Genomic DNA, 288,358 nt, shown 5'->3' with positions numbered 1-288,358 from the left:
CTGGAATGTTCAGGGTTTTCTTGGCAAGTCTGATGTGACCTTTCTCGGCCTTATCATGTGATGGTTGCAAGGACTTAAAATCCATACCTCAGAGTCGTTTGATGCACATCCTCTCATTAATTTCATTGAATCACCCGCTCATTTTGTTGGTAAATAATCACTCTGTGAATGCTCAGCTATGCTATTCAATAAATGCAAATGAGACGTTTGAAAACATGCCAAATCAGAAAGGGTCTTTCAAAACAACTGAATTTCTTATATTGCAGTATAGTAGTACCAAGAGTCTTGGCCTCAGTCCACAGAGAGACGGAAGGAGCCTACAGAGGGATTCTTGGGTTTTGATGGTGAAAGCTGATCCTTTAGGGTCCCACCATGTGTTGGAGGTCACAAAGACACTTGCCAGGCAGAGTACAGACTCTGTCGTCTAATGAACAAGATGGGGTGGATGGAAGACAGCACCAAACTGTAAGAGCAAGCCCAAAGAAAAGATGCCTGAGGAGTCTTAGTGGGATTCTCTAGCTGGTTTGGGTGCATATTTATTGGCCCCTCACCCTTGCCTCTCTCCCAGTTTAAGCTGGCCTGTCTAGGAAGGATGTTTCCCTTTTTACTTCTGCTTCCCCTCCATCTTTGAGAGGAAATTGGAAGGCAGAGGCAACAAATCCCCATGCCCTTCTTCTGGCCTCTGTGTCCATCCAAGCTCATTTGATCAGAACTTTCCAAACTTTTCATGTAGGTGGCACACTTTTTAGACATGCATCATTTTGCAACACAGTAATTCAGTTCTACTAGAAAACCAGAGGTTAAACTAACCTCTTATAATAGCTCTCATGCGACACACCTACGCACTGCAGCCGACACACTAGCGTGTTGGAACACGGAGTTTGGAAAGCTCTGCCTTAGATAGTTCCATTCTAGCAGTGTTTTCAAGATGTAGGATGAATAAATTCAAACTTGCTTCACTGACTGACTAGAAATGTGCCTTGGGCTAAGTAGACTAACTGACTTACCTTGGTACATAAAGCTACCTCTATAAATGATCTACGACTTTGATCTCCCATTTCTGTGCTGTGGTTAAAGCACCTGGTGATTATAAACCTTTTCAATGAATCACGTCGATGTATGTTAGGATCTCAGTTATTTTAGACGAGCTGTGCTTGTTTTCTTTACTCCTGCATATTTCACCTGAATGTTTGTCTCTGGAATGGCAGATCAACAAGCAGTGGTGTTTCTCTCTCCATCCACCCCCTCCGATTTCTTTACTGAGAATGCTGAAGTGTGCAGAATGTGGTAACAAGATAACAGGCTGGTTGGCTGCTGAAACACCCGATCATTTGAAGAGTTTTGATACCCAACAGGAAAGTGAATGAGTTTGGTCGAATTAGCTGCTTGGGATTCTCTACTTTGGGCAAGGGGTGCATTTATAAATAAACCCTGTATAAATGAATTGCACAAACTCACTTCAGGACAGCTGTCTATGGATTTCATCTATTTGAGGATGAACTAATTACAGGCGATAAGAAGGGTCATAAAGTAGAATCTGCTTGTTCTAAAAGGAAGCAGAAATGGGGGCGGGGAATGTGGCTGATTTTCTGCCTGGTCCAATCCTCTCCTCCTGTTCCTCTCCCCCCCCTTTCATCTCTCATTTTCACCTGCCATTTTTCTTCATATAATCAAAGCAGATGCTGAGTTAGAATAAGTGGCATATTGCCATCAAAGACAAAGAACATTGGATGTTGAAATCAATGCAACTGACAATTTAATGCAGCTGAGGGCCTGGCATTATATTTTCTCTTAATGTCCTTTCTCCCTGTTCCACTCAATTGCTCCTAATCTCTCCTTTTTAGTTATGTCAGTTTCTGCTCTCTCAATCTGTCACCTCGTCTAGCCTCTTGGAAAAAACCAGCATAACCAATGAAGCCAATGTGGAATTCAAATCCAAGTCATGTTCTCAGCCATAGAGATCTATCAGCTGGGTGGTGCGAGCACCTATTTCCAACCAGCTGCTACATTTTATTCCTGCAGATCTCCCGTAGCTATTTCCATGCAGATTCTAATGCAGGCATCGGCAAGGTTATCTGGCCATGAGCCAGATCACGCCCACGGACGTTATCCGTGGGCAGAAGGGCACAGCGCAACGGCGGAAATGGCGTCTGTGCATGTCCACAGCGCCAGAAATCACTTTTGTGGCTGCGCAGACGCTGGAAATCACGCCAGTTTACCACAGCGCACCGGGGACTTGCCAAGCGGGCAGCTCGGTTTGCAGATGGACCATGGGCCAGATAAATGGCCTTTGTGGGCCGCATCCGGCCAGAAGTTGCCAACCTCTGTTCTAGTGGAATAGACAATGGTTATGCAAGGAAGCAGAGGCAACAGTCTAGTGGTGGAGCACCTGCTTTAGCTTAAATGAGGAATAGGGAACATATTTCCCTTCAGATATTGTTGGACTCCAAATCTTATCAGCCCCCACCGTCATGGCCAATGGTCAGACATGATGGGCATTGTAGTACAACTAGTTTTGGAGGGTCACTAGTTTCCCTATCTCTGACCTTGATTTTATACATTTGTATGTTTTAGGTAGCAGGAGCTCCAGAAGAACTGTGGTCAAAATCTCTCTCAGTGTGGCAGACATGGGGAATCTGTGGCCCTCCAGAAGTTGTTGGATTCCAATTCCCACCACCCTAACCAGCATGGCCAACAGTCAGGGGTGATGGCAGACACAGCCCAGCAACACCTGGAGGGCCAAACATTCACCATCCCTGCAATACAAATGGATATACTGAGCTGAACATGTGGAACTATAACTCCAAATAAAGTCAGTCAGCGCTGCACAAAGGGGCAGTGGACATTTTCAAGTATGTGGCTTCTGAGCCACCTCTCATGATGTGCGTCACCAAGTGCTTGTTGATGCAAGAGGAGGTTGATGCCAAATGGGCCTGGGAAGCTTAGCATGTGAATTGGCCCTTGGTGATTTGAAATCAAGCTCCTCACAAGCTTGCTGGCGAGCCTGTTCATCACATCTGCTGCATCACATAGTCACAGAAACACAGCAAGATTGTGTGCATTGTCTCTCATCTGAGAAAGTGAAAGAAGCTGCTAAGGAAGCACGAAAGAGCAGTTCATGAAGCTTAAGCCCATCTGATAATTCCCAGACCTATTAGCAACGCCTCCTCTTCAGAGGCTTCTCCTTTTTCTGCGGCACTGGATATGGCCCTAAGTCATACGGCACAAATATTCTTAGAATGTTTCAACGACTGTACAACATATGGGGAACCTGGAGTCCAACTTCCATCAGCCCAGCCAGCATGGCCATTGGTCAGTGATGATGGGAGTTGCATTTCAAAAATAGCCGGAGGGATGCAGATCTCCCCTATTTTGATTCTACATTATGTTCTCTAGATATATTTTCCAGTATGAGCATTCATACTAATTAATATAAGCATCATTTTTTGAAAAAAATAGAACGGCTATGTAGATATCTGGATTATGGTGGTCACCAGGCATACTCGAGCCTGTGGGCCTAGGCATTGAAGTCTACTCTGTCTGAGCCTTAGAATAATAGAATTGTAGAGTTGGAAGGGATCCCAATACAGGAATCTCCCCTACTGATTGCCCCATTTGGCATTGCATTATAGGAAGTGTAACACAGAGGATTTTATGTCACTTCTTAATTTAGTTTGGTCAAGCCTCTCCAGATATGTAAATTTGACATGTATTTTCATATACAATTTAGTCTTATAATGTATGTTTTTAACTGCTGGTTTTATTTATATTTTGAAAATGTTTACAGTTGACTTTTAGCAATAGCTTTAACATGTGTTTTTGTCTCTGTGTTAGCTACTTAGTCTGCTTCGTGGTTTGGTAGAACCCAAACTCTGTTAGATAAAAATAAATACATAATATGATGTAATAACTAAAGCACAATGACATCAAGATGGGTCAGTCATTGGATTGTTGTCTTTTGCCTACATTGAAGCTACATTGAAGCTGATTTGCCACCCTGTAATTTATTTATTTATTATTACCATGTCTAGACTGATTAGATGAGAGGGGCAGATAACTGAAAATATATAACACAAGTCAATGAAAGTTAGCTGCTTGATATATTGGTTTTATAAAGTGTTTATCCTTCATAATATGTGTGGCTTTCAGCAGAAAACATGGTCTTGGCTACCATTTCCAGATCCAGACTAATGGAATTCCAACCAGTATGGAACTGATGTTTTTGCCAAATCTTTTCATAGAATATACTTTCTTAAAAAGATGTCTGTTATTAGCTTAAAAGCGTGAGACCTTGCATTTTAGAACTTGGAGGAGTGTGCCGTACAGTCATGCTACCAAGCTGTTAAATTTTGTGTTTCTCTAGCCCAGGGGATCTTCTGTTTCCCGCCCCCCCAAGCAAGTACATTTCCTTTACAAAAGTTTAATTTTCCACAGATACTTTCCTGGATGTTGGCACAGCTGTCCGTCTTTGACTGTGCAGGTTTGAGACTTCCAGTGATTAAGCCTTGCTCAGCATGACAGCTTGTGAACTCAGCATGGAACTACTTTAAATTCCAGCCTCGGAAATGCTGATCTCAGACATTCTCCAGAGTGCAGTGACTCAGCACAAAAGAAGCCCAATTGAGTTTGGCTCATGAGCGTTCATTCCACGGCACTGCCTACGTGAATCACGCACGTTGACCCCGGGGTCACAGCTAATATGGCATGTCTTTTTCAAAGGGCATAGGTGAAAGTATAATGCACTGTGGGCAACACAGCCACAAAGAACACTCATAAATCACATTCTCATGCTAGACATTTTGGCTTTGTCCTTATGCTGCCTTGTCCTACAGACATCATTTCTCAGGAATTCTCATGATGACTTGTCTATGGCTGGATCTACACTCCTGGTTGAATGTTTTGCTTAGAGCAGGCATGGCCAAACTTGGCCCTCCAGCTGTTTTGGGACTACAATTCCCAAAATCCCTGACCACTGGTCCTGTTAGCTAGGGATAATGGGAGTTGTAGTCCCAAAATAGCTGGAGGGCCAAGTTTGGCCATGCCTGGCTTAGAGGATCTAGATACTGAACCAACAACAAAGGCTGCAGGAATTTTGTTCTCCAGCATTGTCATCGTTTGATCCTGACTTGCTTTTAGGAGGTAATTTAATTATTGTTTGATTTTATACCAATATTATATATTTGATGTTAGCCGCCCTGAGCCTGGTTTCAGCCAGGGAGGGCGGGATACAAATAAAAGTATTATTATTATTATTATTATTATTATTATTATTGACTTCTCTAAGACATATTGAACTTCTCCAAGTGCCATAGCACTCTCCTCCTACCCAACTGAATGCAGACTACTTTCTTTGCAATTTTAGTATTTGTACAAAGAAATGGAGATGACTGAGACAGCAACCTTAAACATTGCCTATGCTGTTCCCTTAGCAGTACAACACCCCAAAGGAACAGTAATTCAGTTTTTGAAATGTTACCATTATCAGTTTCTTGCTTCATGCACCCAGTATGGCCCCAATTGACTAAATTAGCAGATTGTGCTCATCTAATTGATATGGCTGTGTTGGTTTAAAGTGGTGCCCATGGAGTGAGTTATAAGTGAGTAGCATTTATTCATCATCTGTACAAGTGAGTTAACCTAAGGGATTGGTTTTTTTAAAATATATATACAGTATATATAATTTCACATTTAAATGCCAATCTGCCTATTTTGCACTTTCCAAAACAATACATGACCTGAAACATAGCTTTCCTTCAAAAATTGCACTTCTCTGAATCTTGCAGTGCAGTTCTCCAACCAAATATGCATATATGAAAATCCATTATATTAGGGGAACATGCTTTGCAAAAAAAGTGTGCCTTAAAGAAATTTCACACTAAAATGCTGATGATTTTTCACAAGAAACTGCAGACTGATGAGACCTTACTTAAGAACTGAAAAATTAGAGACTGAGAGAAACAAAAATTGACATGTTCACCATCTCCATTCTCTAGGATAATAGCTCGAGTCTACACCAATGCACACTTTAGAGTATTTGTTTGTTACATTTATAATTTAAAAACAAATGGTGTGTCATCTCTGGAAGGAGCCCAGAATGTATTTTTCTTGTTTGTGTGAGGACAGGGACATTGTGTATAGTATTAGACAGTGGCTTCTTTCTCCCATGTAGTCCAAGTTGCATAGCCAAGCTCAGGGCAGTGTTCATAAGGGAAAAGAGGGATTCTCTTTGGCATGGCTAAATAGTCTGTCCTGGAATCAGAGGCAAATAAAGGCATGCTTTCCCCTCATATGCAGCACAGCTGTGGCTGGCTCAGAGCAGGGATGAGTCTGAGCCACTTCAGAACCGGGAAAGGGGTGGGAGTGGGGAGCACTGCATCTTCAGGGCAAGTTACACCTTGTCTACCTTCTCATGTTCAACCTAATGACATTGTCAATCTTCTACCACTGCTTGATTGATGGTGGTGAGGAAAAATAAGCCCATCACATCAAATTGATGGATTCCATGTTGGTTGATTATATTCAGAAACTGATTCTCAGGTGAACTGCGGAGCACAAGCAGAAATAGATGTCACATTTCAAATATCAAACAAGAAAGCTTATGAGTCCTCTTGACTGTATATCATAGACAGCTGAAGTAAACAGAGCTAATTTAGTTCATATCTAATAGCAGCAGTTTTTAAATCTAAAGGATGTATATTGTATGTCTTTGGTTGCTTCTGCATTGCTTGTCCTTCCTTGTTTTTTGGGTGGCTGCTTTTGGTTTCAAGCTTTCAAGGACATCCACTTTAAAAAAAAAACCCAACTATGCATGATATAGGTTCTATCCCCATCTTACATAGAGGGGAAGTTGAAAATGAAGCTGTACTAGTTGGGGATGGGGGCAACATATTGGAATGGAAAGAGAAGGGAGCTGCCTCTGCCACTTCTCCTTCCTGCTGTGATCTGGCTGCCCAGGGCCTGAAGTTTATGAGTACTGTAGTGTCAGAGCTGGGAGCGCCACAGATGACAAATGCTTTATTAATAATGCATTTATATACATATTCTGTTTCAATAATCTGCCTTAAATAGCTTTGGTTTGTGTCCAAATTTAAATTGTAACACTGCAACTTGCTACCTTTACTATGTGAAGTTGATTTTGGCCATTTGTCAGATAATACCCACAATGGAGAATACACTCTCCACATAGCTTTGACTACGAGGCACTGATCCTGCATAACAAATAAATTTGTAATCAGATGGTTTACTATTAGGGTTGCCAGACTCAATAGAGGACAGGACTTCTGTGCCTTTAATTGCCCTGCTCTCTTTTGAGTCTGGAAACCTTAAAGAGAAACCAGCAGACCCTTTGTTTAATTTCCAAGCAAAGGGTCTGCTGGTTTCTCTTTAAGGTTTCCAGATTCAAAAGAGAGCAGGGCAATTAAAGGCACAGAAGTCCTGTCCTCTATTGAGTCTGGCAACCCTATTTACTATAGATTTCAGTGTTACCGTTTTGGTTGCTTTGTTTAGCTGTTTTGTGAGCTAAACAAAAGTTGGGCAGCTCTGGCCATTTTATCTGATAATCACCCACACAAATGTGCTTGTCATGCTTGCTACAATTGCATCTGGCTTTGTAGCTGAGCCCTCTGACTCTGCAGAATCCGAATGGGCAGTTTAATTTGCCTAGAATTAGTAGGCTTGGCTCTAATTCAGATTTCCTGGTCCTCTCTCATTTCTATATTGCTGGAAAAAGAGAATAACAATCCACTTCTGCTCGTGGAATTACGGAAGTCATTAACACGCACACCCACCACTGAGAGGGAAGACTCAAGCCCTGTGTGCCTTGCAGTTAAAAGCACTGCTCTCTCTGCAGTCACTCATGGGACATCGTTTGTAATTTTGGCACATTCAACACAGGTGCCAGGGCAAGCCTCAGCATGAATAGGTTAGCCAGGGAGCAATGCTAATACAAGGGGTGAGATACAGCATCAATGAGGCAGCTATTAGTTGTGACACCTTCAGCCCCGAGGTTGACTGTCCTGCACCCTCTAATGATAATGACTCTTGCTATGTGTATAACCTTTGTCCTGGCAACGAGAAAACCCTCTCTCTCTTTCTCCTTTATAATATGAGGGTCATAAGTCTCCGTATACATATTCCCCGCTTGCGAGCTCTGACACACACTTGAAAGTTGCTCTGAGAGTGCTTCACCGAAAATAGGGTCGTGGTTGGCAATATTACATGCTGTCAGCTCTCCTCCGGCATCATTAGGGAGTAAGGATTTAATAACAGCTACATTTGTTATTACATCTGTTTTGCTTTGCCCTGCCAAAAAATTTTCATTACTCTCTGTGACAGGCGGTGGCAATGGGAAGCACATGAAATCAAAGCACACACCCCTCTTCAAAAAGGGAGCACCATGGGCTCTCATTTCTTTTTCTTTCCTAGGAGCAGCTCTTTGGGGAATGTGCTATTTTAATATGCCTTTGATTAGCCTCTTGAATATTGCACCCTACTTAGGGGATCTTGATACATTTCAGTGGGCATTAATTTGATAAATAAAATAATTTGCATTTATACATATATATATATATATATATATATATAAATGGGCATATGCATTTTATCCCCAAAAATCTGTGCACTCTTTAGTGAATGGGGTGTTTGGGCCCCAGAAAATCTTGCTCCCATCCCTGTTGCTATAGCACTCCTCCCCCGTCCAGTCTTGTGTCTCACCTTTGGATTATTTTCCAAACGTTTTGCCCTTTATTCCATATCGCACCTCAAGGCAGCTCACAACATGAATTAAAATACAGCTAAAACAAACACAAACACTATATATACACCCAGAGAGTTAAGTAACCCAATTAAAATCAGCACTGAAAACACTTTAACTCATTTCAAATCACACACACAAAAGAGTACAGAACCCACTCACAACAGCCAGTGAGTGGTCAAAGGCCTGTCTGGGCCAAACGTCTTTGTTGGTTGGTGAAGGAAAGCAGTGAGGTGGCTCATTTAGGAGTTCCACCATCAGCCCCCCCCCAAGACCCACTGTTTTGCAAATCCACAGTGTTCCACTGAGTCCACAGATACTGGGGATGTGGATTGGTGGAAATTTTGATTCAATTTTCATTTAAAGGAAAAGCTACCTAAGTGACAGATTCTGAAACAAAATATGTATCAAAACAGTCAGCCTTTCTATGATTACTAGGATAATGCACTAGCAATCTGCATATCAATGCACATATTCATGAAACATATAAAATGACATATAAAATGCATTGTATTAGGGGAAATTGTTTTTAAATTGTTTTTTAAAAAACTGTGTATCTTAGGCAGAATTGCATGCAAAAATAGGAGGACTTCTTTTTTTTAAAAAAAACCAATCTGATGTGGATATGTAGGAAGTGAAGAGTGGAAATATGAGAAACAGAGAACTCAAAATGAACCCATTTCCTCATCCCTAGATAATATCCCCCCTCATATGTGAAAGGCACTGTTTTGGCTACACGGGCATCATCACTCACCCCATGAGATCGCCCAATAGAGGCAGTAGCATCACCCTCATCTTTCTCTCTGTGCGCATGCATATTTTATTCACCCAACTGGTTCTGAAGAGGTCCTGATGAGCAGAGCATTTTAATTGCATAATAAGATGCCTAATAAGCCTCAGTTGACTGACCTAATTGCTCAGTCTTCCCTTGTACACTTTCCATTCAAAGTGCAGGTTAGCGATGGTGCGGGCAGCAATATGCTGCCGTACCCCAAAGGCAGGGTACTCCTGTGTGTGGGCTTAACTTGCAAATGAGTCATTGAGATATCTCTAATCGATCCTTGACAACAGGGTATTGTTTGTTGTTGTTTTTACTTTCCTGAAAAGGGTAAATCTGAATTGAATGAGGCAGGGAAGGCAGACTGGCGTTTTGATGGCAGCCATGTGGGGTAGAAGCTGGAAGAAAAATTGCATATGTGAGGAACACTGATACCACAATAAGCACCCATCTTGTATCACCCATGGTGCCCTCATACATTATCCCATTGGAATGAAAACCAAGAACTAGAACAAATGAATGAATGGTGATTAATGTAGACTGAAATCCTAAGCATGCACAATGGCGCTTACTTCTGAATAAACATGCATAGGTTAGCACTGACAATAAATGAAGACAGATATCTAGTCTACATTGTCCTAAACTAGTCACTACTTCTCCGCCTAACCCACCACACAGGATTGCTGTGAGGATTGCAAAAAAATCTTTGATAGTCCTTCCTTCTTTCCCGAAACTAACATAATTTCTCATGTTCTAGGTTCTGAATCTTTCCATTGCACATTTTGTTGCCTTATCTAACTGAACCACATGGGGGCAAGCTTATAAACACTACAACTTCTGCCTGGAGTGCTATTGTTAGGGAAATGTAAAACATGAGCAGTACTCTATGGAAAACTAGATTTGGTGCAAGAAATAATGTACAGAACCAGGGATGCTTAATTATAACATTCTTCCTACCTAATTTTCTCCCTGGGTACGTATTGGGGTTCCAAACTCATCAATGGCACCAATATACTAGCAATCTGTTATCTTTCCGTTTTGATGTCCAGGCTTGGTTTCAGCTTTTTGTGTTTGTCCACATCCTCCTTTTTTGCTGCTGTTTTGATCTTTGATCCAGGTTACAGATACACACAAGGACTTGTGCATATTGATGCAATAGAGTGCAAAAAGGTTTACTGGCGTGAGCATACAAAGATTCCTTTTTGTGCTATGTTTCATTAGAGTGCAGAGGTTCATGTGTGCATGTCTAGAGATCAGACCAAAAAAGAAAATATGTTTTTGGAAACTTCCATATTAAATCAGAAGACAGAGCTGAATGGAGGTCATATTCTTAAATTTATGCAGAACCCCAATCATATCATTCGGTATGTCTTTTTTATCAGTGATAATCTAGAGCTACTGAAACGCAAAGCCTTTTATTAAAAAGCACTTAAGCATGCGGCCACAGTGTACAAAACATGCAAGAGGACTAATACACTGACAGCCTCTGCATGGGGGTGCCATTATGTTTAAAACAGCTTCAACTTCAAGCAAATTATGCCACATGAAGTTGTAGCTGCAAATTATGACTTCAGTGAGTTGCTCAGCTGTGGAGACTTTAAAATACAGAGCTAATTTGAGAGCTGGAATATGATGTTCCCAGAAAGCCATTCATAAAATCCATGGCTGGCTCTCATTTCCACTTGCCAATCTCCTTCTTGCAGTCTTTGGAAAAGTAGCCAATTTCATGTCCTTAAGAAGCTCATGAACCTGTATAATGAGAAGGAATCTATAATGCAGTGAAACAAGCCACAGCAGCGTAGCATTCAAGACAAAAACATTTTAACATATCATACTTGATTGAGAGCAAGAGGCTGCTGTATCCTAGCTTTCCCCGCTGCTTTCCTCCAGGGAAACCCATGGTTTACCACTAAAGAGTAGGTTTTCTGGGGAAAAGCAGTTGGGAAGAGGAAAAACAACTCAGACCCATGCTTAGAAAGTGTGTGAGAAGCAGAAAACTACTCAGATCAGTGCTTTCTAAACACAGGACAAGCAGACAAGCAGACAAGCCCTCAGTCACCACAGCAGATGCAGGTATCCAACAGGTGTTGCTTTAGCTTTCCACAGAGCAATCCCATGTGTATGGGTGCTGGGTCCAAACAGTGAAAGCAAATGGATCAGGCCAGTAATTTAATATTTGGGGACAAAAAAATATCACATTGCATAGCCTAATGGTTTGGTGTAGGCTTTATCTCTAGCTAAAGGATCATAAATTCCAAGAGGTCACAAAGAGCTTCTGCCCAGCAGGGAAAGTAGTACAGAGCGGGATAGACTATTGGTTTGTCTTCTGAAGACCTTCCTGTATAGCCACTTCTGTTTACAAACCAAGGAGTTAAGCTTTTTTCTGAAATAAATGTCTGCGATTCCATGGGGAAACATCTGCTCCTTATCTGAAATGAGATTTTGAAAGGACTCAAATATGGCAAGACATCTGCCTTATTAGTTATTGTGCTGCACAAGCACCTTTATTCCTAGCTTACATTTCTGTTCAGTGCTGCAAACAGCAGACACTGTGGCCTAGAATGCTCAAAGAACACAGCAAGATTGTGTGTGCTGTGAAGGAGTGGGTGCAAATCAATAACCGGTTAGGAGTCTCATGGCAACTCCTTCTGAGAGGAACTAATTATCAAGATTTGCAGAAGAGCATTCTAATTATTGTTTGTCTGGGGTTACTAGTGTGGCTTCCATGGATGCAATGGTCCCCCTGAGGACTTCCTCTGGAGTTCATCATCATGAAGCCTCTTCATCATGAAGTTGCAAGGGAGGTACATAGAGTTAAAACATGAGTTACTGTATACCCTTTCCCATGCCATCTCTTATCTCTACCGTATGTGCTCATATCAGAGCAGCTGTACAGAAAAAGGGCCAGAGGGGAAAGGGAAAGGGAGTGACCAGGGGGGCTATCAGATCCTCTTGAAATTACATATTTTTCATTCTCCACCATCACTACCAAACCACATGTTACATCTGCCTCTGTTCACTAGACCAGCACAATTTACCCCTCAACTTGCCTGCCTCTGATGCCCTCCTTTTAGTTTCACTCTCTTGAGGAGAACAGAGGCAGTGGCCTTCTACTAGCAGTTGCAGCATTGTGCTAGTCAGGACAGGGATTGGAGCTGGGTGAGTCACCAAGGGCAGGGGAGCTCTGGGGCAGCACCACAAATCTGGGGTTCCCCAACTTTGCTGCCACTGGGAGGGCACCTCTGCCCCTACCCCCTCATGAGCCACCACAGCATTTAGTGTCATGGAATCTTCCCTTTCCTGCCACAAAGGCTGCTCAGTCCTTTTCCAACCCCACAGTGGCCAAGAGTCCCTGGAGGAAACCATGACAATTCATCACAGAGTAACCCTACCCTAGTACTAGGTATTTCCCCTCTTTGAAAACAAGTTGTCATTAGAACTCTTTTTGCCGCTGCCAGAGGCAGGTAAACAATTTATAACATCATGTTCATGAAGTTGAAAATTGAGAAGCTATTTTCGCATTTTGGAAGCTTCCTTAGCTCAAACAGGAGAACAAACTAATGACTGTGAAATTGCTTCTCTGCTGTCATCAGCTCTTCCTTGTTTCCACAGACCAGTAACTTTAAGCTGAAGTTCTGTCCTCAAATAAAGTAAAGTTGTCATTTATTAATTTGCTTGGCGCTTGAGTCATTTCACATCAGAACAGTGCATTTTCCTCAGCATATAATGTGGTGACACTACGCCATACCAAATATCAGGTAAGAGCTAGCAGGACTTTTAAAATACAAAGGAACAATATTAAGAATATAAAGGAATGATATTGGTCCCCAGAGATCAGCAATTACAATTAAATATTCCACACACATGAAGTTAGTCTCATGGGAAGAAGAAAGGACAACTGAGAATATCAAAAACAACTTTTTAAAAATGCCAGCCCATTATGAAATGATTGCATTCCATTTTACCAACTCATTGGCTCAATTTGTTGTTGTTTAGTCATTTAGTCATGTCCGACTCTTCGTGACCCCATGGACCAGAGCACGCCAGACACTCCTGTCTTCCACTGCCTCCCGCAGTTTGGTCAGACTCATGTTGGTAGCTTCGAAAACACTGTCCAACCATCTCATCCTCTGTCGTATGCTTCTCCTTGTGCCCTCCATCTTTCTCAGCATCGGGGTCTTTTCCAGGGAGTCTTCTCTTCTCATCATGTGGCCAAAGTATTGGAGCCTCAGCTTCTGGATCTGTCCTTCCAGTGAGCACTCAGGGCTGATTTCCTTCAGAATGGATAGGTTTGATCTTCTTGCAGTCCATGGGACTCTCAAGAGTCTCCTCCAGCACCATAATTCAAAAGCATCAATTCTTTGGCGATCAGCCTTCTTTATGGTCCAGCTCTCACTTCCATACATCACTACTGGGAAAACCATAGCTTTAACTATACGGACCTTTGTAGGAAAGGTGATGTCTCTGCTTTTTAAGATGCTGTCTAGGTTGAGTGACTTACTAGCCCTCTGGTTCGCCAGAAGCGGCTTTGTCATGCTGGCCACATGACCTGGAAGCTGTACATTGGATTCTTGCTCTCTAGTCACATTAATATTTTTATTGAAGTGTTCTCCCCTACACAATTTAAGTCCAATACATCCCCCTGCCCCCAGCTAGGGCTACTTGTTCCTTAAATGAAGCTGAAAGTTGTGTTGCTCATTCTCAGCCTTTTATTATTACCCACTTGCCCAGGGGCACCTTTCTCATGTCACCAGTTTTCAAACTGATCCACAAAACAGTAAAGGAAGGGAATTAAGTGATTTCTATTTAAGGGACACGGGTGGCTCTGTGGGTTAAACCCACAGAGCCTAGGGCTTGCCGATCAGAAGGTCAGCGGTTTGAATCCCTGTGACCGGGTGAGCTCCCGTTGCTCTGTCCCTGCTCCTGCCAACCTAGCAGTTCGAAAGCACGTCAATGTGCAAGTAGATAAATAGGTACCACTCCATTGGGAAGGTAAACAGCATTTCCATGCACTGCTCTGGTTCGCCAGAAGCGGCATTGTCATGCTGGCCACATGACCTGGAAGCTGTATGCCGGCTCCCTCAGCCCATAGAGCGAGATTAGCGCCGCAACCCCAGAGTCGGTCACGACTGGACCTAATGGACAGGGGTCCCTTTACCTTTACCTTATTTAACCCCAAAAGGTAAAGTCTGCCTTCACAGAGGAACCACTATAATTCGGAAATTTGGCATGCTTCACCCCTCTCATAAGATGCGCCTGTATCTGCAAATTACATCCTATTATTGGGGGGGGGGAATAAAAATACTTTTAAAAATAAACTTTAAAGGTTCCCTTCATGGAAAACCCTAGATGGTTCTCCCTTCAATTTGGTAACCTTAATCCATTTTGTGAAAAAGAAAACAAATGTATAGCAGTTTTTAGATTCTTACTAGAATGAATAAAGGTTGTTGTAGAGGGGAGACTTGCTTTGGACCTTAACTGAAAATACACAAGTTGCATTTTAAAATATATTGAAAGAAAATGTAGAGAGCATAAAGCTTACTATGTCAATTAGCAATACCCCAAAGTAGCCCTCAAACTGATGGCATTAGCACACATGCCCTCCCATGATTTATACCACTACTCAAAAGGTCAGAATCCTTCTCAGAGTTCCTTTGTCAACAGCAACTAGTCCTTTGGCTCCATCATGAATGAAAGGGTGGGAGAGAAGGGGTGGTAGAGTTAGTTTTCAGCTCTGTGCATGTGACTGGGGGGGAGGGGCTGAATCTCAATAAAAGACAAATCAAGCCCAGAACTTCATTTTGAACAGTCTGGGATAATCCCATTTTGGGGGCAAAGTGTTTTGAACCTGGTATTCTGAATTTACACCTTTGAACTTCACCCCTAATCATGAGCGAAACTGCTCTTCCACCACACAACTTGGATAAACAGTGAAAAGGAACGGATCTAAAGGTAGTTGGTTTTCTAAGGGAACAATTTCCAATTAGCTTTGGTTTTTTCCCTCTTGCCATGCACTAGAAACCACCTCAGATATTAATGGCTTTATGTGTGAGCTAAGCAAACAATGCATTACACTTGGAGATAGCTTTCACTGAAATCTAGCAAATTATTTGGCTTCACACCTTGAATTTCTGTAAAATGCATGTTTTTCCTGAAAGATATGCAATAAGCATTATGTGATGATGTGTGCACTGAATATATTCCAAACTGAGCCATGAGGAGGTAAAAATAGATCAAATACTCATGCCAGCAGCTTGCGTTTACTTTGTAGCTCAGCAGATGGATGACAAATGACATATGTTATAATATGCTTTGCTGGCGGTCTGTGGCTTATACAGTGGTACCTCGGGTTACAAATGCTTCAGGTTACAGACTCCGCTAACCCAGAAATAGTACCTCGGATTAAGAACTCTTCAGGATAAGAACAGAAATCGTGCGGCGGTGGCGCGGTGGCAGCGGGAGGCCCCATTAGCTCAAGTGGTACCTCAGTTTAAGAACAGTTTCAGGTTAAGAACGGACCTCCAGAATGAATTAAGTTCTTAAGCAGAGGTACCACTGTATAGTATATAAATTGGCATGATTTCAAGTCACAGGTAAAAATCAGCCCTGTAATGCATCATGAGTAACACACACACACACACACACACACACACACACACACACACACAAGGAATGGAAGTGGTGGTGGTGGTGGTATTGTTAAGAATTCAGCTCCTCTCCAGCCCACACTTGTCTGTAGCACCTTCCCCAGTGTAGGTAATCTGGAAGCTGTACGCTGGCTCCCTCGGCCAGTAAAGCGAGATGAGCGCGGCGCCACAACCCCAGAGTCGTCCACGACTGGACCTAATGGTCAGGGGTCCCTTTACCTTTATGTGTCTGTAGGGGAGGGCTTCCATTTGCACTGCCAGTAGACAGTATGTCCATGGAAACTCCTGGCACCTCTTAAGCAAAAGACTTTGGCATATCTGCATCAGCTTAGGCATCCATTCAGTTTTGTTTTGTTCATTCGTTTTTTGTTTTAAAGTTCACTTTCCAATCTCCAATTAAAAGAGCCTACCACAGGGAGGCTGCTTTACCCCACTGTTAAAGCAGAGGCACAAATCAGAAATGAAGTGAAGATCTCCTTGCTAAGCCTTCTTATCAGCCAGAGGTTGCTAACAGGCTTGTCCTGGATTGCAGAAAGCTTATGGGCTATAGCTTTGTTCTTCAGAGTTTGAAACTGTAGCTCTAAAAGCATTAAGTTGCATTCATTTCTGTCATGTAAGTCACCCTCGGGGTAGATGCTGTGCCTCCCATTTAGCTGTAAAATTGAATTATTATCTCCATTGTCTTTTGATAGCAAAGCTGTGTTATTAATGTATCTGCAGATTATAACCACCTCCAATCTACTGTGGAACATGGCGAGGAAACCTTAATCAGAGATATCTGTAGCTTGGCGACTGGCTTTGTAGATTCTTTCAGACCCTAAGCCTTTCCTCATAATTGAGATTTTTTCGGGGAATGCATTTCAGGGTTTCCTTAAGAAAAACACAAAGGTTTATACTTTAATTACACTGAATGTAATTAAGAAACAAAACCTTAACTCCATTGTCTGTAATAGTTTTAATAGGATCTCTTTTCTCGTGGGTGTTGAAGGCTGTGTAAATATATTTCAGTACCTGATAAGGAAAAACTAGTAAAAGTTCTCAAGAACAGGATTTTAATGTTATGGGCTGTGTAAATAAATGTATCTGAAGAAGTGTGCATGCACACGAAAGCTCATACCAAAATATAAACTTAGTTGGTCTTTAAGGTGCTACTGAAGGAATTTTTTTAAGTAAATGTTGTTATTTAAGAAGAAAATGCTTGTAAAAAGCTAGTAAGAACTGGGTTTAATGTTAGTGAGCTGATTACAGCCAAATGTCTAAACAACCATACCTACACTTCATCTACACTTAGGATTAATATCAATAGTTTTCAGCTTCATCAGTTGGTATATTCTTATTCTTATTAAATGAGTTTATATACTGCCCTATACCCGCAGGTCTCAGAGCATTTTACGGAATGGTATATGACATAGGTTGTTGCTGACTGCTGAGACCTAAAAGTGGGTGGCACACACACACACACACACACACACACACACCATCTGGCAGTCTGCTTGTCTAGCCAATAAAGCGCTAAAATGTATATTTAATTTTCATTTTATTGCAGCCCTTGTTATCCATTAGCATTATTAAGTCATTTTAGAGTCACAGTCACAGTCATTTGAGTAGGCAGGCATGAATTTCCATAAGTGTGACATAAATACAACCAAACTACAACAAAAACACATATTTGCCATTAATTTCTGTCTAATTTAACTAGCAGTTTAGGAGGCAGTATTGAATTTTAATTAATAATAATTAAAGAAAACTGATTGCATGGGAATTAGGTGGCACTCCTGCACCAATGGCATTTCTGGAAAGGAATAAGTGTAAAATGAATTATTTTAGACTACCAGCAGAATTAGGATGGAATATGATTCTTTGATGGTGAGGGCTAATTCTGACCATTCAGCATGGGAAGGCAGCCACCTCAGTTGGCAGATGCTGATAATTGGTGATGTATCTGCCTGTAGTGTACATATTGTCTTATGAGATATTTTCATTTTGTTTTTATGTTTATAAAGCTCACATGAGAATTTTACCTTAACTTTTTTTTTTGAAGTTAAATTCTGTTAAGGAGAGTGGAAAGTTCTGCTTTTTGCTGTCACTACTTCTAAAGCTGATCAGTTACTCCGGATTTCCCTCTCCCATCTGTTCAGGATCCAAAATTAATTCTCTCTCTCCCCACCCCACCTCAAATAATTATTGCCCCACCTCTAATTTCTACAGTTTCCCAGTTTGCTTCTTCTCACTTTCAGATATCCACAAAAAGTCCACAAATGTCTCGGTCAGATATCCTTGGGGTTTTTTGAATGACTTCTGGCACATGTGGGGTTATTTTTTTTCCATTTAAAAAGCAGTTGGGCAAATTGATGTACCCCATAGCAGTGGACCAATTCATGTTTGTCAACATTTTATTTGCAGGAATACATGTACAATGTTTTTCTTGTGTTGCAATTTCCATTCCATCCCGTTGCCTTGATATGTGAGCACACACACAGTTTGAGAACTGAGCAGAGCCTCTGCTTGATGGTATGCCTACATATGCCCCCCATCCAATTTTAGTTTTGCACATAGTTGCACATGAGAGGCAGAGTGCTGTAGTGGTTAGAGTGTTTGGCTAGGACCTGTGAGACTAGGGTTAAAATCCTCACTTGGCCATCATGCTTGCCCAGCGGTTCTTGGGCCAGTCAGCAATCCGAAGGATTGTTGTGATGATAATATGGAATTAGACATTTATATGTAAGTTCTCAACCTCTGTTTCTCGCCTGTCTTCCAAGCTTGCATACCCAGCTGCCTATTTTTTTATTCATTTTTTTCTGATGCAAAGTTGATTAGATAGGAAAAGTCATCAAAAAGGTTCAGCTCAGGATGAGGTCAGATGTTTCAACTTTGTTGAACTATACCACAGAGCTAAACTATAGAAAGTTACCTCTGACTGAAGCAAGGTCTGGCCTCACTTTAAGACAGTCTCTTACATTTCTAGCAGAAATGGCACCTTTTCCCATGTCTCAGGCTAGCTGGAAGCAGATGATAACCAGCTGGCAGAGCTTGAAGCATTTCTGACTCAGTGGTATTCACAAAGAAGGAACTTTCTAGAAGAGCTGTCAAGGGATTTCCACCAATGGTTTTTATAGTTTCCTCAGATTCCTCACCCCCCACATCTGCATGTATTTTTACACCTTTCTGACCTACACCATTGCCTGGCTATTTCAAAAGAGCACCATTCTGTTTAAATAAACATCTCCATGTATTACTGGGCTAGGTTTGAAGGGATTGCTGCTATTTGTCCTTGATGGGCATGAATTTTATCACCCTTTCCCTCACCACTTTAAGCCGCTGAGTCAGCTCTGCTTCTGTGGGAAAACCTTAGCCATTAAACATTCACAAGGACAGGAGTCCTTAATCTGTCTTCATTTTTTGAGTTACAGGTTTTAAAATGTGCAGTTCTCTTCCCTCCCTCACAACAAACATCCTAGTAGGATTGTTAAAAGAGGTGAGGAGGTCCTTCTGTGCATAGCTGCCAAGTTATCCCTTTTTTACAGGGATTTTCCCTTATGCTGAATAGGCTTCCTCGCGAGAAAAGGGAAAACTTGGCAGCTATGCTTCTGTGGCTTGGGAAGTGGTTTAGGTAGCAGCAAGCAGAGAATAAGAGGAAATGGACAGTTCTTCCAATGGAGGGATGCAGAGAGTGGAGTCCCCAAAGATCGGAATTGGGATATTCCTCTTAACTTGTTCATAAATGAGGTAGAGTTAGGGGTGAGAAGTGAGGTTGCCATGTTTGCCAATGACACTAAATTATTCAGGGTAATTAAAACAAAGGATTATGAAGAGCTGCAAATGGCCTTCTCCAAACTGAGTGAACTGGCAATAAAATGCCAATTGCAGTTCAATGTAAACAAGTGTAATGTGATTCACATCAGGGCAAAAACAATCCCCCCAAATATATGCACTCAGGGGGGGGGGTCACTGGTGGTGAGTGACCAGGAATGAGACATTGGGGTTGTAGTGGATAACTTAATGAAGATGTCAACCCTGGTTGCAGCAGCTGTGAAAACTGCAAATTCCACGCTAGGGATCATTAGAAAAAAGAAGTGAAAATAAAACTGCTGATTTCATAATGCTGTTATACAAATTTGTGGTGCAACCACATTTGGAGTATTGTTCTGGTTGCCTCACCTCAAAAAGGATACTGTAGGTTTGGGAAAGGGTTCAGAAAAGAGCATGGGGATGGTGCAACTCTCCTATGAGGAAAAGTTCCAGCCTTTGGGACTTTTTAGTTTAGAGAAAAGGTTACTGAGAGGTGACACAAAACATATGGCATATTATATGTTTCTCAATCTCTTGACCCCGGTTAAGACATCAGGAGTACCTCACAGGCTTGCATATTCCCATCCTGTTCTACTGTCCACCTTTCTTTCTCCATGGTAAATGTCTTCTTTCCCTTCTTATTCCAGCTTTAACCATGTGTAACATTACATCTCAGTACGATCAACGTTAACCAGACTTTGAAAGCAGTTTACCCTGTTTAACTGACCAATAACCTTGCTTGTGCTATACAGTGGTACCTCGGTTTATTAACACAATTGGTTCCGGAAGTCTGTTCATAAACTGAAGCATTCATAAACTGAAGCGAACTTTCCCATTGAAAGTAATGGAAAGTGAATCCGTTCCAGATGGGTCCGTGGCATTCATAAACCGAAAATTCATAAACCGAGGTGTTCATAAACCGAGGTTCCACTGTACTATGTTTAGGGCTGAAAAGAGAAGTGAGAAAGTCTGCAAGATATTTCTGATCACTTTACCATGGTTAAGAAAAGTTATATTGGGAAAACCTATATCTTCACTAGAGCTTTACATGTAGCAGTCAACACATATTAAGTCAACAGCTGAACTGCATGCATTTTCTCAACTCTGCCTACTCATATAGAATTGGATGGCCGATGTTATAAATGGCAGAGGTTTTAGTTTGCTTCCATCTGCTTTATTGCAGTTGCAAACTTCTGTATGTTTTAAATCACAGTTGAATAAATGAAATAAAAATTAATAACAAGTAAGGATTATATCAGCACCATTTATCTGTTTTAGTGACTCACCGTTTACTTACCGGTATGTAGCAGAATGTGTACTGTATTTTCCTGTACACAAATTTCTACACTTTATGGTTTGACTACTCCCAGGATTCTATGCCTAGAGAAGCTATCTGACTGTATAATCTTAACTTATCTTTTTTTTAAAGAAAAAGAAAAAAGAATGTAATGTTTTGACACTTGTCATAAATCTAAGTCATGCATGCAACTGCTATTCAAATTCCCATTGTTTCCTTATGGGTCACTTTCAAAGTCTCAGATCTGAATTAAACTAATAGGAGATGGTTGGTGCAGTTTGGAGATGACAGGCATTTTATTCCATTAGGTAGTGATATGATTTCTTTTCCATGGCATGAAATAAATGCATCTGACAGCCATAGATGCATTTTCTACTTGACTGACTCTAGCTCAAAACATTGTATGATATTACAAAATCTATCACATGAAGCATAGCATTATATATTAGCACTTTTTAAACTTCTCAGATGTTTGAGGAGTATAATACTGTTAAAAAGACATCTAGAGGATATTTTCCTTGCTTGATTAAAGTTTATCTTTAGCTGTTTTGGATGCCTTTGAAGGAAGGAGTGCAGGATATTTATATGCTAAATAAATAAATACATTTATCTTAGGAAATGGGCTATAGAAACATGACTTGCCATTCTCTTTCACAAACTAGCTATCACCTAAAAATTGCAATTAATTGATTCCCCCCTTTCCCTTTTCATACTGATGCCTTAAAATATTCTATAAATTCTGTGCTGACTTGCTCATGGCAGTGAAATAACAATACTTTAAATCACCATCTTTTGGGGCTAAAAAAGTTAATATATATTTGGATTGTGCAAAGATAAGAGTCTCTGGGCCAACAGAGACTCTTGGAGCAAGGATGGCTGGCTGTCAATGACCCCACCCACCAAATAATTTTACCTGGCTCTCCGGTGCGCTTCTGAAATTTAATCAAGTCGAGGTAAAAGGTTTGTCCACACTGTTTTTTGCAACAAAGAGAGGAATATTTTTAAGTTGCAGGAGATATAGCTACACCACCCCTTTCTGGATATCACTTTCTAAACTGTGAGGTAGGGTAGAGTGTCCCAAGGCTTAGTGGTAGAGCACATGGATTCAACTGTGCAGCATAGCTGCCAAGTTTTCCCTTTTCTCGCGAGGAAGCCTATTCAGCATAATGGAATTTCCCTTAAAAAAAGGGATAACTTGGCAGCTATGCTGTGCAGTTGTGATAGCAGAAGCAAGTGTAGTGAGTCCTGCTAATGCAATGGGGTTTCCACCCCCACCCCCACCCCCAAACTCATGCCCCTGTACTCCAAATCAGATCTGGCGGTGATGGCAGGGGAAACCCCGAACTCTGTGTGAGAGAGAAGAAGCTGAAACACTGATGGAACAATGGTAATATCACAACTTTGAATTCATCCCATAATGCTTCCCCCCTTTTTTTGTAAACAGCATAGATATACCCTTGCACTCAAATGGCATACAGTTTTTGTTAAATTAATTAATAAAATTAAAATTGACTTGTGTGTCAAGGTGATTTACAAACATATAAAAACAGCTAAGAAAAGTTTTTGAAAATAAATACAAGTGTCTGGTCTGGGGGTCCATCTGTTCCTGAGAATGGAACCCCCCCTACCCCAAATCATTCTGTTATTGTTTATTTTGCGTAGATCTCTCTCTCTCTCTCTCTCTCTCGCACACTCCTAGTTTAACTTGGAAAAATTATATAATTAGTTCTGGGGTTGGTGCAGTTGCAATTTGCCACAGATCACATCTTTTGATTATATCACAGCACAGAAGGGAATCTTGATGCTGTCTGACAATGAAATCAAGATTCCTTTAAGCACATTCATAAGCTTAGATTTGACCAAAGGTGTATAGTTTACAATTTATTAAAATATGAGGCTGAAACTTAATCAACAGAACGTTTCCACTCAGTGAATATATAGTTCCTCTTTTTCAGTGGCTCAAGCAGGACTGTAAAGCATGTAGGAAGGAGGCTTTCCTGTCACTGTGAGACATTTAGATGTAGAGTGGAATCTATATATTTATTGCTTGGAAGTTAATAAAAAAAAATACAATGTACTTACATAAAACCTGTTACACCTGATTGCCAGCGCAAATGCTTCTACTTGAGTGAACCCCAATGAAATCAGTACAGAATTTAGCATCATTCCTTTGTGCAAGATTGAATTCTAAGTATTATGAAATGCAGAGTTTTCTACTTTCAGTGGTTCATTATTGTACTATTGGTGCACTACCACCTAGATTATAAATGAGCTCAGAGCACTGTCCTAGAATCTGTTGTGCCATTACATAGCTATCTAGAAAGGAGTTTACCATACCATCACTAAGGCCAGCATGACAAAAATCATAATATGCAACATTTAGATGGTAGTGTAGTTAATTAAGATGGCATCCTCAGTAGAAATGCTTATAATCAGAGTGAAAAATCTCCACAAACATATCTAGAAGCTTCTAATACTGTTTCTACTGAAAAAAGATGGTGTACAACATATCAACACAGTTTGGTTATATTTCACGTGTTTCCAGATAATCTAAGAGCACACATTGATACTTAGAAATAAGTCCCATTGAGTTCAATGGAATTTACTTCCAAATTAATAAGTATAGGATTGCAGCCTTAAAAAGTATTTATGAAATGAGTCAAAGCATACTCTTTTCAATAAACAGGTGGTTGTTGTTGTTGTTGTTGTTGTTGTTGTTGCTTTCAGTACCATTTCAGGGGGAAATGGAGAAGGTGAAAAAGTATGATGTTCACATGAAAGGTCAACTTCAGTGTAACCAGTTTCTTTAAGTCTGTAGTGATTTTTAACTCTAAGAGCATCTTTAGGTGTGTGGTTCTTAGCCCTGGGAAAACCACATGGAAATCCACATTGCATAAACAGCTTTCAGCATGTTTCAGTAACAAGCCATTGGTGGCAGAAATTGTGGTCTGGTGTCAGTAGTGGTTCATGTGGTAGGGTGAAGTCACCCTCATTGCAGTTTACCTGAGTAAGCCTGGGGATAAGGCAGCAGTGAGGATGGGATTCTGGGGAGGCGCCACCAGGAGCACCGGATTAATTCCAACATTGCGTCCACATAGCCCTGGCCACACTACATGCCTACCCAGATAAGATGCAGTGGTATCATTGTCAGGAAGAATTTGCTGAATTCTTGTAACAGTTGTGGCGCTGTGGGTTAAACCAGAGTCTAGGGCTTGCTTATCAGAAGGTCGGCAGTTTGAATCCCTGCAACGGGGTGAGCTCCCGTTGCTCGGTCCCAGCTCCTGCCCACCTAGCAGTTCGAAAGCACATCAAAGTGCAAGTAGATGAATAGGGACCGCTCCGGCGGGAAGGTAAACGGCGTTTCCGTGCGCTGCTCTGGTTCGCCAGAAGCAGCTTTGTCATGCTGGCCACATGACCCGGAAGCTGTCTGCTGACAAACGCTGGCTCCCTCGGCCTATAGAGCGAGATGAGCGCTGCAACCCCAGAGTCGGACACGACTGGACCTGATGGTCAGGGGCCCCTTTCCCTTTATCCCAAACTAAAACTTCTGTTAATAAGCTTTGTTGTGGGTTTTTCCTTTCGTATTGATTTATTTTAATTATTCATTCTTGCATTTATATCCCACCTTTTTCTCCCGCTGCTCACTATGGCATACCTGATTCTCCCCATTCCTCATTTAATCTCCACAACAACCCTGTGAGGTAGGTTAGGCTGAGAGGCAGTGACTGGGACAAGTTCACCCAGTGAGCTTCATTGCTGAGTGCGGAATTGAACCCTGGTCTCCCAAATTCTCGTCAAACACTCTATCCACTACACCCCACAGATGTTTTGCACACAGGAAATTTTCAATTACAGGTCTCTTTTTTCACTCCAGCAACAGTGGGGCAGATGGGTGGGCCACCCACGGGGGTGCCACGTCTTGCATTTCGGCTGCCTGAGGGGCTGCTTCACCCCACTTTATGAGTGGAGCAGAGATGGCTGGTGTGTTTCCCACTCTCCCTTATCATGTGAGGAGAGGATTACCTGACTGGGGCTCATATCATTTTGCAAGCTGCACATGTGATGCTCTCCCCTCCTCCAAGCCATCAGTGTGGCAGGCCTGTGAATCATGTTTGCAGCATCAGATTTTCATTCACGCTTTGCTCCGTGTTAACTGCCAGTCTTGGCACTGAAAGGCTTAAGAAATAAGCATCTGTTCCCATCCTCTTATTACTTTGGTAAGAAGCTTTACTTTGTACTTTAATGGCATATAATGAAAACTCCAAAGCCAACTTCTCATGTTAGGGATATTGCTATCTTGACAGTCCTCAAGCCGATCTACCTCAGAATTGGTACCCTGAGTCATAAAAAGGTTATTTGCCTTGTCAGCAGCCCCCAAAAAGAAAAAAGAGCAGCTAGTGTTCAGTTGACTGTACCATTCATCATCTATCATTGCACAACATACAAGAAACAAATGCCAAAAATGAAAAAGAAGATTTCCTCTGAGAATTTTGTCTCAAACATAGATTGAATTTATAAACTTACCATTTTCTTTGCACCTCCAAATTCATTCTTTTTGCTGCTGGAAATTATTTTTTAGTTTTCTTAAGCAGTGGAATCAACGGAGTCTATTCTTGACTGGCAAAAATAATTTTTGTTTGCTTTTGTTTTTCAATGAGTCTTACCTTAGCCTTGCAGCCTGTGAATCCTTTCTGTGTGGTTGGCTCCCACGCAAGAATGGAAATGTCAGAATCCTTCAGGGGCTCATTCTGCTATAGAATCCATGCAGGCTGAACAGGACTGACACATGAGCAACTATGCAGAGCTTTTTCTATATAGATTTCTTGGGGAAATCCGGTTATGGGGGATTATTTCTTATTAGTATTTCCTGAAACTGAAAACTAAAACTTTTTTTTTTAAAAAAAGCAAAACCTGATTTAGCGGCCAATGAAAACACAGGTCATAGAATTGTAGCGTTGGAAGGTGCCTTTCAGTGATTTTTTAACATCGGATTGAAGGTTTTAACTCTGCTCCTTGTGCTTTTAAGGTTTTTGTCTAATTTGCTTTGTTATAGTCTTTTATGTAAACAGTTTGGTGCCTTTTGTTAGGGGTCAAAAACTAGAATAAAAATGATTCTATATAAATTAATTGGATAAATAATGAAAATAAGCCAAATGAGGCTTGCTCCTAGCAGTGGTGCCCATTGGGAATGGTGGGTAGGAAGACAGGGAGACCAGCAGCAGATGAAGCCAGAGCTAAGGAGAGGCAGATTGCCCTCCTGATTGGTTGTAAGTAAGGTGACTGGCAGGTGGGTCCGTGTTGGGGGCACGCTGAGATTGGTGGGGCAGTGCTCCAGTTGCCCTAATGGACCAGCCTCCACTGATGCATAGGAAACTAATGTAAGTTCACAACCTCAAGCTTGATAGGTTACAGTAGGATATAGGAAGGCAAAAGCTTCATGGACAAGGTAGCTTTTTGCGGATGGACTTGGAAGAAGGTACCAGAGGTGCAAGGTCACAGGTGTTCTCAGATTCAGTTCAACACCTAGGAAATGGCAAGAGAGAAAGGTAGGAATTCTCTGAGGTAGCAGGAAAACATGAGATGTCTGAGGGTGGTAGAACTGGAGGAGCAAAGCTCTTGGGTTTGATAAATAAAGGAAGCCACGGCCACTGAGGGCCTCATAGATTAGTATGTAGCTTGTGCCGACTATGGGACTGTTCAGGAAGGCAGCGGAAGGATTTCAGGTGTAGTGTCATGTGGTCAGAGCAACACTATGTCAGCATTAGGTGGGTGAGAGAATCAAGAAGGGGCAGCCGGAGACTGGAGAGGCACAGGCTGCAATAGTCACCATGAGAGATGTGAACCAGAGTTTTTTGCCGAGGGTACACAGAGGAAGGGCCATGTTTTTGCAATGTGGAAAAGGGTGAAGTGACAGATTCAATGGCCTGAATGTGGGAACGAAAAAGAATAATCAAGTCAGCAATAGCTACATGGTATTCATGAGCCTGCGAGTCTCTCCCTGTCTCCTGTCTATACCTCTCTGTTCGTGCTTTCTCTCTCTACCTTCTAATTCTGTTGCATGTTCCTGATTCAGCCACCTGCTTGGAGTAATGATGCTACTGTGGCATGCAGTGCTCCTTGGACTTAATCCTACACAGTTATATATCGGTGCAGCAACTCATAGGTTTGTGCATCACTTCCTGGAGAGATAAAATTTTGATTGTGCCATTTTATCACTTTAGTCAATTTTTACGCAGAGTGATCTATCCCACTCTTTTGGTGTCTACACACAACCCAGGGCAGTTTACTATAACAGAATAATAAAATACCATAAAATACATTTAAAATGCAATAAACATACAACAATAAAATACATTATTAAAAATACAAGGGCAAAGAATCATAGATTGGGGGAAATAGCCACTACAGCAGTTAATTAGCAGGCAAAAATGCATTTGCCAACTAGCATTCAACAGTGAGAGGAGGGGGGCAAGCACACTTAATGGGGTAAAGTGTTCCATAATATTGGTGCAACTACCAAGACGGCCCCATCTCCTGTTCCCTTCAGTCTTTGCTCCATCCCAGGTGAGACACAGAGAAGGGCCTCTCCCTCTGATCTTATTTGGAGGGAAGGATAATACTTGATTTGGTGATTCTTCAGGCATCCTGAACTCAAGGGCTTTTAGATGGTCAGCAACCACCTAATTGTACATGGAAACAAACTGGCACTGAGTGCAGACATAGAAGCATAGGTGCAACATGTTTCCATAGATGCATGCCGACTAATCTCTTTGCTCCTCTTTTCCGGAGTCTGTCTACTTTGTCACTAAGATCACACCTGTCTAGCCTGATTAAGCTTTAATTTGTTAGCATTCATCTATTCAATTACCACATCCAGTCACAAACTTCCTACTGGTTTCTAAGGAGGAGATTGAAGCACATTTTAAATTCCCATTCAAATCAATGGGATTCAAAAGTCCTAACATCCATCTGAAATCATGCTGTGTTTTTCCTTTTTCTCGCGAGGAAGCCTATTCAGCATAAGGGAAAATCCCTTTAAAAAGGGATAACTTGGCAGCTATGTGAATACCACCTTATTCGTACGCAGCATCCCTTCAGCATCTTCCCCAAATGTCACTCTTGGTACTTAAAGCATTTATTTATTAGAATCTAGAAACTGGATTTGAAAGGATGGAGTCCCGGAATTGTATGTTGATTGACCGACAGACTGATATAATGAATGGTTTTTCAATTGCATGAGTGACTGTTTCACTGAAACCAGTACAAAGGTTATCTTTTCTGGTTTGCTCTATTGTCTGGATTGATGTTTCATCTGACAGTGTGGGGAGTATTATTATTTTTGAGGGGCAATTTTTATTTAAAAATATATAGCAGTCTCTCCACACAAAATGACTAAAATGACTAGCCTCAGTCCAGAAAACCACACTTTCCTAAGCCCTGAAGTGTTGTTCTGCTTGGGATGGCAGGTTCTGATGAAGGAGGAAGAAATTTGGGGGGGGGGGGCTGAATGGTGAGAACCTGGATTGGAGGAATGTACTGTACTGGAATTTAGGGGTGCTAAACTTCCTTTGGGTCATGTCAAATTGAAACATTCAAATTGATGGCTATTGGATGCAAATTGAACCATCCCTCTGTCCAATCATGTATCTGTATAATAAGGAAAGCAGCTTGATGAAAAATAAGTTAAGTTTATATATTTCCTACTGAAAGTGCAATAATATTGGTTAAAATGTATCTTAATGCTAGAGGGGTTTTAGCATTTATTAAAGGGTCCTCTATAATAATTTTAAAAAACCACCATGGATAGCTCTCTGAGGAATCCAGCCAATTTTGCTTTCTGTGGCAAGAATAAAGTAGAGCATTGCAAATGTCAAACAGCATGCAGTGTAACAGCATAAATATAGGCTAATGTACCAAGCAAATATTCCATTTATCTGCTTAAATTGCCTTTCCTGGTTTGCTAATCTGAGCTATGAAAATAGGCTTAAAACAGTGATCAAATGGATGTTTTGGAACTATGGATGGGGAAGAAATTTGATTCAGTTCACATTTAGAGGCAAAATCACCTAAATACACAAACTGAAATACAGGCATCCTTCAAAATTTGCACTTATGCAGTGCAGTTCTCTAAGGATGCTTAAACTAAGAGAGTGTGTGCATGTTAGTGAAAATAGCATTTAAAATGTATTATACGACAGAAGGTTGCTTTGCAAAAAATGTATAGATGGCCTGGGAATTTCTTAAAGGTGAAATATTGAAGGCCCAAATGCAGATGATTTCAACAAGAAAGAAAAGGAGCTTACAGATTTCCTGGGGGAAATAAAAATTGACCCATTCCATGATTATCCCATACATACTTTGAATTTTAGTTGCTTTCAGTAGGTTCTTATAAACACCAGTAAAAATGGTGTTTTATCCATTTTTGGTCTTAAAAATGGTCTAATAATGTTCTTATCATACCTATAATAAAAATGGTAATCGTTATTAGACATTGGGCAAATGTTTTCAGCCTTGCCAGGGGTTGGACTGCATGGCCCTCAGGGTCCCTTCCAATGCTGCAATTCTGTGATTCTGTGAAATCTTTTCCCACTGAGGGAACCTACGATAGCTGAGCCCCAATGATTATGATTTGCTTTGGCTCCAATAATGTGTCTGCCATTTTGCAGCTCTGCAGCAGTAGGTTGTGTGAGCAGCAACTCACAAAGTTTTAAGTCACATTTGTTAAAAGTGTTAGGAAACATAACTTCCCCCACAAAAAAACAAGAACAACCCTCCTCTTAAAATTAAAGAGCAAGGAGAACAGGTGCTTGGACAACAGATGTTGAAGTACAGCAGATGCCTGGAGGACAGCTCTGAGAAACATTCCAATTAGAAACTGTTTTGCTGATTTACATTTCCCTTCCATTTGGTTTTTGTTCTCCTTTTGTCCTTGAGTATCAAACATAATTTCACTAAACCCAGCAGGTTTTGTTTTTTGACTTTTGAGTCCATCTGCTAATTGCCCATCTACCTGGAGGCTTCAATTTTCTGTCCATTGTACTGCAATCAAGGGTAGTCAGTTAACTAGTGGTAATGTAGAGGACTAAGAATGCTCTCCTGAGCCACCTTGTGTGCTATTATTGCAAGTAGCAGAAAGGCTTTTTTAAAATAGCCACACGGTGACCAGCTCTTTGTGATTCTGTAACTTCTTTTCCCCCAAATGCTTTGTGAGTAGAATATGCCTCCCCAAAATGGTCCCAATTACTCGACTCCATTCAAAACAAAAACAGCGAAGTGTTTTGTCTGTTAGTGTATGGAGGTGTGAAAGCTGGCGACCATTTAGTTGTTCCACCAATTGCAGGATCCAAATGGACCCAGTACAGTGGAACCTCGGTTTATGAATGCGATCCGTTCCACAGAGGCGTTCGTAATCGGAGGCATTCGCTCCCCGAAGGCACGCTTCTGCGCATGCATGAATGCACAGATCGCGTCTGTACATCCGGTGCCGCGGAACCCGGATGTAAATGGAGGCGTTCATAAACGGGACTGTTTGTAAACCGAGGCACCACTGTATTTCATATCCATATTTAATGACCTGCACAGTGAATTGAATGGAAAAGGAACCAATGATAACAAACTGGACAGACTAGAGGAGTGGCCAAGGGTGAAAGAGGAGTAGATTAGAGGGATAGTTAATAGTTTTAAACTGTGAAGTCACCAGGGCCAGATGGTCTACCAATAGAATTATTTAAGACTTTCGTAAAATGGTGGGCAGAACCATTAGCTCAATTATTTACTCTTATTGATAAATATGGAATCATCTCCGAAATATGGCTCAGATCAATAATAATTTCAATCTTTAAAAAAGGTGATCTGGGTGGACCAAAGAACTGCAGACTGATAAGTGTACTGTAACTTATAGGGGAAATCTATGCTAAGCACCTTTTACTTAAACTGCTTACCTGGATGAAAAATCTAAACTTACCAGGGAAAGAACAAATAGGTTATTCCAAAGGCTGCTCCATTTTAGACCATTGTCTCATACTCACACATTTGGTTGAAAAATGCAGATTTCAAAATCAATCCAAGATTTATGCAGCATTCATAGATTTCCATGGTGCCTTTAATTCAGTTGATTGTGTGATATTGTGGAAGAAGCTTTTGGAGTTAGGAACTGATCAACGTTTGTTGATCTTAATACAGAATTTATATTCTTTTAATGTCTCCCAAATCAAACTCAATATCAAAGGTCACCTCTCCTCTGATATCCTTAACACGAAAGGTGTAAAACAAGAGTGTATTCTTGCTCCTTTTCTCTTCAATTTATTTTTATCAGATCTTCCAGAGCACATCCCAAAAATAAAATTGCATGCCCCAAAAATGAACCAAAACAAGGTCCCACTTTTACTGTATGCAGATGATGCGACCTTATTATCACTGACGAGGACAGGTTTGAATCATCTTTTACTCTCCTTGGTTTCTTACTGCGAAATTAGCAAACCCTCTATAAATTATGAGAAGACAAAAGTTCTGGTCTTCTCTAATTCCCAGAAACTAGAGAAATGGAAAATAAGAGGACAAGAAATCCAGCAAGTAAAGATTTTATTCCACAGTAACTCAGGTTGGTGAAACCATCGCACTGTCAGGAGGTCCTACACATGACCTACACATGGTATGTTATCTCCCTCCTGGTTGGTCATTCAGGAGATTCAAAAGCTTTCTCCACCCCAAACATCACAGCGACTGATACCAAGAGGCATCAGCACACTTCAGGATCAGCAGAGTATAGGCAGTCAGCGTTCAGGCTCAGTAGCGCAGCTTTTTGGCTAAACTATGTTTATTTACATATGCACACTTGGAGCATCGTAACTCAGCTCCTTCCTCTTCAGCGTCAGACAGCAAAGAGAAAGAACCAAAGGACAAATGTCCTACATCATGGAAACATAGTAATCCAAACACCCTGTCTCTGTCACTTCCCTCAATGTGGCATGAAAACATACACCGTCATGTGATATAAACAATCCCATGACTGCAACACGGGAAAAGAATGCTATAAAACAGGCAAAATGTACCTCCTCAGCAGTAGCTCGCTTTTCTTTTCAGAAAGGTAACCAATTTATACCAGCTGCCATTCAGATTTTTGAAGCTAACTTGTTGTCCCAGCTACTTTGGGGGATCCTCAGGCTCCCAAATTCAATCAAGTATGAAACGATGTGTGCAGAATTGGGTATACACATTATGGAATATTGGGTGTGGACTAGCACTATAAATACTGGTTGTGTTGCCATTTTCGTTTCCAACCTTTGAGTCTACTTTCCGATTTACTTAAGGGCTCCTATAAATCCAGATGGCTCCAACTCACACACAACTAAATTAGATCTATTTGTATCAACTTGGAATTATTGTATAATTCTAGTGAACAATATATTTATCACAATATCCAGTATAGATTGAAGGATATTGAAAAACAAAACATTGAGTCAGCTGGAAATAAAATCTGCTCCCCCCAGTACTATGGTTTACAGCCGATAACAGGATCACTTATATCTCAAAGTTAATAATTCCAACCCAACCCAGGGCATTTATGTTAGCCCGTCTAGGTTCCGGTTTCCGCCGGCAGGAATGGCGGACCTGTTTTCCATCCCTCTGACCTTCGTAAGGAATTTGGCGGTTGCTAGGGGAGTAAATGGCAACCCCCTACCCTCTCCGGGGGTTACGGAGAGGGGCCGCTGGCCCGCGATGCCCCCAGACCCACTCCGACTGTTTTTGGAGTGGGGGGAGCTTGGGCTGAAAAGCACTTACGAGGGCCAGGACTCCCGGACGCTAATCTGCATGGCGGGGATTTCCATGGTTAAAGAAGATAATTAGGCTTAAATCTATGGACATACTTCAGAAGGAGGGGAAGAAGCGCTGTTTACTGCTGAGAAATTTATGCTGCTGAGGGAGAGGAGTCAAAGGCTGTATTTCATCTGGAAGAAGGATTGATGGGGACGGAGCGATAAGGGAAGTGAGATTTTTTTTATTTTTCTTCATATGAGTTACTTCGTACCTTCCCAGACGCGATGTCCTGGCTTGTTTGGAGTGAAAGAGAAGCAAAAGACTGTGTGAGTTGAACTTTATAAACTGTTGTTACTGAGCATATTTTTTAAAGATGTGGAGTTGCCGATGAGAAAAGCCCCCCCGGAAGGAGTGCCTGGACGCGTTCGGAGGATTTATGAGCTGTGACGCACTTTGAATTGGAGCAGCGACCTGAAGCTAAGTTCAGCTATAGGGCAAGGAGATCCATTAATTTACCAAGAGTCTATGGTTTGATGTTTGGGTCTTCTGCCTGGAAAAGCTGTAAATTTTATAAAGATCGTTAATCTGCATGGTTATGAGAGAAAACGAAAGTGATTTGAGCTTTTTAAGATGGCGCTGCTTCGTGTTGACGCAACAGGGAGCTCCAGACTAAGAAGATTTATGGGGAGGCTGGACTGATTAACCCACACAGGAGAAAGAACATCTGTGAAACCTTGTTTGATATTTATCTCAGCAGCTGGGAAACAATCGGTTGAAAGTGGAAAACATCTATATGACTGTAAGGGAAAGTTCTGGAGTATTATGAACTTGGAGAGACGATTTGAACTTTAGAAAAAAGACGGCAGTGGACGGTTGCGAGGAATCCCCAATTTCTTGAAGCATGGGAACCCAAAAAATTTTCTAGATGATTTGGCATAACATTCGGTTTGATTGATATATATGTGTATAATTTGAAATAATGAATGTGATATAATTGGTTTTAATTGGAAAATTAATAAAAATATTTTTTTTTTAAAAAAAAAATATGTTAGCCCGTCTAAACGTTTTCCCCTCAGCTTTTGTCAAGGGCAAATATTTAAACATCCCTGGAAATGATAGACACTGCAGATGTTATTTGAATGTGCCAGACACTGTAGAACATATTCTTTTCTGCTGTCCACTATACAAACAGCTACATCAGACATCCCCAAACTTCGGCCCTCCAGATGTTTGGGACTACAATTCCCATCTTCCCCGACCACTGGTCCTGTTAGCTAGGGATCATGGGAGTTGTAGGCCAAAACATCTGGAGGGCCGCAGTTTGGGGATGCCTGAGCTACATAAACGTGTGCTATTCCCCCTTTTTGGGTAGTTTACCATCACGGCACAATTAAAACATCAGATTCTACCTGTCTGATATTAACCCGGAGGTAACTGCAAGGGTGGCTGAGTTTCTGTCAATATTATCTCTTAGAGTGGTGAATCACAGTTTCGCAGGGAGACACTCCAATGAAAATTTCTGTTACTATACAGTATGTCTTAGGATATTTCTTTGTACAGTATTTTTTTTAAAAAAAATGTATATGGATGTTTTAAGATGGTCTATATCTGTAATGCCTAATAAAGGTTTGGAGAGTAGAATTATTATCTGTACAGAAACAGGTCTTCCCAGAGCTTTCTGATATCCCTAAACAAGCACCCAATTGCCAGGACCAGAACTGAACATATATGTGTAGTTCCACGGGCAGAGCTAGGGGGTGTAGGGGGCGGGCCACCCTGGGTTCCACTATGGGGGTGACAGTCAGCACCCCACCCAGCAACTCCCAAGGCGAGCCCCTCCAGCCTCCCGGTAAAAAGTCCGCTCGGCGCGGCGCGGTGCAACACCAATGGGCTATCTACCTGGAGCCTGGGCACTCCGTTTAGGCTCTGTTTAGAAGTCACGGGGGGCAATCCCCCTCTACGTAGCATGCATGCGTCATTACGTAGCGACACATGCATTGTCACGTAGCAACGGCGCCCCTCCAGGTGCATGGCAATTTGCCGCCCCGGGTGTCGCGGCGGCTCGCTACGCCGCTGTGTAGTTCCTTCATAAACCATGAATAGTAGTCAGAGATGCTTCTGAAATTCTCCACACTCTCATTCCTCTCCAGATTTTGACATTCTGAATGGTGTCGTCCCCTTTAGAAGAGGTGGGAACTCAACCTGGAGGTGCAGCCTACCCCAACATCCCTGCATGTGCCTAGCACATACAGTCCGTTCTGAGCTAGAAGCTCTGAAGGCAGCATCTAGGCAGTATTTGAGACAAATAAAGTTCTCGCTTCAGTTATGTAAATGGATATAAATCCAAAGCCAGAGGGCAAATATATTCGACACCCCTAATTTCTGAGTATTCATCATCAAGAATGGAGCAACGAAAACCTTGGGGTTTGCTCTTTCTTCTCATTGATCAATTTAAACCATGGCTGAGAACCACTCACCTGGGAAGAAAGTGTCACTAGCACAGGCAGCTTAATAAATACAGACAAACAGTCTACATTTTGGTGTTGCCCTGTCTGTCAAATGTGAGCAGCATGTAGCAAACCAAGATAACCAAGGTTTGGGTTAATCCAATCTCAGTGAATTTGAAGCAATCTGTTTCTGAGTACGAAGTGGGCAGAGATGTTCCTGTGCAAACAACACGATAATGTTTTAAGCATAAATACAAGGTACAATCCACAAGAGCACAAGATGTCTGGGACAGAAGATTAAGCCAAAGATAGAGAACATCATGCTTAATAGAGATGTCAGTTTTACACAGTAGGGCTTCCTTAAACTAATTACATGTGATTTGCTGAAGCAAGGAGATAGAATTCCAGCTCTCCTTGTTTATGCAGAATGCCTCACTTGGAGTTTTCAGATGCCCAAATGAAGTGTTTTACTCTTGCCAAACAGATTTTGTATGGAGACAGTACAAAGAAGAGGAGCAAACTTGATTCAAGTATTCAGCTTTGAAGTGAAATGAAACTGTAGGCTCTGTTGATGCACAATATTTAAGTGTAGTTGCAATGCCATCATAATCCAGAATAGGCTATAATTTCTCTAGTAAGAAATGTGAAATGTGGCTGGCTGCCTCTTGATCCAAGTCATTGGGAGATCCATTGGGGATGGTGACAAAGGAGTGGGCAAAGCTCTCTCTGCGTATGTATTTGAATTGTTTGAAAGATGTTCTCCACATGTTTCTAAGATTATTTTTTATTGTTGTTATTTTATTGCTTGTTATTTGCCATGCTGGGCTTCTTTGGGAAGAAGGGCAGGATATAAATATAATATAATATCTATCTATTTATCTATCTATTTATAATAACTATAATTAATTAATTAATAACTGTTTTAAAAACAACAGAACGCTATTTCCATCACTGGTTTGGCCAGCTTTTGTTTCCTGAACTAGGCAATGCTGTAAAAAACACTAGATCAGCAGGTGTAGTATAGAAACGAAAGTAGTTACTGCATGCTGACAAGGAATGAAACCTCAAATGTCCGCTGCATTTTAAAAATGACAAGCTTCACACTGTTGCACATAACTTCTTTAATGCCACATCTGGTGTGGTAAAGAGTCACTCTGAGAATTAGTCTCACTTGAGGTTTTTACCTTTGGTGATGTGTCTTGCGGTGTGATGCTTCACCCACTGGAATAGCTGAGGCTAGAGAGTTCTCTCTTCCTGTGACAATCCCACAGCTAAGGACCAATTTCTCTCTGTGATAGTGTCGGGTACAGCATTCTCAGTTGCTTTACAGCTGAGCATGCGGATAGATAATCATGTGTAATTCAGCATGCAGGCTGGAGGTTGACAGCTCCTAGTGTAATTCCCAATCATGACAACCTAACTCACCAGTTTCAGGCAGCGATGAAGAATGAGAAAATTTGCTGAGTTACCAAACTGCAAATATTTAAAGGGAGATTGCTGTATTGTTCAAAGAGAGGAGGATGGGTGTTTAGGCAATGCCATTTTGAAGTGTGCTCTGCTCATATTCCACTGAAGCAGGTCATGCATATTTATGTCTTTTAAAAACCTGTGATGATAGGGAAATAAATTTCGAAATGGAAATCGTGTTGCAGTGTTGACTATTTTAGCTTTGAATCAATTTCTATGGGTTTTGGTTTTGTTTGTTTTTTAAAAGGCAGTTTTGTCATGCACTTCTGGGATGCAGGTTCACACTGACAGATTGCATCAGTTGTATGTGTGCTCATTGTGTGTTTTGATTTCTGAAATTCCTGGGGCACTTTGGGGAGCTGCTTTGTGAGCATGGGAATTGCGGCAGCGTGGATGCATTTCCTGCACATGCGCAAAAAAAAAATATTTTAAAAAAATCTCCATGCAATCCTGTCAACAGGGCAAGGATTGCGTGGAAAACAAATCGCACAACTTCTTTTGCAATCCAAAATTCTACCCAAAGACAGTTTTTAGTTGTTAATCGTCAAGTAGTTGAGGCTGCAGCTGATAATAAAACACATTATCTGCGTGCAAAATATCCCAGGTTTAGTCCCTGGCATCATCATGTAGGGCTGGGAATGACTCCTGTCTAACCCCCCAAGAAGCAGGCCAGTGCTAGGCAGGGTAGACAATACTGAGTTGATGGACCACTTGGGATAAGGCAGCATCCGACATTCTTTTAAGAGTGGCTCACCTGGCGGAACAGAGCTACATTGGTAGCCTCACAGCAGTGCAATCACTGGTGCTTTGAATGAGGTGGAGCCAATCCAACACTCACTGGTGTCCCCGCACAGCCCCAACCTCAGTGACGCCTCACTTCTCCTAGTAAGTGGCAGTGGCTCCACTGCTGAGAGGCTATTAATGTGGCTCTGCCCCACTGAGCAAACTGCTCCTGAGTACTATTTTAAAAATGCAACCAAAAATTGATGGGCATAAGTATTAGAAACTTATCCAGACAGAATTAATATTCTAGATGAATTAACTGGCCTTGTTCACACTGAAGTGGCAAGCCTGTGCCTGGCCTGTACCACTTTAGACTGCAGATAGGAGCTCATGCGACTTCCACCACACAGAAAACTAGAATATTCCAGACAAGGCTTGGTTTGAAGTGTGAACCCTTGTCCTTGAAATCCAGCTTTCTACTTCTGAGGGTATGTATTTCATTTAATTTTTGTGCATTCCATCATGTGAGCCCCACCTTGCAGTCTGAAATGCAGCCCAAAGGTTTAGTGAAAACTCGATGCCTTTCTTGTGCTAAACCAGGGGTCCCCAAACTATGGCCCCCGGGCTGGATGCGACCCAATTGGCCTCCCAATCCGGCCCGCAACAATCCCCACCGCCCGCTGCCGCCGCCCGCTCTTACGGCGCGCGGTGCGGCGTCAATCTTCAAAATCGGCAAAAAAATCGCCGAAAATCCTTTGTGTGCATGCGTATGGGCCTCTCCCGACCCAGAAGAGGTCATTTCCGATGCACTTCCAGGTCGGGGGAGGCCCATACGCATGCGCACAAGTGATTTTCGGCTATTTTTTTCCGACCGTGTGCGTGTGCGCATGCGCACGGGCGCGCACTCCCCCGCCCTCCGGCCCGCTGCACGCGCACTCCCCTACCCTCCGGCCCAAAGCCCGGTAAGTCTGGGGACCCCTGTGCTAAACAAATGATTTTCACTGTCAGTAAGTGATTAGGGTTGCCAGACTCAATAGAGGACAGGACTTTTGTGCCTTTAATTGCCCTGCTCTCTTTTGAGTCTGGAAACCTTAAAGAGAAACCAGCAGACCCTTTGCTTGGAAATTAAACAAAGGGTCTGCTGGTTTCTCTTTAAGGTTTCCAGACTCAAAAGAGAGCAGGGCAATTAAAGGCACAGAAGTCCTATCCAGTCCTCTATTGAGTCTGGCAACCCTATAAGTGATTCTCTTCATTTATAGAAATGAAAACTTATTGACACCATATTTTTGGCAGCTGACTATATTGAGTGACACAGTGAGCTTAAAAAATCGGAAATGTCAGAAATCCCTGGAACACATCTCAACAAGGAAATCTAGATTCATGCACCATTGATTTTTGGAGGAAGCTGCATTATGTAGATTACTATATAATACAGTTATGGAGAATACAGCACAAAAATTCCAAGTGCCAAACTAGATAATATGATAAATGTATGCTTCCCCCATTCCTATGTTCTTCTTCTAGTTAAAAAAAAAGTGTGGGGGGGAAATAGGGAGTATGGTGGGTATGATCAAGGTAATAAAGGAAAGAGACATTATAGCCCTAATGATACACACACACACACACACACACACACACACACACACACACCGAATCTATTCATTGCATGAGGGAAACCACCATTTATTGTTTCTAATATTGTTCAGTTTGGTCGTCATTCATCTTATTGTGATAGCTGGTCTCTTAGGCTTCAATCCTATACCCACATACCTAGGAGTAAGCTCTACTGAATGCAGTGCAACTTAATTCTGTGTAGACATGTGTAAGGTTGTGTGGCTAACATCATTAATGTATGGTGCTGCCGTATCCTTTATCTGAGAGGCTCCTGCCCCTTTAAGAGTAGTAATGAAAATGAAAATGCCACAAGCTGTGGCTTCTCTCATCTCTGCAGCACTGTGACAAGGAAAAAACTGCCTCCAATTAAATTCCCGTTTCTATGTGCAACACATAAAAGTAGCAGATGCCTTTTGTGAATGTAGAGCCCCATGCTGCTTGGTTAAAATTTGAAAATGCTGGTATTGTGTGGCATGATGAAACAATGAATTTGGAATAGCTAAAAAGTGTGCTTTCTAGGGAATGATGGAGGAAATACTCAGTGCTAGAAGGAATACACTAGTTCTTATTCCTTTAATGATATGCTGTAATAAAGGACAGTTGTATTTGAAAGGCCTGTTCCTTCCTGATTTATTTTTCCTGCTATCCCAACGGCAACGGCAAGGCAGCCACCAGAGTTCCTAGCCCCTGTTGTATGTCAAGCAGTCTTTCACAGTAGCATGTTCAAGAATAGCAAAGTTTTCACTGTTCAAAGCTGCTGCCCATGTTTGTCCAGTTCTTGTTAATTGCATCCGCTTGAAGAACATTCAGTTAACCCCCTTCCTGACACCCGATTGGCACTCTTGTTGTTTCACAAATTTGACTTCACAAAAGTCAGTGAACTGTGGGTTGGTGTTTAGCTCCCACAGGAAGAATCTGTTACATTTCACAGAACCCCCGGGTAGGATTTTCAAAAGTGGGCCAATTACTGAGGGAGCTGGATTAATGAGATGTCATCACTTACCACTTACCATTCTCTGGGAGGATGGGCTTGATAAATGTAGTTCATTGCCAAGTCCTGACATAAAAATAGGACCACGCTCTATGATTCTTGGCAGGCTGATCGATATTTTATCTGCCAAAGCATGCAGAAGTGCTAAACAGAATGATTTGTGTGGCTGCTGTGTAAGAGAAGACAAAAAATAATAATAAATGGAATAGGCCTCTGTGAAGAGAGCATGTAAACTTGATGGACATTAATATTTACGAAGCTTTTTTGCAATCAAGAGCCTGAAAGTCTGTGTTTTTCAGTTTTTGAAACTGCATGAATATTGGCAGATTGTAAAACATGTAAACAGATTCTTTTTCTTTTTTTAAAGTGTCTTCAGAGAGCACCTCTGGCAGTATATGAAGGTGCTGTTGCTTTGTGTTAAGAACCCTATTGAAGTTCTTAAGACACATGGAGACTGAACATGTGAAAGGGCTATTCAGAATGTTCCCCCGATGCCAACATGTGTACTGGCTATCGTCCCTGATTGATGTGCAAAGAGCATCAATCTGAGGACCCCTGTTCCTCTGGGAGGAGCCCTATGCATATATACCACAAATAAGGCTTGAATTCTTGGCTCCATTGGAAGCAAGGCTTCTGAAGTTTTCCTCTTCTGAATTTCCCCCTGGATTTTGGAAATCTAAATACCCCATCTTATTTCTGAAGTGGAACCAATCCAATAGGAATCCTGAATTGTTTCATGAAACACACACAAAACACAAATACACACGCATATGAAAGCTGGAATAAAGGAAAACAGGAAGCTTCCATTCCTCCTTAATTTTATACAGAGTGGATGGCATGCCTAGTTTTGAGACCAAGGAATGAAATAAGAAAAATGGGGGAAATCTGCCCATTGGAGTGGAAGTGTGAATTTTGACTGTAGCTTCAGTATGAAGTACATGCTAGTCAGATTATCTATGCTTGCAGAGGTATCTATTACCTCTGCTTTTTAACAAGAGAAATGTATTGAAATCATTGTGGTGGGTATATCTTATGTGTAATATCTGTATAGCATCAAAAGGATCTGAAGAAACAGAAGTGGCACTTCAGAGTGGGAGATGTGTTGACCCCCAGTAGCATCAATAATATTCTAGAAGGGGGAGGGGACAGGAATTTTGCTAATGAAGGCCCCAGAGTGCTGTTACAATGGATTGTTAATTGAGTGGCTACATGATATGTATTTTGTGAGTCCTGATCATTAGAGGTGAGACAGACAACTTTGAAAGTACAAGCACATGTAATTAGGTTGTGACATGTAATTAGGTTGTGTTAAAGGCTTAAAATAAATAAATAAATCCAATTATAAAGAGGCCAGGAAAATAAGGGATGGATTTTTCAACATAATTTCCATACAGACCCAATGAAACTTTAAGCAGCTCCTGAATTATAGGTCATGAAACGAGATTTGGAAAGACCATGAAAGTCAGGGCTTTTCTCCCCCAGGTTGTAATGAAAAGCAAAATGTTGGGCAGGGGAACATTAAAAACAGCAAGAGCCCAACAGACTCTGCAAATGAGTTGTGTGTCACACTGCAGTGTTACTGCAGTTGGTGTAGCCATACTCTGATTGTTGTTGTTGTTTAGTCGTTTAGTCGTGTCCGACTCTTTGTGACCCCATGGACCAGAGCACGCCAGGCACTCCTGTCTTCCACTGCCTCCCGCAGTTTGGTCAAACTCATGTTCGTAGCTTCGAGAACACTGTCCAACCATCTCGTCCTCTGTCGTCCCCTTCTCCTTGTGCCCTCTATCTTTCCCAGCATCAGAGTCTTTTCCAGGGAGTCTTCTCTTCTCATGAGGTGGCCAAAGTATTGGAGCCTCAGCTTCACGATCTGTCCTTCCAGTGAGCACTCAGGGCTGAGCACTCAGGGTTGATACTCTGATTAGATATTATTTATAGCCATAGCTGCCAAGTTCTCCCTTTTTTTAAGGGAAATTCCCTTATGCTGAATAGGCTTCCTCGTGAGAAAAGGGAAAACTTGGCAGCTATGTTTATAGCTATTATATCAGCGCCGAAATGCTTAGTCACCAGCCTTCCTGCCAAAGGTTGAACGCACATATTGGCCCTTCACTTGGCGTTGCCACACCCTGCTGACCCTAGCCTCTGATGACCCAGAGTTGCTGATCTCAAGCAACACCAGCATGAATACAGCTGTACATACACAGACACCCCTTTGCAAAACCTGCAAAACCTGTGGGTGTTAGGAGTGGGGCAGTCCTTCTCCCCTATCCGCCCATGCATCTAAGCTACCCATGAAGGAGCTCATGAAAGGGACAAACAAAAGTAAACAGGACTTCCCCCCTCCCCCATCCATGACCCCCCTAAAATCTGGTCTGGGGGGGTTGGAAGAGCCCCCAGAACAGGTTGCAGGGGGAGGAGAGATTGTTCCATCTTGCAAGCAGAAATACTTGTGCTGATGGAATAATTTCCTTAGTGCAAAGTTGAATTCCACCCCGAGCTTTTGAGAGCAGAAGTTATCAGTGATACTTTCAACCCAGAGGGCAAGAAAGTTGACTACTGATAAATGTATCCAGTCATTTTAACACCATCTGATTGCCTCACTACCTGTGCTCTGTGACCGCTCCCGTGAAATGTTTCTAAAGCTTTCATGTCTTCAAAGTGGATGTGTCTCTCAAAACCCGCCTTGGGATGGGGAAATGGATGAAAACTGACACCTGTGTTTCTGGTTTGGACACCAGGTGGTCAGACTCAAAGGTGTACCTCAAAAGACAAAAAACCAGCTAATGTAGCACATAGAATATAGGTTCAATTTATGAAAGAATCAGGAGTCCTTGGGAGTTGCTAACAAGGCAACCCAGCTGTGAGCTACCTATTAAAAAGACCCACCAATGAGGATATTCTGAAATGAGATAAATTGCTAATAATGAATTCATGTTGTGAAGGAAAGGAAACTGCTGCAGGCCACTTAACAAAGCAGAGGAATGAACACATTTGTGAAAGCACTTTAAACAAAAAACAAAAAACGGCGTTTCATTATTCTGTCTGTCTTAGCAGCAACAGTTATAGTGCAGGAAAGGGGACACATTTGTATGAGCCACTGGTGCTGCCAAATAAAACCTAAGAAGTGAGAGTATTTAGTAGATAAAGCTAGTGGATTCCAAGCACAGCGTAAGAAGATTACAAGTGTCATTGACAGCAGCAAGAGGGTAAAGGGAAATGATAAGGCGAGAGGAGCCACTGCCCTTGCTAAGCCCTATACAAACATCTCAAATAGGATTTTAAGAACCCTTTTGTGGAGAAGGTAAGGGAGTTACAAGATTTTTTTTAAAAAATAAAGCCACCCAGTTGAGCAGTGCAGGAAGAGAAGCCACTTTCAGGAGTTTGGGTAAAGCTTTTGAAGAAAGTGATGTCAGGCAGGCAGGCTAGTCTACTTCTTAGAATTTGCATCACCCACCCAGGAGGAACTCTTCCATCACAAATGCTGCTTTCCTCCCCTAGAAGGTTGCTTGCTGAAGACACAGAAAGACCCTTGCAGCATTGGAAGAGAACACAGAGGCATCAGGGGTGGCCGAATCTCTCAATTTTGCTTCCTCTCTATTTTTCATTTTTTCCCCAATCTGCAGTTCTCCGCATTCTATAACTATTTGTGGGTTGGTTGGTTGATTTAAAAATGTCACCTGCATATCAGCGCAAAATCCTCCTTTGCAAAACCATTTCCTCATATATAATGTTTTTGTTCGTTATTTTCACAAATGCATGCATTTTATGCACACAATTTTGTGTCTGGAGAACTGCGCTGCAAAATTCAGAGAAGTGCAGATTTTAAAGGATCTTCAGTTCATGCATTGTTTTGGAAAGTGTGTGAATTAGGTAGGTTTGCCTTTCAATGTGACCTCAAGCAAATCCCACCAACTCCCATCCCTATTTGAAGCGCAGCAGGTGGTGGCATGGCAGGCGAAAGTGGGCTTTGGTGAAAATCACCCTTCTTCCTCCTCCAGCAGGCACATCTACTGGATCGCAGCCCTCCCCTTCCCTCAAAGGGCACTCTGGATCCAACCCATTTTCTCTTTTGTTATGATTCTTATGCATATGTAATTTTTAATTTTAATTTAATACTGGTATGTGTTGTAAAAAGAACGAAAATATTGAAAAGAAATGGTCTCTGTGTTAACTGTTCCATTAAGTGTCCCTTGGGGAAAAGAAAGCTTTTAAACCTCTCTCTATCTCTGCTTGATATATTAAATGCAATGATACTTATTAAACGCAATATCTGATAGCAAACCTGAGGCAAAAGTAGGGGCAGGGGGAAATGCTAGATGGTTGGTATTCTTACTAAGCCCTTCTACCAGAAACCTGGGTGGCTTCTGGACCAACCTTAAGGGCAGCCCCACGAAGAGTCGGACATGACTAAACGACTAAACAACAACAAAGAAGTTGCAATGGCTGCCAATTTGGGGCTGGGTCAGATTTAAAGTTTTAGTTATAAGGCCCTAAAGAACCTGAGGTCAAGCTACCCTATTTGTTGTCGTTTAGTCATGTCCAACTCTTTGTGACCCCATGGACCAGAGCACGCCAGGCACTCCTGTCTTCCACTGCCTCCCGCAGTTGGCTCAGACTCATGTTGGTAGCTTCGAGAACACTGTCCAACCCTCTTGTCCTCTGACGTCCCCTTCTCCTTGTGCCCTCAATCTTTCCCAACATCAGGGTCTTTTCCAGGGAGTCTTCTCTTCTCATGAGGTGGCCAAAGTATTGGAGCCTCAGCTTCAGGATCTGTCCTTCCAGTGAGGACTCAGGGCTGATTTCCTTCAGAATGGATAGGTTTGATCTTCTTGCAGTCCATGGGACTCTCAAGAGTCTCCTCCAGCACCATAATTCAAAAGCATCAATTCTTTGGTGATCAGCCTTCTTTATGGTCCAGCTCTCATTTCCATACATCACTACTGGGAAACCCATAGCTTTAACTATACCTTCAAATTATGTTGTTGTTGTTGTTTAGTCGTTTAGTCGTGTCCGACTCTTCGTGACCCCATGGACCATAGCACGCCAGGCACTCCTGTCTTCCACTGCCTCCCGCAGTTTGGTCAAACTCATGTTGGTAGCTTCGAGAACACTGTCCAACCATCTTGTCCTCTGACGTCCCCTTCTCCTAGTGCCCTCAATCTTTCCCAACATCAGGGTCTTTTCCAAGGATTCTTCTCTTCTCATGAGGTGGCCAAAGTATTGGAGCCTCAGCTTCACGATCTGTCCTTCCAGGGAGCACTCAGGGCTGATTTCCTTAAGAATGGATAGGTTTGATCTTCTAGCAGTCCATGGGACTCTCAAGAGTCTCCTCCAGCACCATAATTCAAAAGCATCCATTCTTCGGCGATCAGCCTTCTTTATGGTCCAGCTCTCACTTCCATACATCACTACTGGGAAAACCATAGCTTTAACTATACGGACCTTTGTCGGCAAGGTGATGTCTCTGCTTTTTATGATGCTGTCTAGGTTTGTCATTGCTTTTCTCCCAAGAAGCAGGCGTCTTTTAATTTCGTGACTGCTGTCACCATCTGCAGTGATCAAGGAGCCCAAGAAGGTAAAATCTCTCACTGCCTCCATTTCTTCCCCTTCTATTTGCCAGGAGGTGATGGGACCAGTGGCCATGATCTTGGTTTTTTTGATGTTGAGCTTCAGACCATAATTTGCGCTCTCCTCTTTCACCCTCATTAAAAGGTTCTTTAATTCCTCCTCGCTTTCTGCCATCAAGGTTGTGTCATCTGCATATCTGAGGTTGTTGATATTTCTTCCGGCAATCTTAATTCCGGCTTGGGATTCATCTAGTCCAGCCTTTCGCATGATGAATTCTGCATATAAGTTAAATAAGCAGGGAGACAATATACAACCTTGTCGTACTCCTTTCCCAATTTTGAACCACTCAGTTGTTCCATATCCAGTTCTAACTGTAGCTTCTTGTCCCACATAGAGATTTCTCAGGAGACAGATGAGGTGATCAGGCACTCCCATTTCTTTAAGAACTTGCCATAGTTTGCTGTGGTCGACACAGTCAAAGGCTTTTGCATAGTCAATGAAGCAGAAGTAGACGTTTTTCTGGAACTCTCTAGCTTTCTCCATAATCCAGCGCATGTTTGCTATTTGGTCTCTGGTTCCTCTGCCCTTTTGAAATCCAGCTTGCACTTCTGGGAGTTCTCGGTCCACATACTGCCTAAGCCTGCCTTGTAGAATTTTAAGCATAACCTTACTAGCGTGTGAAATGAGCGCAATTGTGCGGTAGTTGGAGCATTCTTTGGCACTGCCCTTCTTTGGAATTGGGATGTAGACTGATCTTCTCCAATCCTCTGGCCATTGCTGAGTTTTCCAAACTTGCTGGCATATTGGGTGTAGCACCTTAACAGCATCATCTTTTAAAATTTTAAATAGTTCAGCTGGAATATCATCACTTCCACTGGCCTTGTTATTAGCAGTGCTTTCTAAGGCCCATTTGACTTCACTCTCCAAGATGTCTGGCTCAAGGTCAGCAACCACACTACCTGAGGTGTACGAAACCTCCATGTCTTTCTGGTATAATTCCTCTGTGTATTCTTGCCACCTCTTCTTGATGTCTTCTGCTTCTGTTAGGTCCTTACCACTTTTGTCCTTGATTATGGTAATCTTTGTACGAAATGTTCCTTTCATATCTCCAATTTTCTTGAACAGATCTCTGGTTTTCCCCATTCTATTGTTTTCCTCTATTTCTTTGCATTGCTCATTTAAGAAGACCCTCTTGTCTCTCCTTGCTGTTTTTTGGAAATCTGCATTCAGTTTCCTGTACCTTTCCCTATCTCCGTTGCATTTTGCTTGCCTCCTCTCCTCCGCTATTTGTAAGGCCTCGTTGGACAGCCATTTTGCTTTCTTGCATTTCCTTTTCCTTGGGATGGTTTTCGTTGCTGCCTCCTGTATAATGTTACGAGCCTCCATCCATAGTTCTTCAGGCACTCTGTCCACCAAATCTAAATCCTTAAACCTGTTCCTCACTTCCACTGTGTATTCATAAGGGATTTGATTCAGATTGTATCTTACTGGCCCAGTGGTTTTTCCTACTTTCTTCAGTTTAAGCTGGAATTTTGCTATAAGAAGCTGATGATCTGAGTTACAGTCAGCTCCAGGTCTTGTTTTTGCTGATTGTATAGAGCTTCTCCATCTTTGGCTGCAGAGAATATAATCAATCTGATTTCGATGCTGCCCATTTGGTGATATCCATGTGTAGAGTCGTCTCTTGTGTTGTTGGAAGAGAGTGTTTGTGATGACCAGCTTGTTCTCTTGACAGAACTCTATTAGCCTTTGCCCTGCTTCATTTTGAACTCCAAGGCCAAACTTGCCAGTTGTTCCTTTTATCTCTTGATTCCCTACTTTAGCATTCCAATCCCCTGTAATGAGAAGAACATCCTTCTTTGGTGTCATTTCTAGAAGGTGTTGTAGGTCTTCATAGAATTGGTCAATTTCACTTTCTTCAGCTCCGGTAGTTGGTGCATAAACTTGGATTACTGTGATGTTAAAAGGTCTGCCTTGGATTCGTATCGAGATCATTCTGTCATTTTTGAGATTGCATCCCATTACAGCTTTTGCCACTCTTTTGTTGACTATGAGGGCCACTCCATTTCTACTACAGGATTCTTGCCCACAGTAGTAGATACGATAGTCACCCGAACTGAATTCGCCCATTCCCTTCCATTTTAGTTCACTGATGCCCAGGATGTCTATATTTATTCTTGTCATCTCATTTTTGACCACATCCAGCTTACCTCCACTCATGGTTCTTACATTCCAGGTTCCTATGCAATATTTTTCTTTACAGCATCGGACTTTCCTTTCGCTTCCAGGCATATCCGCAACTGAGCGTCCTTTCGGCTTTGGCCCAGCCGCTTCATCAGCTCTGAATCTACTTGTACTTGTCCTCCGCTCTTCCTCAGTAGCATGTTGGACGCCTTCCGACCTGAGGGGCTCATCTTCCAGCGTCATAACTTTTATATGCCTGTTGTCTTTGTCCATGGAGTTTTCTTGGCAGGGATACTGGAGTGGCTTGCCAGTTCCTTCTCCAGGTGGATCACGTTTAGTCAAAACTCTCCACTATGACCTGTCCATCTTGGGTGGCCCTGCATGGCATAGCTCATAGCTTCTCTGAGTTATTCAAGCCCCTTCGCCACGACAAGGCATTGATCCATGAAGGGGCTTCAAATTATAGAGGACTGTAAACTAGGGGAAGACTATATGCTGAAGGGACAGAGATTGCCAGCCTACCCCCTCCCCTTTCCTTATGTGCTTTTAATTGTGGATGTGGGGGGGGGGTGCCTGAATAGGACTTAAGTGATGCCCTGATGTGCTAGAGGTGTCAAGCAGTGATTTTATCTATGCAGGCGGAGGGGTAGCCATGCGTCTCACAGGATGATATTAAAGGATAAATTGGCTGAGTAGAAATGCTCCCTTTGATTAGCCATTCATATAAAAAGGGACACCTATTCATAAAAGACAAACTGAAACATGAGTAGCTTATCAAGTGCTAGCTCTCTCTTGAACCGGTCATTTGAATCCTTTTTCAATGTCGTTTTAAATATGGGGACTTCACTCTCTCTAGGTGAGGAAGAGTTCACAGAATAAAATCAAGATATAAAACCACAAAATACATAATAAAAATAAAAACAATAACCCAATAGCCCCCCTCCCCCCACAAAAACACATTTTAAAAGAGCATAGGATGTAAATCAGATCAACCAAAGGCCTGGTTAAAAAGGAACGTTTTTGCCTGGTGCCTAAAGTTGTATAATGAAAGTGCCAGGTGAACTTCCCCGGAGAGAGCATTCCACAAAAGGGGAGCCACTGCAGAGAAGGCCTGTTCTCGTGTTGCCACCCTCCGGACCTTTCGAGAAGGAGGCACACGAAGAAGGGCCTCAGAAGATGATCTCAGGGTCTGGGTAGGTTCATATGGAAAGAGGCGGTTCTTGAGGTATTGCGGTCCTGAGCCGTTTAATGCTTTATAGGTCAAAACCAGCACTTTGAATTGGGCCCGGAAACTAATTGGTAGCCAGTGCAGTCGGACCAAGATCAGTAAGTAACAAGTAAGTAAAACCTTTATTGGCATCAAACAAACTCGCATACAAAATAATAACAGATTAAAACTGTCACTGTGGCAAACGCTGTGCCAAGAGAGGGAAGGGAATAATCCGCCATCCGCTTTCACGACAATGGGGCTTCCGGCGACTCAGACGACTGCAGAGTACAACGCCGAGAAAATAGTAAATTAAGATATTGAGCCACCATCTCGGTGAGGACCGGGTCCTTCCCCAGCAAGAGGAACCGCAAGATTTCCCGCTCTGGTCTCCCTCTGGGAATGCAGAGCCGGTCCAGGAACCGTTGACGAAGGTCGACGTAAAGGTTACAATGAAAAACCATATGTGGAAGGCTTTCCACCTGAGGGTCATGACACGGACAGATCCTCTCATCCTTCGCCCTGCCCGAGAATCTTCCCCATAGGAGGTTCGATGGATTTGCATTGAACCTGGCCAACGAAAATGCCCTTCTTTCCTGTGGGTTCAGTAGGAAGTCAAGATAGTTAGGTTTTGTTTCATGAGCCCACGGGAGGTGGAAAAGAAGGGGGGAACATGTTGTGCCTGCTGCCGCTATAAGATCCTGTCTCTCAATGTCCCACAACCTAGTAATGACTGTGGCTTTGGCAGATTGTAAGGACATTGAGCGAAGGAGTTCTATTGAAAGCCCCAGTTGCAGTACCTTCCTGTTGAAGTGTTGCAGCCCTGGGGGGAGGAAGGTGTCCGAAAGCATTACCTGGAGGAAGGGATCTCTGTCAGAGTTGAGGCAGATTTTTAGCCAGAATATAAGGAATCTTGCCCAGGCGACAGATTCCACCTTGTGTTGAGCTCCCTCTAGACATAAAACTGCATATGGGACGCATCTTGGAACAGAGAAAATCTTGTAGAGAAAGGTTGATTGTAGAGAAAGGTTGATTGACCAAGATCAGTATAATATGCTCAAACCATATTGCTCCGATGAGCAGCCTGCCCGCTGCATTCTGCACCCCTGTCCAGATAGGGGTGTAGCTGGGCCACCAGCCAAAGCTGATGGAAGGCACTCCTGGCCACTGAATACATAGAATAGACCCATTGAAATTAATGCATGTGACTAACTTAGGTACTTTAATTCTAGTGGGTTTACCTTGAGTAGGACTCAGTGGAATACAACCACATGGGTAAAATTCAATGTAGTGCTGAGTGTGGTACACATGGGGAATGGGAGCCTCTCTTTGTGACCACCTAATTTTGTTCAGAGGGTTCCTCCAACTCCCCAAAGGAGATTTAAGGGACACCGGAGATGCATAGGGCAATGTTGTGCAAGGTCATGTTGTGCAAATGGACCTTGTTCCATGCATGCAACAACTTAGTTGAATCCCACACTATATATTGACTAAATTGCCAGCTATGCTGCAGCATAAACTTTCAGTGCAAGCTTCAATACACCCAGAGTAAAACAGCACAAGAAAATACAGCAATAGAAACAATACAAAGCATGGGAATCAATGAAAGCCAGACTATGTATAAAACAACTGCTGAAACCAGATATACAAGATACTGGAAAAACGGGGCAAATAAAATTTCCAGTCACTTTGGCACTGGGAAGAGATAAAAAATGGACAGGGATTAGCTTCTCTCTGGAGGCATTATTGGGCAGATTCATATGATAGAAGGTAGACAGGTCTTACGCTATACTTGGGTGTGATCATGCTATGCTTACTGGGGGTGGGAGATGGAATTTGGTTCAGTTCACAGTTAAAAGTGAAGTTACTCAATTCAAGCTTCCCAAAACAGTATACAGGCAGTGCTGCCTAGTAAGGGTGCTTAGGACTGCAGCCTAAATAATGTTTTTTTGATTAATTAAATGGCATGTTACCAATTACTGTGTTCATTAGTCAATTAAATTTACATTGATTAAATTACATTTGCTGAATTGCCCATCACCACAATATATATTGAGACAGTGAAGGAAAGTGTATAATAATTTACAACCTCATAAACAAAATCCAGTGCTGATGGGCAAAGGGAAAGGTCACTTTTAGTATTCCCCCCCCATTCCTCTCAAATAGATAAACCAGAGCTAAAATGGTTACATAACAACTATGCTATTAACTCACAGCCCCACTGATGAAAATCTGCACTTACTGATTAAAAGTGGCATCCTTTGATTAATTGCCTAAAGCTTTAGTTGATTAATATACCAATTACAGTGTGCAGTTCTGCTTATTGTGGGACTGGGGTTTTAAAAGGAAGAGTTTCTGTTTTCTTGGTGTTCTCCTTCTCCCATGATTTGAGTTTCCATTAAAGCACGATTCAGGCATTCACCCAAAGACACAAGAGCTAAAGCGATTTGCCTCCCAGTGTCTCCACAGGCATGCAAATCATTTTTTATTTTATTTTTTGGACCTTCATGCATTTCATGTGAAAAGTATAGAGAGTTTCTGAGCATGTTCTGTTTAACAGCCTTAGACACCTTCCCACAACCAGAAACTCTGTTTTACCGGGGAGGTTTCTAAATGTGTCCAACAAAATGCACATAAAAACACTCTTTAGATTCTAGAACATAGTCATTCTTGAAAGGATACAATTGTATCCAGAGGTGTAGCAAGGTCAAGTGTCACCCCCCCCATCAACGGCTTGGGGTAGGCTTGGGAGTCGTGGGTGGGTGGCGCACCGAATGTCACCCCCCCCCCTCAGCAATGACACCTGGGGCGGTCCACACACCCCTTCCTACACCTCTGATTGTAACAAAATGTTGGCTCCTCCACTAATACATACTCTGCTTCAATGTTACTCCATTTCTGCCCACTGTCTCCCCAGTCAGACTTACTTACGGGATCTTTTTATTCTGAACATTAGTGGTCCCTTACACACTTCACTGGTCCCTGTCCCAACCTCCACTGACAGAAAGGGGGGGGCAAGCAACAAACCAGCAGAAGTCCCGTTTTGGTTACATATCCTATCATCCTAATCTTGAACTCATTATCAGGAAGTCAGTCCAATGTTAATCAGGATATCTTATATCGGAGGGAAACGTCTGGGAAGATTTGGAGTTCCTCTCCATCCTCTTTGCTTTACAGTGCTATGTACCTGGCCAGCTGAGTTCCAGTCTTTGATTTGGCTAGTTGTGCTCCCTTCTAGAGTAAGGAATTCTTTTTGCAGATGTTACCAAGTACATCCTCCTAAGATGCAGTCGAAGAAGAGTGCACAGAGCATCCGAGCTGGCAGAGCCTCCTCATCCTATTATGTGATGTGGTGTCAAATGTGTCAGAGCTTGAAAACAGCACAGGGGAGGGTTAAGACATGTGGGTCCTGGGAAATTGCTAAAGATGAATAAGAAATGAACCGCAGATAGAGGGAACTCGAGGAAGTCCCCTCTTACAATGTTAAAGGAAAAGGATTGGGGTACTTTGATTTTTGTGTTTTTATTGTTATTTTTTGTAATGTTATTTTTTCTTGTTATTTTTGTTTGTATTTGTTGTTATTTTTGTTTGTATTTGTATTTGTTGTGTTTAAAGTGTTGTGTTTTTCTATAAAACCAATAAAAATTATTATTATTTTTTTTAAAAAAAGACATGTGGGTCCTGGTACCACCAGCCCCTTTCAAGCAGTATTGTTTATTTTTATTTTTATTTTTTTAAAAAAAGTTTTGAAACTTTTGTAGCACAGCTGCAGAACTAATGGTTTTCGAGTTTGGTAATTTGAGTTTCAGCTTGTAAATGGCATATTTACACTGTGCAAACGATGCCACAGCACTTCCGTCTGAGAATCAGCAGTTCACGCCTTGAGACTCAGTTAGTTATGATCATCACTTCAAAGACACTCTAATCTTCTCCTTATATATTAGAAAAGCCGGACTGCACTGTGGAAACGCAGCGGTGCATAAACTGCGACTATGTGGGGGCAAATAAGGATACCTTTTAAGAAGCATCTAGAGGACATTTAATGCATTCAGCAAATACTACATTTTACACGGTTGTCTGCTGAGTGAAGCCGTATAATCTGTAAAGTGAGATACTGATGAAGTTCCTTGGAGGTAGGATTTAGGGAGGGAAAAAACCTTGTCTTTATGAAAGGGCATCTCATTAGGATCATCTTAAAGCATTGCTTTTGAAATCCTCAGTAGGTGGAGGGCATCTCCCTTTGGGCGGCACCTTTTCTGCCTCCGTAGAAGTGCAGTCTTCAAGCAGATCAAGCAGGGAGAGTCACATAATCATGTTTTATCTTTCAGGTGACATGTGTACAATGGCAGACTACCGTCAACTGAAAGGTATCCTGCTGGACCTTCAATCTCACCGGCAGAGGCAGCAAAATCACCCAGGAGATGAGAGAACCCAGAAGCGCTTCTTAGTTGAAGATATGTTTAACCACTTGGATATTAATGGTGATGGGCACCTCAGCAGTTCTGAATTGGCTCAGGTGGGTTTGTTGTTCAATGAAAATCAAATTATGAAGTGGACTGCATTTCTCATTCAAAGTGTAAATTGAGTGTAACCACAGTGGAATCCTCAAGAGACTAGCTGTTTGTAAAACTCTGCTGAAAATTAGACTATGAAATACCTTGCCGTAGCTGACTTTTCTCCCATCTGCCTCAGGAAGCGGTGGCCTTATTTTATATTGTTAAGGATATTTTGCAAAATAAGAATTTTCTATGCCACTTTTTTTCCCTCCTTAGCTCTCTGGCAAATATAGGTTTGTGCCTGAAATCATCTTTTTTAAAACATGCCCTGCTCGCTGACAGATACCAGATTTTATTTGCATTGAGAAATATTTAATTACGAAAATCAGCATAGATTCTCCCTCCCGCTTCTGAGATGCTCTAATACTAAAAATTTCATTAACAACACTTTCTCACCCACGTGTACAATATCATTTTGTAGCTGCAGAAGTGTTGATTGACAATAGATAAATTTAGATATATGGTGGTGTCACACACACACACACACACACACACACAGAGAGAGAGAGAGAGAGAGAGAGATTGTCTTTATCACCATGTTGTAGAAGGTTATTCCCATCATGCCCTGATTATGTATTTTTGAGAAAGATCCAGCAAACCAGGAAAAAGGATGGACCCTTGATCTGATCCAGCATGTTCATTTGTTCTTGTAAAATGACACAGTTTCTGAAAACCACAAGAGGGGAGAGTACTCTTGTTCTCGTGTTCTGATACTTGGTTTCCCACATGCATCTGGCTGGGCTAGATGAGCCATTGGCCTGATCCAACAAGCTCTTCTTATGTTCTTAGGAGATTTTCCGGGTAGTTTCTCTCCTTTTCCTCTGCGAATTTTCAGGAGTGAATTTTCAATGGAATGAGCTCTGCTTCCCATCTCTCCCACTGACGGTTGGGGGTGAGGAGGCATCAACTGATGATGGGCTATATTTTTTGTGAGTTTTCAGGAGGCAGCAAGATGCTGCTTCACCTTCTGCAAAAGACCAGAAAAGGGCAAATACTGCCCCATCCCTAAGTTCCCTGAACTAAGGGAGAGAGGGAAGGATGGGAACCACATAATGAATTTGGCTAATAAGCATCCTAACTGAAATGTTGATTAGCCCTTGCACAATATTTCTTTCTCCATCTGTTTTGTTTGTTTATGTGCTGGAATGTACTCCTAGTCAGTCCCACCTTGAAAGGATTAAATATCTGAACAACTTAATTGTCACAATAACGTGGCATGTTGAAGTGTTTTGAATGAGAAGTTTTGCAAAATCACCTCTTTGGCTGAGTTGTTATGATAGATCAAAGAAGGAAAGACCATATAACATCCAATGTCTGCTAAATTCATGAATGAGCACTAATTGGTTGAGCAGAAATGTGATAATATTTTTCAGGCTTCAAAAAACGGCAAAATGTCATTGTGTGTGTATGTGTGTGTGTGTGGTGCACTGACAAAGCAAAATGCAAATGTAATCAGGCATTGGGAGTAGCTACTATATATGGTGCATGTTACAATGGAATGAAAGAAGTGGTTTTCATTATCTTATGAGCAGAATTCCTATCATTTTAGCAGATTTATTTGTTTGGAGGGAGGGCTTGCATATTGCCAAGACTCCTGGGCACATAGACATGAGCTGTGTTCTCATATGCCTTGACTTTCAGCTGAGCTGAGTGGTGAGCACTTTACTTCTCTCCCTTAGGGGTAAACAGCAACCATTTGTTTGTATGAAGGAAAATAAGGACATTCACTCAGGAACACCCCTGAGGCATGGGGCATACCTGTTCCGTCATACTTGCATTGCCTTTCACTTAGAATAAAATATGTTCATATTTGCACAACTACGTAAATCTAGGGCTCTCTCTTTGGTCATTCTAAAGCAGGCATAGGCAAACTCCAGCCCTCCAGATGTTTGGGACTACAATTCCCATCATCCCTGACCACTGGGCCTGTTAGCTAGGGATGATGGGAGTTGTAGTCCCAAACATCTGGAGGGCCGGAGTTTGCCTATGCCTGTTCTAAAGTGTAACATGTTTTGGCTTAAGGAGGATGAGAAAGAGAGAGAGAACTATTGTTTTTACTAAGGGAAGTAGAGGGAGGACTCCTTTGTTTCAGGGACCTATTATTTTTCAGTCCCTGAAGCGTTGCACCCTTGTATGAGTTCCCTGGCAGTGGAATCCAGACAAGCCAGAGGAAGGTATGGCTGGCCACACATGCTGCAGTGATGTTGCAAAGTTTTGCAGGAGCAAATGGCAGCTAGTAAGTCACTCGACCTAGACAGCATCTTAAAAAGCAGAGACATCACCTTGCCGACAAAAATCCGTATAGTTAAAGCTATGGTTTTCCCATAGTGATGTATGGAAGTGAGAGCTGGACCATAAAGAAGGCTGATCACCAAAGAATTGATGCTTTTGAATTATGGTGCTGGAGGAGACTCTTGAGAGTCCCATGGACTGCAAGAAGATCAAATCTATCCATTCTTACGGAAATCAGCCCTGAGTGCTCACTGGAAGGACAGATCCTGAAGCTGAGGCTCCCTGGAAAAGACCCTGATGCTGGGAAAGATGGAGGGCACAAGGAGAAGGGGACGACAGAGGACGAGATGGTTGGACAGTGTTCTCGAAGCTACGAACATGAGTTTCACCAAACTGCGGGAGGCAGTAGAAGACAGGAGTGCCTGGTGTGCTCTGGTCCATGGGGTCACAAAGAGTCGGACACGTCACACGACTAAACGACTAAACAACAACAACAACAACAAGTCACTCAAGAGACAGAAAGAGATGGCTGGGGCACTGTCCTCATAGGCTATTTACCCCATGGGGAGCAAATGTGGCCTCCTTTCTGCTGTGTCCAGTTAGGGAAAGGGCATAGTTCAGTGGTAGAGCATCTGCCTTGCACTGTGGGAGGTCCTAATTCAATCCCTGGCATCCCCAGGTAGGACTGGGAGAAGTCCCTGCCTGAAATACTGGAGAGGTGTTTCCAGTCACTGTAGACAATGCCAAGCTAGATGGAGCAATGGTCTGACTCAGTGCAAGACAGATTCCTATATTCTTATGTTCCAAGTTTGCAGACAAGTTTGCAGAGGATTTGGCAGGAAGCCAAAATTTTCATAGCGCATCTTGATTTCCACATCATAGTTATTCTCATATGGCATGTAGTTATTTGTGATGTATTACTTCCTAGGCTCTCTTACATATGTCAAATTAGGGCTGTAACTGTTGCATGTAGCAGGGCTTTGTATAAGATGACAGTCTGGGCAGACTTCATATATACTGTCAGTATATACTGTCAGTGGTCTTGTATATTGTATACTGATAAATAAATGAGAAGCCATAACAGTTATATTAAGTGAGAAGCCATAATAATTATATAGGAAACGATTGATCAAAAATTAATGTAGGAACACGATAATTGCTTCTGTTGGTCGAGGTAACTCGGTTGAAAGGAAGGATAGGTTGTTTTTGTTTTTAATGTAGACCATATTTTTGTTGCAACACATCTGCCAAATCTTTCTCCCTAACCAGTATTGAATTGGTTAAAAAAAAGAGAGAGGGAAAGTTAAGGGAAAGTGGAATTTAGCCCTTGGAGAATTGCCAACTTATTTGCTTCAATTAATGTCAAATAATTCTTTTCAGAGAGAAAAGTGCCCCTAGCAATAAATAAGTAGAAGGTCATTTTTTGTTCTTTTAATTCATGATACAAATTCAGTCTTAGCCACTAAAAACATTTGATTGAAATCCACCACACACACATCAGCCTTATTCTTGTGAAATATCAGATAAACCTCTGAGTATACAAGCCCATTAACAGCTATGGTAATTGAAATATTATTTTCATTTAAAGCTGTGTCTGTAGGGTCAGATTCATAAATCTGCTGAATTCATAACTGCTAAAGTGATTTCGTTCCTGACATTAAATCAAAGGAGCTTGTCAGTATTGTGAAAAGTTAATCAATTTTCAATACAAAAGCAGACAAAGGGAAATATCTTTAAAAGGTATCCTGGAAGTTGTGGTTGATTTCACTTTTATTGACTATTTTACATGGTGGATGAAGGGTCATGTTTTTAGCATTATTACTTGACATTGTCACCAATGATATGAGCCATGTCTGATATCATGAAGATATGAAGCACTCTTTTATTATATCCTCGGTGACTTGGATCTTGGCCGTCTGCATTCTCATGTTTGCCCCCACCCCATCTTTGAAATGGTATCATGAGACTTCCTTGTATTGCATTGTCACACATTTATGTGGGTGTGAATGTCGGCTAATGCTGCATTCTGCCCTCCCACAGTTTTTGGAAGTAGGGGATTAGCCAGTTTAGGAGTTAAATCGGAACTTTCTGAACATTTCCTGATTGGCTTTTGAGACATTTTTGCCTACTTCATACAAAGTTGTTGTTGTTGTTGTTGTTGTTGTTGTTGTTGTTGTTGTTGGGTAGGGTTAACAGGCTTTTCTATCACAACATGCATGTTGTATGGCCAAGGGAGTGGGCTTAGCTTAGTTTTGATGTATAATATTTCTATATATTGCAACAAATTTTGCAACATTAAACAATCACATTGGTGATTGATGACTCCTGGTGATTTATTGGCGACTCCTGCCTTCTAATCCCTTGATCTCATACAAGGTTTAGGGAAGATTTTAATGTTTAATAGATTATTGTATTTTAATATTGTGTTGGAAGCCGCCCAGAGTGGCTGGGGAAATCCAGCCAGATGGGCGGAATAATAATAATAGTAATAGTAATAGTAATATGTTGTTGTTGTTTTTATAGAAGCCTTCAAGCAATGATGAAAAACATCAGGAAAAGCTCAACATTCCTAACAAAATGCAATTTTTGTCTATACATACCAAGCTTATGTAAGGGACGCAGGTGGCGCTGTAGGTTAAATCACAGAGCCTAGGGCTTGCTGATCAGAAGGTCGGTGGTTCGAATCCCTGCAACGGGGTGAGCTCCCGTTGCTCGGTCCCAGCTCCTGCCAACCTAGCAGTTCGAAAGCATGTCAAAGTGCAAGTAGATAAATAGGGACCGCTACAGCGGGAAGGTAAACGGCGTTTCCGTGTGCTGCTCTGGTTCGCCAGAAGCGGCTTTGTCATGCTGGCCACATGACCTGGAAGCTGTACGCCGGCTCCCTCAGCCAATAATGCGAGATGAGCGCGCAACCCCAGAGTCAGGGGTTTACCTTTACCTTTACCAAGCTTATGTGCTTTTTATGGCCTATTTTCCCACCCCACAATATCCCAGTGTTCAGTTTTTCCATGCAGTAAAAAGTATATTCAATTAAATTTGGTTCAGTAATTCTAATGATTCCACCTCTTTTCCTGTTGTCAACAGTTGATGAAAAGGGACGACCTGGAAGAAGTTTTCTCGGATTGTACACCAGAGGATCTTCTCCGATTTGATGATTACAACAACGATGGTTACTTAACTCTGCAAGAACTGTATACTGCATTCCGTAAGTAACTTTATTGCTATCTATATTCTATGAATCCTCTGCATATGGATGTGCAGAACAAACATAGGATGAGAAAGGGTCCTAAAGGACCTTTTTGCCCCTTGAACCCTCTGGATCCCCCCAGGCAGAGTTTAAGGCATTTTTCATCATTCTGTTACCAAGCAGCAGATGACAAAAGTGGCACAAGGGCTGAATGAAATTTTTTTTGGGGGGGGGAATAATAATTCTGTGGAAGGTGAGCACTCTCGTGCTCGTCTCATGCTTAAGTGATCGTGCAAGGGAAAGGATGCTAGGTATGAATGAAGGTGCACCCCCTCCTGCACGAAATTATGGGCAGGGATTTCTTACACAAACTACACGTGGTCCCCACACTTCTTTTACTCTTACCTTTGCGTTGTCAAAATGGAGTAATAAAACTACAAGCACATTTGCAAAAGCTAAGCAGGGTCCGGTATGGTTTCGAATCCGATGGGTGACTGTGTTGTTTTGCAGGGGGTCCCTTCCAGCTCTGTGATTCTATGATTTGTGTTGTTGCTTTTAAAACATACCTTGTTAGATATAATTCTTCAAGAATTAGAGGTGAAAACATGTTTTCATTTCCATTAGATTTCAGTGCTGTGATAGGGTTTTGTTTGCCAGTAGGCAAGTATCTATCTACTTGTGCCTAGAGTGGAGATGTGGGAGTGATACTCATGAAAATGTTGAAAGAATATAGGGGTTCCTCCCGCCCATCGGTTGTTAATAGTAATTTATGGAACAGATGTCAGAAGAAGATTGCTTTAGTGATGGCTTTGATGGTTGCATTATTGTGGTGTTTCATTTTTAGTGGGAGGATTATGCATGGTATTTCTTGCAGCCCACAAGAAACAGTTTATCAGCGATCATTTGCAATTCCCCTTGATCATAGTTGGTTTGTAGTTGGTTTGTAGTTGGTTTGTTTTAGCGCTGAGAGGACTGAGAATTTGCCATTGTAGCTTATGTATTTTGTTTTAATGTATACAAGGTGATTTCTACATGGACTTGACTTTTCCCCTCTGTGTATTGTCAGCAGGTAATGGAACTCCAGTTTGTGTTTAGCAACTAAACAAATTCTTTTCATAAAAGTTTGGAGTTCAAATATTGCCATGTGAAGTTATTCTCTTCTCTGTTTTATTGCTGTCTCCTGAGAATAAACAACAACTTTGAAAGGATTGCCCCTCTCTAGGGCCATATCTAAACATTTGATTCTCCAGTAATGGCAATGTGTGGCTGAAATTAATGATTATACCTGTTGTTGGACAGCAGCTTCTGATGACAATCTCACTTCATCCCCAAGCCCATGGTAATTCAAATCCTCCGGACTCTTTAAGAAATCAGGACTGTAAGTTCTTCCTCTTGCCATTATCACTTTTCCTTCCTTTCCCCTAACTCCTTCCTTTCTTAAATTTCCATAGTTCCTTGTCTAGGCTTAATGCAATCCTGATGGAGGCCCATCCATAAACTTTCCCTGCACCAGGTATGAGCAAGTGTCTGGTGCGATGAGCTCAGAATAGAGTCAAGATTGTATGTATTAACTCTGAATTCTTTTGAGATGGTTTCATTTTGTATCAAGCTGGGAGTTCATCTTTCAGCAAACGAAAGCATGACAACTGCTACATTATATGTCTTTAAGATACAATGTACAGGTTATCTATTTCTGATCAATAGTAGGCTAATCAGTGTAAGTAATAGGTTTATCAATATTTGAAGCCGCTGATGGAATACAAATAAAGCACCCATCTTTCTCTTATTTACCCTTTTGTAGCAAAGGTCCACACTAGAGAATGTATAAAGAAGTAAGCATGTATAATTCTCCCAGCAACTTTTTGAAAAGAACGACAGCTTTTTTCTGGGATGGGGAGGGATAATTTGGAGCAGACATGCAATGGATACGTGTTCAACACCTTTGTAAGATAAGATAAATCTTTATTTCGGCTATAAGCCCACACCACAAAAATAAATCAGACGTAAAAAAAACAGAGATACAAATTTCCAGCATATAAATAGAGTAGATCTGTGGGATTACACTTCAGCATTTGGGGGGAAGAACCTTGGATGGACCTTGGATGAATCATTTTGTATTAGAAAACTATATTAGGGTATCAATAATCATGGAGCATTCCGGCTTGTTACTTGTACGTGAGGACTGAGACCAAGAACCTTGAAACCAATAGGGTCCTGTATGGATCAGGGTCTTGTAACGCACATGCTAGGTGAGACTCAAATGGTTTATCGGCGATTTCCAGGATTAACGGCTTCAGAATATTGGACCGGGCTACAATGTACAGGGGGAAATTAAACATTGTATGATAAAGAGATTCTGTTGATCTGTTGTTGCAAGCACATAGAACAGAAATTTGGCCTTTGGAAAATCTATGGTTCAGTACATTTGATGGAAAAACATTAAACCTTGCTTTGATGAACGCAAATCTATGAGACGCCGCGGAGAGGGCGGATAGATATGATGGAACCTGGTACAATGGAGTAATACCATGATTCAAGGGAGAACAAGCCCCATCACCAGTCATAAGATTGTGTTGTAACTCATTGTCATCTAGTCTTTGTTTAATGAGTCTTTTGTCTGAGGCGAAGTCTAGATTTAATATGTCTGACGGAGAAATACACCTTTGTAAACATGTGTTTAGAACTCCATGAGGGAGCAAGCAGAGTCAACAGAGGCTCAGGACCAACTTCAGGCTTGAAAGGCACCCTTAGCACTGGGAGCCCTCCTATTCTAGTGCTCTTTGGTGGGATTAACTTGTGATTGTGGTGAGCAGTTCAGTGCCCCAGAGGGATGCTGTATTACGGGCATTGGGCAAAATTACCACTTAAGAGTTTTGTTTAAATGTAGGCAGTATTTAAACTATTTGAATAAAAATGGCATTCGCTCAGTCACCCGGTACTTAGAAATGGGGGGAGGGGATGCATGATTTAAAGCAGGCATCCCCAAACTGCAGCCCTCCAGATGTTTTGGCCTACAACTCCCATGATTCCTAGCTAAGAGGACCAGTGGTTAGGGATGATGGGGGATGATTGTAGTCCAAAACATCTGGAGGGCCGAAGTCTGGGGATGTCTGATTTAAAGGGTAGCCCACAAGAAATGTCAGAAGTGAACCCTGCTAGGATGCTAGAGCCCAGACACTGTCCCAGGATACTGTGAGGTGTCACCAGGCTTGTGGGGCTCATTTGGAACAGAAAAAAGACAGATGTGGAAATGATGGAGCAAGTCTTTTTCTGCAACTCACCCACCCCCCAAAGCCCCCTTCAGCAATTACTAATGCTTTAAGAAAAAGGGACCCCCAGGGCAGGGTTAATGAACCTAAGTCAGTCATATCTACTAACTTCAATGGCTCTGGGTAGGATTAGCATTGGATACAGCCCCCAAGTTCCAATGCCTTCTCAAGGTAAGACCCAGGTTATATTAGGCCCACCATTTGACAGCCCTTCCCATCAGACCTCTCCTTTCCCAAGCAAACAAACCATCCTTGAAAAGGGCAGGGAATCTACAGGTATAACAGAGAACATTACAGGCCTGAGAAGCCTCATAGTTAAGATTTTGATGCTTCCGAGCATGTGTGCGGTTGCAGTTGAAGGGGATTTTAGGACCTAGTGCATCACAATTCAATTAAAGTATATTTCATGCACACAAGTGTCTAAGGATGCCCCTGAGATCAGAAGCCAGAGGCCTATACGATGCCAGCTGTTTCAAACCTACCCACTTTACTCACTCTCTCGACTGATGTTAAGGTAAATTTGCTTGGGAAAGGGAAAGTCTGGCAGGGTTGGGCCTTCCTTATGGAGCTTGGTTGAATCCTTGGAAAGACCTCACTTTTTCCTGATAGTTCTCTGAGAAAAATCACAGGGTGAAAGCATGAGGTGAGCCGGGGGGGGGGTCACTCGTCACTAACTCATGCGTGCCTTTTGCCAGGAATTAGACCCTAGAGGAAATTGACAATGGTACCAGAAGCATTTCCAATGAAACTTTTAAACTTAAGTTTTGAGGGAAGACTGCTTTGCATAACAATAACCTGCCTTTTAGGAGTTCAGAAGTCGAAAGACTTGGAACATTATTCTCTCTCTAATATTAAGAACTTCAGAATTTTATTTTTACACCAAGGCTTACGTAAGCAGTGGCATTTTGCTTCATGAATGCTTTTCTGTCCCATGTTTGTCAGATGGACCCGCAAAAAAAAAAAACTAAAAACACTACAGAAATAGCATTTGACCTTTTCTGGTGACTCTCTGCCCTTCTTAAGTGCAAACAAAAATAAGTACAAGCTTCTGTTTTTGTGCTCCCATTTGAAATAAATAAAAAAAAATCTTTTTAAGAAGGTTGGAGAGGGAATGCTGAGCTTGGTTAACACACTGGAACTGCCTTGCACTGTGGATACTTTAAATTCATTGCATCCTATCTGGAGTACTGGATATGTAATAAAGCATAAACCCTCCTGTGTTAAGAAGGCTATAAAGTGAATTAACCTTGCTATAAAGACTTGACATGCAGTTACTGGGGAGCATATTTGGATCAATAGTTTTTCAAAGTCACAGGAAATATGGTTAGTTTCAACAGGCCTCAAGTATTTGTGGTTCATTGATTTTTAAATAGGCAATGAAACCCAAAACAGGTGCAAACCATTACCGAAAGACCAAAATTAGTAAAATGTGTTCGAAATTATAGGGCAGTTAAATGTACACCAAACTGTAGCCCACTCATAGCTGCCAAGTTATCCCTTTTTTTAAGGGATTTTCCCTTATGCTGAATAGGCTTCCTCGCGAGAAAAGGGAAAACTTGGCAGCTATGAGCCCACTGTCAAAGCAAAATGAGCTATATTCTAGCATAACCACTGGAGAGCTCCATCTGAACAGTTTTTTGGCCATTTGAGTGACTATTCCCAATGTCAAGCAGATGACCAGAGTATGTCTAGAAACAATAGAATTGCATCAGCTATCATAGAACAAAGGTCTGTCTTTCTGTCAAGGTTATAAGTAAGAACCGGTGGGCAATCTTTCCTCAGCTTAAATAAGCCCAAAGTAATCAAGGAAATGGGTTGTTTCAGAATCAATATAAATTCAATTAACCGCACCCTTATGAGTCCTCATCTCTCCCTTCAACAAATTTATTCCTTTCCTCTCCCACATAATCCCCCCCCAAGCTTTCACTTGACTTCATGAGCTCCGAGCAATAGGTAGGAGGGCAGGAAGACCTCTCCGCTACCTAGAACCATCAAATTGTAGAGTTGGAAGGGACCCAAAGTGCCATCTAGTCCAACTTCCTACAATGCAGGAATTACAACTAAATATTCCCTGACAACCTGATGTGATGCTGCACAGTGTGGCAGAGTGTCAATATTAAATACCACACACTGGAAGTGTGGTTTCCCAAGGGCTTTTTGTGAGCCGCCTTTTTTTTAAGGGAGTGGGGTGGGGGCATATTTGATGGATGTAGATAAAAGAGCCATTCTCCATCATGGAGTAAAATCTAAGTTGGAGAAGAATTCAGGGATCATAATTCTGTGTTTGTGGCAACCAGTATCAGCTCCCAGGTCACATATTTGCAAGCCCCAAAATGCAAGTCTCACCAATACATGAAATGTGAAAAGAAAGGAAGATCTGAATATTTAAATATTTCCTAGAGTGACAAGAAAGTTATTACTATTAATAATAATTATTTATATTATTAATCTTATTTTTATTTAGCAACACAGAAGTTTTGTTTTAAAAAATTAAACTCATATTTATTTAATAAAGTTACCTGCTAATTTAGTTTGTTGTACTCTAAAATGTGTGCTTGTGGCTTGATTTAATGAATGACTATTCAAGGAACCAGTTTTTTCATGAGTAATGATTTACAGCAAAATTCTGGATTTGTTATATGATGAATGCTTTTCAAGGAACTATGCTTTTATGCAAAATGATTTCACAGAGTGCATTAGGAATTTGGTTTCTTCTTATTTTACATACTTGGTAACTTCAATTAACATAGTCAAAGAACTCCTTATTAAGCAGCTACTTATTTTTAACCTACTTCATTTGCTTGAACCAAAAAAAAATACAGTATTCAGCTAGATTTGCTCTGCACTTGTTCATCTTATAAGGGACCCAGGTGGCGCTGTGGTTAAACCACTGAGCCTAGGGCTTGCTGATCCGAAGGTCGGTGGTTCGAATCCCTGTGACGGGGTGAGCTCCCGTTGCTTGGTCCCAGCTCCTGCCCACCTAGCAGTTCGAAAGCACATCAAAGTGCAAGTAGATAAATAGGAACCGCTACAGCGGGAAGGTAAACGGCGTTTCCATGTGCTGCTCTGGTTTGCCAGAAGCGGCTTTGTCATGCTGGCCACATGACCTGGAAGCTATACGCCGGCTCCCTCGGCCAATAATGCGAGATGAGCGCGCAACCCCAGAGTCGGTCACGACTGGACGTAATGGTCAGGGGTCCTTTGTTCATCTTATGAATGGGACTTTATCCAGTTCTGATATGGGGTAGCAACATACACACCATGTCTATGGCAGGCTTATACCAATATAGCACCAACGTCTTCCGATCTGTACAAGATTAAGCTGGCCTTCCTTTGGGAATGTTGGCAGGGTTTGGAAGTTACAATTGTTGAGCATCCTTTATAACCTAATAAATATCTTAGCTCAGTGACATCACTAAATCCAAATCTAATGTACTCTCTTCTAAAGTTGTATCAGACTTGTTCCAGAGGGCCTTCTCGGTAGTGGCACCCTCCCTATGGAACACCCTCCCATCAGATGTCAAGGAAATAAACAACTACCTGACTTTTAGAAAACATCTGAAGGCAGCCCTGTTTAAGGAAGTTTTTTAATGTTTGATGTATTTATCATGTTTTTAATATTCTATTTGGAGCCGCCCATAGTGGCTGGGGAAACTCAGCCTGATGGGCAGGATATAAATAATAAGTTGTTGTTGTTGTTGTTGTTGTTGTTGTTGTTGTTGTTGTTGTTGTGTCTGGCAGCAGTTTAAAGGAAGTATAACCTTGCGGATTTGATGAGCTGTGCTGTCTAGTTTTATGGCTACCCTTAGGTTTTTAAAACGTTGATGGACTTTCTGTTCTTCCCATAAATGAATCCATTTTGCCATTTGGGTACAAACTACCACAAAGTTGGGATTCTGAATGCTAAACAAGTTTTGTGAAACTTATTTGTAGTATTTCTAGTGCCTTCAGTGTTTAACTGAGTAGAAGTTTATTTTAATCAGGCTAGCAAAACAGCCATTTGCAAATTCACCTGTAGCAAATAAGAATTCCCTCCAGGGGAATAGATTAGGCATGTGCCTTTGCCAGACATGTAAATATAACATACAGGTGAAACTCAGAAAATTAGAATATCGTCGAAAAGTGCACTTATTTCAGTAATGTAACTTTTTATTTGTATTTTTACAAATGCTTTCTTTTGGAAATTCCACAGTAATAAAACAAATAGTTACAATAATCAAAAAATGAACAAGAATAAACATCACTATTACATTTCATTAATTACATTCCATTTATAATTGACCCGCCTAATGACAAATAATTACAATTACAACAAATAAAGGCTTAACATATCTTGCTTTGCATGTCATGCATCTATCTCATATATTGGTTTCACCTTTTAAGTTGCGTTACTGAAATAAATGCACTTTTCGACAATATTCTAATTTTCCAAGTTTCACCTGTATTTTTAATATATCTCTCAGCTTATTTTTAACACATGATTTTATTGGTTATTTTAATTTATATTTCAGGTAAGCCATTAATTTTGATAATTAAATGGTATACAAATCCTGTTTTGTTTGTTTGTTTGCTTTTTAAAAAAGATTACTTACCATCAAATATGTAAGCTGCTCCCTCAGGTAACTATTTAGATTGAAATAATTATTTATATTATTTGCTAAGCAAGATTTATATTCCACTGCATCAGAAAATCTCTAAACAGCTTTCATAAAATGGAATGAATAAAATATTTATCAAAAGTGGCAGTAAAAATGGATTTTAAAAGCAATAGAAATAATAAAACATTCAACAGTTTTAAAAACAAACATACAGAATAAAATGAAATCCCTGGGTAGGTGTGCCCTGACCATTAGGTCCAGTCATGGGTGACTCTGGGGTTGTGGCGCTCATCTCGCTTTACTGGCCGAAGGAACTGGCATACAGCTTCCGGGTCATGTGGCCAGCATGACTATGCCGCTTCTAGCGAACCAGAGCAGTGCATGGAAACGCCGTTTACCTTCCCGCTGTACCTATTTATATATTTGCACTTTGACGTGCTTTCGAACTGCTAGGTTGGCAGGAGCTGGGACCAAGCAATGGGAGCTCACCTCGTCGCGGGGATTCGAACCACCGACCTTCCGATCGGCAAGCCCTAGGCGCTGTGGTTTAGACCACAGTGCCACCAACATCCTAAACAACAACAACAACAAAAGTATTTAGTGATGTGCAGTGATATGAAAGCAATTTCTATGGGATTTCGATCCATGCAGTTTGCTCTATGGTGACTGTACCCTACATGTCAGTTATCACTTGGTCATGTGGTCATCAACTGATGAACGTGCATGTGTGAACCAGCCATTAGAGATGTGCTAGAAAGGTCCTAACCTGCCTATTTTCAACATACAATGACCTACCAAAAAAGAAATAAACAGGAATAAGAGCAGCTACAGATGAGCTGCAGCATAGCATGATCCCAATTAATTGGCATGGAAACAATCTAGCAATTTGGAAAGCTTAGAGCCCAGCTGAGTAGGACTATCAATATGCTCAGATGACTGCTTGTGGATAGATCTTTTGGAATGAAATTTGACTGGAGGTCATTAAAATTAGGCAAGTCCATTCTAGCTTCACCTTTGTGTCATTCCCTAAAGAGACAAAGAGGGGAGCAAAGTTGGCAGGTGTGATGTTCTGGTTGGGAGGGGGAAATAATGTCATCTAGTGCTGCATAATATAATCAATGCGGGCAGGTCAATTAGCAATACAACTGTGTCAAAGAGAAGGACAACATATATTCAACCGCAATGATTCTGTCTTGTCAACACAGCGTGAATTAATAACATGCAATTAACACTGAACTTTAAGTCTCTGTATATTATAAACTTAATGCTCACTAGAGTTCTCCAAAATGACATTAATTCATGATGGCTTGGCTCAGCATTGCATCAGGCTTCCAAACATTATACAGAAGTACACTGTGGTTTCAGAACAAAGTCATCTTGTGTTATCTGCTCCACTACAGCCCAGTTTTTTTGGGGGGGGGGGTCTTTTTATTGGGGCTGCTAACAACAGCATGGCTCTGTTAGCAGGCCAATCCACAAATAATGGCATCAGGTACTTTCCGAATCTCATCTAGCTCTCACAAAGCTCACAAAGCCTTCCCTATTCTTTCCTTTTGGGTGTTCTCAAATTGCATCTCTGGGTGCTCACATGTTGCGCTTTCCAATAATACATGTTGTTGCATAGCAGTCTGTGTATGTCTTTTGTCACTGGGGTTTTCAATTACAGGCAAGGCAATGTGCATGCACTGCTCTTTTAAGAAATAGATTACAGCTCCTCGGCAGGCCAGCATTTGTTTGTTGCCTTGCTGCAGAATCAATCCTGCAGAGGTGTTAAGAAAGAGCAGTTGTTGTGTAAGAGTCGTAAGCCTTTGGTTGCTTCTCCATATAAAGTGGTACCTTGTAAGTGTTCCAGTTTTCGAACGATTTTTGGAAGCCAAACATCCGATGCGGCTGTTGGCTATTGTTTCCAGGGCACCTGCACCAATCAGAAGCTGCGCCTTGGTTTTTGAACATTTCAGAAGTCAAACTTCCAGAACGGATTAAGTTTTGTGCTTTTGTTTTTGCTATTTTGCATTTTTGTTTTTGAGGCTTTTTCGGTTAATTTGATTTTGGGACTGTGTGGAACCCAGTTCAGCTACTGATGGATTGATTGTGTGACTGCAGAAATAGATAAAAGCCCCCCTTCCAAACAATGACTATCATCAGTGCAGGGAAGAAAATTATTTTTTTTATAAAAAATTATCATCTACAATACTGTCTTATTTATTTTATAGTACCGTACATTGATTATTGCTTTCATTTTATAGATCAATGGTCTCGTTAGAGAGTAAACTTCATGTTAAATTGCTGTCTTAGGGGTTATTTTTAAAAGTCTGGAGCGGATTAATCCATTTTGCAATACTTTCTATGGGAAAGCACGCCTTGGTTTTGGAACGCTTTGGTTTTGGAACGGACTTCCAGAACACATTACGTTTGAGAAGCAAGGTGCCACTGTACGTAGGTCTGGATCCTAAGAACTGCAAACAGAAAGGGCCTTTCTCAGCCTCTTCATTCCCATGTTGCTGCTTTGTGTTCCCTTGAAATCATTTCAGTAGTCAGGGGCGCAGAGAATATGTCACAGAGGGAAGCCCTGCTGGGAAACCCCTAAGGGAAGAAGGCTCAGAGCCCAGGAATTGGTAGTGGGACAATGAAGAGGGACAAGAAGGAGGAGACTAATCCAACACACAACTGTGAATGTGCAGCACATCTGCTGAATACTTTACTGTGCAGTCCAAGACAGCAGCAAGCAGCGGATGTTCTCACAACACAGTCTCATGTGTGTCTTCTCAGAAGTAAATCCCACTGAATTCAATAAGCTTTACTCCCAGGTACATGTGTCTAGGATTGCAGCCTAGCTCTGAAATCCACAGGACAAAACTACCATGGTCCTAAAATATCAGCCAATGGGATGCTACTCTTTACCCACCAGACTTTGCCGCTTCAGTATGTGGTCTCCTTTCATGTTCCTGCAGGTTTTTGGTGCCAAAGTAGGAAATATAATTCATTAGTTTACCAACATTGATTTGTTTCTCCTGTAAACTATGCCGTAGCCACACTTCAAAGATGCCATAGGAAGCAAGGGACTTTCTCTCGTCCCACATCAGACGGAGGCAATGTTGAAAGATGATACTTAAGCCTCCTCAGGGAAGAAATGAAGATTCCTTCAAAGTGACTGAAGCGATTGCCTTTGAGCCATGCGTGCCTCAAAAATATACTCTGCAACAATATTATTAAACAGCCTGTTTATTCGATGCCTCCCAGAAGAATGAATTATAAGCAATTCAGTGTGATAGCCCTGTTGTGGCCAAGCGGGAGATGTGGAGAGGGGGGGGGGGACAGTCCAACAAACTTTAATGTACAGGAGCGTCACAAATTGCTTCAGCTATGATTGGGTCCAGTGCCTTTAGAAACCATACTTGGATATTTTGCTAATTTGTTGCATTCTCCACATATAATCCCCGACAGAGCATGGAGGCCTAAGAGCAAACTTTGCATGATGGCTGAGCACATGCATGCATGTTTAAGATTTTTCAAAAATAAGAGGAAGAAGGAAGCGAAGCAATTACTGGAGCTGTATTCCCCAGTACTGTCGATGCAGTTTCATCATATCTCTGTGCATGGGCCCCAATATCACAGGTCAATACCCCTGTGATTGCCCTGCAGAAGAGGCTTTTGGTTTTCCATTATGGTGTGGACTAAGGAAGCAGTCAAATATGCATTCTGGCAGAATGTTTATTTAAAAAACAACAACAGCAACAACATTTGTGCTGCACACACTAATACTGTGAAAGAATATCCTTCTCTGGAGGTTTTGTAGCAGAGCCCAGGTGAACCTCTGTCTGGGATGATTTAGTTCCAGTGAATCTGCACGGCACAAGGGACTGGATTAGTTAACCCAGGTCCTTTCATGCTCTATAATTTTGCAGCTTTGATCCATGAATAGAAATTTCTTCCTTCCCACTACGGTAGCAATTGTGAAGTAGCAGGAGATCTCATTTATCATCTAGGCCCAATATTAATCAACGCCCAGGAAATCTGCTGTACCTATGGGATTGTGGAATTTTTTGTGAAACACATTTGCCATTACTGGTTATTTTGTTGCATTTTAAAGAAGACGGGGGGGGGGAGGGGTGTTTCCTGCATTTACACTGGATGGGGAAAAATAATGTTGCAATGTAACATTAGTCTACAGCTAAAGCAACTCAGAGGTGCTTTATGAGAGCTCTTTTTGCACGAGAGAAAAAAAAAGTAACAAGTCATTTGGGATACCATAGCAGATCTCTCCAGATCTTGGCTACCTAGCAGCACAATCCTGTGGATCTTTACTCAGAAGCAAGTCCAACTGTGTCAATGAAACTTCTTCCTTAGTGGGTGAAGACTGCAGCCGCAAATGCCCCCCCCCCTTTTACTTTGGCTATTTAGAAGGAATGGAGAGGCCCTCTTGTTTGAGACAGACAAGGAGTGTAAGGTAATGAACGTTGTGCACACTTGGCTTGCATTGCAAATGATGGGCTTAAGCGCAATTAGCGGTGCATTGAATTTAGGGTGGCTCTTCTCAGTTTGAAAGGCCGCTGTCTGGTTCAAGTCCAGTTTAAAGATAAAGAACCATAAGAAAAGCAAGCTCAACAGTTAGTGTCTGGACCTCAGGCAGAATAGGCACACAGGTCACCTAGTCACAGTCTTCCATGTTGTACTTTTATTTCTTTTGCAGCAATTACTTTTAAATTAGCAACTACGCATGTAAATCAGCATGTTTACATTCTGTGCAAACTCCATGCAAATATGTGCTATTTTTCTCCTCTTTCTTGGTGATGCATAGGAGGGTTGTAGCCATTAAAGAGACATCTGAGCTGAGTTAACTGCACAAGACTGATTATCTATAGCAGATAGGAATTTTATTCACATCCCCTATGGTTGCGTGATCCAGGATTGCAGCTCTGTAAACGGGAACATAGAAACCTGTTATATTCTGATGTAGATCATGGATCCATATAAGTCAGTATCATCCACACTGATGGGCAGCAGCTCTCCAGAGTTTCATGCTGGGGACATTCCCAGTCTTACCTGGAGATGCCAGGGGAGATGCCATGAGAACGTTTGCTTGCAAAGGTGGTGCTCTACCACTAAGTTACAGCTCTTCCGATGGCACATTTCCATTGCAGCTCAAAGAAAAGGGAAAGTGCCTTAAACTCACTGAGGTCTGTATTACACAGTAGTGGTAATCCATGTGGGTACAGACATTGTGACTATATGTGAAAACTGTATCAAATGATTCCAGCATATCACTGCCTGAATAACCTGAATAACCTTCTAAGCCATTAAATTGAGAAATGAAGTTAGACTGATCGTCAAAATTCTGAGCTGATGGGCTCAGAGCAAACACTAAAAGATTATTCCAGCTTACTGGGATTAGCTTCAACGTGTGGTATTTGGGAGACCAAAGGAGTTTCATCAAATAATTGTTATAACAGAATTCTCTTCAGTGTTTACATTTGCAAGAGTTGTTTTTTTTATTCATTGAGTTTTATAGACAGAAATAGATCAAAATATCAAATTCCCCTGACAGTTTAATTATATGGAAGAGGAGTATTATTTCCCTTAAAACCCAATTGTAAGGGTGACTCCCCAATAGGGAGCCAGCCCCCATCATCCTGACGTCCACCTCATCAAGTACAAAGAGCACCAGTGGTTCTGAAGCAGCCGGGGGGGGGGGAGAGAGACTCGGAGGGGGAGGGAAATCAGAGTGAGGAACAACGGGAAAGCTCGGGGGGGTGGAGGGATGCAGACAGGGGCTCAGGGATGTTGGAGAGCCAGGTCACTGACTGCTCAGGGAGGAAACTGAAAGGGCATCGCTCCTTCTGGCGCAAGAAGTAAGGAGAGCGCTGCGACGCAGGTCAAGTGGGAGGCATTTTGGGGTGCCCTGACTACTTTGCTGGCGTAGGAACAGACGTACGCCATTGCCGGATTCTGATTCGGGATGAGAGATCATGTTTTAAGCTGTCTCTACGCTGTAAATAATTAGCACAATAAAATTCTTTGAAGACAAACTGGACTCAAGCGGAGTTACTCTAGAGTAGCCACGACGACCCTCTGACACCAATGCTGTTATCTGTGTATCGTTTTTACGTAGACAAACATACTTTTCCTTTCAGAAGTTACCAGTTGCGATGAATAAGAGTACACATTGCAAGGTAAACTTACAAAGGTCTAGTTCTTGTGAACTATGCCTGGACTGTACCACTACAACTGGAGGGAAGAACCTCTTTCAGGTCAAGGGCAACCTTCCCCTCTCAGCAGCATTCCAGGGCCACATACCAGAGGAAAAAGCAATGGTAGGCGGCATACTCTCCACACACTCTCACCCATTCCTATCTCCCCTCCACCCAGCAAGTCTGCTCACCTTGTCCATGGCATGGCAGTTGAGGCACGCCCCTGCTGCTGTTGCCGTAGCCCTCAAAGGATGCCCAATGGCTGGTGGGAGACATCATGTCCTCGACCCCAGGAAAACCTTCCAGCAGGCTGGTTGATGCAGAAGATAACCAGTGCATAAGTCAGACTCACACCTGTAGTCAATAAAGTTGTGGCCTGATTGAACCAAAAACAAGTGGTACTGAGGTCTTTTCTGTTCCTACATACATGGCATTCAATGGGTGGCAGAGCCCACGACAGCTGAGCCCGCAAGGGGTATTATCAGAGTTCAATGATGTATTCTAACCAGACAAAAACACTTGAGAAGGTCACAGAGCAGGATTACTGAGGGATCCAGCCTGGAAAAATAAATGTGTCTCAGGAGACTCCCAAGGGCTAAGTAGAGTCACCCAGAGGGTTGTATTCAGCCCCTTGGCCTACTATTTCCCCTTCCTGCAGTACAAGTTACATGTGTGACTATTCCTGCCTACCAAAAGAAAAAACCACACCACTGCACATTGTGCATTAGATGTCAGCATGGGAAAGTTCATTGCAGAAAGAATTCCCTGAAGGAAGTCTTGAAAGTCCTACATCCCAGTAAATGATGGCCTAATTTTATATAGTTTTTGCTACTTTGTATGTCTTGTGCTAATTTACAATCTAAAAATGTCTCTAATGCTATGTCTTTTTTTAGAGAGTGGGGGGGGTGTTATTGACTAGACATGACATGAGATGGAAAACGAGAAGCAACTGGAAGAAGTGACCATCTGTCAATCTGCTTCTAGCATATGATGCCATGTTTCCAAAGCCAATTTTTCAATTTTAGCCAGCATATTTTCCATCTGAATGCATGAATTGTGTATCTCTTATGTTCAGGCAGCCTGACAAATGCAGTCATAAAGAGACTGATATTTTAAGCCAAAGTCTGATTTTGTGTCTTTTGCTGCACTGAAAGAGACTGACATATCCATGCAACATTAGTATAAGCTTGCTATTTGAAGAATTGTTAATTTTCTCCCTCTTTGGCGAAAAAAAAAATGGTACAGCAACTTGCAGGCCTGAAATGAGTTGTTCGCAGATGAAAAAAAGCAAAAACAAAAAACCACCCACCCATCCCTCTTTCTTTCTCTGGTTGTCATTCACTTTGCCATGCCAGCTCAAATAATAATTTGTTAGAAAGGGGCTTATTCACTTTCATAAATGATGACAAGCATGAGATCAGTGTCCTAATTAGTCACAAGTATTGCATGAGTATGAAGTACTTTCATCAAGAAGCATTAAAGAATCTAAAAGGAAGAAAGAAGCAGCTTGGTGTGAAAAGGAGCAGAGAAGGGAACTCCCAAGATTAAAAAAAAATCCTAACAATTGGGGAAATTGTACTAAGTGCATTGAAATATATAACAACTATGACAACACACTAGGAAGAGATAAAATGAGATCAGAGAAGCTTAAACTTTTTTCTTTCTTTCTCTGTATATTACTGTATTATTATAGGATCTTGGTTCCAATGTTCTTTAAATGGGCAATTTACCACGTTGGAGGGGAGTTTGGATGAAAGCATAAGTTCTGCCCACCCCCTTTTTCTGTCGCCATCCATGAGTTAGAAGGCAGCTAGAGCAGGAAGCCTCATATATCTTCAGAAGTTCCCCGCACATTTTAGATCCCTAATTTTCCAGGGTTGGATACAAGAGGCTCCCCACTGTAAGCAGTCACCTTGTTGGGAGGGGTGTTTGGGGAATGGGATCAGGCCGTCTCAGCTATGGCACCCTGGCTATGAAATAGCCTCTCCAGTGATACTTGCCTGGTGCTGTCTTAATAGTAATAATAATAATTTATTTATTCCCCACCCATCTGGCTGAGTTTCCCCAGCCACTCTGGGCTGCTCCCAACCGAGTGTTAAAAACAACACAGAATTAAATCTTTAAAACTTCCCTAAACAGGGCTGCCTTCAGATGCCTTTTAAAAATAGGACAGCTGATGGCAACTGATTTGCCAACTATTTGTTAGCAAGGTTGTGGGTTCAAGCGCCACATTGGGCAAAAAGATTCCTGCGTTTCAGTGGATGACCCTCGTGGTCGCTTCCAACTCTACAGTTCTATGATTCTCTTATTCCCAGAACTGGCATATACTTATTTCTCCTCATGCCGCCTGCTCCCACCTCCAGTCAAGAGGGCATAGGAAACAGTGATAGACACACCATGGATTCCCCCCCCCCCCGCCGCCTATGACCACAATAGGATTTCTCTGCCACAATGCAGTCCTCTACATTTCTATTCAGAAGTAAGCCCTGTAGGGTTGAATGATGCCAGCTCCCAGGTAAAGTATAGAATTTTAAGCTTACTGAGGAGACATTCTCATTGTATTCCATGGGTATGTCTCTGTGAAAATGAGGGTAGGGACATATCTTTACTTCTAGTTTGGATATGTCCCACAGATTTCTGACTGCCTAGGACTGCAATCTTTGAGATTATTGAGGTTTACTAGTAAATATCATTAATTTTACCCTAGCCTGCCTGCCTGCCCGCCTGCCTTTCTCCCACCCACTCAAGGCAGCTTACACAGTCAACAAAGACAGCAAGTATAAATAATATATTTAAGCAACCCCAAACCAACCATCTCATAAATTAAAACAGATAAAGCATTGAAACAGGTGGACCTAAATACCATCAAGGAGATACAATGATGCATTTCCTCCAGATGCTCATTTTTAGATATGCGTGTGGAAAAATGTTGACACTTACAGGTGAGCAATAAAAATTAGGAAGGAAATTGGTCATTAGGCAAAGACGCATAATGATCCTTCATATTTATTGGTAAATGTCAGAGTTTTCTGGCATTTCCCACTGGTCTCTTAAAATGTTAAGCGTACTGGTAAATGTCAACATTCACCAGGTTTCTGTCCTATAAACGGAATTTTAGCTTTGTAAAGTTATTTGCTAGTACAGCAAAGTTTAAGTGTTTTTACTTAGTTTTTGGAATCTATGGATAAAACAGCCGATTTGCCTGATTGGGGGGCAGAAGCGGGGGACGGCACCATTGTTTCCTTCCTGCAAAAATCTAGATTTGGTGCACTAATGCCTTTAGCAACTTGATATGTAGAAAACGCATCTTCTCAACTGCTCTTATAACTCTGGTTGCCTATTTTATCTCTATTACTGCAAAAAATTGAGATTGGGTGAAAGAAAAGTGTTTATGTGATATAAAGGAAAGGATTTGTCTTGCTGTTCTTGGAGCCCAATGGCATCTAATAAGGCTAACATTCTGGGGGGAAACCAAGGTCAGCTCCTTAGAAATTTATACACTCATTTGTGAGCATTGTTCTGGATGCAAGTACAGTGTAATTGCACATTGAGTTCTGGTAATTGAGCATCCATCTGAGCAGCTGGTTGTTTAGCTGGGCAGTGGCACAATGATAATGGTACTTGCCTACGGGAACACCTGCAGTTCTCTTTCTCTCTCTGGTTGATGGCGTGTCCTTACTTCTACTTACCCTGATCTACAAATAATGATTTGCTTGCTGCATATTTTCCCAATGCTGGCACTATCCCCTTCACAGACACAGGCAAACAAACACACAAGCCAAAATGCACATTTCCCCCCTTTTGTAAATGATACTCTGCTGACTGACTTAAAGAATGAGGATGTACCGGTATATAGTGTTGTTGTTGTTGTTGTTGTTGTTTAAAAAAAGCTATATGGGAGTGTTTTCAAAAAGGAAGATCTAATCAGTTTTTATTTTTTAAACAGAGATATAAAATGGGTGTGCAAGATTGTGGCTGCAGGTAGGTAGCCGTGTTGGTCTGAGTCGAAGCAAAATAAAAAAATTCCTTCTGTAGCACCTTAAAGACCAACTAAGTTTTTATTTTGGTATGAGCTTTCGTGTGCATGCACACTTCGTCAGTTACACTTGAAACAGAAGCAACCAGACTCTTATATACAGTGAGAGGGTGGGGTGGGGGTGATGGGAATGGGTGATGGGTGATGGGCTGTAGGAGTGGTAAACCTGTTGATGGCTGTTAACGACTGCTGATGACTGCAATAGGTCCTGCGGGGGAAAAGCAAGGGCTGAGGCTAAAGAAAGCTTGATCATGCATAATGAGATAAGAATCCAATGTCTTTGTTGATGCCAGGTGGTTCCATGGTTTTAAGCTTGGTAATGAGTTCCAATTCAGCAATTTCTCTTTCTAGTCTGTTTCTGAAATTTTTCTGTAATAAAACAGCTGCTTTGAGATCTTGTATATAATGTCCTAGGAGATTGAAGTGTTCTCCTACTGGTTTCTCTGTCTTGTGGTTCCTGATGTCAGATTTATGTCCATTTATCTGACGACGTGTGCATGCACACGAAAGCTCATACCAAAATAAAAACTTAGTTGGTCTTCATGATTGTGGCGTGAACTTGCAGGAATGGTACACATTGCCTCACTCAGAGCATAACACTGCACAGTGTGTGTGTGTGTGAGTGTGTGTGTGTGAGTGTGACTTGTGGCTCCAACCGTTGCTGAACTACAACCCCCCTCAACCCCCACCCTTGCTGCACACACTAAACTGGGAGTAATTGAATTCTCTGCTGAGTAAACATGTATGAGATTGCCCTGTCAGAGTGAGACAGAGAGAAGGACTGATAGTCCCTTTTATTCAAGGATGATACAAAGAGCCTTCATGGTTCATGTGGCCTAGGACCCTCGTACCTACGGGACCGCCTCTCCTAGTATGCCCCGCGTAGGACCTTAAGGTCCATAAATAACAACACTTTGGAGGTCCCAAACCTCAAGGAGGTTAGATTGGCTAGCCGCCTGGCCGCCTGGGGCAGCAAACTCAAAGGCACCCTGCCAGAGGGCTGGATGTCCATCACATGTGTGTGTCACGCGTCACAACGCACAACGCGGCAACACAGCAGGCAGCAGCGGGCAGTGTCCAGCAGGCCTACCCCACTCCCTCTGGCCCTCCCTCCGCCCGTCCTTACCATGCTCAAGGCAGTTCTTCTCACAGCAAGTTTCCTCTGGCTCCGCAGGGGCTGGTCCTGCTCGCCCGCCGCCTGGCTTTCTTGAGGGCCATCGTGGAGGCGGGCAAGGGCTGCGCTGCCGGTGGAGGGCGGCTCCTCCGGCAGGGAGGAGACGCCATGGAAGAGCCGGGCTTGGAAGCCACCGGAGCTGTTTCTGCAGTGCACCCGGCCTCGCCTCCACATGGGCAGCAAGGGGCGCTCGCAGTGGCAGCGGCCATCAGAGGTGGTCACCCCCGTCCAGCCTGCTGCCCCCTGCCCAGCCTCCCCCGCCCCCCATTACTACGCCACTGGGGCCAGGGCCTTTTCAGCACTGGCCCTGATGTGGTGGAACGCTTTGTCACAAGAGACCAGGGCCCTGCGGGATTTGACAGCTTTCCACATGGCCTGCAAGATGGAGCTGTTTTGCCTGGCCTTCGGCTTGGACTCACTCTGATCCCTTATATGGGATTTGGTATAGAAATTTTCCCTTGGCTTTTTTTCTGGCCCATGTAGAACCAGCATGGATAGCTGGCTCGGGTGAATATCTGATGTTTCCTCCCTTTATGGTCTTGATTTATGGGCTACACTAAAATGAGGCTGCATTTTAAGATGTATTTTAAGATGTATTTTAATTAACTGTGGTTTTTTTTTCATTACATTTTTTTGTAATTTATATTTGGTGTTGGCCGCCCTGAGCCCGGTCCTGGCCAGGGAGGGAGCGCTATAAATAAAATGTTGTTGTTGTTGTTGTTGTTGTTGTTGTTGTCCTTTGCCTCAGTTCCCGGATGTTCAGTTATGGACTGTAAATGGCCCACAAAGGGGGGAAACTTCATTAAGCCTATGGGATTGCAGCTCCATTTCAGATAAAAATGACAAAGAGTCTTTATAGCACCTGAAAATGAACAAAATTTATTATGACTACCAGATATTTCGACAGATACTCCTCATCCTGATTTGGCCAGTGACTTCAGCATAGCCCATGCTGCATTCAAAATACAGTGGTGCCTCGCTAGAAGAAATTAATTTGTTCCACGGGTCTTTTCTTATAGCAAAAAATTCGTCTAGCGAATCCCATAGGAATGCACTGATTTTTTTTTGATTTTTTTTCACCCATAGGAACGCATTAATTGAATTTCAATGCATTCCTATGGTAAACCGCGATTCGCTAGACGAATTTTTCGTAAAACGCATTCATCTAGCGAGGCAACCTCCGCTCGAAAAATCCTTTCGTTAAGCGGAAATTTCATTAAACAGGGCATTCGTTAAGCAAGGCACCAATGTAATTCCAAGGAAAATTTAAGGCTGTGATCTTCCAATCATTCCATCAGTGGCAGATGGAACAATCCCTCCTGCCCTCCCTCTGTGCTGTGTTCTGGAAATTCTCCTGACCTTCCAGAGTGGATTTGGGGGAGACGCCCCTTTGTGTTAGCTGGAGCTCTTGCACTGGCTTCTGCCAGTGTAGCAGGTTAGTTGAATTCAGTTGTGTCTGGAAACCTCATAAATTGACAAGGTAGGCAACTTTCCTTTTTTTCTTTTTTTAAACAATATTTTTATTGAACAAATTTAACAAAACACATTATCAATCAATATAACCAATTACATTTCCCCCCCTTTTATACCCTCCCCTCCCCCTCCCTCTCTCACCCTCCAGAGACTTCCCTCAGCTCCCCCTTCTGATTTGTTTACACATGTTATTCTCTGCATGTTATAAAATTGTACATATCATTGCCCTATCTATCCATCCTATGTTCTACTAATAAATTGTGGGTGTTTATTCAAAACCTGCCAAGGTGTTCAAATCCTTTTGTTGTCTTTTTAAATAGTTTGTGAAAAGCTCCCAATTTTTCCTTAAAGTCATGGTTGTCCTTCTTTCGTTGGGACTTCATCATTCTTCCGTCCTTGTGCTAACAAGACTCTTGCCGCTTTCAAAGTGCATGAGCTCAAGGCGATTCAATCATTCTAGACACCTTTTACGAAAAACATCCCTAGCAAGCATGTGTGTATTTGTTCTTCCACCACCACTGGAAGATGGGTAAAGAGACGGCATTATGTCGGAACATGAACCCTCGGATGTGGTCCTGCAGGTATTTACTTTGTTCTGTCACTTGCGTCTTGAAAAGACTGAATAGAAATAGGTTGTGTGGGGTTTTGTTTTTGTTTTTAAAAAAAGTGACTTCTGTATTGACACTTAAGAAAAGGATGGTTGCAGCTAGTGACAGACACTGTATTATTTGAAGACAATGGTGCAGTGACAAATCAGAGACCTTCCATCAGTGCTGTGAGCACACCAGAGGTAAACTGTAGCCTCAGCCTATTTATTTTGTAGATCTATCCATTTCTGAAAGAATTGTAGGGTCTTAATGAAAAACGATATTGCTAAGTGTTTTAAGCATCCAAAGGAAAACAAAGGTGCTGTGAAATGAATATGTACCAAAATGATCCTGAGCCATGAGGAAAAGGGGCGCATGCTTGAGCATCGTAGCTCCACCCCATCTGCATTGCACTTTGTGTGTTCAAGGGTGATTTGTGGAGGCTCCCATGCATTTCGGAAACCCTGAATAGAGTGTAATAGAGTACAGAAACTGTAGGCATCATGATCCTGGGCATAAGGCAATGTTGAGTGTGCCAGAACAATTGTTTTACTCATCTGAGCTGCCAAAGTTTCCTTTGTGCTAATGATGAAAAGAAGATAAAACCACTTCTTCAATTATCGTCCTTTACAGTTCATGTTCAGTGTGGTATTTGGGGATTGTAGCTCTTGTTAACAATGAACCAAGCCCACACTGCCTGCTCAGTTCTTGCTACAGGCTCAGAATATACCTGTTAATCTCTAGGCTTCCCAAATAAACTGTAAAAGATAGAATCATGCCTAAGAGAATAGAGTGTGATGGTTGTGCTCGGTATAATTTTTCCACGATGAGAAAAGAATTATTAAGAATATCATCCTCACAGGGAATTACAAATTGTTCTCTATAAATATTCAGTTGCAGCTAAATCTTGCAATCGGCACTGTGGGGAGCTGCTGTCTGGAGGACTGAATCAAAGGCTCCATTCAAACAGATGACACAGCTACTGAAAACGGCTTCTATATATGGATGGGGGTGGGGCGAGGATTAGTTCGGTCCACTTTTCAACCTGAACTTTCTGGTGCTCTGATCTGAACTTTCAGATCTGATGCTCCTGAACTTTCTTGCAGATTGTTGTTGTTGTTGTTTAGTCGTTTAGTCGTGTCCGACTCTTCGTGACCCCATGTACCATAGCACGCCAGATACCTGGCCAGATTTCTCCAGATTTTGCAACACATTTTCAGTGTGCAAAACGTGTGCACCAAAGCTTGTGTTTTACATGAAAGATGCATGGGAAATGTATATTTTATGAAGTTTGTGAACAATTTATCATGCATTTGGGACTGATCACATCAGACATCTCCATACTTCATTAGTATAGCATGGTTGTTGGCTTCATGCTTCCTGGAGTCAGTCCCAACTATACATAGCTGCCAAGTACCCCGTTTTCCCCGGGAAACCCCCGTATTTTCTTACCGTTTCCCGCAGGTGTCCCGAATGGCAAAATACCCCATATTCCCCCAGATTACGGAGCTCCTGCCGGCCGCCATGTTCTTCTGGTGCCGCGCCGGCACCGGAAGTCGCTTCTACGCCCGTCCGGACATTGTGCCCATTTCCAAAATGTTCGCAGTGCCAGAAGTCGCTTCTATGCATGTCCGGAAGTGCGTAGAAGCGACTTCTGGCGCTGCGGACATTTTGGAAATGGGCACAGCAGCATCGGAAGTCACTTCTATGCATGTCCGGAAGTGCATAGAAGCAACTTCCGGTGCCACGGCGCTGCTGATCCCATATTTTTCAACCCGGCACCTATGAACTATATAATAAGGGGGTTTTTTGTACCAAAGTTATGTTCTGCATAGAGGCCTGCCATGTAAGCACTCTACCAACTATGTACTTCTTAAATTACAAAAGGTACTTCCCTCTAAATTTATCATGGAAGAGTGGTGTTGTCTCTCAAACACACTTTTTTAAATAAAAAAATAGGTCTTTCTTAAACACATACTCTCTGTGTGTGTTTGGGTCCATTTAGCCATCTTTCAGTTAACCAAGTTAGATGTATGGAAAGATTCCAGCCATTAATTGATGTTTATTGAATACTTTGCTCTTTTATGATAGACTGATACATTGGACTCTAATGAACACATTGAGATATCAAGCTGATTTCACACAGAACTAAGAAATGTGAGCAAATTACCCTGGGCTCAGCATGCATTCGTGCTTTTACTGATGTGAGGATTTCTAAAGAAAAATGGCCTTAGAAATAAAACGTAAACAGAGGTCCTTTTTCCATTGCCAAGAATTTCTTGGTGGCAAGTCTGGTTGAGCTTCAGTAGAAAGGCTTTGAAGCTGCAACAGGAAACTTTGTTTTTTATATTTAAGAAAACCACCAAAAAGTTAACTAATTAGTTGAAATCATCTAAGGAAATGTCATCTTTCTCAATAATCAGAACAGTCAATATGCTTCAGAAAAAAAGATGGGACTGAACAAAAGGAAGTTGTGCCTAAGCCGCACTTTCAAAAGGAAGAGATCCACAGTCATCAGCTAATTTTGAGTTTTTTGATGGTGACACATACTTATTCTTAGGGAAGAATAAGAAATTAATGATACAATGTCTTGCTTTACGATTACTCATCCCGATGTAATAGTATTATTATAACAGGGCTGGGAAACTGGATCAAGCTGGTGCGGCTGAACAGGGACCCTTTGAAGCTGAGTTTGGGGGTCCATAGGGAGCTGCAGGGAGCAGCAAAGGAAGGTGTCCTATTGTGCAAGCAAAAGTCTGATTATAAAGCATTGGGTGCAATGTACATCAGAGTTGTTGTTGCTGCTGCTGTACTACTTTAAATTTATAACCCACCCTTTCTCATCAAAAGAAACTGAAGGTGGCTCACAGTAGTAAAATTACATCAATTGAAAATACGCTACGTAAGGTGGGGTTGTTGGTGTATCGTATTATCATTTTTAGATGAAGCCTGACCTGGGACCTCATGGTGAAGGGAAGAGAATAATAACAATAACGATAACGATAATGATAAATATTGCAGAGAGAGTTGTTAAAAGTGACAGTGTAAAATGTTCATAAAACCACTGTCCCCCAAAGCCTGGGCAAATGGGCTGGGGGGTGGGAATCCGGACATGTCTCTTAAATGCCTGATTTCCCTTGAAAGGAGGTTCCATAATAGGGGCTGTCACTGAGAAGGCCCTATATTGGTTGTCTGTTCTCTATGCTTCTCCTACTGATGGGACCACTAGCATCCTTACCTGTTCATACCTGCAGTGTTTGCCATTTGTATTTTTATTGATGTTACTGTTTTGATGCTTTGTTTTCATTACTTCCCCCCACCCCTTATTATTTAGTTAGCCTCCCTGGTAAGATTTACATTGAGGAGTAGTATACAAATCTTTAAAACATCTGCATGAAAACACACCCGAGGCTTTCTTCCAAGTAAACATGCATAGAGTTGCTTCCCTAATGCATTGGTAATAATTGGCTGTTGAGTCTAATGTATGAAATGATGGGAATGAGTAACAAGGTTTGTATCTAGCATAATAAACATGATATCAGGAAATAATAAAGCAGCGTATGAGTGCTACATTTCAAGCCTTGTAACTAAGTGCTAATACAATTATGTTTGGAGGATGCTCAACATTTAGAAATAATGAACTACTGGATTCTTCCCTTATCAGAACAATTTGAAAGAAACCTTGAGGGAACAGATTGCCTCTGCTATAAACATCATATTTTTGAAACTGTGGAATACTAAAAGTGGCCCAGTGGCTGAAGCTTTTACATCTTTCCCTGAGGCCAGAGTCCTCGTAAGTCTCCACAGCAATCAGCCATTGATCAAAATGATTTAGCAGATGCATATTTCATAAGGGAAAGAGGAGTCAATATATTTCTCAAAAGAATTTGTTTGAACATTTTACACAGAAATAGAACAACAGGGTGAATATTGCCTGCTAGTTTCTGTTAAGAATAGCACTCTTTGCTTCGTTGTGTAAAATGTTGATTTCTAGCTCTCATGATTGGAGAAGGAAAGAGTGAACTAATCCCCCCCCCAAACTCAAGGAGCTTCTTATGCTTAATGAATGCAGAAGAGCTTTGCTCCTATTGTGTCTTGTCACGTTTTTTCTTGGGTGTAGAACAGGCATAGGCAACCTTGGCTCTCCAGATGTTTTGGAACTACAACTCCCATGATCCCTAGCTAACAGGGCCAGTGGTCAGGGACCATGGGAGTTGTAGTTCCAAAACATCTGGAGAGCCAAGGTTGCCTATGCCTGGTGTAGAAGAACAGGTTCCATGTATAATGGCAGTGCCAGAGTAAGTAAAACTGAAGATAGAAGTTGTTGGTGAAGCAAGAATATTTGGCAACAGCAGTGGTTCTCCCACCCCCACCCCACCCCCAATTGATATTTACCAACAATGCAAAATATGATGCTTATTCCCACAATGGACAATATTTTAGGGCAACTGTAGCCTTATTGGCTTAATAAGGGTCCTTAAGTTGCGCCCAGGCAGGGACAGAGACAGTCAATAACGACACCGAGGGTTAAATTCAGAGAAAGAGTTTAATCTCTATATAGAGAGAGTCTTGGTGATTACCTTCACGACAAGAGTAAAGAAAGACAAATTTGCAAAGATTCTTATACACTTCTTGGGCTCTTTCCCCCCCTCCTCAGGAATCCACTCTGTAAGAGTGTGCACGCAAGAGGGTCATAGGTTACAAATACATATAAGGAAGATCCGTATCCTGTCCTTCTCATAAACACACGCTGACTCAGCAATGCTACCCCCCCGGTGCCAGCCTCAAGCAGCCTTTAGTGTGCCTGATATTTGCGTCATCTCCTGGTATAGACCTTGAGCATCTCCTGATGCTCCTTGTGCTTTCTGGCAAGGCCATCCTGTCTAGCTGTTGAATGTTTTCATTACACTTTGACACAGAGGCATAGAGGCGTTCCGGTTTCCGCCTGCAGGAATGGCGGACCTGTTTTCCATCTCTCTGACCTTCGTAAGGAATTTGGCGGTTGCTAGGGGAGTAAATGGCAACCCCCTACCCTCTCCGGGGGTTACGGAGAGGGGCCGCTGGCCCGCGATGCCCCCAGACCCACTCCGACTGTTTTTGGAGTGGGGGGAGCTTGGGCTGAGCACTTACGAGGGCCAGGACTCCCGGACGCTAATCTGCATGGCGGGGATTTCCATGGTTAAAGAAGATAATTAGGCTTAAATCTATGGACATACTTCAGAAGGAGGGGAAGAAGCGCTGTTTACTGCTGAGAAATTTATGCTGCTGAGGGAGAGGAGTCAAAGACTGTACTGCATCTGGAAGAAGGATTGATGGGGACGGAGCGATAAGGGAAGTGAGTTTTTATTTTTTTTCTTCATATTGTTGCCTCGTACCTTCCCGGACGCGATGTCCTGGCTTGTTTGGAGTGAAAGAGAAGCAAAAGACTGTGTGAGTTGAACTTTATAACTGTTGTTACTGAGCATATTTTTTAAAGATGTGGAGTTGCCGATGAGAAAAGCCCCCCCCTAGTCGGACGGAAGGAGTTCTGGACGCGTTCGGAGGATTTATGAGCTGTGACGCACTTTAAATTGGAGCAGCGACCTGAAGCTAAGTTCAGCTATAGGGCAAGGAGATCCATTAATTTACCAAGAGTTTATGGTTTGATGTTTGGGTCTCCTGCCTGGAAAAGCTGTAAATTCTATAATGATCGTAAATCTTCATGGCTATGAGAGAAAACGAAAGTGATTTGAGCTTTTTAAGATGGCGCTGCTTCGAGCTGCTTCGACGCAACAGGGAGCTCCATTAAGAAGATTTATGGGGAGGCTGGACTGATTAACTCACACAGGAGAAAGAACATCTGTGAAACTTTGTTTGATATTTATCTCAGCAGCTGGGAAACAATCGGATGAAAGTGGAAAACATCTATGTGACTGTAAGGGGAAGATCTGGATTATTATGAACTTGGAGGACGATTTGAACTTTAGAAAAAAGACGGCAGTGGACAGTTGCGAGGAATTCCCAATTTCTTGAAGCATGGGAACCCAAATAAAAAATTCTTTAGATGATTTGGCATAACATTCGGTTTGATTGATATATATATGTGTATAATTTGAAATATTGAATGTGATATAATTGGTTTTAATTGGAAAATTAATAAAAATATTTTTTTTTTAAAAAAAAAAGAGGCATAGAGGCAAAGAGAAAAGCATTTTAAGGAGAAAAACATTTTAGGAATATGGGGGGGGGGGGCTAAGCCACACAGTCAGAATTATACAATGCAGACAATGCAAACTATAGGATCAGCTCAATAATACAATTAGCAAATCTCTCTCTCCACAACCACAACCTGCTGGGGCAGTTGTGGATCTCCTGTCCCATCCAAAACTCTGATCAGGGTTGAAAGTGTGTTTTTGGAGGGGGGGAGGAATTCTTTTGTTTTCAATTAAGGTGGGGCTGAGGATTGGACCCCTCGGGGGATTGGCATGCCAGAATCCCCAAGCCTCCACTTTGCAGCAACTCAACTTCAGGACTTTGCCACAAGCTGACAGTGGCAGCACAACCACCTTCTGAAATCATGTAGAGATGCATGGTTAGCTTTTCTTCCTCAGCAGTGAAGGGGGTATAAGTAATTAGCCAGGTAGTGTTGAAAAATGGAAATACAGAGGTGCAAGTTGTGCCACCATATTATTAAAGACAAGCTTCAGTTCTCTTTTCTATGATTGTCATATATATGGTAACCAAACATCACTCTAACGGAAGCCAACAAAGGGTCTGAAATAATACTGCAGTGGGGGTAAGAAAATGCTCCACATTTTATAAAATAAAGAGTTTGTCTGAATTAAATAATAGGCCCTTGACCAGACTGCCATACATTTGCAACACCTATGCATTTATTTTCTAGTTAAATTTGAGTGACATGAAAATTCTCTGGATATGACTGCTAGGATTCACTTATGAATGAAGCATATGGCTAAATCAGCTTTTCTGGGAAGATTCAGAGTAGCAGATGCTCCCAAGGCCATTTCTCCTCCCCCCCCAGGGTTCTCCCCCCCCTTCTATCATTTATGATTTATTGTTCAACTTGCTTTAAATTATGCTTTGCAATATTCTGTTCTACTGCCAATAAAAATACTGGCCACTTTGTATTCATAGCTTTTCCTCTCTTCCCTATATCTGAATGAATTGAGAGCATTTAGCCCTTGCTTTTAGAATTTACTGACAAACAACACTTCTCTTTTGCAATTTCAGATGGCTCAAGGGCCCAGCTAAGATAGCAGTGCTCTTTTATTCACAGCAGTGGTGTCACATTGCTTAGTGGTAATTAGCCAAGTCATTTAATACTTTCATCAAGATGGTCGTGTCTGGTTGTTCATTGTGATGATGGCTGTGCTGTAGGGATAACTTTTTAAGAGGGTTGTTACCGGTATGTTTTGGAGGGAAATCCTCTAGGAGGTTTATGTGAAGCCTCAGCCGGAGGGAGGGAGAGAAAGAGAGAGAGACTGAGATTGAGACTGTAGATGGGAGTTGTTTGAGTGTCGGCTAGCACAATATAGGGTCATCAAAAGGTAAATACAAAACCTTCCTTATGATTATAAAGTAAATGAAGCAACAGCGGAGGGTAACCAAGATGATGAAGGGTCTGAAAACCAAGCCTTATGAGGAATGGTTGAGGGAGCTAGGTATGTTTAGCTTGGTAAAGAGGAGACTGATAGGAGATATGATAGCCATCTTCAAATATCTCTAAGGCTGTCTGTCCCATGGAAGAGCTTGCTTTCTCCTGCTCTGGAGGGTAGAACCCAAACCCATGGCTTCAAGTTATGAAAAAGGAGATTCTGATTAAACATCAGGAATAACTTTTTAACAGTAAGAGCTGTTCGACAGTGGAATGGACTCCCTCAGAAGGTGGTAGACTCTCCTTCCTTTGAGGTTTTTAAGGGGAGGTTAGATAGCCCTCTGTCTTAGTTGTTTTAGTTGAGATTCTTGCTTTGCAGGAGGTTAGACTAGATGGCCATCAGTATTGGCCCTTCCAATTCTACAATTCTATGATTCTATTATTCTAACATTATGCTGAAGAAATCAGATGTCTGTCTTTGCTGATGTATCTGCAAGAGCATCACAAGTGCCTTCCATGATGGGGCTCAATAAATGGTTACTCCCCCATTTTATCTTCCCAACAACCAATAACTGGCTTTCACACTTTTTCTTTCTGTGAAATTTACCAATTGCAGTGGGAGGTTCTCATTCTGTTACTGGCAGTAAAGGTTCAGACTGATGAGCAGTTAATGGTGATGCAGAACAAGAGGGCTGATTTTTGATGTCCTCTGTGATGGCTGCTACATGGAACATGCAAGCCACTATGAGTTGACCCCGGTAAACCATCATGTGCTAGTCGCAACCATTTGAGCATGGTTATGGTTTTGAAAATGGATTCTTTTAATTGCTTGTTAGTACATTTCAGAGGAAGGGGAAGACCTTCTGGAAAACATGTTAATATTTGACTGCTTTTCACAGCTTGGCATTTCCTGTATCCTTTGCTCCATTACTCGGCTCCCTGCATTATCCTGCTGGCCTTTGTTGTGTTCTTCAATGAGTAGCCAAACACACACACATATCTATAAAGGTCACAGCACTTGGCCATCTTATCTTCTTGTCTAGACTTAAGGTTACGCTGATAGCAGAAATGTGGGCTGAGTAGTACAAATGTTCATTTCAGAGAATGCCTGTCACTATTATGCTTTCTACCCTTCTTTTATTCTCTCTGATAGGATATTGAGTTAAAAATAAATAAATGATCATACTGCTGCAGAGTCTTGCAAAAAATTAATGATACTGGCTTGAATTAAATGTAGCAATAAGGGTGGTCCACCTCAACCTGTTCTGGGACTTTTCCCAACCCTCAAAAGCAGATTGAGCAGAGGAGGGAGAAGTCCCATTGTGTGAGTTGACCTCATTCTGCCCATGCAACAACTTATTTGTAGTTCAATCATGCCCACTATCCATGAAACCATAAAAAGGAAGGCCCGTCTTTCTCAAACCAGTCAGATCCAGCATACTTGGGAAAGGGTGAGGGCCTACCACTGACAGCTGCCTTGCTCAGCCCCTGCAATGCCCCCAGCATTGTGTTACTCTGAGGCATATTGGGAAATTATAATGATAGCTGGACTGCTTGGAGGAACACTGCTTGGAGGACTGTTACTGCCTGCTGCTGCCCACCACTGTCACCAATTTAGCCTGCCATGTCCCACTGACAAAAGGAGGCAGCCCATGGAAGGTCGTAGGATTGGTCAGAATAGGAGGAGGATTGGGATGAGGCTACTGAGACTCATTGGGATGGCTATTGGGATGCCATTGGCTATTGAGATGAGGAGCCAAGTGGATCATTGGGTGACAATCCGCTCTGCCAGTATGTGACGTATCAGTGAAGGAGGAAGATCTGGCAGCCTTGCTTTGTCCCCAACCACTATGTGTCCTGCTAGTGCAATGGGACTTTCCCCCTTCCTCCCCCAAATGGGAGTCAGCAGAACCCCAGAACAACGTGTATATTGAAGGAGAAGGGAAATTGCTCCATCAGTGCAAGCATATCTGCTTCCCTGATGGAGCAATCTCCTTAGGCCTCCTTTGAATTCCACCCATAATGTGCACACAGTCTTACACTTTTGAGACAATTGCAAAACTTGAAGAGACTCATTCCTTTTTGAAATCAATGTGAGAATCTACTGTATTTTGGTCTTTGATATGGTACATTGTCTGTGGACAATGTTTTAAAAATGAGGTGCCGGGTATGTGCGGAATCGATTTATTTAGTTTGGTTGAAACTTTTGTTTGTATTCCATTTAGGAAACATTTGTAATGCATACAGTTCACTCGCCCTAAGAAAGAACTATGTGGATTGCTTCGTGATTCCACTCTAAACCATTTATTCTTGTTTGGCTTATCATCCAGGCTTCAGCTTGGAAGAGGTTAAATTGCTGTATGGGAAAGGCCAGAAGCAGTTTGATAGATTAGTCCATAACTCAGTGTTCATTTGCAGCAGTAAATAGGCTCAACAAGCTTCTTCTCTGGCCAACTGCCTAGATAAAACTCTGTTTCATTCATTTACCATATTCACATTCACACAGAGTAATATCAAATAATTAATCCACGGACAGCTTTTGTGGTATATACAAATCTCGTTGCTTCAAGCACAAGAAACGTGCATGGTTGCTTAACAAATTGACTGCTGAAGATTTGTTCAGAGCACTCATTTTTCATTTTGACTTTTTCATTTCCCCCTCCCCTTTTTTCTTTGAAGAATGAAAAGCTTTTTGTGTTTGTGCATATTCAGGCAAGTGACAGTGCATTAGGAAAGGATGGCGAAAGTTATTTTTGCTACTCTTGAATACAAATGCAATTGTGAAAATTAGTCCTTCCTGTGTTTGTTTGCAGAATTATATTTGTTGCTGCATCAAATCAAGCTCTCCCACTCCCAACTTCCATAGCAGAATCCATATTTGTGATTGGTTTGTTTTTAACCTACACATACCTATGTAAAGGTAAATTGTATCGCTTCAAAAACAACCTAACAAACATACCTTGCATTTTGCCTAAGAAAAGGGAGCGTGTGAAGATGGTAGTGAAAACTCAGCTGCAAGTTGTTGGGATGGGCAAGACGCTGGGTCAAAGTGAGCCTAACCTGTGATACCAGTACCTACCAATATACTCTTCCTATCTATCAATACCTTGCTTTTCCAGCAGGCTTCCATGAGCAACACGGTCTACCTGAGCTCTAGTGTGTCTTGTGTTTCTACAATTGCTTTTTGTTCTTGGTTTGTTCTGTTAGTGTTGCCTTCTTTTATTTCCTCTGATCCTAATTGCTTGTTGGCTCTGGCCACTGATCTTTCTCATGGCTCCACCTGAGACTGCTGTCCACTGCCTGGCCCTAACATACACTCTAGAGAAGATGGCAGAAAAGGGTAGATACAATGGGACGCCAAAAAGAGACACTGCAACTGATTCATTTCCTGTAACATGAATGACAAAGAAAATTCCATGTTTCAACCCGACAACTCTATTTTTGTTCCTCAAAAATTTATTGGCTATGAAAAGAATCCCATGTGCTTTTGCAGTATGTCTCCACGTGCTACCTGAACTTAACCTGAACAGCATTGAGTTCTTTGTTCGTTTTCAGCTAGTCTTTTCAAATCTGCTGTCATTCATGAGTAGGTTTGCTTTCCATTGAAAGCTTTCCATTGTTAGTTGCTTGATGGAAAGTACTTCTACAAAACACATTGATGGTGCTGTCGACACATAGTGCTGAAGCCAAGCCTCTACTGAAGGCACATGCATGTACACACAAATGGCCAGTGAAAGTGTAAGAAGTTGTTAGAAGTTGCTTGATGTATTAAGGTTTGTGCAAGACTGGAAAACAGCAGAATCGGTTTAAGAAAAAGGGTGTCATTGTGAATCTTGCTTTTATGCTAGTAGGAACCAGACAAAGTCTTTTGTGTGCGCTTCCTTTCAACCCACAAAAGCTCAAGTACACCATTGGCCACCCACTTTTTAACAAAGTCTGCAACATGTTCTCTTTGCTAGTACAGTAATGAGAGAAGAGAGAGCTGAGCAACAACTCTTCCTCTTCATTAGAATCTTCCTCTTCATTAGAATCATGAGTTTTGTTACCTGCATGGGTTGGTATTTTTTTAAAGCCCACCTTATAACTAAAACATTCATGGTAGTTTCTTTATCAATACTGCAGTACCTGTAACATATGTTAATAGCTTACAGAGGATCTTATTTCCCTGTCTGGAAGAAGGTGGGATACAATATTTTTTTGAAGTTGGCAGTCTTTTCAACCAATAGGCTTCTTGCTACAATATTTTTTTCTGTTCTTCAATGAAAGCAGAGTGTATGTGTTAGGCAGTGAGTCAGCAGGGCACAGTTGGGCTAGGCTGTTTGCCTCACTTCCCAGTGCCAGGGTTGCTGCGTGATTCTGAGAAGGTGAGGAGTAAGGGAGAGAGCAGGTCTGTGTGGTACAGGCCCAGTGGCACATTGACTTCACTACTGTTCCCACCCTGTGACCTGGCCACCACCTTACCCTTTCCTCTCTCAGTAACCTCAGCTTTGTGAAGTCAGGTAAGCAGCATGGCCCCTTCCTCACCCTGCCAATGGCTATTGGTCTTAAGGATGTGCTACCTCTCACATAAGCTGAAATGCTTCTAGCATGGACCAATGAGCAAGTTTCTGAGCTAAGAAATCTAGGCCCAGTTACAGGCTTATTCATTGACTTGCTATTTGTTTATAATCTCCATTTATAATATCAAGAGAAAAGGAGAAGCAAGAATTCAGTTTAGAGTGTTGAGATAATTGTACCAAGTATATCTTACACTCAATTTCTGCCAGTGCAATTTCATTTTTAACCAATTCAAGGTAACTTGAAAGAATGCACCCTCACCCCCACCCAAATCCCCTCTTCTGGCATATTAAAGGGAAGATGAACATATTTGCTGTGGCATAGCTTGAGGCTTCTTCATCAGACTACGATCCAGATGGAGGCCAGGAAAGGGCCCTGTTTCGATGTATATATCTTCATCAGCTAATTTCTAAGGAGTCGTGTAAATCATATAAATCGTATAAATTTTCTATTGTTTTCTAAGTTTTTCATTTATAGCAACTAAGCGTGTGTAGAACGACGTGTATCTTTGATTCTGCTATGCATCTGGATCTTCAACAATTGACTTCAGACATCATACATGCTTATGGACTTATATGAATTCTCTCTCAAGACTATTATTTTCATTATTGTTCCATATTACTGAGTTGTAACCTTGTTTGAATTGGGACTTTTGTTAGAACATATGCAACTGAATGGATCATTGTTTGTTATATTTTCCTTTTGACTCACAAGTAGGGATCACCCCCACAATTGAAAGAGCGTATGGACCTGAGTTCTTGAATTCTTCTTCTTCTTTTGGGTTTCTAATAACAAGAACTCCAACTTAACATTAGTTGAGATTCCAGCATTGTAGGACCCACTGAGTCCCTTCCAACTCTACAGTTCTATGATGCTATGATTAATAGTCCAGCATCCTTTTCTGACAGTGGCCATCCAAATGCCCACGGGAAGCCTGAACACAAGAGCAATCTCCCCTCCCTTGGTATTGCGGGTGATATCAGTATAATTCTGCAGAGTTAGACAACTCTCTGGCCTTTTTAAAATCTTTCTCCTTTCATACAAGAATGTTGCAAGTGGGAATTAAGCCTGGCATTGAGCATAAACTGTAAGATTAGGTTATCCAATAGCACATATCCTTGCTTCATGCCTTTTACATTGCCCTTTGTGCGCTTCAGATGCAGGAAGGCATAAATGTCACAGGTGGTCATGACTCCCCTCCTTGTGTGAATGTGTGGGGTCAATTATTTAAATATAACAGGAAACTAAAATGTTATCTTAAAAGATTTCAAAATAAAACACTACTAAGGGAAGTCAAACATAAAATGCATATTTAAAACAGCATAATTAGCAAAGAGAATAAAATATTATCATAACCACAGAACATATCTGCTGCTGTTGCTATCAACCCTGCCAATGATGGTTCATGGCGGGTTGTGGCTGTGGAAGCTCAGGCTCAGTGACCTAGGTCTGCACTAAGAGACAGCCAAGATGGTCTTTGGCCTCTTCGGCAGCCTCAGCATTTGTAGCTGAGTCAATTAGAGCCTCACTCTCCCAAACCAGGTGGGGAAAAGCCTGCAAGTCAAGGAGGAGGAGTTTTCCAGGACTCACATAACTGGCATCTGCCAGCTGCAATGATCCTTGCCTTAACTCAAAAGAAATTTAAATGTAGGCAACCTTGGGCTGCCCGTGGCTCTTCTGGAGGAAGGTGCAGGGTATAAATACAATAACCCCCCCATGAGATCTCTTTTCACCATAGAAAGTATGTTGTTGCTTTATTCATGTAAATGATTTAGTCTTAAAGTCCAGATACGGTAGCTTTTGGCAGATAGACCCCCGCCCCTCTTTTAATGGAGTATATTAAGGAAAACAATGGATTCAAGCACTTCTTGAGTTTCATGCTGCCCACAGAGCCTACATTTCATTTACAAGAAAGAACAGAGCCTTCTCCTTTTGCTGTCTTGTATTAACCTTTGCTATTTGCCCTCTTGAGTCAGCCGCACTGTCTTACAAGATCTAAAAGGCCAATCTGTTCGTTGCTTCTCTGCTGTATGCTTTGCCCTACACTTGGCTGAATCTCCCCATGGTATCAAAGGTCAGTGCTTTCCTACCAAAGTGGGAGCCAAATTCTTCCCTCGTGCTCAAATGTTTTACACCACTTTTTAACTTGAATAGCTTGAGCGAAGATTTCACTTTTATAAGGAAATCAGAATGGGACCAAAGAAAAGACATAACTTGTAAAATGCCACAATTAAAGACAAAGTTTAGACCAGTATAGGTCAAATGTGTGTTTTGAATTAGAACCAGAAGGCTAGAGCTGAAAATGGGGCATGATTAAAATAAATGGAACAGTACAGTAAATGCAACCACAAAGAATTTGCAGTGGCATTCATCTCAATCCCATCTCAATCAGGAGAATCTTAAACTGTTACTGTTGCACTGAAGGGCCTTATCTCTGTGCTATCGGTTTTCCTTACTCACACAGTTGATAATGAAAGTGTGTACACACCAGGCTGTCAATTCAAGAGTGGGCCACTGTTTCCAGATACGTCTTTGCCCACCTTGGCCCACACATGACTGCCTTCAATATCAGTGCCTCCAAAATGTCCTGTCCATATTAGTTGTTGTTTAGTCGTTTAGTCATGTCCGACTCTTCGTGACCCCATGGACCAGAACATGCCAGGCACTCCTGTCTTCCACTGCCTCCCGCAGTTTGGTCAAACTCATGTTGGTAGTAGATGGTGCTTAATAGGATTCCACCACCCCCTTCCCTCAATTAATGCTTTCCTGCCCTACATGAGATCTAGAAATCTGAGGTCATGAGCACCTTAAAAGAAAAAAAGAAAAATTCTGCATAAGAGAAACCTTTTCTTGGAAGGGAATAGTCATTTAATATAAAAAAAAAAACCCTGTAAAGAAAATATAAAGGAGAAAGAATGTATTAAGATTACCAGTATGTATAGTAACTGAGATGTTTTAAGTTTAATAAAGTGCTATGTGATTGAAAACAAACTCCCTAGAATGCTCCCACACAATACAGGGCATCCACAGTCAGGTAAGCAATTTTACATTGGATTTACTTCCCTTATCAGATTTTCTCTGAATTGGAAAAATCCAAGTTTGCTGTGGAGAAATTGTGGGATGCAAGTCATGTGGACAGCATGCCCCAAACTGAGCTGCATGCAGCTTCAAGTATACATTTAACTCCCACGTGGATGAGCCATCAGACAAGGAGAACAACCCAAACTCCATTCATTGAGGGCCACTGCCTGGGTAAATGCTTTCATTCATGAGAACATTGCTGCAATACATTCTGGTGGCAAAGGTGATATCGTGAAAAAAGATGAATATATTTGCCTGTTCTTGAATTAGTAGACGTGCATAATTCTCCCTACATTTTGGAGAATAGGAGAAGTACTTTCATGGAAGCAGCATAGCCCTGTGGGAGGTTGTTGCTGGTTCATTACCAAACTGATATCTTCCTTCTTCCAGCCACAATATCCTCTATTGATTGTGGTAATCCTTCTTGATGACTGGAGACTGGGCACCAGCCCAGCTGCTGGCACAGAAAGAAGTTGAGCTGGCAAAGTCTTAATGTTCAGTTGAAAGTGTCAGCTAATCTTTCTTTAACATTCATTGATGAGATAGGTTTAAGCTTTGAAACGGCAATATTTTCAGGGTGAAAGCAGCAGAAAGGCAAGCCCCCTGTGTCCTCAAGTGCTTCCATCAGGGTTCATTGCCAAAAAGGTGGCTTGATTTGCTGTGGAATCTATTTAGCTTCATTTTTTTTAAAAAAAAAAGATGGAGATAAATGTGGGGAAATGTTAGGGAGATCTTTGTCGATGTATACCATTTAGCTTTACACTGAGATTGTTGCAATCTTTTGACTTTCACAGTCAAATACTTAAGAAGAAAAGAAAACTAAAAACCACTACTATGCCCACAAGTGCTAATTTAATTTTACATTTATAATCCAGAGAAAAGTGCTCATTGAATTAAAGCAAGCACAAAAATCACAGGGGCTTCTTAGCTGTCCAAATAATGTCAGTGCTTCTGTAATATTGTTTTGTAGGAAGCAGCAGCTAAGGGGCAAATGTGTTAGCTGGAATTCAGAACTCATGTAATTGATGAGAAATTGCCTGAGAGATAATAAGCAAATAGGTGATTTTCTCACTCCATCAGTTGAGAAAACAGTGATTCATGTTCACATGACAGGGGACAAGTCATGTCCTTCTTTCTCTCTCCCCCCCCCCCAAAAAACCCTGTGAACTTCAAAGGTGATATGTCTCCACCAGCCCTGTAGCAAGTAATCCAAACACAATGGTTACTTAATTACCGTATTTCACACTGTTTGATGGGTGTCAACTGTCCTCCCTTTGGAAAGCAGAAAAAAACCACAACTTTTGCAAATGCCCCAAGTGCAATAGATTTCTTTCAATGTAATGAGAGAGAGAAATTACACCCTGGCTGTTAAATGAACACCACACATAGCTTTGTTGTTTGTTCCAAAGGAAATTACCCACCTTTCAGTGGGGACTATTAATGCCTTTTGTTGGCTGGCTAGATAACAGCAGATTCCAAAGCATGGAAGTCTCCAGGGCATGGTCAAGAAATGAAATATATTTTTTGCGCTTTCTCTCTCCCCCCCCCCAATAATGTTTACAAATGTTCACCAAATGACTCAGCATGAGAACATAAGTCAACATCTTATGTCACATCTGGTTCAGCTTCTTGGTCTTACAGTGGGCCAACTGAATGCCTATGGGAAGTACGTATGTAAGGAGCAAAGCGGCAATTTTGTTTTGAGTTTCCTTGACCCTGCTGTGGGTTACACTGGCAGGATCTGTTTTGAGAGAGAACCTAACTATTCTGTTGACATATGAGAAAAGCTGGTAAGGATGTAGTTAGTATCTGTCACGAAAGTGTTAAACAGCTCTAAAAGAAAGGTTGGTATGGGTGGGAAGTAGAATTTCTCCCCAATTACTATGTTGTTTGCTGAGAATGCTTGTTAGGCTGCTTCCATCTGGGCTGCCTCAAGCGAGCTGATGCCATCACACTTTCTGGAATGCGTTCAGATCACACTTTCCAACTTTTTTCCCTACCTGCCCCTGCTTGTTATCTCTCCCAAGACCTGGACATGCTCAGTGTGGTGAGGATCACTGTACACTGGGAGAGAGGCCCTTTCCCACCCAAGGGAAATGCATCTGATAATGTGTCTGAAAGCTGCAGCAGACACCTGCAGATACAGAAGCTCAATCGAACCAAAAAACACTGCTTCTGAATCGCTGTGACTTCTTGTGTGTATATACTTTTGACTGTACCATATGCTCCTGAGGTCTGTTTGCTGTTCAACATTATTATTATTATTATTATTATTATTATTATTATTATTATTATTAACACAGGTTTTCACTACAGTGTGACCTAACCATGTGTCGGAATTACTGATGATGCCTTACCATTTTATTTTTGTAAATGATAAATACAACATTTTGTTTATGCTTGTGTGTGTGCATGTGTGCGCTGTATAGAGTGTTATGTTTTTAAATTGTGCACCACTTGGGTATTATATGTTGAGAGGTAGAGCAGTTTTTGGTTAATACATGAATAAAGCAATGATTCACTTATTTTTCCTTCTACCCCAGGAGCTGTCCATTGGCGTACCTCTTAAAACAACACCACATTACATCATTTTAGATAGACTTTAATTTTATTAGATAAGTACATACAGTGATTACAACAAACTGTCACTGGGCATGTCAGTTCAGGCTCAGATGAAATCCTTTGCAGTTATGTGTCAGAAAATTTCTCTGTGTTCAGTATACAAATTGTGAAAATTCTCTGAAGGCAGTATAATATAATCAGCCTTAACGAAAAAGCTAAACTGATACTAATTAATTTTCATTTTGTCTGTGACTCATGTGTGAAGATGTCTCCTAAGAAAGCAAACAATGCTGTTACAACAATTCCATAGTATTATACCTCTTTTTATGGACCCAGGTGGCGCTGTGGTTAAACCACAGAGCCTAGGGCTTGCTGATCAGAAGGTCGGCGGTTCGAATCCCTGTGACGGGGTGAGCTCCCGTTGCTTGGTCCCAGCTCCTGCCAACCTAGCAGTTCGAAAGCACGTCAAAAATGCAAGTAGATAAATAGGGACCGCTACAGCGGGAAGGTAAACGGTGTTTCCTTGTGCTGCTCTGGTTCGCCAGAAGCGGCTTTGTCATGCTGGCCACATGACCTGGAAGCTATACGCCGGCTCCCTCGGCCAATAATGCGAGATGAGCGCGCAACACCAGAGTCGGTCACGACTGGACCTAATGGTCAGGGGTCCCTTTACCTTTACCTTTTTTATACCTCTTTTTAATAAGAAATAATAAAGCTCGGTAGCACAAACATTTCAGAGGCGCCTTGACAAGTTAAGCATCAATTGTGGGACAAGAAGGTTTGATAACCCCTTGTCATCAATTAAGGTGGCAGCATTGCCTGCTAAAATGAAAAGAACAGCAGTCATTAAAGTATGATACTGGATTGGGGCCATCTACAACCTCAACATTCCCATGAGGTGAGAAAATCTTGCAAGTAAGCTCACCACACGTCATCTTTAAAAACATGGGAGAAGTGTGGAAACTTGTTGGGATATCTTGGTTGCTTCCATCCATTTGACGCGAAATGCTTAGCCTGCTGCTGATCCTATACTGTTACAGTGGTGCCTCGCTAGACGAATTTAATTTGTTCCACAGGTCTTTTCTTATAACAAAAAATTTGTCTAGCAAATCCCATAGGAATGCATTGAAAAAAAATTATTATTATTTTGCCCATAGGAATGCATTAATTGAATTTCAATGCATTCCTATGGGAAACCGCAATTCGCTAGATGAATTTTTCATAAAACGAATTCGTCTAGCGAGGCAACCTCCGCTAGAAAAAACCTTTCGTTAAGCGAAAATTTCGTTAAGCAGGGCATTCGTTAAGCGAAGCACCACTGTACTTGTTTGAATAAAGATCTCTTCCTTACTCACAAGTAAGACTCTCTGTTATGGTGGTGGAAAACAGTAGAGTAATATTTGTCTTTGCTTTGTCTACAGTTACTCATTTTGTTACTGAAGTGTTTCCACCTTCTAACTAGTTTCATTTTCAAGACAATAGTTACGTTCTTTATTACAGTGGTACCTTGGTTTAAGAATAGTCCGGTTTAAGAACTATTTGGTTTACAAACTCCGCAAAACTGGAAATAGTGTCTTTACCTTGGTCTAAGAATGGAATCGGAAGGGCACTGGCAGCGGGAGGCCTCATTAAGGAAAGCGCGCCTCAGTTTAAGAACTGTTTTAGTTTAAGAACGGACTTCCGGAACGGACTAAGTCCGTAAGCCGAGGTACCACTGTATTTGCAGGCAACTTCAATCTACTGAAAATCTTAAACATATGATGAAAATGACCTTCACATCTGTATAGGCAGTTGAACTCGAGCAGCCTTCTCTTAACTGATGAACACTATTACAAGGGGCTGAACCCTGTGGGGAAATAATTCTACAGTGAAGAGGTCAGCTCTTTTGAAAATGCAAAGACAACAGGGCTCTCGGGCCAAACTGTTTCCATTCCTGTCTTCTCCCAGTCCCCAGGTTTGGAAGATTACCCAGCCTCTCTTACTCTCTCTGGGAATCACCTCCAGCTTCTAAAGTTGCCGCGTTCATTTTTCGTCCCCTTTACTCATTTGTTTTTACCGCTGTTGCCAGTGGGGCAGCTCACTAGGCAGAAACCTCAAATGCTGCTGTGTTCTCTCCATTACCGGTGCCTTTCATTCCTAGGAGGGTGAAGTGGGAGTGGTGCCCCCACACCAGCAATGGCAACCCACATCTCCCATCATCTCCCACCTCCACCATAATATTTTGCACCAAAAAGCAAGAGTAGGATCTTGTCTCCCTCCCCTTTACTGCCATTTAAACATTGGAGGCTGGACATTTAGGACAAATGGGGCACTGCTCTATGAACCTCAGTCTGTCTTCAGCCCCCACCTGCTTGCCTTCCTCCTTACAACCAAGTAAGGCAGTGGCCCTGCCTGCTATCTTCCTCTCTCTCAGTCTTGCCTTTGTAGAACTCAACAAGGAAAAGGATTGAGACCAAACTAGATGTCTTTGCCTGCCATTGGTTCTGGCTCTTTCTACTGTTGGCATTCCACCTTACCAGCCACCATTACATTCAGTAGTAGCCACTGTCAGTTTTGCTTAGTCTAGCGCGCTGCTGGTGGTTGAACTACTGGAAGACTGCTCACACATTCCTGGAGAAGCCCATTGTTAGCCTATCTTGGAAGGTCCCTCATCTTTTAGAGCAGGGGGTGCATTTGACCTCCAGGTTTCTCTGTCTGGCCCTCAGGACTTTTCACAGGTCCTGCTCCATCCCAGGCCACACCCTTTCTACCTAGGTCATGGTCCTTGATGGCTTGAGTGCTTTGGGCTGACATAGAACGTGTCTTTCGATGATGGTAATGCCTCTTGTTTGCCTGGAGGGAGGTTGGAAAGATGTCTGGGTTTGGAAAGCTCTTGGCATTTGTGTGCCTGGAATGCAGCCTACTGTAAGACCTGCACATCTGTTGCCTCGTAAACTTTTCCTCTCTGACCCAACCTACCACATATGTTCCTCAGAATGTGTCTCTTGGACTGAAAGGACTCTCTTTTCAGAGGTAATGGAAAGTATAAGAAACATTTGGGGTATGCTAAGGATTCATTTCCTCCCTAGACAACTACATCTGAAGCACTCATTTCATCCCGAACCTGAAAACCAGGATACAAAATAAGAATGTCAAGAGAAAGGAAAGATTGAAAATACATTGAATCCACATAATGCAGCACCTTCCTATCACCACCCAGTTCTCCTACAGACGACTGCATGTTTAACTCAGGCTTTTAGACACAGCTGGCTATCAGCATACTGGCCATACTCTGGAAGGATTTTGCCAAGAGGAGCAGCTGACACTTATGTGCAGACCAGACTTAGTCTAATGGTCACCAATGCACATCCCAGCCACTGTTATGGGATGTCTCTGGCAGGATTGCAGTGCATGAGAAATCATGAGAAGTCTGAAGAGCAGGCAAGATGTTCAACACAGATAGTTCGGACTGAGGGATTGAGGTTATCTATGGACAAGAGAACAAAGCACCTCCACACCCTGTGGATTAAAAGTCTGAAATGTCTCTAGCAATGCCAGACAGTTTTACCTATTTGATAAGGTATATATTTTTCTGATTGCGACTAGTAATGGACGATTTTCCCAATTTGGCAAAAACAACTTTTGCAAAAAACAAACAAAAATTATCTCCCCCAAACACACAGACCAGTTTGGTTTTTTTGGGGGTGGGGTTATGTACAGGGCCTTCCTTGTCTACCCTCAGTGAACATCCAAGGTCCCCTTTCTTAATTACCACTCTGTCTGCATTGTGTTAAGCAATTTGTATCTTTCTCCCCCACCCATCCTGATGTCTAGCACACCGGTGCAGCTGCGTGCACAGGGAACACTGGAAAACATCAGGGGTGGACTTTGGTAATCTCTCATTATATGGCGCCTTGTGAGAATGCAAAATTTGCGCCCTTAAATGGATCTTCTCAATTATGGATGTTCTCAACTTTGCACGAGCAATGGATTCAAGCTACAAGAAAGAAGATTCCACCTAAACATTAGGAAGAACTTCCTGACAGTAAGAGCTGTTCAACAGTGGAATTTGTTGCCAAGGAGTGTGGTGGAGTCTCCTTCTTTGGAGGTCTTTAAGCGGAGGCATGACAGCCGTCTGTCACGAATGTTTTGATGGTGTTTCCTGCTTGGCAGGGCGTTGGACTGGATGGCCCTTGTTGTCTCTTCCAATTCTATGATTCTATGTTCTATGCACCCTCTCAGTTCAGCACCGTGTGTGGAGCAAACGCCCGCACCACTCTATATCCAGCACTGACGTAGTTCCGAGCTTGACTGGCAAATAAGAATAGAACTATCTCAGATGTTTGCGATGAAAAGAGAGCAGAGAGATAGCATCCTCGCTTACCCCTCTAAAACGTGATGGGGAGGGGGTGCTTAGGAGCAAATTGTCCATGGATAAGTGTGAGGAAGGGAGGGCGAGAAAGCTTCAGTTCCTCTCTGATTCAGCTTTAAATGTGAGCTGGAAAGGAACTTTAGAGATCATAGCATTTGTTTCATATTGAGGCTGCCTTGATTAGATATTCTCGGCTATGCTTGGAGGATGTTGGGGTCCCTCACTAATTGCTAGAGAGAGGCCTTTGTTGCAATGGATAGAAAACACATACCTCATCAAGAAGGTAAAACTGTGAGGGTTTGCTGTAAACAAAAACATGAGGGAGGCTTATTAAGCAATTTGTGTCTGTTTAAGCTACCAGATACCCCAAACAATCCCCAAAGGATTTTTGATTTTATGTCATCATTTACTGTACCATATGCATAGAAATGTGTTCTTTTTGAATCTCAAATCATGCATTTCCTTGGCCGTAAGTCATAACAGAAGCAAATATAAAGGTCAGCAGGACAAATGCTCAAAGAGTAATTATAGAACTGTATGCAAAACAAGAAGAAACAAATAATTAAAACAATCAGTCATCCTTAAATAATTTACAACATGAATATTCATGTACTGTTAACTTGATTTCTCTGCTGGCAAAGTGGTGCTACCTTTTCTGTAACAGACCTGCATTTGTTTGATAGTAAATACTCAAATGTAAAACCTGGCAGTTTTAATGGGGTTCCTGAAATCGGACACTCACAAGAAAGGTGGGTGACCTTGTGACATGTGGTCATGAACATGGTGCATATGAAGATGATGTGTGGTATATTCAGGTGAATTTGCTGTGTGCTCACATGACCATGTATCACTGATTTTTTAAAAAAACACTTTTCATTACTGTAACACATATATGTCAGTGCTTTTATTCAGGGGGAACTCAAGGGTACTGGCACCTCTTTTTGTTGTTAAAAAGTGTGGCACTTAAGGTAACAACTTAATGGTGAGTACTGGCACCTATTTTTCTAGGGAGGAAAAGCACTGATATACAGTGGTACCTCGGTTTACAAACACAATTGGTTCCGGAAGTCTGTACTTAACCTGAAGCGAACTTTCCCATTGAAAGTAATGGAAAGTGGATGAATCCGTTCCAGACAGGTCCGCGGAGTACTTAAACTGAAAATACTCAAACCAAGGCGTACTTAAACCGAGGTATGACTGTATGTGATGCTGGTCCTCAAGTTACCACACTCCCCAGTAGCTACAGACCCACATATGCAAGAGACGCTGGTGTTAAAAACGAGGATAACAGTAGCCAAGATGGATGCTTTTCTTCACAGAATATTAAGCCTTGTGTAACTTGTCAACCCAGGTGGCGCTGTGGGACCCAGGTGGCGCTGTGGTTAAACCACTGAGCCTAGGGCTTGCTGATCAGAAGGTTGGCGGTTCGAATCCCTGTGACAGGGTGAGCTCCCGTTGCTTGGTCCCAGCTCCTGCCAACCTAGCAGTTTGAAAGCACGTCAAAAAAATGCAAGTAGATAAATAGGAACCGCTACAGCGGGAAGGTAAACGGCATTTCCATGTGCTGCTCTGGTTTGCCAGAAGCAGCTTTGTCATGCTGGCCACATGACCTGGAAGCTATACGCCGGCTCCCTCGGCCAAAAATGCGAGATGAGCGCGCAACCCCAGAGTCGGTCTCGACTGGACCTAGTAGTCAGGGGTCCCTTTACCTTACCTAACTTGTCAACAACCAAGGCACTAAACCCAAGGTGCTTAAAACTGAAAGTGCAGAAACATCAGGCACTTAGCCACACATTTTCTTGTGTCCCTCACCCATTTGTAAAATGACACGATTTACATATTTATTTATTCATTCATTCATTTTATTATTTTATTTTATTTTATTTATTGAATTTATATGGAGTAATATTGACACACACTTTTGGGCCCACCAAAAAATAATCTCACAAACATAATAAAACTCTTAATAATGAAGTCAATTGATAAGGGGAAAATAACTAAGTTACTACAACTTCCATCATGCCTGATTGCTGACCACACTTGCTACCCTTGCTTTGTTGCATCTTGTCACACATATTGGAACCTGTTCCGGCTCCTGTTTTCTGGCCTGCTTTTCTGGAATATGACTCTGGTCTGAGCTGGCACTGCTTGGTAGATCTGGGTGTGTCCTTCACATATCCCAGATCCAAGCCACAGAGGGCAAGATTATAGCCCAATAGGTGTACTACCTTGATGCGAAGATGTTGTGGGATGGATTCCAGCGGTGAGTGAGATCAAATCCAAAAGTGGCTGGAGCAATGATTGCAACTCTTGCCTTTCTTCAGTAGACTAGATTGCTGTCTCTGGCTTCCACCTCCCTTTGTAGTAATCCTTTTCTTGCAATTAGACCTCCTTTTAAGGCAGCTACTAGCACTTTGAATTGTCCTTAGAAACATACTGGGAACAATGCAAATTCAATAGCAATAGAGTTGCATGCTTTGAATAATGGTCCCCCATTAAACAGTCTGGAAGCAGCATTCTGAACCAACTGAATTTTTCAAACAGTCTTTAAAAGGTAGCTTCACAGTGAGTGTGTTGCAGTTGCAAAGTAATATAATGTGGTGCTTTTAAAGAGGGATGTTAACAGAATTTTCTTGGGCAAGTAAACAGGGGACAGAGAGTAACTAGATTAAGAGGTGTGAGGAAAGGCCCTGAGCTCATGTTTTTGTGATGGGATAAATTTTAAAAATTCAGACCCAATTTGCTAAGCACTGATGGCTGCTTTAATTTCTAAAGCAAATTCTTAAAACCCAAACTGCAGCTTGATCTATGGCTGTATTGGCAAATTATACATTACAACTCAAAACAAATTTTGAAGCAGGATTAAATCCAGATTGTATTGCATCTTGAAATAATTCTGTGTAGTTAAGACATATAAAATGCCATAATGTTTGCTTGTATTGATCACATATAAACTGCCAATCCAAATATATGTTTGCTTGCCCTGCAAGTTCCCTCATTTGGAAGTATAAAACTTTTTTTTGTTACTGAATATTCACCCTGGGATAGCGTATATGGTACGGAATCCTGTGTATTTCTGTTATCTCTTTGGAGATGCAATGCAACAATTTGGGGAAAGTGTTCTACTGTTATGGGCTTAAAACTCATTTCAAGTTGTTTTCCAATTACGTATTTCAAGTTGTTTTCCAATTAGGTATTCCATGAATGTTAAATGAAATTGCAGAGAGCTAAAATGCTAGCTGGCACTCACCCAGAAAAACAGGATCCACTTCTTGATTTCTTTATTCAAACATGTGAAATGAATTATTTTGAATTATTACAATGAAAGCCATTTTAATTTGTTCAGAAATGTCTCAGTGGACTTTCCTCTCGCAGTGTCGTCTAAACTTTTTTAAACAGCTTTAATTTCCATGTTACAGTTTACTTTGTTTTGCTATGTATTTTCTGTAGCAGGCTGTTCCATAACCTAGGCAACAATTTCTTAGATTGGACACTTTCACTAGTGGTTTCAATGCTATTACTAAGCAGGCTTTCAACGATGTGATGTTTTTGTTTGATACCTATAGTGATCGTCCTAGATCACAGGAACAAATGTAAATCTTCCATAGTTTCACTTTGTCATTGTCTTTAGCACCCACTTATGGCACCCAAAGAACTCATTTGACTTACGAGACTCCAAGCCTGACCCCAAAATATTTCTCTTCCATCATGAAAACCTATAGGCAGGTCAATATTGAACAAAGTATGAGTATTTGAGTGCCAGTGGTTGTTTCTGCTTTTGGGCTGTATTCCAACCATTTCTCTTCCATCATGAAAACCTATAGGCAGGTCAATATTGAACAAAGTATGAGTATTTGAGTGCCAGTGGTTGTTTCTGCTTTTGGGCTGTATCCAGTTAAGCCCAAATTAAAGAACACACATTTAAATTAATGAACCTAAATTAGTCATGTCTATCAATTTCCATGAATCTACTCTGATTATGACTCACATTGCATACAACCCTATTTTTCAGAATCATTGCCTAACACAATCTATCATTCTCATACCAAATGTGCTAATGGCAACATACATTATTAGTTTTGGCATAAATAAGAGAAGGTCCAACATCTTGTGGTTTCTTTCATATATTACTTTTCTAACTCAGATACAGGGTGGATTTTTACATGAAATCACCCTATTGAAAGACTGTTTTTGCAATCAGAAAGAAGACCAGATAGGTGGGTATAGGTATAGAAAAATATTCAATAGATTCTGCCACATTTTAATTTCTTGTTGGATGTACAGTCATTAAAATCATCTTAGATACTTTCACAAAACAGCTTCCCTCATGGGTCTTTACAGAACATGGTTCTCTACCAGTACGCCTGGCAGAGAGAAGCCATTGTGGCTCTATTCACAGTACATATTAAAATTAGGTTCCTAAATCTCACTCATTTGAACTAAAGTGGGGGTGATTGATTATAGCTACCAATCCAAGCAAGGATCCAAGAAGCTAGCTTCTGTCAACTCACAGGGAACATTTAGTGTACTAGATACAGAATGTTCTGAATGGAAAGGAAGTTCAGGTGAAAAAGTAGAGGAAAATTTTTAAAATTGAAAGAGCAAAGTATGAACCTCACCAGGGAATAAACAGAAGGTAAAATAAAACTATTAAAACTGCATGTATTCAAAACTGTGTATGAGGCAAATACGCAGACCTGAAAAAGCTGGCTCAGAGAAAATAGCCAAGAGCAGCTTCAGAACTGAAGGAGGGACATGCTCAAAGCAAGACATCTCTTCTCTGAAACAGAAGGCAAAAAGGCAAACTTGGCTCCAAAGACCTCAGAACAAACCAAAATCGTATTATAAAAACTTGGAGCTAAGCAAAAACAAAAGAAATTAAAGAAGTGAGCTCAGAGTTGAGGTGCACTCTCTTTTTCATCACTTTACACTTCCAAATATTCCTGTCTTCTGATTCATCCTTTTATCTCGCCCCACCTTTTCTCACTAAAATCCAGTTTGGTGTTAGTAAATGATGTCAGGAGAAGACTCCTGCAAAACAGGTACTTTGTTTTAATTTACAAAAATTATTTTGGAGAGTGACATACTTTCAAGCCTTATCAGAGTACAAGGATTTCCATGAATTTCACTCAGAGCTGCTAATATGCCTCCTTCATCCTGGTGCATGATCTGAGCTTCTCCAAAGGCTTGCCAGTGTTCCAGGAGCAGAGCCCAGGCAGACAAAGACACTTCTGCCCTTAAGGGAGGCCTTCAGGTTTGCTTAAACCATTTTCCAGAGTCTCCTTGACCAAAACTTGCTTCCTTTTCATTCCACAGTTTCTGGGGTGATCAGCTTAACCATGTACTCAAATTTGTTTACAGAATTGACCTGTGTAATGCACATTGGCACACACCAGCCTCCCCCCCCCCCCGGGTCTTCTAGTTTTTCCACCCCCTTTCATAAATTTACCAAGGTAGGAAAATGACAGTAAAGGCTAAGGAAACAGAGAGTTCTTGGACTTTTGGAAATCCTCTCAGTTGTCATTTTTCCTCCTACAGTAGGAAGGCGTGGGAGAAGGAAAGGCTTGTGACTTACCATTCAGCCTGACACACATCACAAAGTTCTTCTGCTGTTGAAATATTGCACCAAGCCCCTCAAGGCAAAGGAGGGCAATTCTCGAAAAATAGCTCAGAAAAGCTCTGACCCATTAAAAAACTGGTTTAGAAAAATTACTCTACTCATCACTAGTTTTGAGTGGTGGCCTAGATCATTACCCGCCTTCTGATGAACAGATTGAAGAGAAGTGTGCTTTCTTTGAGCTGCATGCTAACAGATACCATGCAAACTCTGATAATCGGCCAGCACAATAAATTTTGTTAGGGTTGGTATAATTACTGATGGAGCATATGGAACTTAGCAAAGCTCTGGGCAATTTATAATATCCCGTCGCTTTCATTACTGTCCATATGCACAACATTGCAAACCGTTCTTTTGCCACTTTCCCCACATTGTTAATTTAGCCTAATCCAATTAGGCATCTTTTCTGCATTGGTTCTACATATCAAAGATTAAAACACACAGGGACACAGTTTTAATGTAGTTTATTATATTTTAATTGATTCCCCTCAAAAAATAATGTTAAATTCAAGAAGAAAATATTATTTTTTATGCATGAGATTTCTTTTTCAGCCTTTATCTTAATATTTATTATGTAATCCTAATTTACCACATGGTAAATAGTTGCTTGTTGCATACACTAAATGAGCTCTGTTTGCGCAACAGGACTTTCCCTTCTCTTCTCCCTCCACATGCTCTCCCCCAAAAAATCTGTTTAGGGAGCAGGTTTAGGGAGTGTGCAGTCCTTAGGGGGGGGTCTCATTCTACAAGTGGACCTCGTTCCGTGCACACATACCCCACCCTATCTCCTCGAAGACTTAACCATTGTCAATATCAGGCTGAGGGAAGTGCAAGGAGAGATGGTAGAACAAGCAATTCTGTAGTGCCAGCTTTTAAGATTGTGCTGTAGGTTAAACCAAAGAGCCTAGGGCTTGCCGATCAGAAGGTCGGCGGTTCGAATCCCCGCGATGGGGTGAGCTCCTGTTGCTTGGTCCCTGCTTCTGCCAACCCAGCAGTTCGAAAGCACATCAAAGTGCAAGTAGATAAATAGGTACCACTACAGCGGGAAGGTAAATGGCATTTCCGTGCACTGCTCTGGTTCGCCAGAAGCGGCTTAGTCATGCTGGCCACATGACCTGGAAGCTGTACGCCAGCTCCCTCAGCCAGTAAAGCGAAATGAGTGCCACAACCCCATAGTCATTTGCGACTGGACCTAATGGTCAGGGGTCCCTTTACCTTTACTCTTGATGGGGTTACATTCTCTCTGAAGGAGCGAGTATGTAGCTTGGGGGGTTTTCTGGATCTTTTACTGTCCCTAGAAGCTCAGGCGGCCTCAGTGGCGCAGAGTGCATTCCATGAGCTTCATCTTGTGATCCAACTATGCTATTTGGACAGGACATGCCTAACTTCTGGTGTCTATGCTCTGGTAACCTCTAGGTTAGATTACTGCTATGCATTGTACATGGGGCTGCCTCTGAAGATGGTTCGGAAACCAGTTAGTTTCTGGGCCCAATTCAAAGTGTGCACCAGAGTGGTGCATGCTCTAGTTATCTCCCGCTTGGACTACTGCAATGCGCTCTACGTGGGGCTACCTTTGAAGGTGACCCAGAAACTGCAATTAATCCAGAATGCGGCAGCTAGACTGGTGACTGGGAGTGGCCGCCAAGACCACATAACACCGGTCCTAAGAGACCTACATTGGCTCCCAGTACATTTCCGAGCACAATTCAAAGTGTTGGTGCTGACCTTTAAAGCCCTAAACGGCCTTGGTCCTGTATACCTGAAGGAGCATCTCCACCCCCATCGTTTAGCCCGGACACTGAGATCCAGCGCTGAGGGCCTTCTGGTGGTTCCCTCACTGTGAGAAGCAAAGCTACAGGGAACCAGGCAGAGGGCCTTTTTGGCCTGCCCTGTGGAACGCCCTCCCATCGGAGGTCAAGAAGATAAACAACTACCTGACATTTAGAAAACACCTAAAGGCAGTCCTGTTTAGGGAAGTTTTTAATCTGTGATATTTTAATGTATTTTGGTATTTGCTGGAAGCTGCCCAGAGTGGTGGGGGAAACCCAGCCAGATGGGTGGGGTATAAATAAATAATAATAAGTGCTGGTTTTGAGCTATAAACCTTAAACAGCTCAGGACCACAATACCTCAAAGGCCACCTCTCCCCATATGAATTGACCCATAAAGTGCAATAATAACCTGAGGCCCTTCTTTGTGTGCCCCATTCATGAGAGGTGTGGAGGGTGGCACCATGAGATCTTGGGATTACAACAGAAACACACCCATGATACTCTGAGCAAATAAAAAAAATTAAGTGACCTAAGTACCTCTTACTTATTGCACACAAATGCACCAATATATTCATATATTTTTGAACCACCTCATTGAACTCCCAGATTTACTGGGAGGCACCAAACCATTTCGTGCATTGGAATATTAATATTGGTATGGGCAACTTGGGGAGGGGCATTTATGAGTCAATTAAAACTGTTGTTTATTTGTCCAAATTAGAAAACAAAAGCTGCTCTGAAAAATACAAACATTGGAATTTTCAGATGCAACACTGATATTGTTGTCAAGTACCAGTATGTGCAATAATGTGTCATTTTGTCTTTGAATGCAAATCTCTATGTTCAAAGGTTTTATTCTGCTAAAAAAAAGAGACTTTGAAGTGTCTTTATTGTACATTCAGATAATCCTACTCAACTCATGAAAGTACAGTTCTCCCATCTTTTTATTTATTGATTTATGCACTAAGTAGATCAAACAGAAACTAGTGGGCACATACTGTAGTTTATTCCAAATGCTCTTGCAAACATAAGGAAGTGGGGAAACCAAAGCAACATGTGGTAGTTCCACATAATTTATCTCACCTGGTTTCTGTTCTTGCACTTTAACCGCTCTCAACTGTTTTGCAATAAGTATTTTTTAAAAATTTGTTTGTAAATTTGTTTTTAATTTTAAAAAAGTTTGCTGTTTTTTTCATTGAACAGGGTAAGGTAAAGGGACCCCTGAACATTAGGTTCAATCGTGACCGACTCTGGGGTTGCGGCGCTCATCTTGCGTTATTGGCCGAGGGAGCCAGCATACAACTTCCAGGTCATGTGGCCAGCATGACAAAGCTGCTTCTGGCGAACCAGAGCAGCGCATGTAAACGCAGTTTACCTTCCCGCTGTAGCGGTACCTATTTATCTACTTGCACTTTGACGTGCTTTCGAACTGCTAGGTTGGCAGCAGCTGGGACCGAATGACAGGAGCTTACCCCGTCGCGGGGACTCGAACTGCCGACCTTCTGATCAGCAAGCTCTAGGCTCTGTGGTTTAACCCACAGCACCATCCACTGTCCCATTGAACAGGATAGCTGGCAGTGATACCTTAAATGTGTAGGCATGCTGATTTAGTCCATTTCTCTGTTAAGTCCATTAAAAGAGAATAGCCTGTCACGAGAGCCATGGGCATCATGTGTAGATGTTTGGGTAAAATTTATAGGAGATTTATAATGCCAATAATTGAGCTTCCAGAGTAAGTCATTGGCAGAGCTTTCAATTTGCAACAATAAAAATGAAAAAAGGGGCTGACTTGGCTTCTTGGGGATCCTTTTTTCTTTAAAGCTAAGAGCAGACAAAAATTGGATGTCTGTTTAGTTCCAAAAGTGACATCAGTCTAACCAATCAAATATAATTATTTAAATGCTAGTTTGAAAGCCAGACATGGCTAGCAGAGGAGAGAGACAGGCGGCAAAGCATCAAGGTCACTTCTACCTCTTTCTTGACTGTCAAGCTCCCATCCCAAAACACAATGACAGCAAAGCCGAATTGAAAATAAGGAAAAGATCTTTATTCAGGCTAACAGCGGCAAAGGCTCAGCACCAAGCACAAGGTACTGTACAGTAGTCAAGATTCCGAATTTTATGAGCAAGGCAAGAGTTTCACAACTGAACAGAAGCTACAGAAGATGGCCCAATAGTTGATGCCCCTCTCACCAAGCTTTTAAAGGCGAGTTCATTCACAATACACTCTGCCTATGGACATGCTTGATTCACCGGGGTGGTTGTGTCTGATCCCGCATGTGAAGGCAGCAACTGGTTCTTGGTGAGAGGACTATGTCCTGTGCCTCCAACTCCACTACAACCTTCTCCTGTTCAACCCTTCCATCTGGCTGGTCAGAGTCTGCCCTCTACCTGATGAGGCTCTGCACTCAAAAGGAGTAGCAGGAGAGAGAGCAGGCAGATCTGCTTCTCTTCTCTGACATCTAGAGCAGGCATAGGCAAACTCGGCCCTCCATATGTTTTGGGACTACAACGCCCATCTGTTGGCCATCTGTGCCAACCGACTTTGCGCAGCGACTGGGGCAATGGAATAAAAACTTGCCCGCAATATCTTTGCTTACTTTTTATTTTCAAATATATAATAAATCAACAGCTGCAAAACACCCCTTCTCAACACCATTTCTCAACAGTTCACACTACACCACCATACAAAACATTTGGTTAACTTAAATACAGTTTTCAAATATTCAATTACCCTATCACATCGCTGCATTCAGTGCAGCAGGTAAACTCCCCCTCTAATTAGTTAAATTGTTAAGATACCACAGGTGTGCTGAATTGTCAAGAGCTCACAGATGTGCTGCCGTGCAGGTTATAAATACAAACACACACCTCTGAGTAGCACCATTGACCACATCAATATTAAGAAAACCCAACACTGCCTTCCAGCCCTCATTTGATCCTTCTCTTTCTTCCTCCTCCTCTTGCATCTGGGGCTGCCAACCAGTCCTGATCCTGAGGCAGCTGAGGGGCCCATGACATGGCCTCTGCTTCACAGAACTACAGCTGCCCTTTCCACAGCACACCAATGGTGTGTAGACTTTATTTCCATCTTCTACATGCATCAGTGCTGGGACTCGATTTGCAACTGGTATGGCCAGGACCAGCTCCAGGCTTGAGGGGGTCCTTGATGGACTTCTCTAGTAGTGATGGCACTCCAATTTGCATCTTCTTGGTGGTGGAAACAGTCATCCAGATGTTTTTGTTTTATTGTGTATTTTGTGTTCTCATTTTGTGTTTTTATGTTGTGAACCACCTTGCGATCTTCAGATGAAGGGCACTATACAAATTTAATAATAATAATAATAATAATAATAATAATAATAATAATAATAATAATAATACAGATACCAACGGGGATGGTTACTTCCACTTAGAATACTTATTGAAAAATGAAGGTCTTGAGTAGGTGCTGATAAGCCAATAGGGATGGTACCCATCTGATATGTAACAGAAGAGAGTTCCCAATGGTTGATGCCACTATACTTTCTTTAATGCTTTATAACTATTAAAGCAGTTATTTCATCACAGGTGAAACAATAATCTCAGTTTGGGGTCTTTTGTTTGGTTTTTTGAAGCAAGAAGGTACACCTGGAGCAACGGCAATTGTGCTCTTGGCATGTTGTTGTTGTTTAGTCGTGTCCGACTCTTCGTGGCCCCATGGACCAGAGCACGCCAGGCACTCCTGTCTTCCGCTGCCTCCCACAGTTTGGTCAAACTCATGTTCGTAGCTTCGAGAACACTGTCCAACCATCTCGTCCTCTGTCGTCCCCTTCTCTTAGTGCCCTCAATCTTTCCCAACATCAGGGTCTTTTCCAGGGAGTCTTCTCTTCTCATGAGGTGGCCAAAGTATTAGAGCCTCAGCTTCAGGATCTGTCCTTCCAGTGAGCACTCAGGGCTGATTTCCTTCAGAATGGATAGGTTTGATCTTCTTGCAGTCCATGGGACTCTCAAAAGTCTCCTCCAGCAACATAATTCAAAAGCATCTATTCTTCGGCGATCAGCCTTCTTTATGGTCCAGCTCTCACTTCCATACATCACTACGGGAAAACCATAGCTTTAACTATACGGACCTTTGTCAGCAAGGTGATGTCTCTGCTTTTTAAGATGCTGTCTAGGTTTGTCATTGCTTTTCTCCCAAGAAGCAGGAGTCTGTTTGCTGTCACCATCTGCAGTGATCAAGGAGCCCAAGAAAGTAAAATCTCTCACTGCCTCCATTTCTTCCCCTTCTATTTGCCAGGAGGTGATGGGACCAGTGGCCATGATCTTGGGGGTTTTTTATGTTGAGCTTCAGACCATATTTTGCGCTCTCCTCTTTCACCCTCATTAAAAGGGTGCATAGTATGTACTATATAGGTCTACTGAACTGAACATAGTAGATACTCAGTTTGGGAAAACAGTGAGTTATCTAAAGAAGTAGGTGTATATTACATTTTATTTGCCTGTTCAGTTTCCCACAGTTAATATTGCGTGAGCCAGGAGAGTGGAGTATTTGCACATGTTCTTCCTGGCCCCACTTTCACAATTTGGACTGGCCTTTCTCCAGTGTTGCTCATTTGTTTGTGAGAGTGTGTCCATATTAGCAGCCAAGCATGAATGAGCTACAGGGACAGAGACAGTCAATGTGGGGAGGAAGCGGGGTGAGCAGTGGTGTTAAGTGATGCCTGGCTCATGTGATGTTAATTATGTGTAAGTGAATGCCTGACTAAGGCTTGGGGATTAATTGTATTTGGTCTGTTACGCAGGGGATAAATTGCCTCATTCCCCCTCCAAATGCCACGAGTTCACTGGATGAATTTAAGGAAATCACTGTCTCTTGCAGAACAATCTTATGTCTGCCTACTGAAAAGCAGCCATGTTCTATTGGACTTATCCCAAGTAAGTGGATTTAACATTACAGCCTTATTCTCAGCATCCCACAGTTCACGGATTGGCCACCAGGTCCCAACATCTCCAGCCACTATAACAAATAGATTAGGATGATAGGAGTAGTCATCAAGCAATGTCTAGAGGACTGCACCTAGAGGGCACAGTGGGCACATAGTGCTATGAATCTACTGCTAACACCAATGTTGTTAGACATCATGCTCACCCAGACCAGTCACTGTAGAGTTGTCACTGTAAGCACATTTAAGACTTTATTCCAAACAATGGGATTAGTAATGATTTCTCTTCCTCTTTCATGTGTCTGACTACTCCCTTTTATGCTTCATTGGACTTTTATTCATCTTGACTTAAACACTTAAAGATATCAAAATAGTCTGTCAGTTCTAATGATCAGGTTTCTAAAGATTAAAAAGGAACCATTTGTTCTCTTCAGCTTGTAGAACATTCTGGAGCTTGCATAGCCTTGGAAACATTTCTTTTTGCTAAACTGAACCCTGAGCATGAGCATCAGTCATGGGTTTTTTTGTTTTTCCCCCCTTCCTTCCGGAAAAAAACCCTAATCTTTAGATGTTTAGCATCTTCTTAAAGCTCACTGTACAACTTGAAATCATTTTCACTTCAACTCTATAGTCAATGCTGTACATCAGCTTAAAATTATATGGCAACCAGAAAAGAATGTGTATGTTTATGCTTCATAAAAGCAATAGTTGAACTGAGTAATAGACCACTCAAAGTGATTACACCAATCTTCACGTTCTATTGTTACAATTGGGTCTGCCTCAGCATTGTTTAAGATCTGATTGGATATTATTCTCTCTAATACTGAATACGGACTGTGCTAGTTTATCAGTTGGGTCTATGGTTGAATACAACTGAAACATGCAGTGTTAGGGTGTCATTTGAGGGACTGGGATAGAAATGGAAGCGAGGAGGGGGGATCAATCTGCTCAAACTTCTAAAAATTTCTAGTAAGTATCCTCGAGGAGAAGGAACTAAGGTTGGAAGGACATGAGGTGAAAAGAACTGATCAGTTTTAATTTACAAGAGGAATAATCCTCTGCTGTATAATTATGCAATGCTCAGTTTTCATGTGAAAGCCCTTCAACATTATATACCATATTCAGGAACAGTTGCAGGGCAGAGAAGAGAAGAGAAGAGAGAAAGTTGTTCCTCCTGCTGAAATTCCACTCTCCTGAAACTGCCCACTCCTGGCAAGGCTCCCATTTAATGCCTCCTGGGTCTCTGAACAGGGATGCTCATTTTAGGGACTAGAAATACACTGCAGCTTTGGGTTTCAGGTCCCACTTGTTGTTTAAGGTGTGGGAAGTGGGATTCTTTGGCATAGGAGGTACAGAACTGGTCTTAATAATGAACATCAACAAAGGGAGCTTGTATGAGTGGCCTTAATATATCTGAAATGTCAACATGACATTAGCCACTCTATTTTGGGTAGCTTGAAAGTTTTTGTGGCACTTCACAAGTAATTGTCTCTTGTTCACAAGTCAGACAAATAATGCAAAATTACTTTTGAAACAATTGCCGCCAATGTGTTTTATGTGTCTTTATCAACAGCACAGGTTGCTTTCCCCCCATTATTTTTCTTATATATTTTTCTTATATATATTTTTCTTATATTTTTCTTATAATCTAGTATCTAGTATCTAGAGGCAGCAAATGCCTTTTCCCACGGGAGTTCATGAGCCTTGACAATGAGCCCCACAAACCCCATTAGGAAATTACTCTTCACACATCATGTACAGTCAGAGAGAGGCCTTGTGGGTTTGGCATCTCCTGTGTTGATGGAAATTCTTCACTAGCTACTACATTGAACCTTTCTTCAAAATAAGTCCCTTTTCCCCCTTGGGAAAGATGAAAGGGCCTGCTAGGGAAGTCAAGGAGAAGCTGGGTAGAGTTGCAACCTTCAATTCAATTTCCTGCATTTTGCCTTGGCACTTGAAAAATATAACCTCAAGTGAACTCTCCCTTAGGTCATCTCTGTACTTGAATCTCTGTTGTTGTTAATTGTGTTTGCTTCCCCTCCCCCTCTTTTGCTGTCACCAGGTCAATGGTTAAAAAAAGCAAAGAAAGTTGTGGAGGGCTGAAAATAATTAATCCACTCTGAAAGTTTTTAATGGAATACAAATGTTAATAATGTGTTTAGATTGTTTCAACACTATTAACAGTCCAGGAACAATATTTCTGCATTATACCATTAATGAAACACCATGCCTATGTATTCTGGCATATTTGCAATATTCCTGCCACTTGGACCTTGACAAAAATATCATTTCCACCAGAGCACAGAGCCGTGCATGCATAAAATATTAATTCTGTGCAGCATTTTATATTATTTTAATTATATTAGGTTTCTTGGCACATAATTTATTTGCAGATGTGAAGCGAAAGCTATGTGGCTGTGTTTGCACTGACTGTGTTCAGCACCTGAGGTGTAACCATAGTGTGTTTTATATGTGCATAATTTAATAGGGAAATTTGCTACCTCTTTAAATGCAAATTGTAATTCTAATAGTTATGAGTGGTCTCTGGCAAGTTTAGATTGTGTTCATTGTTACAGGTTGCATCACTTAATTCATTTCTAAGTGCTATTGATTTCATAAGGGTGGCTGTACAGATAACCATGAAATAGTGTTTTTATTGTTCTAGGGAGAATAAGTAAATAAGACTAAAATGAACGCAGTGGAAAGGTCACCTCCATTAATGGCATGAAAGGGAATTCAGCAGAGGAAAATGTAAAGATGCCGCTGTAGAAAATGAAAAGATAGCCAGAAAATACTACGTATGGCCAGAATACAAAGAACCATTTTACTGATTCCCTGTGCCCCAGGATTGCCTACCCATGTGTTCCCTGAACAGCACTACCCCCCTCTCCATTTAGCATAGAGATGAATACCGTATGATAAGTGTTTTCAAAAGCAGTTTTTGATCTGACACGGATCTCATAAGGTTTATGAGGTTCTTGAACATGTCTTGATATAATTTTTGGAAATTTTAGGCCAAATATGTCTCATTCCGGAGAATTCAATGGAGTTCAAGACTTAGGCCCAGCAAATGCATTGGTGGAAGTGTCCAACACAAGTCATCAGATCTCCTCCAGCCTTATATTCATGTATTTCATACACATATCTACTTTTATAATAGCCTCCCTTATTCAGACATACCTTTAGTTTTATGACACCTGAAAGAAGATGCCACCTGTGCCTGCTAGCAGTCATTGGTTGCCTCTTCAAAATGATCCGGTGAAAAGAAAGCAAACATGTACTTTTGCAACTATGCCTGTCACAATAGACAGAATGACCAGAAGGAAAACCTGGAAAGAAACCACTAATTTAGGAGCTTTATGCCTGTCCATAATAAAAGTTAGGTGAGGTGAGGTGAGCTGAACAGTAACTACAGTGACATGCAAACATAGCTGCCAAGTCTCCCTTTTTGCGCGGGAAACTCCCATATTTTAAACCGTTTCCCGCTGGCAACCCGGATTGGAAAAAATCCCGTAAATCCCCCGGATTTCCTACCTGCCAGAGAGGCTCCATTTTGGGTCCTGGCACCTCCCGATTTCCGGTGCCCATACATGGGTAGCGCAGCTCCGGACATCGCTTTTACGCATGTCCAGACATGCGTAGAAGCAACTTCTGGTGCCGGTCCGCCCATGCCTGGGCACTGAAAATCGGGCAGAGTGGCACCGGAAGTTGCTTCTACGCATGCCCGGACATGCATAGAAGCGACCTCCGGTGCCGTGCCGCTGCTGATCCCGCATTTTTCAGCGGGAGACTTGGCAGCTATGCATGCAAGCAAACTGTGCCACTAACCCTACTTAAAAATGAAGCAAGTAAACAACTGTGTACTCTTGTCCATCTGTTTCCTGCAGTTTTGGAAGAGCAATGGTAGCATGAGATTTTGGAGGAATTTGTTCTTTGCAAATACCGAAATATTAAGTTATAAACTGACCCAAGAGTGGTATCCAATGAAGTAATTTCATTTTCTGAAGAATGTTAGAGTGTATGTCATTAGCGCAAGGAAGTTGTACCAGAATGATCTGAACTTGTTTTAGTGGGGTAGGGGATCTGCAGGGCAGTCTCGAGCAGGTTGCGTGCCCTGGCGCTGAGGGGCGGAGATCGCTCTGGCGCCCCCGCCGTCGCAGGGCGCAGCATGGCTTCCGCACGGTTTTGCTGCGCAGTGCCCTGCCTACCGGCCCGGCGCCCTAGCACCCCGCACCACCAGGACTCTACCTAGAGCCGGCCCTGGGGATCTGGATCAAAAGAAAAGGTGCTCAAATGCAAGGCACACAGGCACACAGATTGGACCACCCTACCTAATCCTCTGCAGTTCTATTATTCTATTAGTTTTTTATGTGTGTGTGTTTGTGTCTGTCTGTCTGTCTGTCTGTCTGTCTGTCTGTCTGTCTGCCTGCCTGCCTGCCTGCCTGCCTGCCTGCCTGCCTGCCTACACACATACACAAATTGCTGTGATTTCAATAAGAACAATTTTTTCTGGGCACTAGCTATGAGGAAACTTGAGTGCATCTGAGGCATCTAAGCATTATGGCTACTGTAATTTTGGACCTTCTTATAGTGCTATCTTACACATGTTTATTCAAAGGAAAGTCCCACTTTCTCCAAATCTCATATGTTTAGGGCTGCAGTCTTGGCCTTCACTCAGACTCTAAAATACTGTAAGATCAAAGGAAATGCAAGCAGCACATTTCTAATTACATGCACTTTTATCTGTGTAGTGCTTAATAAAAATTGTACAACATACGTTTTAAAAGTAATTGTATTTATTCTGCCACTGGGGTGTATTAGAAAAACTCTGATTAGAAGCGGAATGTGTATTTACACAAGCTGAAGCAATCTAATCTCCAGAGGCACAGTATTTGCACAATGCCCTTTCCATTTTCTGTCGCAGTTGTACTTGCTTTTGCAATTGTAATTTTTGCTTCCCCAACTGTATGCTACATGCATTACACATGTTTCGTAATTATGAATTAATTTGATATTAAGCGATAGCTTCTGAAGTCTTGTTTATTTCTTAAATGTGACACGGGGTGCTGTTTTAGACTTAAATGTTTGATAAAATGACATGCCTTAAATGAGAAGATTATCTAAAACATGATATTTTAATATTTCAGAGCCTAATACGGCTTTGCAAATTCAATTTCATTATTTTATTACTTGTCCACTAAAGACACAAAGGTTATTTCCCCTCTCCTCCCCAATAAGTGTGACATTCATAATATAACTCCAGTGAGAAAGGAAATTAGCATTAAGGTTTTATGTGGTTTTTCTATTAATCCTTCATTAGACATTTTCAAGAGGCTGCTGCTAACACAGATGGGTGCCATGGATACAGGAAATTAACTGCTCAAAGTTCTATGAAATCGAAATTGCATTTAGCGGCTGTAACATCGAAAGGGAAACTGAACAAACTTTCCTCTGTCTTCTCAGGGGACTAATACACGACCTTTGTCCTGCATAAAACGAGAAATTAGTCCTCTGATCATCACTCTGGTATAATTTCACCATTTTCCTAATGAAGTGCCTGTAAAGTGCAAGCTTTAGCCCAGAAACACTAAATTAGGCTTTTTATCCAAATAACAATTAAGCTCTTTACATTTGAATGAGGACCTGTAGAGAGAACTATGCTGCCATCTCAAATGGTGTATATTTACTTAGAAAAAGACTGCTGGTGGTTCTGATTTGAAAGATTAGAGCGACTCAAATCCAATTGGCTTCTTTGTAGTGTCATACATGAAAATCTGGGCCCAGTCCATGGCATTTGCCTGCCTGAAGTGAAGGTCATGATGCTTTTCCTATCACCACCACCTCCATTTCATGCCTGGCATCCCGCGTAGAGCAGCTGACTGGGTCATCTAAACTGGTGGTGGAACAGCATGCTCCACTCCACCTAGGGCAACCAGCTACTTTAGGGGAAGCGGGGCACGACACAAGTAGGTCTGTCCTCCAACACTGTACTGCCCCAGAGTCTGCCCCTTGAGGTGGCTGCCTGAATCTGCTTCGGCAATTCATCATCTCTCATCCTAATCTGCCTTGCAAGCAGGGCTGGATCTAGGGGTAGGCTGGGTGGCGCTGGGCCGGCAGGGGGGCGCCGGAGCGATCTCCGCACCACAGCGCCAGGGCGCCCGACATGCTTGAGACGGCCCTGCTCGCAAGGTTGCCTTCAGGCTGAAATGTTGCACTGTGTTTGGCTCTGCCTCGCTCATGTGCCACTGCTGCCCTGAACCAATGGATTTAAATCACAAGAAAGGAAATTACAACTAAACGCCAGGAGGAACTTTCTGTTCGACGGTGGAATGTGTCAGAAGGTGGTGGACTTGGCTTCCTTGGAGGTTTTTAAACAGAGTTGGACGTCAGGGATTATTTAGCTGTGATTCCTGCATTTCAAGGGGTTGGGCCAGATAACCCTTTGGATCCCTTCCAACTATACAATTCTATGAATCCATGGGACAGCTATTTTGTCATTTGCTGCTGAATTGCTCTGTAGGTTTAATGTTATGGCACGACTCTGTTTAAGCGTTACTGTTTTATTCTTTTACTCTGTCCTACTCTCTGCCCTGCAATCCCACTGGATACATGGCAGTCTAGAAATAACAAAAATATATACAGTGGAACCTCAGGGTACAGATGTTTCACGTTACAGACTCCGATAACCCAGAAATAGTAGTACCTCGGGTTAAGAACTTTGCTTCAGGATGAGAACAGAAATCGTGCTCTGGCGGCACGGCGGCAGCGGGAGGCCCCATTAGCTAAAGTGGTACCTCAGGTTAAGAACAGTTTCAGGTTAAGAACGGACCTCCAGAATGAATTAAGTTCTTAACCTGAGGTACCACTGTATGGGGAATTGAAATGGAGAAGTAATAAGTTCTGTGGCTGAGAAGAACAACATGTCCAAGTCTAAAGCACTATGTATAGAAACACTTTGGCTATCAAGTCAACCACAGCCAGTCATGAGCAAGCAGTCTCTAACAAAGATGGTGGCAAACGTTTGCCTGGGTGGAAGGAGGGAGCTGCCAACACCCACATATAGTACCAAGATTCTCTTATTATGGTTTTAGCCCTTTTATAAGAATCTAATTGGGAAAGCAGAAGAATTGGAAGCTTGGTGAACAGCATAATTTGTTATGGTAATCTGTCTTTTTATATTTGTGTATAAATTTAATAATAGCATCTTTTTATATTTTTTGTATAAATTTAATAATAGTGAAATAAGCAATAATAACAGCATACACAAGTAATCATCTTAACATAATTAGATGCCGGTGGTTGTATTGCTGTGCTAATCCACTTCCCCATTGTGAATGAAATGCCTATCCTTTCTATCAATGCTATCTTTCTTATTCTGTAATGTTATGAAATTATGCATTCATTTCTACTATAAAGCCCTCTCTTGTTTATTATTGCGTGGCGACAACAAAAGAAGACCCATGTATTTACTTTCCATTAAAATGCCCAGTGTTGCTCTCTGAATTCATGCAAACTAAATGGCTCAACAAGGGAAGAAAACAAACTCTGTATGCCCCTTCATTAAGGCAGCAGTTGTAAATCCTGCTTTTCGATATTATTACCCCAGAGAGGTGCAAATTTAACCATAAGCTGCTTGCTATCATCACGATCTAATTCGCAGCACTTCTGCATGCTTGTTCTTTGAACTTCTTTTTAAAAATAATAATAATAAAACTAAATTATTAAAACATTTTGAGTGCAATGCAGTCATAATATGACAAGACAGGCAAACCTTGAGGAAAATTTTAAAAATCCACAATGAATAGAGAGGAAGAAAATAAAAACCATAGGTCAATTTCACAGTTGAGAGTTGTTTTAGGTGAAGAAAGGAGAGGGGGATCAGGAGGAGGATAGTATAGCAGTTCGTTGCTGCACAAGTCTTTTCAGAAGTTCATTTGAGAAGATGATGGAAGCAGCCCTTCTTCAAAGTTGCTGATGAAGAAGAGAAAGGGGAACCAAGTTGTAGCAAAGGCACTAGGTTTGACATATTCCATAGCAAGCCAGATGGCATGTCTGTTTTTCAGGCAGAGCTATGTGCCTAATACGCCTATACCAGCCTTAAGGGTAGAAGAATTCTAGATTGTATCATTTTAAACTGGAAGTGGAATATTTGTTTGCAGTGCTCTCTCTCACAAAAAGTCCTTCACACAGAACCTCCCCACTTCCTACAGCTTCAGCTCAAAGCCATAATATAGCCTATTCTGAAGTTTGGAGTCTTCAATTCTACTACTTCAGCCATGTGTCAAATAGCCCTTACTGAGCCTCCAAACCATAGCTGCCAAGTTTTCCCTTTTCTCGCGAGGAAGCCTATTCAGCATAAGGGAAAATCCCTTAAAATAAGGGATAACTTGGCAGCTATGCTCCAAACAAGGATGCCATGGATAGTTGCAGCCCTTGAACTGCTTCTCCTCCATTTCAGTTGGGTTTGTGCTGATGCAGTGCTGTGGAGCAGACTTCCAGAATAATGAGAAGCATTTGGACTTTGGGCTGTTTCTTTGCAGTAGTTTGCTAATTAGATCTGTGAGCCTTGAAATAACCTTGTCTGGGTTTTGAAAGGGCTTTTGCAGGGACACTCTTAAACGGCCTGTCTTTCTAATCAGAGCACTAGGCTCATTGCAAGGAGCTTTGACATTGCTGTAAAATAAGGCTATAATATTTGCAATATTAAATTTATTATGTGCAATAACATTTATCACTGCCACAGTGATTATCTCCCTCAAATTAGAAAAGAGGCAGGAAATCTATCAGCCATAAGATGGAAGAACATTGAAAGTAGCTAGTTAACCTTTTGTCCAAAACACCAACAGCAAAAAAAAAAAAATGCTTTTGTAATAAAACTGTCTGCTATTCTCCCGACAGCTGCAAGGTGCCAGATAAAGAAAAGTGATTAAAACAGGATCGGGGGATTATCCTTGGACCAAATGTCATCATAAACAGGTTTATTGATTAAAATATTTAAGCAGACGCGTCTTGTGACTGAAACCGTGGAGACAACTTCACATTGCAAAATAAAGCTAAGGATCTCTGTATTCCACACATTCTGTTTTGGTAAACTTTTGTGAGTTGATGAGCATGTGTAGCCTAAGGAGGAGGTTTCAGTCTGGCCAGGTCCTGAGGGATTTATGGATTGTGGTCATGACACATGGTCGGCTGAGTATTTGCCACTGAGCATGCTAATTGGTGTGGCCTGCTCTGATGTTTCTGAAATGTCATCTAGGTACATCTGTGTCTCCAGCTGCTTATGCTTCAAAAGGGCAGAAAGGAAGAGGAAAGGCTGCAAGAAAGCTCTTATTTAAAATGAAGATAGGGGGTGAAAATTTGACTCGTGTACAGGTGGCACATGACAGTAGCAGTCCATGTGACTCATCACTCAGGAATGCCGCTTAGAACTCCTTCTGTGAAAGTCAGGATGCATGTGACTCTTCAGGGCAGATATGCATCATCAATGCACAACTGATGTAGTTCTTTCCGAAGCAAAGAACTTGCCTCTGGGCAATACGACTTCCAACCGTAGTGGCAGAACATCCATACAAAAAATGAAAATCCCTGAAGATAGAAAACTAGGATGTAGCCAACCAGGCACTCCAACAAGCTCCCATCTAATAATGTGTTGCCACCAGCAACACATTGTTATTATTGACATGAGCACTTCACATGGCTGGTGCGCATGGCCTGTGCACATCGTGACAGGATATTGAGGGGCCCAGGCCACCTCCTTGAAATTTTTTTTGGGGGGGGCAATTTCCCTCTGATCCCCAGCTGGTGGCCCTGCGAGATGCCATGTAACTGTTTTAGGGACTCCATTCTGGATTTGTGTACTCCTTAGCCTTTTCTTCTCCTGAAGATGTCCCACAAGGCAGTGAGTACGGACTTTCCCCCTGGGTTTACTCCCAAAGCCTTTCTCATGAATAGCAAGGCAACGGAGGTTTAGGATCAGAGTTTTCCTTCTCCTAGATGGGCTACCTTCCCATGTTGATAAGCCCCACCGTTCACATATATACATTAATGATCTCAATTAAAAAGATTGAACTTGGAAAATCTGATATGTGGTTGGTAAGGTATGAAGTTGCATGCCTTACAATATCACACATTACTTTTCACTGGAATGAGGAGAACACAGGAATCACTTGCAGAAATTATGCTTTGACTGGGGATTGGAAAACATCTGAATTAGCCTGCAGCAGTCATTTGAGCACTGTTGTGCTCATGTAAAAGCATCTTTCAGCACAGCTTCTACATCCCAGCACCCTCAAATGTGCTGTTCCCTTTTGCTAATGCATGTCAACAAGCCTGTTTATTATGCGGATGGGAGTGAAATGTTGGTGTGTTTATTGTGAGTGACTATATTAATATTACCAGGACATCCTGGGGTTGTGTGTAGGTTCTCACTGCAAGCATGTCTTGTGGTAAACTCATTGTAGTAGCATGCATGCACAGAGAGATGTATTTTAAGAGCAGTTTGGCTTGATGTCAAAGCACTTTGTTTCTTCAGGAGATGCCTCAGCAGTAATAATATCCTTGCACAGTAGGAAGGACAAAAGCTTTGGCATTAGCAGATAGCAGCAATGTTAGTTAGAGATTCTAGCGGTTTTATAAAGTCATACATGCATACAGGAGCATGTGGGAATCTTTATTCATGTTTCACTGGCGCTTCCCCTGCTCATCCTCAGAGCTCCTTTGGGAATTCTAATAACCTAATTTATAATCTATAGAGATGTGAAGAGTGACTTGCCAAATGCTTTCATAGGCGGGTGGGACAGTCTTGCTCATCTCCACCAAAGTCCGGCTTGGAGCTGTATCCTCTTCTAACAGTGGCCAGCCAGATATTTCTGGGAAACCTACAAACAGAGCCCAAAGTCCACAACCCTCAAGTTTTTTGTCTACAGAATCTAGAATACAGAGATAATTAATACTGCCTCTGGACTTGTATACTCAACAGACACTATAGACTTTCAAATTCAAAAAAAAGAAAGAAAGAAATCGGCATCTCTAAGGCTTTTTGAGTAAATTTAGCAGGCAGAACAAAGAGCAGGTCTTCTTATGGATCAGTTACTCATTAAAGAACAAGAAGCAGAGGATAGGAAAAAATGGTAGTTTTTACGATGAAAGAAAGTATGCAATTGGTTTTGCAATGATTTCTTTTCAGTGCTTCCTGGAGTTGGACTGAGTAGTGATGTAGCCATATTTGTTGATGACACCAAATTACGTTGAGTGGTGAAATCTAAAGTACATTGTGGGGACTCAGGAGATCAAAAATATTTCTCCAAATTGCATGAGTTTGCATACCCTGGCATGACCTTCAATATCTCCATTTTCTTCTGTCTGCAGATCTATTATCATACTAGAGAGGCAACAGAAGTTCTCCTGAGCCAGGCTTGAATTCGAGCCAAGTGAGCCCCTAAATTAATCCCCATTTGGGGTCAAAATCCAAGCTGGAGAAGAATGTTTGCTTTCACCCACTTATCCCTGCCAGCCTCACCACTCCCTCCTGCTCCCAAATTCTAAATATGATAGCAGCACGGTCACTGTTGCTGAGTGGATCAATAACACATAAGTCACGAGATTCTGGGCACCAGTTTCTAACATGCTCATAGTATTTATATTCTCTTTTAGTATCAGGCACTCCAGTTCCTCTGTTTTGGCTTTGATGTTTATGCCTTTAGCATATGAATTCCTGTATGTTGCATCCTTCTCCTGTACTGAGGCCTGGAGCAGTATTAAAAATATAACTTTGTCACTCCTCCAGTAATAAAACCAGTGATATTATAACATGGAAATGCCATCAGCTCTGCAATATTTGTGGAAGGATGAGCATGTCATAAATTATCTTCTGTATGACAATTCTTAATCACACTGAGCTGCGGTATCGAATAATATATTGTAATACTAGTAGGCATGTAAGAATGATGAACATATATTTAAAACCCTAGGGAAATTAAACAATTAACCATAGAACGGGTACAGGTATGAAGACTCTGCCAATCTGGTATAGATTTCAGCAGATGTGGGTTACTATCTGCATTCTGACAATGCATATCTCCAATCACCCACCCAACATATAATTCTTTGTGTTCTCCGCTGGTAACTAACTTCTGATAACATCAATAATAATAAATTATAGGATCTCTCACATTAAATGTGGGTGGCCAATACAGTTAAACAAAACACATGTTTTCTTTGTTACCTTCTCAGAACTGACAGCTGCAGTGAAAATTAATATTGCTAGCACATCCAGTATGTTCAAATGTATTAACATCAAAGCAGATCTGACATCTTATATTACAATATCTGTAGTCACAAGAAATCTACTCTGGATTCTCACACTCATTCACCTATAGAGTATTTACCTTTAGTTGCTGAAATACTTCCCTCCCTTCACACCACCCATCCTACAGAATCCCCAAATGCCTAGGAGGAATGTATGTTCTTAGAAGGAATTATGGGGAAAGAGAGCCACAGATCTATCAAAAAATTTCAGAGAGCTTTGCTCCCTCTTCCTGTCAGTGGCTATGAACTCATGCAGTAATCTTTTCTTTTCTTTGTTGCTAGCCTTCTGGGAACAATAATGGAAATAAAATTGGTAGCCATTGTTGTATGCAAAATAGATTCTGTATAGCTGCAACTCACAAAGGGGCTAGCTGGTGTGCAGTGTCACAAGGAGAATCGGGGGGGGGGCATTGAAAGGGCAACCTCTGTGTGAAGTTAAGGAATGAGATGGAAGGCTCTTGTCTTACACACTTTCCCAGATACCAGATCTCTTCCAGCCATGACATAAGCCAGTTCTGGCCCACATTCAGAGTTCAGTTGGCGGGCCCAATAGAGGGGTGTAAAATCATTAGATACTTAACTATCCTGGATGTTGATCTTGCTTGGTGTTGTGGCAGAATCCTAAATAGGGAGAATTGTATCCTGAATTTCTGACATCCATCCCCCTCACCCTATGATTCAGTTAGAATTTGATCTAGAATCTATTTCTCCAGCTTTGATCTAGAAATGCATTTTTCATGCTTTCAGCAATGTCTAGGGGACTAAAGCAAGGGCAGGGAACTGATGGGAATTGGAATCTGATAACATCTAGAGGATACCAGGTTTTCAATCGTTGCACTAAACATTATTGTGACACCCAGCATGAAAGTTAGGGTGAAAAAGGCCATGGAAAGGCATTGTCTCTCTTTATAAAATCAATGAAAGCATTGTGCTAACTTGCTAGTGCAGCCAAAGATAATTGTAAGGATCAAATCTTAGCTGTCTTGTACTTCATGTGTATTGGGCAATATAAGAAATTGAAGCAGCATGTTGTCGATTAATTGGCCAGAATACTGCCTGCTTTGAGTCCATTGTAGCAGTAATTCTCGGTTCCAACCAAAATGTTGTTCTTGAAGGACTGTGATAGGAAAGAGTTGGAAAGATAGGAAAGGGTTGGAAAGAATCCCGAAAAAGTAGCAGATTCCATTGCCGTCACAAGAATTGAATGATGGTCAAAGAAAGAACAATGGAAAAGAAACTGGACTATCACAAAAGAGAGGGAGAGAGAGTTGGCCTTCCACATTGGGGTGTGGGGCATACTTTCTACTTCTGTAGGGACTTAGCCTGAAAAAAGAATGGAAACAAATAGTCTCCACATTTCAGTGAGGTAAATAGTATTGTGAGAAGGGGGGGAAACTCTATAGAGACCATAGCTGCCAAGTTATCCCTTATTTTAAGGGATTTTCCCTTATGCTGAATAGGCTTCCTCGCGAGAAAAGGGAAAACTTGGCAGCTATGATAGAGACAGGAATGAAATATCTAACTTTATAGATCGGGTCCTCCCTAAGAAGAGGGCACGTGTTAAAGTGCGACCTGGCAACCAGACCCAGTGTTGTGGGTGGGCACTTTGGATAGCCACAACACCCTATTGGTGGTCCCTTGATCTTGGGTGCAATTGGGCCAGAGGGACGTCAGTCAAAGTGATCATCAGTCAAAGTGATCTATTTAAGCCCATGCATGTGTCCCTGAGCTTCTTCTTTTGGGCTCTGTGTATCGGAACACCCACCCACCTCTCCCTATATTTAGGGCTTGCGCTTGACCTTGCTATGCCGTCGTGTGTCGCCTGTCATTGGGACAGGGGCACGGCAGGAATTTTCCCCACTTGGATGATTGGCTGGTGCCACTTGGGTTTTGCCTGCCGTGTAGCAAATTGTCACAACTTGTAAGGTTGTGGATAGGCTCTGGTTCAGGTGGATAGGGATGACAGGAAACTACTGATTTAGATTTACCAGTTTCAATTTCTCACTACTACATTTCCTTTTGGAGTAGTTGCTTTGGAAGATGATCACCGGGTATCCGCACAACATGACCAGTCGTGGATCCAGAATTGGTCTCCACAGTCACTTACAGACCCACTGTTAAAATCGTGTTTATGGAAGACAATCTTACTCGGCTAGGAGTGATCGCCAAAGAAGAAGAAGAAGACTACATTTCCTTACCTATTCTCCCTCTACTTGTCCAGCTTTCCTGCCAAGCTGCTATTGTTAAAAACAAAACAGCCAACTAAAATGTTTCTATCTTTAAGGTGGATTTTGCCCACTCAGTGTTACAACTGAAGCTCAGGATATATGACTTTCCATCCAAGCAGTACATATGCAAACAAACAAACAAATCCCAGAAGAAAACAGTCTGACTTCTGGTGTGTCTGTGTGTAATATTTGAAGGATGTTTTTACACAGAGCAAAGTTTAGAGGAACCTAAACAAATTCCTAACATATGCTTCCTTCTGAAACCAAAGGAGATGAACCTGTGATACTACAAGATTCTGGCTAATTGGCAGAAGCAGCAAAATATAGTTGCAACAAACAGATTTTAATACTCTCTAAAATATTTCTCCAGAGGCAATTCCTTTCTCAGCTGTGTGCTGAGCAGTAATGGTGCTGAGCAGTATTAAACTTTTACTAAGACAAAAGCCCCAACCCTTTACTGCCAGCATTTTTATCCTCGCCATAAATGGGAAGCATCTCCAGAATTTGGAAAGCTACCCAAGGGATTTGAAACCAATTATTTTCACCATTAAACCAGAATGGGAATTAGGCACCACTTTCCTTTAGGTACCTTTCAAAATGTCAGGCGTATACTATTCCACCAGGAAATTGTTGAACACTTTCATTCATTACGGTTCTGGCTTTATTAAATACTTTAATCATTATTTATTTCAATTAGTCATGTTGGTATCTTCAACAGGTAAAATGTTATGCCTGAAGGTTTCACTGTGACAACAAATGATTTTGTTAAATTTAGCAAATGGCAACATCAGAAAGATTTTTCGTTTATTGGTACCAAACTATGCCTCTCCTGGAAATCATTTAAAGTAATTAAACTTTAATTATAATGTTGTTACATTTCTCACATAAGCCCTAAAGACTGTTTCAAAATTTTGGCAGGTTGGGGCCTTCAGGGTCCGTCCCCCCCCCATATATTGTCATGTTATGGTTTCAAAAGACTTAATGCCCTTAAAAAAAAAACTTCTGCTCAGTTTAATGGTTATTATGCTGGATATAAGTGGTTGGAACTTCTTGTTTAGTGTTATCCAGCATAATCACTGTGTGAAATGGTCTGAGGTGGAGAGGAGATAAAAATAAACCTGAATTTCATGAAGCCCAGGTAAGCGCAATTCAATGAGAATCTTTACTGCTTTCACTAACCAAGGAATCATGTTGGATTGAGGGAAATCAATCTCAAGTATGGAATGCAGAACTAAGCAAATAACAGATCAAGATCTAGATGAGGATGTCTGTCTATATTTGAAGGTCTACCAACTTAACCATAGCATAGTCTTCTTCCATTAAAAGAACACCTAAAGTATCTTCAGTGCAGTTTCTCAGACTTTCACAGAATCATAAAACTACAGAGTTGGAAGGAATTCTGAGGGTCATCTAGTCCAACCCCCCTGCAAAGCAAGAAAATTCAATGGCTTGCTGCAATTTTGAGATCTTGGAGGCAGGCTTTCACCTAACCCAAAAGTCTGTGGGGAAAAAAAGGGACTTCTCCATTCATCTCAAGATATGGGATAAAGCATGGATGCTGTGTTCAGAGGAAAACACACAGTTGTCCATGTTCCTTTCCACCTATTGCTTTAAAGGGGCTATGCCAAAGTACACACCAAATTCATACCATTGTATAATAAGGTCCATCTCATAATTTGAGAAATAATAGTGCAACACAAAATAACATTTCAAAATATACATGTACCACTTTCAATCTTATTTTATTCCCCAGCTGACATTTCAATGGTCTGCTCCTTTAGTCTATTTGTATCATAAAATGACACACTGGAGATTTATGAGGGATCATAATTCATAATGAAAAGGCTGGAACTCTTTGAAAAGTGCCAGTTTAGCACCAATTATAGGGACAGGGCTGGTGGTAATTTTCAAAATACCATTAAAGCACCCAGTTAAATCATTTGGAATATGCCCAGGTTCTCCTTTTCAAACACCCATGTCAAATTATAGGTGTAATGAACTGTAACCACACATAAATGATAGAATTATACCAAGCATGTTTTATTGGTTCCACAGTCCATTGTTTTAGGTTATCCTGAATATGAAGCATTAAAAATAACAACAATAAAATACTGAGTGCTGCTTCTGGTTAGCTACCAGGTCCATCACATTTGATATCTAGTGGAGACATTTCTCCACTCGATCAGTTTTACAATATAGAGCACACACTAAACTAATAGCAATAAAATCCAAACTGCCATAAGCTTGGTAGCTAGTCCTTAAATTACATTACTGAAGACAGATACCTGTTGCCTCATGAGTTGAAGAACTACCAAGGTCAGTTCAAGTGCAGTTTGCAAGGTTATTGTTTCCTTTTATGCAATAAGTACAGAGAACAGGCCTATCTTCTGATGAAAACCTGGGCTCAGATGATCAAGATTAATTAAGATCACAGAGTATTAAAACGGTAATCAGAAAATGCACTCATATCTCATCATTTGCAATAAAAGCTACTGCAAAAAGTAAGCATTTTAAAAATGTTTACAGACAATTTATTGATATAAAGGAATGGAAATTTTGCATCATGTTAGGTGATCGTGGAACTATATTGAGAGATGCTCAGAATTCATTATATGTATAGGGATGCAGGGATCATGAAGATCTCCCCAGAGAAGCAGGGATGCAGCAGAATTTAGGGCCTCATTTAGACATGTGTGCATTGCATGGCAGGGTGGTGGTCCAGGACTGATACAATAAAATGAAGTTTTTTTAGGGTAGCCATATGTGGTGCAATTAACAGCTGTCTGGCTAGTGGAAAAACCTTTCTCGCCCATCTGATTAATGCAGAATTTGAAAAATGAGACCCAGGGAATGGGAGGTTTTGAAGCCAAAAAGATGGAGGTGAGCCGTTTGCGCTTTCCCAAGGTTTAGCAGGTGCTTGTTATGACAAAATTGCCTTACTTTGGGGCATTTTTATTTTTAGTCCACTACTTTAGCAGACCGTATAATAACTAAGGTATCATTCTCTGCTTTATTATTATAACATACATTCAATTATATGTCGAATGATTTGATATTATTAGGAACGACATAAATTAAAAAGCTTCAGAAAGCATTTTATTAAATGGCCTTTGGGTAGGTACTGTATTATGTCTCAATGAAAACCATGTTATGTTTGTGAATAACACTTCATTAGGAAAGTTATGATTTAAGTAACACATCATATAGTTTAGGAATAACAAACCAACCAATGCGCCCATTAATAGCCTAAAGCTTTCAAATGCATTAAAGATTGTTCTAAAATTATAACTGTTGGTTTTTCCTGCTGGCAGAGATTATTTTGCCACTATAATCATTGCAATTGGGTCATTATATATTGTTCAAAATTGCAGTTTCCTGTTAGGCTTTAATTGTTATGTAAACTTGCAGATTTGTTTAGAGTGGAGGTATACGGTAATATGAATTACCGTATGTAATGCTTGGTGGATATTGAACACTATTTTCTTCCAAATTCCATTTTTTAATGGAATGATTAATAGACTATAGCATGCTTCTTGTTTTGCAGTCTCCACCAGATGACAGCAACCAAATTCTGAGTGCTTTCATAGCCCCAAAACATCACAATTACTCGCTCCTAGTATAGGAGGGTTTGGATTCTTCTCATTTGTGAGCTCTCCCTGGGTTACTTCCCTTGGAATTCATAATTAATAAATTCTGCAAGTGCCCATACTCAAATTATGAAAACAAAATGGTTTTGGTTTTCATCTTGTGGGTTTGGAATCCATAGAAGAACTCACCTAAGTATTTTGGTTCCTTGCCTTATCTTCTTTTGTCCTCTTTTTCATCCCTCCTTCACCTTGCCTTGTTGACAATAGATGGCCTTTAATGTGTAGCCACTACAAACTGTAACCTTGACAGCTGTGTATAACTCCATAAGAAGTAGGTTGCTTACTTAGAACAGCTTGTTGGCTATTGCCTTCAATTTCCAGGGCAAAAACCAAGTAGACCAGAAATATATTGCAACATTTCACCGGCTGCTGTTGGGGAGTAAAATATAGCTGGAACTAATAAAATTGTGACCTTAGGACTTGAACACTTCATAAATAGTAGGCATATAATCTCTTCTGCCTTTTTGTTCTACTCAGGCTTGAAAGAACACTTTCCATGGTAATGAACATCTTGTTATATTAAGCACGTCTTTGAAACTTTGGGCATTTAGTTCTGTGTTTGATGCTGACCATGAATACAGGGTAAATTGTAAAAGTTCAGTGTTTCCAGCAACTGGGAAATACACGTGCCCTGTTCTGACAACCTCTTCAAGTTCAGCTGACCTTCTGCTGCCTTACATACAAGTTATGCACACATAGGTTTGAATGCAAGAGGGAAGAATACTCTTCCCTGCTTGTGAGTTTCCCACAAGTATCTGGCCATAGGCCTGATCCAGCAGACTCTTCTTATGTTGTTATGGTTAGATGAATACACAGAAGTCAGGCAGAGAGCCAGCATGTGCAATCATTTCCCTTCCATCCTCCTCCCCTTTTGACATTGTCAACAGATGTCATTTTCAACTGAACAGGAGTGGTCTTTATGTAGGAAAATGAATCAAAAGTCAGTGGATGTTCTCTTCCTTAAACACTGAGTTGCTCTAAGTTATTACTAAAGCACTTGTGAAGCCAGTGGAATAGTATGCATGCTTACACAGATGTAAGCCCCACTAGGTTCAATAGGGCTTACTCTTTGGTAGGTGTGCATGGAGTTGATTGCAGCTTTAGAATCTGAAGTGAACACTTACTTCCCTTGGGTGCCCTTCATTCCTGTACACCTTCATGAACACACATTCTTTCCCATTTTCATTCCTGGGGTTCTCCAGGGGAGTGACTAAAAGTTAGGTTCCTTTTCTATTTTCCAAATTGTTCAAATATCTCATTATAGCAGCAAGTCCCTTCAGAAGTACTTTTGCTCATTGAGCCCTAGAGATAGTCTAAGGCTTGTTGCCCAACTGCGGTTTCTTCTTCTCTTTCTATTTGGTGATCACTCGTAGCCAAGTAAGATTGTCTTTCATAAACACGGTTGTAACAATGGGTCTGTAAGTGACTATGGAGGCCAATTCTGGATCCACATGTCCTTCCACAGTGGGGACATTGGTTTCCAGGCGGGAGTTGATTACGGTGTGGATTTGCCAAGTGTGCCTTCCTCCTGGCACGTTTCTCCCTTGCGTCCTGAGATCGAGTGTGTCTTCAAAGCCCATGACACCTTTGGTAAAGGCTGTTCTCCAACTGGAGCGCTCACCGGCCAGTGTTTCCCAGTTGTCAGTGTTTATACTACATTTTTAAAGATTTGCCTTGAGACAGTCTTTAAACCTCTTTTGTTGACAGCCAGCATTACGCTTTCCATTTTTAAGTTCGGAATAGAGTAGTTGCTTTGGAAGACGATCATCAGGCATCCGCACAACATGACCATTGAGCATTCAACCTGATTTGAAGGTTAGACTATGCTAAGCATTTACAGTGGTACCTCGCAAGACAAAATTAATTCGTTCCACAAGTCATTTCGTATTGCGAAAATTTCATCTTGCGATGCGCAGTTTCCCATAGGAATGCATTGAAATGTTATTAATGTGTTCCTATGGGCAAAAAAGCTCTCCTTTCAATGAAATGACGTCATAGCAAAGCAGCTTAAGGCGCAATCCAGCGCTCACAAACCCCGACTCACCCGCCGAGCCCAGGAGCAGCCACAGCAGCCACATTGCCCCCAAGCACCACGGCCGCTCTGGAAGTTTTAAGGCTCTGGGGAGGGGGGAAGCAGGAGGAGGGCCAGGGAGAGGCTCCCTCCCTCCTTCCCCAGCAGCCGAACCCTCGTGCCCAACCAGACAGCCAGCCCGTTCGCGCGCAGGCAGACAGGCTGTCTGTCTGTCTGTCTGGTTGGCCTCTCCCGTGCACCCAGCCAAGAAGGGGCTCCACTCCCTCGGGGTTCTGCATGGCGGCTTAAGGTGAGAGTGAGGGGGGATCCAGCTGCTGCTCGACTGCTGTTTAGGTGCAGCGCCACCAATCACCATGTCCCTGCAGAAGCCGTGCGATGGCGGCAGCGGAAGCGCAAGGCGGGCGGGCTCCCCAGAGGAGGCTCGTCTCCTTGATGGGCCATCCCTACTTTCTCCTCCTCGTGGCGCCCCTGCCCTGCTTCGTCTTGCGAAGTTTTCTATGGAACGGCCATAGAAAACTTTGTCTTGCGAGTCTGCAAAAAAATAGCAAACCGTTTTCGTCTTGCGATTTTTTCGTTGCGCCAGGCGTTCATCTAGCGAGGTACCACTGTATTACTTATTCTGATTTGTTTGCAGTGTTTTTATATAATAATGAGCATTCATTCTGATTGGCTTTCAAGATGTTTACACATATTCTCATTGACAATTCATCCCACTCTTTTCAGTGCATTTCCATGTCACTTGAGAGGCAGTGACTGGCCCAAATCTCCCAGTGTGCTTCATGGAGTTGGGATTTGAACCCTCATCTCCCAGGTCCTAGTCCGGCACCCTAACCACTTAACCACACTTGCTCTTCCCTGCTCCTCCCTTCCCAACTCCTAGAAAGAAAGAAAAAGCTAGGCAGAGAAATAAACAGCAGCACTTAATGAAGGGAGAAAGTAGCGAGTGGCTCCTGATTCGCTGGGTGTTTGCCCATGATTCCACCCATCTTTTCCTGTCTGTCTCAGGAAAAGACACCCTCACATCAGAGGAGGATGTGGAAGCACAGCTGTCACATGATAGGTTCTGCTTCTGCTGTGAGGGTAATGTCTTGGCAGTCTGTTCTCTCTATGAGATCCCGGGTCTCTTGCAGCTTTTCTGGCCCTTTTCATGTAGCAGCCATAGAGGCATAGCTACTGAAATTGTCACCATGCATATATTGTTTCTGAAGGTGAAGACTTTTTACAGTTTGGGCTTTAAATGGATGCTGAAATCAAATTTCTCCCTCGTCCCCAGCTCCATGTCTCAATACGCTGCAGAATGGGGAGAACTTAATTTAGGACTGGATGAATGAGAAACCGGGAGAACCAAGACTGACAGATCCTTCTATCCCCACCTGTAGCTAAAGGGAAGGGCACACCGTGTTGGAGAAATCAATGCAGAACAGAGAGAGCCTACCCACAAGCAGCTTAACACCTTGGGTGTGGTTTCATTGTACTAATTATTGCTGAAGTTTCCAAATATTGCAGACTCCAACTTCAAAACACATAATAGCAGCAGAAGCTAGTTGCTACAATTAGATGTACTGATAAATGAATCCCACGGAATTAATCTTTTTTTAAAAAAAAAGGAAAGAAAAGATAATCCAAGTTACAAATAAGGGTCCAGTTTTTCTTGGTTATCAAAATAGGCTTTTGCTCTAATTAGCAGAATACTGGAAGGCAGGAGCAATTATAGTTCTTCTCAGTGAGCTATGCTGCCTTCGTGCTTCATCATATTAGAGCCCTTTCTTTTTGTTTGGCTGGGGGAATGAAGACTGATAATTCAAGGTAGGGGGCTGGATTACCCCTGAAGGGTCCACCCTTCAGTGGCTATTGCAATATCATAAAGGTAAAGGGACCCCTGACCATTAGGTCCAGTCGTGACCAACTCTGGGGTTGCGGCGTTCATCTCGCATTATTGGCCAAGGGAGCCGGCGTATAGCTTCCAGGTCATGTGGCCAGCATGACAAAGCCACTTCTGGCGAACCAGAGCAGCACACGGAAACGCCGTTTACCTTCCCGCTGTAGCAGTTCCTATTTATCTACTTGCATTTTTGACGTGCTTTCGAACTGCTAGGTTGGCAGGAGCTGGGACCAATCAACGGGAGCTCACCCCGTCACAGGGATTCGAACCACCGACCTTCTGATCAGCAAGCCCTAGGCTCAGTGGTTTAACCACAGCGCCACCTGGGTCCCTGTCCTATCATATGCAATGCTTATTTGTATTTGTACACAAGCTTTTGCTGGATTCAGATCCCAAGCTCTTCTTTGCATGTAACTCTTCTGCAGGTCATATATAACATGCTGCATTCTCTAAGTTACAGACTACTTGACCACCAACTGCCCTCACAGCACAACAATACACACTTACAATTCAATTAGAAACACATTTACAATTTAATTAAAGAAGACAATTGATACATCATGCACAGAGTTGGCCCATTATGTTTGGCTGCCTATGGCAAAGGACTAGATGGCAAGGCCAAATAGGCAACTGAATCTTATTCCAACACGTGCAAGTGGAGAGCATCTTCCACTGCACTTGTTCCAATATAACCTCTCCTCCTACCAGAGGGGAGGAGTTGTGAGCTGGAGCCAGTTCCCACGTAGGCAGTGGGGTGTATTCTGCCCCCTGCATCAGTTATCCCGGCTGCCGCGCTGCAGCCTTCAAGCCAACCAATAGGGCTGGGTTGGGGGCGGGGTTTAGCCGCATTTAAGTGGCTGCGGCAGCACCGTGCCCTCATTCTGCTTCCTGAATTCATCAAATCAAGACCTCGTCGGATCAAGACCTCAGACCAAGATCTCGCTAGAAGGCCTTGGCGCCTCTTCTGGGATCAAGTTTCCAGATCACCTGCCCACCCTCCCTTTAGGTCATGTCTGTGCTTTTGACCTTGCTATGGAATTTGGTTGGTTGCCTTGGTTGCCCAGGGGGCCTGGTAGGAATTTTTATCCATTTGGCAAATTGGCACCAGCCTCTTGGTTTTTTGCCTACCTCGTGGCAAATTGTCACAACTTTTCAGGTATTGGCAGTTAAGCATTGGAATATGTGTGGTGTGTTGGAGGGCAGGTTGTGGCCATCACCTACCCCTCTCCTTGTTGGGTATTTCTTTAAAGGGATCCGGTGGTCGTGGGTCCTGTCTGATGCCTTGCTGGTGGCTAGGGCCATGACACGACCCCCGGTGATTTCAGGGGAAGCTTCCAGTTGTATTTGCATCAACAAGTTCCTCCCACTGGTTGTTAACCCTCGAATGACTCCCCGCTGAGTGGGGTGGAGTCATGTATAGATTGCTCTAAGCGGGTGGCGGGTCCTAGACTCACAAATGCATTTAAAGGCGAACCTATTCCAAAACAATTCGTGAACTGAAGCATAAACATCCTTTTGAACTTTTCTGAATTTTGGGGTGTAGTTCTCCAGCCAAGTAATGTCTACAAAAATGCATATACTGGGATAAAGTGTACATAATATAGTAAGGTAACAGGTAAAGTAAATGACCCCTGGATGGTTAAGTCCAGTCTGATTTGACCATGGGGTACGGAGCTCATCTCCACTTTCAGGATAAGGGAGCCACCGTTTGTCTCCAGACAGCTTTTCCGGGTCATGTGGCCAGCATGGCTAAATCTCTTCTGGTGCACGGAGCATCGTGACGAGTGCCAGAACGCACAGAAACACCATTTTATCTTCCCACCGCAGCAGTACCTATTTATCTATTTGCAATGATATGCTTTTGAACTGCTAGGTTGGCAGGAGCTGGGACAAAGCAACGGGGGTTCACCCTGCCGCGCGGATTTGAATTGCTGACCTTACGATCAGCAAACCCAAGAGCAGGCCCGGCTCTAGGTGTAGTCCCAGTGGTGCGGGGCGCCGGGGCGCCAGGCTGACAGTAGGGGCGCTACGCACAGGGCGCCCGACCTGCTCGAGACGGCCCTGCCCAAGAGGCTCAGTGTGAAAGGAGTACCATGAGTATTTGCAGGGGGCAGGCCCTGAGCACAGTGACGAGTTGCAGAACCAGGCCCTTGCTGTGTTTGAATTGGAGGAGTTGGGTGTGGCCTGGCAGGTGTGGCCAGATAAGAGATGTGCAGCACCTGGAGGCAAGCCCAAGAGTATATAAGGCCAGCTTTTTCCCTGGTTCTTTACTGCAGCAACATGGTTTATACCCTGCTGTTGCCATTTCCTGATCCAGCACGCCTGTCCTTGTTCCAGTTTCTGTTCCTCCATTCCAGCCTTATCAAGTTTCTGTCCTCCATTGAACTACTACCATGGTTACCATCCATACCCTGGTTCCGGCATGTCAGGTCTGGACTGTTGCTGCCTACGACCCAGACTGTGACACAGTGGTTTAGACCACAGCACCACCCGTGTCCCATGAAAATATAGTAATGAAGGTAACACAAAAATGCATTGATGAGGGGGGAATCGTTTTGCAAAAAAATGTGTATATTAGCCAAAATTTATACAAATGTGTATATCAGGAGAAATTCACACCAAAATACTGATGAATTTTTATGGGACTTTGAAAAAAAAATAGTAGGGGATTCTCCTATCCTAACATGGTACACACAGCTTTGGCCTCCAACACATTATTGATGCTTCCCCTCCTATTCTCACAGAATGAGGCAACAACCTGGAGGTCTGGTCCTCAATGAACACTGCCAAACCACTGAAATATTCTTTCCTTGTCACTGCCAAATTCTCAATACCCTCTTAGAATTTCTACAGATGTTTCCTTTCCACTAGGGCAGACCGTTTCACTGTCTTCTTAAACCTTTCCCTAATTTGCCAGTTTTCTCTGTGTGGTTTGTTTTGAAATCTAGAATTCCCTGTGGAGAATAAATCCACTGAAACACCAAACTATGATGTCTTTGAAATGCTGATTCAAAATTTTGTTAAAAGCCCTGGGAGCCTGCCAAGAATCAAATATGAAGTCTGGTGAATTACCTCCTCACTTTATGCAGTAATGTCAAAGGCTATTAACTTCAGGGGTTCCAACGTTAAAGGACTTAATAGCAGCAAAACCTAGTTGCAACAATAGATGTGCTGATAAAATGAATCCTATGGATTTCTTTGGGAATTCCTGTGCTTTCATCTCTTGTTTCTCTTGCCCTCTGTGCTTTAGGGTTTCCTCTTTAATACTAACACATTTCTTTGTAGTGCTGTGTTTACTTACTTTTCCCATTTATGCTTGTCTATGACTGTATTAAAATGTTGTTGTTTCTTGTACTTCTCCCATTTTTCCATTGCCACTGTTAATAAGCAAACTGTGTGTGTGTGTGTGTGTGTGTGTGTGTGTGTGTGTAGCATTGTGTGGCAGATATCTGCTATTGCATGAACTCTGTAGTTTTAATCAATATGTTTATAAAGTATGCTACATACTTATTAGAATAAATGATAGCATTGCCTGGTTATTACATTGAAGACTAAAATATTCTACAGATTTCTAAGGGAACATAGGGCGCGTGTCACTGAGTATCTTCAAGAAAATATTGTGAGCCTGTGGAAAATCTTGGTGAAATATTCATAATGTGTGAAAAGGAGGGTGGGGAGATGATAAAACCTTGCAGGCTTAGATAACTAAACTGAACCCAAATGGGCTGCATTTGTGCCACACAAAAATTGCTCTACTATGAAGTATAAATAAATGTTTCATGAAAAAATAAAGGAACCTTTTTTTTTTCATATGGCAACTTAACTTATCATAGAATGGCAATTAAAGATGTCCGTCACATTTTTAACGTATTTTTATTAAAGATTTCTTGCTTTACAAAAGTATGTGCAATGTCTCTTTTTTCAAGTTACATTTTCTACAGATCAGTTTCATTTGTTGAGACATTAGTGTTGCATTATGAAGAAAAGGGGGAAAGAGGTGGAGGGGGGCCATGGTGAGTGGGGGGTGGAGTCGGGTGGCAATTTTTCTATTTTAATGTATGTGTGGGGTTTTGTGTCAGCGTCGCTTGTGCAGGTTCTCTTTACTATTCGCCTGTGTTCCTTTGGTGGTGAGAGGGGTTGGGGTTGCCCTAGGGCAGGCATGGCCAAACTTGGCCCTCCAACTGTTTTGGGACTACAATTCCCATCATCCCTGACCACTGGTCCTGTTAGCTAGGGAGGATGGGAGTTGTAGTCCCAAAACAGCTGGAGGGCCAAGTTTGGCCATGCCTGGCCTAGGGTGTGGTTGGCTGTGGTGAACTTTGTTTTCATGTGTGAGTGGGGTGGGTGGGTGTTTTTGAATCGGGTTAGCCATATTGATTCATATGCTGTTGGTGGATTCTTGTCATTGTCTTGTTGGACTGTGTATGTGATAAAAGGGAACCAAATTGGGGTGAAGGCATCTTCTAACATTTGTCCCCATGTCAGTTTCAGTTTATTGGTTAGTTTTTCTAATAAGGCTGTTTCCTATACTATTTGGTACCATTGGTCCATGCGTACTCCTGGCAGGTCTCTCCAGTGTCTGGCTATGATATTTCTGGCTGCTGAGAGTAGGGTCCATCACATTCTTGATTAACATGGATGAATGCTTTTAACAATATTTCTAGAAAAAAGAAGTAAAGAATGATGGTTTGGAACAGGCATCCCCAAATTGTGGCCCTCCAGATGTTTTGGCCTACAATTCCCATGATCCCTAGCTAGCAGGACCAGTGGTTGGGGATGATGGGAATTGTAGTCCAAAACATCTGGAGGGCCGAAGTTTGGGGGTGCCTGGTTTAAAAGCATCTGTTGCTTATTAGTAACCTTTATTCTTAATACTTGTATTATGCCTATCAAACTGGATTGATTACTAGATTTCATTATCAATTTTCACATTATCAAATGATACCCTTCAAAGAATGAAGCATAGCTCTCAAAGGGTAGTATCTGATTGAAATGTTTGTTGGATCTAAGTAGCTTAACACTACTCAAATATTTCCTCTCTGCTTCTCTCCTCAAACTCTCTCTGGCTTGTTTGTTTCTCTATTTTCAAAGCAGATGTCACTATAGTATAGTTTAGTATTTTCATTATTAACTCTTGGGGTTTATGGAATAGTTATAAACATTAACACCAAGGATATTCTTGACACTTGAAGTCCAACACCATGAACTATCTCGGACAAAATATAAATTAATCAAATTGGTCGGTTATAACAATTAGGAATACAAAATGTTATTATAGTTGTTTCAGAAAGACTTCATGAATGTCTCAATCTGTCTGGACTGTAGTCCAAAAAAACTAAATCCACATTAAATCTGTTAGTTTTTAAGTTGCCACAGGACTCTCTTTAATAAAACAAAGTTGGAGTTCCAGTAATGGGATCATAGCTCAGGGAACACCTCATTTCTTACCATTTTGCTCCCTCCCCAAGATCAGAAGGAAAGGCCCTTTTCTGTGTCCCACCTGGAGTGGAAGCACGTTTAAAAAACAGAAAACAGAAAGGACCTTCTCATTGGCTGTATCTTAAGTATGGAACACCTTGCCCCATGATGGACCCACCCTCCACTGCTATTATTTGTTGGTTATTGAGAACTATTTTTGTTCCATAGACTTTAGTTGTATGTGGCAGGCAATATTTCTATATTTGATTTTAACTGCTTGGTTGTTATATTTTGCTTTTTTATGAAATTGTAATTTTAATGTTGTAAGCCACTATATGTATGTACCAAAAAGGGGGGACATGCATGTTTTAATAAAATAAAATAAAACACACCACCACCTAATTTAAAATTAGGAGTGTCTCAAAAGACATTGGACAAGGACTCCTAAAATTGTGTGCTTGGTGTACTACAGGATATGCTGTGGCTGTCCCCTGCCTCTTTCTTCCTTCCATTCCCACTTTGATCAAGTGAGCTATTATATGATATTAAGAACAAAGTCACAGTCCACTGCAGTAACCCAAATGAAAAAGCTTTGTGGGAATCTTTTGGGGTAGGTGAGGTCAGGAGGCTCTGTTCAACAGAGGCAATATTTCTCTTTGCCTATTCCTCTGGCCCTAAGACCAGTTACTGTGAAAGCAGCTGCATGTTTGATACATATATCAGTGATAACTGAAATAACCAAAAGTGACCTAGATTTCCATCCCTGCTTTTCTGATATGCTAGCCTTTGAGCCTCATGCTGCTGTTTGCATATAGCCTTATTCATTACTGCTCTTTCCTATGTGTTGTTCTCCTGCCGACAGTAAATAGCTTTATATCCACTTACTGAGCACAGAAGAACAAGAAGGCATATTTAATCTACAGTGGCTGTTCTTTGTTGACGTATACTGCTGTGCCCAAAAATTAACACACACACACACTCATGCAACTCCACACCAACAGCACTCAGTAATATTTATGAAAGTCGTTTGGCCATTAGCAATTTTACAGTGTTAGTAAAAATTGATAATGTGTGGATATGATCAAACTGAGGAGGTTTATGGAGGTTTCATATTCAAGAGAGATAGCTGTGTTGCCATAACAACAGCCAAAACATAGCGGTTGAGCCCTAGGCTGTGATATTGGATAAAGATGGAAGGCAGAATGGGAGGGGAGTCGTGGGCTCAGCATAAAGGGCCAGAGCTGAAGATCAAGAAATTATGCAGCATTGTGTAGCAACACTTGCTAAATGCATTCCTATTCCAACAGCCAAATCTGTCCAGCGTGCCACTGTCTTTTTACCACTCTGCAATAAAAAAGTAAAGACATGTATGCCAACGGTAGGATCCTGACTGGCTCCCAGCAATCACTAAGCACCTATGGTAAAGTTAACAGTTATATTCCCAAGGGTGCTGTCTATCTGACCCAAAGAAATGCTTCTGCCGAGAGGGCTTTTCAGAGATCCAAACTAGTAATGAGAGAAAGGAGGCCTGGGACCAAATCCTGCTTTAGCTGAGAGCATTCCCCACCCCCCACCCCACCCCACCCCACCATATATATATATATATATAGTCGAAGGAAAATGAACAAAGTAGCAATCCCGAATACTTGAAAAAGTCTTGAATTGCTTGGCACAGTGTGAGCAAGCAGCTAGCCAGGCTTAAAGCACAGTTTGTTGTTGGCTTATGGAACACAAGCTCAAGGACAGATGTCACAGGAAGCCAAATTTGATCACAGCTTCTTAGTTTGCTTCCGTCACAAATAGCCCTGGTTTAATGTAACTTGCAAAAGTAGGCTTTAAATTTCCCTCATGCCAGTATCCAGTTACTATGCTCTGGGCTTATGGTTCCCCAAGGCTCTGAGAAAGAAATGGAATCAAAGGTAGAAGGGCAACTAGGCTGGTTTTGTTTTTTTAAGTGGGTGGCTTCTTGAAGAGGGCCTTCTTGGTGGCTGCTCCTAGATTCTGAAACTCCCTCCCCTGGGAGGCTAGGCTGGCACACAGCTTTCCTTTCATGGGCAGACAAACACTTTTTTTTTGTCCAGATAGGCCTTATAGGCCACTTATAACTGCTGTGACAGGGTCCACTAAGGATGGGTTCTGTTGGTAGTAGTGGTAGGCTGCGTGTATATGGGTACTTTGGTTTTCAGGGATTTCAGTGCTGTTTTCAATATGGTTACTTATAAATATTTGTATCATTGTGCGTTTTTAGTTGTATTTGTTTTAATTTTCATTGTGAGCTGCCTTGGGTCCTGCACAGGGATAATGGCTGGATATGAATAAATAAAATAATAAATCAATGTGCTTCTCAAAATATGGAAGCTGTTAGTAACACCTTTCCAATGACACTTGTGCAGACAGTAAATACCTTTGGGAGGTCAGGGCTTTTCACCGCCATTCTGCTCCCCGCTACCCGTGTTTACTGAATGTGCAAACATCACCTGAAAAGTGCATCTGTATCAGGGGCGTAGCCAGGGTGAAAATTAGGGGGGCAAGGGGCGGGGCCAAGGGGCGGGGGGAGGGGCCACAGTGGGGCAAGGAAAGCTCCCTTCTCCCTTGCCAGCTTTCCCTCCACCCGCCCCGGCGATCGCGGAGAGGGATTTCGGGCTGCTCCGACTCCCTCCTCCCCCTCCGTGATCGGCTGGGGCGAGGGGGCGCCAGGATCAGCCCGGTACTCATTGGGCCAGTTTTCATCACTGTGGTACCTGCAGAAAGTTAACTATCCTGTCCCCACAATATGCAATGCTGATAGAAAGAAAAGGTTTGGAAGCCTTATTGCAACATATCAGGTGATTTTCCTTGGAGTGGCAACTGCGTTAGCCCTCTCCCCTTTTTGCACTGGACTGTATACAGCAACAGTGTTTGTGTTGTGTAGGCTCCTATGATGTAAGTAATGGGCCCCGCCTGCTGGCCTGCTCCCTAAAATATCACTGGTTAGATACCTATTAGGTCCATAAATTACCATATTGCATATACTCAACACAAAAAACCAGCAACAATTTATTGTTGACAAAGGACAGCTGGACATTTAAAGGGCCCCATTACCTTCAGTAGCTTAGGGCCTCATCAGACCTAAATCTGGCCCTGATCTCATCTGCACCACTGAGCTTTATCTTTGCTAAACCTAAATTGTTGTGCAGGAATTTTTTCTGGAGGAAGAAAAGCAAGAATGAATGAAAGAAAGAAAGGTTAAGCAAGCGGGGAGAGAAGGGAGTGTCAGAGGGAGAAGGGCATGACTGAAAGATAGAAAAGAAGTGGGTCCACCACTTCTGGAATACCCATTTTTGGTGTCAAACCCATTCCGTACCAACTCTGGCCTCATCCACTTCCAGTTAAGAGATTACAACTGTGGGCATGTGATCCTCAGCACAAAAGGTGAGGTAAATTCAAGTTCTTATCAGCACCTGCCATAACTACAAATCTGTCCTTATTTTTGGAAGGATTCAGCTTCTGGGTAGATGTGGGGAGGAAGGAAAGACTGAATTGGAGTTTTTTTTCTGAAGAAAAGATTGACAGAATAAATTTTACATAAGATGAAGCACAGCTCAAAGAGTCATAGCCTGTGGACTTCACGAGTAAAGGATAGGCAGGCAAGGTTTAAGCTGCTAAGTACCATCTCACTGTTATGCATTTTTTAATGCCTTAGAAAACACCATTACTAATTTAGTGGAGAATTTAGTGTAAAACATTCTTTGAAGCAGCATACCTATGGTAGGCAGAATATATACATTACATTAATACTTTGAATTATGGCAATTACAAAATATAGCTGAGATTAGCACACTTGTACTAGGATTTTAGAAATAATTTCATTATACATGTTCACTCATCCGGTTCTTTTTCTCTCACATAAGTCCAAGCACTGGAGAAGCTCTGCTCAAATAACAAGACAGTAAAACCCATCTGTAAATTGAGATTTTGAAAAACAAAGTATGCACCCAAACCTGATATCCCTTCCATATTTACATTATACAGGGTGATCCAATCCAAATGGACTATCTTTTACTTTTAGAATAAAAATAAAAAATCCTTCCAGTAGCACCTTAGAAACCAACTAAGTTTGTCATAGGTATGAGCTTCCGTGTGCATGCACACTTCTTCAGATATCACACTTATCAAACCAAAACAAAGTCATCTTTAAGCATTTGCACCACTCCAAACTTTGTAATGCGGGTCTCCTGCAAAGCAGAGTGTACAAAAATGCATATACTAGGGGAAAGTGTGTGCATGTAAATGCATAAATTAGTTGAAAATAACATGCCAACGTGCATTCTGTTAGGGAAAATTGCTTGCAAAAAGATTTCTGTTAGTCAAAACTGCATACAAAAATGTACACATTAGGAGAAATTTGTGCTAAAATGTTGATGAAATTTCATATGGGTTATTGTATTTTTAAAATTTGCAAATTGTGGCAGAAAAGTTAGCACATAATTAAATCTCCTTTTAAAATCAATGGGATGTAACACCCATTGATTGTATTGTACCATAAATCTGATAAATAACTTAAAAACTGACCCCCCCTCATTAGAGGCAATTTTATTTTAAGATTCTAAAGTGAGTGGCTGATTTTTAGAAGGGGCTACAACATTTCCTTCCTAACCCACAACAAAGTGCATTCGCTAAGTTTTTGAGACGAAATATTCTGGCTTTTTAATGAACAAATTCTACCTTCACTAACTCCAGGCAGTATTTATTCTGAGCTCAGACAATAATCTTAGTAAATAATCCTTTAAGAAGATTCATGCCCGATACACACAATTAACTATTTTCACTATTTCAAGCACTGAAAGGCATCTATGAGCAAATGCAAGAATAATTAAAAATTAGTAACAATTCACTGTAAAATGATATGTCCGGAGTTTAAGCAGAAAAGATCTAATTAAAGATACAAAAAGCATTTTCAAAACAAAAATTGAGTTCTCGGTGTACTACTATAGCATATGTAAATTATCTCTAAGCCATGCTAAATCAATGAGTTTTGTTCTGTAGGTGCTCAATTCCAGGTTGCTCTCAGTAATGACCTCAATTATACATGTCTTCATTGTGAAATTATGATTGCCGTTGGTGGGCTGCAGATGACAGCAGAGAAAAGATTTCTGTGATAAAGTAGCACAACTAGTAATACCTGACTCAATTAGCATGCAGAGCTTGCTACTGAAGTCAGTGCAGTTCCTTTCTGTTAAAGATGCTCTAATTTCAAGAAAGAAAGAAAGAAAGAAAGAAAGAAAGAAAGAAAGAAAGAAAGAAAGAAAGAAAGAAAGAAAATATAGGGGGAATATGCAAGGGTTTAATATGTACTGAAAACTTAAACAAGGCATTGGATTTTAGAATCACATGGGGCTGTTTGTATCCAGTTTTTGTCTTTGCTGCTCGTTATGTTACGCTCTTGCACAATGATCCCACCTGTGGACCTGTTGCATTGGTTTCCTCCATTGTACAACATTGTGAAAGGCACCTCCACTAGCAAAAGGGCTCTTGTGCTAGCAGACCGACAGCACTGGACACAACCTTTAATTTCTTAAATGCTGCATAACTAGCAATGGTCGGGACATAACCATTCAAGCTTCTTCTGCTAGTTCTGAAGAGGGGCAGGGTTCAAGAAGGCATGTGATCAGGCACAGAGCTGCAGACACATTGTCTGCTTCCTCAGGCTGTATAAACGGGAAGTAATCTGAAGGCAGAAAGGTTTAGGGAAGTTTTTTTAGGTCTGATGTTTTATCACTTTGTTGTTGTTGTTTCTGTTGGGAGCCACCCAGAGTGGCTGGCGAAACCCAGCCAGATGGGTGGGGTATTAATAATAATAATAATAATAATAATAATAATAATAATAATAATAATTAATTCTACAACACATCATAGACTGTGGCTTTGGACACTTAGACTGGAGTTGCAACAACTGTGGAGTCAAGGTTTCTCTGAAGTGAGTTGACTTTAATCTCAAAATGTGCAAGTCACATGAAGATCTTAAACCAGGGGTCAGCAACCTTTTTCCACTGTCCCTCAGACCTTGTGGGGGGGCTGGATTATATTTTTTTTGGGGGGATGAACGAATTCCTATGCCCCACAAATAACCCAGAGGTGCATTTTAAATAAAGGCACACATTCTACTCATGTAAAAACACCAGACAGCCCCACAAATAACCCAGACATGCATTTTAAATAAAAGGTCTCATTCTACTCATGTAAAAACACGCTAATTCCTGGACCGTCCGTGGGCCGGATTTAGAAGGTCATGGGCCGCATCCGGCCCACAGGCCTTAGGTTGCCTACCGCTGTCTTAAACCCTTCGTCATTGTCGCCCCCCCCCCAAAAAAAAAACCAAATTTCTGCAGAAATTTTAAGACTGGAAAAATGAGAAACAGAAAAGTGGTAGTGACAGCTCCTTCCAAACCCAATTTCATGAGAACGGAGCACTCAAAAGTGTGTTCGTAAGGAGCCTGCTGATAGATTTTAGAAGTGTTTCATGGACTCCATTGTGAGAAACAGGATTAAGGAAACCTTATTAAAAGACATAAAATCCAACGAGTGTACCTTTACTTTATTATACCTCTTCCAAAGAAAGCAACCCTCATTAAAGCCACTAAATGTTACGTGTTATGCTAATTACTAGTTCTTTTTCCTATCTAGTGCCTTCCCTTCCAAATATAGCAGTGTTTTCATTAAAAAGTATGTTTGGGCACGAAATGCCTACTTTTGTTGCACATATAACCAGCGATGCATATGACAGCACAAACTGAAGAAATGATCACAACAGGATGTCAGAAGCTGCAATTATCAAGCCGTAATATCGTTGACTAAAGATAGAAGGTGCAGAGAGGCAATTTTGACCAGCAATCCAAATTATACAGACTTTATCTCAATTTACAGAGGGAACACTGACTTCCAGGGCAAAATTTTGCATAGAGTCATATATCTATTAATGCACTATGAAAATCTGCCCTCCAGTGCCCTCCGCTTTAGAGTCCATTAATGAAAGGTACTTGTTTTCAGTAAATGCGACCTTGTTTCTGAATGACTTGCTCCAAGGGCATGTACAATTCTCGTTTTACTTGCTCAGTAATGTCTGCAGAAAACGCAACAAATAGATTGACATGGACCTCTTCACAGAGTGCCCTCTGCAGAGTCAAATGTACATGTGGCCTGGCAACTGAGGTCGTCCTCTGTCATGTAATAAGACCCAGACAAAGCGTCAAGATAACCTCTGCCCTGTGACTCATGCTCAGGTGCCAGGGAAACAAGATATTTGAGTGTCAAGATGTTTGAGTATCATCCAGTACAGGGCAATTGTTCAGTCCAAGGCAAACTTCTGAGGGCTGCATGTCTTTGGGGCCACAAGCAAAAAAAGGGGGGGGGGAATAGAGCAACTGATCCCATTTCTACTTTTGTACAGTAGACTAGAGAAATATTGAAGGTTTTTGCATACACACACACACACCACAGATCTTTCTTTCTTTCTTTCTTTCTCAGTCAAACATTTCAAGGGCACATTCAAACCAGTCAAAAGCATTTGAAAAGGCTGCAGAGAGGGCTGGTGAGAGGTGTGGCCTAGGAAAACAGGGTGCAGGCTGGGAGAGTTCCAAGGTCTGGATAGAAGCACCTGGAAGGCTGCATCCAGCCCCCAGGCTTGAGGCTCCCAACTTCTGTTCTTCCTATTAAGTGGAATTTTTGAATTTCAAAACTTGCTCTGAATCAGGGCTCCCTCCAAATGGTCACATTTCAGTGCCTCTCCATAACGAGACTTAAAGAAAACAGAGGAGGGTTTCGGTGTGCGCAGAGTACTTTTCCTTCATCAAGCAAAGTGATCTTTTAGTCATCTGCAATCATTAGAAATAAAAGCTCTAAAGCATAAGACATAATAACTGAAGGAAAACATCCCTGAAGAAATTGTATTTTTTAATAAATAAATCAATTTCGGGTAATGTATTTATTTATCCATTTTGGTTAATTACATGGTGACACCATCACCCCTAATGAAGTCTGAGAATGCTTTTCCAACTTGGCTAAATTTGTTATCATCAGCTCACCCGTGTTTCTCATAATTTAAGACACCGTCTTATATTTATTTAACTCAAGAAAATAAGCCTATGGCTTATTTTCGGGGGTGTCTTTTTTTTAAAAAAAATTACCTCCTCTTCCTGTCGCGGCTTGGTGCCCGGAACGGGCTGCTGCTGCTGCTGCGCTGGTGGGCACTTTGTCGGCGCTTCAGCAGGGCACGCTGCTGGGTTGGCGCTTGGAGCGGCGCGCGCTGCGGCTCTTGCTGTGTCCCGCCGCCGGGTCGGGGCTCTGGAGGCAGCCTGCCAGGTTGGCACCCAGTGCGCCCCGAGCCTCCGGAAGTCAGCAGCAGCAACACAGCAGAAGGAGGAGGCGGCCTGCCGGGTCGACGCCCAGCAGCGCCGTGCGCTCCAAGCCCCAAGCCAGCAGGAGCGTTGGTTCCTGGAGGGTTGGGGTGCTCTGCACACACTGCTGGGTGCCGACCCGACAAGCCGCTGCCTCCTTCTGCCGTCTCCTGGAGGCTTGGGGCGCTCTGCATGGTGCTGCTGGGTGCCAACCCGGCAAGCTGCCTCCTCCTCCTCCTGCCGCAGCTGGCATTGCTGCTGCTGGCTCCCGGAGGCTCAGAGGTGACCGGAGAGGTGGGGGCAGCCTCACCTCTTCCTTGGCGCCCTCCAGAACGGCGCCTACCACTATGGCTTATTTTTGGGGTATGGCTTATATTTCTCAAATGCTTGAAAATCCTGCTACGTCTTATTTTATGGCTACGTCTTAAAATATGAGAAACACGGTATTTGAGTGTCTTCTGTTAAATGCAGCCAACCTATAAAACCTTAGCAATAAGAAGCCCTTTCCATGATGTGAAAAGGTGAATGCATTTAGAAGCTAACAACATGGCACTACCATTTGCAACAGAGAGGGTCAATAATTTGGCCTATCTTTTCTTGTATCAGCAGGAGCGCTGCTCAAGGTACTTTGCCCCTAAAGGACCCCTAGGATATGTCAGATGCCCTGATCTTTACTTCAGTGTGGCTACTTAATTTATCTGGACATAAATAAAGGGAAATAACTTTGAGGCACCAAAGGGTATGTGGTCAGATTGCCCAGTGATTCAATTCCTAATCAAAGTTTCTCTTAAAAGCAAATCAGCCTTGACACTTATAAAGAGGAACTAGGTACATAGTATCCTTGCTGTTGCCTTCCCTACAAATCCATGGCTGTCTGAAACTGAGGATTGTGTTGTTGCAAAACTCTGTATGTGTGACCCTGCTGCATGTGTACACATTTAATGATATTTTTTTTTAGCCCACTGCTTAAAGCCTGTGTTTCCTGCTTGGTTCAGCCACTTTAACAGCTTTTCTTAAAGCTGTTAAAGTGAGGGGGAAGTACTTAAATCTTTCCATGTGGCAAAAATATTGCCTCTAGAAAAATGTGAGCTTTGTTGGGAAACTGCTCAATCCCAGGTCTGATTACTCTTGTTACTTCATCACAACGAGGCGCCCGGAAGTTCCCATCAAGCTTTTATTTCAGTGATGTCAAGCTTTACTATTTCTCTCTTTTTTTCTTTTTACAAAAGGGGGGGCACATTGTTTTACTGCTTTCCTCATGGCTGTTGCTTTTCAGTTAGCAAAATCCATCCAGCAGTCAGCAAATCTACAGGCGCAGCGTTAACATGAATTCCAGGTATGTCATGCCTCCTGGAATCAATGCACTTACCGTCATGTTTGTCGAGTAGATATAGATTGGACCAGCATAGCAGCAGAAGAGGTGTTGAATCAACTGCTCCATTGGAAAAAAAACCCGCAACAATCTCAATGGACTATTAACTTGAAAGCTCAGTTTGGAGCATTTTTAAATGTGTGGTGCAGCTCCAAGGCTTCCTTTTTTGCCAGTGTTTCAGATGCTGAGCCAAGAAGATGCACCAGGGAATGGTAAAACTGTAAACGTTACGGTTTTGACAAAGCATTTTGATTGCTCAGCCCCTCCTCCCCTCTCTAGTTGAAATGCTTAATAACAGCTCTCTGCTACTGACAGTAATTCCACCATCAAGTGTCTTACCTGTCTGCAAAGCTGGGCACACCCAACAAAGTGCTTGTTGTCATATTTTATAACAGCTGGCTGTGCAAATCACAATGCTGCCATTGTTTTTTTGAGCAGGCAAATGAACAGATGTCAGGATCCCAATTGGCATTATTATCACTGGGCAGGTGTTAATCAAAATGTAATGTTAAGGGAAGGAGAAAAAAATTGAACACTAAGAATCAATTCACACAAAGCGATTTAACGTGGTTCTCTGCCCCCTGCTGAAGCAAGAAGAGCAAATTCATTTTCTCTAAGTAACAGGAAATTTGGATGACATTCCACTTAGTATCCCACACAGAGTTGCCACCTTTTCCTGGTAGGTCTCCTCTGCCTTTATAGCAGCTCGTTTTCGGGTAAAAATGTAACCTCCTCCTATCGTTGCATCTCCATGCTTGGTGGAGGGAACTTCTCCAGTTTAATTTTCCGCATGCCATGCAACTGTTAAAGGCATTAGGAAACCTCCTGTTAGAATGTAGGCAATCTTAGTCTTCCTGTATGGTATCAAAATCTGTACAAAGATAAGTGTACAGAATTTAAGCCTCATTGAAGGACCATGGCTGAGTAGCAGAGCACATGCTTCACATGCCAATAAGAACCAGGATCAGCTCTCAGCATCTCCAATTGTGGCTGGGAAAGACTCCACTCTGAAACCTTGGAAGATCCGATGCAGAATATATATTGCTGCTTCTCCTGCAAAAGTATCGCCTTTCCTACAGGAGGAGGGAAAACTATGATGTACCTACACGAGGTCATTTCAGATGCGTAAGGTCATGTGTACATTACGTATCTCTCAGATCCTAGAAAAGGTACTAGCATGGAAATTCCGCAGGTGGTTTTAGGAGTACGTATTAGAAACTTCAGAACTGTGCTTTTATTCATGCTTGTCAGTTTGAGGAAGGAAATGTAAATATTATTATAGTTTGCTCTACAGTCTATTTAATCTGAATTCGATTTCTACAGGGTACAAATGAGAATAGAAGACAATACTGTCTTTTCCCCCCTACATAGCTGGAAGGCTATCTGACAACCAAGGAAGCATGAAATAAAGGATTACATTGTAATCTAGGTTTATTGAGGTATATCCCATTTCATGTTGCTGTTCTAACGTTGACCTTTTTAGCAGTTCATACCTTTGCTGTTGCTGAAACCCCCCCAATCAATCAGTGAAAAGGCCAGATTTATTTCATGGATAATAATAATAATAATTACTTTTGTTCCATTACTTTCACAGAGGTGGTCCAACTCACACTTTCTGAAGAGCAGAAGGTCAGCGTAACCACAGTAACTGTTGGGCTGAGCACTGTATTGAACTGTGCTATCCATGGACCTCTGCGGCCTCCAATCATCTGGAAACGCAACGGGGTTGTGTTGAACTTTTTAGATCTGGAAGATATTAATGTAAGTATTCGCCGACAGATATAACAAATAGGGGTCTGCAACAAAGTGTTGCAGTGTGGAGTGCTTCTGTTTGGCATTCCAGTCACTCTATTGATTTCCTCCATCACCCAAGTTTGTTTCTGTGCCTACTGAGCATGCTCTGTTCTGATTAGGTTTTTTTTTTGTGGAGGGGACACTAGTGTCCACGCCCAACTACATTAAAATCCTGTACAGTGGTACCTCTACTTACAAATTTCATGCGTTCTGTACGTACATTTGTAAGTCGAAAAAAATTGTAAGTTGAATCCCATAGGAATGCATTGGGAGAAAAAATTTGTAAGTCAAAGCAACCCTATCTAGAAACTCGTAAGTAGAAAAAATCCTATCTAAACTGCATCCAAAATGGCGGACGGAGCTCCATTCATAAGTAGAAACATTCGTAAGTAGAGTTATTCGTAAGTAGAGGTACCACTGTATTTCTCCATTGATTTCTATGGGCAAATATCTTCATCTTTGGATACATTTTTTTAAAGTCTCTCAATGTGACCAGGAAATACCCTATCTAAACAATTATCTCAACCCTTTTTATATAATTGTGTCTCTTCCACTATTCCCCTTCTCCAGACACTCCATTCCATTCCCCCCCCCAACCCAGTTTTTAGTTATTGGTTTTCCATAATCAGAATGTTTTGAGTACTGAGCACACTCATTCCTTAATGGGCTGGGTTCTCCTAAAACCTACATTACAGCAACCATGTAGGAACACAACTCTGATTACTAAGGCAGTATAGGTGTTCAGAACATTTTGGAATGACGTCTGTGAGCATTTATGGCACATTTGGGATATTTGCCAGTCAGAAAGGGATAGTTTTCTTGGCACTAACTCTTCCCAATCATTATGCTCTGGTAGGACCAAGGTTTTGTTAGACAATTTGAAAATTGAACCAGTGCATTATCTCTCTTGTGGTTAAAAAAAAAACCTGCATTATTCAATGATCTATTTAAAGGTTCTGAGGGGGAAAGGGGGGAGGGAAAGGCACTATACTTCTTAATGTACTTGAAGTCAGTTAATTAAATTACTTCATTCCCCACCCTTTTAGCATGCCTCAAGCAGCAACTCAATTGCATTTCTACTTTTCACAATAAGGTTAGCAATTTAGTTAATTGGAAGTGCAACAGGAGATTAATTGTACCTTTTAACTTCAAGGAAACCCTGCCTGCTTCTGGCACAGTCAAAATAACTTACAGGCTTGGAGAATTTTCAGGCACTTGGGTGTGTGTAGAAATCCACATATTGTATTTCAATTAAGCTATTGTTCTTCTAAGAGCTAACAGTGATCCAGAAAATGATATCAAAATAAGAACCCTGATTGCAGCACAGAATCTGATATCAACACGAGCCCATAAGGTTTCAAAACAGAAACTGATAGCATATGACAACAAAGGAGTAGCTCATCCTGAATGTCCACATGAATTAAAAACAGGAGACTAAAACATCCTTGCTCTGTTTTTTTCTGTTTCCTTTATGCAGTGTTTTGATTGGCATTAAAATTCATTATTTTTTCCTGTTCATTTAATGAGAAATTTTCATAACCAGCACAATAATTTCCCTTATCAGCCAAGACCTTAACAGTTTCATCACACAACTTTCTTACAAAAACGTTGTCCTAGTGGCACATGTAATTAAGTCTATTTATGCCAGATTGTCAGGAAAACACTCCAGATTGCCTAGATTGGGGAAAAAATAATGTTTAATAGTAATGAATACTCCTGCTGCATGGGATGCATTTCAAAGAAGCTAGTTCCACTTACTCACAAAAGTTATTCAAATATGAGAAAAATGATTGCTAACTATCATTTATCCTTCAATTGTCAATACCACATAAGGGGTGGGGTGGGGGGAATAGATCAGTGTTTCTCAACCTTTTTTGGGCCACGGCACACTTGTTCCATGAAAAAAATCATGAGGCACACCACCATTTAAAAAGTTTTAAAAAGTTAAAAAATATAGGCCGCCCTATATTATAATGATGACTGTAAGAAACACTTGCCAAATATTGCTTTCCGGCGGGTCAGTGTTGTGTATTGGCGGCCGCCAGGCTCGTTTGCACTGAGCTTTGGGAAAGAGGAGGAGAAATATTGCTTTCCGGCGGGTTAGTGCTAATTATTAGCGGCCGCCAGGCACGTGACAATGCAAATCGCCCTTCTCGTCGCCGCATGGCACGGCACACCAGCCAGCGTCTCGCGGCACACTAGTGTGCCGCGGAACAGCGGTTGAGAAACACTGGAATAGATGACATGGTTTGTATTGTATTAAGTGATCAATATCTTGGTAATGCCCTGCCTTGTACAGATGCTGATTTACAACAGTTTTCACTTCCCTAAAAGGCTTCCACTAGCTTAATTATTATACTGTGCAGTATACTAGGGGCAGCGTTTGTACAACACACAATTGGACAACACATCTACAGCCTACTACAGAGGCACATTTAAAATTGCCTGTGCTCGTTTTGTGGAGGAAGTGAAGTGCCAATAGTCATATCTTGTTTTTAAATATATATATCTTGAGTGTCCGAACAAAATGGCAGCCATGGGCAACAAGAGAAGAGATGACTGTGCTCTATACTCATGAGTATTGCCACAAAGAAACCACTGGTTGTGGTTACCGTCTTTGTGATGTTACCGTAATTCTTACACCCATGGTTGAAACTGCTGTGAATGCCCTTCTTCATATACAGATTTTAGAAACTCAGGTGGATGTATTTGTCAACGGCCAGTACACTTGAGAACTTGGAATAACTATGCCTGTAATTTTGCCCAATGCAGCCTAGCCGGCTGATCATTATATCAATAAGATTACCCTTTGCTATTCATTGCACAGGACAACTTACCACAAATCCGCATTTAGTCATTACTCCCAAAATATAGTTTTCGTCACCTATCATTCTCCCCCACCCTTCTCACAGGTACTGAAAGTTATTTCCTGTCTCGAGATTTGATTTAAAGTCATCTGCAATTGCCTTTTTTTGGGGGGGGGGGAGTTTGCCTAGGACAATTGCATAGGGAATTTAGGAGGCAAATGTTCTTACAAACTAGTTTATAGCTTATCTTCCCACACCTTTGATGAAAAATCAATAGTTTCTCTTCAATGCCATGCTCCCAGGAGTTAAACTGCAGCATGCAATTTGTTTATTACTGTTGCTTGTGTGTACCACTACCCGTGACAGATAAAAGTATGGCTGGAGGTACTTGTAAGGAATACTTGTCCAAAGTTAAAGCAGAAAAAAACAGTGCCAGAATAATGGATTTGGGACGTAAGGGAGGCACGCCCAGCCATGAAGCTGACTGGCTTTGGACAATTCTCTCTCTTAACCTAACCAACTTCATGGAGTTCTGATAAAGATCAAAGAGAATAAAAATTTAAAAACCTAGTAAATGTCAAACATAGAAGATACTTCACACATAAATTCATTTGCCACAGTTATCCTGGTGTTTGGTGTTTTCTCATGCGAATTGTGAAGGGCATTTGCAGTGGACATCTGCTGGGCTTCCCTGGCCTTTTAGGAATGTGCATCTACCCTTCACCTTCAACCTTTTCACTGTGGGGAACACCGCAGCAACCGCCATTGCTTCATAAAGCGTTAAGCAGCTTTATATGTCAAGCGTGCAAAGGGTGTTATCTCTGCCAAATCCAAGATTAACAGTGGACGTTAACACTGCAGGGCTTTACTGCCTAGGCCAAGAACCTGATGTCAATTATGCAACCTTTGAAAGTTAAATGCTTAATAAATGTTAAAACAAAGCAGTAGAAAATGATGTACCATTTGTACTCTTCGGAATCCTGGGATTCCTTTGAAACTTGTCTGGAATTTCTCAGTAGAATTAACAGAAATAGCAGACAAGCTTCCCTAAAAGACACCTTGCTCACTACTACTGCAATCACCTACAGGGGTTTGTTGTAGGACACACTCTTCGTTCCTTCAGGGCAGCAGTGAAGTTGAAGAGGCCTAGCAAGGACATTTGAATGTGCTTGGCACCTATCTTAAAGTACTTCAAATCCCTCTGCTTCTTGCTGGCAGAAGAGTCAGTGTGGAAAAACTTCCCTAAAGGTTTAAAGTTTGAAAACCAAAGAAGCTCAGTATCTTCCTCAGCTCCGGTTACCTCACATACCAAAAGCAAAGGAATTTCCATATTGTTTTATTAAAACAGATAGGATAGGCCCAAAACAACAGACTGGATATGGTGCAGAGACCTCATGATGCAGGCGAGATACAATGTGGGGATGTCACCTTGAACCCAGGAATAAAACTCAGGAATAAAAAAAATCTGCTGAGTGATGGCTAGGCCACCCCACACATGATTTAGCTTTATAGCTCATTCCTTCAGAGGGAGTGCAAATCCTCCCAGAATAGATATCTCCCTGAGAAGTTCCATGCCTCTTATGTTTTTCCTGGAAACTATTTGGAAGTTTCACCTGAGGGGAAGAAATCTACATATTTGCTTTCCTTAAATTACAGAATTGACCAGCACGGAGTAAGACCAAGAGCAAACAATGCTAATGAAACGTACATTCCCAGCTTGTCTCTGGAAATGAATTATTAAGAGGGGCAAAGAAAATGATTTAGGTGTCCATAACTAATTTAGATGTTTATTGGTTGTGTTTACATTAATCACTCGTGAGTCTATTGTAAGAATTAAGATTAGGGACAATTTGATTAGTATGGAGAAAGTAATTTTCGACGTGATAGACACTGGAGATTTTGCACTAGACAGATCTCATTAGATGCTAGGGTGGTTTGTGTTTTACAATCCTGTGAGCATCATTACAATAATGTTTCTGATATTGTGAAGAATAAGCAATATTTACAAGTCCTTCTCCATTATATAAAACAGGAGCTCTGTTGAGTGCAATTAATCACCACCACCAACAACAATAATAAATATGAGCCAGAGTTCTAGCACTGAAGGGAATATATGAGGCTGTGCATAACTCTTTTGTCAGCTGTATTTTGGGGGTGCTTTGAAGTATGGAATGTCCAGTGTTATAGCAAGTGGTTGTAATGTTAGGGGTCAGAAACAGCTTCTGGGGGGGATTATCCTGCCCTTTTATTGCCCATCTAAAGTCAAAATAAGGGTTTTGGGAGTGGCAGCATTTGTGACGAAAAGCGGAGCATAGTTTGGGTAATTGAGACATTAACCTGACAACCTATCGCTCCATATCCAGCAAGGTAAGCTGACAAGGGATCTTTGGATCTTTTCCATCTCTCTGATTTCCCTGTTAAATAAGTTCCTATTTAGGCAAAGAATTGCTTTGGATTCCATATCTGCGTGGAAAAGACATGCTGGGTTCCTCAGGTGGAACTACTGATACCTTAAAGTGCTTCCATCTGTTCTTTATACAACTACATGTCCTATATAAGAGTTCTCTCCTGCAAGACCAACCTTTTCATGAATGAAGCCAACCCCTTCAGGGAACTGGGATGGAGGAAGGAGAATCTCCTAATTTTCATTCTCTTTGGTGCTTCCATTTCACCCATCAATACCTCTTCTTTTAAGATTGCCATCCAGGGTGAATGACTCTGACTCCTGATGTTTCCATCTGTTTCTGTTACTGTTCACACCTAGCATACAGCTTATTAGCAATTGTCTTCGACCTATTACCGGTATCAAAAGTTGGAACAGCTAGTATTTTCATTGTTCATTAATAAATTGTTATACTCACCTGAAAAACAAGGTTTCTCCCTCTCTTTCCCAATTTGAAAGGTTGGCAAATGTTTTCTCTTAAGTATAGTTGTCTATATACTGAGTTCATGAAATGAGATTGGGAGGGAGGGTTCAATTGGGTTTTTTGTGATATTTTAACCTTTGTGGTAGTGTTCTTTAAAATATTGTTCCTTCTGCATCATTTTCCTTCTCCCCGCTTTAAAAAAAAAGAGAGCAGTTTTCTGAGTGTATAATCTGTAAGATTGTCTATGACAATACAATAAAATGATCACACCTTATCTGTGACACAGATCTTGCCACCCAACAAAACTGATTACCTTGTTCTTCTTCATTTATGTGAGATACTTCGTATCACATTAATTTTGACGGGTTAAAAAGCTAAGCCAATATCATTAAACAGAGATTGTCATCCACCTTTTGACAGCTGTTGGTAATTACTGGCAATAGAAGCACTTGATCATCAAACTAATATGACAAGGCCTCACACGTCACCCTTTAAGCAGGTATTTATAAAGTGCTGGTGCTGATGTTAGGAGGGGGCCAAAGGAAAATGAGCCAGTGGGTATGTGCCCCACAGACAGCTACCACCACACCCATAGCAGGACCTGCCAGCCCTATCATGAAGCACAAGAAACCCTCTGAGAAAAAAAGGAAGGGGTTTCCTGCAACTGCAGACCACATCCAATGGGGACATCAACGGAAGTGGACAAACCTACTGTGTAAGAGCAACTCATGCGGTCAGCTCCACATCATTCTGTAGGGTTTCCACCATTCCAGAGCTGTGTGCCATTAACAATTGTGCAATGGGGAGAGGCTTCACCTGCCAAATTTCTGCAAGTTCAGCTCTGCAAAAAAATAAACAATGAAATGAAATGTAAAAGAAAGAAAGGGTGGCGAATGAATAGCAAATAGTTCTGATAAGAAACTGAAACATTGGAGCAGTTCTAGAAAGGAGTTACAGAAAAGGCACCTGACAGTTGGCCAGACATTGTTTTGTTTTTTAAATTGTCTGTGCACCGTAGTGGCTTTTAAAGGATTATTGAATATAAAAGCAAGCCGAGATCAATCCAGAATGCTGGTTTTTAAACTAACAAAGCTTGAAAGTGTACTGGGATCATTTAAGCAATATTCTTTTCCAAGGGTATTTGTAAAATGTAAAAGAAACCCACTAGAGCAGGCATGTCAAACCTGCGGCCCTCCAGATGTTTTGGACTACAATTCCCATCTTCCCCAACCACTGGTCCTGCTAGCTAGGGATCATGGGAGTTGTAGGCCAAAACATCTGGAGGGCCGCAGGTTTGACATGCCTGCACTAGAGGATAGAGACTTTTATTTCAAGGGGGGGGGTGAGGCATACCAAGAAGGGAGCAGTTTGCTGCTATGTGAATATGTCACTTAAAAGAATATAGGCGCGTGAGCTTATGGAAAGCAAACATTCTGTTAAAGCCAAGAGCAATTTCACAATGCCACACCTGCTTTTTAGCAGGGATGAATTTTCCGCACATGCCTTCTTGGGAAATGAGGGGAATTGGTCTCTTTCTTGGGAATTACCTGGGCAGGAGGAGAGTGATCAGGCTGCTATTTAAGCCTGCTGTCCAGCCCTTAACCTTCTATTTTGCAGCATCCACTCTTTCTAATTTTTTGCTAGCCATCCTTTCTGGGGCCTGAGTAATAATTTTAGAGGAGTGCCTGATTGATCCATGGAATTCCTTCTTCACCCACTGTAGGATCCTTTGATTTGCTCTTGATATACGTACTTACTTGGTCTGCTTTGGACTCAGAACAGGAAGGTAAGGGAATTTAAAGATTTAGTAGACAGGCAGGCTGAGGCATTATGGAGGTTGTCAGGAGTCTTGAGTCACCTTCTGCAGCCTTTGGCTTGGGAATCCCTGAGCTGCCTTGTAGACCTGGCATGCACACCTTGGTGAACACTGGACAGTAGGCCCCTTTTGAATATGATACTTTAGAAGTCAATAACAAGTGTGATATAATTTATTAGCAATAAGACAAGGATTCTGAGTGATTCCTTCACTGCCCTTTGGTTAACGAATTTGTGTCCATTTGACAAGGGTGTGAGGGAGGGTCTACTATCCTTTTAAAAGTATTTCTTAATGTCTGGAGAAATGTCAGTCTTTGGAATTTTGGAGGAGAACCACAGCTGTCTAAAAGATAAGAGGGTTTTCTTCCAAAATTCCTCTGTAGGGCTTCACACATTTCTTCAGTGGGCACCTAATCTTCTGGGGTCTCTTTTGGATATGAGTGCTTTTCTCTTTTGGTATCACACTGGAAGTTCCCCGTAATACTCACATATCAAAGAGAGGATATTTATTCTGCAGGCATAATTTATTATAAGCACTGCAAATATATAGCCTGCATTAATTGCAGAGAATCAAAAATAGGAGTTTAAGCATCATAAATTATGTCTTTAGGCAAAAGCTTCTCTTTAGTTTATGGGAATGAAATAATAAAATAGGACTTTACATCTTTGAAAAATGTATTTGCTCATACTATGCATCAGAGTAAAATAGATCATCCATAAAAAGACAATTTTAGAGCACCAACCAAGTGTTCATAACATTAATCAGAGATGTCTATTAGGAAGCAACACATGAATGGCAGAGGATTTTTATTGCTTTGTTTTTCTTCAGCTCTTTTATAAATCATCTCATAAAAGTAGCCATCTAGTTTTTTATTGATTTAAATTCAATCTAGACTATAATATTTCAAGCATAACAATGCCTGATAATACTAGTACTTCCATCCAAGTCTGCTTTCGGAACTGGTGCAGCTCAGAAGCTTGCTCTCATATCCTCTTGAGCTTTGTTTGGAATATGACAGGCATCCCCAAACTGTGGCCCTCCAGATGTTTTCGCCTAAAATTCCCATGATCCCTAGCTAACAAGACCAGTGGTTGGGGATGGTGGGAATTGTAGTCCAAAACATCTGGAGGGCTGAAGTTTGGGAGTGCCTGGAATATGAGGTACCACTTGTGTGAGAACAGTTAGCAACTCACAATCTTCATACAGTGTTTGCTTTTTAAAACCTAGAACTAACGGAGTACCCTTGCGGCTTGGGCCATGGAAACACATCACTCATGTTTGAAAATGCAGCAGTGGTACACGAAGGGGCAGAACAACCATCTTCTGACATTGGTTCCATTGCCTCTTGCCAGACATGGATGGTGTGCAGGGCAAGGCAGTGTGAAGTCAAGGAAGCTGCATGTTACAAATCCAGAGCTTCCTCAAGCTCACTGTCATCTCACCCTGCCCCATCCCAGTAAACACAGCACTGCCTTCCTCCTCCACATGCACCGCTGCTGGACCTGCATATTGAATTCTTTCCTATTTGGCACTTTCCTACTTGGCCCTCCAGATGTTTTTGGACTCCATCTTCCATTAGCCCCAGCTAGCATGCCCAATCTTAAGGGAAGATGGGAGGCGTGGCCTAACAGCGTGTGGAGGGCTGCAGGTTTCCCCACCTGTTACATCTCAGTTCTCAGAGTTCTGAAGCCTTTTATTGGGTCTGAAGAGTTAAACTCTTTGCCCCCGCATTCATGATTATTTTCTGCCTGATGTTTTATTAGCCTTATCACACAATTGGAGATATATCAGGCATTAAGGCTCTGCACGTAAAGGATTTTATTTAGCATGTGTCATACATTAAGCTAATTAAGGGAGGGGAAAATCATTCTTTAACTTAATTAAGTATGGTTTTTAAATGTGTACTTTTGGGTTTTGTGTAAAAGTATCAGCACTTCAGCAAAATCCTGCATGCTAATGAAAGCAGGAGGAAAGCTGCAGCCTGTGTTTATTCCTCGATATATAGGCTTAGGAAGCATCATTTGCAGTAAACCGATAAGCAGAACGCAAGGCCAACAGAGCCACATTTTGAAACCTCGCAAATATTTCAGCTTTTCTAGCATAATTATAATTCTAATTTACACCATAAAAACTAGAAGTACAGAGCAGAGTTCTTCTCCTTTTTTTCCCAGGCAAAAAATAAAGCACATTTTAGCCAATTAAAAATCAAAAGGATTTTTAAAAAGGAAATACCCTTTCTTCTTCTTAACTCATAACTAGGTTTATTGAACAATAGAAAAAATCATTGACACACAATGCTCTTGCAATTAATTGAAAGTCTGTTTCGTGCTTCATTTAGTAGGCAGTGCTTTCATTAACCGTATCCATAAACTAAAAGCGCATCCCAAAAACAGTTTGCCTTGTAATTTGTCAAGTATTCAATTGTCAGGCTGGATTATCATCATTTATATAAGAGTCCCATTTTTTTAAAGAAACCAGGGAGCTTTTCAGATGAGTTAGTTTTACTTTCTCCCTTTTATGTATTGGCAGGTTATCTCTTATTCATTCCATTTTACAAATCTGCGTATGTTGAAAATGTAAGCCCCACCGAAAGCTGAGCAGCTGTCAAAACACGCAAAGTGTTAGCATAGCCACTTGCAGCGTTTAAAACAAAATTGCTAAATGATAGGTCTTTTCCCCTCCCTTGTCTTTTGTTACTTACAGGATTTTGGAGAAGATGATTCTCTCTACATCACCAAGGTAACAACTATTCACATGGGCAATTACACGTGTCATGCCTATGGCTATGAAGAACTGTATCAGACCCACATTCTTCAGGTGAATGGTTAGTAAATGGCACATGTGACAATTCGCTGAAATGTTCCTGTGAGCAATGCTGAATGTTAATATTGTTCTCACAAAAGCAACAAAACAAAAGCATACCACATCTTTTCACTGCTACCCACAGAAGGGGGGGGGAACCTGTTATATTGTTAATTTACACATTGAGAAACAGCAAGGGGAAAGAAAGCAGTGATAGAGAGATCAACCGAAGAGATATACAAAATCTTTGTTAATTTTTAAAAAAAATCTATAGCAGTGATGGGTGAAAAGTGGATTGGGAGCTACTGGGAGATCTCTGGCTGATTTGCAGCCATAAGGGTTTCTGACTCCGAATGGCAACAGCAAAAAGGCACCTTTCCTTTTGATTCTGCAACAGGCCTTCACTTTTATCTCCTCCACTTCATAGAGCCCCACATATACCCCAGAAATCTGCTCTGGAGGGTCCCCTAATCACCTGAAGCAGATTTTGAGGGTGTGCAGGAAAGGAGAGTGAAATCCATTGCATGAGTATTTCACTCTTGCATAGACAGTACCAGATAAGGCCCTGTGTCTTTTACCCCTGGCTTGGTTCATAGCGTTCTCAAAAACAAAGTAGATCCATCAGGCCTGAAGTCTGCCTACCCTTGATCTATGGTTAATGCAATTTATCAGTATAGCAGTTATGAATGTTTCCCAGGCCTTTGTTGGTTATCATCAATCTCATGGGCCGACAACTGTTTCCTTGAGGCAAAGTTTTCTTTTCTTGGTCACTGGCAATTTTTAGCTGCAATTTTATTAATGGGGCTATATGCAGCTTCCAGAGAGGGCTCCAAACACAAGTCTGAAGCAGGGTTGTTGTTTTTAGGCCAGCCAAAGAAAAGGAGAGATGAACTTGCAGGATGGGCTCTGCTTAAGGAACAGTGTGTGGTTAATCCATTGTGCCGGGATGCAACAAATTGGTTTGACTTATGGAAATACTTGCATTTTGTGTGTGCGTTCATATATATATGCAGCTAGGTGGGCTGTGCATGCTTCAGGGAGGAAAAAAATTCCCTTCTCCAAATGTTCTTTGTGTGATAACGAGGAGTGGTTCGCCCAGCAGGGCAGGGCAGCAGCAATACCTCCTGGCAGGAATGCCACTGTTGCTTTTACCAGGAGAGCTGAGACAGCAAGATCAGGGCTATGCAGGCACACAGATATAGCCAATCCAGCACTCCTGCATGTGCCCCTGCGGACCCAACCTTGCTGCACCACAAACACACACACACACACACACAACATAGGCGTACCCAGCATGGGGCGGGGGGGCAGCTGCCCTCCCCTAGAAGCAGAGCAGCTGGAGAGGACAGCCTGCTTGGCTGAAGCGAAACAGCAGCAGCAGCAAAGCTGCCTCTGTTGAAAAAAACCTGGGCCTGGACCTGGGCTAACTTCAGCCCACACTCCTTCAAGTCACAGCGAGCACAGCACAGAAAGTGCTGCCCCACAATACTCCGTGGCACCTCATTTGCATACATGCAAGTCACCGCTGCCATTAAAGGAGCGGGCGAGGCAGGAGTGCAAGCGCGGGTGGCTCCGTGTGCTGCCTTGCAAACGGCCCCCTTTTCTCTGGGGGGCGTGCACATTGACCATGCCTCCTGTGGGGATGCTGGCCACGTCATTGCCAGCTAGCCAATCGGGTGGCTGGGGGCGTGGGTGGTGTGCCCCCCCCAGCTTTGATCCTGGGTACGCCCATGCACACACACACACACACACACACACACACACACACACACCTTACTGGTAAGCAGCAGTAATACCTCTTGGAGGAGTGTCTGTTGCTGCAGCTCCATGACGCCAAGTGGCCTGCTCCTGATAATTTCTGATAAATACTGGATGGGGCGGGGGGGGGCATTTTAAATGTATATTTTATTTTATTTTTATTTTGTTTTTTTCCACTTTAGGCAACTGTGGCAGGAAGGGCAGGGTTAAAATGTTAATAAATACATAAGCCAAACAGCTTGCGCCTCTGTATCTTTTCAGATATTCTGGAATGTTACTGGTGTCAGGCAGCAATGTAGATTTGTTGCCATCCCTGAGAATCCAAGCCCCAGAAGGCTTTGAAACTTCAAAAGATGATGCACAGAGTGGGACATTGTAGACAGTAGATCAAATCCAAGGCTTCCTCCAACCTGCCTTTTCAGATACAACAAGTTGGGAGGGGGGTATGTGTTCTTTGTAGATGAAAGTACAGGGAAGTGAGTTTCATGTTTGCTTTTATATATATCTATAAAACCCTGTGAGGCATCCTCTCCTCAAAGGGCATTCTTCTCATTACAAATGTTCTTCCTTGTTTGCCTTGTAATATGCCCAAACAGCCAAGCGCTAGCAAACATGTCAAGTGTGTGGACATCAGTTTTGACAGAGTGGTGTTGGAGTCTTATGCAACACTGCAGAGTGATGCCAGAGCCTGTGAGAAAGATTTGTCTGATGCAGCGTGGAAGGCTCTTGTGCTACCTCTTGAGACTTCCCCCTAAAGTGCCTTGTTGCAGCTCCTAATGTACTCCATTCCCCTTGCACAACTCTTCTTTTTCACTCCAGTGATTACATGTTCCGGCAACTGATGTTGGGGCAGTGGATCAAAAAGGGATGGCAAAACAATGTTGTTTCACCTACAGAAGCCAGTGCTGGCATTGCAAGACTGGTTCTTCTTCAGGGATTGCTTGCATTTCATGGTTTTGCAGTCCGGGGACAAGGTCTGAGCCTTTCCCCTGGACTGAAAGGCAGAATGCTAATTAAGGCAAGGAACATGCAATTAGACTAATCTATAAACTAAGTGAACTTAGCAGAAAATGACAAATAATATAATAGCATATGATAATATATTTTAAATGTGTAGAGAATCAGAATTCAGGAAAATGATGCTCTAGTTTGGTGCTGCCATATGAGTCATACCATAATACATATTTCACAAAAGAACCTGGACCAGTAATTTAGATTGTAAGAAGCTGCCTTATTATAATGAGTTGGGCCATTGGTTCATCTAGCTCAGTACTGCCCACAGCAACTTTCCAGGGTTTCAGGTAGGGGACATTTCCAGCCCTACCTTAAGACGCCAGGAACAGAAGCTAGGACATTCTGCATACGAAGCAGAAGCTCTGCCATACATGCTCCCAATCTTCACACAAATACGCTAACAGTAAGTAAATATTTAGGCCGATTCCTTCTCCTTATCCCAAAGCAAAGGCACCCCGTGGGGAAGTCTGTAGATCTTAGTAAATGCTGGTGCAAACCTCTCTTTTCCCTTCCACAAAATGTGACCCACAAATACTTAAGTATTATGTTGATGAACACCAATAGTTAGCTTGTGCGCTTTCACTTTGCACTGAATATTGTACCCAGTTATCAGGCCTGTAACCAATTCCATGAACATGATGCCCAGTTTGCATGCCTTCTGTTGTTGAAGAGAAGTGTGTTCTTTTTCATTATGTATCTTCCAGTTTGGGGACTGACACTTTGCAGGTGGGGGAGGCTCAACCTCCCTCCCTTTCTCTCTCACTCTGTAAAACATATTTTGTTCTTTTGTGCACTCTCTCCTAACATCAGTTTCCTATCTCAATTGAAGAAGATGACGATGTCACTCACCTTCTTAGTTCCAATCATTCTCCCATTCAAATCTCTCTAGAGACATCACTACCTGTTTCTTAAGAATTATTTTCATTGAGAAAGCATGCTATCCTTGCCCATTAGCTACTCATCTAACATACGAAGGAAGATTATCCAGCAGCTGTGTAATACTAGGATAGCGCAGACACTATCCTAAGGAATATGCATATGGCACAGAAGTTTCATATGTCTGCCCTTAGAACCTGTACATAATCTGTAAGAAAAAGTATGTAGACCTAGCATTATCTGGGCAACATGGGAGATGATGCAGAAGGTGTCTTTACAAGACTGCTCCAGCAGTCAGAAAACCCAAGTCATGTGGGAGGAATCAGAGAAGTGACTCCTTCCTTTGTTAGCCTTATATCTACCAGGAACTGGATCAGTTCCTGTGGAGGCTGGTCCATTAGGGCAAATGGGCCCCACCAACCTCTATCTGCCCTCAGCCAGTCCCCACCTGTCTGCCTTCTTTCTTACAATCAGTCCAAGGGGTGACACTGTCTGTCAGCTTCATACTCCTTAGTCTCAATGTTGCCCCTTAAAGAACTCAGATGGAAGCATGGGAACAAAACTAGTATTAGTTGGATCCGCCTCTCTTTAGTTCTGGTTCCACCTACTGTTGCTCTCCCACCCTTCCATTCAACCAATAGGCACCAGCCACCACTGATAAGTTAAGTCCTCATGTGGAAAAAAGCTGCATTGTGTGGGGACCTTCTATGTCAGCAGGGAATTCTGACATTACCAAAGTTGTGTGGGAAAGCACATGACACAGAGCTTCCCAGTCTGTTGAAAGGGTTTGAAAGAGGAGCATGATGTAAAACATGGGGCATTTTGAATAGGATAGGTTGAAACAGCACCATTTTCTGAAAAGTAAAACTACCGATGTTTCTCTAAGTTCCACTGTCTTTCACAACATTTCTTTCAAGAAGATGGAATGAATCTGGTTCAATGCACTCTGTGCCTGTGAATAGTTAATAGGGGTCATAAAGAAACACAGGTATGCTGGTAATATGCTTTCTCCCCTTATATGTGCTCATATCACATTAGAGTTTTGTATTTTATACATCAAGTTTAGCGAAAGAAAAGCCATTTATCATTTCTAACAGAAAGCTTTTGGGGGGATAAAGAGCCTCATAAAACAGTAATCTGCTATGAAAATGGATAGTTTGCAAACCAAAAGACCCCTGAGTGCCAGGAATCATTTTCCTTGGTTGCTGCTCCGTAGAATAAGTTGACATAAATCATCGTAACGTCTTCCATGAAAATGGCTACCAAAGGTGGTTGGCTCCTCAATCCAATTTCAGAGATCATCCAAGAGAGCTCCCTAGTAATAGACAGCCATTTGGAACAAGGTAATGTGTGGCAATCTGGCATTTAGAAGAAAAACAGAAAGGTAGAAAAATTCCTCCAGTTTTAGATCACAATCAAACGGCATATGAGCAGTCTGTCCATGTAAATCATTGATGCAACATCACTGTGTTCTTTCAGCTGAGAGCTTTACATATGAATCTGAGTAGAATTTTTATTTTTATTTTTTGCCTGCTTGCACATTTGAAATAGCAAAAAAAGACAATCACGGGAATATAATGAGCACAGAACGAATCTAAACCGTGAAAGATCCCTGAAACGAGATGTATAGAATTAAAGTAAAGAATATAAATTATAGAAACCTTTGAGGTTTCTTTGAGTAATTTATGTTTTTTTGAGTATTTATATACATCAATTAGGTTAGCTTCACTATAATTTATATTCTTCACTTTAATTCTATACATCTCGTTTCAGGGATCTTTCACGGTTTGGATTCATTCTGTGCTTGCACATTTGGTCAAACAGGGTTTTTTTCACCTACTCTGTACTGGATTCAGGTGGTGTTCATGTTTAGAGGTCAGTGCTGTTAAATAGATTGGTTTGGTTTCATGGCTAAGTCAGTCACATTGCTGGCAAGGAGGTGTGGGAAAGGTTAAGGTTAGATAAGGCAACAGGTGAGCGCCCTTAGGCACTGCTATGGATTGTGAAGGTCATAGGGTTTATCCACACTTCTTTCCCCTGGAAAGCCCATGCTTTAGTGCTGAAACAGCAAATGGCAATCGAGTTTTCCGCAGAGTGGGTTTTCTGGGGGAAAGCAGTAGGGAAAAGGCAAAACCACTTGGATCCATGTCTAGATAGCACAGGGCAAGCATAAAACCACTCTGGCCCATGCTTTCTAGGCAAACTGAAGTGTGGACAAGCCCTTAGCCTGTTCCGGAGACCCACCTGCCACATCTTTCCAGAGTTATGGGGCCTTGGATGGGGTGGGGGCCTGGGTTTGGAGCTATGCCTTGTCATGTGCCGTGAAATGGGCAGGGCTTGACTCACCCAAGGTTGAGCTTAAGTTAGGTTCCCACTCTGTAGATGTAGTTTAAATTAAATATTGCCCTAGTTCAACGCCTCACTTATGTGTGTCTCACCATTTATTCTTGGGTTCAGTCACAGATAGATTGGTACATTCATTCCTTGCTACCAGTGTACAACAGGCAGTTGCCAGCACCCTCATGTCATCTCTGAATCCTCCATTTAAGGGAATAAAAACAAAATATTTAAAAGAGGTTGGGTGAAATCAGGAGTGTATTGGAAGTCCAATGCTCCTTTGGAAAGTGAAGACTAATGTGCAGTGCCCACTAATCCTTCTGAAATGGTGACATAGTAATTTCACTTTGAGGCAATTTTAATGGAGAACTTTGATTCAGTACTGTAGGTGGCTAGTGACAATCCTTTCACAGGATAAATGTGTGCATTCAGGGCTGCTGCTGAAACATATGGGAAAGCTGTGTTCCATACTTCTTTGGGATCCTCAGAGAAATAAGGCGATACCTCAGCCTTTATTAATTCCAGTTGACAAGTCTTGATCATATGGCACTGAAGTCTTTGTTATTTTGCCACTGGAACAACCACCTTGAAAGCATGCACCTATAGAAACCTATCCAAGCCTTCTGCAGCCCTATTCTCCGGCCCATCACTACCTAGAACTGAACAGGCAGATCCCAAGAAGACAAGCTTCAATGGTATCCGCACAGCTATAGAACTCTCTACCCAGGGAGACTCATCAAGCTTCCCCTTTTCCTGTCTTTAGATTCCCATTGAGAACTTAATTTCAAAACAACCCATAAGGCTTTTTACAAATGTGTTTTATGGTGCTTTTGTATATAGTTATGCTGTTGCAGCCACAAACATATTTAATTGGTGTGTTGCTGTTACGCTGTTTTAATGCTGTGAGTTGCCTTAGGAAAGTGTTTCGTTCTTTCTTTTAAAATATGTTAAATTAATAAATAATAGAGATCTAACAACAATGACAGGATGTGGGTGGCGCTGTGGGTTAAACCACAGAGCCTAGGACCTGCTGATCAGAAGGTTGGTGGTTCAAATCCCCGTGACGGGGTGAGCTCCCGTTGCTCGGTCCCTGCTCCTGCCACCCTACCAGTTTGAAAGCACGTCAAAGTGCACGTAGATAAATAGTTACCACTCTGGTGGGAAGGTAAACGGCGTTTCCGTGCACTGCTCTGGTTCGCCAGAAGTGGCTTAGTCATGCTGGCCACATGACCTGGAAGCTGTACGCCGGCTCCCTCGGCCAATAACGCAAGATGAGCGCCGCAACCCCAGAGTCGGTCACGACTGGACCTAATGGTCAGGGGTCCCTTTACCTTTACCTTTAACAACAATGACTGCTTTGCAAAGCTTTTACGGTTCACTGGGTAAATCACTAGTTACAGGTAGGTAGCCGGGTTGGTCTGAGTCGAAGCAAAATAAAAAAATTCCTTCAGTAGTGCTACTGAAGGAATTTTTTATTTTGGGTAAATCACTGTTTGGGAAGATGGAGAGGGAATTATTATTGTTGTTTAAATTTGACATGCCTACTCAGAAGGAAGTCTCATTGAGTTCCATAGGGCTTGCTCTCAGGTAAATGAATTTACCTGAATTGCAGCCTTAGCCCCTGTTCACAGCCTAGCCACTTCTATGAGCACATTAATAATGATGATGATGATGATGATAGTGAAGAAGTTATTGCATGAAGAGACATCTTCATTCATTTCAACTGAAGAAAAAGTAAGGTGACCAAGAGGGACATTTTCTGCTCTAGTGAAGTGAATGAATAATCCCTTCAGCATAAAAGAAGCTCTGTGCTTGTGTGTGAGAGAGAGAAAGAGGGAGGGAGGGAGGGTTCTGACTCTAGACTGCATAGCTGCCAAGTTATCCCTTTTTTTAAGGGATTTTCCCTTATGCTGAATAGGCTTCCTCGCAAGCAAAGGGAAAACTTGGCAGCTATGCTAGACTGGAGCATGGATGTTGATAAAGGAAATATGGATTATTTATTTAGAAATGTGTGTCTCACCCTTCGAATGCTTTTGCACTGCTAAGAGCAGCTGACGGTTAAAATACAGTATGCTGTCCAGATGCTATTGATTCCCACAATAAAAACAATATAAAACAAGCCAATATAAAAAATTAAAACAGGCACAGCATACAAAACCTGCAAACAGAGTGCACTGTATAATACACCACCTGCCAGGCAGGAACTTGCTGGAACAGAAATGTTTTCACCAATCGATGGAAAGCAGTGAGGGAGGAGGCCAAATAAACATCCCAGGATAAGGTCTTACATAATGCTGGTTGCAGGAAGGAGAACACAAAAACCAGAACGTAGAGATTAGGCAGGCTGTTGAAGGAGGAAGTGGTCCCTTGAGTATTTTAGAGCCAAGCCAAGTAGAGTATTTTAAAGTTTTAAAGGCAATCACCAACACTATGGCTTGTATTTGGAAACACATTGGCAACTAGTGCAGTTGTAGTAGAATGGGTGACATATGACCCCGTGGCCAAGCACCCATGAGCATGAGCCTTGCAGCTACATTTTAAAGTTTCCCAATGTCTAGCTCAACAACTTTTCCATCCAGATTTTCACTGTTTGAAATATCGTGTCCTCCCTCAAAGAGGGCATGTGTTGCGGTGAAACTTGGAGACTGACCTCCTGTGTTGTGGGTGAATAAGATTGGTCAGCCACAACATCCGATTGGTAGGTTCCTCGATGTTGGGTTCAATCTGGCCAATAGGGCGCAGTCCAAACGGATCAAGGGACCTATATATTTGCATGCACGTGACACAGAGCTTCTCTTTTGCCTTGTTCATTCGGAACACCCACCCACCTCTCCCTACTTTTAGGGCATTTTTGCGCTTGACCTTGCTATGCTGCCATGTGTCGTCTGTCGTGGGACAGGGGCACAGCAGGAGTTTCCCCCACTTGGCTGATTGCCTGTTGCCATTTGGGTTTCGCCTGCCGCATAGCAAATCATCACAACTTGTAAGGTTGCAGATAGGCATTTGAAGTGTCATATACCATTTCCACCAGAAATGGAAGCTTATGGAGTAGGGCCTTACCCCACTCCAAAAAGCAACTGGAACCATTTCAGAATGATGCCTCGCAATCCCATCTAAGGCATATAGTAGCTAAGATTCTGTTGAGAAGTCCAACAGGGGCATATTTATCTTGCCCAATTCTCAGCATAGGAGAACAACAGTTTTGTTCCAAAAACAACACCTAAAGCAGGATCAAAGTGGTGAGTGTTTTAAACTCTCACTTTTGAAAAATGGGTCTTTTGCTTTGCTCATTTCAAGCACTGCTTGTTTAGGTAAAGTTATAGAGCTTCATCTTTGTTCTGCTTGTGTTGATTAGCTTTAATTAGCATTATTCACTAATGAAAGAAATACTTTTGCCATTATGCTATCAAGTACTTGCAAGGATCAAGCCACATTCTTTGCTTACATGGCTGGTGATGAATCAGGCTCTAAAGAAAGTCAGTCAAGAAAGTCAGGTTAGCACAACTGATGGGCATTCATACCAAAAGTGTTTAAGAAAAACAGCCCAGCATTCATCTACTCACTTTTCATACAGACAAAACTTCCTTTGAATAATCACCTTCTATGAATTTGATTATTATTATTTCCTAATGAGCCAACCTGCTTTTTTTTCTCAGATGCAATGTGACTTCAGTATGTTACCATCTGCACATAATTTTGTATTGTTCTACCCTAGATTCAAGGGACAAAGAAATATAATTACCAGATTTGTTTAAATATCATCAATCTGCCCATGTTAACAAACCCCTCAGTGAGTTTGCCTATTTCCTTTTACAGATATCCTTTGAAAACAGGTTATATTAAATGAGGATGCTGCTCTCATGCCTATTTAAAGATATGATGTAATGCGTGCTAAAATTAGTTTGCCCATGGCTGTAATGAGAATCGCTCAGGAGCATAGTGCTATTAATATGTTGGACTTTTCATTCTTGTTAATTTACTAAGAGAAAGTTGGCTTTTGTAGCAGCCTCAGTACACAAATCTCTTTCCTTCAGAGAGGGACTCTAACAAATCTGGCATGCATTCTTCCAGACAGTTCATGATTAGTAGGCTTGGCAAAGTCAGAAAGCATACTGTCAGCCTGGTTAGAGACTCTTATGGTATGTGAAGCTTATTGTAATGAATGGCAAAAAATATCCCAACAGCACAATGTGCCTTGATGGTTTTATGGATAAAATAAGATAAAACCAAATGCCTGATTTTAAATGGAAGCTAAGCTCAGTTCCTATTTTCTCTGTCCACAATTGCCTCCAGTCACTTCAGTTCAAGTTACTCCTGAGCTGTCTTTTTTTACATCTTTGTAAACAAAAAGACTTGAAACCATGCTTCCCTTTCTGATACCATTTACAGTAATCCCCAGAACTGGTGACCTGAGAACTATTTTAGGGATCAGTAGGTAGGTAGTTGGTAGGTAGGGACGTGGGTGGCTTACTGATCAGAAGGTCGACGGTTCGAATCCCCGCGACAGGGTGAGCTCCCGTTGCTTGGTCCCTGCTCCTGCCAACTTAGCAGTTTGAAAGCACCTCAAAGTGCAAGTAGATAAATAGGTACCGCTCCGGCGAGAAGGTAAACGGCATTTCCATGTGCTGCTCTGGTTCGCCAGAAGGGGCTTAGTCACGCTGGCCACATGACCTGGAAGCTGAACGCCGGCTCCCTCAGCCAGTAAAGCAAGATGAGCGCTGCAACCCCAGAGTCATCTGCGACTGTACCTAATGGTCAGGGGTCCCTTTACTAGGTAGGTGCAAGATAATCACCAGAAGGAAACAGCTCAAGGGATATTGTGGATGAATATAATTGCTAGATGTTCTTCCTTTCTGAAAATAGCATTGGGGACATATTAATTAGAAGGGTTCCTAGCAAGTTTTAATTCTGGGTTTTGGTTACCAAAAACTGAGTTACCAAACGCAAAAAAAAATCAACAACACAACACAACAACAAACTACACATTGTGCTTGCATCAAAAGTTTGCCGGCCGACATCATCCTCTTAAAAGGACTTTCATTGTGGCAATATTCTGAACTGAGCTAGCTCAGTTTGGTGAATATGGCCCCTCTGTGAAACACTTTTAAAATATGTAGTCAAGTTCTTGCAAAAATGCCAGTTTAAAATGCAACCTGGGAAGACTGGAGGGCTCTCACTATGTGTACAGATTAGTGCCAAGATGAAATAATGGGGGGAATGAACGATAGGAGTTTTTCATGGATTCCTCCACTTGCAAATGACAACTTCACGTTAAAAGAGGAATTTCACAAAGATTTGATGCATGCTGATTGTAAAACAATATTTGGTTCTAATATGCAGTCTAATTTTAGTGTCTGTGTATTATTTTTCCACTAGAGCTGCCAAGATACGCTTTCACAACACTCTGTTACTGATTTTGCTTATTTGGGTCACACTCAGTACTGAGTAGATGTAGGATTCAACCCCTTCTTTCTTCAGTTCTCGTTCAAACACCAACCAAAGCTATTTCAGAATACCATTTTAAATTGGATACATGAGGCTGGTTGGGACCCATAGATCAGAGAGCATTCTCAGTAACATCACCACTGTTTTTTTGTAGCATACAAAATAAAAAATGCAATTTTCAAAAATCCACACATACTGTTACATAAGAACCCACCCATCCATTTTACAATGGAAAAACCTTCCCTATACAAAACATATGGCAAACACAAATATGAGTGACATCAGCTTGGCTGAGGGGAAGGGAGGCAGCGTAAGGAAATTACCCTAAATTCACTGAAACACATCATGGTGCTGAGAAGAAGAAAAAAACAGGTAGTTTTCAACAACAGTGAAGTTTACTTTTTCAATACAAAATGCTGCTATATACACTTGCATATCAAACAAGCTATTTGATAAATGTGTATTTTCCTCGAATGGGGCCTTATTCTGTCCTTTAGAGACAAGTGAATTCAAAGAACACTTTTTATTGCATCTATTCCGGTGGCAGAAATGTTCAAACTGTGATCATCTCAGAAATGCCCTTCAGACAGGAAAGGAACGTCTTCTTCAACATGCTCCTTCAGGATAGATATAACTCTCAGTGATGTTAATGGTGTTAATTTGTATTTTATGACAGAGAAGATTCAGCCCAAATTGCTCCCTGTTGCTGGCATTTACAGTTTTATTTATTTTTACTCACAAGACACCAGGGAGAGGACACAGAATACTGTCCTCATTCTAACATGTCTTCATGCAAATTCCACTTCATCACCTTCCTTTATCATGAAGAAAGAGGGCATTGCTCCTTGCTCTCTCAAGAAACTTGTGCATTTTTTAAAAGGTTCACATCAGTGCTGGGATTGCATTCACCTCTGATCCTAAGTTTCCATGAGAGCTTCCCATATTTTGCCTGCCCAAACCTCTGAAATATCTTGCCTTGAGTCCTGTCAGGGGAAAAGATAAGGTATAAATAAATATATAAAAATAATAAAATTCCCCCCTCCCCCAGCAATTTTGCAGCCTGGGGGGGGGGGGAACAGTGGGAAAAGACAGAGGATATATTTAAGTTCAGCATTAGTACACACTACAAGCGGAGAATTCACCTCTTCAAATACCACCAGCACAGTACATCCCATCTGAGATGGTGTCAATCTGAAATTCTAATTTTGCCCATTTCATCTCAGCACTAAACCAAACATAGTTTTACAGGCTGGGCTACTAAAATGCTGAGTTGTTGACACTGTCCTATGTAAGATTGAGCTGTTGATGGCAAAATTAAGCAGTTTCTAACGTGTGAGTTGGTTATTTTTAAAAGCCCTCGGAGTAAATAAACAATTAGATTAGAGTCAAATTTACAGCACAACCCACCCCCCAAGAATTAATCTCTCACATTAGAATTTAGTACAGACCAGTGTTTCTTTTAATAAATTGTGTGTTATTTATTTATTTATTATTTCATTTAGTGAACTGCTTCCCATGACACACCTCGAAGTGATTTATACAAACACACACACACACTTAAAACAAATGCATATACATATAAAAACATTTCTTGAAATACATATAAACAATTTAAACCACAACAGTATGTACATCAAATCCAATACAGATATGAATTGGGATGAAGATCTCCATTTAGTAGACAGAGCAAGAGGCTATGAGAATAGAGATCTGATATGTAATGGGAGGGAGTTCTAAAGGATAGGTGCTGCCACACGAAAGGCCTTCACAGCACTCAGAATGGACCTGTTGGTAGGATGACATCTCCAGGATACTTTCTCCCACAGGATGCAGTGATTGGTTGGGTATGGCGCAGTCCCAACCTGTCTAGAGTTTACACCAGGCATCCCCAAACTTCGGCCCTCCAGATGTTCTGGACTACAATTCCCATCATCCCTGACCACTGGTCCTGTTAGCTAGGGATCATGGGAGCTGTAGGCCAAGACATCTGGAGGGCCGCAGTTTGGGGATGCCTGGTTTACACACCAGTACCAGCATCTCAAACCAAGCGCAGTAGCTTGTTGGTAGTGAGTGCAACTCTTTCAGCAGCAGTGTAATGTGTGTGCGTGTGTGTGTGTGTGTGTGTGTGTGAGAGAGAGAGAGAGAGAGAGAGAGAGAGAGAGAGAGAGAGAACTTCTGAGTACACAGTCAAAAGCAGAAGAGTGCCAATGGAGGGTTGTCAACTCTTTTTCATCCTGCCAGCTGTTCACTCAAAATCGTACACCCCAAAGGTGCTTTTCTTCCTGTAGGGCAACGATACAGGCTTACCACATATTTTCCCAGCATTTGCAGAAAGGCACTTGGAGTGCAGTCTTGAGCAGATAAATGATAGGAAAGGAAAAGTTTACAGCCCCTTAACACAGACACACACACAGACACACACACAGACACACACACACACACACACACACACTGGAGAAAGAAACATGAAATTGCACGTAATGTATGGTTTGGATCCATAATGTTTGGATCCTATATATCCCTATCTGCCACAACAATACTGTGTTGCATGTTGATGATGAGTAAGAGCTTAGTTTAAAGCCACCCATTGTTTTGTTTTGTTTTTCTTTCCACAGTGCCACCAGTGATTCGTGTGTATCCTGAAACCCAGGCACAAGAACCTGGGGTATCTGCCAGCCTCAAGTGTCATGCTGAGGGGATCCCAAATCCCAAAATCTCCTGGCTAAAGAACGGCATTGGTATCATGCCCAAATTGTCCAAGCAACTGATGCTATTAGGTAAGGGTAAGAAAAGTTTGCTCTATCTGAAGTCAAATGGAACCGAATTTTTACTTTTTCTCTTTGCAAATTCAACGTCAGTTAATACTTTCTACGGCTTCTTGGTTAAAACCTGGATCAAGTGCTGCTGTATCAGTTGGGATGAAAAATAATTGGCTCCAGGATTCACCAAATGGGATGAAAAATAATTGGCTCCGTGGTTCACCAAATGAGCCTCAATAGTGGATGCCCTATGCAAGGGATTTTGCTGGCACTATGGGACCTTCTCCCCTTTCCCCACCCCATGCATCCCACATACCTCCTGTGTGAGGGGTAAGGAGGGGGGAATCGTTCTGCCTGACAAGCTGAAATGCCTGTGCTGACAAACAAAGCACAGCACTGACTCCCTCCTCTCTTTTCATATACGTATTATTGGAATGAACAGAACATTATTTTGTGTGTTACTGGAATTAACAGAGCAGGCCTGTTGCACATGGTGGGTGTGGGTGTGTGGGTGTGGAGACTCCATGGAACTGAAACCACCACATCCAAAGCCCTGTTGGCTAGCAAGGTGGGACAGGTTTTTGTTCCATCAAGGGTGTGTTGGGGAAATGAGGGGCTTGAGAATCCTGTGGCTCCTTGACTGCCGCAACAACCCCAGGATGTGCTCCTGGAACACCCTGTTTCAACTTTCACCTCTAGCAGAACAGCTACTTCTGGAGAGTCCTCTGCAGGCATGTTGTGTGTGTGTGTGTGTGTGCTGTGGCAGCACAAGTACCATCCTACTAGTGGGCCTCTTGCCTTTATGTATGTACACAGCTCAGAAAGCCCCTCCATGAGCCAAATGCTGGCTGAGGGACTGTGCCCTAAAGCAGCTCTCAATTCTTTTCATCAGTTTACAGTAATGTAAAGTAAAACTGAGGCATAAAGTACATTTCAAAATGATTTCTCAATTCCTGTATAATTGCCACTTTTAGTATCTTATATTCATAGTGTCAAACTGCCTGTAAAAAAAAAAAGCTATAATCAAAATTAATATCCCAAAATTCATGTACAGGCTTTTAATCGGACTCTGGAAGGCCACATGTTTTTCAAAGAATTTTACAATGCTGCTGAATGGAAATGATTTTATGTGGTTTTACTTCATTTTTAATGGTAAGTTACTGGCCGGTGAACTGTTTTAGACTGTTGTTTTAAGTGGTTGGCGTTACTGAAATGTGCCATTGTATTTTATGGCCGGTTTTGCTGCTTTGCAAAGGCTTTGCTTTAAAAGATGCCCTCGAAATATGTGAATAAATACAAGAAATGAAAATATTATCAGAAGTTCAAAGATGTATCCATCTGATAACGTGTTGTCTACTGTCATTCTCTTATTTTTATAAAGATAGGTAAATTTTTGTGACTTTCCAATGTCATGGTAACAAATCATTCATCCTCAGTATTTCGGGACTTCTTAAACTGTAAGCAATCTCAATTCTGGAACAATGAGTTCAAAAACATAATTGTAAGGCTGAAACCCTGCGTTGTATTCAACACAGTTGCCCTGTTTACTGTTAACACAAAGACTTCCTCCTCCATCATAGAATTTCCTTTCCTCTTCTCTCTCTCTTTCCAGTTCTCCAGAACAGATGGGCAGGTGTGCAAGGAAAGGGAAAAGTGAGGAAGTCCTTGTGCTAACAGAATTACTCTGTTGAATAAAACCCTCTTAGCCTATTTGATTTCACTGGAACTCTCACAAGTAACTGTGTTTAAGACTGCAGCCTAAAAACCTCACTTTCCAGAGCTTGTTACAATTTATAGCTTTTGTGGATCTTTTTTGTTGCAGCAAATGGAAGCGAACTTCACATCAGTAGTGTTCGATATGAAGACACAGGTGCCTATACTTGCATTGCTAAAAATGAAGTGGGAGTAGATGAGGATATTTCTTCTCTCTTCATTGAAGATTCAGCTAGAAAGACTCGTAGGTTTAACTTTTACACACACTTTCTAAGCTCTTTGCTATATCTAAGGTTATGGTTTGAGTTTTAAAACTGCGGAATTGATTGAATGGTGCCAAACTGGGTTTTGCCTGAGTAAAGATTCACATGATCAAGCCTAATTTCAAAGGAGCTGTCTGCTTCCCATTTATCACCAGCAATAGTTTAATTAATTACGCAATTCTAAGGGACTTTGTGGTTCCATTCACTGTTGTTATTTAAAGCTAACAAACTCTGGTTAAGAACTTCCACATTGTTCCTTAGTAGTCTGCTCTAATATATAATGAGTCTGAAGCAAAGATGTATTTGATCTTCACTCATGAAATTCTACATGGAACATGAGAAATTTAGTGATGGGTAGACTTTCTCTATGGTTTGGAATTAAGCCTAACCTCCACCCCCAATTAGTTCAGCAAACATCCCGCAGTGTAACAGCAGCAAGACTACACTGGCACTTAGAGGTTTTCCTGCAGACTCTGCCTCTTTTAGCTTGTCTGGAACACTTGCTGCCATATTCCCTCTTCTAGTAAATCATTCAAGGCTGGGGATAATGCAGATGGTTCCATCCAGGTCAGGAGCATTCTAGGCTGTAGATAAATCTCTAGGCCCTGTTATGCTCCTGATGACATAATCTAGAACATACCAGGCAGGGGCAGAGCAAGCGGGGGTGGGGGGGCAGTCCGCCCCAGGTACCACCCTGGAGTACCGCCGTAGAGGTATCGCCTCTGCACGGCAGCCTTGGGGGGGGGAGCTGCAGGCACGCCGGCTGAACAATTGGGCACCGCGCGGGTGCCTGCTGGAGGGGGGGTGGCACTCAGGGCTGTGCCCCCACCCCGTGATCGGCACCTGAACCTGGACGCTCCATTTAGAAGTCGCAGGGGGCGCGATCCCCCTCTACGTAGTATGCATCTGCAGTGGGATGCTGCATATGTGTGCTAGGTAGAGGAGGATTGTGCGCCCCCACGACTTCAAAATGGAGCCTAAACGGAGCGCCCAGGCTCCAGGCAGATAGTCCACTGGTGCGGCGGGCACACTGCACCAGTGGGCTATCTACCTGGAGCCTGGACGCTCCGCTAGGCTCCCTTTTTAATTCGCGGGGGGTTGCGATCCCTCTCTACGTAGTGACGCATGCGTCATTACGTAGCGGCGCTGGGGGGCATAGCAATTTGCCGTCCCAGGTATTGCGGCGCCTTGCTACGTCCCTGATACCAGGGATTAGAAACCTTCAAGCTTGCTGTGATTATCTTTCTATCCCCATGATGTCCTCCAGGAGATCATTGGTGCTGGGGCAACCAAATCCATACCTGTGGGGTCATAGTATCCAAGGCCTCCATGCTCTGGATGGCATCTGCTGGGGTATGTTATGGCCTAGAGTTTAGGGGCACTCTTTTGCTCCTATTTTGGAGTTTAAAGTGCTCACAAATCAGACCCATACCACTAATGAAACCTCATGGAAGTCTTGCTTATAAAATATTTGCAGGATGTCTCCTGATCTGAAGAAATATGTGCAACATGATACAAGGTTCAGCTAGCTTGGCAGGGAAGAATGAGATACAATATTTTTCATTGACAGTCATAGAATTACATTTCTTGCCGTGCTAATTAAAATTGCAGTCAATTTGTATCTCTCATTTTCTTGATGCCCAAAGCTAACAATGCACTGCTGCAAAAGAAAAATATTTGAAGCTACCTGTCAATATTTTTTTCCAAAATGCAACATAAGATTGGTCTCGCAATCCTTTGTAGCATCATGGCAACCATTGCATAGCACTGTGTAAAGCCAGCTTTACACATTACATTTCTAAGATGCGCCAACAAGATATTGTATTTAAAAATTTAGTGCATGAATTTGACAAACATGTATTTTCAAATGGGCATATAATCACAAAACAACAACCCCTAGGCAACTGGGACCGACTACAGCTCCCTAACAAATGTGCCTCCAGTCACCAACGCACAATGGAAGATCAGCCCCAGGCATTTGTTCCACAACTAAGAAATGTAAATAAATATTTGTGAAAAGAATAATAGTAATCTCCATATCAAGGCTGTTTTTGCCCAGAGAAGGCTGTGAAAATAAATTAATTAAAAAATAAAACTTTGAACATCAAAATGCTCATTAATGAATATTAATGAAAAGAAAGTCTGCTTAGCATTATGATTTCTGTAATTATCTGTTAGAAAATGCATTGCATTTACAGCAAGCTTTCATGTGGTTACAGCTCCTGTGTGATTCTGCTAGATAAAAGGCCATTATTGTGGAAAGAGGAAAACTTTCTGCTCATGAAGAGACATGTTTTGTAATCTCTACTTAGGCAAAAATCAAAAATATTAAATTTAATGAGAATATTCTCTCTATAAAAACTTTGTTTGCTGTGGGGGAGGGGCAAGAGATGCTTCAACAGAGAAACTGAATTCGGTGAAGTTTATTTTGTCATATCTTTACTCAAGTGACATCATGTGTCTGAATTAACACTGTAAAGCTATCAGAGGAAAAAACAATTTTAAAAAACCAGAATGTTAAATTCCTTTAATTGCTGCAATGAAATTTTGACAATGTTTTTTTTTTTCCTTTTCTTGATCATTTTCTGGCTCTCCCATTTCTCTGATGCTGCAGTTGCAAACATACTGTGGCGAGAGGAAGGTACTGCAGTAAAATTGTCTTGTTGTAGTGATAATGTGCTTGTCTGCTTTAATAATTCCATAATGGACCATTCTCCACTGATTTGCCACTAACTTTAGCAATGTCAGAAGGTCTCAGCTTAGCACACAGGCAAACCCAACAAATAACTAGTAGAATATCAGTGATGCAACTTTTATATTAAAAAAAAACCCTTAAGTTTCTATGATAAAGATTTTCAGAAAGTTAACAATATTTGAAAATAGATTCTTAAGTATGTAATTATCAGCAGAAACACCAGAATGAAAGTCACAATTTACTATACTTTAAGTGGAATGTAAGTATTCTAATTTACACCAACAAATCCTGCTGTTCTTTGTTCATTTACATCACTTGAACAGATGTTTATTATCTAGGCTACATTTTTCAGCTCCATATTTTTTGCTAAATAAATATCAGGAAACCTGTTGCTCTCCTTCCCTTCAACAATGTAGAACACTGCTTACTCCAGTGAAAATTGTTTATTCAGCTCGATCAGATTTTTAGTGAATCCTACACTTCTAGTCTCTATGCAGGTTAAAATAATCCTTAAAACCTTCATGGATTTACTTATTGAGGTCTGATTCATATATCACCACAGCAGGTTTCCCTTGGCCTTATCCCATGTCACCATGACAATGTATTAAAAAGCTGGACCACATGATGGAGCCAATTGCAAGTGTTCTTCCCAACCAGGAAGGAAAGGTGACAGTTGCCACACCCCCATGATTCTAGCCTTCCAAGCATTACTGCAGCACTGTGGAACGATTCTGCAAAAAGACTCTCTTAAGCTCTCGCAGGAGCCCTAAGTATTGAGATAGGTCTACAGGAAATTGTACAATGAATTGCCAGTGTAAATATTTGGTGGGCAGTAGGAAATAATATATGGGATGCGGGTGGCGCTGTGGGTTAAACCACTGAGCCTAGGGCTTGCCGATCAGAAGGTCAGCGGTTCGAATCCCTGCAACAGGGTGAGCTCCCATTGCTCGGTCCTAGCTCCTGCCAACCTAGCAGTTTGAAAGCACCTCGAAGTGCAAGTAGATAAATAGGAACCGCTACAGTGGTAAACGGCGTTTCCGTGTGCTGCTCTGGTTTGCCAGAAGCGGCTTTGTCATGCTGGCCACATGACCTGGAAGCTGTACGCCGGCTCCCTTGGCCAATAATGCGAGATGAGCGCCGCAACCCCAGAGTTGGTCACGACTGGACCTAATGGTCAGGGGTCCCTTTACCTTTACGTTTAGGAAATAATATAATTTTTCCAGAGTTTCACATCAAGTGAATACCTACCATAATAATTTGCATGCGCAAAAGCTGGTCAGGGAAGGTTAAACAATTGGTTGTTTAACTTCTTTTGCCATGTTGATCATGAGATGGCATGTCCTAGTGGCTCACTCATTGGGCATCTATCGCAGCTGAGATGAACTCAACGTTCCACAAATGGATGAAGTAACTGGCCTGTGTTGACTCTGTCCAATTAAAAATGCTATCATTAAGTACCTTTAGTATCATAGGGTCATGGGGTTATTTCTTCTTCCTAGAAAACACACCTTACATGAACATGATATCATGCATTGATCAAATCCTTCCTTGGAGTCAGAGAAGCTGGATTTAGCTCTACCATCAAAATACAGTTTTTTCACAAAATACTAGAGTGGTTGTTTCTGATGTTCTAGGCTTGTGTGCCCATTCAAGAGAAGTGTGCCATAAATGGGGGAAAGGTAGTTTATTTGTAAGAGCTGGTATAGAAAATTTCAGGCTATGAGCTTTTGTGGACCTGTATAGATTACGTAAATTAAATAAACTCTAAAAAGACTTCTTTAAGGGCTCTCTTCTTTAAAATGTGGTTAATTGGGGCAGGGTGTGCATAGGAAAACTTGAGTAATGCAATGCTACTTCTAATGAAGGCTAGAACATGGATTACTGCATTTTCCTCATGGAAAATTCATCAAGGCTTTGATAATAAACCACTAAAGCTTAAGCAACATGAAATTGAGTCATAGCATTACCCCAAATATCTGCTTTAAGGACAGGGCAAATGAAAGCTGAAATGTGAACATGCATTTTATCAAATGATCATAAAGAACAGGGTGGTTAATGTGCATGACTCTGAATATAGGCACAGTTCACACTTACCATAAGTTAATGCATGATTGTTATCATTTGTTTTAAACTGTCCCAACTTTAAACATCTGCAGAAATGTGCACTCATTGCATCAAAGGCCAAATCCTGCTTTCTAATGTGTGTATTCAGTCCTCATTGAAATGAAGAGGAACTGTGTGCATGCGGCAAGAAAGGATTTTGGCCCGCATTTGTTGAAAATGTCAGCCTAAGATATGCCTGAGGTATTTTAGTTCTTTCTTCAGCAGTGATGATAACATAGGAATTTGCTAGCCGTGTGTTCAGAAAATGCATGATCCCTCACTGCAGCATTACATTTAAGGATCATTGATCCTAGATCCACTTTGATGCCTTAACTGGGGTATTTCTGTGGTATAATTCAAAGGCTAAACTTCATATATCAAATTCTCAGCACACCAAACGGATAAAATAAAAGCTATATAATGTGCAAGTGTCATTGTGCTTTGACGCTATGGAATATACACCAGTGGACTCAATCTTGCAAATACTCGTTTTCTATTGCATACTTGTTTGCAAGATCTGTGACTCCGGGAGCAGTTGTACTGAAAAGCATGATGAATTGCATCAATTTAACAGCAACAAAAAGCAAATACTGCATGGTTGTTACTTATTTTTTTAAATAAGCAATATTTTCATTATTAAATTGTCAGAGCACAATCTAGCCAATGTTAGGCACTTCTAAATCGAGCCGATTTCAGTGAGAGTACTCTCATATGCTTAATTATTTCCCGTTAAATAAATGGAAAGGAAAAATGGTTATACTTTGGCTGAATTGTGCACTTTGTGATTCCTTGATTTCCAATCTTGGAAGCGTCATCCAGTAACTTTTCAAGTCTGATACACAGGATCAAGATACACAGTTTATTAGCTTAAAAACAACTATCATCCACCAAAGGTAACTGTTTTGAAAAATTGAGCTTTCATTTTCTATACAAAACAGTTTACAGAAGCAAAACTATGGAAGTTTGGCAGATAAGTACACTATCAACTTTATTTGGGATGACAGAAGCCATTACAATACCGTATCTGTAGAATATATATATATACATGTGTAGTGATAGGATTTCTGAAGAGAGTGATTGAAAACCATACAAGGTATTCATTACTGCATTTGCATGTAATGGAAAATGAAGTATACTAGCAATGTTTCAGGACATTTCTGATTAAGCAGAAATGTAGAATACAATTCTTTTACTAGAAACTCACTGACAGGTTATTTTTCCCCCTCCCCCACTAAAGCTTCTGGAATGCCCCAGTTTTGATAGATGAGTGCTATTGCAATGCTAAAAGATTTCACATTTGTGAATTACAGTTTGCAAAATTTCAAAAATGTTTTTGCTTTGGTGGCTATAAGGATTTGCTCCATCTCTAGGGCACTGGGAAAAAAGTATTACCCGCGACAAGTCAGCAACACCCCTTGTTCCAAATTATGTGAAATGCATGGTTGCATTCCAGCATTTGAAACATTTACCTGAAAAGGGCAAAAGTATTAGCAAACTGCTTCTAATGCAAAGGAAAGAAACCGGCACATTAATTTAATTTGATTGCAAAACACATGATCCCAAGATACTGTCTTACATTTGTAACTGTTACCACCAAGGCAATACATTTTTGAGCCTATCTGTACCTCTTTCCTCACACCTTGAAGCCCTATTTGTGACATGAACTTTGATTTTGTGAATGCACCAAAAGCATCCGAATCTCTAGAGGTTTTTTGGTTTCATTTTGTATAGTAATTTTTATTTTTATTTTTGAGGTTTAGCCTACTTTTTTGTTTTTAGACAGGAAATTATGACATGTTTTCCCCTTTTTTGTTTTCTCTTCAAGGGCTCAGTGTGGGAAACATGTTCTATGTCTTCTCTGATGATGGGATCACAATAATTCAGCCAACTGACTGTGAGATCCAGAGACACATCAAACCAAATGAGAAAGTTTTCTCAAGTTATGTAAGTTTGGGGTAATTAATCTTGGTCTTGCATCAAGGGATGTAAGAAATCCTTGTTTTCCTTCCCACCCTGTATTTATCACAAGCAGCACTGCTTTTCTGCTGCAGTTCAGCTTCTGTTAAAAGCTACATTATTTGTCTCACTGCCTGCTGTGGCAAAATTATGATTATATATAATATTTATTTATACCCCGCCCCCTCCCCAGTGAGAGCTGGGCTCCGGGGTGGCTGACATCAATAAAATTACAATTACAATAAAATGAAAAAGAAAAAAAACCATTGATTAAAATGCAGATTAAAATACAATTTAGATTTATTTATTTTTTTGTACATGTAAAGAGAAAATCAATGTTGTGCTATGTTGACCACACCATCAGCACAAGCCTTTCAGCGTGCCAGATGGAACAACCCCTTCATCTCCCCTATGTGCTGTTCTGGGGGCTCTCTCAACCTGCTGAGCCAATTTCAGGATTGCAGAGGGCATTTGGGGGGGGGAGTCCCATTGCAGAAGTGGAAATCATTGCATAGGGCTTCCACTGGTAGGATTTGTGAGGTGAATCGCTACCATAATTCATGTAATTATGCCAAATTTATAAGGTAGAGAACTGGAGTTTCACAGGCCTTCAGTTCTATACACTCATCTGAATAAACCACAATGTGAGGAGCCACCCATTTTCCTAGCCACCCAAGTTCTATTGAACTGAAGGTTGAGAAATTTATCAAGAAACTCCTGTTGCTGAAACACATGGTTTACCTCAAGGTAGACTCTACCTTAGCTGACTTAGGGTCCTATATTGTGAACCACAAGTTCCATAACGGAAATTTGGCTCTCCCAAATATTCAATGGCTATATTATTGTTTGAATATAAATTTCAGTCTGTGGTGGCTTAAAACAGGCATAGGCAAACTCGGCCCTCCAGGTGTTTTCGAATTCCCATCATCCCTAGCTAGCAGGACCAGTGGTCAGGGGTGGCGGGAATTGTAGCCCCAAAACATCTGGAGGGAGCCGAGTTTGCCTATGCCTGGCTTAAAATAAGGCTGGCTTTGCACCTCAGTTTTGCATGTCCATTCTTCCCACAGCAAACTGGGGAACAAATTTCTACAACCTTGAAAAAATTGATGTTTTGTGGGGCAGGGAGTTGTTCTTACTTTACTAGTTTAATAGCTGTAGAATAAGGGCATCTTCCACTTAAAACCTTTTTTAAAAAAAAATGCTCCATGTGCTCTTGCAGTGGTGTGAGGCTCTCTGTGCATAGGCTCCCATTGCAGCAGTGTTTCCTGGGACTATATGACATTGTATGGGCATTCCAAGGAGTCCTGCAATGTGGGATCCTGTGCAGAGAGACTCTGGTACCTCCTCAACCACACACATGGCCTTTATAAATGTTGACATTCAAAAAAGACACCCTCACACTATCACCTCCACCTCTACCTCCCTCTTTGGAAGTCTCTTCAACTTGGCCATCAAATGACCAAAAGACAGCTCCCCCAAAAGGTTTGCCAGAGAACTAGCTCAATACCACAGGCTAGATCTATTACTCTCACTCAGCACAAGCCATACCTTCAAGGTCTCATTGTTTTACCTTCTATCGTTTTCCTCTGTGGCCGTATATAGCAGACTGCCTGGATCACAGCACTGAACCTAAACTTATTAAACCTGCTTTCATTATTTTTTATTTCAGGCAGAAATCTGTCCTAGAGTTGAAGGTGAAGCCATTCAGTCCTGCCTCTGGGCTTCCGCTGTCAATGTCAGAGACAAATATATTTATGTAACACAGCCAAAGTGGAATAGAATAATGATCCTTGATATCCAGACTCAGAAAGTCATTCAGGTAACTTCCCAGGGGCAACTGAATGCTTTTGGATGGGGGACAAAAAGGTTTCATACTGCCAAAAATTTGGCCTCTTCCCAAAGGAGGTTCTAGCTATTGACTTTGTTAGTCGATTTGTAAAAATACAAATCTGCAGTGGGTTAGCAGGAGTATGTTAGGAGTATGGTAATACCCCATGCTTGACATCCAGAGGTGGCTACTAGAAAGAGGATCGTTACTAATCATGTCACTAATAGTTTGACAACATTTTGATGCTAATAATAATACCTGTCAATTGAAGTCCTCTGTTAACAACATAGGTTTTAATATGTAATACTGATAACTATATATGTAGAGTATTGTCATATTCTGAGGCTGCAATCCTCTACACATGTACCTGAAAGTAAGGTCCCACTGAACACAGTGGAAACTTACTTCTGAGAAAGCAAACACAGGATTGCACTTTCTGTAAGGTTGTAATTCTGTGCACTGAACTCTGTGGTACTTTCAAATGAATATGCAACCCAGCTACTAAAGTCACTTTATGGCTTAGGCCCTTGTCATGTCCACAACACCCCTTTTCCTATTCAAAAGGCTGCCACAACCTGGCTACATGGAATGGAAGCATGTGTACCGGTAGATGAAGGGATTCACTGAGTGCTGTTCCTAAGACCTACATAAGCCCTTGGTACTTCCAGGAGGCTGAGGAAGAGACTTAGTATCATTGCTGACATTTGTCTTTTGGTGCTGTCAGCCTCCTCTGGAAGACAGATGTGGGAGCCAGCTGTTTGTCATCTACCCCCCCCCCCAAAAAAACCTGCATCTATGCCAAGCTCCCTGGCGTGTAGCAAGACCAATACCAGCAAATGCATTGACAGTTAACTTTCATTTTTGCTTGTTGTTTTTGTTCTTAAATCTAGATCATGGCTGGTTTCTGTAATATTGAATCGGTTTGCTAAACTGTTGATTTTTGTTACTTTGAATTTACTAACATGTTCTGTATTTTGTATTTCCAGTGTTCTCTGTTTTGAAGTTTTGAACATTTGCTGTAAGCCACTTTGGGCACAGCTCATTGTGGAAAAGCAGCATTTAAGCAAAACCAACCAACCAATCAATCAATCAATCAAGAAGTGGTTGGCTGGGGAGGGGTGGCACGATGTAGCTTGTCTCCTGGCAGCAATGTTGCTGCTGTTTACTGAGGGTGAGGCGCTGGGGAAGTTGGCAGTTCGTGGGTGGAGATCATTCAGTTCTCCGCCAGTGTCCCTGCTCAGGGCCAGACTCCCTACCATCTCACCGTTCTCCATTTCAGTAAGCAACAGTGTTGCCACTGCCAGTACTGCTCCTAAGAGCTATGTGGTTCAAACTGCAGAGAAACGAAAGACACAGATACCATACTGGTGTGCCACACCATCTATGCTATACATCTGGGTGTAAATTGTTTATAGATGACAGGACTGGTGTGGAAGCAGCTATGGTATAGCAGCAGGTGCTTTGCTGGCAATAACTTACAAAGCAGGTCTCAGTATGCCAACGTATTAAACTGGGTGCGTACCATGTCATGCAGTGGTGTGGTGTCTAACTTGGACATGAAATGCAAAATGTGCACAAAGGCTTTCTTAATAGCTTACAGACCCTAATCAAATGCATAACTTACATTCGTTTTCATAAGGAAGAGCTAATGCAACTGTTGTTTTTTCTTTGAAGACCTTGGATACTGACCCTCTACCTGTAAAACTTCATTATGATAAGTCACATGACCAAATTTGGGTACTTAGCTGGGGCGATATGAAGAAGTCTCATCCGCTTTTGCAGGTAAGCCTCTTACAAATGCAGTAGTTAATCACAATCTTCTTTTAGACCCATTATTCTTATCAGCAGAAATTTAGGAGTAACATTTCCTACTAGAAATCTTATTAAAATGTGAGCCTCAACTCTGTCTCCCTCCCTCATCCTTATCACTGTTTCTTTTCTTTCAAACACTTTCAAACACGCTGCAAATGCAAAGACCTGCACAAAGACAACTTTTGATTCAACTGTGTAGACTTTTTATAGGTTAAGAACAGAGCTGATGGAAAAATCTATAAACCAGAAATGGGGGACGTGTGGCTTTCTAGATATTGTTGAACTCCAAGCCCTATTAACCCCAACCAGCATGGTCCATGGTCAAGGAGAATAGGAGTCCAAAAACTTCCATAGTTATGTCCAGCCAGTGGAAAGGAGTAGCACTGCATAACTGGCCTGTTGGCTGAAACATTGCTGAAACATACTCAGACAGTGAGAGGGCAGGGGCAGGGTAGCAGTGAGGTTTGGGTGTACCAGCAGAGCCAATCAGGTACTCTTGCTGGTATGACCACACTGCCCCAATGTCTCTGCTATCCTGCCCACCCCCCTCACCATCCTGGTGCACAGCAACAATGCCACCCCTTCTCACCAGCTGCTCCTATCTGGTCAGCCACAGGTTTCCTCTCCCCAGTGTAAACTAGATAATTCTTCATCTGCCAGTATGAGAACTGAGGACCATTTTAATTTCATTATGTTTCATCTCAAGCAATGTCCTTCACCATTTCCAGATCCCTGATCTTACCTGAAACATGTAACTCATTTATTTATTATTATTATTATTATTATTATTATTATTATTATTATTTAATTTACAGGTATAATTAATACCTATCTACTTGTTCTCTCCTCTTTATATTTCATTTTTTCTCTCCTCTTTCCCAGTCCTCTTCCTTGCTTCTCTTATACCTTTATTCTTTTCCAAACCACATTTGTAGGGCCATAGCTACCATCCCAACTCAGTTGTGGATTGCAGCACACCAATTAATTAAATACCTATATTGTAAAGAACTCATGGTTGTTAAATTGGATTTAGAAGAGTAAATGTGTATTATGGTAGAAATGGAGCGAGCTTCATGAACTTGAATGCATTGCTATCTTGCTATGCTTATTCCTTGCCTCATGGGGACTTCTGGTATGAACACTTTTCTCATTCCAGGTCTCTCCTTCATGGTCATAATAATTTGAATAAGATAGAACAACATATACAAAAATGACAATGGTTTCGGGAACAGAAGATCCTGCCCTAGTATAAAGGATTGAACTAGCTTACCTTCCAGCACTGTTATTTATGCTTCAGTAGGGCTATGATAATTAAATTACATGTTTAATTAGAATTCCAAAGATCATTAGTCAATGCAGGCCATAAACAGAGTAAACATTTGGGGGAAATTATTTGATAGATGGCAGAGTTATGGTAATTGGTGCAACAGACTAGATAAAAGATGGTATAGCTGTTAATGGTCCACAATGAAGTGTGGGTCTTTGATTATGCATTCTGCCATAGATTCCACACCAATTATTTTGGGGGAATGTGCGACTAGGAACTTATCTCCAAAACACCCTTGTACCTATTAATGGATAGCATGCTAGGCCGAGGGTTTCTCTGCTAAACATCTGCATATAGTAGTAGCTGCCAATAGACAACAGACAAAAGATGTGCAGTATTGTACAAATCAGTTGGGCATATATATTATAATGCTATGTTAGGACTGGTGGCAAACAGCTACCACACCCCAGCAGGAAAACAGGCAGACCTTTAAAATGGTCACTGTACAAATGGGGACTTTAGAGAGTGGTTCAGTCTGTAACTGACAAGTTGCTCAGTCTGAGGACCAGACCAAAGTCAGAAGCTTCAAAGGATCAGGTGGAGTCCGATTGGCCACTTTTGTCACTTTTGATCCCTGCAGAAGCATTAGCTTCAGTGATGGTGCCAAAGGTCAGCAGATTGCTCATCTGCAAGCTGCCATGACGACACAATGAACAGGTCACTAGAGTCCTGTTGGGAAAGTCCTCAATTGGAAACCCCTAACACCTGACAAGTTATTTCAAGCACATATTAATGAAGAAGCCTCACTGTTGCAAAAGCACTAGAGGCATGGTGGAAACCTAATGTACCATACTCTACATGATTACATCAGAGCACTTTCATCAAGAAATGACAGGTTTCTCAAAAGAGCTTGACAAAAATATTGCAGCACATCTTTTAAGGCTCTGGCACTTTCTGTAATGATCTACTTAGCTGTAAATTCTAAAGATGTCCTGTTAACACAGAGAAACAGTCAACACTCCTAATGAACTGAACTTAGGCATCATATAAGCATTCTAAGGTTTTATTTTGATTTTTTTAAGTCTCATCTCCATATTTTGCTGGAGTCACAGGAGAAATAACAAAGTGAGCTTTTCGTTATAGCAAAGAGCTTACATTCTTCTAAGAAATAGCCTTTTCAAAAAAAAGAAATACCCACTCTACCCCTTTCCATATATTCCCCCACTCCCTGCACTGTAGATATCTTTTCAAAGAGATAATTAACTGCTGTGACTTTGCTGTCGGTCATTCAAGCCACTGAATTAGCATGGTGCACTTCAGTGAGATTAATATATGTGAACCTGAAAACAATGTTTATAGCAGGCAGTGCAGAAAAATTATGGAAGCATTAGAGCTGGGACATTCTTCCCGTGCCTGCATGATTGCATTGTCTTTTGCTATAAATGGTTTGAAAGCAGATGGAGAACTGTTCTCTTACCTTGCAAATGTCACACATACATGCAAATGCCATTTTATCCTTTATTTCCAGGAAGCAGGAAACCCAGCATTTTGACCTATGGAATGCTGCTGGATACATGGGGGTGGGGTCATATGGATATAGGTCAGAGGTTAATAAGCTCTGACCCTCCAGATGTTTTGGACTCCAACTCCCACCAGCCCCAGACAGCATAGCCCAATGGTCCGTGATGATGGGCATTGTAGTTCAACAGCTTCTGGAGGGCCACATGTCACCCACCCCTGATTTAGGTAGTCTAGAGTTTATATTTCAGTGCCTCACCTATTGTTCTATTTCTGCTCAGCATTTTGGTTATTCCTTGTAGGTAATACCAGAAGCAAGTACAGGAGACAACCAGCATATCATTCGCACCCATTTGAATGGGATGGATGATTATTTTATTCCACATACGAACCTCATAATCAATCATATCAGGTAAGAGTCCTCTTGGCCCCAGTGGTTTGTACTTTTAATCTGATGAAATTATTATCAATCATGATAATTACTTGTTTTGCTTTCATGGCAGTCGCTGAAAGCTCCACCACACTAGAAAATATAAACCATGAAGACCTGCTCCAAATGGTTCCATAATATAGCTAAGAGACAAGAAACGCTGAAGAAATAGAACCTATGCTGTTAATAATGACTGTGCAACCCGTACAGCACATAGGCGACAATTATTCACACAATTAATATTCTTGTTCAAAAACAATTTTTCACCATTTATCAAGTTTGTGTGAATAAGACAACTACTTGCAAAGTGCCATGAAAATGTATAAGCTATCTAAAATAAAGTGAACTTTATTAAAATTAAGTGAACTTGCAATGTCAGATTTTACTAAGTTCTTACAACTTTTTGACTCAATTTTTGGTTTTTTCCTTGTTTTTTAGGTAAGTTCAAGAAGAAGGTAGGTAAGTTCAACGATGTTCCTGATAGCTGTGAAGTGCAGGTGGAAGACAGGGAAGACAGGGTCACTGGCGTAGGAAGCCACTCCGGCACCCGGAGCGGCAAACCTGACGTGCACCTGGGGGCAGCGCATTGCTAGGTAGCACACATGTGCAGCGTTGCTATGTACGACACGTGTTGCTATGTAGTGACGCTGCGCATGTGCACTATCTAGAAGGGTGCCAGCTGCGAGCAGCGGATCCTAGTACTGTCCGTACGGCACTGGAGCGGTGGCAAACCGCAAGCAGGCCACGGAGCAAGGTTTTTTACTGGGTGGCTTGGGAGGTGCCGTTGCCCTGCCGCCCAGTAAAAAGCCTTGCTCCGCAGCTTGCTCACTTTCCTGCTCGGGCGAGGGACGCCCCTCACCTCTGCCTGAGCAGGAAGAAGCAAAGCGCATGCCATGAGCGAGCAAGCCACGGAGCGAGGCTTTTTACTTGGTGGCGGGGCTCATCTTGGGAGTCGTGGGGGGCACGCCGAGTGTCTCCCCCCTCCAGGTTGGCACCCGGGGTGGCCCGCCCCCAACGTACCCCCCTTGCTACGCCCCTGGACAGGGTGCCAGCGTTCTATCCCCATTTCGCCCTAGCAGTCCATAAGGTTGAAGAGCTGCTATTTCACCCCCGATAGAGCCAATTTATTGGGGTTGGCAGATAGCCCACTCCCTGAGCAGTTTTCTGGGCTTCCTCAGTAGTCTCAGTAGCTAAGCTATTCAGTTCTTTATGCTTAAGCCAAGAAATTGTTTCTATAACTACATTTAGCACTAATAGATACATTAATGACTCAAGACTACTGAAGAAGCCCAGAAAACTGTGCTCAGGGAGTGGGCGATCCTCCAACCCCAATAAATTGGCCCTGTCGGGGGTGAAATAGCAGCTCTTCAACTTTATGGACTGCTAGGGTGAAATGGGGATAGAATTCTGGCACCCTGACTTCCATCTGCACTTTACAGCTACCGGGAACATTGTTGAACTTACCTACCTTCTTCTTGAACTTGCCTAAAAAAACAAGAAAAAACAAAAATTGAGTCAAGAAGTTATAAGAACTTAGTTGACGTTGCAAGTTCACTTTATTTTAGATAACTTATAAGTTTTCAAGGCACTTTGTAAGTAATTGTCTTATTCACACAAACTTGATAAATGGTGAATAATTGTCACCTATGTGCTGTATGGGTTGCACAAGAGACAAGAAAAAACACAGGAAATAAGAAAGATGGGATGTACGCAAAAAAGCCCTATTTATTTTCCCCTGTGCTTTTAACTTTGGATATATTCCCATCTCCCTGCTGTAACTGTATTTTAGCAAAGCCTATGTGTGTTTTTGCTAGGTTTTCATTAATTCCTGTAAACCACAAATTTTGAACTGAAGGGCAGTATGGAAAACTTTTCAATAAACTAAGTTCTGGGTTATGCAAATTTTCAGTGGCAATAATAATTTATTATTTATACCCCGCCCATCTGGCCAGGTTCCCCCAGCCACTCTGGGCGGCTTCCAACAAAATATTAAAATACAGAAATTATATAAAATACAGAAATTATAAAATGCAGGCAACTCTTTGCTCTCCCTAGCTGAGAGCCTTTGCAAATGTTGTGCTGACATAGCTTTGTGACTCTGCAGCTTTTATGCAACCTGTTGGTTGTGTAGCGTCCGGATGCTAGGAATGCCTGTGGTTTGTCAAGCAGCATCATGTTAGCCCAGTGCAATTCATTGCTATGTGTTTCAGTGCAGAAAAGCATTTTTCTCTTTATTTGAAACATTTAACTGTTCTATTATACCAGTGGTCCTCATATACACAAATGGGTATTAGTAAGTATACCATGCTACTGGTTTGCTGTACAGAATTGCATTTGCAATCTAAATGTTCTAATAATGTTTTTGAAAGGTTTTGTTTAAAGTCTTCAAGTGGCTTAATTCAAAAAAGCTGCAGGTGTCACCTTATTACTCTCCAGTCGCCTGTCCATTTCATTTTCTCTGCTAGTATTTCATCCACCCCACACAGCAAGTTTTGATGGATGTAAGTATAGCAACTGAATGAAACACTAAATCCCAGAAGTGTTCATGTGTGATCATACACTATGTAGGCTTACTCTTCAGGAGTAAATTGCCATGGCTGGACACTTCAGTGATGCTTTCACCTAAAAAAAAAAAGTAGAGAGATATAAGCCTATTACATGGAGACAGCTGTGTTTTATAGGTGAAAACACAGGTTTGAAGTATGTTTTTCACACAATGGAATGCTGGCAGTTCAGTTGTGTAACAATTGTTCCAAAGCATGACCTCAAGAAACATTATGTGCTAGTATTTTAGGCAGATAAGCCACATGTGTGTGGAACACAGGTGAAATGAACAGATTTTCTATTGTTTTCCTTTGAGAAATACTCACAAGGGCTTAACATTTTCTTCCACTCCTTTCCAACCTTACTCTCTTTTTAACTACTGTACTTTCCTATAAGGCATGATAGGGAAGTCTTAACACACTACTTTCAATGGGTGCAAGAGAATTCTATAATCTATGCAAAGAAAAATCCACTACATCATATCAAGTATGTCTATAGGACATTAACATTTTGTTTCCATGATTTCCTCATCTCCTTCATGGCTTGAAATAACACTTTTCTATGCTATATATTCTTGAGGACTTAGGTTGGTGTTCATGTAATATATTCAAATTGTAGCCCCCTTGTCAGGGGCAGGCCAGCAATAAAACAGCCAGTGTCAGTGAACTATTTATTCAAAGAAACCAAAACAGCACAGGCCTAGTGCTTACCCCAATGAAGTAGCTGAAGGTCCCTGTTCTTCCTCCAAGGATCCTCTCCCACTTCCGTCTACAGCAGTCTAAGACTCTTTCATCTTGTCTCTTTTTGCTCCACCCTGTTCATTTCATCCTGTTCCATCGTATGATGCTTCCTCAACCAGGATCAGCTTTTGGGAGAAGCAGACATCTGCAGGGGAGAGAAATCAAGAAAACCCCATTGTGTGAGAATTGGATCCTCTTTCCTGGATCCAACCCTCTCTTTCAAAGGCACAGGACCTGTTAGCATGGGATTTTAGTTTTAATATGTCCCCTTCCTTGTCTACCTGTGTGTGCTATAGCATAGTAGTTAACATGAGTCACATGATGAGCTGGGAACCCCTGGTTGAAATCACAGCTTAGCCATGAACTTGCTTTGTGGCCCTAAACAACAAAATGTGTCTCTGTCTAACTGACTTCCTCAATATTTCATTTTAAAGTGCACAAAGCATTCCACAGATACTGTTTGGGTAAGTTGTTTCAGTACGTCTTACAGCTAGCCTGGGAGATTTTGGTGAGCTCTGAAAACCTTTTCATTTCCAGAACATTAATGTCATAAGGTCACTACTTCTCCTTTATTTATTAGGTGTGTCCATTCTCCATTCGGTTCTGTTATTGTTTATTAAATAATAAACATTTCAAATAAATAAATACATACAATTGATGACAGCGTAATAGTGGCCTACCTCCTAGGGTTGCTATAAGACTTAACAAGACAACATTTCTGCCCTTGGGCCAAGTGACACAAAGGTTTCAAAACATCTTGTGGCATCTGTTTGGTTATATGTTGCTTTGTCTTTTCCCCCCCATTCCAGATTTGGTTTCATCTTTAACAAGTCTAAGTCTGCAGTTCACAAAATTGATCTGGAAACTGTGGCTCACATCAAGACAATCAGCTTCAAGAACTACAGCTGTTTGCCCCTAGCCATGGCCTATACACATCTGGGTGGCTACTTCTTCGTCCAGTGCAAAACAAACATGTCACTACCAATAACTCCACAGCTTATAATTGACAGTGTTACAGATTCTGTTATTGGCCCCAACAGCGACATATCAGGTACTCCCTACATCTCCCCTGATGGACGCTATTTGGTCAGCGCAGATGAACAGAGCGGGAGGATCAGAGTCCAGACAATAACAATCCAAGGGGAAATCAAGTTGATTTATGACTTACAAACCACCATGCACATATCCGATCTGACATTTCAGTCCTCTTTCACCGAAGGCAATCAGTATTATATATACGCTACTTCACATTTGCAAACAGATGTGCTTTTTGTAGAGTTGTCAACAGGGAAAATGGACATATTGAAGAATTTAAAGGACCCTATCAAATCCAAAGACTGGCCCTGGAGTAACTACAACAGAATTATCCAAGACAGTGGATTATTTGGACAATACCTTATAACACCAGCAAAGGAGTCACTATTTATAATTAACGGGAGACAAAACACATTACGCTGCGAGGTTTCGGGTATCAAGAGAGGCAACACAGTGGTTTGGGTTGGAGATGTATGAAAAGACAAAAGGAACAGAACTGCCATAAAACAATGGACTGATTGAACCTTTAACTGCAAAAAATATATATATGCAGTAGCATTGTATATTTTTACACTGAGGAAAAAACTGTATAAGCTTCATGGTGCAACACTGGCCTATTTGCAAGGTTTATAATATAAGGTATGCTCTGCTAATAGGAATTGGTTACGCTGGGAATTTGTGTGGAAGTCGGACATGACAGCTTGAGTTACGGAACATATACTAGGAAAAGGAATGATTTCTCAAAACTGAGATTGTATAAGCCACATTCCTTTGTGATTCTGTACAACAACACTTTTGCGTTGAAAGGCTGATGACTCCTTAAGTTCCATCAGTATTCATTCTATTGGTCCAACATAACATTGCCTGTAGTGTGTGCCATGTGGCATGAAGTCAGGCCTGTAGCTTAGACATTTTCACATGGATGGGCACACTAGAGAACTTTAGGCGTTTATGTACTTTGTTGAAAATGCAATCTCAGTCAAAAAATCCTTTTTAAAGCTTTTTTTAAAAATTAAAATGCTATTTATATGATTGTTCAGTACGACAAATATTATCAAGTCAGGAAATTTAAATATTCGAACAGGTAAAAAAAATCCACTTACCTTTAAAAATAATCGGACTAAGAAGGTAAGTTCTGGTCAATATCTGGTCAATATTTTTATTTACATTGCTTCAAAATGCAGATAGGGTCGCAATACCCCTACATGCCCTCCAATAGCTGCAGGCCTCCATGGAAAACATCACCTTTAACATCAGAGGAAAGAGGTAAGAGGTTAAAATTAAGGACTGAGGGGAGGGTGTGAGAGCACATTGTCACTGAAAGTAGTATTTAGAATGCAAAGAGATTGGAGAGAAAAATACACTGTTTCTTTACGGGGAAACATAATTCAGGAAGGATAACCCAACGCCTTTCTGAGACCAAACAGGATAGAGTTCTATACTGCCAGGTAATATTTCTCTGTCTCACAGCAAGCACCTAAAATTGATATGGGTGAGGAACATTTCTCCTCTTCAGTCCTAAGGAGAACATTTTTCAATTTTGTATGAGGCGTTTCTAAATAAAGGAGGCGGGGCATATTTGAAAGCTAAAAAAACATATGGGCAAATATGCAATTATCTTCTATGTAATCAGGAAAGAAAGCTTTATCTGTTTTTATTTTTAAGCAGCAGCTACCATTGCTAAGTGTGCAAGTGTGCTATTTCAGCAGGCAGGAAAATAAGCAGTGTTGTTCCCAGTGCAGAGAGAAACGTTTCCAGAAATAATTTCTTCCCCTTCATTAAAAATTTACCATTACTCGAAGTAATTGGGTTCTTCATGAAAACAATAGCTATCTCTTGAAAAGTACCCTTTCCAGTGGCCTATTTTTGTGCAGAAAACCTTTAGCTTTTATATAAATCAGACACTTAATTTACATCTGTCATCCAAGAGCCTGCAAAAAAGGGTTTTTTTAAAAAAAAAATTGCTGCTGCTGTTCATTTTCTTCTCCCATTCATGGTGTTCTCATTTATAGTCAATTATCATTCAGTTATGCTGCTCCCCCTCCCAAAATAAAAATAAAAATCTAAAACCAATTAAAATATATCCAACAATGCAATAGCAGACACTGAGAACTGTAAGCGGATTTGCCATAAAGAGATGTAAAATATATGTATAAAGAGATGTAAAATATATGCTACATTGGACACTGCAACTAATCATAGTTGGGAAACAGAGAAGATGGTTATAAAATGTAGTTGGATATATAATACAGTACCCAATCCCAGGGTAGTCCAAGCAATCGGAAGTGAAAATATGAATCCTTATCCAATGATTTTTAAAAGGTATTTTCAAGTTGATTTAAAAAATAACTTTTTGCAATGGCAATGTTTGTTGCATCATCCTACTTGGGGAGGGGGGTGTCGCAGAAAAAAGAGAAGAGATCTGAGTTTGGCATGGGATTATAAAGGCATTACTGAATACGTATGGTGTTCTTTAGAGTACTAGTTCTCCATTTTAATATGGAGGCAGGGATTCAAATAATGCATGACAGGCTTGTAGGGCTATACAGGTTAACCTAGGCATAAGCAAACTCCGACCCTCCAAATGTTTGGGGTTACAATTCCCATCATCCCTAGCTAACAGGACCAGTGGTCAGGGATGATGGGAATTGTAGTCCCAAACACCTGGAGGGCCAGAGTTTGCCTTTGCCTGGGTTAGCCTCCTCCCCTCCGCTACAGCATTCCTAGTGGCCACACGCCCAACCAGCAACACATTTGGTGTACCTAAGGACTAGGCAAGACCCCATGCACACAACTACATACAATCATAGAGGTCCCCAATGCAAATGGAGATCCTGGATCAATCAGGTTTGTCTTTCTAACAGGGACCTTTATACATATGTTGATATACACATAGAGCCCCTTCTCACATGTGCTGAATAGGTGGATGGCAGAACAGCATGGATAGTAGGAGCAAGGGAAGTGAAGGGCAGGATCACACATTCCTTATTTGGGGCATCATCTGAACCTCACTGTGGTTACAACTAAGATGAATTAGGATTAATCTGACATTAGGCTTTTGAACTATGAACATTTCTACTTTGGTTATTCTTTTCCCAAGTGATTTCCATGTCTATGCCTACTTTACCAGACATTTTAATTAAGACTGCGCCTGCTCTACAAGTGAAGACCATTTAGTGCTCATGAATTTCCGTCAGGTACCATGGATACTGTAGATGTATATGGGAATGCTAGGGGATTGCTAACCAAGAATTCTCAGTGGCCTCACGAATCTTTGGCTCTTAGCTTTAAGCTAGTATAGCTTAACAATCAACCAAGGTCTGTAGCCTAGATATACAGTAAAGGTAAAGGTAAAGGGACCCCTGACCATTAGGTCCAGTCGTGACTGACTCTGGGGTTGCGGTGCTCATCTCGCGTTATTGGCCGAGGGAGCCGGCGTACAACTTCCAGGTCATGTGGCCAGCATGACAAAGCCGCTTCTGGTGAACCAGAGCAGCACAAGGAAATGCCGTTTACCTTCCTGCTGGAGCGGTACCTATTTATCTACTTGCACTTTGACGTGCTTTCAAACTGCTAGGTTGGTAGGAGCTGGGACCGAGCAACGGGAGCTCACCCCGTCGCGGGGATTCGAACTGCCGACCTTCTGATCAGCAAGCCCTAGGCTCAGTGGTTTAACCCACAGCGCCACCTGCGTCCCTAAGATATACAGTAGGTTAAGTCAAATCATTCTGGTTGCTTTGAATGCTGAAGAATGAGATCAAATGAAGTAAAAAAGCACAGAATTCTTGACGTTAGCCAGAAACCCACTGCTTAACCTTATAGCAGAGAAAGTAGGGTTCCAGCACATATAGAGCGCTCTTAAAAGGAGTAGGTGGGGGGCTGTGTCTCTTCTAGCCCTCCTCCTCCCAGTTTGATCAGTGCTAAGATATACATTTTTTTTTATTTGCTAAAGCCTACATAATTTTCCCTATGAGCCATAGGAGGTTAGAACCCAGATACCTAATATTGGATGTAGCCTCCATTTAGAAATATGCAGTGGTCATTAACGGTAAAACAAAATTGTATCCATACATTGCATCTCTTCTGGAAGGTGTTTTGCTGGATCTGGGCCCTGCTCTACTGTCCCTTTTGTATGATTTCTTGAATATTTTACTCTGGATATGGTAAGTTTCCCATAAATGAAGACCTTTGTGGAATAGATATAGCAAAAATGTTACTTTTATATAAAAAAAATATTTTAAAATGCTTGTAAATATCTGTTCAGGTAAATATTCTTGAAATTAAGGTGTGAAGGATGTGTAATAGGCTTCACTGTTTTTTGTTTATCTTAACACATTGGACTAGAGTTAACTCCAAACTTTGACCTTCCAAAGATGCTCCTATGACTTTCCTCTTCTGCCCCCAAGGTCTGTTGATGTGTTTTCTAAATATCCTAATGGCTTGGTCCTACTTAGAAGATGATATTTAATATAGATGCATCACATGTGAACAGTTCCAATGATGTTTGATCCAATATGAAAAAGTGCTGCACATTTGAGCATCATTTTTCCTTATACACACTAAGATCACAAATTTATCTGTACCACAAAAGGTGTAAAACATGTTTGTCTCCTTTAAACTTTTTTCCCCCTCAAACATATTAAATCTCATTTGGTTGCATTTTCTGATTTAATTCATTTGGTCTGCCACACAACATGCAAAGTACCACTTCATATTTATTTCTTCGCCAAGAAATTAATAGTCACAGTGATTAAGTGAAAGTAATTTAAATTGAACTAGCATGTAATTACTTACCCTAACATGCTCGTGTATCACTTGAGAGTTCCATTTGATGGACACTGAAATCAATGAACAAAGTAACCCATTTAAGATAAGGATCAAGTCCCTGAGATCCAATGTAATGCTTACGCACTGCTTAGATGAAATAAAGGACAATGCAAACTAATTATCCATACAGTATTACAATGGGTGATTTTTAAAATAATAAATTGACTGAAAAGGCAAGGCCAGAATTCAATTTAAACATTTATCATGTTGCATGCTTTGCAGCAGTCAAGATGAAGCATGCTATGGTGCAATTTAGAGATAAACTGTATTGGGGGGGGTGGCCAACACCCTTGCACATATCCCCCAGAACTCTATAGAGCTTTGTTCCACCATCACCTCTGGTATGCATTCAGACAGTGCAATGAGCCATTACAGAGAATGGGAGGCCTATATCTCACATCCAGGCCATCCTTTCTGAGTGATTAAAGTTATGCTCCAAAACATGAGTAACTATGCAGAGATGTCATGTTGGATAGGGATAAGGAAGTTCTATACAGATGCCACTTATTTAAGGAATGGACGTTTGCACTATTTGCACACTGTGAATTGCTTTTACACATCTGCCAGGCAAGGGTGGGGAAGGAAGGAACAGTGCTCTATGGAAGAAGTATCTCTTTACTGAGATACTGACTCACCCAGAAGTGGCTTCTTAAAAAGCAGGGACATGATACAGAATAAGGTGCTGACTGAACCATCTGCTTCCTATACACCTTGGGCGATATCTTGGGGAAAACAGCTGGTACCAACATAGCCTAAGGGGGGTGGAGAATCACCTTCAAACAGCCTTGCATTTTCTTCAAGGCTTGTTTAATTAAGTACTTCAGCGCAGAGCCCTCTGCATTGCATGGTGTCTTTGACACTTGTCAGACAGTCAGATAAAGTCAGTCAATACAAAATGACAGACAGGAAACTGGCCTGTGCTTGGCGAGCAAAACAAAGTGCACTTAGCCTTAGCCAAACAAGCCCTTCCAGAGCTTTGAAAGGTTAGCACAAATTTAAATGCCCTTTCCCCTTAGAGCTCTGGCATTTCAAGAAATGCAAGTCAAATGAATTTCTCCTGAATTGTTACAGGCACGCTTCCTGATTTGTTCGAAAGGCAGCTGTGTTCCAAGCTTTTTTCCCAGGAACTCGAAGTCAAATTATGGCACGAGGCCCCCAGCTTGTATTAAAGGATAAGCATCCACTGGGGTGGTTTTTTGAAAATCCAACCATTCTCTCAAGTGCCTTCATATATTAGCATAACTGAATTGCAGCAGTGGAGCAGCAGTGAGATTGGCATCCCAGTATAAAGCACTTGCAATCAGGCATTTGCCTGTCATGTAGGCATAATATTGCTGAGTAATCTCCTGCTTTGTGTCTATTGCCTGTTGAGATGCCCATCCTTAGAAATTCTGTGGTTCTCCAATATGTCATGTGAAAGAGCTGCATAACAGCTGGATTTCTGGTCCTTTGGTTCAATGCTATTCAAGGCATCAGTACATAACTGCAGGCCTAAGCTGCAAACATAATTGGTAACTATACCTGTACAAATGGAACCAGCTAAAAATGTACCGTAGGTGCATATAGACTGCAAGGAGTGATGCTACCTTCTATAGATGCACCTGTTTCCATCCCCAAAAGCTTAACTGGCATAATTTGAAACACATAGTCCTCAACTACAATCTGCAAATATAGCAATTAATACTGGATGAATAATTCAGCACCTCAAGAATCTCGGTTTTATTTTTATAAATCCAAGTAGCTAGCCCTTAAGGTCTGAAATATAGCCATGTGTGGATAATGCTTGATTATTTCACTCAGGGAAGGACGCTTGAGCAACATTTCCAATTTCAAACCTGCTTAAGCTCAGTTCAAATGCAGCTTCTGAATTTATGTATGACTACCAACCATTGCATTGCTTTCTGACCCTCAGCAGCATACATAGCACATAGCGTGGTGCACGTTAATTCAATAAATCACTATATGGTAGCTGTACTAGCACATTCCAGTTTTAGCCACAAAGGAAAATGTGTTCCACTATGAATACCTTAACTCCTGGAGGTGCTGACCCCTCTTCAATGATGTCTAAATACATAAAACTGCTTGGATTCATCTATTGCTTCCCTCTGTTCTTGTAGCGGTCGACTGAATTTTTCTAATATTCTATTCTCAGTGCAAAAATTTGCTGTTTTGAAGGGTGCAAAGAGACCCACCACCACCACCACCACAGCAGCACACCTGCCTTCAGCTAGTCTGTCATTCTTGCTCCTGTTTGCTACCATTATTCCCTTGTTATATTGCTGCATTGGTGTCATAGATTTTTTTTTACATTGTCCACATTGTCCACATTTTTTTTTCAGCACCAAGCTGTGAATTGAGTCCACGTGCTGATGAATATTAAAAGGTTCTCTTAAAAAACCAACACCCATGCAGTAATGTGCATAAATGGCTGGCTTTAATAACAGCTGAAGAATTAAAAGACACTGGTGCACATTAAAAGAGCCTTTTAAAGTCCTGTTGCTGGGCACAAATGACTTAGATTTCCAACTCCCAAATGGCATGTTCTTGGCTTTCAAGTGCCTCCCTATCACCAAACATGGGTGAGGAAGCCACTTTCTAGATACACAGACATTTCAGAAACCTCCCAGTTTGGTTCAGCACTTCTCTCAGTGTTGAACTGCAAATTGGAACCTTCTTGGGGGCAGGCTGTGGCAGGTACCATTACTTTTTTTGCTTACGCTATAAAGTACCCTGAAGAGCTGGGGCAGTAGCTCAGGTTTGCAGTATAGTACTTGCCCGGGAGTGTATGTGTGGTGTGTTACCTAAAGACAGGACTCCCCATAACTCTATAGCCCCAGGTCTGTGCTGTTGCCACGTAGCCCTTTCTGCAAGATCTGGTGCTTGAGGCTCAGACTCTGTGCTAGCAGATGCCAGGTTAATTTGAGAGCTCTCGTTTGCACTTTAATGGGGCTGCACTTGACTGCTTGCCAAAGCAACGTCCTGAAGGTTTATTGCCATTGGCCCAGGAGGACTCACTCTTCATCCTGGGCATGAATGTGTCCATTAGTTTGCCATGAAACACAAGCCTAGAAATAGCATCAGGGAAAAGCCCATGGGAAATTCAAGTGGCTCCAGTCACGGCGGCCGACAGAGTTATGAAAATGAAAAGTAACGGCAAGGATTCCTCCTGACCACGACTTTAATTTACAGTGTGTGAGGTGAACTCAAGGACAGACTTGCCAGTTGTCCTTGCGAGTTAGGCTGAGCATACTTTAAGGAACTAGGAAGCCTGCAATTCTTAAAATATTGGGCAGTGAGACGATGGCAAGTGTCCCATTTCTTCTTATGCTAACACAAACACTTCAGACAAGTAATACTTCCACTGTTGCAATTACATGGGACAAATAGGTCATAGTTTCAAAGCCCCAGGGTACTGTGCATTCCGTTAAAAGTATGACCTCCATATTTACAAAGACAGTATGGGAAAATTGCCACAAATTAGTTTATAATCCCCCAAAGTATGGTACATTCTGATTACTTGCCTTCAGGATAATTACCCTCTTCATCAATTATTAGCCTCACGGATGGCTGCTAAGATTTACCAGCCATTAAAAGATAGGCATGATTTACAAGAGTTTTGAACAGAATCCAAAGCTAGCGCCCTCTTTTTATTTGGTAAGAAGCATTACATCTACCGGCATTGGATGTAATGTGGCTGACTCACATTATGGGGTGGCTACATAAATAATTTGTATGTTCTCAGCCTAAGACTTGCATAAATTCACATATTAGGGGTTTCCCTGGGTTAGAATCATAGAATCATAGAGTTGGAAGAGACCACAAGGGCCATCCAGTCCAACCCCCTGCCAAGCAGGAAACACCATTGTTATGTACTGAGCAAGCATTCTTGACATATGGCTGTCAAGCCTCCGCTTAAAGATCGCCAAAGAAGGAGACTCCACCACACTCCTTGGCAGCAAATTCCACTGCCGAACAGCTCTTACTGTCAGGAAGTTCTTCCTAATGTTTAGGTGGAATCTTCTTTCTTGAAGTTTGAATCCATTGCTCCGTGTCCGCTTCTCTGGAGCAGCAGAAAACAATCTTTCTCCCTCCTCCATATGACATCCTTTCATATATTTGAACATGGCTATCATATCACCCCTTAACCTTCTCTTCTCCAGGCTAAACATACCCAGCTCCCTAAGCCGTTCCTCACAAGGCATCGTTTCCAGGCCTTTGACCGTTTTGGTTGGGTTAATCCATCTAGCAGGCAGACAAGGGAGTCCTTCAAGGAGACCTCTTTAAGTTACTTCCATGAGCTAAACCATGTGCTACATATTGCCACCCAGCCATAAATTTGGAACCTGGAATGCCCAGGATCTTCTCTGAGCCACCCCTTACTTCCCCTGTATCTGTTATGGACCCTCTTAGAACAAAACGTAAACATGGAGACTTTGAACATGACTTCATTTTGCCTAGAATAGCTCTGCTTGTTCCTTCCCAGGAGAAAATGCATGCTGTCAGCATGGGGATGGATGCTACATTCAGTGACGGAGCTTCATGCTTGGCACCAGGGAGGGCAGAGAGCAGGCGGGGGCGGGGCACGCCGGCCTCAGGGACAGGGTCACATTCTGGGGGCATGGCACGCCATCCACAGGGGCATGGCACACATCCTGGGGTGTGTGGCGTGCCTCCTGCAGGAGCGTGGCGCCCATCAGGGGTGGGGTGGCAGCCACAATGAAACCCCACCAGGATCGCGCTGCCAGGTGCGCTCCCCCCACACTCCTCTTCCTCCACCAGTGGCTACATTATAGCATGTAAGTAACTGGAACTAACTTTAGACGACATGCCAAGTGTAAGGAAATGACTGGTTCTTATTTTTTATTTTGATGCAACCTATTTGTATTACCCGCTTTATCTTCTTGAGTCCTTTAATAATAATAATAAAAAACAGAAGAGCCTTGAAAGATCATGCTAAAGGCCCATCTAGTTGTTCTCACTGGCCAACCAAATGCCTAAGGGAAGCTTTCAAAGCAGCTCACATGAGCACAACCGCGCTCTCCCCACTTGAGATTCCCAGTACTGGCATTCAGAGCTGCATACTGCCTCCAGCAAACCTTGAATGAGAACTCTGGAGTTGACTATTTTGCTAGTTCTGGTTTCTATTTCACCCACTTGCCTAACCAGTTGTCCATGCTCCAAGTATTTAGAAAGAGATGTTAGGAAAGCACAGATCAAGTTCTTGCCTGGTCAAACCAGAGGGTTTGCTAAAAATTATTTTCTACTTTCAGATGAATTTCTGCAGTTCTGAAGCACCTCCTGACAAGGGAGCAGCAAAGCAAAAGGAGAGGCAGAGAGGGATTGGGAGAGAGAGAGAGAGAGAGAGAGAGAGAGAGAGAGAGAGAGAGAGAGAGAGAGAGAGAGAGAGAGAGAGAGAGAGAGAGAGAGAGAGAGAGAGAGAGAAAATACTCCTTGGAAGACTGGGGAACAGACTTTTGAGATTTTTCAAGCAGGCTAACGAAACATCCCCTGCAGGCCAAGCATCCTTAAATGTCTGTTGGTTAGTTTCCATTTGGCTACAATAAGGAACAAAAGTTTATATGTGGCATTTTGTACCTGACACTACCAACATATCTCCACTATAGCAGGATATTTGTTCCAGAATAATCTGTAACTTTTATTTTTGTGGGTCCCAGTTTTGACCTTATTAACAGAATTGTATAAAACTTCTCAGATAAAATGTTTATGTGAGTACCAGTGTCCTGTTTAAATAAGATAAATGTCTCATTCACCTGCATTGATAGGATCCACTCTTTATCACAAGTCCCTTTTGCTTCATCCACAAAAAACTGTTGATCTAAAGTGTTTTTCAGCCTGTGCACTGGACTTTCTTGTGCTCTAACCTATACAATTTTATGTTTATGTAATTGGATTCTAAATGCAAACCCCCAAATTATTATTAATAATAATCAGACTTGCATCCCTCCTTTTCTTCAAAGAGTTCATAATGACATACACTAAAGTAACTCATTTTATCCTTACAACAATCCTGTCAGATGTTCTAGACTGGCAGATAATGATGTTCTGAGGCCGTATACCAGGCTTTGTGACCGAGGCCAACCATGGCACCCTATCCACTAGGCAACACAACCTGTCTATGCAGCTTTCTCCCTCGGGAAGTCCCACTTCAGAGCTAATAAAACTGCTGCTGTGAATTTGCCACACATGCTGCATGAAAGAGCCAACGGAATAATATTTATTAGCCATTATAATTCAAATGGCCCAATTTGTCACTGAATGCATTGTTATTAGCAATTCTGGCAATGCAATGTAGATGGGAAAGGCTCACAAAGTGCAATAGATCAGATTTCTTCATTTTTAAATATTATGCCCTTGAGCCTGAATCAGAAGAGCAGGGGACACAGGAGGGAGGAATGGGAAGGCTAGTGATAGATTACTTATCTAAGCACAGGAGTTGGCTGGCTCTCCTCTAACAACCAGAAATCACTCCCCAAAAGCCATATTTGATGAGAGACAGAATTAATGTTTGTTTCCCCTCTCCTCCTTTCTACTACATAAAAATAGAAGACAGGGTCACAAATGGAATACAAAGGGACATTTGTAAATCAGAGTGAAGGAAGAAGGGGGGAATCCCCCAAGGATAACATTGTGATATTTTTAGTGCTTGCCTAGAATTTCCCTCAAGAAGAAAAATGCACATTTAAAAATAAACACACTAAAATGTTGCGTCCAATATTATTGCCCACCCTACTATGGAACAAAATGCACTGAGTGGGGTCCTTGAAGCATTACCCAAGCTGTGCATGAACCTGAAATGTGTTTCTGTGAGTAGTTCTTGCATGGCTAGGAAAACATTAGAATGCCCAGCTGCTTCTGTGGAGGACAACTGTGTGGGTCTCCTAAGGAAATCAGCAAGGGATTGATTCCATGCTCAAGTAGACTCATGTCCTTATCTCCCACTGACTTGGTTGGATCATTTAAATGCTACCTCAGCCATATGAGAAAAGTTGGGGCCATGTCGGTGCACGGGCAGGACCAGTGGACTAGCAGTTGTGCTCCTACTGGAGCAACTACACAACCCATCCAAGTTGCAGCAACTACACCCCACCACAGAGACACACACGACTACTGTGCTTAGAATAATGTTTCAATATCAATAATCTGCACCCACTTTTGAAGTATACATTTAAGGAAGCTATCCATAAACAGGAATGCCCATATGGATAGCCTAGGTCAGGCATCCCCAAACTTCGGCCCGCCAGATGTTTTGGACTACAGTTCCCATCTTTCCCAACCACTGGTCCTGTTAACCAGGGATCATGGGAGTTGTAGGCCAAAACATCTGGAGGGCCACAGTTTGGGGATGCCTGGCCTAGGTTGTTGGTGGGGAAATGACTCCCCTGGGAAATACCGCTTCTGTGAAGTTCTAATAATACCGACATGCTACTGTGATTTCAAACCAGCCAGAGATTTCAAAGCACCCTTTAAGGCCAGAAACCCAGGAGGAGGAGGAGGAGGAGCAGCAACAACAACAACAACAAAGAGTCCAGGTGAATTAGAGGCCTACCTGACCCAACATCCTACCACCCACGGTGGTCAGATAAATGCCCATATGAAGCCTACAATACTAGCTCTCTCATGCAGATGTTTGCCAGCATCGGGCCTTCAGAGACAAGCTGGCTCTGATCCTGGAGGCACTTCATAGCCATCGTGACTACTAGCCGCTGATAGCTCTATCAGTGGAAGACTCTGAGCTCTTCAATTTGAGTGGCACCCTGTGCAACGCTGAAATTTCGTGACCCCCCATCTCTCATTGCTCCATTCTACAACATCGTTGCGGTGTCCCTGCAGTGTGGTGCCCAGTGCTGCCGCACCAGTCTCACACTCCTAAAACTGTATTCAGCTTTATCTTGCATTCATTTGTTTAATCCCCTTTTAAAGTCATCCGGGATGCTGGCCACCTCCCTATCTTACAGTAGTGAATTCCCTAGTTTTAACTATCCACTGTGTGAAGTACTTTATCTTCCCTGCCCCAAATCTCCCATCATTCAGCTTCTTTGGTTGCCCCTGGATTCTATTACGAAAGAAGAATAAATCCATATTTAAACATGCCTCATGTATTCTTAACTAACGTGTTCTCTATTATTTGTGGGAAACAGTAGTGATACCCATCGGGGTTAATCTTGCTGACAGCTTTTAACTATATCTAGACAGGATCATGGGTGGCGCTGTGGGTTAAACCACTGAGTCTAGGGCTTGCTGATCAGAAGGTCAGCGGTTCGAATCCCCGCGATGGGGTGAGCTCCCGTTCCTCGGTCCCAGCTCCTGCCAATGTAGCAGTTCAAAAGCACGTCAAAGTGCCTGTAGATAAATAGGTACTGCTACAGCGGGAAGGTAAATGGTGTATCCATGTGCTGCTCTGGTTCGCCAGAAGCGGCTTAGTCATGCTGGCCATATGACCTGGAAGCTGTATTGCCATCTCCCTCGGCCAATAAAGTGAGATGAAGTCCTCCACGACTGGACCTAATGGTCAGGAGTCCCTTTACCTTAACTTTACCTATACAGGATCATAGGTGAACAAAATATCCTTCCTGCCCTCAGGGAGTTATATCCTTTCCTTCTCAGTACGCTATGGGGTTTAGTCTTCAGTGTGAACTCAAAGAGTTGTTGCTGAAACCCAAGTTTAATTTCAGTAACCAAATGATATGGAGAAGTGTGTGCCTGTTCCATTCTCTTTCAGTGATAATTTGTGCAAATATGTATGCTATGGAAGGCATTCCAACACAGAACTGTGAGAGGGGCTCTAGATGTGAATTTCTTTTGAAGATCAAAACTTGAAGATCCTTGAGACATTTGTTATTAGCCCCTTGGTCACTGAAGCCACTGAAACCAAACCTATATTGCGGTTGGTAGGGTTGTATGGAATATAAATCAGCCTCCACAATTTTCCTTTGTCGTTGATGTATGTGACTCAACCTGCCCTTCAGGAGTACAGCTATTTCCTATGCATCTTTCTTTTTAAGGGCATTGATGACTGTTTCCTTAAGTCATTGTAGAAGCTTTCTCTGGGTCCTCTGATGTGGATTGAAAGGCTCAGACAGCCTGGGTTAAATACATTAAGAATAATAATAATATCAAAACATTTATGTACTGCTCGATTCGAATTAAAACTGTACATTGCATACAATAAAAGAATAAGGAAACAATTGTGCAATTGTGCTACTTCAGGGATATTTCATAAATGACAAGAAAGTGAATCGGGCATTTTGCTTCTCCATCCATACATTTCATAATTCTACTGCCAAACACTAGCCTTCCACCTCTGCAAAGTAAGCAAACTGCAACTTCTTTCACCCGTCACAACATCCCTCATATTTTCACTCTTTTAATAGTAGACATCAGACAGGATATTCAGATATAATTGAGGAAACAAATTACATTCTTTCATTCATTTATATTTCTTGCTTTTCCATCCCACTTTTTTTTTCTCCAAGGAACTCCCACTGCATTGTTAATCCCCACAACAACCCTGTGAGGTAAATTAGGCTAATAGATGGTGATACAGAGTGGAGGTGGAGCACAAGAGAGTGCAGATTTGGAACCTCTTTCAGTGCAAGAGCCAGAGTGCCAGGATAACGGACAGGTCTTCATTGCTCTGGAAAGTGAATGAGGCTTTAAAGTTTATTTGTGACACTTTAGCATAATGGAAGTCAAAGAATGAGGAAAACAATGAAGCAGAGGCTGAATACATCTTTCCTTTCCTTTGACGGGGTAGCTATTTGGCACTAGCAGTTTAAATAAATGTAAAGGTAAAGGGACCCCTGACCATTAGGTCCAGTCGTGACCGACTCTGGGGTTGTACGCTCATCTCGCATTATTGGCTAAGGGAGCCGGCGTATAGCTTCCAGGTCATCTGGCCAGCATGACAAAGCCACTTCTGGCAAACCAGAGCAGCACATGGAAACACCGTTTACCTTCCCGCCAGAGCGGTACCTATTTATCTACTTGCACTTTGACGTGCTTTCAAACTGCTAGGTTGGCAGGAGCTGGGACCAAGCAACGGGAGCTCACCCCGTCACAGGGATTCGAACCGCCGACCTTCTAATCAGCAAGCCCTAGGCTCAGTGGTTCAACCCACAGCGCCACCTGGGTCCCCTAGCAGTTTAAATAGTAAAACATAAAACAATATTTGCAGGATTTTTTGCAATTCCAGTTGAAAGCTAAAGCTTGCCTATCAGCTTGTCTAAAGGAATATTGGCAAGAACAGGGTGCAGTTTGTTTACCAGACAGGAAAGGCACTTGAAATGGGCCTCATAGGAAGTAAGTAAAGAGGTTTTCAGTACATAATAGACTACAAAGGATGGCTTCCATTGAGTCATTCCCTCAACGGGAACAACAGATTACTGTATAAGCACCATCTTTCCCTAAATTTTATTCTATAAGTTTCACCTTATCATTTTTCCAGACTTCCTACTGCAATCCATAGTCCTTTTGGCATCTCCCCTAATCCCTATCCCATATAATCACCAGCCTTAATTGCTAAGGCAGAGGTCTTTCATTCACTTATATTATCCAACTCTGAGAAGCTTAGCGTATAAAACTTATTCCCTGCCCCAGATATATTTCATGGCATCAACTTTTCTAGACAAAACTGCCTTATACTCACAAGAACATCTGCACTCAGGCTTTCAGAAGCCCCCCCAGGTTTTCAAATCAAGGAGACTCCCCACAATGAAATCATCTTAGAGTCAGTAAATAGCACACCATGTAATGGGAAAATGTGAGAAGTGGCACTGGACACAAAACATAACTTCTGCTTGGCTGGAAAGGGAGCTGTTTATAATTCCTTCACAATCCGTGAGTTGAAATGAGGACAGAGTCCTTGGTGAAGGTACAGCGGATTTGCTCTTATTTTGCTTGTGGTGAGTGTATGGCCTGTAATGTGCTCCTCTGCATTAAAAAAAACCTAAAATGAAATTGTATGTCTTCTAATTTTACTCACCAACTCAGCTGGAAAATACTTATTTTACTCTCCAACTCCCACAGTCGTGTGTGTGTGTGTGTGTGTGTGTGTGTGTGTGTGTGTGCAGCTTACCAAATGGTTGGATCTTTTGCTTGTTTGACTGTTAAATTATATACTGCCATGAATATTTATTAATTTACTCTTATGGTCCAGCCTACACAAGGCATCGGGATCATGTAATATGAATGAAAGATGCCGTTCCACAGCCTGAAAGCTCATAATATGGATGTGGCCGAGTGCCACTTGCTCTCAGCCCAGCAAAGGGGAGGGGATCAGGAAGGTTATACACCAGGCTTCCTCAAGCTCGGCCCTCCAGATGTTTTTGGCCTACAACTCCCATGATCCCTAGCTAGCAGGACCAGTGGTCAGGGATGATGGGAATTGTAGTCTCAAAACATCTGGAGGGCCGAGGTTGAGGAAGCCTGCTATACACAATGAAGGGAAGCTTCACAGACACTTAACCTAGGAATTTCTGGCAGAACTCAGCAACCTGCTCAAAAAGTAGCCTTCCCCTTCTTACAGGCTGCTCTAAATTGAGTGCCACCCATCTGCTCCATTGCCAGCCAATTATTCTCAGGTATAAGCAGTTATCAATAATAAGGCAGAAATCTGGGAAAGGGGGAGCAGAACTGTATCGGAAAATAGGGTGAAAGTAAGCTGGATGACGGCATAGCAGTGACCCAGTGTAGCAAGCAGCCCAAAAAGAGAGGCAGCAGGTGGTTATAGCAGGAATTCTGTAGCTTGAACCCCTGACCTACCTGGTGGCAAGCCAGTGTGTCAAGGCCCCAGTCCAGGGTCAATCCACATGTCCACAGTCCAAAGCACAGTCCCACAAAGATCCTGGAGAATCCAAACTGAGGTCCCTCAACATGGGCAGTTGAGCAGACACAGCACCTCAGCTCTGCTGCCTTTGTGACTTTGCATGCTGATTGCAGCATCTGGGCTTGATGAGGCAAGTGAGCCTCACCTGTCCCAAGCCTACTGCAGTTAAGGAATCACACACCTCCTCCCAGAGCTAGTGAGCCCCACCTGGCCAGCTAGGGAGCTGGGCTGTGGGCCTTGACGGCCTCAGCCTCCTAGAGTGCCCCCCAGCTACTCCCTATGCCTAGTTTGTGGAGACAGGTCCCCCTCTGGCTCTGGTGATGGGTCCTGCTGCTCTGGTTCTTATGCACTGAGCCCTATCTCCTCCTCATCCTCTGCCACCCCGTGAGTACTTCCTACACCAACCTCTCTTTCCCTACTCCGCAGCTTGCCCCGGTGTTTCCCAGTCCCAGCTACACCCCTCGCCAGGATCTTCTTCCTCCACTTCCTCCTCCCCGTAGTCCTGCCAGTTCATAACACTCTGCTAAGTCAACAGAAGCCAATCCCCCTTGGGGAAGACCACTACTGCAGACATAATCCAGACTGAGGAGGACCCCAAACCCCCAAACATGACCATCATTTCAGTTAGTACCTCCTTCATCAGAGGACTTAAATATCCAAAACACTGCCCTGAAAGCATTTGACTGAAGGGTGAGTTCTTTCTTTAAGGGAAAAAAAAAACAGCAACAACCCTAACGGTTGTTGAGCCGAGCCGTTATCATGCCAAAGTGATAATTCTGTCAATCACCCCTCTCCCCACCCCCACCCCCTGTTCATGGGCATAGCTGCCAAGTTTTCCCTTTTCTTGCGAGGAAGCCTATTCAGCATAAAGGAATTTCCCTTAAAAAAGGGAGAACTTGGCAGCTATGTTCATGGGTGTTCTCCTGACCCTTCTGAGCAGATTTGGGGAGGGCGCAGAAGGGAGGGAATGCCCTAAAATTGAATCTAAACAACAAGAACTTCAGGGGACAATACAAATAGTCAGGAAATGGACCATGTACAAAGAAGAAGAAAGGTAGCCAAAGCACAACAAACCAAAGATCATGCGTTCAAGAGATACTGCTGAAAATCTAGGTTGAAGATTGTTGTGACTGACATACCTAAGGGGTGAAATATCCATTCAATCAATGAGTCAGCCACTGTTTGTGTCCTTATCGCCTTCTACACCACAATAAAGGGTGATAAGGGGAGCTAGATTATAGCATAAAAATGTTAGCTATATGAAATGTACTCGGAGTCGAGAGTGAATTTCATGCTCTTTATTCAGCTCATAGTCATCAAGGAGAAGAGGAGAAGAAGAATGGCTCTTTTCCCAAAACCATCTGCTTATATACATTATTTACACAATGGGCCTTGCGTGATTGGCTACTTCAGGGCTACACCTGTGGGCCAATTATATTGTGGATTGACTTCTGCCTGCAGCCTGATTGGCTGCTCCTACAGGCCAATCAGGTAGCAGATTCACTTCTGCCAGCCGCCTGATTGGCTGCTCCAGCAGGCCAATCAGGTTGCGGATTCACTTCCACCTGGAGTTGGATTGGGTAGCTCCCGCTGATTCTGAATCCTATTGTTCTAGGATTCAGCTCAGTACATAACACCCCTCCCCTCTAAGTTCCAGTCCTGCCCGGGAAGTTGCATTCGTAGTCCCCAAGGTCTGCTGGCCGCCTCCGTGTGCGTTGTGGCCTGGGGTGTTCCTTGGTCAGGGGTTCTGGTTCTGGCTCGTGTTCCGAGGCTGCTGGCTGTGCCGGGGCTGTCTGGTCTGGCGCCACTGAACCACTAGGTTGTGGCTCTGGTTCCGGTGTCCTTCCAGCCTCGGGGCGCCCCTCTGTGCCTACTGCTTCTGCTTCCCCTGTCCACCCCTCTCGCTCTACAGGCCTCACTGCCCTGCTGTCCCCTTGGGACCCCTCTGTCCCGCTCTCCTCCCGGGTTACTCCTGGGAATCGTCGCCGTAGCTGGTCGCAGTGGCGGCGCCAACATTCCCCCCCTTCCGTTAGTACCTCGTACGACACGGGACCGGTCACCTTGGTGACTGTGGCGGGTACCCATGCTGGGCCTGCCCCAAAATTCTTTGCGTACACTGCGTCCTGGGCCACAAATGTCCGGGGGTTCCTGCCTTTCCCCACCACTACCTCATCCTGAGCTCTGTCGGGGTGAAGTCGGTCCAGTCTAGTTGCAAGGCGCCGGCCCATTAGTAGTTCAGCTGGGCTCCGGCCCGTCGTTGTGCTTGGGGTGCTGTGCTGTGCTAGAAGAAATGCGGCAAGGCGGTATTCCCAGTCCCCTTGTGTCATGCGGCGGAGGCTGTCCTTGGTGGTCCGCACCATGCGCTCCGCTTGGCCATTGGTGGTAGGGTGGAATGGTGCTGAGCGGATGTGGCGGATGGCGTTCTGCGCTGTGAAGGTCTGGAACTCCTCTGACGTGAATGCGGTTCCATTGTCCGAGACGAGGGTGTCAGGGAGCCCGTGGGTTGCAAAAAGCTTACGTAGTACCCGGATGGCTGCCGCCGTAGAAGTGGACGGTACCAGTGCGACCTCCAGCCATTTGGTGTAGGAATCCACCACTATGAAGAATGTTTTTCCCTGGAAGGGGCCAGCGAAGTCCACGTGCAAGCGTGACCATGGATGTCGGGCGGACTCCCAGGGCTGGACTGGGGCCCTTGGGGGATCCGGGCGGGATTCTTGGCAGGTCTGGCAGTGTTGGACCCAGGCCTCTATCTCTCTGTCAATCCCCGGCCACCACACATAACTCCTGGCAAGGGCCTTCATCCTCACTACCCCTGGGTGTGTCTCGTGTAGGGCTGTGAGGACCCTTTTGCGGAGGGGCTGGGGAACGACAACCCTGCTTCCCCATAACAGGCACCCCTTGTGGGCCGACAGTTCATGTTTGCGGTTTGTGTAGCCAGCGAATTCTGGCCCGGGGCTGCTGCTGGGCCATCCTCGCCACACCCAGTCCAGGACCCGGGAGATGACCCTATCTTTTGTGGAATGGTGCGCAACTTCTTGTGCCTGAATGGGTCGGTCGGGAAGCAGCTCCAGGGTCATAACCTCTTGCGCAGGCGCTGGGTCAGGTCCTGTTTCTGGTAGTGGTAGCCTGCTGAGGGCGTCTGCGTGGCCCATCGCCTTCCCAGGGCGGTGGATTAGTGCATACTGGTAGCCGGCAAGGAAAATTGACCACCTGAGGACACGTGGAGACAACACTTGGGGGGTCTGCTTCTCGGGGGCAAACAGGCCAAGCAACGGCTTGTGGTCAGTCACTATGGTAAAGGGCCGCCCGTACAAGAAATCATGGAATTTTTTTACGCCCTTCACGATTGCCAGACCCTCCTTGTCAATCTGTGAGTAGTTTCGTTCGGCTGCAGCAAGCGTCTGGGAGAAGTATGCCACCGGCACCTCTCTTCCATCCGGGAGTTGGTGTCCCAGGACAGCGCCGATGCCATAGGGAGAGGCGTCGCATGCCAGCACCACTGGCAGCCTCTCGTCGAAGTGTGCCAAGACCGAGTTCGAGACGAGCAAGTCCTTGACTGCCTGGAATGCGGCCCTTTGTCGCTGGCCCCACACCCAAGGGGCCCTTTTATCTAGGAGTCTGTGTAGGGGCTCCGCTACCGCTGCCTTATGGGGAAGGAAGGCATGGTAAAAGTTCAATAGTCCCAAGAATGACTGAAGTTCGGGCTTGCTCTTGGGCGCTGGGGCCTCACAAATGGCCCGTACCTTGTCACCGGTTGGATGGACCCCTTCTGCGTCCACATTAAATCCCAGAAAGTCCACCTGCGGCACTCCCAGTAAACACTTTTCCCGCTTCACCTTGAGGCCCGCCGTCTGGAAACGGTGCAGGACGGAGCGGAGGCGGTCCTCAAATTCCTCTGGTGTGGGCCCGGCGATCAGTACATCATCGAAGAAGGGGGTGACGCCAGGAATCCCTTTAAGGAGAGAGTCCATTAGATTCTGGAATATGCCTGGTGCCACGCTAACGCCAAATTGCAGCCGCTTTACTCTGAATGCCCCTCTGTGCGTCACAATCGTCCGAGCCTCTGCTGTGGCTTCGTCCACAGGCAACTGTTGATACGCTTGGGCCAAGTCCAGTTTGCCAAAGATTTTTGACCCAGCCAGGGTGGCGAGGACATGGCTGACCACTGGCACTGGGTATGCATGGGCCGTGAGAGCCTTGTTTATGGTGCATTTGTAGTCTGCACAGATGCGGACCGAACCGTTAGGCTTGACGGGTGTGACAATTGGAGTTTCCCAGGGGGCGTTGGGCACCGGCTCCAGCACTCCTTGCTCCACGAGCCGGTCCAATTCCTCGTCTATGCGGGGTTTCAGGGCGAACGGGACCCGACGGGCCTTGTGCCTGATGGGTCGTACAGCGGGGTCTAGCTGTAGGGCAATGGGGGGTCCTGTATATCGTCCCAATGCCCCATCGAAAACCCCTGGAAACTCTTTGCATATGGCGTCCACGTCCACTTGTAAGCTAGTGCGGTTCACCCCGGTAACGGCTAGCCCCAGAGGTGCAAACCATGCCAGTCCCAGTAAGCTAACGTAGGGGCCCTTAACTACCAGCAAGTCCAATTGTTGCTTTCGCCCTCGATATTGCACCCTGAAGGTCCCCACCCCCATTGTAGGGACCTTACGTTTCTGGAAGTCCCGGAGGGTGAATGGGGCCGGCCTTAGTTTGGGACCCCCATTAGGGCACAGTTCCCTTAATGTTCGGGCCGAGATTATGGATAGAGTTGAACCCGTGTCCAGCTCCATGCGGCATGGGGCTCCCTCTATCTGTACCTCTATATAAATTTTCTCTGTGCTGGGATGGGGTAACTGGAATACCTGGTAGTCCGTGATCTCCGTCGAGTTGCCTTGGTGCATGGTGCCGTGTGACCTGGGGCTCCTGGGTCGGTCATCTGATGCTTGTCGACGGGTGAGTCGAGCCCGACACACCCGGGCGATGTGTCCCAATTTTCGGCACTGCCTGCACTCTGCGTTGCGGAATCGACAGGTCCTCCTCTCGTGGTTCTCCCCGCAGCTTGCACAGTTCCCTCCTTCTCGTCGAGGCTGCTGTGGTGTGTGTGCTGCTTGAGTGCGCCGCTGTACTCGGTGTACTTCCTCCCTGTCAGATTCGGATTCGTCGGTGAGGTCTTCGTGGTAGACCCTCGGTTGGGATGGCGGGGCCGGTCGTGCCTCTTGCGTTGACCTCTCGGCGGCTTCGGTTGCCAGGGCTTCCTCCAGAGCAATCTGGAACGTGAGGTCTTTTTTTGTGTAGAGGCGTCGTTGCAACATCTCGTCCCTCAGGCCACCGACGAGGCGGTCACGAAGCATGTTCTCCAACTCTGAGAAGTTGCATAGCCGGGCGGCTTGGCGGAGGGAGGTCACAAACCCAGTTATGGTTTCCCCCGGGGCTTGCCGCTTTGCGTAGAAGGCATTTCGGCAAGCTACCACCGAGGGCTGTGGTGAGAAGTGCTCCTTCAGCCGTTCCATTATTGTTTTGTAAGAGACGGTAGCGACATCTCTAGGTGCAAGGAGAGCCCGGGCGATTTCAAACGTCTCCTCTCCACAGACGCTGAAGAATGTCGCCCTCTTCATGGCATCGTTGGTGACTTCTTTCGCTTGCAGGAGGAAGTTGAAACGGGCGGCGTACCCTTCCCAGTCTCCTGATGCTGGTTTGAATGGCGAGAAGCTGCTGTCGGTTGCCATTCTGGGTTCCTTGGGTCCTGGAGCTGAAGCCTGGATGCACGGTGCGATGCAGCGGTGCAGCAGGTGGCGGTGCTGCGGTGCAGTGCGTGGTGGCGGTCAGCTCAGCAGGATCCCACCTTCGTCGCCAGTGAAATGTACTCGGAGTCGAGAGTGAATTTCATGCTCTTTATTCAGCTCATAGTCATCAAGGAGAAGAGGAGAAGAAGAATGGCTCTTTTCCCAAAACCATCTGCTTATATACATTATTTACACAATGGGCCTTGCGTGATTGGCTACTTCAGGGCTACACCTGTGGGCCAATTATATTGTGGATTGACTTCTGCCTGCAGCCTGATTGGCTGCTCCTACAGGCCAATCAGGTAGCAGATTCACTTCTGCCAGCCGCCTGATTGGCTGCTCCAGCAGGCCAATCAGGTTGCGGATTCACTTCCACCTGGAGTTGGATTGGGTAGCTCCCGCTGATTCTGAATCCTATTGTTCTAGGATTCAGCTCAGTACATAACACTATAAAAACAGAATAAAGAGTGAATGCCTTCTGTTGCCACGAGCCTTTGTTTGTACATTAATCCCTACTCACTACTGGGAGGTTTATTTGACATCCTAATGGTTCCAAAGCAGAAAGAAAATACCCCAAATATTGGGAGTTAGGCAATGGCAGAAGAGATCTTTTTAGGAAATAACAGAGTCATTTCCATAAGTTCTTTAACTTTATTCCTTCAGTCTGGGGAAAATTAGTCTGGCCGGGGGTTTTCTTCTTCAGGAAGCTGGTATAATTCTAAGACACAGATGGCTGATGATCAATGTGTAATAACATCTTTGAAGTCATCCTAAGGCAAAAAAGCACTTGTGACAAGCATTAGTTGCTGAAACAAATTCCACTTAATTAAGACACGAAGGCTGCATTGAAAGACATCCTGGCTTGTCTACCGAATTAACTGTTACAAATGTTGCTGGGGGTTGTGCTTTGCAACAGCTCTTAATGGTAAAGGACAGTAAGCCTTTGAGGAATCCTTCCTAACTTTGTTGACTTTCATTATGTATCTCCAAGTTTGTAGATGGAAGTCAATATTGCTATTGTTGCAGCAGAAGTCTGGAGGGTCTACTTGTAATCAGAATAGGCAGCAGAGATCCAATGCAGCTACTGTATATCCACATTCTTTTTCTTTCAACACAGTAGGTTAAGTTGGCTGGTGAACACCTTGGTTTTAGCCAGGGCTTTCTTTCAGCCAGAACTCTGAGAGTCCCAGCACCTCTCAGGTGGGTGCCACCGCCGTTCTAAGAGGTGTTCATGGTAAGTTCCAGCACCTCTTCTTCTAGGGGAAAAAAAGTACTGGTTGTTTTGATCCTCATATTGTTTGCTTCAGATCTCAGTTTCTGAGGTGCACGGCCCAACCTACAAATTATTTGACCATAAGATCAGGGACTTGACGCCCTCCAAGTGCTCTTGAAGTCCAACTGTCATCAGCACCAGCGAAAATGGCCAATGGTCAGGGATTATGTAAAAATATTTTTTTTCCTAATATTTATTTATTTCTTCCTTTTCACACCGAGAGAAAGGTCCCAAAACATTTTATAGTGTGAAAGACATTAAAATCACACATAAAACCAGATGATGGAAGCTGTAGCCCCAAAACATTGGGAGAGTGAAAGGTTCCTTATCCCTGCACCAGGTACTGGAATGAGGGTGACTTTGGTTTCACTATAGTCAAGTGGCACAACTCAGTACAGAGTTAGGCATCCTTGAGCCCACAGAAATTAGTGTGCTGGACTGCAGCCAAAAGGTTTTATTTCGCTCCTGCTACCTAATGCCTTATTTTCAAGAATAATATGGTAGTATGTTTCATCAGTATGAATTATGGTGCTGGAGGAGACTCTTGAGAGTCTCATGGACTGCAAGAAGATCAAACCTATCCATTCTGAAGGAAATCAGCCCTGAGTGTTCACTGGAAGGACAGATCGTGAAGCTGAGGCTCCAATACTTTGGCCACCTCATGAGAAGAGAAGAATCCTTGGAAAAGACCCTGATGTTGGGAAAGATTGAGGGCACTAGGAGAAGGGGACGACAGAGGACGAGATGGTTGGACAGTGTTCTCGAAGCTACGAACATGAGTCTGACCAAACTGCAGGAGGCAGTGGAAGACAGGAGTGCCTGGTGTGCTCTGGTCCATGGGGTCATGAAGAGTCGGACACGACTAAATGACTAAACAACAACAATGTTTCATCTTAGCATTTCCTCTAATTTTGTTTGGTCTGATTTTGTTTGAGAGGTGCCTAAATAAGTCTCTTTGCTTAAGCTGCCAAGTGGAAAGCACTGTGTGTCTGGATTTGGGCCACTTGAATCAGTTAAACTGGATGGATTCCAAAATTCCTAGTCACAATACAACACAGAATTAGGTGCTCAATAGGGCCTTTAGTCTCTAGTTATGCTGCCTTGCAATGGCTGCTCTTATGCATCTATTGTCAGTATTTAAAAAATGTATGTGCCTAATGTCTTAATTACAGCATTTTTTGGACCATGTAAATCATTCCTATAGTAGCCTCATTAACCCCAGCTCTGGTCATTCAGAGCTCCTCTTCCTCTGTGCTGCTTTCTCTAATATGCATACAAGCAAGCTTGAGGGAAACAGTCAAAGGACAGGCTGGTAGAAGCAGATGGTTCAGTATTCACTGTCTCCCATATGGTGGTAAAGCCATTCAAGAGGAAATAATGCATTGAGTCAATGTGTTCAGGCTGAAATGCATGATGTCAAAAAATATCGGCACAAAATAAAAGAATTCCTTCCAGCAACACCTTAGAGACCAACTAAGTTTGTCATTGGTATGAGCTTTCGTGTGCATGCACACTTCTTTAGTATATGTTGGGTTTTTTTGTTTTGACTACGGCAGACCAACACAGCTACTTACCTGTAACTAAAAAATATCGGCATAAAGCATAGTCAATTTTCATTCCGGTCGTAGAGATAAGAGTTTGGTTACTTACAGACACACACACACACACACACACACACACACACACACTTTGCACACTGCCCCTGCCCCAAATGTCCCTGGCCCACTTTGAGTAGGAAGGTCCAAAGGTGGATTCTACCTTCCACGTGATAAGGAATCCTGATAATGGAGGTTGTAGGAAGGCTTCTAAGTGCATTCAGCTATGGACTTATGTACATACGTTGCTCTCATTGCATAATTAAGGGATCAGATGGATCCTGGAATAAGTATCTTGATACTCCTGGAAGGCAGGATGATGATAATGACTGGGAGATATTAGCTATTGCATACTTATCCTTAAAAAAAAAGTTGAGATAGGACAATAAGCAGCTCAGGGATCAATACTCTGTGTTGCCGATTGAAAGTAGAAGGGTTAGAGGAAACGTTTACCAGATTCTGTAGTGAGTCACTGCCAACCACTTGAGAAGTAGGTCTTACTCAGGAATCAGGATTGCCAGCGGGATCTATTTGATTCTGTAAGAAGTTAGATTGCCTTATGTTTAGTAGCCCAAGCCTTACATGTTCCTACATTTCACATATATTTTAAATGAGGGGGAACAGATCTCCTTATGGGAGTACCTGGGTCAACCTTTTCCTTTTCTACTAGTCCAAGAAGTCAGACATTCATTATTGTATTGTCTGTGCCATTTTCAACAGTGACACTGGTCAACACACAGCAGACATATCTGCCATTTCAAAAGTGATTCAGCCTTTTGCCAGCATTAGTCACAACTCAACTACTAAGATGAGATACTTTCTCATTCATTATTAATTTAAGCAATTTATTGCAATTAGCCTGCATTAAAAGGGAAACTACTCATAATCTAATGGGGCCCTGGACAGCGTATAGAACTAACTCCCTGGAGGAAAATGGAATGTCAATTTGTATCCACCTTGTTCTGGAGCCAACATTTCTGATGGTCACGTGCTTTGACTCAATCTGCTCTTGCAGTCACATTTCAACAGTGCAGTTATCCTTTTGGAAAGATGACAACATTGAAGCCACTGAATCATCCTCCAGTTTATGCCCAGAAGTGGGCCAGAGGAAGAAGTTTCTCCCTCCCGCAAAGCCCCACCCCAAGAAGCTAGCTGGCACAGTTGATTGGCTCCCTGGGTAAGGCATGAGCACAGCTGGGTGGAACACAGCTCAGCAAGCCACCAGCCCAACAGGCACAAAAAGGGCGACTCAATAAATGGGGACCCAGAACATATATGAAAAGTATATTTTGTCTGCATGACAACACATCACATCCATTCATCCAATAAAATACACTAAAAGGCTTGCTTGTTTGTTTTTACACCTTCACTATGGCCAAGAGCTTGTGTAGATGATACAACAGCAGAAGATATTAATGAATTGCCAACAGTGAAATTATGAATGTAAGGATGGGTTGGTAGCCTCCTAACCATTACCGTGTTTCTCATATTTTAAGACATGTCTTATATTTTTTTTTCCGAAGAAAATAAGCCTATGGCTTATTTTCGGGGGTGTCTAATTTTTTGCCGAGCCACGACTGAGCGGGAACCAGCAAAGGCAGCAGCCCGCCGCCGGCTTGGAGCTCGGCAACGTGCGCGCTGCTGCCTTTGCCAGCTCCCGCTCTGTTGGAGCTCGGCAAAGCGCCGCTGCTACGGTACCTTTGCCGGCTCGAGCTCCAAGCCGGCGGCGGGCTGCTGCTTCGCGGCTTCTCCTCCTCCTCCTTCTCCTCACTGCCGCCTTTTTCGGGCTCCAGCTCCTTCTTCCCCACAGGCTCCTCCGCGGAAGGCCCGTCCAGCAGCTCGGCCTCTGAGTCGCCGCTGCTGCTGCCGCCTCTTTCTCCTTCTCCGCCGCCGCCGGGCTCTCCTCCTCCGGGCCCCTCGTCCTGGGCGGGAAGAGCGGTGGTGGGGTTCTCGGCGGCCGCCAGGCTCTCCTGGGTCTCCTGCCTTCCCGCTCGCCTCACACGCGCGGCACACGAACAGGCAAGGCGGCGCGCTGGGCCGAAAAGGGGGAGGGAGGGTGAGCGCAGACGCGCGCGCAGGGGAGGCTCCCTCTCACCGGGCCATGTGCGCGAGAGCGGACCCGGCGGCGAGTCTCGCGAGAGGGGGCAGGGAAATTGAGCGGGACAGCAGCAGCCCGCCGCCGGCTTGGAGCTCGGCAAAGCGCGCACTGCTGCCTTTGCCGGGTCCTGCTCATGTCTTATTTTTGGGGTATGCCTTATATTTCGCAAGGTCTTGAAAATCCTGCCATGCCTTATTTTTTAGGGATGCCTTAAAATATGAGAAACACGGTATATAGCAGAAGCAATAGCAAATCTCCGGATGACGCCACTTTCCATCAACCGAACAAATCCCTGGATCATCCCTGACTATGAACTAAAGCACAATCACACTATTTGAACATACTGTTAAGAAACATACTGTTAAGTGCTCTGCAACTCTCATGTTTAGGAAGATTTTAAAAAGTCGTATTTGTTTAAATTAAAAACCTGATTATTTTGCAATCTAACAATTGCCCTAGGGGGGCAAAATAATGAATGCTTAATTGGCATTTAGAAAACCAACTGTACATGCTATGGCAATGCACCAAAACAGGTAAAAGATATGAGCCATGTGACAGTGAGTGGATTTCCCCATGCCTCTCTGAAGGTTTCCCCCCCCCACCCTGTGCACCATCCCTTTTGAATTTTGGTTTTAACAAATTAAATTAAATTTATTTCTTAAATTAATTCTGGAATGGGGTGTGCATACCCTGTGTCACTGATATATTGTGTTTTATCTGTGGGTTAAACCACAGAGCCTAAGGCTTGCCGATCAGAAGGTCAGCAGTTCGAATCCCCACGATGGGGTGAGCTCCCATTGCTCGGTCCCAGCTCCTGCCAACCCAGCAGTTCCAAAGCACGTCAAAAGTGCAAGTAGATAAATAGGTACCGCTCCAGTGGGAAGGTAAACGGCATTTCCGTGTGCTGCTCTGGTTTGCCAGAAGCGCCTTTGTCATGCTGGCCACATTACCTGGAAGCTGTACACCGGCTCCCTCGGCCAGTAAAGTGAGATGAGCACTGCCGCAACCCCAGAGTCGGTCACGACTGGACCTAATGGTCCCTAATGGCTCCCTTTACCTTTAAATGTACTCCTGTTCATTGGTAAAACACAATCACCTAAATAGTCTTGATACAACTATAATAGACACACCTAGATTCCTTTTTCTGGTGCTTTATCTGTGCACATGTGCATGTTGGTAATGCAGAGAGAGTTAGAGACATTAATGTGCATGCTTAAACTGTGTGTTTAAACGACGGAACTCACTCTTACTAGATATAGTGATGACCACCAACTTGAATGACTTTAAAGGAGGATCCATAAAGGATAAGGATACCAGAAATCCGGAAACCACAGACAAATTTAATAGGGCCCATAAACAGCATAAGAGGTAAGGAACAGATTGAAATAAGAACACAGTACATTATTATAACAATAGTACATAGAAACACGTGTGAAATAGGTCAGGGACTGAGTGTGTGGGTGATGTGCATGGGGATGTTGGGGTGAGTCTTGCATGGACACCCCTGTCTCCCATCCAGGAATGCAACATTTATGTGTTAGGCAGTTTGCCTGAAAACACCTTGAGTGTTGTGCTGGGTATGAATTCGGGTAATTATAAGTGTTTGATGGCTGAGATTTGGATATGGAACTCGGCGTTTGCAAATTTTAAAGCTTGCTATTGTACAGCAGAGAGCTTCCCCCTTCTCCATACCTCTTATCTTTGTAGCCCAATCATATCTGGCTGGCATTTTCTTGCATGGTGTGAAACCTATTGAACGATAATGACACAATATAAATAGAATATTTTCCTTTAAAATCACATCCAAAGATGACGAGGGGAAGCTTTTGTTCAACAACACACATTGTGTCCAATATGTTACCTTCAGCTACATCCAGCGGAAGCTTATTTTTCTCTGATTTCCTACACGTCTGCCAAGACAAGTTTCTCTCGACACCGTTCTTCAGGAATCTTCATTGCCAGGCACTCAGGCAAATGTAATACATCAGCTCAAACACAACTACATCTGTGGGAGGCAGCACACCAGGAGCATGAATGCATGCACCATTTATCCTCAGCTACTGTGAAGAAAAAACAAGAAGGGAGAAATACATTATTTTAGTTGATTTGTCAAGTGTGATCCCCCTCCAACTTCTTTACCTTTCAGATCCTTTCTGGTGGGTTTTCTCTGGACCAATCATAGGTTTACCCAAACTCCCTGCCTGTGGAGCTCTGAAGGAAGAAAAGTGATTGCTTTGCAGGAAAAGGGGATCATTTGTTCTTTTGTTTGCTGTGGGAAAATAGGATGACTGAACTGCTGACCCTTTGATATCCGGGGCTGTGAGCAGAATTGGTTTTGTCATCTGACATTTGGGTGCCTGAACTTGGTTTACTTGAAAGGTGACTGAGTGACAGCTAGCAACTGTAAAAGAAAATGTATTGTCAAAATGGTTGCCCAAAACTTATGAATAGTGGTCAAACAGTCAATAGAAGTTGCCTCTGTCTATTTAATTCATTGGGCTGTTACACACAGTTAAACCTATTGATTTCAGTGGACTTGAGCATATTGAACTGTGTTGGGTCATGGAAACCTACTTAGGAGTAAATACAAATCATCACTTCAGAGTTTTGTTTGCATGCAAAGGACTCAGGTCCAGTGCCCAGAATCTCCAGGTGGGGCAGGGTATTATCCCTGTCTGAATCTCTCTGGGCCTCTCCAGACATCCTTTTTTTATTGCACATTCATGGTGATTTGTGCTCATGATGCCATCGGGGGAATTATACACAGTCCTGCTTTCATTACTATTTGCAAATGTTTTGGGATGGTTATGGCTATGGTTTTCGGCCCACTTTTGTTGTGCCTCCGGGGCAGCAATAATGTGGAAGCGCTGGGGAAACATCACATAACTACTATAAAACAGAATAAATCTACCACTAATGCACTATTATTGTGTCAAGTACATGTTGCATAATATACTTTCAGTAAAACACCAGTCTGAAGGCAGCAGGAGAGCAGGATAGAGAGCCAATCAGTGATGGTGATGGTGAGCTGCATACCAGGCGAATTCCACTACAGTATTTCTAGTGTGGGCAATTCTAGTTAATACTTTGTCAGTTGATACTTTGTCAAGACTATTGTTCCTGGGTAGGACTTTGTATACTTGTGATATAAAGCATCATTCCTCAACCTGGTGCCTTCCTGATGTTTTGGACTACAACTCCAGTCATCCCTTGCCTTTGGCCAGGCATCCCCAAACTTTGGCCCTACAGATGTTTTGGACTACAGTTCCCATCATCCCTGACCACTGGTCCTCTTAGCTAGGGATCATGGGAGTTGTAGGCCAAAACATCTGGAGGGCTGCAGTTTGGGGATGCCTGCCTTTGGCCATGCTTGCTGTGGCTGTAGCGAGTTGTAGTTCAAAACATGGGGAAGGTACTAACTACATTGTTTTAAAGCTGTGCCCCTCCAGCTGTTGCTGGGCTACAACTCTCATCACACTTGGCCGTGCTAGCTGGGGGTGATAGAAGTCAGTATGCTACAACATCTGGAGAGCCACAGGTTTCCCATCTCCTGTTTTTAATGCCTGCTGGATTTTACGAAAGCATATTGGTTTATTGATCCCTTCTGCTTTATGTTGTTGATGTCGTTGCTGTCACTTTCTGTAGCATAGCATTTCATTTCAACCTTCCAACAGTTTGACTTCATCCCCAAAGACCAGGCATCCCCAAACTCCAGCCCTCCAGATGTTCTGGACTACAATTCCCATCTTCCCCGACCACTGGTCCTGTTAGCTAGGGATCATGGGAGTTGTAGGTCAAAACATCTGGAGGGCCGCCGTTTGGGGATGCCTGCCAAAGGCTCACTCCTCCATTGTCTCCCAAGACAGATGGATGCCAAAAGGTAATTAAGCAATATATAAATACCTTAAATAAATAAAATAATTCAAGGAAGAATGAAGGACATCTTCATAAAGCATATCATCTCAAGCCGTTTTGAATGAGTGAGTGGATAAACTAAGAGAAGGCACAAATTATTCAAATCTGCTTAATACATAGATTTATGTCAGATCATATCTTCCAAAATGAATCATAACAGGTCATATCTCTCATATATATTAGCCCATCTAACAGATGACTGTGACAAGATGTACTGTAACTATATATACACCAAGAATGCATTTTTATAATTATGTTGTCCAGATGATTGACTCAGCACTCCTTGTAAAGAGGAATTGATTGTTAATCCACTCTGGAAATTGTAGCTCTGTTGGGGGGGGGGGATAGGGATGTCCAAACAACTCTCAGTGCCCTTAACAAATTACAGCTCCTGGAATTCTTTGGGGGAAGCCATGACTGTTTAAACTGGTATCTATGGTGTGAATTGGGACGCGGGTGGCGCTGTGGGTTAAACCACAGAGCCTAGGGCTTGCCGATCAGAAGGTCGGCAGTTTGAATTCCCGCGACAGGGTGAGCTCCCGTTGCTCGGTCCCAGCTCCTGCCAACCTACGGTAGCAGTTCAAAAGCATGTCAAAGTGTAAGTAGATAAATAGGTACCGCTACAGCGGGAAGGTAAACAGTGTTTCTGTGTGCTGGTCTGGTTCGCCAGAAGCGGCTTAGTCATGCTGGCCACATGACCTGGAAGCTGTACACAGGCTCTGTCGGCCAATAAAGCAAGATGAGCGCCGCAACCCAAGAGTCAGTCGTGACTGGACCTAATGGTCAGGGGTCCCTTTACCCTTTACCTTTATGGTGTGAATGTGGCCATAGAAACACAGCTCAGATACATTCCAACAGGGTCCACCCACTAGTATGGGCCACAAGCAACAGAACAGCAATCAATACTATATGTAAAAAAAATGGAAATGTGTGGAAGCTAATGTACCAAATGTGTACACTGAAAAAATCTGAATGGCCTACTTGTGATATACAGTTCTGATCTGGAAGCACTCCTATTTACCTAGAAGTAAATCCCATGGAACTCAATGGATATTATATCTGAGTAGACATGTATAGCATTATACTGTAAATAACTACCATTCTACTGCAAGTATTTTCAGTATTCATTCGTTATTAAGTGTCAGAAGGTGATAAATACAAATGAAAACAACCACACTGCTGCAAATTCACCTGTGATATAACTCTATATGTGTTTATTTTTCACTTCTACAATCCTGCTTCACCCCCTTTCCCGCCCCCAAGGCTAAGCATTAGGCTGGTCCATGTCTTGATGGATTCAGTAACCAGAATTCCATTTTTGAATCAGTCAGGTGTTACACAAAAAAGGTGTCCCCATGAGTACAATGAGATTGAAAACCTTGACCTTTGGTTCTACTTTAGTAGAGCAAGTCACACTACATTGACTTGATGTATGAGCACAGATGAAGGAGTTAGGAAAAATAAGGAAATTTTAGTAGATATAAATAGGATTTACAACGCTCTCATCTTTAGCAACCTGGATTTCTTTAGCTCATTGGTAATCCAGATAAATAAGGTGTTTAGATTAATCCAAAAATGTTCTTTTCTTTTACCTTGCTTAATTTATCATCATGCTCTCTACTCCTCCTCGGAAAAGGAACCTTTTAAATGAAGTCATTGGAATCTATGGATTAAACCATTAAGCAGTTACCACTGTGAAGAACATACGGGGGGGGGGAGCCTTGGCAGCTATACTTTAGAAGCCAAATTCAAGCAGTATTTTTTAATAGATGCACATAACATGCTATTTGTAGCAGCGTTAAAAACCAAAATGGATTATTAAACAGCATTTTTGCATCTAGCACGTGCATATCACTATAGATCACTATAAATTAATTCTTTAGAGGAAAATTTAACCATTCAGAGTAACAGAATATAGTCTAATTAGTATGTAAAGCCCTTAACAGCTTGGGATCACTTTACCTATGATATCTCTTCACCCCACATGTTCACACTGAACCACTTCGATTGGCGGAATTGACACTACTGCAGGTGCCACATAATACCCATTCTGCATTTGTAAGGACTCGGTTGTTTAGTGTGGCAGCCCTTACACTTTGGAACTCCCTGCCTTTGGATATTAGCAGGTGCCTTCACTGTACCTGTGCCTGCTGAGAACATTTTTGTTCCCAAAAGCCTCACCAGATCCTTAGGAAGTTGAGGTAATCTTAATTTGTTTTAGTATTTTAACTTTTGTTTGCTTTAAACTACAGTTGTGATTTTAAAACAGATTTTATTGTTTTATCTTCTTGTAAACCACTTTGAGGTTTTGTTTTTACAATCAAGCGGTGTATAAATTTTATGAAATGAATAAATAAATCTTTGGACACCTTGGTCCAAATGTGTATTCACACAAAATATTCCGCTGTTAAAGAGATCAGCATTGAAGGTTCCCTTTCTCAGACCTATTTATATGGCAGCAATGAATCACTACCAAAACAACTATTACTATTTTTATTTTTAATTTAAGACCCCCCTTTCGATTGAATTCTTTTATGTTAGTGGCCTTGAATTGCCCCTTGAAGAAACCTCAGCTTTGGTGCCAATTTTTCCATCTGTTGGCTGTGTAAGAAACATTCAGCAGGAAACTTGTGCTGCAATTTGATTTCTGCCTGTGACCCACACTCCTTTTTCAAGATTCGATCTATAAAATGCTGCAAATTCCCTTTCCAAATGCCATTTGCAACCTGTTACATACCGACTTGGGAACTCAAAGGTCTATGGGGGGAATAATAAGCACAAGCATAAGCAAATAGTTATTACAACTCAGCCCAGAACAAGCTTAAACAAATTATTTATCAGCACTGCAATTCACTCTCAGGTTGATGATTGCAATGAAAAGAAATTCAAGGAAATTTTCTATCTCTTCAGCTCTTTAGAGTCAAAGCTAACATGCAATTCCTCTCATGGAAGCATGATGTCATCCAGAGCCACCAACAGGAATTTACCTTTGGAGCTGTGTGACCAAATTTCAAGTCCCTTAAGTCTTGAATACCTCTTGAGCCTGAATTGGACTTGGATCTGTCTGACCCTTAATGCATTGTGAGGTATAATGTGTCCAGTTATTCTCCAGGGGAGCTAAAGAATTGGTCTACAGAGAGCCTAGGGATGAGGAAGAACTTCAGTTCTGGTAACATTTAAAGACAAACTGCGTCCACACTTTCTGAAACAACATGGGAACCAAAATGCAGATAGCATGCAAGATTCAACTTCTCTGAATTTTGCAATGAAGATCCCTAGTCAAGTAATGGGAACAAAAATGCATGTACAAGGATAAAATATGCCTTGAAATGCACATATAGGTGAAAATAACACAAAAATGCATTATATTCAGCAAAATTGTTTTGCGAAACTGTGGCATGTTAGACAAAACTTCACACTAAAATTCCGATGAAGTTGAACGAGACCTTTTTTAAACAAATCCCTAAACAGACGTGGAAATGTGGAGAACTGAACTTAAAATTGGAAAAATGAAAAATTGAGAGAAACTGAAATTGATAGGCGAGAAGTGCTGGTGGGAATAGGATAAACAGGCCCACTGGCCTGGTCACAGCAGCAGGTTTTTCAGGGAAAATAACAGAAACAAAACTTTGGGGGAAGTTCAAAACTATTAGTGATGATACGATAATCTTTATTGTCATTCTCCCATGCAGAACAATGAAACTGAACATCTACATCAAACTTACACAGCCGTCAGCATAATTACCCCCTAAAAAACCTCTAATACCCCTCCTGATTCACCCCCTAAAACTCTGCTGCCCCATGATTGAATACAGACCCTCCCTCACAGACTGCCTTTCGCTGCATTCAAAACTGAAATCGCTCTTGGATAGAAGCTATTTCTCAGTCCTGGTCTTTACGACCCTGGACCATCTTCCCAGAAGCTGAAAGAGATCATTTCCGGGGTGCTCACTGTCCTGCACAATATCTGCAGCTTTCCTATAGCACCTGGAGGCATAGATTTGATCCAAAGTGGGAAGAGTGCACCCAATTATCCTCTCCGCTGTCTTTATGACCCTGGACAGTGCTGTTCTTTCCCCAACCGTGCAACTCCCAAACCACACACACAGACCATAGGCTAATACACTTTCTACAGTACAGTGGTAAAATGCCCTCAGCATGGACACAAGGTTGAAAATGCCCTAAACAGAAAAGGAAATTTGAAAGTATTGTTACTTTCATTTAAGAGATGCTTACATGGTATTAAAAGAAGAAATTGATGCACAACATTCTCCTTTGTTCATATTACTTTTTAAATGGAGACAAGCATATGCTCTTTTGTAAACAAAGAAGCAGGAAGTCCACTTCTCAAATTGCACATTGTTAAATTATTTTGCTCTGAATAAGTATATATTAGTTGTGGGTAAGCTGCATATCAGATCAGAGATTGTAACCAATTCCTAAAGCATCCCTTTGTGGGCCCAGCTCAACAACCTGTCTCTTTTGTGAATGTGCTCCACTGTTGCAGCAAGTGCACTAAATGAAATCCATGAATGGGCACGAATTCTTAAGGAAATCAGAATCATCATGGGTCGTTCACTAGTCCTAGACCCCAAATGGTGTCATCTTTCTATTTTATCAGAATTAATGTTGGCCTCCCTTTAAAACCTTTGGTGATTTTCTTTTTAGTTGCAGCTACACTGGTTGTAACACAGGGATGGAAGTCTGTTTCTGTTGTTCATGTGAACTGCTGGGAGAAGATATCTTTGTTCTTAGCCATCTCAGAAAAATTAACCCACCATCTTAAGCTTTTGAAGGGGACTGCCAAAACAATGGACTTTGCTGCCACTTGGAGGACTTTTGTGAAGCACATGAACCAACATGTGAAGCCACTTATCCCAATGAAGGATGACTTCATTTGGCAATACCTATGGCATTATTTTGTTTGACTAATTGGTCTGAATCATGCCCTGTTTCACTCAACCCTGGTTAGCACAACAATGTTTCTCCTTTTCATTTACTGCCTCATGCCTCTGCTTTGTACTTGGTTATCTCTTGCCATTTTGTTTTTATTTAGTCTGCTTAGTGTTATATTGTATTATGATTTACTAATGTTGTTGTCCTTGTTGTTGTCCTTTTAAAATCTTAATTATAAAGGGTAATAAATAAAATTGACCATAAAGCTGGACCATAAAGAAGGCTGATCGCCGAAGAATTGATGCTTTTGAATTATGGTGCTGGAGGAGACTCTTGAGAGTCCCATGGACTGCAAGAAGATCAAACCTATCCATTCTTAAGGAAATCAGCCCTGAGTGCTCCCTGGAAGGACAGATCCTGAAGCTGAGGCTCCAATACTTTGGCCACCTCATGAGAAGAGAAGACTCCCTGGAAAAGACCCTGATGTTGGGAAAGATTGAGGGCACTAGGAGAAGGGGACGACAGAGGACAAGATGGTTGGACAGTGTTCTCGAAGCTATGAACATGAGTTTGACCAAACTGCGGGAGGCAGTGCAAGACAGGAGTGCCTGGCGTGCTATGGTCCATGGGGTCACGAAGAGTCGGACACGACTAAACGACTAAACAACAACAAATAAAATTATTGCCTATGGTAAAAAAAAAAGGCTGGCTTTTTAACACACAATTCTGGCAACTAACAGAGAGATCTGTTGTTGTTGTTTTCAAATGTCTAGATTGTTTTGTTTCCTGTTAAGGAAGCTTTAGGTTAACAAGGCTAGTGGCAAAAGCAACAGTGTTTGGTTTGGTTGTGCAAGACAAGTCACCCTGGGCAAATGTTTATCTGCTTCACAAGGTTGCTAGGATAAAAGGAGACATGAATTTAGCATTTCAGAACCCAATAAAAAAAGTGCCACGGGAAATAACAAGATCTATTATCATTAAAGATTAGCTGGAGCAGTTGAGGAAAAAACTCCTCTTGGAATGTATTTTAAAAGAGAGTGGTGCAGTAGTTTGAAGAGTGTTAGGATAGGACTGAGGAGGCAAAATCTCAAATAATCATCTAGCTGTCATGGCCACTGGGGAATATTGGGAAAATTTCTCAGCCTGACCTACCTCCCAGGATTGCTGTGAGGATGTATTCGGGGAGGGAGAACAAAACTACCTTGACCTCCCAGGAGGAACAGTGAGACAACAATGTGATAGATAAATAGGTGAACTAAGCAAAATTATGTTGCTTCACTACAAGAACTTTATTGGGCTCTATTCTCAGCAATGTGCCACTCTGATGCTAAACTCAGGGTGATTACCTAAACCACAGAGCCTAGGGCTTGCCAATCAGAAGGTCGGCGGTTCGAATCCCCACGACGGGGTGAGCTCCCATTGCTCGGTCCCAGCTCCTGCCAAACTAGCAGTTCAAAAGCACAGCAAAGTGCAAGTAGATAAATAGGTACCACTACAGCGGGAAGGTAAACAGCATTTCCGTGTGCTACTCTGGTTCGCCAGAAGCAGCTTTGTCATGCTGGCCACATGACCCAGAAGCTGTCTGCGGACAAACGCTGGCTCCCTCAGCCTACAGAGTGATATGAGCGCGCAACCCCAGAGTCGTCCGTGACTGGACCTAACGGTCAGGGGTCCCTTTACCTTTACCCACTGAAAAGCTACTCAGCTTGGATCAGGGCATGTGCCAGATTTATAAACAATGAATTCAATGTTTTCTCAGGCTTACCACCCCTGCGCTAGAGCTGCATTTACACCAGGGTGCTATTGCAAGCACAAGGTATTCCATGGAACAAAAGAGAGCTGCAGTATTCTGTTGTGGTTGACAGTCACACTCTAAGAGTGCTAAATAACAAAGAACACTTTACTTTGTCTGCCACATCTTATATCACTCTGTTATCACCAGCGCCAACTAGTGACATAAACTGTAACAACACTTGCTTTGCAACTACCAAATCTCATACATTACAAGAATCATAGAATTGTAGAGTTGGAACTCTGAGGGTCATCTAGTCCAATCCCCTGCAATGCAGGAATCTCAACTAAAGCATCCATGACAGATGGCCATCCAGCTTCTGCTTAAAAACCTCCACAGTCTCCCAAGGAAGACCGTTCCACTATCATAGGTACAACCCTTACTGTCAGAAAGTTCTTCCTGACATTTAGTCAGAATCTCCTTTCTTGTAACTTGAAGTCATTGGTTTGAGTCCTACCCTCCGGAGCAGGAGAAAACAAGCTTGTTCCCTCTTCCATGTGAGAGCCCTTTAGGTATTTGAAGGTGGGTACCCTATCTCCTCTCAGTCTCCTCTTTTCCAGGCTAAACATACCCAATTCTCTCAACCTTTCCACATGAGACTTGGTTTGCAGATTCTTGATCATCTTAGTTGCCCCTCATCTGCACACGCTCCAGCTTGTCAATATCCTTCTTAAATTGTGGTGTCCAGAACTGGACATAGTACTCTAGGTCTGTAGGCAGAATAGAGTAGCACTGTGACTTCTCTTCTACTGATGCAGCCTAGAATAGCATTAGCTTTTTTTTGCTGCTGCATCACACTATTGACTCATGCTATGTTTGTGGTCTATTGAGACCCCTAGATCCTTATCACATGACTCCTGTCTTACATTTGTACAGCTGGTTCTTCTTGCCTAAGTCTGGAACTTTACATTTGTCCCTATTGAAATTAATTTTGTTAATTTGGACCCAGTTCACCAATCTGTTAAGGTAATCTTGAATCCCAATTCAGCCTTCTGCTGCATTAGCTACCCCTCCCTCTTTGGTTCACCTTTACAAATGTTACACAAAGTGCCACCTGCATGGTTTCAATACACTATGAATCAGGCCTGGGATTGGAATCCCCTTGGGAAGAGGTATCTATTTCCACTTTCCTCTTTATCCTATTTCAGGATAAAACTAATAAAACTAAAACCTTTGAACCTTGGGGATGCAGCTTGCTTTAGATTTAACTAAATCAAATGAATGAATCAGGAGGGCATTTCTCAGGGCACAGGAGCTCCTTTCATTGCTTTCTAAATGCCCTGCCTGTGTTCCTGTTCCAACTTTTATTCCCTCGCCACCAGTAACTGTCGCGTACTCTATTATTCTAAAAGTAATGCAGTATAAATGTGAGACTAATCTTTTACCATAAAAGTGACAGAGAAAATGATGAAGCTCTTACCCAGGCAATTTCACCTTAATTTCAAATAAAAACGAGACTTTCAGTTTGCCAGTAATTCAAACACTTAAAAATCCCATAGTCTGCCAACGTCATAGGCACCGAACCCACTAGTTAAGAAACTGAGCTGATATACTTCTCTGTGTATCAAGGGCAGCACAATCTCAGTCATACATTCAGCATTTCTAGAGTGTTTGCCTAAACAAGACCGTCCACTCTTTCTTATTCTACTTTGTGTAGAAATGATATGAAATGACATGTAAAGTGATGTATATGCAGTATATTTTAGCCTTAATCTACACAGAGAATTATGCACGTGATGAATATACAAAGCAAGAATTAAATTACTTATTAGCTAGAAGAATTATTCTGACCTCAACCTAAAGTCACATCCAAGCCACACTTGCATGTAAAACAACCTGCAACTTTATTAGTAACTTGAACGCATCTCGAATGGCAAAGCACTTGTAAAGTCTAAAGACCAAAGAGCTATAGGAGAAGGGTCAATGGATGGTTGAAACTGGCTGGGATAAAAGAGCTGGTATGGATGAGAGGGAAAGATGCAAGGCCAGGCCCTCCAGGCTGCAACTCAGAGGGGCATAGAACAAGGGGGATGCTTCTTGCTCCTGAGGACAAGGATTAGATATTCAGAAGAAGATTAGCTATTCTACATAGGAACAACCAGTCAATGCATGATAATAGATATTGAGGCTTGATTGGTCGCTAACAGATCAACAACGGGAGAATTAAGCCAGTTCTAAGTCTAGAGACTAAGGAGCAATATAGCATAACAAACTTCCCAGCCAGGGCAAAACAAGTAGAGGGATGGATTTCAAAATCTAGGGGTTCATGTAAATATTGTTAAAATGAATAATTTAATTTAATTTAAAACACACACACACACTTATTTAAATATTCAAAACTGTAACTTACTCTCTGCCACCCTAAACTCAAATATATCTGCAGATACTTTATTGCACTACAGTGGAACCTCAGTTTACGAACACCTCGGTTTACGAATTTTCAGTTTACGAACGTCGCGGACCCATCTGGAACGGATTAATCCACTTTCCATTACTTTCAATGGGAAAGTTCACTTCAGTTTATGAACACTTCAGTTTATGAACAGACTTCCGGAACCAATTACACCCATGCTTTGGGTTAGGTACGCTTCAGGTTGCGTACTCCGCAGACCCGTCTGGAACGGATTAATCCACTTTCCATTAGTTTCAATGGGAAAGTTCGCTTCAGTTTATGAACGCTTCAGTTTATGAACAGACTTCCGGAACCAATTGTGTTCATAAACCGAGGTACCACTGTATATATTTCAACATTAGATTGCAAAGTAATAACTCACAAGACACCACCTCAAGGCCTGGACTTAAAGTTCTAGACCACTGAAATTGCAACCCTGACCTCAATCTTGTTCTTAGTTCAGGTCTTCCTTTTTTTATGTCCCCTCCCAGAATGCCATTATCAAGAATTTCTGTTAATTTTCATTTATTTAGGTATATTGTGTCTGGATTTTGCTACATCAATATTTCTTTGTGTCAAAATGCTAGCGACCAATGGCTCCTCGGCATCGAGAGAAACAGTCACTTGTAAAACAAAGGCTCAGATATGATGCGTCTGGTGTATGGCCTGGAATTTCAAAACAAAACAAAGCAATGATTGTTGTTGTTGTTGAGACAGAATAACTGTAGCTGGTCATCTTTTCTACAAAAGGAAGCTTTTTGATTGCACTTAGTTTACTCAATGGATGTATAGAATCTAACACCTCTGGCTTTCATCACACTTAGGGCAACTTCCAACACTTCTTATGTTCATTTTCACAAACTCCAAAAGAAATTGATTGCCACCAATCACATGCTGGTAGCACCAACAGGCTCCTGTGAAATCCTGCAGCAGCAATCTGTGTCATTATAGCACTCAAGCAGTCTTCATGCTGCACATCCAATAACGCTCTTTAACCCCCTGGTACACAGCTGACCTTCTGGCGTCAACTAAAGGCTTTGCTAGGATTACTGTGGCCTCAGAAGTCTGTAATTTAATTAAGGCCATTCTTAATGTGACTTTAACCAAACACAACATATTTAACTTACTTTTGAAAGAGGAAAGGAAAGGGAAAAGATCAGAAAAACAAAATTTTTGCACCTGGAGCTTTTATTGTTTTTTATAATTCAATGATTTGTCCATCATTGTTGTTGTTGTTGTTGTTGTTGTTGTTGTTGTTGTTGTTGTGTGCATTAGGTAGCATACATGCTAATGGAAGGAAATACCAAAAAACTCTGTGGAAATTATCGATTTCTTATGTTTTCAAATGATTTGCATTTTTGTTAAAAAGCTCTGGTGACCGCTATATAATAAAATGTGTTGTGGGTTTGATGATTTGTAGTTAAAGAGATGGAGCTGTAAGTAGAAAACCCGTTTTTCTTTCCTTTTAGATGTGTTAAGACCTAAAATAAATTAAGTTGTTTGTGTATAATTGTTGTAAACTGCTTCTATATTTTCTTTGGGATATATTGTTTATAAATAAACAAACAAAACAAAACAAAACTTGGCTAATAGGTGCTGTTTTGTCCTTCCGTAGGGAGAACCTCATTTTTCAATTCCAATATAGAAAGGTCTCTGGCATGAGCATTTGGATTCAAGACTTACATAGATCTTTGCTTTCCACAAAGCTTCCCTGAGGTACAAGGCATTCCAAAGTAAACTGCTTGTTACGTTACGGAATGACTGGACTGATTGAAAAGTACACTCAGAATGCAGTGGGAAGAGAAGAGAAGCAGTAGAAGCAGAGAGTTGCTATAGGAAGCCTACATAACACCCACTTCTGGTAACATGCTCAGCCTGCTCAGAAGAGCAGATGGGACCTTCTACGGGCACCACTTCCTTGGAAGCAGCTGTGCTCTTACATGGCAGGGCAAACCAACGTAGTCAGTGGTGCAGAGTCATGACATCTCCATTCCTGCAGGGAGCCGAGCTGACTGGGAATAGGTTCCTGCATCTAGCACCTTGTAAACAACAACAACCCCACCCAATTTAGCACTAGGCTGTATTCCACCAAATGTGAACTGTTTTGTCATTAACTGGTCATGTGAATCACTTCTTGGTACCATGGGATGAGAGCATCTGATTCTGGGCTGTGATAGATGTCTCTTTAGTACATGTGGAGATATTCTCTGAGCAATATTTTAATCATTGCACACGGTGGCTAGTAGGGGAAGAAGGTGATCATGGCAGCTAAGCACTAGAGCAAATTTCTAGCTATTGCTGTGAGATCTCCCAATTTTATTTCTTAATCTGGATTTATTTCTTAATCTGGATTTAAACATGAGCATTCAAGATAGGGCAGGATACACACTCCGCAGAAGAAGAAGAAGAAGAAGAAGAAGAAGAAGAAGAAGAAGAAGAAGAAGAAGAAGAAGAAGAAGTAATCAGCACATAAAAAGCCCTTCCTAATGGAATCATGGCTTTTAAAAAAAGAGAAGCCATCCATTATATAATCCTTCTTCTTGCAGGCACTGTTTGCCATGTCAGTAATTCTGGATCCAGCCTCTGGGATCAGTGTATTTAAAATTCAGCCAGCCTTCTAATTTTAAAACGCTGTGTGTATCACCAACAAGTTGACAAGAACCCTGCTTTTAACATCTGTTCCTACCAGCAAATGAGAGTGTTTCTCCCCCTTATTTAAGGAACTGAAAATAAATATAAAGCAATTACAAACCACTCACTCACAATGAATAATAGGTTTTTTTCTTGTCAGCAAAATGATGTTCTGAAAAGAACAAGAGAAAGGGGAGGAGGAAGAGGGAATCTGGAATTTTCTAAATGTGTGGCGGTTAAAAGAAGGCTGTAACAAAAACAACTGGGACTAGAATAGGGCCCTTTCCACCGGCAAAGTCAGGTCAGGTGTACTTGGGCCTATCGCTATTCACTAATGGAAACATGTGCTATCTAAAGATTACAAACAGATGGGAATTGAATTAATGCCCTGCTTTGGTATTTTGCTAGACATTTGCTCCATTTGTTCCTCTGGAAAAATATGCTAATTTGGTTATCATGAAAACCAGGAGTTGCTGAAATGACTAAGTTGATCATTGTGCAGGCAGGACGCCAGAAAAGCAATACCCACACCTCATTGCATAGCTCTTAGTTCTAAGCTCCGTCTTGGATATTTTGCATGACTCCATAGCACTGTCTATCTACTTCTGTTTCTCAGCTACAGGGGTGTGTGTGTGTGTGTGTTGTTGTTGTTTTAAAGGGACAGAGTTTGTATCTTCATATAATATTCTGAGTACCAGGTTACCTTCTCCTTGTGATGGACAGACCATTGGGTCTTCATCATGGAGACCCTTAGCCAGGGGTAGGCAACCTAAGGCCCAGGAGCTGGATGTGGCCCAATCGCCTTCTCAATCCGGCCTGCGGACGGTCCGGGAATCAGCATGTGTTTACATGATTAGAATGTATCCTTTTATTTAAAACTAGTATCATTTAGCCCGTTAAATTAACGGGTGCTAGAACATATGTGCTGAAACATTTGTAAAAACAGACTTGTTAAATGCTTTTACCACTGCAAGTCCGCTATTACATGTACAGTACTGCAAACCTTCTTAATTCCATCAACGTGTCACAACATTATTGCTCCTGTTGTTGTTGTTCGTAGTGTTTGGCTGCGGAGATGAAGGGGGGGAGGAAGCGCGAAGTGGAAGGGAGAGCTGAGGGGAGACGAGAGAGAGAGGACTGACAACTGTCGGTTTGTGCGTGTGTGTGAGGGGGAGACTCAAGACTGGAAAGAAAAGAGTGCCTGGCTTTGTGTCGCCTCCTCGGGCATTAATCCGCCGCCACTGGCGGCGGCGCCGCTTCCCCGTCACAGAGCGAGGGAGCCCAGAGAGGCGCCCGGCAGGGCTCTGCCCCCACAAAGAGGTGCAGTGGCGGCAGCAACGGCTGCCCGAGCCCTCAGCCCAGAGGAAAGGCGGGAGAGATAAAGGGGCGTGAGCGCCTCCCTCCATGTCCCCCATCCCTCTCTCCCTCTCACCCATACGCAACCACCGCCGCGCACCAACTTCCATCCCACCTCCTCCCATCGCTCTTCAGTTACCGTTGTGAGTAGCGGTCTCATCTGCTCCCCCGATCGCTCCTCCTCCATGGTGCAGGGCTCAGGAGGAGAGAGGGTGGCTGCGCAGGAAGGAGTTCCGCCCGGCCATCCAAACTCTCTACGTTCCAAGTCCCAACGGCTGTCCGTGGGGCACATGCGCAGTAGCGCAATCCCACGGACACAGGGACTGGACGCAGAGACACTTGGACTTTATTATAGAGGATGCATCTCTGGGTTATTTGTGGGGCCTGCCTGGTGCTTTTACATGAGTAGAATGTGTGCTTTTATTTAAAATGCATCTCTGGGTTATTTGTGGGGCATAGGAATTCGTTCATTTTTTTCCAAAATATAGTCTGGCCCACCACATGGTCTGAGGGATGGTGGAGTGGCCCACGGCTGAAAAAGGTTGCTGATTCTTGCCCTTAGCTAACCATGGCAGGGGAGAGACAGTAAAGGGAATTTGGCAGTTTAACTGGCAGAAAGGGCCTGGCTATAAAAAATAGCTAGGTGTGCCTAGGGGGTTTGTCAGGCAGGATGAACCTATTTAATTTCCTCGAGTGGAGGAAAAGAACCTAGACAACAGCTAGAGGTCCTTTTACATGAAGAGTCAAAGTGGAGAGCCACTTTGGTCTATCTAGTGCAGCAATGTCTACATTGACTGACATAGCTCTCCAGGGGTTCAGTCAGGTGACATTCCCAGCCCTGTCAGGAGATGCTAGGGATTGAACCGAGAACCTTCGGCATGCAAAGTAGATGCTTGACCACTGAGCTACAGTCATGAGGATGCCGTATATAGACCCCCATGCAATCATTATCTCCTCTTTTGAATGTCTGCGGAGGACTCAACTTCACTTGAAATGAAGTCATTTGTCATTTAACTTGTTTATGATTTGGTTGCAATCCATATAAAATCAGATGTGCTTTTCTGTTCCTGTTTCAAGTTACCTCAAAAAAGTGTCAACGGAAGTAGCAAAATGACTGACTGATGCACCAAATTATTCTCCTGTTAAGATTTAGCCATAAACATCACCTAGCAATTACCATATGCCACTGTTTGACACGTAAAGCTGGCTTTATTTTGTGTGCTTATTCTCTCCTGAAACACTCATTGCAGAGGATCTGAGAATGTGTTATACATAACCCATGGAGAATGGGGGGGGGCATTCATCTCAGCAGATGTATTGTTTTCGCAAGCTTCCTACTCTGTCAGGACTGGCACCGATTTAAGTGAGCGGCATTGCGTGTTTCTTTCTAGTTTTGCAATGGCATAATGTGCACTGTGTCCAATATAAACTCTAAACAAAACTGCTTTCATTTATCAGTTGATGATTATATTTAAACTTGGCACATTGGGATGTGGTATGGGGGGGGTGGTGGAGGAAATTATGGTCCATCAAATCTTCCTACACTGAATACACTAGGATATTTTAGCAGGCTCTATTTTTCTTTGCATTTTCGGGAAATGACGATTTAACCATTAGAAACTACCTCTTTAAATGCATACAAAAGTGCTTTCAATAGTCATCCTCTCTGGAGTGTTACAATTTTTCCGCTCAGTCTTTCACTTATGATTCATTCCGATTCTTGACAACCTCTGATAATGTGACCCTAACAAAGTCATTCAACCTTATGCACCAAAATACCTACAAATGGAAAGAGAAAAAAATGTCCCTGGATTGCCCTGTTTTGACCTCTTAATATTTGGTGGCTGCAATATATTGACAGACAAAATAGGCTCACTGACATACCTCTTGAATTGAGGCATGCTGCAGAAACTAACATGACAATAGTCTGATCACAGGACATAACACTGGTATCAACAAGGAGTCAACTTCTATATTAGGGATTTTGAGGCTCAACATCTCCTTTCCTCAGTCAGTTCATTTCTACTATAGCTGCTTTTTTGATGGTGCTACTGTATTGATGTTTTAAAATCATTATTATTATATGGCAAGGAGCTACAGATTCATTAAAGTATTGGGGGGGGGTTACATAGGCCAACTCCATATGTTTGTATGTAAAAATAATCAAATAATAGTATCATTTTTGAACAAATGTATTTAGATAGCACAGATATGAACACCTATTTAATTTATTGTTGTCATAAAGGACAAAATTCGACTCTCGAGCAGTTTTCACATTTCAGATATGATTGTTCTGATACAGTGGATGCTTGGGGTGTGATCCGTGTGGGAGGGACGTTCGCAACCTGCAGCACTGCATTTGCGCACGCGCGGGTCACAATTTGGTGCTTCCGCACATGCACGCGTGCCGAAACCCAGAAGTAACCCGTTCGGGTACTTCCAGGTTCGCGCAGTGCGCAACCCAAAAAGACGCAACCTGAAGCATCTGTAACCTGAGGTATGACTGTATATAGAATTAGAAATTAGAGGTGTCATGGCTACAAAAGCATTTTCTTGCTAGAGGGTATCCAAAGGATTCTATAGCCTCAGCTCATTTTATAGAATCAGCAAAAATGAAGGTTCAACATTAGGACAGCAACATTCTCCTTCCCGGGGGGGGGGGGCTGCACACAGTAGCCATACCTGTCTTTGGACTTTTCATCATGTCAGCTAGTCCTTGCAGAGGACAACATGCAGAATGTATATAGATGTGAGGCAAAACCTTTTAATATTGTGTAATGGATGGTGCAAATGGACTAGGATATCAGACAGGAACATTAGAAGAACCCATCCGCCCATCTAGTCCAGCACTCTGTTCTCACGGTGGACAACCAGATGCCCACGGGAAGCCCCAAAACAGGACCTGAGTGCATTAACACTTTTCCCACCTGTGATCCTGTGGTATTCAGGGTAGAACATAAACATCAGGGTTAATAACTATTGATAAATTTACCATCCATGAATTTGTCTTTTCCATAGTTTAATTATGCAATGTGTGAAGAAGTACATTCTAGTGACAGACCAGAATGATTCCTATATTCCTTCTTGACCTCAAAGTCTACACTGATCGAGTCTTCCTTCTCACATGAGCATCACCCTTGTGAGCACTCAATTTAAGATTGGAGAACTGAAATTAAAATTGGGAAAACCAGAAACAGAGAAGAACCAAGACTAACAGATCAGCCCATCACACTATTGTGGAAATTATTTTTTCCTATTATAAAAGTTTTAAATGGATCTTGTTCTCCTTTTTCATTGCCAGTTTAAACAATTGCTTCACCTTTCTATACTGTAGATTTTTTTTTTTTAAAAAAAAGAAGTATTATATATGTTATTTCTTATTTGTAGTGCACTTGAATAAACGTTCTTCGAAATATGCTGAGCCAAAAGCAGCTTTTTTGCATGCACCCTTGAGATTTCACCTCCTCCTGCACTCTTTCTCTTATTGGAACCTTCCTTCATTTATTTGTTTTGCTGCATTGAATTGTCACATGCATGCCACTGCTTGTATTAATACTGCTATCTGACCCCATTAAGTCTTGCTGTGCTTAACTGATAAACCATCATGGTTACCCTTCTGGAAGTTGCAAAAACTAGGCAAACAGTAGTGTGAGAACTGTGATTTGCTGTGATTCTCTGTGGAGACACATATAATCCTATAACAGATGCAGAATTCTGCAAACTCTGTGCTTTCATTGAGAACAAAAACAAATTTCTAGTCCTTGTGGCTTTGAAGAGATGCTTGTAAATCAATACGTGTTGAAATCTCAGAAGTCAGAAAGGTGGGAGGGCATTCTATGGCTAGCATAGCTTCTTGCTATTGTTGGGAGGAGGGAATAAATTATGCAAAATATTAAAAGGAATTGAACCATTGATTATGCAAAATTAGAGAAATCATTTTGCAAAAATATGTGGGTCATGTCGTTCAGGTTTGTAAGTGCAAAATTCAGTTTGCTGGAAGAGATTGTTCTTTAGTGTAAGGTTTAGTTATCAATGTGAAGTGATACTATCTCCTCTCAAATTTATTGGGCCTGTTGCTTTCTGTGTGGAGCTTGGCTTGGCTCACTTGCTTGAATCAATCAGTACAGTATTTGATCTTCAGATACGGTACTTATATGTTGTGCACCTATGGGCACAGGGTAGGTCATATTGCATGAGCAGATCTGTATCAAGTCACCAAAATAGATGGTTCCTTGGGGTGGGGAAAGCTATGACTGTTAAAGTGGTATTGTTGTTGTTTAGTCATTTAGTCATGTCTGACTCTTTGTGACCCCATGGACCAGAGCACGCCAGGCATTCCTGTCTTCCTCTGGCTCCCGCAGTTTGGTCAGACTCATATTGGTAGCTTCGAGAACACTGTCCAACCATCTCATCCTCTGTCGTCCCCTTCTCCTTGTGCCCTCAATCTTTCCCAACATCAGGGTCTTTTCCAGGGAGTCTTCTCTTCTCATGATGTGGCCAAAGTATTGGAGCCTCAGCTTCAGGATCTGTCCTTCCAGTGAGCACTCAGGGCTGATTTCCTTAAGAATGGATAGGTTTGATCTTCTTGCAGTCCATGGGTCTCCTCTAGCACCATGATTCAATATAGATAGATAGATAGATAGATAGATAGATAGATAGATAGATAGATAGATAGATATAGATAGTGTGTTAAATGCATGGTGCAAATTTGCCCATATCTGTGGCTAAGCCACACCTGTGGCTAAGTCACACTTAGTGGAATTGCATCCCCCCCCCACAACCTGCCATGGTAGTTGGTAGCTTTCATGCATATTTTGGATTATATGAACACTCCATCTGCCCAGGCCATGCTTACAATCTAACTAGTGTCAAGGGCCTGGCATGTGAATAATTTTAAAGATCATCCCCACTGAAAAAGGGAGCAGGAAAGGTGTCTATATAGCCATTAATACTGGCTCCACCACTTCCGCTCGTGCTCGTCGGGAGAAATGGCTGGCCCGTAACATCTCTCCCGACCCCCATGGGGGAATCTGGCGGCTGCTGGGGGAGTAAAGCAGCCTCCCCACCCTCCCAGGATGACGGGAGGGGCCACTGGCCTGCGGATGCCCCTTAACCCACTCCAACCTTTCGAGGGGTGGGGGGGGCTTGGGCCGAGCACCCATGGGGGCCGGAACTCCTGGAGGCCACGCTGTTTGAGCATGAGTTCCATGATTTAAGAGGAATAATTGGATTTAAATTTATGGACATGCTTCAAATGATGGGGAAGAAGACACTGCCAGAAATTCCAGCCTCTGAGTGATAAGAGAGTCTTTTATTTTTTATATCTCAAGATGACACTTAACACCCTCGCAAAGATGTACCATAACCAGGATAATAAATGTTGGAAATGTAAGGAGGCAATAGGAACGTTTTATCATATGTGGTGGACGTGTCCACTAGTAAAGGACTTCTGGGAAAGGATTTATAATGAATTGAAAAGAGTCTTTAAGACTACGTTTATTAAGAAACCAGAGTCCTTTCTTTTGGGCATAATGGGAAGAGAATTACCTAATAAAGACTGGAATTTGTTTTTGTATGCCACGACTGCGGCAAGAGTATTATTAGCAAAGTACTGGAAGACATCTGAGCTACCAACAGTGGAGGAATGGCAGATGAAAATGTTGGACTATATGGAACTTGCTGACCTGACCGGGAAACTACGCGACCGGGGAGACGAGAAGTTGCAAGAAGACTGGAAGAAATTTAGAATATACGTTAAGAAGTATTGTAATTTAGACATTTGAAGGGGATTTTAAGCATTTATATAGGTTGCAGATGGTGAAATAGGAGGTTTTGGGGAAAAAATGAAACCTGAAAAGTGGAGTCGATATTGGAACCGTTAAAAAGGGGGCTCGAGGGGGTCCAATAAGGAATTAAGAAATTTAAAATTAGGTAATTTTATTGTTATTATTGTTCTTTTTCTTAACTGTGTATGTTTTTATTCTATGTTATATTTCGGATGTGGACATACGGATTTGGAAATAAGATTGTCATGATTGTCTTTATTTGTTGTTTATAATCTGAAAATTTAATAAAAAATATTTAAAAAAAAAAAGATGACACTTAACACCTTCCCTAGGTGGACGGTCTAATCATAGCTGCCAAGTTATCCCCTTTTTTAAGGGATTTTCCCTTATGCTGAATAGGCTTCCTCGCGAGAAAAGGGAAAACTTGGCAGCTATGGGTCTAATGTATTTAGAACAAATGAGAAGTTATGAAAATATAAACTGTGTGAATGTTGGAGTATGCACAAGAGAGGATTTTTGAAGTTGTTCTGCTAAGTCTGTAAGATCAAAGCCTCCCCAAGTTGGTTATATCAACTGTTGGAGCTCGTTAAAATTCTTTGCGGACAGTTCTAAGAGGATTTACGATTTGTGATGCACTTTTAATTCAGGCCGCTTAAAGGGAGTTTGAGGAGAGTGGAGGAGCAGTTAAAGGGCAAGGAGAGCAATAAGTCTGTTACAAGAAGAGTGCTAATGTTTGTATTTGACTGACCCTCGCTTGAAAAAACTGCGATTCTGCAATCGGTGGATTTATTGAGCAAAAGCCGGGACATGATTTATGGGATCTTCAAGATGACGACTGCCCGTGTTGGATTGTTGGAGGGGCCTGGGAAACATCCCAGTTTGAAAAAGAAATGCAAGGATTTATGGGGAGGCTGGACAGAAAATCCACACAGGAATAGTGACTTTGTGTTAAATCCCGCTTGGAAATATCTCAGAAGCTGTGACAAGAGGAAGAGAATAACAAGAAAGAACTGTTGGGAAAGATCGGGACTATATTGGACTATAATGATTGGAAAGAATTTGGAATTTGGATTAGAATGGCAGCAAGTATCGTTACTCAGAACCCTCAGATTTTGAAGCATGGGAAGTCAAAAAATTTATGATTCGGTATAATATTTGGTTTAATAGATATGTATTTGTATAATTTGGAATAATTGATATGATATGATTGGTTTGTAAGTGAAAAACTTAAAAAGAATACTGCCTCCACCACATGTTGTATTGTAGGTAAGGTGCAAACATATAACTACACAGAGAAGGAAGCTTGTACCAATAATTATGTATGTAAGCTGGCAATTGGTCAATATTCCATCTCAATTGTTTAGTGGCATCTGTTGAACTTGAGCGATCAGGTACTATTTTTATTAGGTTTGCCTCATTCGCAAGGCAATTTCATATTAGCAAATATCCTGTAGGCTACTAGACTGAACAAAAGAAATTCCACCAGGCATCCCTCTCTGATATTAATAAAATGCACAGTGCTGCCAGATGCATTTTCAACACTTCTGGGCAAACCCAAAAACAGTGGCAGAAAAGCCTGTTGGGACGAAAAGCAGGTGGGATACCTCTTTGAAGCACATTTGCAAATCGTCCCGAAAAGCTTGATGTCCATGAAAACCAACTGTGATTCACACCGCCAAAGCTTTTTTTTTACAAATGGGAAAGCTTTGTCTGAAAGTTAGCTCAGGCTCCTGGTGTCTAACATTATTGACATCAGGTATGTTGCAGTACTTTTTTTTTCTTTTTAACAGAAGTAGATTTTTATGTGCATCAGATAAAGAAAAGCCATACAGGAATAGATAGAAAGAAGCCATACAATTGGATCTCTTGGGCTTCACATGCACAAAAAGATAGCTTAGAAAACAAGAGGGGTATTTCCTCTCATTCAAGCCTTCCTGACGGGAGTTTAGAGGTGTTGTTCAAAGAAACTGACTACATAAAACACAAGTTTTCTTAAAGCCTGTTTAAAAAAAACCCAATGTGAACATGGGGTTCATCTTCCTAACTGTAAAATGTAATGCATTTTGCATTTGCTATAAGTAACTTTTATTCCGTCTAGAATTTTGGCTGTTAGTAACGAAAGAAGCCTAGTGGATGTGAAATCTGTTCTTATTCATATAGAGTAATTGTTATTCTGGGACTGTTCACCAATGGGGCTGTGCTGTTCTCACTTGTGGCTGCTTGGCTGTGTAAAATATATTCATTCTCCTCTTCCAGGGAAAGGTTTGTCTCTCCTCCCCCTCTCACACACCATAGGAAGGGGGTGGAAGGAGTGAGTGTTTTTGAAGCGAAATAGATGCTTCTTCAATAAGGGCAGATTTTGTCGCTAGGCAGCATAGCAGCTTCTAATGTCAGAGTATCAGAATTACACCACAGAAACATGAAGAATAGCCATGTGTTTCCATCCAGAAATGAAGCACATTTAAAAACAGGAAACCCACCAGTTATGCCATAATTCCATTGAAATCAATGGGACTTTAGGCATGTCTAACTTTCTCTGCATCCAAAACTTTGATTCCAAACCCAGATATATCACCTCCTCCTCTATGAGTGTAGTAAATTCACCCAAAGGTTTGTTTTAAATGTAGCATAGTATATGAGAGTGCTTATTTATTATCACATTTACGGAGCTACATCTAAATAACCCAACTGCATGGGCAAGGCTGTTTGCAGTGGCGTTGATGCCTTCGGAAGGACCCATGTAGTTGACTCATTTTGTCACACTTTCAGCTAGGATATTACAGTATTATTTTTTAAAGGGATACTCAACAGCACTCATATGATGAACCATCACAAATTCTCTCCATTCTTTGAAGCTTTAAAAGACTGCAAAGAATCACACACAGATAGAGAGAGAGATTCCCAAGGTGTTTTTATCTGTAAGGTGGCTAGAGTCCCATCAGGGGGAAAGGGGGAGTATAGATAAATATAGTAATAATAATCAGAATAATAGATTTCACAGGGTTCCAGTCAACAATGTCCCTGATATTATTGAAGAATTGGCATCAATTATCACCCTCTGTGAGCTTCAGGACATGGCGGTGGACTCAAGGTACCACCAAACAGAACCATCCAGACACTACAATACTGCTTGGCAATCTCACAAATCATCTTGAAAGGCCACCCCACTTTGGGGATGGGATGCAAGTCTGCACATAGTGGTGTAAGAATATATTGCAAACGAAACTTAGTGATGCCAGTGAACTTTCAGAGCACTGATTAGATCAGGGGTAGGCAACCTAAGGCCCGTGGGCTGAATGCGGCCCAATTGCCTTCTCAATATGGCCCACGGATGGTCCAGGAATCAGCATGTTTTTACATGAGCAGAATGTGCCCTTTTATTTAAAATGCATCTCTGGGTTATTTGTGGGGCTTGCCTGGTGTTTTTACATGAGTAGAATGTGTGCTTTTATTTAAAATGCATCTCTGGGTTATTTGTGGGGCATAGGAATTCGTTCATTTCCCCAAAAAAATCTAATCCAGCCCACCACATGGTCTGAGGGACAGTGGACTGGCCCATGGCTGGAAAAGGTTGCTGACCCCTGGATTAGATCAAGCATGTGGCATTAGTGGCCCCATTTGGCTAAAGAGATCCATGAATGGAAGTAGCTTTTCATGTGCATACTTGCATAATCAAAGATGTTGGCTCTAAATCTAATAATCCACATCAGAATGTGGCTTGTATTGGACATTCAAATGCAGTTGGGGACATTTTGAAGGGCCATTTTGTGAATTTTAATGTGGGGATAAAAACTCACTCATCTCCGTGGGGAAAACTTGGGTTTACAGGGTCCACAGAATGTTTATTTTCAGAAACCCCAGACTGACTTGGGAGATAGACTAAGCTATTCCCAATTCATTTTGGGGGAAAAACTCAGTTTGTTCCAGAATCAGCCCAAGGTGAGCATGGGCAAGCTTGGCAATATCTACAATTAATACTGTGAGTCTTAATAAGTTGCTGTTTTCAAATGGTCTTCGTTAATATGGTGTTTTGTATATAATTTACCAAGTGATGTTATTCCCTCAAAAGCTTCACTTCTGGAGATGTAACATGCAATAATTCATGCAATAATTTCAAGATTGAAATTCAGCCATATCCTACACTCCCTGAGTTTTCTCTCTCCTCAGTGCGATGTTGTAGGTTACCTTGTTTACTGAACCCTGCCTGGATCTGTGGTTGGTTGTTCTGCCACCATAGCTGCCAAGTCTCCCGTATTCCCCGGGAAACCCCCCTTTTTCCAGCCATTTCCCACTGGCAGCCTGGATTTTTAAAAAAACCGTAAATCCCCTGGATTCTTACCAGCCCGGGGAGGCTCCTTCTGCGCATGCCTGGAGTCTCTGGACATGCGCAGGAGCGATTTCTGGCGCTGCGGCCATTTTGGAAATGGGCAGAGCATGCGTACCGTAGAAGTGACTTACGGTGCCGCTCTGCCCAGTTCCAAAATGGCTGCAGCGCGACATCCAGTGCCGCGCTGCTGCCAATCCCGGATTTTTCAATCTGGGAGTTGGCACCTATGTTTGCCACACGCACATGAGCACACAAAGCAGCTCACCGCACCACTGCAAAACTCCCCAAAGCACATTTATGATTGGTATAGTGACCTGCTTTCCGTGGTGGTAGCTAAGTAAACAGAAAATGGATTTTCTGTAGATACACCATTCATCACAAACACAGTCACCCACCACTTCCCACACAATGGTTTCTCTGAATTGCCCCCTTTGCTGTATGGGGATTTAAAGTCCAATACACCAGTGTGAAAATACGATCACTTTGGAGAGAGGAAAAGAATACTGAAATGTTGTGCACATGCCATGCAGTGAGGGAATGGAGTGGGTCCCTGATGTCGCCGCCCACCCCAAAGCCCTCTCTCCCCTAGTTTGTATGTAAACATTGTTATACTGAAATATGTTCAGACCCTGAATTGGGACAAGAGGATAGGAAAGTGCTGTGAAGCGCAAACTGATGGTGCTTGTCATCTCATTCATGGTACAAGTATGTTTTAATTATTTTGGCTCCTTGGAGAAATTACCAGACTCAGCTGGAAATAAACAATTTGTACATTGGCCCAGCCAAGGCTCAATATTTTGTCCCATATTTAATATTATTGCAAATCATCATAAGGCCTTTCTCCCTCAACTAAACTCCCACTGGTGGGGGGGGGGCAAAATTATCTTCTAATTGTCAGGCATAAATCAAGACTCCAAATTAGCCCTGTTAATTGTGTCCTTTCCCCATTCCAATCCTGCATAGATCCACCAAATTCTGTACTGCTGCTTCAACTGCAGCCCAAAGTCCCTATTCGTGCAAGTCCATATTCAGGCAGGGGACGGAGGGGAGAGACGGAACTTTGCATTAAAGATTTCCCCCCCCCCCAGCCTGGAAATTCTTATTGTTCTATGTCCAAGAAACTCTGTACCAGGAACTATCAGCTTTTGAGGGTACGTTCTTTCATATGTGTTGGATCTGTAAAAGGGTAAAAGAGTACTGGGAAATAATTCATAATGAATTGAAAAAAATGTTGAAAAGTATTTGCCCCCCTACCCGCCCCCGCCCCCCCAAAACAGAGTCCTTTGTGTTGGGGATAATTCACATGGAAATTCCCAGGTGTCGAAAAAAGTTATCTATGTATGCCACTAACGCAGCCCGTGTTTTGTTAGGCCAAAAATGGAAAACAAGTGAGGTTCCAACTAAAGAAGAATGGCAACTTAAACTGATGGAATATGAGAGAACTACCAGCTCTTTAGGTACTGTCTTTGGATCTGTGGACCCCTCTAGAGACCATTTATCCACACTGCTTGAGTTTACATGAGTTGGCATTTTATTAGCAACTTTCAAAACATTGTGATTTGATGTTTAAAGTGGTATGCATCCATCTGATACATCTGCACACTACCAAGGCTGCCATCATGATTTAAAAATAAATAAATGCAAAAGCAAACAAATTGTATATTGCCATCACATCCAGGCACCCAATAATTCTTCTTTCTTTCTTTCTTTCTTTCTTTCTTTCTCTCTCTCTCTCTCTCTCTCTCTCTCTCTCTCTCTCTCTCTCTCTCTCTCTCTCTCTCTCTCTTTATATAGCACCAACAAGGCCTCCTCACTGCTCAGTTACCTGATCTATTAGAAATCTAATACCTGTTAATTCCTTGTATATGTATACATATATATTGATTTGTTGATATGGAGTATTTACTGCCCTCCCCCCAAAAAATTGTGGGTGCCTATGCAAGTAACCCCAGAGAGGCTGTCCCAACATTTCTCTTAGGCCACCCAGTTAATTGTCTGCTTTGGAGTTAATGGGACGAGCCGGGTTTCTTTAGTATTTCATAGACACTAAAATTTGAATGGGAAATATATGCAGGAATGATAGAGAGAAAGCAAGATCGTTCGCTTACCATGTTATTTGCATTTTTTTTCTGTAATGGCAAAGTAACTTATGAAACATTGGCATAGGTTCCTCCTGGTCTCAACAGATTCAGTAATTCAACAATAGGGATGGGAGAGAAATTCACTTTCGTTCACATTTTAAGGCAACTCTACCTAATTTGCACTTTCTGAAACAAAACATGAACTGAAATGCAATCATCCTTTGAAATCCAGACTTTTCTATTTTTTTCTATATACTTCTCCAGCCAAGTAACAAAGACCCTGTAGAAAAGGGTCCTGGTGATTACTGTCAAGTTTATTACACTTCTCCCCCATCCCACTAGTGTAGGTTGTTTTTCTCAAAGTCATTTTCTAATTAATACCTGCACCAGAGATGATCATTATGAAAAAATATGGCTTTCCATCACATTGCCTTGTAACCAAAACACAATTATCATGCACATTAAATACATGTTCACATGAAATTCAGCCTTATGACAAAAAAAAACCACACCAAAAGCTCGTTTAAATGAGCAGCGTGATTAAACAAAACCTTCATCACAACTTGCAGTGTTAATTTTCGAAAGCAGAAACTCCACTCATTAGTTTCAACATGAAAGGGCAGCATCTCCTGCTTGATAACATGCAAGGGGAGTGGGAATGATTCGCTCGAGTCTATAGACAGATGAGTTTAAAATCACAAAGAGTAAATCTTTTGTGCTTGACTAGACAGAAACATTTTGATCAATAAGGTTGTGTCCTTGTTGATTATGTGCATCACTCATCCAGCTACATAATCTATCCTAGCCCCACTCCACTCATGTAGGAAGACAACGGGAAGGGAACAAGATGCAAATAAAAAGTCTACCCACTTGCTAGATTAATCTCCACCTTCCATTTCACCCATTTAAACTAAGGAGTAATTCAAATGCTTACTAGCTTTAGGCATCAACATCTCTCTCTCTCTCTCTCTCTCTCTCTCTCCCTCCCTCCCTCCCTCCCTCCCTCCCTCCCTCCCTCCCTCCTATGTCTGAACTACCTCATGTCTAAGACTTGCTCTTAATGAATACCTCATGTAATAAATAACTTCAGAAGTCAAAAATCTGTGTTGGATCTGGAACAGTTTTACAATGAAATTGTTTTATATAAGTTTATATTATCGGTGTTTTCATTCTTAAATTGTTTCTACGTTTTTTTACAGGAAGCAATTCATGAATTGAATAAATTAAAATGTATTGTTATTATTTATCATATTCATTTTACCATTTATATACAATACATTATCTAACAATAACAATAGTTTATGATAGTCACAACCTGTTATCAAAACGTACTGGCCTAGGGGGGAAAGCTTGAAAACGTGACTACTCTCAAAGGTAGTAGATTTTGTGATAGAGTACAGCACCCCATTTGAAAACTAAAGCAGGTCAGTCATGGTAGCTGCCACTTTAGACATTTGAATTAGTGTTTTCTCCTCCATCTCTCCCTCTATCTCCATCTCTAACTCTATCGCTATCTCTGTAAGTAATAAAAATAAAAGCCAGCAATGAATATTCAACCAAGTCAATATATCACAACATAGAAGGAATGTTGTTCTTGTGAGATAAATTCAGAATTTGATTGTGAAACATTGTGGGGTGGGGAATACTAATTGTATTTTGATGTTTGTTCATGTTCAGATTAACCAGTAAACTTCCCCTTTACTGACAAGCCCCTGACTCACAGATAGCCTGGGGACAAGCCAACAAGCCATGCAGGGGCAGCGTCTCCCCATGTGATCTCCCCATGTGATCTGCTATTGGTTTCTCAGCACTATCCACATAACTGATTATGCAAATGGCAGTGCACATGCTTCTGAGCTGTCCTACAGAAGGGCAGTAGCTGGGATTGGCACACAGGTGATCAACTTACTCATGATAGCTGCCTTGCTGATCCAGCCAGCTCTCTTGATATCGTAGCCATTGCTTTTAGTTGCTATCCCAAACAATTTCCTCCCTCCTTTCAAAAAAAAAGAGGGGTGTATAAAAACTTCCTTTTGAAGAGATGGAGAAACAGGACAATCAAACCTACTGCCTTCTGTTGCTTCCTGCTATTGGTCCATGAGGGGTAGTGCAAGTTGCTGAAAGATGGATAGCATATAGTGAACGTTTGAAGGGCATTTCTGAATCTAAATGCAAAGTCTCAGTGAGTTAAGAGGCACCACAGAGACTGCAGAAATTGAGGTTTGTCCATCCCCAGTTTTTACAGCAGACTTTTGCCAAGAAAATACATTATCCTTCTGTTTGCCTGCAGCCTTGTATTATCCTAGCATTATTTCTCTCTAGCACACACACACCCTTTTGAAATAAGGTATGCAAGACATCCCCGTGTTAGTCCCAACCATGGGAATGCTGTGTCCTTATCTGAACTCAATGATAATTATTAGCTTTAGAGACCCTGTGATACTATCCTGTTTTGCCTACATTCTCACTTCAATTAAAAGTTTCAAGGTTCTAATACACTTGGAGCCAGGCTTCAAACTCCTTAAATCAAGCAAGCAAAGCAAAATGCCAGAGGCAAAAAACCAGTTCTGTTCATCTTAAGGTTGCTGTTGGTTGTGACGTCCTAAATCCATTCCAATTTATGTAACTTATCTCTGGAGACCATTGCTGCAGTCTCCGTGGCAGTAGTACAGTGGTACCTCAGTTTACTAACAGTCCTGTTTACGAATTATTCGGTTTACGAACTCTGCAAAACTGGAAGTAGTGTTCCAGTTTGCGAACTTTACCTTGGTCTAAGAAAAGAAGCCGAATGGTGGAAGGGCACCGGCAGCGGGAGGTTTCATTAGGGAAAGCATGCCTTGGTTTAAGAACGGATTTGGTTTAATAACAGACTTCAGGAACAGATTAAGTTCATAAACCAAGGTACCACTGTAGCTGGAATTGAAAGACAAGGTTGTGGAGCTGTCCTCCCAGCACCACCATTTTGACTGTAGCTTATCTGGTGAACTCTTGTTCACCAGGCTTGTATAATGTCCTAATATGACTTGTGAGTCCCCATGCACAGTGTGAATATATTTAGGATGAGGTCTAACATTCTGCAAGTGGATTATTTTCCCTTCCTCTCCATTGATCTGCTAGTGGATGAGCACAATTAGGTATCACTGTTAGATTTTAAAGGGAATTTTGTCTTGATAAATTCCATACAGTCTAATAAGAAAAAAGATATACTAATCATGTTCTACAAATAACTTTTCTAAGATCCCATCCACATCCCTATTTATTATATCTCTCTTTGGTGTTTCCATTTCCCCATATGCCGGGGAGGGGGAGCAGCAGCTAGACACACAGTAATTAATTAACAAAATTACGCAGCGATGCATACAAATTACCAGAGGGCAAGATTACTCCCTCAAGACACCTAAGTATTAGACAGAGTTGTGTGATCAAAAGCAGTAAGCCACTGGGAACTTCATTCAAGACAATTATCCTATTTGTAAAAGATAACAATTTTGGTTACTCTGATCTGCTTTCTGGAAAAGTGAAGCAAAATAAACTGCATTCATTTGTGAAACCTGGAGATCACAGAAATGTCAAGGATCACAAGATGTTCACAAGAACTTTATATTTCAAACACCCACACTCAAGTAGGATTAAACATTCTCCCCAGATGTTTATACAGTCCTTTTTGGGGAGGGGGGAATCACACACCTTTCTTAGACTATCTGTTCATTGGTACCCGTTCCTACAGATAGTACATATGAAGCTTTAACTAACTGACTGGCTGCAGCTCTCCAAAGCTTCAGACAGACATATACCCAGCTAGAGTTGCAAGAAATTGAACCTAAGACTATTTGCATGTAAAATCACTGAGCTACAGTACATCCCTTCTGCCTTCCCTTAAAATTAGCTTTAGAAGTCCCCTTTATCCTAAATGTATATCAAAAGGACACAAGTTGAAGATCTAGAGCAGGCTTCCTCAAACTCAGCCCTCCAGATGTTTTTGGCCTACAGCTCCCATGATCCCTAGCTAGCAGGACCAGTGGTCAGGGATGATGGGCTCAAAACATCTGGCGAGCCGAGTTTGAGGGAGCCTGATCTAGAGCAGACATCCCCAAACTTCGGCCCTCCAGATGTTTTGGACTACAATTCTCATCTTCCCCGACCACTGGTCCTGTTAGCTAGGGATCATGGGAGTTGTAGGCCAAAACATCTGGAGGGCCGCAGTTTGGGGATGCCTGATCTAGAGTAAGGTAGCAATCCGGGAGCACCACATTGCCATGCCAGAGAATTTGATAGGAGGGGGAAAGACCAGGTCAGGCCAAGATTTAAGCAGAGTGTGGCAGCCTAAGGTGCTGGAGGCAGGGCAGTGGAAATTTGTCAATAAGCTCCAGTGAAGGCCTGAGCCAAAATCTAGTTCTTTAAATGCCACCAAAATCTCATAAATGTCAACAGCAGTCATATCTTCCCAACCAGCTCACTCTCACTGAAGGTGCTTTTTTGAAGAAGTCGCTGCTCACTTCCTGATTTTTTTTCCTGCATTCTCTATCAGGCTTGACAGGAGGATATACTTATACTGGGCCCCAGGTCAATAGGACACCCAGACTCATAGTTTTCATTGTTGTTTTTCTTCACACACACACAAAATGGCAAGTCAGTCTAACATGGATAAGGAAAGTTAGAAAGCTAAATGTGGAGACGCTGTTATGAGGCTTTGATAGGCAGCAATGTTGCTGAGGACACTCAATCACTGTTGCTAAGCAATCAGAGAAAGGAATATGAAGCATTACCTATATCTTCCCTGCTGGGGAGTTTCAATCTTTTCCAATAAAACCAGCTTACAGTGAGATGCTCCTGATCAGATACAGGACCAAAGTGAATAATGTTGAAATTAATGAAGAATAAAGGGGAGGGGAGTAGAGAAATGAATATTAAATGCATTAGTGGGGCTCTGTCAGTAAGCCCTGTTCAGCCCACGTCTTAAGCGCGTGCATGGACTAGGCGACTGGAGGACCTTCACCGACCTTCCGATCACCAAGTGTTCCACATTTATAGCATAAAACACATTTAAATGATTAAATGACCAGAATTACTTAAACTGGAGTTTGGAGTCAATTTCTTGTTTTCGATCCTGTTGCGGCTGGCATTCATCAGGTAAAGCAACTCTTGGCCCAATTTCTTCCACCACATGGAAGCCTGAAAAGCCATGATGTCCCAAAGTGGTGGCATGTATCTGTGCCATGTTAATGTGGCAACCTTCACAAAAGCAAATGCAGATGGTTCAGAAATGCATGAAAGGCATTTTATACTTGTTCCCAGACTCTTTGGAAACAATAACAAAAATTAACTCCTGAACGTTTCATGAATGTTACATCCTTTGCCATAAATTGTGGGTGCATTTTCCTCAGCTACTGGATATTGTGTGGTTTCAATTTGACACATGTCATAGAATCATAGAATCATAGAGTTGGAAGAGACCACAAGGGCCATCCAGTCCAACCCCCTGCCAAGCAGGAAACACCATCAAAGCATTTCTGACATATGGCTGTCAAGCCTCTGCTTAAAGACCTCCAAAGAAGGAGACTCCACCACACGCCTTGGCAGCAAATTCCACTGCCGAACAGCTCTTACTGTCAGGAAGTTCTTCCTTATGTTTAGGTGGAATCTTCTTTCTTGTAGTTTGAATCCATTGCTCCATGTCCGCTTATCTGGAGCAGCAGAAAACAACCTTTCTCCCTCCTCTATATGACATCCTTTTATATATTTGAACATGGCTATCATATCACCCCTTAACCTTCTCTTCTCCAGGTGAAACATACCCAGCTCCCTAAGCCGTTCCTCATAAAGCATCGTTTCCAGGCCTTTGACCATTTTGGTTGCCCTCCTCTGGACACATTCCAGCTTGTCAGTATCCTTCTTGAACTGTGGTGGATCCAGTACTCCAGGTGAGTACTGCGGACACAGTACTCCAGATGAGGCCTGACCAGAGCAGAATACAGTGGTACTATTGCTTCCCTTGATCTAGATGCTATACAGTGGTACCTCGGTTTAAGTACATAATTGGTTCCGGAAGTCTGTACTTAACCTGAAGCGTACTTAACCTGAAGCCAACTTTCCCATTGAAAGTAATGGAAAGTGGATTAATCCATTCCAGATGGGTCCGCAGAGTACTTAAACTGAAAGTACTCAAACCGAAGTATACTTAAACCGAGGTATGACTGTACTCCTATTGATGAAGCCCAGAATTGCATTGGCTTTTTTAGCTGCTGCATCACACTGTTGACTCATGTCAAGTTTGTGGTCTACCAAGACTCCTAGATCCTTTTCACATGTACTGCTCTCAAGCCAGGTGTCACCCATCCTGTATTTGTGCCTTTCATTTTTTTTTGCCCAAGTGTAATACTTTACATTTTTCCCTATTAAATTTACATTGCTCCCATGTCGTGCATGTCTTTCTTCAGTGGCTGAATTATTCCAACTTGAGAGATAGGATGGAGGTAGGGATTTCTGTTGTTGAAAGTCAAACACCACTGTCAGCTGGCAAGCAGGAAAGCAGTCATACGAAAGCAAAAGTAATAGTGTGGTTACTTGTAATTCCCACTACCACTTATTTATTTAGGGCTTCTCCTCTGCCCTTGCAGTGCCTGTGCTTCACTCAGGGCAGATTATAACAATTTAAGATGACAATGTCATGAGATAACATTAAATAAACAAGAAAAGCAGAGTCCACGAATAAAATATGGCCTTGATAGCAGATACAGAGCAGGCAAAAGAGACTGCCAAAATAAAAAATGTCTTTAGTGATTGGTAAAAGACAAGTAAAGGTGGGGAGGTTCATCTGTTTTTCATGGGGTAAGTTGTTCCATGGTATTGGTGCAGCCACTAAGAATGCCCTGTTTGCTTGCCTGGGAAACAAACTGCCTTTCCCCCACCACAATTCCCAAGCAGCTGTAAGAAAATACACATACACAAAATAATATAGAATAGAACAAATTAGAATAGGGGGGGGCGGGGGGCGGGGAGAACATTTTGAAGTGGACCCAGGGCTCCTTGTAATTTCCAAGCAAATTTTAAGACAAACAATAGGATCATATACCCCTTGCTGATTATGCTAGAATCAGGCTCCCAATTCAGTTTGCGTTTACAGATGAATTTATCTAATTTGCACTTTCTGAAACAATATGCATACTGAATCACAGCTATCCTTCAAGATTTGCATTTATCTGAATTTGGCGGTGTTGTTCTCCAGCCAAGTAATGCATACAAAATTGCATGTTCTGGGGTAATGTGTGCATACATATATTAGGGGAAATTGCTTTGCAAAAATGTGTATATATTAGGCAACATTGCATGCAGATGTGTATATCAGGGGAAATGTGCACAAAAATACTGATAAATTTTCATGAACTGACCTGGACTCTGCAATCATCACTCAAGGCTCTTGTTTGTGTGCCTCCTCCATGAGAGGCCGGGAGGGTGGCAACAAAAGAACAGGCTTTTTCTGTGGTGGCTCCCCAATTGTGGAATGCTCTCCCCAGGGAGGCTTGCCTGGCATCTCCATTACATATCTTTAGGTGCCCGGCAAAAAACATTCACCTTCTTATTACAGGTAGGTAGCCATGTTGGTCTGACGTAGTCGAAACAAAATAAAAAAAATCCTTCCAGCAGCAGTACCAAAATAAAAACTTAGTTGGTCTTTAAGGTGCTGCTGGAAGGAATTTTTTTCTTTTGATTCACCTTCTTACTTAGCCTTTGGTTAAGTAAACAAGCTATAACCTTTTAAACTGGGAGGGTATTACTTTTGTTTGTTACTATGGTATGTTTTCTTGTGTTTTTATATTGTAAAGAGCCCTGTGATCCCCAGATGAAGGGTGGTAAAGATACAATGAAGAAGAAGAAGAAGAAGAAGAAGAAGAAGAAGAAGAAGAAGAAGAAGAAGAAGAAGAAGAAGAAGAAGAAGAAGACATGGAGATGCAATGAATAAAATGTAAGACAAGAAAAAATATAACCTGAAAGTAATTCAAATTGACTTACCCATCCCTATATGAGTGTGTGTGTGTGTGTGTGTGTGTGTGTCTATATTACTGTGACTCAGAAGCATGGCCTTACATTTATCCAAGATAAGAGTCTGCGTATTCCATGTCTTTGCTCCTTTAGTGTTCTGACAGTGTTTTATCCAACCTCCTTTTTATGAAATGATTCAGTTCCCTCTGCTCTTAGTACTACATTCACTTACCATTAATTTTGCAGAGCTTATACCTTTAGCCCTAATTCTGACCTTTAGCTCAGCAGAAATAGGTCTTTTAGCTTTATAGTTTTCAGAGGCCTGATAAATTCTGGTTAAATTGAAAGACTGTTGTTTGAAGTAAGAATGTCACAACAGGTTACTGAGCCAGCTACTCTCCTTTTAGTACAACTCCTGAGAAGAGAGGCTTTGTCAATTCTATTTTAGCTTGTCTGAATCAATAAAATAAAAAAGGCCAATACATACACATCAGAGAAACACTTCCCCTTCTAATTACATGGAAATACAGCATCAAAGTGATGCCAGAAGACATGGGACTTCCATTCTGGTTTGCGGAATATGTTGAGACTAGAAGGACAGCAGAAATTGGGCAGCTTACAATGTATCAATTATAAAAATAGAAGTGGATCAAAGAGTCACCCATTCCATCCCTTGACCCAAGGGAAGAATTTCTACAGCATTATCCCACTTCCACAGAACAAATTAAAGCCATAGAAATCACCCTACATGAACAGTTAGTTAACTGTTTATTGAAAATTCCACCATACTTTCCTCGGTTCAAAGCCACTTACAAAGAAGGAACAAGCATAAAATCAACAATGATTCAACCATTAAGACACAACTTATCAATCTAAAAACAGCAGCATCAGCAAACATTATGTTAAGCAGCTGCAACAGTTCAAAGGGGAAGTTTCCAATTGGCTAGTTCAACACAAACAAATATAACTTAACCTTGGGGTTACAAATGTGGTGCCCATCACACAGCGGCTGCCTTAAGGACTTTCCCTGGAACTTTCTCTGGAACTGGTGGGTGCCCATTGGGACTGGTAGGACAGAAGTCAGGGAAGCAAACAGCAGGCAGGGCCAGAGCCAACAATAAGCAGAGCCAACAAATTCTGGATTGGTCCCCATCATTCTCCCTGCTGATATCAACAAAGGCAAGACTGAAACTAAGGAGCAGAAGGAAGCTGACAGTCAGTGGCCTCCCCTGGACTGGTTATAAATAAGGAGGCAGAGAGGTGATGGCAGGCCGAGGAAGTTCAGGTCCAGAGTACCACTGACACGTCTCAGATGTTAGCAATGAGGGTATTCCACAACACTGGTTCCCTCAGCGAAGAATCCCGCCTCTGTGTTACCACAAACTGATGTGACAGTAACAGTCACAGATAACAATGGCTCTCAAAGTCAACCATTCACAGTAGGATCAGGTGTTAAACAGGCTTATGTTATCGCCCCAATAATAAATATTTTCATTGCCATGATCCTACACTTTATCGAAGGGAAACTCCCCACTGGAGTAGAAATCATATATCAAACAGATGGAAAGCTCTGCGTAGTCTGAAAGCAAAGAGTAAGGTTACCATAACTTCCGTCATAGAGCTTCAGTATGCTGATGACAATGTAGTGTCTGCACACTCGGAGGATGACCTCCAAACCATCCTAAATATCTTTGCAGAAGCTTACGAAAAGCTTGGTGTATTGCTCAACATCCACCAACAAGCACAAAACAACCCCTCTGCAAAAGCACAAATCCAACTCAATGGTGTAATGTTGGAAAGCGTTGGTCACTTCTCCTCCCTGGGCAGTTATCTTTCCACAAGGGCCAACATTGATGCCAAAATCCAGCATCACCTGAGCTCTGCAAGTGCAGCTTTCTCCTGATTGAAATGCAGAGTGTTTGAGGACCAGGACATTCGCAGGGAAACCAAAATGCTTGTTTACAAATCTATTGTACTACCAACCTTACTGTATGCTTGTGAAACATGGACCACTTATAAAAGCCATCTCTAACGCCTTGAAAGATTCCAAAAACAGTGTCTCCAGAAAAAATTACATATCACTTGGGAAGACAGGCGAACTAGTGCCAGTGTACTGGAAGATGCAAAGACAACCAGTGTCAAAGCACTTATTCTTCAACATCAACTTCGTTGGACTGGTCATGTTGTTCGGATGCCTGATTATCATCTTCCAAAGCAACTACACTATTCTGAACTTAAAAATGGAAAGCGTAATGTTGGTGGTCAACAAAAGAGGTTTAAGGATTCTTTCAAGGCAAATCTTTAAAAATGTAGTATAAACACAGACAATTGGGAAACACTGGTCTGCGGACGCTCTAATTGGAGAACAACCTTTACCAAAGGTGTCATGGACTTTGAAGACGCTCAAACTCAGGACGAAAGGGAGAAACATGCTAAGAGGAAGACACATTTGGCAAACCCTCACTGTGATCAACTCCCACCCGGAAACCTATGTCCCCACTGTGGAAGGATGTGTAGATCCAGAATTGCCCTCCACTGTCACTTACGGACTCACTGTTAAGACCATGTCATAGAAGACAATCTTACTCAGCTACAAGTGATCACCAAAAAAGAAGTACCTATTTCACTTACTATGCATAATATCTGTGCTTGTTATAAAAGTGCATCCCATGTGCCCCCAAACACAATTCTGTTTCCCCCCCCTATTGTGCTTCTAATAAAAAGCAAGAAAGCATCCTGCTTTCAGTCTTCCTATGCTTTCAACAAATCACTTCAGAAGGGAAAGAAACAAAGATCAATATTAACAATAACACAGCCATGAATCACCATGTGCGCAAACCATTGTGGTGAACAACTCCACAGAGGGGAGTCATAAAACTGGGCTTCTCAGTCATGCTCTTTCTAAAAGAGAGGGGGGGGGATAAAGGAAAGAAACAGGTTTGATAAAAAGTCCAATTAAATTGACAGCGTGTCTGATCTTCTGAACACAAAATGCATTCAGGCCCCAAAACCAATAACCTAAGATAATGTTGTCAGACAGATGACGGCTGCTTCTACATATTTATTGTTTATGGACACAAATCAGTGAAATGGAAATGTATTTCAAAGGATACGACACTGGGATAATCTTGTTTGAAGAAAAATACGTCCTCGGAACGTTTTCATCTACAAAGGCTGCTGAAAGGCTGCAGCAAGCATGGTAGCCTGAGTGTATGTGGCTCAGTATAGGCCTTTCATGTTCTGCCATCACACTGTAGCTCCTAAGGCAGGAACAGGGAATCTCTGGCTCCACAGGCATTGCCAGAATCCAATTCCCACCAGCCAATGAAGGATGGCCAATATGACAGGAGTTGTAGTCCAGTAATACATGAAAGATCGCAGGTTTTTGCCCATGGGCCAGCTTGCTTCCTACCCAGCCTGTGACCTGAGAGAATATTTCCCATTCAAATTGTCCCTGAAAGACCACTACATGTGGTTGCTTCTACCACCATTATTTTGACCTTCATTTACCCAATCCTACGACGAGTATTTCAAATCCTGTTCACAGAGCCCTCTTTGACACAGAAATGAAGAGGGAAGCCTTTGCTTGTGCAGGAGCTTCAGTTACACAGCTCAGGAAGTGGGCAGCTCAGCTCCAGCGATTGACAGCAAAGAACGGAAAGAGAATTCCAATGGGGAGGTGCCACCACACTAAAGGCCCAAGTCCTACATTGTGTGGAACGGACCTCTTAATAAGATTGCATCTGCAGGAGGACCTCACCTGCAGAGTGCAGTATTCAACTGGGTATATAAGGAGTCATATGATATTTCATGTATCCTGGTCGCAGGCTGCATAGGGTTTTATGCACCAAAAACAGCACCTTGAACTTAGCAGCAGCTGATTGGTAGCCAGTGCAATTCCTTCAACAACAGGGTAACACATTTGCAATATCCTGCCCTATTTTGTGCATACAAAGTATCCTTCTCCTAAAGATAGAACGCATATTATTTTAATATGCAGGCAAGCTGAAACATGAGGTTCCCTAATATTGTGTTAATATTCATATATCTTATGAACAAAGACGTAGTTACCATGGTTCAAGTAAGCAAAACATGCAGATTCCTTAATTGTGTTGGTGCTGACCTTAAAAAGTGTTGGTGCTACCTTTAAAGCCCTAAATGGCCTCGGTCCAGTATACCTGAAGGAGCGTCTCCACCCCCATCGTTCTGCCTGAACACTGAGGTCCAGTACCGAGGGCCTTCTGGTGGTTCCCTCGTTGCGAGAGGCCAAGTTGCAGGGAACCAGGCAGAGGGCCTTCTCAGTGGTGGCGCCCGCCCTGTGGAACGCCCCTTCCATCAGATATCAAAGAAAAAAACAGCTACCAGATTTTTAGAAGACATCTGAAGGCAGCCCTGTTTAGGGAGGCTTTTAATGTTTAATAGATTATTTTATTTCATTTTTCTGTTGTAAGCCGCCCAGAGTGGCTGGGGAAACCCAGCCAGATGGGCAGGGTATAAATAATATATTATTATTATTATTATTATTCATTCTTTGGGATCAGAAGCCTTTATAAACCTAGCATCTGTTACTTTCTCTAGCATTGGAAATCAAGATCTAACACTGATGCCAGTTAACCATGTACATTAGAAAAAGAAAGAAAGAAAGAAAGAAAGAAAGAAAGAAAGAAAGAAAGAAAGAAAGAAAGAAAGAAAAGAACAACATCTAATGCTACGCTATAGTTCAGTCATTTGCAATCTAGACTTACAAGCAAACTTCATTGAACTAGTGTGGGCCTGTCACCTTCACTGGAATGGTCAATACCAGTCATTGATTAATGTTTGTCAAAAAAAGGAAAAGGAAAAAGAAGGTTCTTAGTTCCAGTGAGGGTTTACCTTCACTGGAATGGTCAATTAAAAAGGGAAAAGAAAAAGGTTCTTTTAATGTATGGAAACTGCAAACTGTATGAAAAGTACTGTCTAGAATGTAGTTTTCATATCTGCTGTTCCCCCTAAATTTGGTACTGGTAATACTATTTAGTATTCTGTTTGGAGCAACAGGCTTGCCTTCAATCCTCTCAGTTTGATGCAAACAAGTCCCAAGTATTTTGGCTTCTACGTCTTGGAGAAATGTGAGCCTTTAGGCTTTGCTGGAGCAGAAAAGCATAACAGCCAATGGTTGCCATTTAAGAATGCACAGATTCAACTTCATCCCTCTACAGAAGGAGCTCATCTCACACAAGTGCTCATTTCCTATCCTTATGGGAAGCAATTAGGTTTGTGTAGCAAAGTGATTTTCTTAATATAAAATTTTAAAAAACCCTCACAAAATTCTCCAGCACTACACTTGAAAAAAAGAAGAAGAGGTATAGCTGTTTCAAGGGCCCAATTCATTAGGTAGACGTAGTGAGGTGAGGTGAGAATATTCTCAAGAATGAGAATATTCTCAGCTAGAAAATTCTCTGGACAATATTCTCCACAAACTGTAAACTCTAATGTAAGAACCAGTTTTACAACCCACATTTAAAAAAATCTAGTAAATAATAAGTCAAGCTGTGATTTTGCCAGTGTAAGTAATGAATAGGCCTAATTATTTTTTTGATCCAGTTACATTACTGGGCATTGTGTCATTCACCATTGGCAGTTCTGAAATGTGAGCTACAGAAAAAAAATTATTTTTTGTTTTGTTTTAAAAATGCTATTCATTTAATTTGATGAACATTTGAATTTGTATGTATTTCAACTATATGTAATAGCCTTTTTTCTATTTTGGTGTGGCCTTATTCTTAGCAATTCTACACCCTTGGCCATAAAGTGTGATTTTATTTATTTTTTACAGAAAGTAGATTTAATGCATTAGACTCTTAAATTACCTGGGCCTAAACAATTATGTGTAACAGCATGTGAGGTGGCCTTAATTTAAACAGTTGACATTTCTATATTTTTATTTGGTGCCAGTAACTGGTTTTTGCAGTGCCATTCAATGGTACAAGGTGCCTTTCACCAGGGACTGACATACAGTACTGAAATACATTATCATATAATGATAATATATTTAATGTTAATGGCTTCTTTTTTATATGTACCCATATAGATTTGTTTATCAAGCTGTGTTTTAGTTACCAAAACAGTTATTAAGTGTTAGAGCTATTAGAAGCACAAAATAGCCTATTACTGAGTTTCCTTATACCAAATCTTAACATGACAATTACTGGTGCCATCACCTTAGAATGGTTTAACTTTAACTATAAAACATGTTTTCAAGTTTGGTGCAAAAAATCAAAGAATGTGAATCCACTGCATTGCCCCATTGAATAAAAGTATATGTACAGTTTTTGGTTGCCAACTGAACAAGTTTACCCATGAATAAACATGTATATTAACTAATTATATAATTTTCAATGCATTAAAAGTATATCATTTTCAATGCATTAAAATGAACATTCTCCTATTTTAAATGAAAATCTCTAATATTCTAATTAATTGAGAATATTCTGCAAAAGATTATTCTCGAGAATTTAATATGACTAGGTAGACATAGGTACGAATGCAGTTTGATGATTCCGGGGAATTATTGCTATTCCTCGTTGTTGGTATGTAAGAGTTATGAGGAACCACCTAACATGGATGAATAGAAGTGGAGCGAAACAATCCATAAATATTGCAATGAAGTGATGCATGCTGTACACTGTTAATGTCCCAGTGTGTGGCATACCTTCTTTAGATTCATTTGTGAATAAAAATTTATATTTATTTGAAAATATCCAAGATTATGGGTGGAATTCAAAGCAGTGCTAAGTCTTTTGTTCCATCAGTGCAATAACTTCTCCTTGTGTAGCAGAATGTCCTCCCCTCTCCTCATGCACCACCTTTGTCTCTGGAACAGATTTGGAAAGGGCAAGGTGGGAGAGTCTCATTGCACAAGAAGATAAAGATAAGATAGATAAATACTTTATTGTCCTTGTACATAGTACAACGAAATTGATTGCCATCCCATAAAAACAAAACAAAAACACAATTACAGCCACACACACACATACACACACACCCATCACAACTCCCCAAGATCATATTATTTAGTTACAGCACTTAAGATGGTTATAGCTCTTGGATAGAAACTGTTTTTTAATCTATTCGTTCTTGATTTAATTGTTCTGTATCTCTTGCCCGAAGGCAACGGTGAAAAAACAACTATATCCAGGATGAGATGGATCCTGTAAAATATTATTTGCTTTTTACGGCAACGGGATCTATATACAGTAGTTCTTCCAGAGATGGGAGAGGATGACCGATAATCTTTTGCGCTGTGGTTATGACCTTCTGGAGCTCTTTCCTATCCATGACTGTGCAGCTGGAAAACCAAGCACAGATGCAGTATGTAAGAATGCTCTCTATGGAGCCTCGGTAGAAGGACACCAGAAGTCTCTCACTCAGTTTGTTCTTTTTTAAAAGTCTGAGGAAATACATTCTCTGCTGGGCCTTCTTTACCAGAAGAAGTCATTGCACTGACCAGATGCAATAGCAGAACACCACCTTGATTAACCAAATAATTCCTTGCTTCTGACATAAATTTGTAATCTGAAATGGCCAAAGGTGGACTTGAACCCTGGGCCAGTCACTGCCTCTCAGCCTAACCTACCTTGCAGGATTGATGTGGGGATTAAATACGGTGGAGAAATATGTATGCTGCCTTGTGCTCCTTGGAGGAAAAGTTGGGACGTCCATGCACTACATAATTCTTTTCTTGTGCTTTACAGGTCACACCTCCACCCATTGCACACCACTCCCTTTATGCCTAGGGCTGGCCGATACAGTAGGGAGAGAGAAGAAGAGAGCAGTGGTTATCTTGAAAGAATGTAATCAACAGAAACAAGAAAAAGACAAGCAGATCTTAACCTTGTCTGAGGAAAAGCATATGTGGCCCTATCTGCACACCTTGAAACACTTGTCCATACATCATATGTTGACTTGGCAATGAAGTTTCCGCAGAGACATAATGAAGTTTGCCACTATAACCCCTTCTTCTTCTTGCATGGGCATAGCCAGGATTTTTGATAGGAGGGGCAGGACTTGGGTTAAGGGGGGGTGGGACTTTTGTTGGGGGGGCAGAACCGACGTAATTGGTTAGTTAGTTAGTTAAGTATTTCTATTGTTTTACTTGATTTGGGGGGGAGCTGCCCCTTGCCCCCCTTTGGCTACGCCCATGAGTCTATTCAACATTTTTCTTCTCTTCTATGAGCATTTCCTTCAAAGAACCACAAACAACTGGCTGCCACATGTTTCATGTAAGCATCTGCACCGATTTTCAAAAGCCTCTTACTGAGCCTGGCTTCTTTATCCAGGGTATCTCTGTTTGTGCTTGTTCTCTTTGAAAGCAAATTTACAGCTGAGCTGAAGAGACTGAGAACCATCTAGCTTAAGCGACACTTTCTATTTGTCAGTGTCTTATCCTCTTACCTTTTGTCAGTAGCCAGTAACCCTCTCAGCTTTAGCAGTGATCATTACACTGCGGTGTAAAGATAACAAATATCCATCTATTAAATGTTTGACAGAATAAGAAGTTTTTATATACCTAGTAGAGAAGAGTGTTTCCAGCATTAAGGGCGAGGAAAATGCTGATTACAGGATTTTTTTCATATATTGGGAAGCACAGCAATCATTTAGTCCTTGATTTAAATGTCATCTGCTTCCAGAAGTCAACCCAAAACATGAATGTGAGTCTATTAGCAAGGAGGAAACAGATAATCTCCCCTGTAAATTCAGGCACCGAGACCATTTTTACCACAAACCTGCACCTCATGAGCTATCTAGCATACCTCCCAAGTTGCTGTCAGAGAAATAAGGGACCGGGCTGGAAATAGCAGACCGGAAGTAGCGCTGCCGCCATTTTGGAACTGGGCGGAGCATGCTCAGAAGCGACTTTTGATGCTGCTTTGCCCAGTTCCAAAATGACCACCGGGCCAGAAGTCGCACTGCAGCCATTTTGGAACTGGGCAGAGCAGCATCAAAAGTCGCTTCTGAGCATGCTCCGCCCAGTTCCAAAATGGCTGTCACGCCAGAATAAACTGGGGGGGGGAATCCGTTTTTTCAGCTAGGAACAGCTGGAAAAACAGGGATTTCCCGGGGAAAACGGGAGACTTGGCAGCTATGTATCTAGGGAAGCATAGAAGTGGCACATACTTCTCATATGTGGATGGATGGTACAGGTGCTACATCATCAAGTGGTTTTAGGCCAACAGTGTCAAGAAAAAAGTCACCTGTATATCTACTTAGACAGAGGATCACATTGCTAGTCCCAGTTCATTGTCAGTTCTGCCTGTTTCACAACAGTGCTTGTGAATCTTACAGAAAAAGCCAAGAGATTTATTCTTCCCATAGGAGTTGTTCTGGCTCCAGTGACCTGCGGGTGTCTAAACTCCAATAGTAGTGCATGTAAATCATGTACTGGGTCATAATAAGCCTTCTTGAATATTCTAACAAATATGCCTCTCCACTTCTTTGTGACTGGAAGGCAATGTTGTTCCTTGGCTAAGGCAGCCCCATCCTCCGAGACTAAGGACAGATGGGTCATCCCGTTCTCCTTTGTCAATTTTGCATGCACTCATCTGTTCCATCCCGTTTTGTAAAAAAAAAAAGTACAGAAAATTTGCATTTAAATTGTGCACATTTTATATGCGTTCTTCTCCTAAAATTTGCATTTTGTATGCTTTTCAAAGCATTCTGCTCTAAAATATACATACTGTATATTTGTAACGATTAATTTTATTTAGTACTACTTATATCACATTCTATTTATATTTTAAAAAAACGAAAGAGGTGTATGATATAAAATTATATTTTAAAAAGGCAATCAAGCACCATGAAACCATGAAACTATTATAAATATATCATCCATTCTGGCAGCTGTGTATGCAGGCAACATTACTGGTGTGTTTTTTATGGAAAATGCTCTCTCTTGTTAAAATGATACTGCTGCATTTCAAAATTCACTGAAGTGCATAATCTGATTGATTTATGTATATGGGAATGCCACTAAGTTGAGGGCCAGCACATTAGGTCTGTTTGCTTTAAAAGTGGAAGGAAATGTTTTTTTTTCCCTGATACAGCTGTTGAAAAGCTGGCTAGGGATGACTAACAAAACAATCCAAAAGCCTTGTGCTGAATGGAGACATCCTTCTGCCCAGCCCTGCCAGCCTCTCACTGGCTACTAACTGCAGAGTAATGCCAGCATCACTCAACTGGTGTGGAGCTCCTCCTTCCTCCCCACTAATATGCAGACAGAAGTACTGCTGGGAGGTAACCAGTGGAATGCCCTCAAGCGGCCATTAAGCTGGGGAGCAGAGTTAGGATTGCTAAAATCTCAAGGAGCACCACACAGAGAGTTAAGAGAAACACCTTCCTGTCATACCCTCCAAGTATCCCTATTTTCCAGGGACAGTTCCAGAATTTCAGAAGCTGTTCCAGTTTTCGATTTGATCCCAGAATGTCCTAGTTTTTCCTTCCCTCCACACCTTAGAGAACAATAAAAAATGGTGGTAGGTGGAAAAACAGAGTCCTGCTTATCCTGAAAATAAAACACCTACACCAAGCATGCCTCAGTGTCCAGGCTTCTCCAGCCTTTGGTTACTGTTGGCAAAAACCATCCCTCCTGGCTCCTGTGGACAGCAAGAGAGTGGGCTACTGAGGCCACCTTCTCTCTCTTGCTGACATCCTCCTCTTACATTCTAAAGGGCACCTATGTCAGCTGGATCAGCCTACCATTCCCTCCCCCCACCATTGACCATGTCAATTGTCAATGAGGATGGGCAGAGACCCAATAAACAGCCCAGGAGCTGACCAGATGGAAGAAGCCTTCCCTCTGGTCAACTCCAAGCCCTGCTCCCTCCATGGCTAACTGGTAATTGGCCATCCAGCCAAAGAGAGAAACACAGGGTCTGCTATGTGGTAGGCAGGTGGTTCCACTGGCAGACCCCTTCCCAACATCTCCCTCTCATCTCTGCTCATCTCACAAGCCCAAGCAGCTTCCTACTCTGCTCGTGCAAAACAGGGAGCCTAGCTTGAAAGCAGAAAGTCAAGTGCAACAATCTGACCCCACACACAAAAATGCCATCCTCAGGACTTATAAAGCAAGACCCCATCATATTTCAGTGCCTAAACATTATGCAGCGATTAGGGCACCTGAAGGTTTTGAAGACTGCCTGCCCCTCCCAATTGCATTATAAAAAGTACCTTTTTTGTATCTAGTACAAATCCAGTATGACCCTTATTATTCCCAAGAGGACTTTTTCTTATTATGGAAAACACTCTGCATAACCCTTTGCCTTTGAATCTAAGATCTGTTGCAACATCTGTTTTAAGTACATTTGGCGGTAAGGGAGTTTTCAGTAAACAATGAAATGGAGTCACTTAAATGGTGTTGTTAGTGCTGTAACACTCAGCCGCTACATGCTGGCCCATCCAAACCAGAGTGTACCAAATTGGAAGAGTTCGTTTTTCCATGCAGGCTCGTTCCTAAAATTTGTCAGTATGGTAAACCTGGGTTGGAGAGGGATCATTTTATGCTGAGTGCATGTTTGGGTAGGGGACAAGAGTCAGTGATATATTAGTGGTATAATTAGAGATGGGAATGAGAGCAAAATACAGAAAGCAGCAGTTTCTCAAAGTCCATTAATCAACCAGATGCACCCACCTAGTCACATTCTAGAGTAGTTTGGAACATAAGAAAGTTTGCTTATTAGGCAGGTTTCCTCACGAGTCCCTAACCAACACCAACATCAAAAACAACAACATCAGGGCAGTCAGTCAGTTATGGCTACCCTGAAGTTTAGGGCATTGTCAAGGAATGCAACACAATTATTCTGGTTTATTCAACACTAGGATGCATCATTTCCTACAGATAACTGACCGAACAAAACAAAACAAACAAACAAAGGCTTGGATTCTATTCATTTTATTGCCTTTATATTCCACCTTTCTTCTATGACAGAACCCAAGGCAGTATGATCAGAGTTCCTAAGTGGTCCAGCCACCCCAGTCCAGGCACTGATCTGACCCAGACCTGCTTAGTTTCAGCAAAGTTGCTACATCATGCGCCTTCCACAACACACAATATTAGCAATGCGGTCATTTCACCGGAAGAGATTTTAAAGTGTCAGTGTAACAGAATGCTACATCAGATCCTGATCTGTCAAAAGCTGTGCATTTGCAGATTGCCACCTAACGCCTATGTGTCCAAAACTGTAATTTATCAATAACCAGAACTAGACTATAAGCACCCACCCTTACAAAATATCTAGGGCAGGCATCCCCAAACTACGGCCCTCCAGATGTTTTGGCCTACAACTCCCATGATCCCTAGCTAACAGGACCAGTGGTCAGGGATGATGGGAATTGTAGTCTAAAACATCTGGAGGGCCGAAGTTTGGAGATGCCTGATCTAGGGGGATGCTTGTAGTTTTAGGTTCCTAGACTTCAGTAGAGATAAGTAAGAGTGCATTGTTGTTGCTGCTAAATTTATATACCACTAACTGTCAAAATCAGCTTCTAAGCAGTTAACAAAATATAAAAATCAATTACACAGCATTGTTAAACATGCAATAAAAATACACCATGAAAATACACCATGCTTAAAATGCACAGTAAAACAATCCCATTAAAATAACACAATGAGTAAAAGAGGAGATCCAGCTCAAGAAATCAAGAGAATGCCTATGTATATATAGGCATGTCTTCAAAAGCTGTGGAACATCAGTATAGAAGGGGTCTCTGGTACATCAGCAAGGATGGAATTTCACAACACCAGAGCCACCAGCGACAATATGCTGACTACATGGTATGGAGCTATTCACAGCAAGCAACATCCTACTGGACTTAGGTAACAAGCTGAGAGGCATTTATTTTGATCACACATGGAGTTATGTCATATCCATTCAACCTCTCTCACAAATGAACCAAATGTCACCCTGAAAATCTGCTTGGCATACAGAAGGTCCCAGGTTCAATCCCCAGCATCTCCATGTAGGGTTGGGAATATCTCCTTTCTTAGACACTGTACAGTTGCCACTAGTCAGGGTAGGCAGTATTATGTTCCAGTGTCATATTCCATTGGATGAATAGATATGAAAATTGCTCTTAATTGCCTTGCAACCATGTCAAGTTGCAGTATTTGTGGGAATAAAGGAAGAAATTATCTTCGGGCTTCTGTGGTTCTTGTGCAAGATGAACATTTTGGAGTGGAGACACCCTAAACCATACGTTAATGGACTCCTCCCTTTGGTAGCTTACGTTCAAATACAATATTAAAAATATATATCAAGCGTATTTGCTTGCCAGCACAAAAGCTTTAAATCAAAGAGAATGCAGTTCACATTGTAACATTTCCTCATCCATTATATACAGCAGATGGTCCTCAGAGGCTCAGGGGGGTTTGCATGCGTGCATGCATTTTAAGATAAAGAGCCTGGCTACTTCCATATAATAACTTTCTTTAATGGCTTGTTTTCTCTAAAAAGCAAATATAACATTTGGATAATGAATGCTACGGATTCCAAACTCAGCAAAACTGGAACAAAATGAATACCACAGCATTCTCCTTTTTATTTTAAAAAAGGTGTTTTGAGAAATATTTTCTAACATAAAACTAATTGCAAATATGGCAAATCACATCTGTACTCAATTTTAATAGTATGCACCCCAATCCAGGAGCTTCATTTCACAGAAATAAGCTTTAGTCTTCCCCCTCTGCTGTACTACCTTCTCTGATATATTTGCACAATGTGCTTCCCTCCCCACTGTTGAATAATAGGTGCAAGTCGAAAGATATAAAGCGTGTCCACCATGCAGCTTCAGTGTATATTATCTCAGCCAAACACAAGAAGGCCCCTTTTCCCTGATCTAGAGACATTTCATTTTGTGTTTGTACCTCATTTTTCCTCCATAAGAAGATGAAGTCTAAAGGGACCAACAAGAATATACCAATGCAATGTCAAAAGCAACAAACCAAACAGGCCTGAAACTTACACTGAGTGCCCAGAGATGCGGGTGCGAGCTTTGGATCTGGCAGAATCAACACTTTTCCTGATCTACCCCAGACACATTCCCAGAATGCCTCTGTTGGAGGTTCGAATCATCATCAGAATGCTGATGGCATTGGCATGATGGTGGCAGAGCTTTCCACCACCTTGTTGAGGAGGCACTTGAAGGCAGACATTCCTCTCTTCCTGCAGAAAGGAGGATCCCGGTATCCTATGAGCCCACAGAATATAAGATTCCAGCCTAATTCAAGTTTTATTATTTTTCTTGATTTAGGGGAGTATATATGTGTTCGGGTGTTGGGTGTATGTGCCATGGAAGCTCAGTCAAGCACTTAAGTTCACCACAGAAGACATTTAGCAGAATTATATTCACTAGGCTAACACCAACATATACCACTATACATACACTTCATTTTTAAAAGCTAACTGATGCAGAAATGTGGAGAATCGGTGATGAGACCAGAAACACTGCAAGGAACCAAAAATGTCAGATTTGCCCACTGCTAGTCGTAGCTCAGGGCTTGCCCATCTTTTCCCACCCAAAACTAGGAAACTGGGGCTAACTGGGGAACAATACAGCTCCCCCATGAAGCATGTTGGGAGTAGAAGAGGAACGCACCAGAACAGCAAATGTTGAAGAGTCACTCTTATTATGGTTTATTCTATTCTTGCTTTTGTCTTCTCATTCACTAGTCTTTATCTCCACAGAGCAAAGCTTTTTCTTTATTTGTATGCAGTGTCTCAACACCCTCTCTCCCTCCTAAGAGACCTGCTGAACTACTAATTCTAATCGCACTGACTTATTTCTGTATCATCCTCTTCTATGACTCAGACTTCCCCTCCTGTCAGTCTGTCTGGCTCCTTTGCAAATGGGCTCCATGAGTGGCGGTTTCCCTGCCGAGTGCTCCTCGACTCCTGCATTTCAAATCTATACAAGTCAAGGCTACAGAGTGACTGAATTAAACATGCTTTGTTTGGGAAGGGATAGCTTTGGGATTTTGTTCATCTCACTGCTGTAAAGAGGAACCAGAGAAGCTGATTAAAAAAATGATTGCTTCATTGGTAAGCATTCTGATTCCTGCTTCTCTGACCTTTTTCTTTCCCAGCACTTACTTCTCAACAAAACTATGATTTTATTTGGCTAGTTGCCTTAGAGCAAATTCAGAGCAGCATGAGAAACTTTGCACTCTGAATCTCTATCCTTTACCTTACATTGGGGATAGCATCAAGGCTCAGCATCGCTGGCTGCCTCAACAAGGGTCCAACACCAACTCCTGGAACCTTGCTTCTCTTGTTTCTCTTCCTTGCTACCATGACCCTGTTGACTGGCCACTCTGAGCATGCAAGCAGTGAGAAGAGCAATGAGAAGTAGCCTCATAGGGAGCTGCCTTATACTGAGTCATACTGCTGGTCCATCTAGCTCAGTATTTACATTATCTGGTGGTGGCTCTCCAAAAATTTCAGACGGGTTTCTCTCCGAATCCTACATGCAGATGCTGAGGATTGAACTTGGGAACTTTCACAGATGATCTGCCACTGAGCTACAGCATTTCTCCTCTCCCTTCCTTGTCTGGTTCCACTGGGAGATGATGATTCAAATTACGCCCAGAGGCAGAGGGCAAGTGAATTACCAGTGGCAAGGAGGTGGTAGACCCATTTAGGGAAAGGTGCCCCCTCAAGGGACATCTTGCTCAAGCCCTCTCCTCAAAGCTGAAATCAGCACTGATTTGCTTAGAAGTACGTATATGAGCAAAAGCTCCATAATATTGAGCTTCATCTCCCTGAGATATAGCTTCTGGCACTAATCCTGAGAAAAATATTTGCCCTGAAGTCCCAAAGTGACAAGTTAGTCATTACTAACTTACAATTTTAATGGGCCTCAAACAGCTCTTGACTTTATCAGAATTAAGGTATTGGTGTACAGAGTGGTATACTTATAACAAAGCATACATCAAAAACGCTTCTTCTTTTCCCCCACCCTGACCTTCTAGCAGGAGGAAACGAAAATGTTATGTGTCCTATAGATTTAAATCTAGACTTTTCTATTCATGGTGCAAAGGCATCAAGGCTGATTTCAAATGGCAGGATGTATTAATCAGTAGACAATTACAGGCGAATATTACGGCCTTAGAATCCAAAATTCATAGTCCCTTATGGTATGGGTGGCATTCCCAGGAATGTTGTGGGTGTGTCTGTTGTTTCCCTGGTGGATTTGAATTTTCTTGTTATGTGCTATTCCCCTCCCTTCCTGGGCTGAGCATACACTGGATTTGCTGGAACACAGGCCCAGCAAAATGAAAAGATAGGATTGCTTATCTAGATATATAAGCAATGGGGAAATGCCAACTGGAGAAACTGCATGGATTTTAGCTGACTTAAATACAGAGGCTTCCCATATTTTCTTCCCAAGTCCTTAACTCCCTGCAACCCCTGCTCAAATTATCAATGCCTTTTACTACCTCCGCTTGCTATTCAGAGTTAAGAATACTGAAAGATACTGCTAGGTGCTTATTCTTCTAAGTCTGATAAATATAAAATGAAGGCTTCTCCTCCTCCTCCCCCCCCCTTCCCTGATGCCCACAGAGTTGCTCCTGAGCAAAACACCTTAGCTCTGCTGCCACTCTAGTGTTACACAGCTTCCCTTTGGCTCTAAATGCCTGTTATGAGAGGGTAAATATCCATTTTAGCAGCAGATCTTGGAGCACCATTATTCCCTTCCTGTCTGTCTCATTGATTTTAGTCAGACTGGCTGCACCGTTATTGTTTGCTCACCTTGTACTATTATAAAATTGGGCTCTTATCGCTTCCCTACCCTTTTCAAATGCAGCCTTATTCCTTTCCCATAGGTGATAATGCGCTAAGAGCAGCAAATTGATCCAACTTGATAATGCATTGTCCCCATGAATTTTTATAGTGAAGCAGGTTATAAAGGCTCGATGAGCCAGAGTTCAAACCTTTGCAAAGCTGGCTCGGGGAGTCAGAAGAAAAGACAACAACTGGACATCTCACAAATCTGCTAGGAACAAAAAGCTATTATTTAAAACAGTGACGTTTGTCAGAACTTTGATGAACTGAAGAACAATAAAAATCATTCCATCTGTGAGCAGCATCAGTCAGACCTATAATTTAGTTACGTAGCTACATTTTTTTAAGGGTTGATTTTATCTGTGTTGTAATAATGATGGTTTTGTGTACAGCTGGAGTTTTTAACTGGTTTGTGGATTTTATCGTTTTATTTGTATGCAGCTTGAAGAGTTCGTTGATCAAGCAGTTTATGGTCTTCTAAATAATGAAATGGGGACCCAGGTGGCGCTGTGGGTTAAACCACAGAGCCTAGGGCTTGCTGATCAGAAGGTCGGCAGTTCGAATCCCTGCGACGGGGTGAGCTCCCGTTGCTTGGTCCCAGCTCCTGCCAACCAAGCTGTTCGAAAACACGTCAAAGTGCAAGTAGATAAATAGGTACCACTCCAAGCGGGAAGGTAAACAGCGTTTCCATGTGCTGCTCTGGTTCGCCAGAAGTGGCTTTGTCATGCTGGCCACATGACCTGGAAGCTGTACGCTGGGTCCCTCGGCCAATAATGTGAGATGAGCGCCGCAACCCCAGAGTTGGTCACGACTGGACCTAATGGTCAGGGGTCCCTTTAAATAATGAAACAATTACAGGGGGAAAGCCCGCTGTAAACTATTATCTAGTTCCCCCATCCAGGTCTCAGTGGTACAAACCACATCGGTTAAAATACACCCAATAGATGGATGTGTAAGCTTAGTTTTATGAACTATGGAATGTAAGAGAATTCAAGTAGTTTAACACTCACACAGCTCTCTGGCAGCCAAGTATCTATGTTTGCAACAAGTTCCCATTTACCATGCATGTTCATCAATATTAGATCAGCCCCATTACATTCAGTGGAACAACTTACAAGTACATTTCTTAGTCTTACAAGACTGGCAAGGACAAAGGTATCACTATAGGTATTTATTTATTTAGTGAGAAATCTGTTATATACCTCTGATGTTAAGTTTTTTCCTGTTACATTTGAGGTTGAGGTGCCTAGCATGCTACAAATAATCCAAAGATTTTATATGAAAATATTTGGGTATTTGTACGATACTCAGCAACTTGTCTGTTTTTCTGTTAGAATATCAGTAGGTGGTAGCATATTGATGGTACTGTGTCACTGTGAACAAACAGCACTTCAAAAAGATATACTGAATGTATTTCTCCTTAAGGGAAATGTAAGACAATCTTCCATTTTCACAACACTTTTCAGCAAGTACAGCTTCACTTTGGGGACATAGTCTTGATCATATCGAAGCATTCTACCCCATGCTGTTCCCTGACAGGTATGTGTATGCTTATGAATTCATCTTCAATTCTGGCATTGTAAAACAGACAGCGAATGTTAGCATAGCAACATCCATCTAATGAAAACTTCCTTTACATGCTGTAGAACTGCACAACTGGAGAGAGAGAGAGAGAGAGAGAGAGAGAGAGAGAGAGAGAGAGAGAGAGAGAGAGAGAGAGAGAGAGAGAGAGAGAGAGAGAGAGGAACGTTTGGAACTAATGAACAAGCACAGCAGCTGGTTACGTGGAAAAAGCTATTAGTTAAGTATCCACAATGTTTCCTTGCTAAAAGGAAACATGAACTATGAGTGCTGTAGCTGAATGAACCTCTGCTGATCATACAGCCGCGGAGAGGGAAAGAAGAGATGCAAAGGTGATGCACAGCTCTGCAAAGAAAAACCTTATTCCTGTGCTCCAAAATGAAATCCATTGTTGCTTCCTCACTGCAGGTCAGCTGCTCTGAGTGACACTGCTGCATGACAGCCACTGCAGAGCATGAGGAACAGTGCAAGGTACTTGGCAAACAAGGAGGTGGAAGAGAGAGGGGAAACAATAAATTTTCTATCACATCTTGGCTGTGGGAGGATTCAACTAAGTTGTTGCGTGCACAGAATGAAGTCTGCTCGAGCAACAGGATTTTCTTCTCTCCTCCTATGCACCCTAAATCTGCTCTGGAGGATTGGGGGGAACCCCCATAACAGGTTTAGAGTGTGCACAGGGGGAGGCGGCCAAAAGTCTTGTTGCATGAGCAGACCTCATTCCATCCACTTAATGCTGAATTCCACTCCATTTACCCAGATTGGTATACAGTAATTTGTGTTATGAAGATAATAACACGAGCCTACTGCAGAGGGATGTTGTAAAGATCACTGAGGTAATGTGCCCAAAATGTTTGGAGCACCCAAAATGTGTTTCATATAGAATTCCAACATTTGCTATTGTTTATAAGATCTGTATTATTTTGCTTCAACTTTTCTGAGACCTATTTGAACTGTGTTGATTATACAAATGGCAAACTTTTTTAAAAAAAATCTATAACCAAGGGAAAAATCTTTGGCTGTGGATGGTATGATTAGATTGTTGTTGTTTAGTTATTTAGTCATGTCTGACTCTCCATGCGCCCATGGACCAGAGCACGCCAGGCACTCCTGTCTTCCACTGCCTCCTGCAGTTTGGTCAAACTCATGTTGGTAGCTTCGAGAACACTGTCCAACCATCTCGTCCTCTGATTAGATAGACAGGGCCAATCTCCCTCACCATGCATTTTACATGCTCATCCCTGGATGAACATGTAATTTTTTCCTGTTATGACCAAATATTCCTTTCTAGCAAATGCATAAGTTGATATAAGACTACAGTAGGTGTTGGTGAAGCAAAAGGTTACAGGAACTGTGAGCAACCAAGCAAGCTGTGATCACAGCTTATAATTATAAACCATGACAACAAACACAAAGATGCTCATCGCTCTGTAATTACTTATTGTTTGAAGAAATTCTGTCCTTATAGAAGTCTAAGGAAGCCAGGCACATCAATCAAAAGTATTTCTTTTAATATAAATGATTTTCTTATTCATTCCCAAAATTTAAGAAATAAAAGACCTACTTCTTTATCCTACTGTGCTCTGAAGTCCTGTCAGATAAGAAGCAATTGCACCAGTGATCCTGCTTGGAAAGAGAGGCAAGGGGAGGAATCCAAGCCTGGTGCACACAGCTCTCTCAAAACAACAGTAAGAGCTGTTTGACAGTGGAATTTGCTACCAAGGAGTGTGGTGGAGTCTCCTTCTTTGGAGGTCTTTAAGCAGAGGCTTGACAGGCATATGTCAGGAATGCTTTGATGGTGTTTCCTGCTTGGCAGGGGGTTGGACTGGATGGCCCTTGTGGTCTCTTCCAACTCTATGATTCTATGATTCTAACAGATCAGCACTGTCACTGGTTGCCAGGTGGAGCTGTATTGGAACTGAACAAGGCTGAAGAAACTTACAGCCAGTATCCAAACGCATATGAAAATCCCCATTCAAATGTAGATACACTGATTTCTACATGCTTACCCTCCCTGGCTAGAACCACATTCACACCACACATTTAAAGGACTACGGTATTATGCTACTCTGAACAATCACGGGAGCTTTAGCTTGTTAGAGATGCTAAGAGTTGTTAGGAGTCCCCTATTTCCCTCACAGAGCTACAATTTCCAAAGTGGTTTAACAATCAAGCCCTCATCACAGGGAACTCTGGGAAATGATTTTTAAACAAACATTGCAATTAATCAGTGACACTATTCCCAGAAGATCTATCTTACAGCCAGAACAAACTAAATTACTGTCATATTGTAGTTAACAGCAATGTTTTTTGAAATCTCACTACAAAATCACTGCGATTTTCTGGGAAGTCTACCACGATGGACTCAATACAGCAAACTATGTCGCCTTTGTTCTGTAGTCTCTTATCCATACACCTCTGTCTACTTAGTCCCCACAGAATCAGCAGTTCTTATAATCTAATCCCCTGACTCAAGCATCTTTACATACACAGTGGGCAAGATGCTAAAATAAATAAATGGCCGAATTAGCACACTGGCTTATAAATGGGCTACTCTCCACCTGTTAGTGATTTTAACTGCCAAGACTCACTTGAAGTCAGAAATTGATATATATTTTCAGTTCAGGAAATATCTGAACGCTGTGCCAACTATAATTAAGATCTTTGTTAACTGTACACTCTCAGCTTCTTCTTTTTTAAAAAATAAATCATTTTAATTGAGTTTTCAAACGCAAAGTAAACATACCATCAAATGCACAGAAAGCAATATTTACATGAAATACTTTAGCATACTTTCCTCTCTCTTTTTTTGCTCCAACAGATGAAAAATGTTCCTTCCCTCCTGCATATACACTTTGTTGTATGACCTGCCTGCAGTCTCAAAATGCGTCCTGCCACAACAATCCATAGGTCTCTGGAGGATTCCAACTGCTCTGTTCTCTGTTACAAACGTAATAAAGTTATACCAAGTCTCTTCAAATTCTTCAGTGTTTGCTTATCCTTTAGGCCTTTTCTACTTCCACTGACAGCTTCTCCAAAAGTGTTATGTTCCAGACTTCCTGTCTCCACAACTCTAATGAAAGAATGAAAATAACAGAACACCACTAGAAATCACATACAGTTCCCAAGTTAAAACAGTACAACGCATCATCAGAGATCTAACCTCTCCTAGACAATGACAGTTCTCTTTCTCAAGCTCTGGGAGGAAGACCTTACGTTGCCTACAGACAGCCACCCAATCTTATAGAACTCCTCACCCCACAATAATGCAACCACCAGACTTAACATGGACACTGGTACGAGAGCCTGCAATAAACCCAGATGCCAACTTTGCTGTCACATACACCCAGACAACACCATTACTGGCCCCAACAATATCAAACATACCATCTCATTTAATTGCTCATCCTCTAACATTGTGTATGCTATCAAATCCCAACAGTGCCCTTCAGCTCTCTATATTGTACAAACAGGCCAAACCCTATGCCAAAGGATAAATAGACATAAATCTGACATCAGGAATCACAAGACAGAGAAACCAGTAGGAGAACACTTCAATCACCCAGGACATTCTCTACAAGATCTTAAAGTAGCTGTCTTATTCCAAAAGAATTTCAGAAACAGACTGGAAAGAGAAGTTGCTGAATTCCAACTTATTACCAGACTTAAAACCATGGAGAGACCTGGTCTGAATAGAGACATTGGATTCTTATCTCATTATACATGATAAAACTATTTTTAGCCTTCTCACCCCTTGCTTTTTCCTGTAAGACCAATTGCAGACATTAACAGTCGTCAACAGGTTTACCACACCTATCAGCCAATCACCCATTCCCACCAACCTTCTGAGTAATACCCCTCCCCACTCTCTCACTATATATAAGGGTCTGGTGACTTCTGTTTCAGTGTATCTGAAGAAGTGTGCATGCACATGAAAGCTCATACCAATGACAAACTTAGTTGGTCCCTAAGGTACTACTGGAAGGAATTTTTTTATTTTGTTTCGACTATGTCAGACCAACATGGCTACCTATCTGTAAGTAGAAGGAATGAAAGATTTCCTCACCTTCACTGCTACCATAAAAACACATTTGATCCTGTGCTGTACTCTCCCCTTATATAAATGCCTTAATTTGAGGTCCTTTCCTTTAAAAAAAAATATACATTAGATATTGGAAACCAAACAGATCCCGGCTATCTCACCTCCCACCACTATGTGCTTATTCGGATTGTAAAATGCTTTGTAGTTCCATAAGCAAGATTCCTCTTCAACAGAAGCACTAAACTCTGTGAAAGGTGTATATTCAATTAACAATAAGCTTCTCAGGTTAACATGTTGCTTTAAGAGCTTTTTATGTTCACGCAAGCTCCAAAATGCTGGAAAATTGTAGCTTTTAATGACCATGTGCATAACAGATGCATTATTTGAAAATAGGGATATGGTGTGATATTTTAACATTGAGTTTGGGCTTGTTTTGTAATCCTGAAGCAAATCCTGTACTATAGGTTAATATTGCCCTACAGTGAAGAATGAGTAAAAGAGCTGAGAGAGAGTATCTCACTTTTAAGTACCTTTTGAGTGTTATTACAGTTTGAGAAGGGAGTGGTAGTTTCACATCTGGAGAGCCACAGATTCCAAATCCCAGTGATAAACCATACTTTTTTGTTAAGTGCAAACCATTCCACTAAATCACAAGTAATAAGCTTCCCATGTGCAGAAAGAGAAGTCATGTTTTAATTCAAACTGTATTATAGAAATTCTAAGTTGTCTCTCACCTGGAGACATCCTGAGGTATAATTAGAGGGTGTGATATTCTACATTATTTCCAAAAAGATGAAACATAAATTATATGTGTGTTTCATAAATCCTAGGCTAAGAGGACTATTAGACTCAAATCCCTAAGCAGCAATAGTTAATTGAATAGGCACCATAGGCTTATGACTAATTAAGCTGAAACTTTCCAGTTCACCATTCACATGACACATTTTGCTTGAAAACACAATTTTTCAGATAACCTTTGGTTCTTAATGAAGGTAAAGTAGTCAGTAAGGGAATACCTTTCAACTGATTTTTGTATGTTAATTTTCTCGGAAGTACCTTGTTTAAAAGGTCTGTTCTTGCAAGATGATGGAGTGATTTTGAAGGATACTTGTCTGTGCTGCTATGAGGTCTACTGCAGAAATCTCTCGGTGTGTGTGTTGTATCTTGGACAATAACAAATTGGAAGCTAGTTTAATTAATATAATGTCCTGCTTTATCTCATGGGTTCAGAGAAGTTTACAGCAATTTTTCAAATCTGTCTCCAAGGGGCTCATGATTTAAGGAAATAAGGATTGTGCTAGAGGGGGGCAAAGATTAACAGGTATTTAGAAAGATGTACTGGGGAAAAACCACCATCAAGTGTTAACTAAAATGTTAGGCACTTAACACTTGATGGTGGTTTTTCCCCCAGTTGTTGTTGTTTAGTTGTTTAGTTGTGTCCGACTCTTCATGACCCCATGGACCAGAGCACGCCAGGCACTCCTATCTTCCACTGCCTCCACAGTTTGGTCCAATTCATGCTAGTAGCTTGGAGAACACTGTCCAACCATCTCGTCCTCTGTCGTCCCCTTCTCCTTGTGCCCTCCATCTTTCCCAACATCAGGGTCTTTTCCAGAGAGTCTTCTATTCTCATGAGGTGGCCAAAGTATTGGAGTCTCAGCTTCACATCTCTCTAAATACCTGTTACTGTAGCACATGGATGGGCAAGGCTGTCAATGGCTTTTAGTCATTGACTATATTCTGTCTCCACTGTTGGAGGCAGTTAGCCTCTGAACACCAGTTGCTAGGAATCAAGTGGGGAAAGGGCTGCTGTGATCAGACCCTGCTTGCTGGCTTCCCATAGGCATCTGCTTGGCCACTGTCAGAACAGGATGTTGGATTAGATGGGCCAATGGACTGATCCAGCAAGCTCTTCCTTTGTTCTTACTTGGTTGGCCACTTTGAAAACAGGATGGTGGACTAGATAGGCCCTTGGGCTGGTTCAGCAGCATTCTGCTCAAGTTATTCATCATGTGATCTGAAGTAGTTCAGAAGGCTTCTAAGAAAACCTGCATGGAGTATCTGGGGGCGTGGCTTTCAGTAATCTTTTTTCCCTAGCAGAAATTCCTGCTTTTTCCCATTCTCCATTACGATTCATACTTTTGTGCTACCTAGATCATCCCTTACATGATCTAGCCACACAGGAAATGAAAACAGTATTCACTTTCAATATGAAAAAGATATGATAGGAGAGAATCTTCAGCAATACAAATGAAAGAGCAGACGTCCTTTCCCGTAATCTGACAGGTGTTAAGTTTGAGCTGTTTTTCAATGGGCAAACCAATGGTTCAAAAGCCTGTCAGATTACTGCAAATCCCTTTCCAGACATACCATATAAGGTGATTAAAAGATGCTGGAAAAGACATGAACATTATATCGCACTTTTATAATCCCGTGGCTTTACAATGTGCCCCAAAATTCTAAATTCAGTCCAATGTTCCCACGTTATGCTGCTCCTATGCGTGTTCAGCAGTTTTGTATGCATGCTTATTTGTACAGCTCAACTAATGTGTAAACAGACTGGACACTCATTGAAAGCTATATGTGAATAACTGTGCAAGTGTACAGCTCAATTATTTATGTACACAGGTACAGAGATTACACACATTGAATGTAACCTGCAAGGCACCCCTATTTATTTCAGTGCTCAAGTATGCTTATGTCTATGTTGAATGGCAGTGCTGTTGCTCATGAGGTTAAATTGGTGTGAGTGTATCTACAGGAAACAGCCAAAAATGTAAACTAGTAGTGCAATCCAATGTATGTCTGCTCTGAAGTAAATTCCCTATTGCATTTGATGAGATTTATTTTCAAGTAAGCGTAGCTAGGGTTGCTGCTTAAATCCAATATCTGAAATATATGTAAATCAATGGCTTTTTCGCTATGTTGCTGATCAGGGTTTATA

At 42.1% G+C, this 288,358-nt stretch overlaps 1 protein-coding gene and 1 long non-coding RNA gene across 2 annotated transcripts; one reads left to right on the top strand and one right to left on the bottom strand.

Annotated features, from left to right (window-relative positions):
• Positions 1–164,226: 164,226 nt before the first annotated feature.
• Positions 164,227–180,646, top strand: FSTL4 (follistatin like 4). The gene is made up of 3 exons (XM_035099403.3): positions 164,227–164,341; positions 178,365–178,526; positions 180,331–180,646. The coding sequence occupies exons 1-3, from the start codon at positions 164,272–164,274 to the stop codon at positions 180,531–180,533; spliced, it is 435 nt and encodes a 144-aa protein (XP_034955294.3). The 5' UTR covers positions 164,227–164,271; the 3' UTR covers positions 180,534–180,646.
• A 15,664-nt stretch (positions 180,647–196,310) lies between these two features.
• LOC118081529 (uncharacterized) lies at positions 196,311–284,314 on the bottom strand. Its single transcript, XR_004692084.3, has 8 exons — positions 284,166–284,314; positions 227,686–227,884; positions 227,517–227,573; positions 224,180–224,263; positions 203,207–203,250; positions 199,516–199,657; positions 197,348–197,522; positions 196,311–196,715 (listed from the first exon to the last, which is right to left on the bottom strand). It is a non-coding gene; the product is annotated as an uncharacterized LOC118081529 (long non-coding RNA).
• Positions 284,315–288,358: the final 4,044 nt, after the last annotated feature.

This window comes from Zootoca vivipara, chromosome 2, assembly GCF_965207765.1.
Source record: "Zootoca vivipara chromosome 2, rZooViv2.hap1.1, whole genome shotgun sequence".
NCBI lineage: Eukaryota > Metazoa > Chordata > Lepidosauria > Squamata > Lacertidae > Zootoca > Zootoca vivipara.
This window is presented reverse-complemented; position numbering and strand designations above follow the sequence as displayed.

Excerpts from the sequence above, each read along its gene's own strand:
- FSTL4 (XM_035099403.3), top strand. The coding sequence starts at position 164,272 with ATGGGCAATTACACGTGTCATGCCTATGGCTATGAAGAACTGTATCAG. Across the intron at positions 164,342-178,364 it reads CCACATTCTTCAGGTGAATG|TGCCACCAGTGATTCGTGTG; the intron begins GTTAGTAAATGG and ends TTCTTTCCACAG. Across the intron at positions 178,527-180,330 it reads CAAGCAACTGATGCTATTAG|CAAATGGAAGCGAACTTCAC; the intron begins GTAAGGGTAAGA and ends TTTTTGTTGCAG.